Source organism: Pleurodeles waltl, chromosome 2_1 (assembly GCF_031143425.1).
Source record: "Pleurodeles waltl isolate 20211129_DDA chromosome 2_1, aPleWal1.hap1.20221129, whole genome shotgun sequence".
Classification (NCBI taxonomy): domain Eukaryota; kingdom Metazoa; phylum Chordata; class Amphibia; order Caudata; family Salamandridae; genus Pleurodeles; species Pleurodeles waltl.
In genome coordinates this window covers 893,631,592-893,919,949 of record NC_090438.1, presented here as the reverse complement: position 1 = coordinate 893,919,949, position 288,358 = coordinate 893,631,592, and positions in this window count along the sequence as shown.

The window sequence follows — 288,358 nt, the reverse complement described above, 5'->3', positions numbered from 1 at the left end:
TACAGTAGTGAAGGCTACTGATCAAGGTTGTAGGTTAAAATGGAAAATGGGGGTTCCAAAGACCTTCTTTCGTATTTCATTAAATACTTGTGGTCAGGATCTTGATATTTGCTTGGAAACAATGGTTGAAGTGCTCTGATTGAAATAAGCAGAAGACCTAAAGCACACGGTTTGATAGTAAATGCTTATGGCCACATTGGAGATTGATTAAGGCCCCAAAAAAATACCCAGGTCCAAACAGAGATAATGGCTTTCATAGGAGCCATAAATTGGTCATCAGAATGAACTTAAGAAAGAAGCCTGGGATCGACTTTCAAAGGTCAGTATATTATTAAACAATTCACTCTTTTGGGAAGAAGTGAATTGTCCCATCTTTGCTTCTAATGATAGAAGCTATGTTGAATCTCAAATATCCCCAGCTGGGTGAAAATCTCGAAGGGATCTATGGGTCTGCCATTAATGTTATGTTATGTTGAAAATATTTGTAGCGCGTGCAGTTGCCACAGGGTTTCATGGTGCTAATAGCCAGAGGATACATAGCAACAACAGTCTGCTGTAAAAAAGAGAAATACCATAATTGTGTGCTTGTTGGAAAAGACAGGTCTTAAGTTCCTTTCTGAACATTATATAGTTTAGACCCATCCATTTATTGGGAGGAAAGGGGCTACAGGTTTGGGGTCCAGAGAAGAGAAGCCGGAAATGCCCAGTGAGGATGATCATAGTGCCCTGCTTGGGGTGTATTTCGTAAGTCTAGAATTTATAAGGGCTGGGATGATCAAAGCAAGAGCTTAAAAAACAATACACTTCTGTTAATTTTTACACCCTATTTCAATAGCAATCCTTTGCTCCAGGGGGAGCCAATAAGGATCTCTCAGATGGGGGGACATGGCAATTTGTAGGCTGTTTATATATCAGGTGAGCTGTTGGTTCTGGACAACTTGGAGCCTAGAGAGGAGAATCTTGGGGAGACAGATAAACAGAGTTGGCATAGTCAAGACGTTATATGACCAAGGCTATGCCAACGTGGATCAAAGCTTGTAGAGTGAGGAATTGAGAGATATTTTTGATTCTGCAAAGTGATAACAAGCAGGATGAGATGACTGCACCAACCTCAGATTTCTAGGATAACTCATTAGCTATGGTGACTTTGAGGATTTTAACTCATTTCTGTTCTTTTGGGGTAGGGGATTGTTGGAAAGTGGATTATTGGTAAGTAATTACACTTAGCAATAGGCCACTAACCCCGACTAGGTTCAGTTAGGTCTCAATAAATTAACCCTAGCTCAACCCTTGGTAGCTTGGACCGCGAGCAACAAGGCTTAACTTAGGAGACAAAGCATGTAAAGCATTCAAGTATCACAAAATAATAATAAAATAAAACATAGAAAACAGTTAAAAATCCTAAAAATATTTATAAAAATAGGAGATCTTTTTATCTTTAATTTGACACCAAAAGGAATAAAATCAGATAAGGGTAATCAAGATACAAGTTTTTAAAGAATTCATGTTTGTTAGTGCAGAGAAACTAAAAGTGCCACTCAGGATATCTGGTGACACCTCAACCGGGGCAAAGTCAAAATTTAAGGGCAGCTGCGATGGAGCCCTGCTTTGCTGCAGCAAGTGGGAGGCCTGGGTCAAAAGTTTACCTTTGGACTTAGGGGGTCATTCCGACCCTGGCGGTCATGGACCGCCAGGGCCGGGGACGGAGGAAGCACCGCCAACAGGCTGGCGGTGCTTCAGGGGCAATTCTGACCGCGGCGGTAAAGCCGCAGTCAGAAAAGGGGAACCAGCGGTTTCCCGCCGGTTTTCCCCTGCCCCAGAGAATCCTCCACGGCGGCGCTGCAAGCAGCGCCGCCATGGGGATTCCGACCCCCTTCCCGCCATCCTGGTCCTGGCGGTAAAAACCGCCAGGAACAGGATGGCGGGAACGGGTGTCGTGGGGCCCCTGGGGGCCCCTGCACTGCCCATGCCACAGGCATGGGCAGTGCAGGGGCCACCTAACAGGGCCCCATTAAGATTTTCAGTGTCTGCAAAGCAGACACTGAAAATCGCGACGGGTGCCACTGCACCCGTCGCACACCAGCAACTCCGCCGGCTCCATTCGGAGCCGGCTTCATCGTTGCTGGGGCTTTCCCACTGGGCAGGCGGGCGGCCTTTTGGCGGTCGCCCGCCTGCCCAGCGGGAAAGTCAAAATGACCGCCGCGGTCATTTGACCGCGGTACGGTCTTTTGGTGGGCGGCGCACTAGTCTTTTTCTTCAAGATTTTCTTCAGCGGGACAAAGTCACCAATCCGATCACGACCTCCCTCGAGCCCTTTTCAGAAACCCATCACAGGAGACCTCAGTGTAGAATTCTACATCTGGACTTAGTTGATTTTTCATCTGGACCAAAGCTAAAGCTTGATCCAATGTCCCTGGAGCCTTCCTCGGATACGCTGTGCGGGAAGTCCCGGTCAACTTTTTACCTTCGGAGTTTGTCACATTTTTTTTTACTTTTCCTTCCGACTGGGGTCCTCACGATTTTGTCTGGGGGTCCGGAGCTTTTATACGGGATGAACCTGCAAGTCAGGCTGGGTCGTGGTTGAGGTAAGCCGGCTTGACTCACCAGGGCGGATCGGTCCCTTTATTGAACTTTTTTCTAAAAGTTTTCAAACTTCTGTATCTTCTTCCAGAAGGTCTTTCAAGGTCATTTAGGAGTCCACAGCTCACCCCAAGTTTCCAGAAGCTCTGAGTTGCTCCTTGAGGGCTAGGACTCCAACTCCCAGAATACACCTGGGTCAAATCCAAAAATGAACGGAAGCCACTGGTTAGTTGGTCAGTTCCTTCAGGTCTTGATGCAGGGGACTCTGGTTGGCTATTTTTGCAACTTCTTGATCCAGTTGAAGGGAGGCAAAGTCCTTTTAGTGGGGAATCCCAAGTGTGTACCTTGTGCAGTCCTTCAGAGTGCAGTGTCCAGGTGCAGGTCCGGGGTCCAGCAGAGCAGTCTTTCTTCTTCTGTCATTGTTCCTTGTAGGGATCTGAGTTGTGGGTGCATCTGCCATATTTACCCTTGTTCCTGGGGTAAAAAGCAGGGGAATGACTGTCCACTCACAAGTAGGCCACTACCCCTTTAGATGACCACTTCCTGGGAAGTGTGGCAAAAATCAATCCCGGGGAGCAACAGTCTTTAATAACCCAACCTGGCTAAAAGTGAATTTTGGAGGTTAGGTCTGACTAAGCCCACCCACTGCTGCAGCAAAAAATCCTTAACACATCCCTCTCCTCTCCTGTCCTCTCCTAATCTAATCAAGAGGGCACCTAATTGTCTGAGGTTGCAGGAAATGGAGGAGCTCCTGAGCTGCTACAAATGTTCCTTCCCTCCTTTGAAGACCAGTTAGGCTGCTGTCCCCTCATCCTGTGTTACCGTCTGATGAGGCAGATCTCCTCCCCCAGGCACCTCCTTTGTGTTCAGCCCAGGCCACTTCACGCATCATTAAGGCAGCCAGAGGCTGGCCAATCAGAGAAGGGCACTACAGAGCTGAAGATGGCAACTTTCAGGTAGAGTTTAAAACTCCTTCCCTGAACTAGTTATATTAAATCCAATAAAGGCAGCTGTAGGATGTATTATAACAATGTGATACCAAACTCAAAATATCTGGCTCCTATGGGGATTCTATTAATTTTAAATAAAGACTCCCATTTTAGCCTATGGAGCCCATTCACTAAAGTGAGGGAAAATCAAATTTGGCTATTTTACCTCAGCAGGGCTTCTAAAACAACTTTTATAAAGTCCCTGCTTATAAATTACATGGCAACCACCCCTAGGGGCACACCTTAGGGGTGACATATATGTAAAAATAAGGTAATTTAATACATTGGAATTACTTTTAATTCCAAAGTCGAATTTTCATACAACGTAGCCTAGAGTCAGTAACCACCAGTATCTGTCCAAAAAGGTTGGGGCGACCACAGCAAAAAGGAGTACTTTCCTACAGGGTTCCCCCATTCCAGAAGTCCATTATACTTTTAGTTATGACAATCTCAGTCTTATATGCATTAAACTTGAGATGATTGCTATTCATCCAATCGCAGATAAAATGCACAGTGTTTTGGAAGTATTCCTTAGAAGGTGGGGAGTTGTCTAACCTAAAAAGTAACTGAAGATCGATTGCATAATTGTAGATAATACAATGCATATTTTTGAGTGCATAGATGAAGAGCCGATGTATATATTGAAAAACTGAGGTCAAAGGGCAGAACCATGAGGTATTCCACAGTCTAAATGAGATTCTGTTGCATGGATTTGAATGGAAATGTTCCTTAGGGAACAATTGAATCCAGTCTAATGCCCGGGCACGAAGCCCCGCAGCCTCGACACGGTGTACCAATATATTATGGTGAACTGTGTTAAAGGCCCCTGATAGGTTCAATAGGACTAATGCCAATGTAGAGTCATTGTCGCACTCCTGATGCATATCATCAACCACTGAAACGATTACTGATTCGGAGGAATGTGCTGAGTGGCAACCGACTTGGCACTGCTCTAAGAATTTAGATTCTTCGAGAAAGGAGCAAAGACACTGTGCTTCATGAGCCTCCAGTTTTTGCCAGGAAAGGCAATAGAGATACTGGACGATAGCTTTTCAGTACAAAGGTATCCTTGCGGACTTTCTTCTGTAAGGGAATTGCCATGTCATATTTAAGGAGCTAGGTACCGAGACTTGAGAAAAAGAAAAGTTGAGGAGGGACAGAGAGGACCTAAGAAGGTTGAGAGTACAGTTTTGAGGACCTTAGGGGGGCAGGGATCTTCGGTGACCCGAAATTACCTTGCACAGGAGTTCCATGAAATGGTCATTGCTAATAGCCGGGAAGATGGCTAGTGTAGTAATGTTCTTATCTTCAGGTGTGACACAGTTTGTAACCATACAAGTAGGTGTACTGTTGTTTATGGTTTTGATCTTATCAATAAAGAAGGTGTTAAGTAAGTTGCAGAAGTTCTGGGGGGGAAGAGGGTAATGAACATCTAGATAATAATAAGGCAAGTAGCATGGGTAAATTAAACATTGTGTTTTTACTTGAGGAAGTCAGCAAGACAATTGCCCATCTAACCAAAAATAATGTCCCGGCCCTGATGGGGTGCCTGCTGACATATATAATAAGATACTTTGACATTGGCTAGAATACCAACCATACTTTAAATGCTGTAATTAAAGTAGGCATGTCCTCTTCTTGGACCATGTCTCCATTTTTCCAGTCTATTTAAGAAGCGTCAGAAGGACGATCTGGAATGTTATAGGTTCACATCTCTTATCGGCTCTGTGGTCAGTGTCATGGGTGGGGTTGTCCTTACCAGGCTCATCACTTGGGCAGAAGAAAGCAACACACACACTGATTTGCTGTAGTGCTTCAGATAAGGGTGGTGGATTCTTGATCAGCGCTTAAACTTATAAATGCTTATGAGAAAGTACACAGTGGACAACAGCTGCTCCCGCCATACGGCATTTATGGACCTAACATTCACCCTTGATAGGGTTAATAGGAGCAAGCAATGGAGCATCATGCTTGACTTGGTGGTTGATGAGGATGTTCTCATCTTTTTGCATGACCCACACAAAGATCTGATAGCAGCAGTTAGATACTGCCCTGATGGTAGCACCACCTCCTTCATAGTTAAGTAAGGAGTGAGGCAGTTGTACATTCTTGTCACCTACTATTATGTTGTATATTAACCGATTTGGTCCTACCCTATGTGCAGCAAGCAAAGATATACCACATGTTGGCCCACAACCTATTTCTGCCCTATAGTGTGCCAATGTCATAGTTGTCACTGCATCAACCACTCTCGGTCTTCAGGACCTCCTTAATTCCTTTGTGGTTTTTATGATCAACTTAGACTTGAGCACAAATTATAAAAAAAATCCACACTTTAATTTTAGGCCCAAGGGCCAAGAAATTAGCGAATATATTCTATAAGACTGTGAAATCATTCCACTCTTTGTTGCAAAAAGAAACCTAATGACTTGGATCATATCAGTCCATTTTGATTTCACTACAAAACTGGATGGTAAGTTCATTAAGTTCTTGGAAAAAATTATTAAGCAAAACTTACCTATCAACAATGGCAGTGACATTTGGGGTTCTGGAGATGAGCCAGTACTGCAAGATGTAAAGAACAAGTTTTTGAGGCGTTCATTATCTCTACCTCAATCTACCCCTTGTATATGTTACCCAAGGAGTTGGGAATAGGATCTATATCAGGTCTGTTAGCATTACGATCCATAGTAAGATGGATTTCAATTTGGTTAAACACAGAGACAGCACTTAATCGATTTGAGAGATTGTATGAATTTGAGAGATTGTATGAATTTGCAAGAGGAAGTTGAATCCCATAGCTAAAGTATACCAAATCCATATTTATGGAAATGGGCCATCTGGAATGGTATGGCTTTCTGAAACGTATTGTCAGATCCAATTTGACCTGGGCAAAAAGGCGATTGATGTTCCTTCTAGAGGAGAGAGACAATGGCGCTGAGTAAACCATTGGTACACAAAAAAAACACACTCAAAACTCTTCCATCCTCTGAGCCATACTTGATGTTAGTGGCTAATCTGAACCATAAATATTTGATAATAAGATTTAGCTTAACTCCAACACTGTCTCGTCAGCAGCCTGAAAGTTTATTATATGGTATCTTGTTGCTTGTTGCTGTATTTGATTTTGTATCTTTTAGGACTACTAGTAACCAAATTAGAAATATTTGACTTTGACTGAGCTACAGAATGAAACAGATGAGCGGAAAAACACAAAACATTCATTAAAGTAGAACTTTTTCAAGGATGTACCTTTGTTTAGTATTTTATGTAAATCTGTTCAGTAGTTTTAGAGAAATGAGCATTAGAAATACGGGGCTTGACAAAGGTGGGCGTAGCTTGGACAGAGAAGCACATGGGTGTCTGACTCTGTATCTCCCGGAGCAATTTTGAATGGTTCTGTGCTCTACGGTCTGCATGTGCTAAACACCGGTCTGCATGTATCAAACATGCTGAAACCAGAGAGCAGGTCAGATCTGCCTTAAACGCTATTAATTGTGTCTTTCCCTCTCATTAAGAGCAACCCACGCATTCCAAAATGGCAGCACCCCGCTTCTGAATCGAGCGCGGTGCTCGACTACAATTCTTGAAGGTTACTAAATGAACTTTGTTCACCTTGCACTTAATCTCTCCAGAAAGCAGATGCAATTATTTATTTAATCTCCAAGTTATAATGTCTGGAGTGAAGAATGCAAATTGATCATTTGAAACAAAACATGCCTGCCCTTAAAATGGCACCAATGCAGAAACCATGCCCAATTCCTTCTAAAATATGGCTAAATATCTGTGAAATAACTGTGAAAACAAGCACACTACTGCTCACAACATTTCAACTTAATGATACAAACATTTCAGTGAATTCAACATTTGGCAAATGAAAACTTGGATGCTCAACATGCTAAAAATTGTTTTCCTGTTATTAGATGAAAAAAACATAGCACAGTCGCGCAGACCTACAGTTTTGACGGTCTCTAGTCCCAGCCTTCAAATCATAAAATGCTCCTGTTGTTAAGGGGGTACAATGGTCAGACAATCCCAGTGATTGTGGCCCCTGTGCAAAATTTGTACTCAGTTCGGGTTAGCTACTTCTTTAAAAACAATATATATTCACTGTCATCTACAGCTGACCTGCCATCAATTTCAGCCATTAACCCATCACATTACTCAGGTTAACCAGAACTCAATATGCCTGAGAAGCAACCTAAGCCTCATGTTAAATGCTCTGAGCAGAGCCAACCTTTCCAGACTCACCAATCAAAAGTAAAGCTGACATAAACAGTAAGATGGATATGATCCTAAAACTATTATTGGAAGTGCACAAACTCGCTAAATCTACAAAAAAAAGACGTGGATTCCATGCAGCTTGAACTGACGGCTATCAGAGCGGATATCAACACCATCAACAACAAACTATTAGAAGCAGAACAAAGAATCAGCGACCTGGAAGACGTCAAGAACAAATCTACCAAGGACCTTCTCTCTTTACAAACAATAACAAAATCTCTGAAAAAATATATTGCTGATTTGGAAGACCGGAATCAGAGAGGTAACTTAAGAATTTTGGGGATTCCTGAAGGATCTGAAAACAATGAGGGCTCCCCCAACTTGTGCGTCTCCTTTCTTGAAACTTGGCTACCTCAAGTTACAGGCCTCCAATTTGACAAATAATTTGAGCTACAAAGAGCACATAGAGTTCCAACATTCAAACATTCTTATGGGGCCCTGACTAAATCCAGACCAAGAGTTTGCAAACCTCTGTGTTTCCAACATGCTGAAGCAGTCTTGCTCTAAATGTGTAGAAAATGACCATATTAATTGGAATGGATCAAAAATCTACATCTCACAGGACCACTCCAAAACAACAGTAGATACAAGGAAAGGTTTATTGGCTCTATGTGCAGGCTCAAATGCATGAAAATACAATTTTCTTTTGCAGGTCTGGCAAAGTTCAGAATCACAATGGATGGGAAGTACCAAATCTTCAATGACCATAATGCTCGAAAAACTTTCCTAGATGAACTGGTGGGACAAGAGATGGAACTATCTAAAATGATGTCAAACATAAGGAAAACCCGACATTTGTCCCCTAACATGCTTCAATTTCACTGAAACTGAGGGTTCCTGGGTGTTCCTTCCCACTCCGCTGGGTTCCTCTTTTTCTACAATGCTTCCTCCTAAAAAGGTTATATTATATACATTTTTCATGATCAAGTTTAAGGTTTACCTGTTGCATCGACTGACTCTCTCTTTCTACCCACCAAACGTAGATTGTTACAGTTATGAGGATACTTGGAGGACCACTAAGTGAGATTTAACTGCTTTTTAGACACCCTAAATATATAACTTACCAAGGATAGTTAATAATTACTGTCTGCTAAATGTATATTCTTGTTAACGAGCAAAATACAATTTTACATATCCCGTTTAGTTGCCTTAAGATTTGGAATGCGCTGCTTAATGAACTGGATATATGTGGTAAATACCACTTAGCCATTTCTCGCATGTTATACCAAACCATTTGTATCATATGTGTTACCCATCCTCCCAATTTTCAGTAGACTTCCACTGAACATTCACAGTCATATACATGTGATCTTCCCTCTGGATCAATTGGCACAGTAGTGGCATAAGATGGACACATCACAATGTAAACTCTGCATCGCCTCGAGGGATGTTTCGCTCTTCTTTGTTGCCTACTCCATGGCGATTTTGGGAAGTTGGGGGTTGGACAAAGGGGTGGGGATGGTGTTATTATTATTACGTCTTTTTTCGCTTCTTACTCTCTATCTTTTTCCTTCAGTTTCTTCCCCTTTTCCTATCTCCTGTACCTATTTGCTGAGATCTTGGGTTTGGTAGAAGTGTGACATTCATACTAAATTTAAACTACTCCACACAATATATCCTTTCTAAGACCTCACCATATAGGACAGTAGATGATACACGCTATGGTCCTCACACACAAAACACTTATTGGAATGCTTCACTTTATGGTGAAATAGGAAAATATAAACATACTCAGCTGGTGTATACAAACGATAGATCATGTGACCTAAAATATCCTTCTACCATAGGAGTAATTGTAAATCCTCTAACAATGTTACCTTAATTCTAGGTCTTCTATTAAACTTATTGTTAATGCACATCACTCTGCACCTCCATCATATACTACACAATTATGGCTAATTCTAATATCATAGAGAACATCAACATTGTGTCTTTGAATGTTAAAGGTATTAACCATCCTATAAAAAATTTAAAAAATGAATTATCTGTACAAAACCAAAGGGGATATTATGCTTCTCCAAAAGACAAGGATTCCAGAGACGGAAGCTTCCAACATCACAAACTATTGGAAAATTAGGCCATCTACCTACCAATTACCTTCTAATTGTAGCTGGAGACTTCAGTCTCCCACTAGATACCACACTAGACTGATAATCCACATGTAACTATTGCCGATATAAATCACACCCATTCCTGAAAGATATTTGCGCTAAATATGATCTTTAAGATACATGGAGGCTTCAACACCCTGACTCGCGAAATTATAACTTTTATTCTCCTCCTCATAATTCCTACAGGAGAATATATATCATCATCTCGGGTTACCATATTCACCTTATCGACCAAACAAATATTTCACCAATAGTAATTTCCAATCATGCATGAATTCAGACACTACTAACTGGGACCAATTCTAGAACGTGTACCAAAAGATGGCGTTTCAATAATGAGATCTTAAATGACCAAGAGAATATAAATAGAAGATTGAAAGTTCAATTTCCGACTTTCTCACAAATAACTCCGCCCCGAACGTGCATATACAAACTCTTTGGGACGCTCTTAAAGCAAATTTAAGAGGCTCACTATTAGAAACGAAAACAAGAATCAAGAAGACGAAAAACAAATCCCTCCTGGAACTGGAGAATGAGAATAGTCACTTAGAATCCTCCCACATTAAGACTCTGGACAAACAGATCCTCACGAAACTTAGCACAGAGAAATATGAATACAATAGAATACTTTGCGAAAGAGCAGGTGTATAGATCAATAAATTCAAAGATATTAAACTCTGTGAAGCAAACAAAGTAGGAAAGATGCTAGCATCATACATTACATTACATTACATTATTTAATCTTTATTTCGGCTGAAAGCCATAAAAACATCTGAATACGATAATATAATATATTCACACAATAATAATAAAACGGGTAGAAATAAAATGCTATACAATACAATAAATATCCCTACCGCACCCTAAAACGATAAAATTATATAAACATACTTTAGGTTAAAACCAATTAAAACGTTCAATGATATTACACAGATGAGACCTTTCTTCCTACGTCCGATTGATTAATCTGCTTTTGACAAGATATCTTTACACGTTAGCAAATCAGTCAAAGGGAAGTTCTCTAAGTCTTGCGGCCCATGCACTTTGGAGATACCTTGCAACTGCAAAGACTACCTTATCACTTGTATCACTTGTCAATATACGTAAAGATGCCTTGTAATTTCTTAACCCAAAAGATCTACATAGAGGGATAATCCACTTCTTCCTAGGGACCAATTATCTAGGACAGAAAAATACAAAATATGCAAGGGTCTCAGGTTGCTTTGGGCAAAAATTACAGAAGCTCGAATTACTGTCATACTTGCTCCAACTAGCGGTGAACGTCTTTAGCGGCAAGGTCCCTAATCTAAATTTGATAAAAAGGCTTTTAGTGTTGGGAGGATTTACGTAGTCCATATAGGCTTTGAACTTAGGGGCACATTTATGATCTAAAAACTGTGATGTCCTACTCCCTTGGCCCTGCTTGAACTAAATCTGCATCAAAATCGACTCCCAGTAGCATCACTTTATACGTAATTTGAGTTCCTTGGATAGATTACGAGGATCTCTCCACACCTCCTCCATTTTAATATGTTGGCACGTGTCTCCAACATGTTTAAACCAAGGAATAGACATTGCGCCATCATGCGCTAATAGCTCTGTTACGGCTATTTGAAAGGGAGCCAATTGTTCAGTTGACCAAAGGTACACCCAATACATAAGTGGTCTCAAAGGAATTTAATTGTGGATCTCGTTGAGCGCTAAATCAAATCTAAGGGGGACAAGAGGAGTGCTCATCGGCAACTGCAAAAAGTTGCATATAAATCGGTTTTCAACCATTGTCAAATTCCTAGTGTTACAGTGGCCCCACAGCTCGCCACCATAAATTGTGGCTGCCACTGCCGCAGCCTTGTATACAGTGATAGCCGGCGAGATTTCCCCCTATATGGAGTTTTTAATTTTCCTCCCTATCACTGCTGACCTCTGCCGAAGGACAGAGGAACTCTTTTCAAATTGTGCCAACCATTGTTGGTTGTCCGCTAGTCTAATCCCCAGGTAGTCAATTTGGCTAACTCGTTCTATCAATTGACCGCCTAGAGTCATCATCCCTCTAAATGACTTATGCGGGTTAAAAGCCACAAACTTTGTCTTGACTGGATTTATTTCAAGGCCCCTCTTATTTCAAAACATAGAAAAGGCATCCAATTCATTTTGCAGACCCATTGGGGTTCTTGAGATCAATAGAGTGTCATCCGCAAACATGAGGATAGGGACTGGTACTCCTGCTAACTTAGGGGCATTGTGATTACATCTCATCAACTGTTCTACTGCAGATTGAATGTAAATACCTGATCTATTGTACTAACTCCTTTCTTGAATCCTGCCTGAAAGTCAGAGAGGACCTGGGAATCCTCTATCGATGTATGCAATCTAGTCAAAACCTACTTGCAGAATACCTTTTGGCTCACATCTATTAAGCTTATAGGTCTATAGTTGGCCAGTGATTCTCTATCCCCTTTTTATAAACAGGGACTATTATTGCTCCTCGCCATGTAGGGGGGAACTCTCCGCCCTTCAGGACTGCATTGCTAAATGTGTTTAAATACAGAGACCAAATTCTAGGTCGGGATAAATACAGGTCATCTGGAACACTGTCTAGACCGGGGGCTTTTCCTTTACGTAATGTTTGGAGAGCCAGAGTCGTTTCTTTCAAAGAAAAAGAGCTCCAATCGAAGCTAGGCGGGCTAGCTTTCCCTGAAGATGGAATATAGGGAATACAAAGCCCTTCAGAACTAGGTAGGGGTACATTGGTGCAGCTGTTCAAATCTGCCTTATAAAGATTCCCAAAGTGTAACACCCAGGTTGCTGGCTTGATTGCTGGGTAAGTCTCCGTTTTTTTAGGATGATCCTTTACTCCCACCAGTTTCCAGAACAATCCTGTATCCCCCTCTTGGAGTGTGCCTACCAGGGCATTTCATTTTTTGGTTTCCCACTCCTTTTTAGCAATTTTCAGCGTAGTTTTATATGCAGCCCTAGCTGCTCTTATCTCACAGCATTTTCCTTCCTGCAATGCTCTCAGCAGTTGTAATTTAGCATGGTGGCAGGAACTAGAAAACCATCTCAACTATCTATCTGTGATTTTCCCCCATTTTCTCACTACCTAAAAAAGAGGTCTCAGTCGGTTGACCAAAGAGCAATGCAGTTTAATCAGGTCAACCATTGCAAAATCACTGTACTTCAGGGGGAGTAGAGTCATTTTGACTGCATCATAAATAGAAACCTGGAACTTCATATCATCTGCCACCGCTTCCCATCTTACGTTCTTATAATCATTAGTCACTATTAGGTTGTTACCCTTCACCCATTTAGTTAAATTGCTGCTGTTAAATATGGAAGATGAGAAAACTGTGCAGAGAGATTGATGGTCACTATCGTCCCTAGGGATGACAGCCATATCAATAATCGAATGCCAAAGGATATCATCAACCAAGATGTAATCTAGGTGACTCGTAAATAATCTTTTTTTGTGCGTGGGCATAGCCGGAGTATCTGACTTCGTATTCCCATTTACTACTCTTAATCTTGCAGTCTTTATTAAGTTCTCAAATGCGGCTACCACTCCCCCTGTTTTCTTTACTGTATTCCGCACCGGACCTGATTTATCCCAGAATTCTACAAACTGGGTTCCTTCTCATAAATAATCATCCTTGCAGCTTAGCTGCATACTACAGTCCCACGCAATGATTATACCCCATCCCCCTGGCAGATGATTCGAAAAGTCAGTGAAATAATTCAACACAGCAAACTGTGTATTTCGTGGACCAGGCCTAATATAGATATTTACGATCACAATACGAGTGGACCCCCTAGGATTTCTGAATTCCATCTCCACTGCTAGTATGTCTCTAGTGGGGCACATTAGTTTCTTCACCTTGGGGAAGAGATCTTGTTTCAACCAGATTATCAGTCCCCCTGAGGCCCTCCCAGATGGTGATGGGAGCGCAACCTTCTGGAAGGTCAAATATCCTAGTCTATAAGTCAATGAGGATGCCCACGTCTCCTGGAGGAGAATGATGTGCTGCTGGTCTATAAAGCTACACCACTCTGGGTTAGTTGTTTTAGCTAGCCTATCTGCCACATTCCAGGACAGAAATTTAATTAGGGAATCATTGCAACCTCCTGTATTCAGCCACCCCTCCTTTATCCTTGCTGGTAGTAAGGCTACATCGAAGTCCCACCCTTCTTCAAGGCCAATAGAGATCATACCTTAAACACAAACAAAATTAAAAGAACACAACTTCAATTACAGATAAGTTGAACATCACCCACACCAACCGTAAAAAAATTATAGACATTTTAAGACATTTTTATATGGAGCTATACTCTGAGGATAATCAAGTTAAAATTGAACAATGTAAGGAGTATTTTTATATAAATTACAGGTCCCCAAACTATCTGAAGAAGATAAAAAAGTCTTAGCCAAACCAATCTCCGTAAGTGAGATTACAGAGACTATCAGTGCATTAAAAGACAATAAAGCCCCTGGACCTGATGGTTTCAATGCCAAATTTTATAGAACATTCACTAACTCCTTTCAACCCACTCTGCTAAAATTATACAACACCTATGTCTCTTCTGGGAAAATTAATGGTACACCCGCTGAAGCAAAAATAGTTGTCATTCCCAAAGATGGGAAAGGTCTACTGTTACCAAAAAACTACAGATCAATCTCACTAATAAATCTGGACTGTAAGATCTACGCAAATATCCTAGCCTAACGACTCAACCTTTTCCTGCCAAAACTAATCAGTAACTCTCAGGTAGGGTTTCTAAAAAATAGAATGTCCAATAATAACACATGCCACGTCATAGAGAGAGCCAAGAAATCCTCTTCAGCGTCCATAGCAATAGACTTGGACGCCGAAGAGGCTTTGGACAAAGTATCTTCGACATTTCTAGAATAATCCCTCAGAATTTTTAATCTCAGAGATGATTTAATAAGAATGGCCATGGCCATGTATAGTAGTTCCAAAGCATGTATCTCTGTAAATGATCTTGTATCCCTACCATTTGACCTAAAAAAGGAGCAAGACAAGGTTGCTCACTTTCACCCTCACTTTCCTAATAGCCCTCAAAACTTTTCTTTTATATATTAATAGTAACCCTCAAATTTCAGGAATAGATTTTTATGGGAAACAATCAAACTAGCGGCTTACGCAGATGACATCTTAATCCTCACTGACAAGCCCCACTCATCCAAACAGGCCCTCATGGATAAATTGGAACAATACTTTTGAGTCTCAGGCTACAAACTAAATAGAGACAAATCGGGGGTGAAATCTTTGAATCCTTTAGGTTCTAAAACATTATTAGGGGACTCAGGACTAATCTGGCAGTCTAATTACATAACCTACTTAGGAATTGAGTTTGGGTCAGACTTAATCAACACTCTAACCCATAACGAGCAACTAACCCTTCAAAAGTCCTTACGTGGTGGGGTGGCAGTGAAGCGATAAAGATGATGATATCTCCAATGGTTAATTATCTAGTTAGTATGTCAACCCTGACACTCACTGATGACTTCCACCGTAAACTGGATAAAATGATCAATAATTTTACCTGGCAATGCAAAAGACCTAGATTAGCCTTACACAAATTAAGGCTACCTAAGAACATGGGAGGCTTCAACCTACCTCATTTTAGAAACTACCAAACATCCTTTCTTGCTAAACAAGGAACCTACTGGCTTTCACCTCGAGAAAACTATACTCCACTGTGGCTGGAAGTGGAAAAAGCAGTATTGGGAAACCTATGCCGGGCAACCCCTTATATCCACCAACAAGCACATACCATACTCTAAATATATATTTAAGAACACCAAAAATGCCTTACTCCTAATTGACAATAAACTGGAATCTAAATTGAAATCCTCCAATCTTGTTTCTCTGTGGTACAACCCAAACATTAAGTATAAAGGTCAGACTAATCACTGGCAATACTGGATAAATAAAGGTATATATTACCCAAAACAACTAGGCACATCCTCCAACCCCTTAACCTTCACAAATCTTCAAGAAATATATCATTTTGAGAACCAGGAATTCTATATTTGTAAAAAAAATCAAAGTAGCACTATCTAAGTCTCACTCTCACCATGAAGATCCCTCCACCCACCTCCTAAAATAAAAAATCTCCAAACTAGGACACCAGGTATCTAAAATCTACCATTTTCTCCAACCTCACGGAATTTAAAATATTAGGAAGTCTCATGAGCTCTAGAATGGCCATTCTCAATCAGAAATTACAGATCCTGAGTGGATAAAAAATTTGGAGATCAGTCACCATACATAAAGTTACTCCTATACTCTTACAAACCAAATTCTGGTTAATACACAATATCTATTGGACGCCATCGCGTCTACACAAGATGAACTTAGTAGATACACGTACATGCTGGAACTGTAGAGAAGAAAAAGGAGACTTACCTCACCTCATCTTTCACTGCAGACAGATCAAAAAATTTCTGGAATGCAGTTTTCTCATTTATATCCAGACTCCTCCACATCAAACCAGAAAATAATTTCTCCTACTTAATCACGGGCTTTCTAGACCCCCAACATCAAACATGAACCAGACCACCTATTTTGTTTACCTCTTTCTAACAGCAGCAATCAAATCAATTACCCTTAACTGGAAGTCCACACATAAAACTGCTTTTGCACCCTGGTTAAATTGGATAACTCAAATCCGTGGAGCGCATAACACTGCTCTCCAAAAATCCCCATGGAAAAAACATGCACACAACATATGGAGCTCCTTGGACAAATTCTTTGCTTCCAGTAAGCCACCATGAACAAACTGACTGCTCCCACCCCATGAGAGTCTTATTCTAAACCCTTATAATACATACAATAACCAGTAACTAACAGCAATACCATGCTGAATTTTATTCCACTTCTTCTCCGTTCTCTCTTTACTTTATAAGCTCTTTTATTCTATTTCCTTTCTGTATTACTCTACTTAAAACAATGTAGGCTTGAACAAGTATCCATATTGGAATTGAATTAATGGATATGCCTTGGATATACAATGTATGTGCTGTACACTGTTATCCTTTGTTTTGAAAATTATAAAAGAATAAAAACCCTTTTGAACAAAAAAGAAATATGGGGCTTATTTAAAAGCCCCTTGAGCTGCTTTATCATCACTTTTTTTTTAATGCTGCAGCAGCGCAAGCAGTCCCCTACAGTGCACCACATTTATGAACGAGCACAATGGGACCTTTGCGCCGGTTTGTAAAGCCTTGGGCCACATTATACCTGCACAAGATATAATGTATGCAAGGTAGACATTTCCGTGCTAAAACCCAGGCAGAACTTGTGCATTGAAATCTACAAGATTTCACTGCATAGTTCTGCACCTTCACTGCATCAGAAATTTAACACCTGCTCAGAGCATGTGTTGAACTGATTAAAGACTTTTTACAATGGGGTCCTTCCAAGCATTGCTGGAGTAGTGTCATTTTTGTTTATGCATCCGAATTTCTGACACTTCTGTGGGAAAAATAGTGCCATTGAGCTCGGTACCTTAAATACAGTGCTACCATGGTGTTGTTAGGGGGGCACATGGCTGCAAGAAATCTGACACATCAGAGCTGATGCGTCAGTTTCTTTTCAATGAGTCTGTGGATGGGCTGAAAACTATCTGAAGACCCAAATTAAAAAACAAATTAATGAAATTGGACAAGCAGGTTGTTCTCCCTGTTTTTGAGTCTAAAACCCGAAGCTAGGTTTGCTGATCTGAAGCTCTCTGATCTGCTGGTCGCAACTGGAACAAAAATATTGCAGCTGCCATAAGAGGACAAAGGGACCCAGTCCTAGCATCCTGAAAAGAAATGACAGAACAAAAGATGCAGAGGAGCATCACCTGACCCCAATGCTTAGGTGGAGGGACCCAAAGGGAATCCCCCATATCTGTGTGTGTGTATATATATTTGTTTCATCCAGTTGCAAAAAGTCTTGCACACCCCGAGTTACCTATTGTGCTACCAGAACACAGAAACAAGACAGAAGCCTTTCAGCACTTGGCCTTTGTCAATATCACAGATGCCAATAAATCACCACCACTTAAATATACAAATATATTATATGTGTAGCCCTCTTTAACACATTGGCATAAAGAACGGACCCAGCAGTGACATAGGAGATAGCGGAGAGAGCATGGCGGCCAGCTAACGTGGGTCTCGGAGGACCTCCTGAACTGGTCCCGTTAGGTCTGCTGTGCGACATGCACAGCGCTCCTTATCTATAGCCGATGTATAAATTATAATTAGGGGCAAAAATGACCTGCCCTTGAGGGGGTGATGCTGAATTTCGGGCACATGATTTGGACGTGGGCTGCATTTGAACTACAACGCAGTAGGTGTGTAGCTGCTAGGATTCCCCTCCTGGGGAGCAAGGGAAGAGTCAGCACAAGTTTCACTGCCGATGGCAGGATGCCAAAGCTACTTGAAGGCAGTAAACCTCAGGGGATTTTAGCTTCCCGTGCAAATTTCGTATCAGAGAGAGATAACCTGACCCTGAAGGGTAAGGTGACTACATTTTCTGATCTCCCCCACAGGGATAGAAATAAAAATAAAATTAGTATGCAGATAGCGAGGGGGCTAAATTTGGGCAAAAGGAGAGGAGGAGGTGGAGCTGGGGATAAGGGGGACCTGACCTACTCTTTAAGAAGTGGCAAGAGGAGTCCCAGTTTAAAGAGGAATTTGGTACCCAAGATAGGGCCCCCTTCTCCAAAAAATTGGAGACTTAGCAAATCTTCTGCGGTTATTCAGGAAACGCACGACAGTGACAGCAGCAGGCTCAGAGGGGATGTTTGGCTGAATTTATGACACAGTAAAACAGTTCCTAGGAAGCCAAGGATCACTCGGTCCTTAAGGACTTATTTTAAGGTCCTGCCTGGCACTCAGGAGAAGTAGATAGAGGAAGGCACATTAATTCTGAAATAAATTCAGAGAGGAGGGTAGAAGGCAGCCAAGTTCTCCAAATTGAGTGCTCTCCTAACAGATTTCAGTTGTTAGAGGAGGAGAACCGGGGACAGAATAATAATAGTGGGGCTTCCAACCAAGATGATGCGATGAACTCTTTAAAAAGGGTCTCCACCAGACAGTGGCAAGATTCAGAAAAGGTGGAGAGGCAGGGTGGAGGCGGTGACTCACAGCAGGAGGAGGATGTAACCCCCCCATTGCAGGCTGCACCAGAAGAACCTCTTACTCAGTCTGTAGCAGGAATGATATGTGATTTAGCAGTGGAGGTCGGGGTAGTTATGAGACATCAAATATTAATCAGAAAGAGATGAGAGGGTTATGTGAAGCTCTTGGGCAGAAATTTGGCCACGGAGGACAATAGGGAGGCAATCCAACAACTGAAAGTGGGGGAGAAAAGGTACAGTTAAAGCTTGAAATAATGGAAAATAATCTGAGGAGGAACAACTTGAGGTTCTTAAAAGTCCCTGAAGGATTGGAAGGCAGGGATCTGAAGCATTTGGTGGTCCGTCTGATCAAACAAGGAGTGCAGATCGAGGATGAAGAACAAGACTTGGTACAAGATATTCAAAGAGTGCACAGGGATCCTTTTAGAAAAAACCCCAATAGATATAAACCTAGAAAGATTCTGGTTTGCTTTCATACTTATGCTATCAAGGAGCGTATATTAGCGGCTGCATTAAAGAAAAAGACTCTAACAGCTGAGGGTATTAATTTTGAGATCAGATCTGACCTATCTAGTTTGACATTAAACAAACAATGGGAGCTAGGGAAAAGAATTGATGTTCTGAAGCGGTTAGGGGCCACGCCCCAATTGAAATTCCCTGCTTCCCTGAGAGTGATGGCAAATAATAGAATGTATACGTTTAGTGATGTCAGAGAGGTAGATGGTCTGATTAAGACAATGGATAAGGATTATCAGTCATCGGGTTAAGGAGTACGGTATCCTTATTGTTGATTCTTATGGAGCGGGAGGAGCCTCCTAAGGCGGTTTCGCCTAGTGAGGAGATAGGGTGGGTTCTCTCAGGGAATGGAGGTGGGGATGAGGGATTGTAGGGGGAATAGAGGGTTGGAAGGGTGGAAGGGTGCACAGGGTGGGGAGCATTGGGAAAAAAAGAAAAACAATTCTGTTCTCACTCATATGTACCTGATACAATTGGTGATTTTTCGCCAACCTCAAGGGATGGTGGGCAGACTGTGAGAGTAGCTAGAAATGAAGATGAAGGGTAATGAATAGAGGCTTTTATATTGGAATGTTAACGGCTTAAGGGTAAGGGGCAGGCAGAAGAGGTTAATACAGTATTGTAGGGATGTCTAAGCTATGGTGATCATTTAGCAAGAAACACACCTATCCAATGAGGAGTGTATTAAGTTGTTCAAGCCACATCGATGAATCCAGCATACACTAAACTTCACACAGGTCAGGGGTATTAAAGGGGTGGCTATAATACTCAAAATTCACCCTGAAATTTCTTTCCAGGGAGGACCAGTGGATAAAGCTGGTGGGTGGGCAATAGGGAACATGCAGGCTTTTAATCAGGTGTTTATTTTATTGGGTCACTAAGGTCCTAACAGGGATGACGTTCAGCCCTTGCAAGACTTGTATCAGCACCTGCTACAATATACAGACCCCATGATATGGGCAGGAGACTTTAATATAGTCCTAAACTACGATTTAGGTAGGTCAAAAGGGAGTAGGTAAAAAATGAACGAGAAGATGCAATCTCAGGTGATTAATATGATGTCCCATTTCGGGTTGCATGACATTTGGAGGGAGATGATGGGATTAAGGTGGGGGTACTCATATATAATAAGAAGTATAGACATCAATCTAGGATTGACTATGTGTAGTCGATGGGAGGTTGAGAGAGAGTGTTGAAAAGATTTCTCATGTTGGAGTGCACTTATCAGACCACTCAGCAGTGAGTGTGAGCTTTAAGCTCAGAGGGAATAAGGTGCAGAGCAGGTGGACGTCAGATAGAACTCTCCTTTTAGATGAAGGTATTGTGGTAGGTTTGAAAAAGGATACAGAAGAATTATTTAAGTTAAATGCCGGCTCGTCAACACCAGAGATGGTTTGGGATGCTTTTAAAGCCTTCTTGAGGGGTAGATTGATTAGAGCAGCTTCTTTTAAGAGAAAAACATATAAGAACAAGATTAGCATCCTGGAAGAACATATACAATCAGTGGAAAAGGAGCTGATAGGCAAAAAGGGTCAGGAGAAAGAAATGGAAAGATTAGCTAAGGTTCTCCAAGAACTTCGAAATGAGCTCGTAGCTGAATTAGATAATAGAGTCAAGGAAAGATGTGAAGCTAATAGGATGACTTTTTTTTAATATGGGGAGAACTTTAGGAAAATATTAGCTTGGCAAATAAAATCAAAGCAGGTGAGAAATAAGGTGGTGGAAATTCAGGGAAACAACTTAGGGGTAATCTGCAGAGGGGATGAGGAAATAGGAGAGTCTTTTCAAGATTACTTTCAAGATCTCTATACAGAGAGGGTAGGTATACCTCCTGGGATGGTTCGGAATTGGTTGCAGAGAGATTCTAAACAAAGGAATTAGTTCAGTGAAGTGGAAGGTGTGATCTGCTTTGGAAAATCTGGGAGGGCACCGGGTCCAGATGGGTTAACCCTTGAAGTCTATAAAATTTTAGGTGACAGCATAACTAATGTTTTCGCAGGGTTACGATTACCTTAATATTAAAGCCTGGAAAAGATCCCACAGGGTGTAACTCATATAGGCCAATCTCCTTATTGAATAGTGATTATAAAAATGTTTTGCAAAAATGTTGTCGAAAAGATTGGGTGTGGTGTTGGAGAAATTGACTTGTGCAGATCAAAAGGGGTTTAGAAAGGGTAGCTATCTACAAGTGTTAACTCAAGGTCTGATCGGTGCAATAGATCTGGAAAGCACATGTAAAGTACCTTCAGTTGTGGTGTTGATCGATGCTGCTAAGAAATTTGATATGATTGATTGGTCTTACTTGATCACTCTTTGTGAGTCTCTCAATTTGGGGAGAAGGTTTATAAGGATATTAAGGCTGATATATCATAACCCAGCGGCAAGAATATTGGTCTGTGGCTCCTTAACCCGTCCCTTTATCATTGGGAGGGGAACTAGACAGGGTTGCCCATTATCCCCCTTATTATTTAACCTATATGATGATACTCCCATTTCAATGTGGGAGTTGGTAAAGGAAAGTAGCCCTATACCCAGACTACTTGATGGTCTATACAAGTAATTTAAAGCAATCCTTGCCTGTTTTGGAAGACCTGATAACAGAATTTAGGGGAATTGCGGGGTATGTGGTGAATAAAGGTAAAACAGAAGTTATGTCTTGGAATATGCCTGAGGATATGCCTGAGGAGAGTGTTAAGATTAGCAGAGAGTTGAAATATTTGGGCTGTATGATAACACTTGATGTTGTGGAGCTCGCAGAAATAAATTTTGACAGAGCTATGACTGAGTCCTGTAAGCAGATGAAGAGTTGGGTCAATCTACCTCTGACTATTCTAGAATGGGCCAATTTGGTTAAAATAATGATCCTACCGAAAATGCACTTTTATTTTTAATGCACTTCCTTTGAAATTTAACAAAGAAAGGATGAATAAATTTCAAGGCAAGATTTGTAGTTTTATATGGGGCAAAAGGGGAGCACGTATAGCATGAAAGAAGTTGAGGTGGAGGAGAGAGAAAGGTGAATTAGCATTACCTAATTTACAACTTTATGCATAGGCAACCTTTATAAAAAATATGAGGAGGGCTTTTGGTTGGTCCACAACCTCGAAATTGGGGCTGATTCTAAAAGTAATGATGAAATTCGTGGAGGTGGATTTCTTGTGTAAATTTGGAGATCCAAACTTTTTTAAGAAAGTGAGGCTCAGAATATTTTTTGATGCAGCAAAAGTTTGGTATGAGGTGAGAAGGGTCTCAAATTTACCGTATTATAGTAAATACGCCCCTATATGGAACACACCGGGTTCACTAGAATGGACCAAAGATGTCCTAGCTGTATCTCTGAGGGAGGCCGGGTTTTTGCAATAGGGCCAATTGTGTACAGTAGAGGGTTTGGTTCCCTATGAAGATCTCTTTAGAGACACAGGAGGAAACATATTTATATTTAAATATGTCCAAATAAGGAGTTGGGTGAAAGAGAGCAAAGGGGGAGTGGGCGGTTCTAATGCGGTGGAAAGGCTACTTAAGAAGGGCGATATGAACAAAAAAGAACTATCAAGTTGGTATTGGACACTCGTAGATACGATAGACGGCAAATTTCTTATGCCGGAAGACATCTAGAAAGATCATCTCCCAGGAGTACAGATAAAAGAGTTATGGCAAGTATCTATAGCATTTTTGTATTCCACAGTCACACCAGCGTTGTTTAAGAAGGAATCATCTGTTTTCAATCCACAGTGTTTTGTGGACCCCTGAAAAGTTAACAAGAGTAAAGTCCGGCAATAAGGTTAGCTGTCGGAAATGTGGTGTGGAATCTGCAGGTGATTTGAATATATTCGTGGAATGTACTCCTCTTAGCCGGTTTTGGACAGAGGTTGGTGACCGTATTAATAAGATACTATCCATTAAATATAAGATAACTCCCTCTCTGATTATCTTTGGCTGTATACAGGGAGATAACAGGGTTAAAAAAGACAGCGCCAAGTTGCTGTTTTACATGATACTGCTGACTCAAAGCAGGAAATGGACCAGGCCGAGTCTCCCAACGTTTGTGGAATGGAAAGACTCCTTAATGTATAATTTAATATGTGACACTAAGGGGAAGGGGAGTAGCAAGAAGAGGTGTGAGTTCTGGGGCCCACTAATCAATTGGTTTGCAGGGAAATAATGACTGTCCTATGATTATACATTTATGAGTCGAAAGGAATGAGGTGTCACAGCGTTGCAGAGGGTATACCCATCCCTGAGACATGGACTGCCCCCGATCTGATAGTCTCATATGGCGAGAGAATCGGAAGGAATGTATTCCTGGTGGTTCATTCCATAGATGTTTCAGACTATGGGGTTAAGTTAATGAAGACAAAAAATAAATAAATAAATAAAGAACGGACACAGGAAAAAACACTGCCCCAAATATATCAGAAATGGAGTAGCCATTTTGAAATGTCATCAAGTATACCAATCAAGCCCCAAAACATCCTAGTTATTGTTCTTTATTTAGCACTCACTGCACGCTTCTCAGCTTTTTAATATACATATGCCCATATCATATTTCATTCTTCATTCAAATTCTACTGATTTTCGGCACAATTGATCAAATGCTCATACTATCAATCTCACCCGCATATGTTCCCATTTCAGCAAATCCTTGGGGTCGGTTACACTATTTCTATTAAGCCCTGTATGGGCAGCCCAAAATTGTAAGTATCAATCAGAAAACGATCATTGATCATCCTAATTGTGACCATGCCCTTATTCATGGTTACTGTCTTATATTTACAACAACATCACCACTTATTTCCCAATATGTGTCCATAATTCCTCATATCTTTTCAGACCTAGAGGTGTCTTGGTACTCAGTTGAATAATAAACCATGATTCCATTTGCCTCAATTTGGGAATTCTATCCCAGCATCTCTACTGACTTGATCAAGACAGAAGAATCAAAGGAGATTTCTATTACTATTGTGCTCTGTCTGGAAGTGCCTAGCAACTGGATAAGTCATATCCTGATTAGCTGTTGCACACACACACACACACACACACACATATATATATATAGAGAGAGAGAGCGAGAGAGAGGGGTAGATATATATATATGTAAATTTATTTAGTGACACTTTTGCTACCAGATTCTGAGAATTTCAGGAGCTACAGCTCCTGGACCCTTGTTGGGCTTGTCATGGGGCACCGAGTACACACACCCTTGAAGAATTGTAAGCCCAAGAAAAAAAAAGAAACAGGGTCTGACATTTGGTCAGGCCCTGCAGCCAGCTCTTGCTATGCATGGCCAAAGGAGGAGCTGTATGCAGCAGAGCTTGTCCGCTGGGAACTACTCCATGTGGAATGTGAGCAAAAACAAAAAATAGTTCACTGAAAAAACAGTTGTTAAAATGAAAGTAAAAAAACGTAGTAAAAGTGCAGTTATGGTTGGAAATTAAAACCAACAATCACTGGATTTCTCATATTATGATTAGAACTCCAATATACAGCTCACACTACAGACATGCAAACCATAGCCTGCACACCAAATAAAATGTTTATGATCTCATGATATGTAAACTATTAAGTAACCACACCTAAAAGTACAACATATTCAAGTAGCATATACTCAAAGCCTTAAAATTATTACATTCGCAGTTGTCTCTTTCATAGTGTTAAAGGTAATGTAATATGTAATCTCATTTGTTACATTTTTACATTTGCAATTATATCTTTCACAACAATAGTGAGGTCATGAGCACATATTTTTGTGTGCGTGTTCTGGTTTGTGTTTCTAAAAAAATGTGGTGACTCATTACAAGCAATGAGGTTACAGAAGGTATGCAAAGGGTAAACTAGGTTGGCTTGGTAATTTCAAAACCAGACTAATGTATAGTTAGCTATGTACCTTTCAGATATCATCATAATACAAGCACAGAGACAGATTTGAGACTACAGCCCTGATTCTAAGTTGTGCAGAATTTGGGTGATAAATACTGCACCCACTAACTACTGCTATCCTGGTGTGGAATATTTACTAGATGATGTAATTACCTTCTATTCTGAGTTCTCTACCTTAGACTGAGATCTAACAAATCAAATCAATATTTATCTTACCGAGCACTGCATGTTTTGCAATAAATTCGGAACATTTTCCACTGATAGCTATTTGCCAGGTTTTGTGTGGTGAAATGTGGCAATGGACAATTGTGGAGTATGGCAATAGACTAACAATAAATACTCAACTTAGGGTCAGGGCCTCAGTAAAGTCTCTAAGATTATAGAAGGCAGGGATAGGTTATGTTAACAGAAATGTATCTGCCTCTTTGTTGCAATTATTATGACTATGTAGTGCTGAATGTTGCCAGCAAATTGTACTATATTTTGCTTGTGTTTTTGTATGGCTTAAAATTCCTGACAAAGTCCTGAAGCAGTGCTATGGCTGGAGGGTGTTTTTCATGTGGCATATATAGGTTGGGTATATGTTGTGCATGATGATCAAAGTTGCGCTCTTATGATGTTTTGTTGCTGCTCTCTGGCATAAATTTGTATTGAAAGGAGTATGTGTGAGACTCTATTATGTTCTATGTTTGGAGTGTTTTGGTGAGGGATCAAGGGTACTATCCTTCAGACGTACACACCCAGGGACTCAGACTGTTAAAAGTCTAGGACATTCACTTGATTACCCTGAAAGCTCATGCCATGGAATGAAAATGCTACATGCACTTCATAGTACAACAAAGCCTTCAGCACCACAATATACTTAGCTTAAGGCAGCAATCACCTAGAATGAGAAGTGTGGTGGACCTGGAGGGGTGGGCTATTAATTAAAATCATTAGAATGTAATACACGTTTCATCCAAGATTCTGGTCAGGGTTCAATAGTTTTTATTAATATTTTATTGCAGAACTTAAGACAGGCATACCCGCCTGGAACGTGTTAGCAACCCCCACTCCTCTTCCAACTGCTCACCCATAATCCCATGCTCAAACCTCTGTGACTTCCACCACGTAAGAGCAATTTATTCAGGCCACACACCTCCTCCTAGCATCCCCTCTTTTATTGCTTATTGTTTAATAGACCACGGCTGTTCAGGCAACACAAGTCCCTGTTCTCATTGTTTTCAAGTCCCATGTTCTGCTGAATCCATGTGATTTACCTTTCAATTCATACACTATTATTTCTAGTGCCAGGAGGTGCCAGAGTCATTAAAGCCATAGATCACATTTCGCCATTGACACCTGCCCCCCCGGTTTGTTTGGCAGCAATTAGCAATTTGCAATTCTCTTAAACTGGGTGCAATAGATAGATGTTTGCTAAAGGTAACCCTTGGACAACCAATTTAGATCTCTGCCTCTATCCCTGTCATCAATTAAGGACATTGGGGGTCATTCTGACCCTGACGGTCATGGACCGCCAGGGCCAACGACTGCGGAAGCACCGCCAACAGGCTGGCGGTGCTTCTGGGGCCATTCTGACCGCGGCGGTACAGCCGCGGTCAGAAAAGGGAAACCGGCGGTTTCCCGCCGGTTTCCCGCGGCCCCAGGGAATCCTCCACGGCGGCGCTGCCATGGGGATTCCGACCCCCTTCCCGCCATCCTGTTTCTGGTGGTTTTCGCCGCCAGAAACAGGATGGCAGGAACGGGTGTTGTGGGGCATGGGCACTGCAGGGGCCCCCTAACAGGGCCCCATTGAGATTTTCAGTGTCTGCTTGGCACACCAGCAACTCCGCCGGCTCCATTCGGAGCCGGCATCCTCGTTGCTGGGGCTTTCCCGCTGGGCGGGCGGGCGGCCTTTTGGCGGTCGCCCACCAGCCCAGTGGAAAAGTCAGAATGATCGCCGCGGTCTTTTGACCGCGGTACGGTCTTCTGGCGGTTCCCGCCAGGCGGGCGGCTTCCGCCGCCCGCGGGGGTCAGAATGACCCCCATTATGCCTAATACACCCCTCTTCCACATAATTCCTTATTCTTTTCACCTGACCATAGTCAATGGAAGAATGTACGTTTCCATCCGAAGTGTCTCTACCAAATCACAGATTTTGGTCTATTTATAGTTTACAGATGTGATTGGATGTAGTGACAACTATATACAATTTTGTAGAGAACCTCTCTTCCTTGAGCATGGTGGCTGAAGTTATTTCTCATGTCAGATGTCATCACAAAAAAAACAAGGAGAAATAAAGGTGTTTCTCATTGTTATGCCTCCTCTGGAAAGACGTAGACTTTTTGACTTATTCCCAGATCTACCTCTCATGGTAAATCTGCGAATGGACCAAAATCAGGGGTGGATGTGTGGGAACAACCATGCTCCACCTATGGAATGACTCACTGGGGCAGAATAATGCAAGACAGCAACTTGCTCTGTCTTGCAATACTCCAGATTCACCAAGCACCAGAGGGCCGTGCAAGGTGGCCTTGGGTGGCTTGGTAAATCTGACTTTAGTGTTGTGCTGCCCTTGTGTTACCTTGTGTGATGCTAGGGCAATGCAACGCATTGATAAATTTGGTGCTTAGTAAATGTTAGCAACTGTAGGATTTTTTTCAAACACTTTGACCGGGCATGTAGCTCCCTCTCTTAGATGAGGTTGCATAACCCAGTATCTTTTCTGAAGGTAGCAGAATCTCTCTTCTTCCAGAATAGCAAATGTGTCTTAATGTTGTCATATTCGATTGGCTGTCTGCTATGGTAGAATCCCTGAGCATGAAACAACCCTGAGTTTTCTATGCCCCAAGGAAGACTCTTTCAAATCCCAGGTGAATTCTAATTCCCAATGTTGGGTGTCATGGGGGTTGGCAATGTGTTAATATTATTACATCTTACTAGGTTGTGCCAGAGCTCTAATGTTGCCCTTGCTTTAAGGGGATCATATCAATCCAGCATAGTTGTCTTTTCAAGACCCAATGTACTTCTCCGAACTAGTGAGCTGTCAGGTTCTGGTCTATAAAGTGCTACATCTAGCCATTCTATCACCTAGAGGACCTGAGAAGCCTTGTAATACGCACAAGTCTGTCACCCCAACCCTACCTGCTGGATGGTCCATGTCTCTTGTGTAGGTGTGACCTCCTTTCCCTAAGATGAGAGTGGCATGCAACTCTTGCAGCTGGGAGGTTTCTCCTTGGAAAGAGGCATAGGAAAGGCCTAGAAGAAGTACAAAATATTTGGTAGTATTGTTATTTTGAAGGACGCTATTCTCCCCAGCCACGACAGGGATTAATTAACACAGAAGGGCTTTGGTTCACGTCAATAGAGTTTTGACGTTGGTTTTAGGGGATTCATATAGGTTGGGAGTTAGATATATGCTGACATAGGATCGTCTGGTTGGCATCCCCCAGAAGGGAGTATCTTTCTGTAGCTTTGTGGCCAACGTTTGCCTTCTAGATCAGATAAACCCCCAGATTGGTGGAGGTTCATTGGAAGGCCTGCTAGTGTGAAATATTGGTTTAGTAGTGGGATCAGCTCTCATAGTGATCGCCTGGGTCAAATGAGTGACAACAGTATATAGTCTGGGAATGCTGATACATGAAATGTGTCTCAGTTAAAAACTATCTCTGAATTACTTTTTGTTCCCTTATTTTTTGCAGTAGTGGATCCAGATAGAGAGCCAAGAGCAGTGAGGAGAAAGGGCAACCTTGTTGTGTGCCCCTTTCCACCTCCACATGATTGTTGTTTTGCGATTCACCCTGATTTTGACCCACGGAGAGGAATATAATACACCTATCCAGCCCCTGAATCTGTTTCTGCTCCCTGCTCTGTCAGAATCATAGCCTCCATGCCACAATCAAACTTGTTGAACGTTTTCACTGCATCTAATGAAAATAACACTGCTTTTTGGGATGATGGAATGCAAGGTCTATTAAGCGGAGGACCCTTTTGGTGCTGTCCCTATTTGATCTCACCGGTATAAAGTGTGTCTGCTTGCATGTATCAAAAGCAGCAGCACCTTTTCCAAACAGTTCAGCAATAGCCTAGTAAATATTTTAGCGCCTAACTATGGGCAATATGTTGGACTTAGGATGGGATCTTTCCCAGGTTTAGCCAATTGGGAAATTGTTGTTTCAGCCATAGTTTACATGACACTGTGAGAGTTGCCTGTGCTGTTGAATACTCGTGTTTGTACCAGGGCTAAGAATAATGCAAATTGTTTATAAAATGCTGGTGTGTAGCCATCTGGGCCAGAAGATTTGCACACTTTTAAGGCTTTTTATTGCTTTATGAACTACAGCTGTTGATATAGATTTGTTCAGTGGCTTAACCTCAGTGGAGGCAAAGACGGGAAGGCAACTGAGCTGAGGTGTTAGACTTGACACCCCATGGGTGGTAGTTCCCCAAACATTAGCCTTCACCCCTCCTGTTTTGCTGAATACGTTCTTGTTGGCCTTAGGACTCTATGCACTTTACCACTGCTAACCAGTACTGAAGTACTTGTGCTCTCTACCAAAAGCATGGTATAATTGCCCCACACCTATCTGGCACATTTATTTTACTTATAAGCCCCTAGTATATGGTACTACATGTACCCAAGGCCTGTAAATTATATGCTACTGACGGGCTTGCAGCACTCATTGTGCCACCCCTAAAGTAACCCTTTACAACATGTCCCAGGCCTGCCACTGCACCCTGTAATGCAGTATTAAACTGCTATTTTGACATGGCAAAACAAACCTTTTGGCAGGACTGAACCTTCCTTTTTTATACTTGTAAGTCACCCTAAATGTAGGCCCTAAAAGCTCCCAGGGTAGGGTGCATGATATTTAAAAAGTAGGACATGTGGGTTTGAATTTTACATGTCCTGGTAGAGAAGAATTCCTAAAGTTGTTTTTCAATATTGCAGGGCCTATCTCTCCCTTAGACTTACATTGATTTGTCTTATTACATTTAATAGGTGCTAACTTTGGATTGGGAGCAGGTAGAAAATACTACTTGGTCCCTTTTGTAATTTAAAATCCTCATAATGGTAAAACTAGATTATAAGTTATAATTGTAAAAATGGCATTTTGTGCCCAAATCCACAATGTCTTTCTGCATGGAGCCTGGGTCTCATGACTGCTATTGTGGGTTGCATATTGCTACCAGACAGTGAGACAAAGATGACTAGGAAGGACAGGATAGACTATCCTGCCATGATGGCTTGGGGGAGCTGTACCGAGCACCACTTATACTTCAAAGGGATTTGCTTTCTACACACACAAAGGACCCTGACACCAGGCCTTCCCTTGCTTTTGTCACCCCAGACATCTTAGACCCAGGCTCAAGAAGAAGGAATGGGAGACAAAGGGAGGATCCCCTGTCCAGAGGCTGGCACTAGGGATAAAAGATGGGACTATCTGACCCCCATATCAGGTCAACACTACACCAGTGGAAGACTCAGAAGAAGAGCTGCACTGCTACCTTGCTGCTGGAAGGACTGCCCTACTGCCTGAGAAAGGAAGATTGGGCCTGTCCTTTGAACCGAGGACCACTAGAGAGACTCCGAGGCCTAGCTGGCTGGCTTCTTGTGTGAGCTACAGGGGTATAATACGCTCCTGGCACCCTGCAACATACCTACCTGTTGTTACTCGGCCATGCTGAATGAGTTTCAACCCCCAAATAGTGCCCCTCCAGGTCCTGGACCCCTAGTGTGGTGCTGAAGTAGCCTCCTCCTTCCATAACCTAAAACGTACGACTTAATTAATTTTCTTGCATCGCCGGAGAGAGTGACTTTGCTGTAGCTCCCACTGTGTTCTTCCCTGCAGCAGCAAATTCTCTTAAGCAGGACCTCTTAATGATGGTATCCGGTCTTGTGGAGCACCTGTGAAGCCACATCCCAGTGGTGGAATCTGAGCTCTAGAAAAATTTCTAAGTCCAAATGTAGAAATCTTCACCGGCCTCAACGACAAGCTCACTCCAACAATGATAACAATCTCTTTGACATGGATTCTGGGCTGCTTCCACTCAGAGCTTTTCCTGCACTCGTTAACTGCTTCACTGAGACCTGGGTCAGTGTCAGTCATCGAGGACTCTTCCTTGGATACAGTCTGTTTTTTTGCCCTTTTGAGACTCTACTTTCTCAAGAACTTTCACAAAACTTCTTTTAAATCGGAAGGTAAGCTGAGACCAGGCCCAATCCAGCCTTTGTATCTGACATGTGCTCCATCACAGTCAGCCTTAACTTTTGACTTTTATTCAGTCTCACACAACCTGATACACGCATTAGGCACTTTGCTCTTTATGGTGCTAGATTTCACAAAAACTTTAATAATTCATAACACTGGTTCTACTAATTGGATTTTGTTTGTTTTTGTGCCATTTGATTTATTAATCATCATTCTATTTTTTTATGTGTTTAGGATTTTTCTTGTGTTGTGGTTTTACTTTGTTACTGTTTGTGTGCTGCACAAATACTTTACACATTTCCTCTTAGTTAAGTCTGAATGCTTTTGTACCAAGTTACCAGATGGTTAAGCACATGTTAATTTAGTGAATTTTTTGTGGTTTACCATGACAAAGATTGGGTATATAATTTGAGTGGGGCTTTTACTCCTCTCAATTAATAATTCAATTTTTTACATTTGATATGTATTTATTGTCTCTGCATCTGTCAGTGTGGCAATGTAAAGTCCTTTATATTAGGTATGGAATGCTAGCAATTCGACCTCCTTTGTTATTTGTACGCCTTCTCTCTCGCTTCTAACCTAGCCTATATAGTTTTGCACCCATTTTGCTTAGAGTTTAGTGACATCTTATTTCCTCTTTCATGAAAGCATGCGTCCACTTTGACTAAGATATAGGGCCCGATTTAACAGTTTGGGGGAGAGGGTACTCATGGGAACTGCAACAGAGTACCCACTCCACCAAACCCTTGGTCCACCAGCCTGATTTACGGGAGAACAGACCTTAAGTATGTCAGTGACAGAGCCTACATTGGCTCCATCACTGACACACTTCGCTGACAGCCCAACAGAGTACCAGCTGTCTGAGGCTTGCATATAATATCATTCATCTGATTTAGAGTGGATAATGTGATTAGTTTTTATTTATGTCAACCCCAGGTAAAACTTGGCAGTGGGGGACAGTAAATAAAATAGTGACATCCAAATCATGGGAGACCACTCCCATGGTGTAGGGGCAATTAGTTTTACATTTTTAAAATACAAGCTCCTAGTTTTGGAATTTGTTTTTGAAAGACGTAAAACTTTGTAGAGCTTAATAAGTTCCCTCATGCTTGACGGAGCCATTTGTCAAACTTCTACAACATTGACATGAACCGTTGTTGCAATGGTTCCTGTTAATGTTGAGAATTGTCGGCCTATTAGCCAAACAATCCAAATTTGGCAGGCAGAGGACCCTCAATATGTGGGGGTAAGGTACTCTATCATACCAACGGATTAACATCCACCACCCAAAACCTAAAACAGGCCCATAATTAACGTTTTCGTATTCCATGGTGTGGCTTTGACTCCGTACAGAAGTTGGTGCCTTCCAATCTCTATGAAAGGGGTCCCTTTGTGCTTGCGTTCTAGAGTTTACTGGTCTCCCTGTGGAAGCTTGAGTTTAAGTTCCCTCATGTGGCATAGGTGACTCGCTTCTGGAGTAAATGCCCCACTTACTACTGCCTGAAGGGCACTCCACACCACCCTCGGACTGAATTCCATGATATTATTTAATGTGAGGTACTCTCAAATAGTTTTAGATATTTCATGCAGGACAACTATGTACTGGAGAAAGGAATGATTCGGATGCCAGGACCTCCTTTTTTTCCAATGCTCTTCTCAGGCCAGTCAAGTTCAAATTGTATTGGACTATGATCTGATATTGTTTTGGGCCCTTGATCTATGGCATGATTTGATGATGCCAGCCTTTAGTCGATGATGATATAGGCAATGTGTGTTTAGGTATGGTAAACCACCAAAAAGTGGGAGTAGTCTGTCAGGAGCCTGTGTCTGTGTCACCATGAATTCATCAAACCCAGTTCTCTGAGCATGGTTTTACTGGTTGAGAAAGGATTGACATTTGCCGCATATGCTGTTGTGGTTGTCTCACATAGGGTATATTATGCAGTTAAAAATCTCCACCTATCGTAACAGGGTAATCTGATAACTGCACTGTACACTGTATTGTAGGGTTTAGAAAGTTCTCTTGCCTTATGTTCATGGCGCAAGAAGTTAGTTTGGTGAGAGGGTAAACCTCCCATTCACCTGCCAGTACCAGCCACCTGCCAATATTTTCAATTGTGGTGTATTGTGGTGTTCTTTTCTATTTAACCGTCTCTGTCTCGAAGAAGTGTGGTGACCCCCTGTTTTCCTGGTGGGAGCATATGCACTGAGCTTCTACATAATTCTCCCTTACCTTATGGGGATGTGAATTCTTCCCCCACCAACTGTTGCAAAATAACCTTTCATTCAAGAAACAACTGTGGCTTATGTGAGAATAATTTAGGTTAAGGTTATTGGACGAAAGAAGGGTAGTTGAGCAGCCACATGTTTGACAGATCTTCCCAGATTTCTGCCATTACACTTTCTTCCAGGTCTGCAGCTCATCTTGACCACTGTGTTTCAACAGTGCCCGAGGGCCATCAGCCCCTCTCCTACTCTAGGGTTCTGCTCCTGTTAATCTTCCCTCGTTTTCCCTGCTGTTGTCATAAAACTCCCAAAGCATGTCTGCCTTTGGCACACCTCCATGGGACAGACGCAACAAGGAGAAATATCTTTATTTCTCCTTGTTGTTTCCTCTTTCCATTTGTGCTGTATTCTGCAGCTCACATAGAAAGTGGAAAATGCCTCTCTAGATTTGTTTTGTGCAGGAAGGTGCCTCATTCTGCACAAAAACAGTACTGCTGACAACAGAGACTCCCTTGCACCATGCTGCAAGTGGGCCTGCATTGGCACTAGGCAGCAATTTGTGGGCTAGTGCAGGGGGAAAGAAAAGAATGCACTGTATCTTGTAAATAGGGTGCATTTCTGCCCTTTCCCTGTGGTACAGGGAAGCAGAGCAAGGTCACTTTCTGCACTGCTCTGTGCACATCCCTGTAAATATGCCCCAAAGTGTCTGTCTGCCCGCGGAGTAACACAAATTGATAGAGTTCTCCCCTACAAAATGTGATGAGTCGCCCCCCCCTGCAAAATTTGATGAGGCTCCCCCCTCAGAACCTCCTCCCTGTATCTCACAGATCATCTTTGGTCTTAGGCTGAATGGGCCTGCTTCAATAGTTTGCCCCTCCCTCGTAGTGTTTGCCCATCCTCCGAGTGCCCAGGCTCTCTTTAGCCACCACATCTGCTTGTAACACATGATTTGTCCATGAGTTAAGTTGCATATCCAAAAAGATTTCAGAGGTCTGGAAAAGACATATATATATATATATATATATATATATATATATATATGTCTTACCTTTGTGCGGTCTCCAGTAGGTAGTTATAGTTAGGGGCATGTTTTCATAGCATTTTTCGACTTGCCCATATCTTTGGTGCCGATCTTCACAAAATTTCTTAAATAGTGTGCCCGTAATTCTTGTTGTACATGTAAAGTTTCAGGATGATCTGTCAAACGGGCAGAGAAAACGGGGGCATCAGAAAAAGTGTGTTTCCCATGTTAATTCTCATAGGAGTTTTGAAAATGACTACAGCCCAAACCACTGGATGGAATTACAGTAAATGTGGCAGAAGGGTAGATTTTATTCCACAGTTTGTGCTTTTTGTTATTTGGTGTAAAACTGTTCAGTAGTCGTTGAGAAGTTTCAGGAAATCCAAATTTGTATATCTAGGGACGAGGTTCCTCCATGATAACTTTGCAAAGAATAACAAGCACTTATAGGTAAATGCAGAGCTCTGACTGTCTGCCAACACTTCAGCCAGGAAGTGTTTGCAGCAATTTTGGGTCTCTGCTGAGTCCCAAACAAAATGTAGAAACAAAGAAAACGGGGCAGGGTATGAATACCCAGACCCTCTAGCCTTGGTCAAGGGGTCCCAGAGATTCCCCACTAAGACAAAAATAAATTTTTTAAACAACTGTTTGCAGCAAAATCATGAAATTCACGAATTTGTGGCAAAATTGTTTTTAAAAAAACAAGTGCAGTCTCCTGTGCTTGTTTTTAATTAAACCTCTGGGTGGTCCAGGTCCCAGAGGCATGCAGTGCTTTAAAATGAAATGGAGGTGGAGCAAGGGGTCCCCCACCAAGGGCTTATTTATGCCCCCGGGACTGTCACCTCTCTAGGGCTCAAAGTAAATAGTATGCAGGAAGCTGCATGGCCCCACTGCACTCCGGGGACCACCACCTCCCCATGGCAAAATATGTTCATTATAATAGGGGGGATCCTGTGGACCCCCCATATCCTGGGGACTGCCACCTCCACAGGGCTTAAAGATAATAGTATGCAGGAGCTGCAAGGCCCCCCTTGGCCTCAGGGACCACCACCTCCTTGGGGCAAATTGTAAACGCTAGGGGGGGGCACCCAGACACCTCCTTGAGCCAATAAAGGCCCTGGGGATGTCCATCCTGCAAGGCCAGCTCCTGCTATGTCCCGGGGGGTGCTCACCCCTGGGACATATCTATAGCTGTTTGCGTTTGCTTGGTGGGAGCTCTGACAGCTCCCACTAAGCAAAAGCAAACACTCTCGTTCCAGCCGGTAAGAGCTGTCAAAGTGCTCCCGCCCACTGGAAGCAGAGGTCTCATCGCTTTCCCTACCTGCAGAAATGCAGGTAGGCAAAGAGAAGAAAGAATTGCTCTTGCACACAGAGAGCTGCATGTTTAGCAGCTCCCTATGTACAATTGCAATGCTGGTTCTCTCAGGGACCTTGAGGCTCCCCCTGTGGTCCCATTGCACACTCGGTGCCCTGGGGCGGGGCACCCAGGAGACATGGCCAGGACCCCTCCTCCTTTTGTTTCTTGCTGGGCCCTGGATATGGAGTTCCTAGGGCCCAAATCGGCCCGGGGAGGGGGGCATGGGGCCCCTCACCCCTATTGAATGAAGGCTGGGTCCCGGGCATGGGGTACCTAGGAACAAGATCTGCTCAGGGATGGGGGTTGCACGGTCCCCCTCTTCTATTAAGTATGTTTACTCTGCTATTACATATTGAAAGATGATTTAAATTCCTTTCTGGAGGTGAATGTATCACTGATCTATTGGAGCGCAATCTCTATGTGATTGTGACGAGTGAGTTCTTTCTTGTCCATGGATCTCCCCTTAAATTGCTACAAATATGCAAATGTAGCTATAACTCATGCCCTTGCCATGCACTGCTAATTACCCTACAGAGTACAGAAATCATGAGATTTCTTATGACATCATTGATAATGTCATTGTAACATCTGCAGTAAAGGTATTGATCATATAACTGTGCATGGCGGGGCTGCAAGTTATAGTTACCTTAGGCCATGAGTTATAGGTGCTTGAAATAACTCTAACTATAATTGATGAATTTCTATGGTTTTGTGCAAGTAAATTCAGAGCAAGTATAACATCCTTCTAACCTTTGGGGGCATACTTAAGAGTCCCTAGCACCACTTTTGCTCTGCCATAAGTCTTTTTTTTATACTATAGCAGCACTAAAGTGGCTTTTTCCATGCGCCATATTTACAAAGTGGCGCAATGCATGCATTGTGCCACTTTGTAATCACATGTGCCACATTAAGACTGCGGCAGGCATAAAGCATGCAAGTGAGGTGTAACCACGTTAGGGGAGCTGAAAAATTGAGCAAAGAAATCTAAAATATTTCTTTGCACCATCTTTTTCAGCACTTTTAACACCTGCACAGAGCAGGCATTAAAATGAGGCTCTATTGTTTACAATGGGCCTCTAGGTGCTTTGTAGGATTAGTGTAAACATTTTTTTACACTAATCCTGGCAAAGTGTCAATCTAGTGTCAACAATTTTGACGCTAGTTCCCTAACTACCACCATGGTGCACCGTATGTTAAATATAGAGCACACATCGTAGCGTTAGGGGTGCACAAGTAAAGTGGCACTGCACTGGGTGCAGCGCCACTTTTCTTAAAAATGCCCCTTGGTTTTTTAAGTGAATTTCTAAGGTTTTAAAAAATATATATTTCCTAACTATAACATCACTGCAACCTTTGTTTTTTTCTGTAAATTTCTATTTTTGTTTTAATTTAAAGTCATTTTCATTACTATACATTAATCCAACCACTGCAGAGCGTGACCTTTGGCTGTGCATGGTGGGGGTTGGCACCGGGACTGCGGACAACCCCCTGTAACAACACAACCCCATGCAGCGCATGGTCAAAACTGTGCAGAAAGGGGTTGGCGGCAGGGCCTGACCTGTGGCCAGTTCCTGCAGCCAATCCCCCTAACCACCCAACCCTACGCTGTGCACTGCATTTAGCCATGTGCAGTGGGAGTTGGCCTCAGGGCCTATCTCTCTGTGTGTGATAATAGGTGTGAGAGGGTGTTTCTGTGTGTGAGAGTGTCTGTGAGATTGTCTGTCTGGGTGTGAGAGGATCTATGTGGGTGTGAGAGCGGGTGTGGGAGTGTCTGACGGCGCTCCAATGGATGAAAGATGCATTCTCCTCCAGGGAAGATTTCAAATCGTTTTTCAATACAGCATTGCAAATTAAACACACTTGCTTTTCCCTGCCAAGCCCCGGAGATATGATCGTTTGTCCTTTCCACAAGTGGAGCTTCAACTGGGGAACGTGCTATGTTTATATTTGTAAGTGCTTCCTGTTGAGGTTTAATTTCTGAGTAATTATCCTCATGGCCAAAACAGAAGCTCACCTTCTTATTTATCCAACAAGAGTCCACAGTTTGCACAAAATGTCTACCCAAATGGAGTAATTTCTACTGGTTAGTTATTAAGTGCTGCTTTATTGGGTAAATGAGCAGTGTGGCTGACTTTGGCCCGGGTTCCCCAGCCCCCAGGACCCACTACAATTCAATGTGGTGGGGCACGCGGCCACCCTTCTTGAGCAGGTCTCAGCCCAAGGAACCCCTTCTCATGGGGCCTGGCCAGCAATTAATGGAGGAGGAGGGCTGTGCATCCCCCCTTCCCTGGACGATTTTGGCCCCGTGGACCCGATTTCCCCAGGGCCCAGCCTTATACATTTTTGTTTGACAGCTCTTGCTTGCTGGAAGGGGAGTGTTTACTCTGACTTGGTGGGAGCTGTCAAAGCTCCTGCCAAGTCACAACAGACAGCTATGTCCGGGACTGGGCACCCCTCGACATAGCAGGAGCCGACCCTGGTGGGTGTCGGTCTCAGGACCATTTATGGCTCCACGAGGGTGGCTGCACAGCGCCCCTCCAACATTGTATTTGCCCCAGGGAAGTAGTGGTCCCAGGGGCCAGTGGTACTCAACTGACCCCCTTCTTTGTTTTATTTCAGCCCTGGGGGCTTGGCAGTCCCCATGGCTTGTGGCAGGCCACTTGGCCCCCATTCATTTAAATAAATAGCCCCGGGTACGCCCCTCCGCATTCATTCTTTTGCCCTAGGAAGCATACTATTGAAAGGAAGTCCCGGGGAGGTGGTGGTCCGCTGGGCATAAACAAGACCAGGAGGGGGGGCCCGTGCCCTGACAAAAATTTGTGGAAACATGTTTTAACAGTGCTTCTCTGCCCTGGTGGGTTCCCTCTGGGACCCCAGCACAGGAACTAAGGGGCTAAGGTATCCCTACCCTGACCCCTTTCCTTATTTTATATCTATTTTTTGGGACTCAACCAAGGCCAAGTCCCAAACTTTCTGCCAATACTTCCCTGTTGAAGTGTTGTCAGCCAATCAGATCTTAGAAGATCAGGAGGGTTTGCAGAACCTTCACAATGCTGTATGTATAAATGTAGCTTTTCTTTAATATTTCAAAAACTACTGAACAGATTTATGCCAAATACCAAAAAGGGTTCTTTCTGAACCAAGAGCTAGCTTTCAGCCAAATTTGGTGTAATTGCGCCCAGCGGTTCGGCCTCTATTTCTGTTCAAAATCCCTAAGGAAATTAACATGGATTTTTTTTTTTTTTATCACCTCACCTTTTTCTAGGCACCTTCTTGATGGATCACCCTGAAACTTTCCAGACAGCAGCTGATGTGAGCGTATTTTTTGGGAAAATTTTGAGAAGATTCCTCAAACAGTGCCAAAGATATAGGCAAGTAAAAAATTGCCTTTAGAGAAGGTCATAGGTTAGAAACCAGGTCCTAACTATAACTACCTAGTGACAACCGTCACTAGGATATATATATATATATATATATATATATATATATATATATATATATATATAAAAAGAACTGCATCCCTGTATCCTTCACCTGCAGCGTGGCAGACAGAAACAGGGTTGCGACCCCCACAATATCAATCATTAATCCGGCCGGGCGAAGCGTTGTAACACGCCACAGACATAAATAATGAGTATATATATATATATATATATATATATATATATATATATATATACATACACACACATATGTTACCTACTGGTGGTAGTTATAGTTAGGACCATAAAAGTGTTTTTTGACTTGCCTATTTCTTTTGCACCTTTTGACAAATCTTCACGAAATGTTCTACAAAAAAGTGCCCTCTCAGGTCTTGTTGTGCATGGAAAGTTTAGGGATGATCCATCAAGTGGGAGCCAAGAAAAAGAGGATGTTAAAAAAAGTTTATTTCCCATGTTAGTTCGTCTAGACTCTTTAGACACGCCTGCAGCATGAACTGCTGGATGGATTTACACCAGATTTGACAAAAATGTATCCTTTGGTCCGCAGATCACACTTTTTTTTGTGTGTAAATCCGTTTAGGTGTTTTGGAGATAATAAAGGGGAAAGACCTTTGTATATCTAGGTCCACGGATCCAGGGAGATCTGCTGAAATCTGATTGGCTGCCTACATTTCAAACAAAAAGTGTTGGCTTCAGCCAAGTCCCAATAAAACAAAAAAAAGAAAAGGGGGCCAGATATGTATACCCTAACCTCTTAGCCTTAGTCCAGGTCCCCCCTTAGACCCTGCCACGGCTTAAATGTATTTAAAAAAAAAAATCGAAGTGAAATTTGCAGCTGGATCTCAGTCATTTGCCCTCGGGTGGGTCAGGTCCCAGGGGCATTTTATGGCTAAAAATAGGAGAAGGGCATACGGGGCCCCCTGTCAGAGCTTTTAGAATCCCTGGGGACCACCACCTCTCCAGGGGTATGCTTAATAGGAATGCAGGGGATCGCACCCCCTCGTGCCCCAGGGACCAACACCTCCCCAGGACAACATATTAAAAAATTAATGGGGGCATCCGGGGACCGACCACCTCCCCCGGTCTACATGTTAAATAATGTAATGGGCGTCCTCCCATGGACCACAACCTCCTTGGGGCTACATGTAAAATAATGGAATGGGGGGTATGTGTACAATCCATGCAGGACAGGGCGCAGCTCCCCCTGCCCTGGGACCACCACCTCACCGGGGTGACATATTAAAAAACAATTGGGGGGTCTCGGGGACTGTCACTTCCCCAGGGCTAGGTGTAAACAGTATGCAGGGTGCCGCATGTCCACACCACAGCCCAGGGACCACCACATCCCCGGGACAACATATTAAGAAGTTATTCGGGGTGTCTGGCAGACCCCTAAACCTTGGAGACCACCCACTCCCCAGGGCTGCAAAATTATTTAGGAAGGGGTCTGCGCAGATCCCCAGCCCCAGGAACCACCACCTCCCAGGGACCATATGGAAAAGCAGCCCTGCTCCTTGAGCAATACATGGCCATGGGGACCCCAGAGCCGGCTCCTGCTACCTACTGAGGAGCCTGCCCTTTGGAGGTAGCTGTTTGCTTTTGCTTGGCAGGAGCTGACAGCACAGCACACACTCTGCCAAAATAATGCTCCTGCTTTCTGAAAGCAGAGTTTTCATTTCCTTCCCTGCCCGCTAGCATGCGGCAGCTGACTGGGGCTGTGAGGGACTTTAGCCTCCATCCACAGTCCCCACAACTTTATGTTGGGTGCCCTGGGCACCCAGGAACATGTGGCCAGGTCCCGGGAGATAGGGTCTGCAGGGCCACGATTGGCCTAGAGAGGGGGGCCACATGATCCCCCCTCTCAAAAATTATTTGGCCCCAGGGAGTTGGTGGTACGAGGGGGGTCTGTGTTTTTTTTTTCTTATGTAGCCCTGGGGAGGTGGAGCTCTGAGAAAAAGCGGGTGGGTCAAAAATAGTGTGTTTCCTCTGTTAATTCTCTCAGACTCTTTAGAGACACCTGCAGCCCAAACCACTAAATTTGGCAAAAGGTAGCCTTTGGTCAGCAGATTACCCTTATTTAATTTGATGTAAAACTGCTCAGTATTTTTGAAGTATTAAACGAAAAAGAAAGTTGTATATCTAGGGCCGCAGATCCAGGGAGATCTCCTGCTGAGATCTGATTGGCTGCCAACACTTCAAGCAAGAAGTGTTGGCAGCCATTTTGGGACTCTGCTTCAGCCAAGTCCTAAATAAACTAAAGGAAAAGGGGCAGGGTATGTATACCCTAATCCCCAAGCCTTGGTCCAGGGGGTCCCCCTAGTACCTCCACCAATGCTGAAAAGTATTTTTTTTAAATCACAGAGACATTTGCGTCTGGATCTGTGGATCTTGCTGTGATTTAAAACAAAAAAAGTCTTCTGCATTCATCACTAACTTTGTTCCCGGATGGCTGAGGTTCTGGGGGCATTTTGGGCAAAATTAGGAGAGGGACACATAGGACCCCCCCCCCCCAGGGCTTTCAGAAGCTCTGGGGACCACCACCTTCCTAAAGCTATGCTTATTAGGCATGAGGGGGGCCACGTGGCTCCCTGAACCCCAGGGCACTTAGGTAATCGATTAATTAAGTAAGGAGGGGCTGTCTGGCACCCCCTTGCCCCAAGGACTGCCACCTCCCTGGGGAAATAGATGAACTAACTATGCAGGGGTGTCCAGCACCTGGCGCGCACCATAGATCGTCACCTCCCTGGGCAAATAGATTTGAGTACGTTTGTGGGGGCTGCATGGGCCCTCGGGCCCTGTGGACCGCCACCTCCCTGGGGCAATAGTTTTCAGTAAGCATGTGGGGGCTGTGCTGCCTCCCCCCCCCTGGGCCCATGGGAACACCATATTCCCAGGGTAATATAAATAGAATATAAAGAGGGGGCATGCGCCCCCACTCCTGGAGCCATATATGCCCATGGAGGATTGCCACCCTTAAGGGCCAGCTCCTGTTACTTCCCCTGGTAGCTGTTTGCTCTTGCCTGGTGGGAGCTGTCACAGCTCCCACCAAGCAAAAGCAATAACTTCACTTTCAGCAAGCGGGAGCTTTCAAAATGCTCCAGCTTGCTGAAAGCAGAGTTCTTATCTCTTCTCCTGCAGTTTCCTGTGTGGAGGAGCAAAGTGTTCTCACAGGAAACAGGAGCTGGTGGGACTGCGGGGGCCTTGAGGCTCCCCCAAGGTCCCCATAGGTTGCAATGGGTACCCTAGGCACCACCGAAAATATGGCCATGCCCCAGGGAATGTGGTCCCTGGGGCCAAAATCGGGCTAGTGAAGCGTGTGGGAGGGGCGGTCCTTGGAGCTCTCGCTATAAATATTTTTTAAGTAGATCCAGGGGGGTGGTGGTCCCCGGGGCCCAGGAGGTCCACGTGCTCTCCCAGGACTGCACGCCTCCCCACATACTTTTAAAATGTAGCTCCAGGAGGTGGTGGTCCCTGGGGCCTGGGAGGGGTTTGTGCGGCCCCCCATGTCTTTTTTAAATGTTGTCCCAGGAAGGTGATGGTCCCCAGAACCCAGGAGAGCCTCCATGCCCCCCCTGAGTTTTTTTATTATGTAGCCCTGGGGAGGTGGTGGTCCCTGGGGCCTAGGGGGTCCATGCAGCCCACCATATATTTTTTTTTATATTGTCCTGGGGACGTGGTGGTCCTCAGGACTTGGAAGGTCTGGGTGGCCCCTCTAGGTTTTTTTATTATGTAGCCCCAGGGAGGTGGGGGCATGGTTTGGGGTCAATGAAGTAGCTAGGCGATTTTGGAGCGTCGCCAAACAGTGCCACTCCCAAGATATCCGAGCCCCCAGAGTAGTCCAGGGGGCACCATATTACAGATCTTGGCAGCATTTCACAGTGCCCCCGATAAGTCCATAGAGACCACAAATTATGAGAAGATTGAACATTTAGACAACAATGTCAGAGACGGGCCAGTGATGCTGTGTACTGAGCGGGCTGCACTTGGAGATGGCAGAGCCTGCCCGAGAGAAGCCTGAGATGGGGAGGGCTGTGCTGCCTCCATGAGCGGCAGTGTTGCTAGTGCAGCAGACTCCGCACAAAGAAGGGGGTTGGATCCGCCAGTTACACCTGTCTGCATCATTTTACAAATTATGCCCAGAGCTGCGGAGCCTGAGAGGTTCGAGTTTCAGGTCCAGCAGGTATGGGAAGGAGCGGTGGCATGCCTGTGGAGGGGGTCAGCTGGGAACAAGTAAGATCTGGGAAGACAGCGGAAGCCTCACAGACTCATGACGCTACAAGGAAGGAGGTAAGGTGCATAACTACAACATCTGGCATTAGAAGCGGCAAATAGGGGAGAGGACTGGACTCATTACGCGCCGCCGATCCTGCTGCAGCATAACACTGGAGTGGGTGCAGCAATATAGGAGGCTGGATCACCACAGAGGGCGAATCCATCTGAGTGCCAACAACAGCACCCTGAGACTAGAGGGCAGGGGCCTTGGAGCGCAAGAGAAATCCATAGGGTCCTGTTCCCTCCATGGGTAACACCAACTACCCCCAACCTGACACTGAGGACCCCACAGAGACATTGAATTGCCTACTGCTCCCCTGCATGCAGCCCACGCAGCAGTGAACCTTGCGCTGGGTAAGGCCAGGATGTGCCAGTGCAGTGCCTGCGAATACCAGTGGCACATTAGCCCTTACAAACGCAGTGTCACTTTGGAAGACTCTACATGGATTGTGGATACAGGGACCTACTAGTGGCCTGCTGGTGGCAGTGCATCAGCATCCCCTGGAAGAGAACCCTGGTGACAGTATGGTACTGGGGGCATGCAGTGATTAGCCAAGTGCGGAGGCAGCAGCCAAAGGCAGCATACACAGTGGCTTGCACCATTAAAGAGCATACCCAACAGGTGCCTGCATCGGTCTTTGAAAGGATCACTACCCACTACTGACCTATTCCCATTCCTTACCGCCACAAGGAGTGAAGGCTCTGACTAGGAGTTGCCCATAGTGACGAGGGACTGTGAGTGGATCTGCCGCATATCCTGGCATAAATGTTCATAATGGGGAAAACAGTTAAGAAATTAGACACCACACTACCAAGCAAGAGAGTCCTGAGCCCTGGGATGAGACCCCTGCAGGGTCCAATACTCCAAGACATTTTACCGGCAATAATGGCCTCTATGGAGGCTCTGTAAACAAAAAACAATACCCTGGAAACAGACTTGACCCTACTAAGAGATGACTACCGACGTCTCGTGGAGAGAGTCACCGTGACAGAAAGGGACCTTGTTTGGGTGCCTATTGCTGTCTCTGAGATGACTGGCCGCTTGATCATGATGGAGACAAAAATCTGTGCCTTAGAACTCAGGGCTGAAGATGCTGAAAACAGGTTGCACCGCAGCAACATCCAAGTGGTGGGGCTACCTGAATGAGTGAAAGGAGATAGTATGATAGATTACTTCCAGAACTTAATCTGAACAGAATTGCCTCAAGAGGGTCTCTCTCCTTTCTTCACCCTAGAAAGGGTCCATAGAGTGTAAGCGCAACCACTATCTATGGCAGAAACCCCACAGCTGGTTGTGGCGAAACTCCTATTCTACAGAGACCAGGATTATATTCTGGCCCAGACCCGCTGCAAAGGGGATCTAATGGTGGAACACCGCAGAGTGAAAGTTTTCCAGAGGTGTGGTACCACCTTCTTGGATGCCAAGTAAAGACTCCGCTAGGTGGTCATACAGTACGGAATGATGTTTCCAGCCTGACTCAGAGTGGTGGCACCTGAGGGAACCTGATTTTTTCCATTCCCCACCAGGGGTCCGGGGCTCGATTGAGCATCATCTACAGCCAGGCTCCGGTGGTGAACCTAAGGTCCAGTGTCCAATGGGCTTCAGAGGAGGAAAAGGAGTGGCCCAGTTGGAGCAGCAAACTCTAGAGGGGTCAACTCTAGGACGAGGTCAAACATGAAAGGAGACGGGCGATGGAGGCAGCAGCCTTGTTGAGTGGCTCGGGCCCTAGGTCCCCACTGCAAGTGTCTGGGGGAGCTGCTCAGGACTCTGACATCACCTCCAGCATATTGAGCAATTCCAGTGTTCTGATGTCACACGTCACATCAGGAACGGCAGGCAATATTATCTAACACTCCGATTTTATTCAGAAGCTTTTTGCGGAACTATCCTGACTGCCAGATACCTATGATTCAGCCCCAAAAGGGAGGAGCCTTGAAGTACACATCTGCCCCCTTGGGACACAATGTCCCGTAGCATAGGAGACACTGGATAGGGTTCCAAGGATGATAGCGCACAATCTAGTCCTACCCCTCCTCACTAATGCATGTCTTGTGGGCGAGCCCGCAAATTATGTTCTTAATGATACTTGTTGGGATGGGGGGGCTTTGCCGGACTTGTCCTGGGGTGGGAGTTGGTTGAGAGTTTATAATTTGATATGTTGGCGATATACCGACATTCTGTGTATAACATAGCTAGACCTTCTGGGACCTGCAGGGAGGTACTGGAGAGGGGACGGCTGCAAGAAACCATGCCCAAAGACTGCCTAAACCTAATGGCTACTCCAACAGTTTATAAGTTCCTCTCCTGGAATAGTCAGAGAATGCTACAATGTCCAAGAGATATAAGGTACAATCCTTTTTTGCACAGATGAGGCAGACACATAGCATTCCTACAAGAGACTCATCTCACAGCCAAAGAAGGGTTGGCATTCCAGTGAAGATGGAGGGGCCAAGCTTATTATACTGGCTATTCAGCCTTTGCAAGGGACGTCCTAATATTGATAAGAGCTGGAATCCCATTCCAGCATACTAGCCATCTGGTCGACCCTGAGGGCCTCTATGTTGTATTTTGGGGTATACTTGAGGGTAGGCACACAATATTGGTTACTGTATATGCATCCACCAAGGATCAGGGACCCTTCCTATCATACCTATTGAGCCCGGTGGTACAATACCTCACACACTTTGCACTGGTTGGGTCGTAGACTTTAATTTCGTAGCTGACCCGGCCGTTGATAGATCACACACCCCATTACAAGGATCTCAAATGTACATGGTAGCCCGGGCCTTTTCAGAGTGGCATCAAGGCTGGAAATTAGTGGAGACAAATACACCTGCACACCGGGGAGTCTTACTTCTTTTCTAGCCAACACAAAGCATGTACGCCTCTTCACATTCTTATGCTCTCCTGACATACACAGCTTGGTCCCCAACACAGAATGTCTGGCTTGTATGCTATCTGATCACAACCCTATCTTTCTCCAATTGGACTGGGCCTTAATACCCACATGGCAACTGAAGCCGGATGCGTTTGAGGACCAGGTATTTAGGGAGGAAATTAGAATCAAGATAGAGCAATATTTTGCAGAGAACAATGGGATGGCTACTTCCCCCCAATTGGAATGGGATGCCTTTAAAGTAGTGCTGAGAGGTCAGTGCCTGGCTGCATCAGTAGGTATAGGGGGAACCTTGTTGAGAGAGGTACTGGAGGCAGAAGACGAACTCTGCCAAATAGAATTGGTACGACCGTAAAACCAGAACTTCCAGCAAACCCTTCTTGATAAAAAAGAAGAGGTGGCAGTCAAAGTTGAGAGAGTCCATTGTTTCGACTATAAGGGATATATGGAGCACACATGTGGAATGTGATTGCACTGGTATACTAGTAGTCTTGTTGGCTAATCCCACAAAATGGGGGTCGCCTGTCCTGGAAATTGAATTGGGGTGAAGCTGGGAGTATAGCCAGAAAAGAGTTAATGACTGCTTTCTCCAGTACTACTCAAAGCTTTATGAGAGCACAGTTTGCCATATTGAGGAAGCAGTAAGAGCTTACCTTGATTCCCTGGCCCTTCCTCACCTTTCTGCAGAAAAGGTGAAACTCCTAGGCGGGGATGTCACCCAAAAGGAGATAAAAGTGGCCATCACGGCCATGGCTCAGGGTAGGACACTGTAAACTGATGGGTTCCCTGTAGAGTTGTATGTCACCTATTTAGAACTAGTGGCTCCCAAACCAGAAACTCTATACAACAAGGTCAGATCCTCAGGACACCTGCCTGCCTTCACTTGGGAGGTGGAGATTATCCCCTTACTGAAATGAGGGAAACCTCCCAGCGACTACAAATCATTCCGGCCGCTCTCAATGCTTAAGGTAGATTATAAGAGTTTTAGCCAAGATTTTGGTGACCCAGCTTCTGCCATCTATGACCAGTCTCATCCACCCTGACCAGGCTGCTTTTATTCCTGGCCAGATCATAGCTCTCAATATCAGACTCCTTATGATAAAACTGGAAAATAAGAATATCGACCAAGGGGATGCAACGATCTTTGCTGTTGATATTGAGAAGACCTTTGTCAGCCTGGAATGGGTATACCTATATAAGATGATGTCACAAAATGCAGCTGGGTGATGGGTTCATAGCTTGGACCAGACTGCTCTACAGGGACCCAACTGCTAGGGTTTGAATGAGCAGAGTAATATCACACAGCTATCAAGTGGGGCAAGGGACACAACAGAGGTGCCCCTTGTCGCTCTTGCTTTTTGCTCTGGCCATGGAGCAGCTAGCTGCCTGGGAATGATCAAGGATGAATTTTCATGGACTGAGTAGTGACGGGCACTGGCATGGGATATCTCTACAGGCAGATAATCTCCTGATTTGTCAAAGGAACACAGGTAACAACTTAGTCGATAATACTCTGCCAGTTAGCTCCCTTGCAGTGGGCTCCCAGAAGTTTGCCTTATTTGGGAGTTAAAATGTACCATAACCGGACCAACGTTCTAGAGGGGAACATGGGTGAGGCTTACATCAAGCATGAATTTTTTCAAAACACTACCACTTTCAGTGATGGGCAGAATAGCGTTACAGAAGATGTTTGCTCTACCTCACCTGCTATACTTCTTTGGGACTCTTCCCATATGGATACCTAGAGTGATGTTTAGAGAGTTAGACTCCTTTATTTTGCATTTATTTGGGGATCATCCTGCAAGTGGGTAGTAATATCTATGCTTCACTACCCTAGACAGAGAGTGGACTTGTGACGCAGGACTTTGAAGCATATTACTTAGCGGCCCAGCTTCAGTGGTTCGTACAATGGATAGTGGGCCAACAGAAGCCCAACAGAGCCCTAAGCCCATTTGTGCCTAAGTTGTCAGACCTTGTGAGTACACTGCTGGGGGTGAGGTGTGTTTCACCCTGGACATAGGGGAATACCGGGTGTTAATCAGGTTTTGGAACCGCTGCCTGTGGAAAAAACATACTAAGAGTCCATATATCCCGTATCTGCCTATTACCATGCTATGAGAACTCCTGCATGGGGTTTTGGGGGACTAGACGAATGGGTGACTGCAGTTGCCACTACACTGGACGATATTTACAGATGGAGGGAATTACTTCCTTTTGAGGACTTCCGTGCAGAATTCGATCTCCCACAGGGACACTTCCTCCTACATTGGGAGGCCACCACAGTGCTTGGCACTGGTGTTGGACCTGGCCCTTATTGCAGGATAATCACCAAACATTTTGCCTCCTTCCTCCTAGTTTTTCTGACCTGTTTTCTGTTGGCTTCAGCACTCTGGGCACTTTATACCTGCTAACCAGTGCTAAAGTGCAAGTGCTCTCTACCTAAATTGTGATTATGATTGGTTATCCCCAATTGGCATACTTAATTTACTAGTAAGTCCCTAGTAAGGTGCACGAGAGGTACCCAGGGACCTTAAATCAAATGCTACTAGTAGGCCTGCAGCACTGATTGTGCCACCCACATAAGTAGCCCTGTAAACATGTCTCAGACCTGCCACTGCAGTGTCTGTGTGGGCAGTGTGGAACTGCCAGTTAGACCTGGCAAGTGCACCTACTTCCCTTTTACAACATATAAGTCATCCCTAAGGTAGCCCCACGGTAGCCCCATGGGCAGGGTGAAGTGTATTTAAAAGGTAGGACATGCACTGGTGTATTTTACATGTTCTGGTAGTGTGAACTACTGCCAAATTCAGTTTTCACTATTGCAAGGCCTATCTCTCACATAGGTTAACTTGAGTTCTGCCATGAAATATCTTTTAAGTGTAGTTTCCCATTGGGAGCAGATAGAGATTTGGAGTTTGGGGTCTCTGAACTCACAATTTAAGAATATATCTTTTGGTTAAGTTTGTTATAGATTGTAAATTTGAAAATGCCACTTTTAGAAAGTGAGCATACTTAGGAGCAACCCAGTATTCCCCTAGGAACTGGATACCAACAATGTATTGTTGTATATTTTTTGAACTTCCTGAATCCTATTGATTAATATATTGGATTTGAACAGTACGGCATTGTCTTATTAATTAATTGAAGACTGGATTATATGTACATAAACTGTGGCCTATGTTTATACTTTTTTAGCGCTGCATTTGTGTCATATTTTTACGCAAAAGCGGCGCAAACTTACAAAATATAATTGTATTTTGTAAGTTTGCGCTGCTTTTTCACAAAAAAATGACACAAATGCAGCGCTAAAAAGGTATAAATATGGGCCTATATCTGAACAATTCCTCTAGGAGCATTTTTAAGTTAGACACTTTTAGAAAGTGGGCATTTTTTTGCCTAACCATTTGGTGCCTCTGCTTTTCTATTGTATCCATGCCTGGGTCAGACTGACAGTTGGGCTGTTTGTGAATTCACTGTAGATAGTAACAGAAAGGGAGTTGAGTTGTGTCCTGCATATCCGGATGGGTCTCCCAGGGCTAGAGTGGGTGGAAGGGAGGAGCTGACACCTGCACTTCAAAGGGATGTGCCTGACCTCACACAATACAGTCTCCAACCCCCTAGAGTGTGAACTACAAAGACATTCATTTGAAGGTTGCCTACTTCAAAGGCAGAAATGAGCATAAATGTTGGACTGCTGACCCCACAACTTTAGAACACTTCTGGATTAAGAGGAGACTGCCAGGGAGAAGAGCAGGATGTTTGAGGGGGATCTCCCACTCTGCCTGTTGATTTGCTGTGTAGGTCTCCAGCTGCTGCTTCTGCCCTGAGAGCGAAAGGACTCGACTTTGCTTTCTACATCCTGCTTGTGAAGTTTCTCCAAGGGCTTGGACTGAATTTGCCTCCTGTTGTGAAGTCTCAGGCACATCAAAGACTTCATCTGAAGGTGCCGGGCTCTTCTGCTGAGAGTCCTGACTTGCCATGTGGTGCCAAATCAAGTCCCTGGGTCCTTCGAAGCCTGCTGGTAACCTGTGGGAAAAAAATTGACACACAGCCAGTCCCACGTCTGAAAATTCGACGCAGTGCCTGTCTCCCAACTGGAGAATAGCTACAGTTCCTGTTCTCAACATGGACCCTTCACAAGGTGTGTCAGAATTTTCCACGCATTGTCCCCGGGCATCAAGTCTTCAGTACCACTGCATGGACCTGAGGCTGCGTGATGGAAAACAATGCATTTTCCTCCTGTGGGGAAAGAAATGATGCATCACCTGTCCAAGGGGAAAGAATCTATGCACAGCCCCACTAGTGAGTAAGAAATTGATGCATCGCTTGTGATTTCTGACACATCACCTTCCTTGCGGCTTTATTTTTGATGCAAACAGGTACTTTGTGCTAAAACAACCATCCATAGATTTCTATGGACTAAAACTCTTTTTACTTTAAAAATTGTTACCTCTTTTTGAGTATGTTGGATTTTTGTTGTTTTGCTCTTGTTTGATTTAGATAAATATTGGCAATTTTTTTAAACTGGTCTGGAGTCCTTTTGTGGTGTTTTCACTGTATTACTGTGTGTGTCTTTACAAATACTTTACACATTGCTCCTGAGATAAGCCTGACTGCTTGTGCCAAGCTACCAAGGGGGTGAGCAGGGATTATCTTATGTGTGTGACTCCTTTACCCTGACTAGAATGAGGTTCCCTACTTGGACAGGGTGTAAACTGACAGCCAACTAGAGATCCCATTTCTAACAACTGGCAAACTGGAACTGCTGAACCTCGGGCCCACAGCAGCTGTCACTACATATCTCTTTCCTCAAGCACAGTTACAGTTGTTACATACTTATACCGGGCCATTGGGGAGGACCTACGTTGCACTTTAGAGAAGCTGAAAAGTACTTAGGAGGGGGAACCTAACAACATAGATTTCGGAGGCTGTACATGACCCCTTGAGTAATTAGAAATACTTGTTTTAAATCGATCAATTTCTATGTCCTGCATAGAGCATATTTGACCCCGGAATGGTTTCAGTGTTACTTTCAGGTAGGGGATGTGGCATGCCTCAGAAGTTGGGAGGAGGGGGCAGGTTTGCTCCATATGCTGTAGTCCCGCCCCCAGCTGCACCCCTATTGGGAGGAGGTTACGGAGATGTTAGAGGATGATATATAAATGGTGTGGCAGCTTGTTAGAGGGTTCTTGGACAAGGACCCCATTGAAATGCATTGTAGTGAAGGGCAGGTTTTAAGGGTCAAAAAAAGGACAACGTATAAAGGGTGAAAACAGATTTTAGTTACAATGTAAATCATTTGTTGATGGTTATATACTCATTTTAGGAATTGTGGTGTGTTCTCTCGTGATTTTGCCCTGTGAGGAAGCCTTCTGTTGGGATTTCATGAATCATGTTTGAAACAAAACTATTTTCTCATGATTTTCCCAGGAGGTTATGGAAGGTGCTCCAGAAGTTAAAATGAGAGCATGTTATCTGTAAAATCACATTATCTTTCTCAGCCACATGAGAATGAAGTCTGACACTCTCAGTAAAACATGTTCTTCCAACAGTAGCAGTCTGTCAGTTGATTCCCTTGTGTTCGACTGCAGCCTCCCAGAGTGTTCTAAAGAACAACTAGAGTGCTAACAAGAATACATATAAAAAAAGTGTGGCACACCTGAAGCCGTCTTTATTTAATCAAACTGGTAAATCTTAAAACATGTATTTTAGAAACGAAAAAAAATGAGGGGGTTCATTTTGTTATAGAAATTATGGCTAGTGCTGTAGGAAGAAAAATTAGGACATGTTTTAAGTGAGATCTCAAATATCTTCCTCTTCTATTTAATTAAAACATTCTGACATGCAGACTGAAACATGCACTTTCAGCAGCAGACTGCCATTTAACTCTCTGGTGATCAGCAGCTTTACTAGTGTTATAATGAGCACCGAGGGTGCTAACATTCAGAAATTATGCCAAATGTTTGGCACATCTGAACGCCATCTTGAAGGAATCGAAGTGGAAAACAGAAAACGTTTTCTACTGAGGATACTGCCCTAAATGAGGAAATTAGGGAGCTTCATAACAAATAAGTCTCCCAAGATTGCCACCTAAAATAAAAGAGCCCAAATGTAGCACACGTATCACTTAAGTGTAGCCCACATACAGCCCAGTGACAGAAGTGTGTAAAATATTTACTTTGCTTTTTTGCAGTTTTGCATAGCGCAGACTTGACCTGAAGGTATGGGAGTGCTTTACATGAGTATCAGTTACATTACACAAGGTCATATTTATTTTGGTTTTAGGCATGGGGAGATTTTGTTATTTGCCCAGAATCACAGGACTTCAGGCTGACGCTGTTTGACCTGACATGTATAGGCAGTGGTCCCCCGGATTTTTTCAGTTCTTTCAAGTAGGTTTTGTTGGTTTTCGTCTTCAAGAGCCTAGGAGCTCAGAGCACTTTCCTTCTGCCAATGCAGGGTAAAAGTGCCCACGCCATCCATACGAGTTAGAAATTGGCACAGTCACCCATGTGGGGGTTTGGGTACCTAGACCGGGCCAGGGATGGGGCCAGGGATGGATGGGGGTTTCCCTCTCCATCCCGGCTGTGCATGTCTACGGCAGGTGGGGTCGCTTCTATGTGGATGTGCACATGGCCAAAGTGACAACAGCACACATATTTGCGCATGAGTATTCAAGAAGGGAATGAAGCCTTAGGGCTCAGGCTGACCGAGGCACACGAGCACCATAGTGGTGGCAGTAGCTGAAGTGTCACCTGCATTGGCAGGTTGGTGTGTGCACTAGGGCACAAGTGCCCAGGAAGTGCCAAACACCCACATGTGTTTGCACTGCCACTAAGAGTTGCTCTACCCATACAGTGATATGGGACACCGTGGATTATTAAGTCTGGTTGCAATAAGAGATTGCAGGGGAGCAGCCTTATACTGTTTGGTGTTGCTGGACTGAGATATTGCTGACAGTAGCTTTGTCACCACTGGCCAGAAAATGCCACTTCTGGGAAGTAGGCCTTTCTAGGCATTGTGACTTGTTCTGGTACAACCTGAGGATTACTTTATGTGTCCCAGTATTGCACGACGGAACTTGTGTCTTGTGTGTTCATCCAGAGATTCCAGAACTGCTTAGGTCTTAGCATACTGGACGAAGTACCTCAACCCAGAGGGCTACGGAAACCATGTGCCGAGTGGAACCTGAAGTTTGGTGCAGTGCATGTCATCACGCACCAGACTAGTGCCTCCTGTTGAGGGGGTATGGCCCTAGGAGTTGGCTGAAGAAACCTGGTGCCGTCCGGGAACCCCCAGTCATTGGGGGCACGTCTCTAAGCACTTTCTATGGGGGATCGAACCGCTCTGGGGCCATTGGAAGTTCGCGGGCACCAGACAGGGTGTCTCCAATCCGAAGACACGGCCCTGGTAACTTGTGTGTAATCTGAAGTGTTAAGGGCAGGTTGAGTCAACACACCCCAAATGTACCTCTCCATTTTGGAGGTGCTGAATTTAGTATCTATTTGGTAACACTGGATTGTCTGGCAGGGCTGGGCGCCTCTGAGTTTAACGGTTGGCCCAGGTGACCATCTCCCTGTGTTTTGCAGACCTCTGAGTGAACCTCCTATTGGGAGCCTGAATGTCTCCTCTTTAATTGTTTACTGGATGTTGTCTTTCCTGTCCTCCACCTTGACCCCGACACCTGGGGAGCTGTGACTTAGCCGTGAGTGTCTGTGTGCCCAAGGGAAAGTTACTATAATCTGTGGGGTTGCGGTGTTGCAAGGTTAACTGGAAGCTAGTTGGCAGGTGGCGAGTAGGTTGGGACCCAGAGGCGTGCAAGCGTATGGACATTCGCTTGCCAGTTATCAGGGCATCGCATTAGGGTGCTGGACGTGAGTGTGCACAAGAGTGTGTGCATGTGTACCAGCTACAACTGATATATGGGCCTGGTGCCTAAGCGTGGGGTGGATGTGAGGGAGTGAGTCTGAGCGACCACGAGTGAGTGCTGGGTCAGCACAGTGGTGTTGCTGGGTACTCAGACTCTGCCAGGGAGTTCATAAGGTTGACATCACAGTTTACTAGCGTGGTTGAAACCATGGGTCTAGGTGGGAGTGTGGCTTACTGTGATATACATTTTGCTGCTACTGTTAGCCCCAGGGTGCACTCTGGATTGCATGTGTACACTGATCATGGGTAGTGAGAGGGTGGGCCAAGTGCTGACAGTGGGTGGGAAACTTATGGGGGTGCAGGGAGGGAATGAGTTGTTACCTCACATGTATTTAAAATGATTAATGTTTAAAGAAGTGGGGCCTATTATCGTGTCTTGTGGGGGTCATTGAGATTCATGCCCAAGTTTACATTAAATATTATTCTGTGTTGTGTGTTCATTGACATTTCCACTAAGATCACATTGCAATCAAACTGTGTTAATCATGTGTGTGTGTTGAATACATATTTTCTATACATACAAGCCGTGTGAAGTCTCTTATTGGGGTCATTGAGCTGGGTTGTTGTGGAAACGTTCTGTGCTGTTGCTTTACAGATTGTCTCTGGGATAAGCCTGACTGCTCCATTCCCAGCTACCCAAGGGTGAACAGAGGTTATCTAGCAGGTGTACCTGACCACCCCCGACTGGAGTGGCACGTTTCGCCTGGCTGAGCTTATGCTTTAGCCAACTGGATCAAGCCTTCAACACGACCAAGCACTGCTGAACAGGGCACCGCCATCACAAGCACAGCTGCACAGGGCACCGCCAACTCAAGCACCGCTGAATAGTGCACCACCATCTCAAACACCGCTGAACAGGGCACCGCCATCTCAAGCACCGCTGGCCCATGAGCGGCAAGGGCACTGACGCAACTGAGTCCGTCACAGGGTGAATGAAGTACTCTGGGCACCAAGCCCCCTCCAGAACCAGTGGAGAAAAGCATCCACTACCCCAATCCTTTGCAGGATGAAGCACTCTGGGCACCATGCCCCTTCCAGAACCAGTGGAGAAAAGCATCCACTACCCCAATCCTTGGCAGGATGAAGCACTCTGGGCACCAAGCCCCCTCCAGAACCAGTGGAGAAAAGCATCCACTATCCCAATCCTTTGCAGGATGAAGCACTCTGGGCACCATGCCCCCTCCAGAACCAGTGGAGAAAAGAATCCACTACCCCAATCCTTGGCAGGATGAAGCACTCTGGGCACCATGCCCCCTCCAGAACCAGTGGAGAAAAGCATCCACTACCCCAATCCTTGGCAGGATGAAGCACTCTGGGCACCAAGCCCCCTCCAGAACCAGTGGAGAAAAGCATCCACTATCCCAATCCTTTGCAGGATGAAGCACTCTGGGCACCATGCCCCCTCCAGAACCAGTGGAGAAAAGCATCCACTACCCCAATCCTTGGCAGGATGAAGCACTCTGGGCACCATGCCCTCTCCAGACCTAGTGGAGACTTTCATCCACTTGTGAGACTGTGGCTTTGCACTCTCCAGGATATGGCACTGGGCAACCCACCCACTTGTGAGACTTGAGAGACTGTGGCTTTGCACTCCCCAGGATATGGCAGCGGGCAACCCACCCACTGTAGAGACCTGAGAAACTGTGACTTTGCACTCCCCAGGATATGGCAGTGGGCAACCCACCCACTGTAGAGACTTGAGAGACTGTGGCTTTGCACTCCCCAGGATATTGCAGTGGGCAACCCACCCACTGTAGAGACTTGAGAGACTGTGGCTTTGCACTCCCCAGGATATGGCAGTGGGCAACCCACCCACTGTAGAAACTTGAGAGACTGTAGCTGTGCACTCCCCAGGATTGAACAGTGGGCATGTGGCCCCCTCGTGGATTTGGCGTCGTGCACTCAAGCGGCTGAGGTGCCCCCCCTTTCCCTCCCCCTGAGGTGCCTGTTTAGTTGCTCTCTGATGCCCCTGCAGTGTTCTCTCCGTCATGGTCGGGGATCTTGTGTGGGCCTCGCCCATACCATGTGGTCCCAGTGTTCCACGGACTTTCTTAGTGCACTACCTGGACTACTATGCTTGGTATATATTATGTACATGGTGTATATATATATATTTCTGCCTACTTGCTTTTAATATATTACAATGGTTACACTCATTTTCTATTGTCTTTGCATTCTTCCAGGGGGTTTGGGGGGGTGTAACTGTGATATATTGATATGCGTTAGTGTGTGTGTTGTAGTGGGTGAGGGTGGGGGTGGGGGTGTTGCGTGTGTGTGTCCCTTTATCTGCGGTGAATCCGCCCTCGAAAAGGTGGCGGATTGGCTTGTCATAATAGTGTGGGCGGTACATTGTCTCCCGCCTGTCTGTTGGCGGTGACCGCCGCGCTGTTTGTTTGTACCGCTGTGGCGGTCGGAGTGTTAAAGTGGCTGTCTTTGTTGGTGGTTTCCGCCACGGTCGTAATTGCAAATTTTTTACCACCGGCCTGTTGGCGGTCTTACCGCCGCTTTAACACCGACCGCCAGGGTTGTAATGACCACCATAGACTCGGGTAACAGAGAGCAGGGGGAGATGGGCAACCAAACTGACCTTACCAGGCAAGTGTCAGGTGTTGCAGCAGCACAATACACCACACATGGCAAGAGGGGTGGCAGTGCAGTACATGGACCATGAAAAGCAATATGGTGGGGAGAAGGCCAATCACATGGACAACAGAGAGCAGAGGGGAAATAGGCTAGGGCATCAAGCTGATCATACTGGATACCCACTGCAATAAAAAACCTTAGAAATTCAATAAAAAAAACAAAGGTTAGAGGGACATTATAGTTAGAAAAAAGAATATATATATATCACTGTTTCCTTCTTTTTAAGAAAGATTAACCGCACTCCAAAGTTGTTGTATCCTTTTCAAGCTTTAATGCTGAACTGCCTGTGAACAAGGTCAGGATGACCGAAACACATTTGGCGGCCTTGTAATGTGTTGCTTTATGGATTAATGGAGTTCAGCATTAAAGCATGAAAAACATACAACAACTTTGGAGTGTGGTTAATCTTTCTTAAAAAGAAGGAAACAGTTAATGGCTTGCCCAGCCGTAAACCAGTACGGCACCAAAGTGCAACAACGATAATATATATATATATATATACATATATATATATATATATATATATATATATGTATGTATTAAGTACTGGTGGTCGCCAATAGGTAGTTATAGTTAGGACCTAGTTTCCAAAGGAAAAGCGTTTTTTTACTTGGCTATATCTTTCGCACTTCGTTTGATGAATTTTCATGAAATTTTCCAAAAAAGTGACCTCTGGGGTTTGGTTGTACATGTAAAGTTTCAAGGTGATCTGTCAAGTGGGGGCCAAGAAAAAGGGGGTTCAAAAAAGTGCTTTTCTCACGTTAATTCCTTTCGAGATTTTAGACACGACTAGAGTCTGAACCGCTGGACGGAATTACACCAAAATGGCCAGAAAGTTAGCTTTTTGTCCAGAAAACACCCTTTTTGTTATTTGGTGTAACTCTTTTCAGTAGTTTTCAATTAATTAAAGGAAATTCAAATTGGTATATCTAGGGACACAGAGCCTCCGCGGATTCCAGAGATCTCAAGCTGAGATCTGATTGACTTAAAACACTTGAACCAGGAAGTATTGGCAGACCTTTTGGGACTCAGCTGAAGCCAAATCCCAAAAGAAAAATGTAAAAAATAAAAAAAAAGAATAGGGGGCAGGGTAGGAATACCCTAACCCCCAAGCCTTGTTGCTGTGGACCCCTGGGACCCTGCCAGGGCAAAAAAGTGTTGTTTTATAAAAACATTTGGCAAACTCCACAGAGGCTCTGCATATCCCTCAAAACATTTTAAAAACAAAATAAGCATGCTCTCCAGCTCACGGACACCCTCCTGAGGCTTACAGAAGCCTTGGAAACCACCACCCCCACAATGCTAAGATGAATGTAAAGGAAGGGATTTGTGCGGATATGCAGGGAGGAAAAGAGATTAAAGTATTGCTCCCCCATGCAGGGAGCTGCATTTCCAGCAGCTCCATGTGTGTGGGAGCAATGCCAGCTTCTGCAGGATGCGGGGAGCCAGCAGGGACTGCAGGGGCCTTGAGGATCCCACCACAGTCCCCTACACTGGAAAAAAGATCCAAGTGTATTTTCTCTACAGTTCTACCTTGAAAAGTTATCTGATGAAGACGCTCAAGGAACAAAAAGATTGGCTAAGTTAGAGACACACCAGGTCACTTTAGACATTACCTCAGAGTCCTATATGCAGCTGTAGTATAGGAGATGGACTATACATGTACCCAACGAGGTAGAACTTACTAATTAGTCATTTGGTTAGAGACTCTGCACAAAATGGTGGCCTCTTCTTGGGTAAATACGTGGGGCAGTATTCACTCTGGCATGATGCTCATTTCACAAAACTCAAACTTAAACGGGAAACACTTACAGATATAAACAAAGCAGGTGCCCAAGTTCAAGCTCCACTTCTGTAAAGTACTAATCATCCTAATTCCTTGTGCATGGTCAAGGCAAACACATGTTTTTCTTTGAATCCCCAACTTGGAGAGTTATCTGTAATCCTCAATGGAAGTGTTTGCATCCTTACTTTTTTGGAGCACAATATCTCATGTAGGGACTGTGACAAGTGGGTTGTTATATGTAATATGCTGCTGAGACCAGAGTTTGTGTTCTCCTTTAACTACAAGTATGTAAAATGGCCTAGGAGCCCAAACCTTTTGGCCCCACCCAATATACATTAGTGGTGGGTAACGTCTTCCTGCCATTTTCCCAGGATGATAGACAGTTTACTAATAGGACCCCCGAGCGAGTTTCCCGATCATTGGAGACCTGTTCTTGATGCACAGGAATATGATCCCATCTCTACCTAACAAAGAAGTTCTTCATGACTGCTGTGGGGGTTGGGTGGTAATAGGGGGTAGGCCCTGTGGCAAACCCATACCATGCACAGCTGAACACTGTGCGGGGCACAGGGTTGGGTGGTTATAGGGGGCTGACTACAGGGTGCCCCGCGGCAAACACCCACCGTCCATGGCCAAAGGCTGTGCGCAGCAGTTGTTGGATTAATGTAAAGTAATTAAAATTACTTTACGTTAAAACAAACATATAATTTCACCGACTAAAAGCCAAGGTTACAGGGATGCTATAGTTAGGAAAAAGAATTTTTAAAATAATACAAATTCACTTAAAAAAAAGGTTTCAGGGACATTATAGTTAGGCACACATATCAAATGTACAAAACCATTAAAATTCACCAGTTAGAGTTAGAGCCATTTCAAGTAACTATAACTTGTTCCCTAAGGTAACTATAACTCACTCCTTTACCATGCACTGCTAATTAACCCACATATTACATCAGTCATGATATTGTCTGTGGCATCATTGAAATTATCATTGCAACATTTGCAATAAAATTATTGATGAGAAAACTGTGCAAAGCGGGGGTGCAAGTTATAGTTACCTCAGGGAATGCATTATCGTTATTTGAAATAGCTCTTTCTATAACTGATAAATTGCTATGGTTTTGTACATTTGAAATGTGAGTCTATCTATAATATCCCTGCAACCTTTGTTTTTTTATGTGAATATGGTTAACAAAATAGTAAACCAATTTGGGTAGCATTACCATTTTTGAGAAGGCAAGGCTACCCATCACCGAGAGGGGCAGGGTGATCCAGAACTTTACCTACATTTGGAGTGCACTGTCAGCTTCAAGAAGGTTCCTGTCTAGTAGGTCTGCTGAGGACTTGTAGACCTGGATGTCTAAATAACGAAATCTACTTTGGACAACCATCAAAGTCTGCTTCCCCCTGGTGATTGTATCACATAAAATGGTATCTTGAAAAGAAAAGGCATAAGACTTGGCATAATTGATTTGTAGGCCATATAAGGCTTTGAATGATTTCAGGAGGGTAATGACTGACTTAAGATCTGAATGGAGGTTTTCAGATGTAAACTAGCATGTCATCAGCATATAAGAAAGTTGCATGTGTCTGGCGACCAATCTGGATGCACCAATCCGATGCTTCTTCCTTAATTGTTTGCACTAAGGGCTTCATGGCCATCACAAATAACAGTGGTGACAATGGACACCCCTGTCTAGTCCCCCTACCCATTGTATATTCTATGGAAATATGTGCACCTGTTTTGACCCTTGCAGTCAGAACCGCAAACAGTAGTCTAACCCAATTTATAAATGCAGTGGGGTATATTGAAGGACTGCAGAACTGTAAACATATAATCCCAGTCTTAAGAATCAAAGGTCTGCTGGAGGTCTAGGGATAGACAGCCGGTATCCGGAAAATCATGTGCTGTTTCCATCACCTGATAGAGGCATCTAATATTAAGTGATGTACTGCGGCAAGGCACAAATCCGCGCGGCTCAAAACCACATTGATCTATATGTATTAGATTGGAAAGTAGCCGTTAGGAGAGAAAGTGGTCTGTACGCAGACAGATCTATGCACAATAAGAGCCTGTTTAGTGGTCAGTGGTAATGATCCCACCTCTACGGATGCATTGTATAACTTCTCAAGTTTCGGTATCAGCGGGGAGGCAAAAGTGGAGTAAAATTCAATGGGCAAGCTGTCTATGCCCGGCGTTTTATTAAGTGTCATCTCTTTTTTGTGGCGTTACATAATTCCCCGGGATTCAGTGGAGCCGCCAACAATTTCTGTGCATCTGGTGTGATTTGAGGGAGCACTAGGTTATTCAAAAAAGCATCTCTGTCTGAAACTAGTGGAGCAGGTTGGGCCCTATAGTGCTCAGTGTAATGAGAGCAGAAAGCCACATTAATACATACTTGGGTGGTACAGAGTATTCTGGAAAATTATGTGATGTTAAGGATCGGAGCAGGAGACACTGGGGGATGTATCATGTGAATCAGTAATGTTGCTGGTTTATAACCTTCTGAGTGTATTCTTTGTATATATGATGTATGGTCATTTTAATGTAACCGCTCTAGAAGCTCTGTGTGTGCTATGCAAGTGTCTTTGAGGTCCCCCAGTCATATTGGGTCATGTGCTGTCTCACTTTCTAAGTCTCCCAATTGTGTTTCCATGCATTTTGATTCTCAAAGCGCTTAGCGCCTGTGGTAGTAACTATAGGCACCCCCCCATTACCACCTTAAACGTCGCCCATTCAGTAAGTGCCATGGAGGCCTTTCCCTCATTATCTGCAAAGTAGGAGTCTATGGTCGCACCAAAGGTGTCACAAAAGACTGCATTCTCAAGGCTGTATGCGCAGTGTCAGAATAGGTGTTGGGACCTTATCCTAAGCCAGAATAGCTTCTAGTGGATTATGGTCCAATAAGGTATTTCTCAGATAGGTGGTCCCTGTAAAGTTCCCAACCATGTCTGATGTGCATAAGATATGATCTAAACATGTATGGAGGCTGTGTGTGGGGGAAAAAAAAGAGTATTCACACATGCTTCTATTATGCTCCCGCCAAACATCAAGCAGGGACCAATGAGATACCCAACTTCCCAAGGGCTTAGCTTGCTTGGTTGCTCCTGGTTGTGGCAGGGGTTGAGAGCAGGTAAGTACAACATCTAACACTGAATTAAAGTCTCCTCCTAATAGACAAGGAAGATGAGACCGCTCTGCTAAATCAGTGGACAGCTGCAGTAGAAAAGAATCTTGATCGGCGTTAGGTGCACATATACTACCCAGAACCAACATTTCCCCGTCTAATGATCTACGGACCAGGGTATAGCACCCATTTGCATCAGTTTCAACTTCCTGTACTTCAAAGGAGACTCCTGACCTCAGCCAGACTGCTGCCCCTGCCGGGCAAACCCAGAATAGGTGGTGATGAATAGCTGACCCCTGCATTTATTGCGCAATTTCATGGCCTCTAAAGCAGTGAGGTGAGTCTCCTGTAAATAAACAATGTTCGCCCTCCGGTGATGGAGTTGCGCCGTTTATAGACAAATCCCAACCCCTCATATTCCAGTTGGCTATCTTAGAGTTTAGTAGTATCAGTCAATATTATAGAAACCCTCAACCCAGATCAGTGTGCGCGGTAGGCAGTGAAAATAACACAATAACAGAAGTGACGTCATCAGTACTATGTCCAATGGTACTTCAAGTTCAACCAAATAACAAACAGGTAAATATACTTTACTATGCAAAAAAACACATTGGGCAATTGCTTACAGAGGTGAGGCCAATGCACCTGAGGAGGAGAAGGAGTTGTGACATAAGAAATGCCCTACACACAGTCACCCTGGGATTCACAATAGGAAATAAACAGCAAGACTCTTTTGGAGATATAGACTTAGATTGGGAGCCCTAATGCTCACTACGGGGATACAATAAGTGTAGGATATGCAGGAGGTAAAAACATAATCAAAGTACAATCCACAATGCAGCACTTTTAAAAGGACCTGGTCAGGAAATAAACGTCATCAGTATACCCAATCAGTATCAACACCCTGTGCCTCCCTCCTCAGTATGTCCCTGTGGAAAGATTGTAATAATAGCATCAAACTTAGTTGAGCCATCAGACATATGTGGCATTTGGGACAACAGGGTAGGACCAGAATTCAGCAGGATTCAGCTCAATAAATCAGCAGTTTGTTGTGTCACAGTTGGAAATAGCGCTATGCTTGCATTTGAGTCTTAATGAACGCTGTCTGAGGAAGATGGATGTTGATTCTGTGCCCCTAACAAGATATAATTTCAAGAACAGCCTTCCTGCCTTCTAGAGCTTGTTGCGGAGATGGTGCCTGCCAAAGCCGCCCTACGAATCAGGTTCCGTTGAGCACGCCATGAAGGCACACATTATTGCCTTGGAAGGAGCTCTATAGGAGGTGGCCATTTCATGTTGGGGTGGTTCTGTTCTAGCCAGTCCCATGCAACATTTTGGGTATCAGTATCAAAGAATATGGACTTTTGGTCGTGCAGCACCTTCAGACATGCAGGGTGTAGGTGAGGCCTTCAGTGCGTAACTGCCTCTTGACTGTTAGGAAGGAAGCCTGTCTCTGCTTCATTTCCAAGGTATAACCTTGGAATAATAACACTGTGGCAAAGTCCAATGTTATAGGGGCCCTCTCCCTAGCCTTTTGAAGGAGAGTGTTCCAGCCTCTAAAAATTGAGAATTCATGCAATCACAGGGTGTGGTGTGGTTCCCGGGGAGGGTGTTTAGTCGGTTTTCTAAAAGTACGTTGCACAGTAAACAGGGCCGTGAGCCTTTGGGGGACCACCTATGTCTGGATCCAGTGTTCAACAAATTGCGTCAGGTTAGAGCCTTCCACTGTTTCCGGCATTCCTTTAATGTGTATATTACTGCATTAAGCGCAGCCCTTCACATACTTGGCTCTATCGTGGAGGATGCAGATCTGATGCTTTATGTCAGAGAGTGCTGTGGAATGTGGTGCATGCACTGGGGCCAAAGTGGATAGAGTAGTCTTGGCAGTTGCTACCTTTTCAGAGAGTATACTGTGATCGTCTAAAAAGATCCCAAAATTGGTCCAAATCTAGTCTCTTATTTATTGGCGTATCACATCCAGTTTATCTGGTGAGGGCACAAAGTATGCATAGTACACAGTCTTCAAGGGTATGGGTAGAAGAGACAGCTGAGAGGACATGTTGGGATGGACCCCCACCCTGTTGTGGTACAAATTTTGTGCATTTAGTGTGCCCCATGGTAATGACAACAGGAGAATCGTAAGAAGGTTCAAGGAGCTGGTGGATCTAGATTCAATAAGCCAAGTTGGACAGCGATAAGTGCTGCTGATAACCTCCCCCAGTGGCAGGGGTTTTCCAGTAAGGTCTCCAGTCACTTGTCTGAACTACCGGGAAGCAACGTGTGGCGGCGCCCAGGTAGGACCAGGCAGTTCAACCTCAAAGCTAGTACTGAGTGGTTGAATGATTCCAGTTCCCAGAAGAAGGCTATGGTCTAGTCTAAGGGATAAATGTTACCTCCTCATCAGTATAGGAGTAGCCTCTGGTGGAGTCCCGGGGGGGACTCTACTTACCTGCTCGGTTTACTGCTGTGTATACTCCTAGGTAGAGCCTCTGGTCCACAGCACTCACATCGCAGTGCTTCCAATGGTGCCGGGCATCTTGGGCACCATTGGTATCACCGCTTCACTCCACCCTCGTCCAGCTGCACCGCCCTCGCCTCTCGAGTCTGTCCTCATTAGCGCTGCCTACTGGGCTCATCATTCTTGAGCAGGGGGGGCGGCAACTCTGCCTCCGTGGTCTGGAGGAGCATGCAACGGCAGTCGCCGAGCCCAGGGATGGTGCCCGGGGTTGCAGCATGGATTACCAGAGCTTTTCTCCGATAGCGAAGCTGCACCTCGGACGATCAGGCACTTCATATAGGGTCTGGCAGTGGCGATAATAATAATAGAGGGTGCGGCTTGTTCACTTCAGCTCACCCAGTTAGGCCATAAACCATTAGAGCACAGCAGCATGTCATTCTTGCAGGCAAAAAGGGTGACTTAGAGATCTCCAGTCACTCCAGAGGTTCCTCTTTATTGTAGGGTATTGGTCTGCGTTGTGTCTACATTTTCATCGGTGGATGAGTTGGGATTCCCGGGTGCTCAGCGGGAGCCTTAGAAAGACAGGTCTGCCATCTTTGGTGGTTGGCCAAAGTTTTACCTATTTTTTATTGAATTTAAAATGTTTTCAACTCATAGAGGTAAGTGTCATTGAGTGGAGTGTGGTGTAGTAGAGTGGCAGAAGGCCGCACAGTATTCTGTCCTAGAGTGTAGTGTTGTAAAGGGGGGTAGAGTGTAGTGTGGTACAGTGGAATAATGTAGAGTGGAGTGTGATAGAGTGAAGTTTTGTAGAGTGGAGTGAGGTATAGTGGATTGGGGTACAGTGGAGTGGTGTAGAGTGAGGCGGAGCAGAGTGGAATGGTGCAGTGTAGAGTAGACTAAAGTGATACAGATTACAGTGGTGTGTTGTATGGTACAGTGGCATGCAGCATAGAGTTGAGCAAACTGTCACACACATAAGTAGTGTCTTGTACAGTACAGTGGAATGGTGTGTCATTGAGTGCAGGAAACTGGAGCACAGTGTTCTACAGTAGAGTGTACAGGCATAGAATGGAGTAGAGGGTTGTACAGTGTAATGGAGGGGCATAGAGTGGAGTACAGTGTGGTATAGTGGCAGAGAGTGTAAAGGTGTGTCCTATACAGTGGAGTTCCATAGAGTGGAGTAAAGTCTTGTAAAATAGAGTGGTGTGGAGTGGAGTGTTCTATAGTGCAATTGAGTGGGGTAAAGTGTCGTGCAGTTAAGTAGAATGGAATGGTTTCCACTCGAGTGACGTAGTATGGAGTGGAGTATCATGTTGCATAGTAGATTGGTGTGAAGTGGAGTATAGTGGACTGCCATAGCATACAGTGGAGTAAAGTGTTGGTAGAGTGGAGTGGTGTGCCATTCAGTGGAGTGGACTGGTGTGTTGGAGAGTGTTATAACTTATTGTAGAGTGGAGTAGAGTGCCACAGAGTATATTAGAGTTTTCCACAGTGAAATAGTGTGGAGTAGTAGAGTGCAGTACAGTATGGTAGAGTGAAGTGGTATAGACTGTTGTACAGTTGAGAGGTGTAGAGTAGCATACAATGGAGTGGTATAGAGTGCAGTAGTGGAGAACAGTGGAGTAGATTGGAGTAGTGTCTCATAGAATACAGTATAGTAAAGTGGGGTGAAGCACCCTAGAGGGTATAGCACAGTATTTAAGAGTTGCATGTCATCCAGTGATATACAGTAAAGTAGAGTGCTACAGGCTGGCATTGAAGGGGGTACATTGTTGAAAGGGGGAGTGCAATAGAGTAGAGTTTAGTGTGTAGAATTGAAGGGCATAGACTGATGTTAGTGGGGCACAGTGTTCTTGAGCAGAGTTCAGTGGAGCAGAGTGGCGTGAAGTTGGGTAGAGCAGAGTAGCATACAGTGGAGTAGCATAGAGTGCAGTGTGTACCGTGGAATACCATAGAGTGTAGTGGTGTACAGTGGACTGACGTGGAGTAGAGAAGAATTACATACAGTAGAATAACATATAGTAGAACTGTGTAGAGTGGAGTGGCGTGCAGTGGAGTAACGTTGACTGGAGTGGTGTAGAGTGGAGTTGTGTACAGTGGAATAGTAGACAGTGGAGTGGCTTACAGTGGAGTGGGGAATAGTGGAGTGGCATTTAGTGTAACTGCGTACAGTGAAGTGGTTCTAAGGGAATAGCATTGTGTGGAGTGGCATCCAGCAAAAGATATACAGTACAATAGCATACACTAAAACAGCGTGTAGGGGGAGTAGTGTACAGTGTATTGGTGTACAGTGGAGGGTATTAGACTGTAGTACTGTAGAGTAGAGTGGCATAGACTGGAGTGGTGTAGAGCGGAGTGGCATACAGTGAAGTGGCTTAGAATGGAATGGTGTAAAGTGGGGTAGGGTACAGTGGAATAGCATACAGTAGAGTGGTGCACAGTGGAATGGAGTAGAGAGTAGTGGCATAGAGTAGAATAGTGTAGAGTTGAGTGGTACCGAGTGTACTCACAAACAGTGCATTAGCGTATAGTAGAGTGGTGTTGAGAAGAGCGGGGTTCAATGGAGTGGCATAGAGTGGAGTGATGTATAGAGGAGTGGTGTAGAGTGGAACAGCATACAGCTGAGTGTTATAGAGTTTAGTGGTGTAGTGTGGAGTGACATACAGCGGAATAGCTGAAGTTGAGAATTTACTCTCACAAAACAATAAAAATTCAGCACTTATAGGTATGGTTAGCTTAAGTAACTATAACTCAGTCCCTTGCCATGCACAGTTTTCTCATCAATAATTTGACTGCTAATGTTACATTGATATTTTTCATGGTTATAAAAGATGTAATGAGTGCTGTAATATCAGGGGTAATTAGCAGTGCATAGCGACGGTGCAAGTTATAGTTACCTTAGGGCGCAAGTTATAGTTACTTGAGATAACCATAACTATAACTGCTAAATTTCCATGGTTTTGTGCGAGTAAATGCAGAATCTCACTATTACGTCCCTGTAACCTTGTTTTTTTTTAGTGAATGTCTATGTTTTTTTAATTCTATTTCCTAACTATAATGTCCCTGTAACCTTTGATTTTTCAGTGAATTTCAAGAGTTTTTTATTGTAAAGTAATTTTAATTACTTTAAGTTAATTCAAATACTGCCGCGCACAGCCTTCGGCCTGCAGCCAGGCTCTGCTGCCAACCTCCTATATCCACCTAAACCTGCTCCACGCATGGCCTTTGATTCTGCACAGCAGGTATTGTCCCCAAGGTCAGGCCTGCAGGCAGGCACCGGGACCTACCCCCTAAAATCACCAAACTCTGCACCAGTGCACTGTGGGTGATGGCCTTTGGCCAGATCCTGCGGCCTACCCCCTATACCCACTCAACCCGATGCCACTCATGAAGTGTTTCTTTGATTGGTGGAGATGTGATCATGTTCCTGTGTATCAAGAACGAGTCTCTAAAATCGGCGGGACACACGCTCAGGGGTCTTTTTAGTATGCTTTCCATCATTCTGGGGAAATGGCTGGAAGATGTTGCACCACTAATGTGCATGGGGTGGGGCCAAAAGGGTGGGGCTTCTAGGCCATTTATCATAGTTGTAGTTTTTAGAAGGGAGAACAAGATCTCTGGTCTCGGCAGCATATGACAAGAAAGAACTCACTTGCCACAGTCACTACATGAGATATTGCACTCGAAAAAAGCAAGGATGCGAATACTTCCATCAAGGTTTACAGATAACTTTTCAAGATGGAGGCTCAGCTAGGACGGTCCGTTCCGTCTCCTTCTCTTTTGGATTATGATTTTGGCCCCAGGGGGCTTTCAGGGGCCTATAACTAATGAATGAGGCTCGCCCATCATTCAGCCCCATGGGGGTCCCTCTATGTCCCCCCATGTGGCCTAAGGGTCAGGGCATCCCTACCCAGCTCCCTTATATTACTTTTAATTGTTTTTACTTCAGGAGAGGAGACTAAGACCCTCATTATGAGTCTGGCGGTCAGACGGCCGCCAATGCGGCGGTCTGAGCCCCATATTTCAGCCCTGGTGGTTGGGCCGTGGTGGGACAGCCAGCTCTACCAGGATCAGGGATCCCGGCGGTCTGGCAGTAGGTGGTGGTCTTAACCTACCAGGGCAGCACTGCAAGCAGCGCTGCCCTGGGGATTACGACCTCCTTATCCACCAGCCATTTCATGCAGGTAGCACCAATATGAAAAGGCTGGCAGAGAAGGGGTGCAGGTACCCCCAGGACCCCCCATGGTCCACATCCTCACAATGTTCACTATCTGCTTTGCAGACAGTGAACATTGTGAGGGTGCTGGAGCACTCTGCATCCTACAGCTTTGCAGCCAGCTTGATTACAAGCCGGAGACAATGTTGTAGGCTGCTTCCCACTAGGACAGTGGGTGGAAACTCAGGTTTCCGCCCACTGACCCAGCAGGAAACTCCTAATGGGCCAGGCAGGGACGTATCCAGTATGGCGGCAACCTCTTGCCGAACTCATAGCCAGGCCCTAAGTACCAAAGTAATTTAATGGTTGCCAAAAACATATTTCTCATGGTGCAGTCTGGGTCTGACTCCCTATTTTTAAATTGGTGCACCCTCAAGAGTCTCTTGAGAGACTTGCGTACCCAACCGACCAGATACACAATTATTTTGTAACCTGATGATTTCAAAAACTACTGAACAGATTTACACCAAATCACAAAAAGAACAATGTGTGGACCAAAATCAAGCTCTCTGCCAAATTTGTGTAATTCATTCAGCAGTTTTTGCTATAGCCTGTTTTAAGGAAGTCTATGGAAAATGCATTGGGATTTTGTGTTCAAGGATCCCCTTTTTCCTCACTCCCCACTTGATGGATCACCTCAAATCTTTCCATGCACAAATGAGTCAAAAAGTAGCACCTTTTTGAACATTTTGTGGAGATTCGTCAAGCATTGCTAAAGTTAATAGCAACACAAATAACGCTTTTCATGTGGAACAGGTGACCAAACTATAACTATCTAGTAGCAACTGAGTGGAGCTTGATAATACAGTGACTGCCATAGGGGTGTAGGTTAAAGACATAGATGTTTTTTTTATGCCAGCATTGTGTAAGGACTGTCAAAAGGAAGTAGAACAAAGTGGATCTTCACTGATTACTTACTGGTAACACTTATTGCACAGCATCCAACTCTTCGTCATCAGAGTCTGGTCAAAATTTTGAACACATTGAAGGAAAAAATTCACAATGTGAAGGCAGAACATTTTGGATGACATTACCAAGAAATTACCAAGAAATTACACGGTTATGAGAAAGAAATTAAGGATGGAAAAATAAAAAAATTCAGACTAGATACCATAGATTATAAACTTGACAAGGTGTACACCTCAGAAGAGGTATATTCACAAAGAAGACGGCAAAGAAATCCCAATAATCTTTCCTCTGAGGAGAGTCTTGCAACTGACACGGGTATAGCTAGTTATGGACTGTCAATACATAGCCAAAGGACCACCACCGAATAACCATGTACAAGTGGATCAGATCAAAAATGTAATAACCCTACTTTTTTAGTGATAAGCCTGGCTGCCAACAACCAACCTCAAATAATATGGAAAACCAGGAGGAGTCAAAGAAATAGACCCAGAAAAGGACTGCAGGAATTTACGCAGAAAGACAAAGACCTAGTTATTAACATTTCTAAAATACAGTTATACCCATCATGCCACAGTAACATCATAGAGTCTGAAATATGTTTCTTCAAATTCATGAGGAACATATGTCTGAAACAAATTTAGTACTCTGGAACCTTAATTCTACAAGGAATTCAGAGCCAGAAGTAAATTCATGCCTCCTATAGCACACAAGTCTTTGGACTCGTTTGAAAGATTGGTTAAGAGTGATATAAAAACCATAAAATTTGATCCCCATCACACAAGGAATTGAATGTAGAATGAGTGGAGAGCCTTACGAACTCTGGCAGAGAAGAGAGATTTGACATTTCAACAGGCAGGTAAAGGAGGGGCTTTAGGATTTCTAAGTACAATCAGTTAATACTCATGTAAATGAAACAAATGCTTACATGCCCCTGGCGGCGGATCCAACTCAAAGTTTTCAGCAAATTCTTAAGGAAATTTTAATGAAGGCAGTGGTTATGGAATGGATGAATTCCTCTACTTACAACTATTTGTTTAACCAGCATCCACACAGACCTCAGTTCTATATGTTACCTAACATGCACAAACACCTCACAAATCCCTCATTTCGACCAATTGTACCAGCCTGTGGATCTGTTCATGAACCGATTGGTCATTATCTGGTGGTTGTGCACGATGGATGTGAACTCTTTATACACATCCATCACTCATTCTGAGGGTATTGAAGCAGTTGAAGGGTCTTACTAAAGCAAGGAGAACTAGGGATCAATAAAGAGTTCTTGTCAGAATTACTCCATTTTTCTTTATTCCACAGCTATTTTTAGTGGAATGAAAAGTTTTTCCCGAAGTCTACCCCCATTTCTGTGGCACCTGTCGCACCACCCTAGAGCTGGCCCTGAACTGATGTCCCCTTGGCATCAATTCACGCTCCACTAGGGTAATCCTGAACCCTAGATAAACCTCAGTAAAAAATTGTTGTCCAGAGATTTTCATTTTTGACTTGTGTTTTTTATCATTAGAGAAGCAATTTTGCTTCGGTAGACATTGTTAATCCGGGCCAATATTTTTGGGAAAACATTTTTTTTAAATGTGATGCTGTGATATAATATTTCAGGAACCATGAGACCTATATACTTCACTTTGGTGTCAAAACATAGGTTTTAGGGGTCAAGTAGACTTATAGAGACAGAAAATAACTCCTCAGAGCCTTCTGCCATTTTCCAAAATGGCAGCTCTATCGTGATGTGTTTTAGCCATCATATTGGTAATTTATTTTCATATTGTTTTTGTTTCAGGTTTTCTGTTGATTCGAATTCATAAGCATTAGCGAAGCAGGTAGTTGCAGAGGCTCTTTTCATCCTGACAGTGTTGCTAATTATAAAATATGAGAACTCCTTCAACAAAGGAAAATGTATCATATATCAGACTAATCCAAAAGAAAGCCTAACATCAACTGCGGCTAGATGGAAGAGAGTTCAAGATGATGCAGAAATACAGTAAGATAAAGTTCATAAAAGATTGAAACTGATGGGCGAAGAGGAACAAATATTTTATCATTGTAACAACAAGTGTTACAAATCATATACAGTGGAAAAACGTCTGCAAAATATTCATAAAAAAATAGCAGAAACCAGAGAATCCCAACAAGAATCCGAGTCTTCTGAGAAAGTGATGACAACCAAACCCAATGCTCATCCACTTAGAAGATTGATGGCTACCCCCTCATTCACCTCCAACAACTGATCAGAAAGCAGAGGATCTTCAATGTGTTATCACACAAATTTTCAAACATATGGCGGACACAGGACCAGAAGGTCAGTGAGTTAAGTGCAACTGGGTGGTGAAGTGGGGATCCACATCCGACATCAACGTCATATTTATATGTCATTTGGAGAAATTATACATCCCTAGTTAGAGCACGTATTAATCCAGGGTAAATAAGTATAGCAATTTGTTAAATAACAAACTACGGAGTGCGTTTGGCATGTAATTTGTTTTTCATATATTGGGGGTTATTACAACTTTGGAGGAGGTGTTAATCTGTCCCAAAAGTGAGGGTAAAGTGACAGATATACCACCAGCCGTATTACGAGTCCATTATATCCTATGGAACTCGTAAGTTTTCAGCTGAATAGTTGATAAAAACAGTGAGGTGACTATATTTGCAGCAGATTTGTATGCCTACCTGAATTGCATGCATGCAAACATTAAAAAATATGAATGTACAATGAGCTCCCATGAGCAAGGTAACTGCCAGCGTTTAGTTAAGTTGGCACTCTTTGAAAAAGCAAATTAAGTTTTAAAGCCACTCTTGAGTGCTGGTTTCGGGTTCACATTCAGTGAGATCAGAGAAATAATGGTCAACATTGATGAAACTGTATTGATCCATGAGAAAGAAATTAAGATTTTTCTGATGAGAATGTACAATGACAGAATTTTGTTTTGCCAGTCTAACAAAAAAGAATGAGCCACTTATGGTGTTCTCACCTAATTTGACTCCTGAAGTTCTTACTGCCAAAATAAGATCACAGGATGCAGTAAAATCAGCAGGAACCATTTTAGGAAACATCCTGAAAGATTTAGATTTTGGACTTATGACAGATTTTGTGATGCCCCCGGAGCTCCCCAAATCACAGGAGTCAACAAGAAATCCTGATTTCGTCTTACCATTTTTTACATCATTGTTTAATATCAGCAAAGCAAAGTACTTGAGTTCAAAACAGAAGACGACAACATTGATGATGGCTTGGAAGATATAAGTGAAGAAGTGGAAGACAATCCCATGAACCGACATGCTTATGCTGTGCAAACGTACTATCTTTTCCAAATCATGTTTTATGAATTACACCACAACAAAAAGAAAACTCGGCTACACATGATGACTGCCCAAGCAATCTATGACATGTACAACAGAAGAGAACTAATCCCTTCAGTGAACAGGATTGGTGTATCACCAAATTATAATGACATAGTACAGAGCAGGATCTTGTTAGCAGCTCATGCTGTAAATTCTTGTGAATCAGACTGCACACCACTCCCAAATCACTTTACCAGGAAATGATTTACAATGGCTGCTCTTGAAAATTTTGATTTTGAAGACAGCTCTTCTTTGTCTGGAACGTCCATCACATATGATACTGCCATAGTGCCTTTTCAAGACCGTACCAATGAAGTAGCTGTGTTATCTGTAGGCATAAACAAATGAAGCTGCAAACGTATAACCTAATTGCCTTGCCAATGTGTGCAAAACCACTGCAGGCCATCAACACGTCCAGTACACCAGAAAGTTTCAAAGTGGCTGAGGACATGGATCTTCTTCTACCCAATGCTTCGGTCCGCAAAACTGATTTAACAGAATTTATCACATTGAATACTGGGTGCTGACTGAAGGATGAAGGAAAGGCAGTTCCTCTGTGGGCTGGAATTCATGCTCTGATCTCCCAGAATACTGCCAGACTGAAGCAGGTTGTGTTCTTACCTGTAATACCATCTCCAGTCACAAACTACACAACAGTATACATAGCTCTAAGAAATTTCCAAAATATGCATGCTCAGCTTGAAGACCAGCCTATCCTGCCAATTTTCAGCAATTAAGGTGTTTTCTTTACTGTAGCTGACCTTTTTATGAGCAGTCCAGTAGAAGTTGATGATCTTTATCCAATGATGGCCATTTTCCAAATACCAAAAGTTGCATTGCAGTGTGCAGGATGTTATTTCAGTGGAGGCAGCATAGATGATGCACTTATTGAGGCTGAAAGTCAGCATTGAGTGGAACTCATTATGTTAGTTTGCCACAGGATATGCTCGTAATATCTGAAGCTATAGAAACGTTGCATTGGAATGCTTTCTGGAACAAGAATGACAAATTAGGTTTTGCATATCTTATCTCAGAAATGAGCAAGACACAGAGTGCACTTCATTCAAAAGACATAATGCAAAGCCAGGCAATGTTCAATACACTCAGTTCAAAATCAGAAAACCTGAAAACCAAGTTCGTAAAGTTTGTCAAAGAATGTGAAGAAAAATCAGAACTTTGCAAGTACTTTGGAAATGTTTTACACATGATAGCTCTAGTGAAACACTTGGTAGACCCTCCCCAGTGACGTCTGATGACATCAGCGCGCAATTGCACGCTGAGCACATCAGAGGCCGCTCCCACGGTGCTGAAAGATCAGAAGAGAAATGCTTTTGCATTTCTTTTCCGATAACGGGTTGGGGGCGGGAGAAGCATCAAGCGAAAGGAAAGGCCCTTCCTTTCCTTTGATGTCTCTCTGAGCATTTCTGCAGCCCCATAGTGAAGCGATCGGGCTGCAGAAATGGCCACTAGAGACCAGAGAGTTAAAAAAATATATATATTTATTCTTATAAGGGGAGTGACCCCTTGAGCAAAGGCCTCTCCATAGGGGGGCAATTTTTTTTAGGTCTTTTCTGTCCCTGTGGGTGCAGATCGGCCTACTGTAATTAGGCCGATCTGCCCCTGGGGGGGCAGAGATCTCTAGACACCAGGGATTGTTTACTTTCTTTTTTTATTTTTACAGGAGGTGGGCGACCCCTTAGGAAAGGGTCTCTTCCCTGGGGGGCAAATTATTTTTAGGCCATTTCTGTCCCCCTTTGAGTCAGATCAGCCTACTTTTATTAGGCCAATCTGCCCCCAAGGGGGACAGAAACCACTAAACATCAGGGATTTATTTTTGACAATTTCACTGAAGGGGAGCACCTCCTTAGGCAAGGGTCGCTCCCCTGGGGGGCAAATTTATTTTAGGCCATTTCTGTCCTACTTGGGGCAGATTGGCCTATTTCTGTGAGGCTGATCTGCCCCCAGGCGGAACAGAAACCAATTAGGCACCAGGGATTGGTGTGTGTGTGGGTGTGTGGGTATTTGAGGGGGCAGCCCCTTGGGCAAGGGTCACTCCCCATGGGGGCACATTACTATTGGCCATTTCTATCCCCCTTAGGGGCAGATCGCCCCATTTTTGGAAGCCCCAACTGCTCCCAAGGGGAGCAGAAAGCCCAGCAGAGACCAGGGAAGATTTTTTTTTTTTTTTTAAAGAAGGTGAGTGTATGGGCATAGCCTCACCCCAAATAAAGGGGGACAAAGTTGTTCAGCTCACTGGTGGGCAGATGGGGCAATTACTCTGAAATCGCTCCCGGGGGGGAGGGGGGGTGGAGGTGAGCATAAAAACTACAAGATGCCAGGGAAAAAAAATAAAAATAAAAGTGGGGTGGTGGCTGCGAACCAATATGGGCATGGTTATGCCCCCACCCCAACTAAAAGGAGTAACAGTCTTTCAGCTCTCCCCTGGACACTAAGAGATCTTATCCCAATGGCAAGCAAGAGGTCATTTGATTATTTTGGGTTTTGGTTTTACTTTTGGGCCATGAGAGCTTGTCTATCTCTCAAAATCGTCCCACTTGGAATGGAGAGGGATACACTTTTTGGATTTTGGGACGCTGCCATGTAGATACGTCTACGAGACCTAGACACATCTGAAAACTAAACATCTGGGTGAGTCCAGGGTGGTGTTCTTCACATGCACCTGCACCACTTTCTTACTCACAATGCCCTGCAAATCTCCAACTTTGCTTGAAATCACACATTTTTTCCACATTTTTGTGATGGAACCTCCCGGAATCTGCAGTAATCCACACAATTCCTACCATCCAGCATTGTTGCATCTATACCGATAAAGATTCTGCCCCACTAATAACGTTTTTTTTCCAAACTGCTCTTTTGGACCCGCTTTGGTTCCCTGTCACAGGCACTTGGCCCACCTACACAAGTGACGTATCATTTTTACTAGGAGCCTGAGGTTAAAGTTGGGTGGTAGGAAATTTGTGCCGGTGAGGTGATCCCACACAGAAATGTTGGAAAAAGTTGACTTTTTTAGCTAAATTCGAGCTTTGCTGAATATTCTGGGTAAGAAAACACTGGGGGAACCACACAAGTCACACCTCCCTGGACTCCCTCGGGTGTCTAGTTTTCAGAAATGTCTGGGTTTGGTAGGTTTCCTTAGATGGCTGCTGAGCCCAGGACCAAAAACCCTGGTGGCCCCCGCAAAAACAGGTAGTTTTGTATTTGATCATTTTGATGTGTCCACATAATGTTTTGGGGCATTTCCTAGTCACAGGCACTTTGCCTACCCACACAAGTGGGGTACCATTTTTATCAGGACACCTGGGGGAAGGCTAGGTCGAAGGACGTCTGTGGCTCCCCTCAGATTCCAGAACTTTGCAGCACCAAAATGTGAGGAAAAACATCAGATTTTGAGGTTTGCTAAGGATTCTGGGTAACATAACCTGGTGAGAACCCCACAAGTCAACCCATTCTGAATTCCCCAAGTGTCTAGTTTTCAGAAATATCCAGGTTGGCTAGGTTTTCTTAGGTGCCGGATGAGCTAGAGGCCAAAATACAGAGCTAGACAAACAGGTCAGTTTTCTTTGGGAAAATGTGATGTGTCCATGTTGTGTTTTGGGGCATTTCCTGTCGCGGTCACTAGGTCTACCTACACAAGTGAGGTACCATTTTTATCGGGAGACCTGGGGGAAGGCTGAGTAGAAGGACGTTTGTGCTCCCCTCAGATTCTAGAACTTTGCAGCACCAAAATGTGAGGGAAAAGTGTTTTTTTGGCCAAATTTTGAGGTTTGCAAAGGATTTTGGATAACAGAACCTGGTGAGAGTGCCACAAGTTACCCCATCCTGGGTTCCCCTAGGTGTCTAGTTATCAAAAATGCGCAGGTTTGCTAGGTTTTTCTAGGTGCTTAGTTAGAGGCCAATATCCACAGCTAGGCACTTTCCAAAAAACACGTCAGATTTCAATGTTAAAATGTGATGTACCCATGTTACGTTTCGTGTCGTGGGCATTAGGCCTACCCATGCAAGTGAGGTACCATTTTTATCGGGAGACTTGGGGGAACACAGAATAGAAGAACAAGTGTTAGTTCCCCTTGTCTTTCTCTACATTTTCCCTTCCAAATGTAAGACAGTGTGTAAAAAAGTTGTTTTTTGGGAGAAATGCCTGGTATTTCACATGCTGGTATGGGGACCCCGGAATTCAGAGATGTGCAAATAACCGCTGCTTCTGAACACCTTATCTTGTGTCTATTTTGGAAATACAAAGGTTTCCTTTATATTTCAACAAAAGAATTGCTGTATACCTGGTATACAATGAAAATCCATTACAAGGTGCAGGTATTTTATGGGCTCTGGATATCTAGTTGTCTTGATAAACCTACAAGCCCTATATAGCTCCGCAACCAGAATAGTCCAGCAGATGTAACGGTATATTGCTTTTGAAAATTTGACATCGCAGGAAAAAGTTACAGAGTAAAACATGGAGAAAAATAGCAGTTTTTTCACCTCAATTTCAATATTCTTTTTTATTTTAGCTTTTATACTCTGTAGGGAACCCCTGTTGGATTTCCACACATGACCTCTTGATGAATTTAGAATTTTTGCTACTTTTTAGAAACATTTAGCTGTCCGGGATCCACCATTGGTTTCACACCCATTTCTGTCACTAACTGGAAGGAGGCTGAAAGCACAGAAAATAGTAAAAATGGGGTAAGACCCAGTAAAATGCCAAAATTGTGTTGAAAAATGTGCTTTTCTGATTCAAGTCTGCCTGTTCCTGAAAGCTCGGAAGATGGTGATTTTAGCACCCCAAACCCTTTGCTGATGCCATTTTCAGGGGGAAAAAACACATGCCTTCTTCTGCAGCCCATTTTTCCCATTTTTTTTTTTTTTTATGAAATGTTCCTTGTATTTTGGCTCATTTCTTGGTCTCTTCCAGGGGAACCCACAAACTCTGGTTACATCTAGAATTCCTAGGATGTTGGAAAAAAAAGGAAGCAAATTGGCGTGGGTAGGTTAATGTAGAATAAAAGTTATGAGGGCCTAAGCGTGAACTGCCCCAAATAGCCAAAAAAAGACCTGCCACCTGAGGGGGAAAATGCCTGGCAACGAAGGGGTTAATCAACATTTTGACAGCCTTCTTTATTTCATGCAGCAGCAAGCAAACCCCTTTGAAATTACTGAGCCTGTGCGACTACACAACTTTGTGACCAAACAATATGTGGATAACAATATAAAGACATGTCTACTAGAAGTCCTGGAACATGGATCGAAACTATACACAGAACTGAAGAAGGAGGGATTTGTATTGAAAGAGAAAAAGCAGTTTGACATAATCACTAAAGCTAAACTTCCATGCTTTAATTGCAATAGCAAGAGTTTCGTCCAACCAACCACTACAAAACAGGTTACAGAAAGACAACTTTTGCAAGCACATAGAGAGATGTATGTAGCAAAAGAAAGGGGGGGATTTATCAAGGACATTCTGTTGCATGATCTTCTTCGAACAAACACAATATTTGATGGAGATGCTGCAACCAAACCAGTGAAGCAGAAAATCGTACAAGAGCTCGAAAATAAATAAACTTTCACCTGAAGAATTTCAATTCGAAAAGGTGTCCTCATTGAAAACTACTTTTGTTGTGGACTATATGTCACAATTGTGAAAGGTCAAGATTTCATCCAGGCAAAATTTCAGAGAGGTCGTTCAGACTGTTCGACAAATATCAGAGTCAGTGTGCACCTGCCAAGAACTGGCCATTGTCTTTGACAGTTATCTTGAACGATCTGTCAAAGAATGTGAGAGAATCAGACAAATGTCTACAGGTGGAACAATTGACCTTGCCTGTATCAAAAATTCGACTTCTATACCTGTGTATTGTAAAGTCCACTTTTTGGCTAGTCACCCCTTACTTTTTTTGCTTGATGCTGTTGCTTTTGACCTGTAAGTGTCCTGAGGCCTGCTAACCAGACCTCAGTATCAGTGCCCTTTCCTTTAAATTGTACTGAGATTATTACCAATTCAATGGGCAAGGGCGTTACTACCCCTGTTAAGGCCATAGTAAATGGTACCAGTGGTACTCAGGGGCAGGAATAGTAAAGGGGTCACCAGGGCTGCAGTACTGATTGCGCAAACCTGTCTGACCCAAGTAAAAGTAAACCTTAAGAGCTGCCATGTCAGCCGGCTCGAGTTTGACTCTGTCCACACCATGTGCAGGCAGAGTCCATTCATTGACACAGCACAGGTCAGTCACACGTAAGGCAGGCCTCCTAGAGCCCAGGAGACAGGGTGCACTGTGTTATGCGTATGGACATATACGCACAAGCATAAATGGCCCTGTGGCAGCATTTTAAATGTAATGCTACTGCAAGTGACTGGGAGTCCATAGGATAACATGGGCTGACACATGGACACTCCCCAGATACCGAGCTCCACGATGGCCTGAATGATTCCCCCCGTGTTTGGGGTGATTCTCGTGCCCAGGATTAACTAGCATGTACCCTGGTGGTGTCCAAAGAGGATGCCCACCAAGATACCAGCTTTCCCCTGCCTTGGCAGGCTCTCCTGAGCCATTTGCCACCAAGACAAAAGTCTCCTCTCTTGCTGGATGTGATAATACTCCCCCCCCCCCCCAGATGCAGACAAAGGACCTGAGCTGGAAGGAAGTCACACCCTCCTTCCTTCCCAGGAAGGCTAGTATTTACAGTAATCAAGGCGGTGAGCCTCAAAGGCTTCACTGCTCTTGATGTGTAATCTTTTGTCCTCCACTCGAGGACAAAGACCTTCCTGCCCTGACCACACTTCCGGACAGGAAAATTAGCCATTTAGAAGGCTTAAATTCCCCAAACTCTAGCCACACATTTTGGGTTTGCTATAGCGTCCGTACAGCCAAAGAAGGGTTCTGCCATGATCCCAAACCTTAGTAATAGTAGATTTTGGGTAAAAAAAAGGGACGTATTCCCATAGGAAGTTGTCACTTCAGGGGTGGGTTCGCCGTAGGGACCAGTAGCCCATTGGTCACTGTCCCCCACACCTTTAACACCTCCTAAACCAAGATTTAAGGGTCTCTCTGGCAGCAGAACCTCAGTTCTGACATGGAAATCAAGAAGAGGCACAAAGAAGATGTTGTCAACGACAACAGGTCTTCGAACTCCACTGTAGCACAAAGAGAGGACAATTAAATGCCCTGAGGAAACCATGTACTGTAATTGTGTGATCGACATATGCCCATGATGAAAACTTGTTGTTTCCAGCAAGAGGGACTACAGTGGACTCCAGAAGCCAAAGCAGACTCCCCTGACTGTTGGTATCAGTCCCCTGCAACCTGCAGAAGAAACGTTGGACTGCGTACCCAGAACTGCAACCTGTCTGGCCCCTCATGAGTAAGCCCACAAAAGACGTGACCTACACCCCGGGAATGGTAGTGAGGCTCTGACCAGGTTTCAAGCCACTTCCCCATTCAGGTGACCTCCAACCGACAAAGTAATAGTGGAATGCTTTTGCTGCTGCCAAAGCTTGTTTGTCACCAGTCTGGTAACCATCAGCTTCTCAGACATCACCCACACCAGAGCAGTCCCCTAGCATAGTGACTGATATCAGCAATGACTCAAATCCTGAAAATCTGCTTCTTGAAAAAGACAACTTTGAGAGAAGCAGGAAAGCATCTCTGGCATGACCAGTCCCAATGATTGACATCTGCAAGGCCACTGCTGCACCCAGAGCCGCCGAACACGGTGATGAATTTCCAGCTGGTTAATCTAAGTCCTGGGACCCCAAAGGCATTTACTTTTCAAGAGTAGACTGTGAGTCTATCCCAAAGTGTGCTTTTGTCAAGTGCTGCATTTTGACTGCACCTCTGGATCTCGTCAGCACCAAGGACGCCAGAGCACCATTTGACCCGGACTCCCTGGGCAAGGTAACTAAAAACTCAATCTTGAGGCTTGGTCTAGGATCCCGCAGACCTTAACTGCAAGTAGGTTCCCTAGAGCTTACCCTATAAGCAACCGATTACACACTTAGGGCCAGATTTACAAGGCCCTAGCGCCACTTTCTGCCACATTAGTGTCATTTTTTAACGCTAATGTGGCTCAGTGCAGCAATTTCCAATGTGCCATTTTCTACTGTGCAGGCATAATGTTGTCTCCACATGCAAGGGGGGGTGTTCTAGCGTTAGGAGGCATGCAAAAATGGCGCAGTGAAATCTGCAAGATTTCACTGCGCCATTTTTGGCATAATTTTTAGCGTCTGCTCAAAGCATGCATTAAATTAATGCATCCATTGAACTGAATAGGCCTCCTTGCACTTTGCTGCACTACCGTCAAAGTTGTTGATCCGAGTGCAGCGTAACGCCACAACAGCGTAAACATTTTTGACACTATTGTCCTAACGTGCGCCATGGTGCACGGTATTGCAAATACGGCTCACCCATAGTGTTGTTAGGTGCCGGTATGGGGGTGCAAGAAAAATGGTGCATCAATGCTGATGTGCCACTTTCTTGTAAATCTGGCCCTAAGATTTTCAATATTGACTTCAATAGGAGTCGTTTGATCATTAAAAGTACTCTATTTTTCAATTGTTTACAAATTTATAATTTTGGTTGTGTGTAAGATAAAAAGTTCATTTTGGTATCTAAATTAAGATAAAAGTCTGCTTTATGTTTCTAAATTGGTGTTGGATTTCTTTTGAGTTGTGTCATGTTCTTATCGCCCATGTAGTTGTTTTGAAATACTTTACACATGTTCCTTCAAGTAGCCTGACTGCTCTTTGCCACTCTACCAGGTCTGATCTAAGGTTTACTAGTATGAACTCAAGGTTCACTTCTGCGTAATGTGCTGGTATTACAGGTAAGACTCCCCAGTCATACCACATAATACTGCCACCTTGCTACACTGTGCAACTTTATAAATCCTGGTCATCAACATGGAACAAGATGAGCTCGCCAAAATTTTGCTGATGCTTCAGTGAACATTGAATTTTCAGTTATTGCAAGTGGAATGATTGTCAATGGCGGGTTGGTGCCTGCAGGGATATATTCAAAGGGTATGGACCATATTGTTCAAGGCCTTAACACCAAATTGGAGGAAACTGACCTTTGTGTTGTGCCGCATACTGAGTAGGCTGAGAAATGGTTCTAATCGAGTCACTGTAGTGTCAAATTACACAGATGTTATTAGTGTACTACTTAGATTTGATGCAATGTTCGTAGGCCAAGGATTGTCAGAGTTATGGATATGTAATGGAACAGGCACGAAAAGACACTTTGACCCATATTTATAATTTGAGATGCAAAACTGCGCAAATGCAGTTTTGCGTCAAAAAGTATAGCGCAGGCCAGCAGCATTCCAGAGCGCCAGCCAGGCACCAAATTTATGGAATCCTGCAAGCCGGCGCACAGGGTGGGCTAGAGTCTAGAAAAATGGTGTTAGCCAGGTGGGGATGCTGGTATGGGGGAAGGGGCTTTTGCACCAAAAAATGATGTTAGATGCAAGAGAAATGCCTTTAACCAGCCTAGCTTCATTTCCTGATGCAAAACCATCCATACCACATGACTCCTGTCTTATAAAAGATGGGAGTCATGCCCACCACCCCAATGGCCAGCACAGGGGACAAGGGTCCCTTGGGCATGGCCATTGCACCCAGTGCCATGTAGTGGGGCCCATTCAAGGGCCCCCAGTGGCACTTTAAAATAATTTGAAAAATACTTACCTCTACTTACCCTACTTACCAGGGATGGGGTCCCCCATCCAGTGTCATCCCTCTAGTGTTGGTGGGGGTGTTCCTGGGTTTTGGGCTCAGCACCTGTGGGCTCTTTCCATGGTGTTTGGCCTTGGAAATGGGTCCACAGGTCCCCTAATGCCTGCCCTAACCCAGACATTAACCCCTTCACTGCCAGGTCTTTTCCCCCTCAGGTGCCAGGCTTTTTTTTGGTTATTTGGAGCACTTTGTGCTTAGGCCCTCATAACTTTTTGTCCACATAAGCTACCCATGCCAAATTTGCGTCCTTTTTTTCCAACATCCTAGGGATTCTAGAGGTACCCAGAGTTCGTGGGTTCCCTTTAAGGAGACCAAGACATTAGCCAAAACACAGCAAAAATGTCATTTTTTTCACAATAAAAAGGGGAAAAGGGCTGCAGAAGAAGGCTTGTGGTTTTTCCCCTGAAAATGACATCAACAAAGGGTTTACAGTGCTAAAATCACCATCTTCCCAGCTTTCAGGAACAGGCAGACTTGAATCAGAAAACCCATTTTATCAGCACAAGCGTGGCATTTTACTGGGGCATTACCCCATTTTTACTATTTTTTGTGCTTTCAGCCTCCTTCCAGTTAGTGACAGAAATGGGTGTGAAACCAATGGTGTATCCCAGAAAGCTAAACATTTCTGTAAAGTAGACATAATTCTGAATTCAGCAAAGGGTCATCTGTGTAGATTCTACAAGGGTTTACTACAGAACATAACAGCTGAAATGAAAAAATATTGAAATTGAGATTAACAAAACAGTCATTTTTCTCCATGTTTTACTCTGTAACTTTCTCCTGCGATGTCCGATTTTTAAAAGCAATATACCGTTACGTCTGCTGGATTCTTCTGGTTGCGGGGATATATAGGGCTTGTAGGTTCATCAAGAACCCTATGTACCCAGAGCCAATAAATGAGCTGCACCTTGCAATGCGTTTTCAGTCTATACTGGGTATACAGCAATTCATTTGTTGAAATATAAAGAGTGAAAAATCAAGAAAACCTTTGTATTTACAAAATGGGCACAAGAGAAAGTGTTGAGAAGCAGTGGTTATTTGCACATCTCTGAATTCCGGGGTGCCCATACTATCATGTGAATTACAGGGCATTTCTCAAATACACTCATTTGTTACACACTGTCTTACATTTGGAAAAAATGTAGAGAAAGACAAGCGGCAATAACACTTGTTGTGCTATTCTGTGTCCCCCCAAGCCTCCCAATAAAATTGGTGCCTCACTTGCGTGGGTAGGCCTAGTGCTCCCGACAGGAAATGCAACATGGACATATCACATTTTTACATAGAAATCTGATGTGTTTTTGCAAAGTGCCTAGCTGTAGATTTTGGCCTCTTGCTAGTGCAAGGGTGCCCTCACACTTGGTAACTTTGCACCTAACCTTCAGCAAGTGAAGGTTAGACATATAGGTGACTAGCTACCATATACTAGGGACTTATAAGGGGGTCCAGTGTGCCAATTAAAATTGGCAAATAAAGTCACTAGCCTACAGTGACAAATTTAGAAGCAGAGAGAGCATAAGCACTGAGGTTCTGATTAGCAGAGCCTCAGTGACACAGTCAAGCAATATACAGACACACACATTAGGCCATAAACTATGAGCGCTGGGGTCCTGACCAGCAGGATCCCAGTGAGACAGGCAGAAACATACTGACATGCAGGTAAAAATGGGGGTAGCATGCAAAGGAAGATGATACTTTCCTACAGGGGAATCCAAGATGAGGTGACTTGTGGGGATCTCACCAGGTTCTGTTGCCCAGAATCCTTTGCAAACCTCAAAATTTGGCCAAAAAAACACCTTTTCCTCACATTTTGGTGACAGAAAGTTCTGGAATCTGAGAGGAGCCACAAATTTCCTTCCACCCAGCATTCCCTCAAGTCTCCAGATAAAAATGTTACCTCACTTGTGTGGGTGGGCCTAGCGCCTGCAACAGGAAATCCCACAAAACACAACGTGGACACTTCACATTTTCTCAAAGAAAACAGACCTGTTTTTTGTAAAGTGCGTAGCTGTGGATTTTGGCTGCTAGCTCAGTCGGAACCTAGGGAAACCTAGCAATCCTGTGCATTTCTGAAAACTAGACACATAGAGGAATCCATGATGGGGTGACTTGTGGGGCTATCGTCAGGTTCTGTTACCCAGAATCCTTTGCAAACCTCAAAAGTTGGCCAAAAAACACTTGTTCCTCACGTTTCAGTGACAGAAAGTTCTGGAATCTGAAAGAAGCCACAAATGTCCTTTCACCCAGTGTTACCCCAAGTCTCCCGATTAAAATGGTACCTCACTTGTGTGGGTAGGCCTAGTGCTCGCGACAGGAAATGCCCCAAAACACTATCTGGACACATCAAAATTATCAACTACAAAACTACCTGTTTTTGCAGGGGGCACCTGCGTTTTTGGTCCTGGGCTCAGCAGCTATCTAGGGAAACCTACCAAACCCAGACATTTCTGAAAACTATATACCCAAGGGAGTCCAGGGAGGTGTGACTTCCATGGATACCCCAATGTTTTCTTACCCATAATGCTCAGCAAACCTCACATTTAGCTAAAAAATCAAATTTTTCCAACATTTCTGTGTGGGATCACTGCACTGGGACAGATTTCCTGCCACCCAACATTCCCCTCAGTCTGCCAGTAAAAATGATACCTCACTTGTGTAGGTGGGCCAAGTGCCTGTGACAGGGAAGAGCCAAAAACATGTCGAAATTGAGGGGGAACCAAAGCGGGTAGAAAAGGACAGTTTGAAAAATAACATTTTTAGGCTGACAAGTGCAGCAGAATTTTTATCGGAATAGATGAGACAATGTAGGGTGGTAGGAATTTTTGTGGATTCCTGCAGATTCCGGAAGGTTCCATCACAAAAATGTGGCAAAAATGTGTGATTTCCAGCAAAGTTGGATGTTTGCAGGGCATTGTTCGTAAAAACATGGTGTGGAGTGCAGGTGAAGCACACCACCCTGAAATCAACCAGATGTTTAGTTTTCAGATGTGTCTAGGTCTTGTGGATTTTTCTACATGGCAGCGTCCCAAAGTAAAAAAAGTGCAGACCTCACCATTCCAAGTGGGACGGTTTTGAGAGTTACCAAGCTCTCATGGCCCAAACGTTAACCCAAAACTCTAAATAATCAAATGTCCCCTTGCTTGCCGAGGGATAAGATGTTTTAGAGTGAGGGGTGTAGGAGGCTGGCCTGGCTTGTAGTGGGTACCAAGGGGTACTTACACTCTGTACCAGGTCCAGTTATCCCTTATTAGTGTAGAAGAGGTGTTTCTAGCAGCTTAGGCTGATAGAAGGTAGCTATGGAGAGCAGCTTAGGCTGAACTAGGAGACATGCAAAGCTCCTACTATACCACTGGTGTCATATGCACAATATCATAAGAAAACACAATACACAGATATACTAAAAGTAAAGGTACTTTATTTTTATGACAATATGCCAAAAGTATCTCAGTGACTACCCTCAGTATGAGGATGCCAAATATACACAAGATATATGTACACAATACCAAAAATATGCAGTAATAGCAAAAGGAAGTAATGCAAGCAATGTAAAGTCACAGTAGATTGCAATAGGAGCACATAGGTACAGGGGCAACACAAACCATATACTCTAGAAGTGGAATGCGAACCACGAATGGACCCCAAACCTATGTGAGCTTGTACAGGGTCGCTGGGACTGTAAGAAGACAGTGAGGGTTAGAAAAATAGCCCACCCCAAGACCCTGAAAAGTAGGTGTAAAGTGCACCTATATTCCCCAGAGAGCAAAGAAGTCGTGATAGGGGAATTCTGCAAGGAAGACCAACACCAGCAATGTAACAAAGGTGGATTTCCAGACAAGAGTACCTGTGGAACAAGGGGACCGAGTCCAAGAGTTGCGACAAAGTCAAGATTGGGAAGATGTCCAGGAAATGCCAGCTGAGGGTGCAAAGAAGCTGCCACTGGATGGTAGAAGCTGTGGATTCTGCAAGAACGAAGAGGACTAGAAACTTCCCCTTTGGAGGATGTATGTCCCACGTCGTGAAGAAGCTTTCAGAGGTGTTCCCACGCAGAAAGACTACAAACAAGCCTTGCTAGCTGCAAGGGTTGTCAGTTAGGGTTTTTGGATGCTGCTGTGGCCCAGGAGGGACCAGGATATCGCCAATTGCGAGAAGAGACAGAAGGGGTGCCCAGCAAGACAGGGAGCCCTCACAGAAGCAGGCAGCACCCACAGAAGTGCTAGAACAGGCACTACAAAGAGGACTGAAGTGGAGCTCACCCAAAGTCACAAAAGGAGATCCCACGACGCCGGAGGACAACTCAGGAGGTTGTGCACTGCAGGTTAGAGTGTCGGGGACCCAGGCTTGGCTGTGCACAAAGGAAATCCTGGAAGAGTGCACAGGAGCCGGAGCAGCTGCAAATCACGCGGTACCCAGCAATGCAGACTAGCGTGGGGAGGCAAGGACTTACCTCCACCAAACTTGGACTGAAGAGTCACTGGACTGTGGGAGTCAATTGGACAGAGTTGCTGAGTTCCAGGGACCACGCTCGTCATGCTGAGAGGGGACCCAGAGGACCGGTGATGCAGTTCTTTTGGTGCCTGCGGTTGCAGGGGGAGGATTCCGTCGTCCCACTAGAGATTTCTTCGGAGCTTCTAGTGCAGAGAGGAGGCAGACTACCCCTACAGCATGCACCACCAGGAAAACAGTCGAGAAGGCGGCAGGATCAGCGATACAAGGTTGCAGTAGTCGTCTTTGCTACTTTGTTGTCGTTTTGCAGGCGTCCTGAGCAGTCAGCGGTCGATTCCTTGGCAGAAGGTGAAGAGAGAGATGCAGAGGAACTCTGATGAGCTCTTGCATTCGTTATCTAAAGAATTCCCCAAAGCAGAGACCCTAAATAGCCAGAAAAGGAGGTTTGGCTACCTAGGAAGGAGGATAGGCTAGCAACACAGGTAAGAGCCTATCAGGAGGAGTCTCTGACGTCACCTGCTGGCACTGGCCACTCAGAGCAGTCCAGTGTGCCAGCAGCACCTCTGTTTCCAAGATGGCAGAGGTCTGGAGCACACTGGAGGAGCTCTGGGCACCTCCCACGGGAGGTGCAGGTCAGGGGAGTGGTCACTCCCCTTTCCTTTGTCCAGTTTTGCGCCAGAGCAAGGCTGGGGGATCCCTGAACCGGTGTAGACTAGCTTATGCAGAGATGGGCACCATCTGTGCCCATCAAAGCATTTTGCAGAGGCTGGGGTAGGCTACTCCTCCCCAGCCCTGACACCTTTTTCCAAAGGGAGAGGGTGTAACACCCTCTCTCTGAGGAAGTCCTTTGTTTGCCTTCCTGGGCCAAGCATGGCTGGACCGTAGGAGGGCAGAAACCTGTCTGAGGGGTTGGCAGCAGCAGCAGCTGCATTGAAACCCCGGGAAAGGTAGTTTGGCAGTACCCGGGTCTGTGCTAGAGACTCGGGGGATCATGGAATTGTCTCCCCAATGCCAGAATGGCATTGGGGTGACAATTCCATGATCTTAAACATGTTACATGGCCATGTTCGGAGTTACCATTGTGACGCTGTACATAGGTAGTGACCTATGTACAGTGCACGCGTGGAATGGTGTCCCCGTACTCACAAAGTCTGGGGAATTTGCCCTGAACAATGTGGGGGCACCTTGGCTAGTGCCAGGGTGCCCACACACTAAGTAACTTAGCACCCAACCTTTACCAGGTAAAGGTTAGACATATAGGTGACTTATAAGTTACTTAAGTGCAGTGGTAAGTGGCTGTGAAATAACGTGGACGTTATTTCACTCAGGCTGCAGTGGCAGGCCTGTGTAAGAATTGTCAGAGCTCCCTATGGGTAGCAAAAGAAATGCTGCAGCCCATAGGGATCTCCTGGAACCCCAATACCCTGGGTACCTCAGTAACATATACTAGGGAATTATAAGGGTGTTCCAGTATGCCAATGTGAATTGGTGAAATTGGTCAGTAGCCTATTAGTTACAATTTGGAAAGTAAAAGAGAGAGCATAACCACTGAGGTTCTGGTTAGCAGAGCCTCAGTGAGACAGTTAGGCATCACACAGGGAACACATACATATAGGTCACAAACTTATGAGCACTAGGCCCTGGCTAGCAGGATCCCATTAAGACAGTGAAAACACCCTGACATATACTCACAAACAGGCCAAAAATGGGGTTAACAAGGCTAGAAAGAGGCTACTTTTTCACAAGGGGAGAGCTGAAAGACTGTTACCCCCTTCAGTCGGGGGGGGGGACCAGGACCATACAGGTTGGTAGCCACCACCCCACAGTTTTTTGTCTTTTTTTAATTCTCTTGCATCTAATGGACTTTCTGCCCCCCCCCATGGTGTGGATCGGGGGAGGGGGTAGTTGCCCAATCTGCCCACTGGTGGGCAGAACAACTTTGGCACCATTTATTTGGGGTGGGGGTATGAGCATACCCTCGCCCTCTTATTTTGAAAAAATAAATCTTCCCTGGTCTCTGGTGGGCTTTCTGCCCCACTTGGGGGCAGATGGGCCTTCCAAAAATAGGCCGATCTGCCCCCAAGGGCGGCAGATATGGCCAACAGTAATGTGCCCCCATGGGGAGCGACCCTTGCTCAGGGGGGTGTACCCTAAACAAAACACACACATACAGACACACCAATCCCTGGTGTCTAATAGTAATTAAAATAGGCCGATATGCTCCCAAGGGGGGCAGAAATGGCCTAAATATGATTTGCTCCCCCAGGGGAGCGACCCGTGCCTAAGGGGTCGCTCCCCATACATAAAAACATAAAGTAAATAAAAAATATATATATCCCTGGTGTCTAGAGGTTTCTGCCCCCTTGGGGGCTAATCGGCCTAATTATATTAGGCCGATCTGCCTCGGGGGGGGCAGACAAGGGTTTAGAATATTTTGCTCCCCCTGGGGAGCGGCCCTTGCCCGAGGAGCAGCTCCCCTTTTGCGTAAGCATAAAAAAAAAACACTGGTGTCTACTGGTTTTTGCCCCCACTGGGGACAGAGCAGCCTAATTGTATTAGGCCGATCTGCTCCCAGGGGGGCAGAAATGGCCTAAAATAATTTGGCCCCCCGGGAAGCGACCCTTGCCTAAGGGGTCGCTCCCCACATATAAAAATAAACAACAACAAAAATAATCCATGTTGAGGGCAGAAATGGCATAAAAATAATTTGGCCCCCTGATGAGCGGCCCTTGCCCAAGGGGCTGCTCACCTTATGCGTAAGTATGATTAAAAAAAAAGAAATTCCCTGGTGTCTAGTGGTTTCTGCCCCCAGGGGATCAGAAATGGCCTAAAAATAATTTGGCTCCCCAGGGAGCAACCCTTGCCTAAGGGGTCGCTCCCCACATATAAAAAAAAAAAAAAAAAAAATAATATTAATCCATCGTGTCTATGGGTTTTCTGCCTCCCCTTCCCCCCCAGGGGCAGAAATGGCATAAAAATACTTTGGCCCCCTGGGGAGTGTCTCTTGCCCAAGGGGCCGCTCCCCTTATGTTTAAGTATGATTAAAAAAAAGAAATTCCCTGGTGTCTAGTGGTTTCTGCCCCCTGGAGGCAGATCGGCCTCATTATATTAGGCATACCTGCCCCCAGGGGAGGCAGAAATGGCCTAAAAATGATCTGGCCCCCTGGGGAGCGGCCCTTGCTCAAGGGGCCGCTCCCCTTATTGAAATACGCAAAAAAAGAATCCCTGGTGTCTAGTGGGCATTTCTGCTGCCCGATCGCATTGCGATCAGGCAGCAGAAATGCTTTGAGAACCATGAAAGGAAAGGGAAGGAAAGGTCTTTCCTTTCATGTCTCTCCTGCCCCACCTCCTGGTCGGAAGAGAAATGCTTTTGCATTTCTCTTCCGGGATTGCACTGGAAGCATGCTTCCAGCGTTATCCGAGGTGATCTCTGATGAGGTCAGCGCGCGATTTGCACGCTGACATCATCAGGCGTCACTGGGGGGGTGGGAAGGAGTGTTGGGGGTTGAAGGTGAAGCAATTCCCCTTCCATCCCCGACTGGGGGTGAGGGAGGGAGGCCCATGGGGGGAGTGCTAGCGCTCCCCCCGTGGGCTGGGTGCAGGAAAAGCTGGCCTCTTCCCAGGCACACAGGAACCGTGTGCCAGGACGAGACCAGCTCGCCCCGGCACCGAGGGGGTTAAATAATGGCGCTAAGCAGGCTCAGTGCCATTATTTAGGCCCGCCTCCCCCCATGCACCTTTTTTGAATGGGATTATAAATGAGGTGCTAGGGGCTTTGAGTAATTTTTTGGATGGGAATGCCTACCTTGCATCTCATTAACACAAGGCTTATAACTCCAATATTTTGCCGCTTGATGGGTCTAGCGTCAAAATATAAATATGGAGTTAAGTTTGCTCTGAATTAGCATCAAAATAAATTACACTAATTCAGCGCAAAGAAAGTATAAATATGCCCCTAAATCCCGCTTCATCGTCTGTACAAAAAACTTGACCCAGACATGCCAAGTGTACTTATCAATGTACATACTCTTATGGGTAATGACACTATGAGCAAAATTGAGAAAAAATCTTGGAGCTTTAATTGCTCAACCTGTGAAGTTTCTAAAAGGAATCGCAGAGACAGAAGAAAAATGTGACTTTAAAGACGTAGAAAAATAACTTGTGCGTGTGTGGAAAACGAATTATAACTGTCACATATTTGGCGATCTTTGGTACAGTAAGTTCAAGAGATCAGTCCCGCTAATTTACCTTCTACCGATGTCATATTCTATGTGTGGACACATTAAAAGAGCGTTCTACTTGATCAGAAGATGTGTGAATGTTTTGGATCATGCATATTTTGAGAAAGATCCATGTGAATTTGGTTGGAAAGATATTGATGGGGAGCTAAAACCTATGAAATTTCTTAAGCCTCTACCCACAGAACTTAAACGGACATGTACTTGCAAAGCCTGTGCTACAAAAGGATGTTGCTGTCGTTATGCTCTTCTCAAATGTTCAACATTCTGCAAATGTACCACCAAATAAATAAAGTGAACTATGAAAATGTGTCTCAAAAAACAGGAGTGATAAACATTATTTTTCCACATTCAGATCATAAATATTGTTTGGTGTATACATGAAAGGATAAAAAACGTTATAATTTGTTTAATTTTTTATATATGTCTCTTCTTCCTCTATTATAGCTCCCATTTTGGGAAATGGCAGAAGGGTTGTTCTGAGGAGTCGTATACTGTCTCTATAAGAATACTTGACCCCACCAAAATCTATGTTTTGACACCAAAATTGAGTATATAGATTGCATGGTTCCTGAAATATTACACCAACGCTGCAACACATCCACCATTTTTAAAAATGTTGTCCAGAAAAATGATGCCTGGATCAGCAATGTCTACCCAAGCTAAATTACTTCTCTAATGATCTAAAAACACAAATCAAAAATGAAAATCTCTGGACAACATTTTTTTACTGAGGTATATCAGGGAGCCAGGATTAAGGCATCTACCCCAGAGTTACAGGGATGTAGCTTCCATTGGTGTAGCAGGTGCAGTGACACTAGGGCCCAGGGGCCTAATGTGCCTACTGAAAACTGATTATCGTTGTATTTTACAGCTCAAACAGCCACCATTAGCCCATTTCCTTCCTTGCACTGGGACCCATGACACAATGGCTACGCCACTGGGCCAGGAGCAGGGGCGTAGCTTCTGTTGAAACGGTAGGGGCAGTGTCACTGAGGCCCAGAACCCCAGGAGCCCATTGCCCCCTGATAATTTCTGTATTTAGTGCTCCAACAGCAGTAAAAGGTGCCATTGTTCTTGCTTGGACTTTTGCCTCTGGCATTCTTGCAATGCTATAGCACAATTTGAAGACCACTGCTATAAACTAAGCCAACTTCTATCGTATGACAGCTAACCAAGACTCGAAATAAATGTCAGCACCTCGAACTGCAGAGTGGCATAACAATAGCCCCCAGAGCCCCCACTTTGCAGAGAGCCCCTGAGCTCCAGTGGACCCCCCAGGCACTATGCACTGGCCCCTGGCCTAAGAGCGCCTGACTGGGTCGAGAGCGTGGGGCCAGGTCGGCTTTAGTGCTGTGCGACTGGTACTGTACTTTGGTGCTAGTTCTGCGTTTAAAATAACTTATGGGTTTAGAAGCACTAAACTTGCTTGTGCATCCAGCAGTTTTCATGCAACAATAAAAATGTCAAGTTAACTCTGGTAATTAATGTTACTGCTGATGAGAGATCTGAATTTTGTCTAGTGGCAGTTTTTAATTATCAAAGTATCCAGAGGAATGATGTGCCTGCTGCAAAGAACGTGTACCACGCATATTCCAAAACTGTGAGTGAACTGTGAGTAATGCTTCAAAAAAGAAAAAGAAATGTATGTCAGAGAGGGGCTATGGAGGGGCGAGGGGCTCTGTTGACAGTGGTAGCGAGGGAATTCGTGGAGATGGTCGTCATTGGGGTCGGAGAGGGGGTGAGGTAAAAAAAGACTGTCTCACCAGGCACCACCAGAGCTAAAGCGGACCCGGCGTGCCCCCACTTCATGTATTTTGCAGCCCCCAACCTTCGTAACGTAACTGAAAAAAGCTCAACTTGTGTGTTTTCATGAAGACAAATCTGGCCTGAAATAAGGATCCATCGTGAATGGACAGAAACTCCTATGATGTGAAGCTAAAAGAAAAAAAATTGGACCTTCCATTAACTATAAATCAAAAGAAAGAGACAATTAACTAAAGCAAGGCTCTGCCTGTTTCGATTGAGAGTACATGGTTGTTGGAGGTTAAATGTGTCACCTGCCCTGCCCTCTCTGTGTGCTGCAGGTACGAACTGGCATAACATTAGCCTCATCAGTGCGTCGGGGCAGCGCCGGGTGAGCCCTCAGCAAAGTACGCTGTGAAGGGGGACAGGCCCCTGTCCTGAGGGCCCTGTACAAGGTTCGGAGGGGGAGGGAGGGGGCTTCATGTACTCTCCATGGGGGAAAGGGAGGCTCACGTGTCGTTACGACACCTTGTACTGCACTCCAATGGCCTTGCTTTTTCATCCCGACGTGGCACGAAAACGTATTTTATGCGGTTACAAATCACCGCATCCAATTTTATGGCATGTATCATTATCTTATAACGCGGTATCTTTACGCGTTCTCTGCCGCTTAGGCACTTTTTATTATGCTAGCTGGACGAGGCTACGGAAACTTGGCAACAATAAAACTGAATTACTGCCCATCGCCTCATTCCGCTTAGCCACTCTGATCGTTTACAAAATCCGTACACAACATCTTGCCAGCGTGCAGCAGTTTTGATATCCGCGCAACCCTAATATTTTTTTTTAACAAAGAACAGATGTTTTCAATTAAAGGTGTCCAATACTGTTATCGATGTAGAGTGCCGTCTAATAGCACTTAGCATCATATTTTAAAGGACATTCGGTTAATTAGGATGTTGCCTTACAAGGGCAGGCATAATTTAATTCCCCTGGAAGTTATTTATCTGCGCAAGAACAGAAATAACGCCGTGCCGCTTGCCGGTCTCTTCAGGCTGCGCACAGCTCAATGGGAAAAGAAGGCAGGCATCAAGGTTACTTTGTCTATAACGTAATAAACGCAAACAGAATTTGATTACAAAAAAAAAACAGTGAAATAAGGAAAAAGGATCCGTGCGGGCTCGAGTAGATAATAAATATTATACACATATTATTGTGCAGTAACTGCCGCTACTTAAATGAGGCACATGTATCTTGTCTCACTGCGTGACATGAACAATAGGCCACATTGCTCCTGTAGAATTTATATTTGCCGATATACGAAAACAAACTTTAGGCAGAAGGCGGAAGTGCCGTATTAGGCATTAAACACTATAAAAGTCAACTATTAAAGTTGTTCGGTCTAAATTTCTGAACTGCGGCGATCTGGAAATTAGTTTATATTCCGAAGTGATAGCACTGTTTTTTCAATTATGTTCTCATGGTCTCTCCCCCGACCAAAACAGGTCATTAAGTACGGTTTCGTTAAATAGCTGCAGCTTTTTAAACAGCTATATATTATTTAGAAGTAATCTCCTCACTCGCCCAACATACAAATGGACTGGAATCTGGATCCTTCTGCTGCTGCGCGCGCATGCTAGGCGAGTATTTCTCACCCCCCAAGGCGCAGAGCATTTCCTTTTAGTCTAATTGTGACCGTACTAATGAATTCTAGTCTTCAAATTCCACTCCTAAACCATGTCCTTGGCTACCTTCCCTTGGCTTGAATGCCTCTTGCCCGTCCACAGTTGGACTTTTTTTGACGGCTGATGCGAAAATGATCTCATTTTATTCGTTAATCTTGAAATTATAGCCTCCCTATAAAAATTGTCCGTGACACTTTTGCTTGGGCGGATGCGAGCCAATGTAATTAATAACTCATAAGGGCCATAATGAGCAGTTATTATTCTGTGCTAGATGCTTGTGAGAATTAAAATGGGCCCAACAAATTGGCTGTCTCCATTGCTAGGCTCTAGAGGTGTGAGCTCCTACAGCTGAGCGCGAGGGTGTCGTTTAGTGAAGGCCAACAGGTGGGGGATATTAAAGTGCTACAACCCCTGGAGAGGAGCTTGCTTTCTGCAATATATCTGGTAAATGCGTATTATTGCCGACTCAGCAGTTCCATGACAAGACACTCGCTTATGACTGTGGTTTCAAGTCTGTTTAGCTGCAGTTTCACTTAGAATATATCGGTTTCTAATGATTCACTTGCCTCATACACCAGCCATTCGCCTTTTATTATTATTTTCAATAACCTGTTTTATTTCCAATTTCCAAAAAGTAGACAGGATATTAACATCCAAGAATACTGCATATTATTATAAACATGGATCTTAATCACATGGTCTTCCAATCAAGTTAAGAAAAACATGATCACATGCTACATGCTCCCAACACCTACAATATATCATAAAAGATTGACGTTTCCACCGAACTCAGGTCGAGTTTGCATGATGTTTCAATCTGGAGCAGATTCGCTGATATTTGGCAGGATAGCCTCTTGTTTTGTAAACCTCGTCTTCAGGCTGAACGCCCCACACCCTTTCCCCACATCATTCATTTCGGGAAGTTTGACACCTACAATTCTTTGCAATATCGTGTTTCGCAACCAGGGAACCCAAACCAATTAGAAGTCGGGTATTATGGCCACCGTCCCAGCCATCCATCCATCATTCCCAATCATGGGCTTCAGAGCAAAAGTATAGCCTACAAGAACCTCCAAGCATGCATGTACTCTTGACCACTATTTTGTGATGATCGAGCAACTAGAGACAGTGTGCATAAAGGAAATCTCAAAGCTGTTGCCCCCTCAGCATCAGCGGAGGGGGACCTACCCATCTTCCATAGGCTGGAGAGTTGAAGATACACTTGGGGTATCTTTCAAGAATGGGCTTGTGGCCTGGGGGCTGAATTCTCCAACAAGACCTGCCCTTTCACCTCTCATAGTCAGGATCAACAAAAAAACCTACATGGAGGTGGAAGGGAATTTTAAGTTTTCTATCAGCAGGGGAGTCATTTGATAACACATTTATTGGTCCTTTCCATAAAAAGACCTGTTTATCGGATAGCATTCAGGATTCCTCCTCCACAAGGTCACTTCTTGTACTCCTTTGCTAAGAGACATGGTATGAATGCTGTTGCTTCACCTAGGGGTCCAAGCCCTGCTCGAAAAGAAAGCAATTGTTCTTGTCCTGGAGAATCAAAAAGCCAGTGAGTTTTATTCCAAACTCTTCTTGTTTCAAAAGCAGACAGAAGAATCTGCCTACACTAAACTAAAAGGCAAGGAACAAGCTTGTTTTGACAGAATCTTTCAAGATGATTTCTCTGCAAGCCGTAGTTTCGTTAATCTCGAAAGGCAATTATAAAGTAAGTTTGGAGCTCCAGGATGCTTATTTGTACATACCTATCTAACCCAACAGTCAGTCTTTCCTCAGGGACATAGCTTGGTCAATCAGATTGGGGGGGAGCTTTACATTGTCAGAGAATCAGGCTGGCATTTAATGTTCAAATACTGTATACAACAAGAAGGAAGCATGAGAGAGGCCTATAGGGCAGTGGAAAGGGAGGGGATGCTGATTAGTAGGAGCATTAAGAGAGAAAATACAATATTTTGTGAAATAACTTACATTTGTCAAGACTTTCAAAACAGGTAGGGAGCGTGTGTCTGTCTGCATGTATGTCTGTGTGCATGTAAAGATTCCTGGAGAAACCTGGCAGACATCTCTCCATATCCTACTGAGAGCACCTGTACCTAACTATTTATCAGAAAATATATTTATTTGGGGGGGGTTGTAACACCCCTTAAGCCCCGCCCCCAAAGCTACTCCCTTGTTTTTCCTGTGGTTGCAGTAGGGGAGTATCACTTCTAATTCCCCTTTTGGGGTAGCATCTTCAGGTCATATATTCACAAATGTATTGGATTTTTTTCAGTTAGAAGCTATTACAATGTTTCCACACTTTGATGATTGGTTACTCTCTGCTCCTTCTTTTTCCAAAGCTCAAGAAGATGTGTCAAGAATAATCAGAATATTACAGGAAATGGGCTGGCTGTTGAATATTCAAAAGTCCCATTTGACACTTTGGTAGAACAAGATGTTCATTGGACATCGATTTGACACCCAGGAGGGTGTGGCCTTTCTTCTAGTCAACAGGATGAGGAATATTTCATCCAGTTTAGTGACCTTGTTGAAGCAATTTGAGACCACTATTTTAACATAGTAAACGGTCTTTTGTCAGTTTCAACAGCTGTTGTTCTTTCCCCCTCAAACCAATTGTCAATCCTATTCCCGGGCACTGCAACCCAAGCTCTGTGAATTACAACCAGATGATTCCAATTACTGGCCCGATAAAGCATGATCTCTTGTGGTTGGTGTAAAACAAATGATTGAAACAGGTTCCTTACCGGTATCCAGCTACTGTTTGTTAATGACAGACACCAGCATTTGGTATTGGGGAGTAGTTGTAGGGGATCACAAGATGAAGGGTTCTTGGTTGGCAGTAGAGAACTACCACTCACCGAATTGAATGGAGCTATCCACAGTCATAAGAGGCTTGCAAGCATTTCAACCTTTCTTAAAGTGGGAAAATGGGATTGTCGGGATGGACATTCAGGAGAGAACATGCTACCTGAACCAGCAGAGGGAGCAAGGAATGAATCCCTAAATTGGATAGCATCTCAGATCTTTTCTTGGGCAGAATTGCATCTGTTAGTGTTGAAAGCTGTGTGCATTTAGGGCAGTTTTGGTGGACATCCTCAGGTACAATTTACAATCTTCAGTGAAGTACCACCTACCACCCGTCAATTTAAGAAGATCTGTTCCAGGTTTGGGAAAATCTGGATAGTCCTTTTTGCCTTACCAACAGAATGTAATGCTCCTAATCTTGTGTACTGAAACTTAGTGCCCTCAGGGTTGGGCAGTGGATGCCATGTCAGTTCAATGGCCGCAGGGATTATTGTATCCTTTTCTGTCTATTCCCATCTTCCTGAAGGTGCTTCAGTAGATTTGTGGGGAAAGGGTGACAGCAGTTCTGCTGGCTTCTTACTGGCCCAAATGTCCCAGTTTTTTCCCTTCTTTTGAGGCTATCTGGGGGGGGGGCTTTAAGCTTCTATTCAGTCAGCATCCCTTGTAATACCTGAATCTACCTCCTGCCAACTACAAATGCATCAGTTTGATGGCTTAGCTGTTGAGAGGCTACATCTTTAAGGTCTCAGATGTTCAGATAAGGTTGCTCTTGATAACCAGCAATTGATCCTCAATTCCTATAAGAAACTCTGCAACTCTTTGAAAAAAATAGTGACTGGTAACATTGAATGATCCAAGATTGATTGACCGAATCCAAGTTTTGGAATTCATGAGAAATGGGGTTCTTAAGGGTCGTATCCCAGCCACTCTCGCTGCTCTCTGGGTGGGTATCAGGACATTTAGATAGGTGTCGGATGACCTCTCCAAGATTTCTCCCCTAATAGTAAGATTACTTAAAAGCTTTAGATTAAAGAGACTAACAGTACACAATCCTGTACCTAACCTGATGTATCTATCATAATCAAAAATCTTTAGAGAAAGCAAGACGCAAGACTCACATGGTTATTTACCAAAAGAGCCTTCTGTGTTGCCATAATATCTGCGAGAAGGCTGGGTAGAGTAGCCACTTTAGTAGTTACTTATCCATATCTAAGGTTTTTCCCAGATAGGATGGTTTTGTGGTTAGATCCAACATTTATAGAAAAAAACATCCTCGTTTCATTTCTGTCCAGAAAGTATTTTTACAGTTTTCCAAGAGTGTGCAGGTACACATGTTGCTTCATCTCTGGATGTCAAGAGAATCATGAATATCTAGTTAGAATACACAGGGAGGGTACATTTACTAACATTTCACTCAGTACTGCACAGCCAGTGAAACTTCTGTGCTCCATCATGTGAAAGAGAGTGAGAGCAAAACAGCACCATATGTTCAAAGATATGGCACAATTCAGCTTTCCTCTAGCGAATATAGTTATCCTCATTATGCTAGTCTCAGGTCGGCACACCATTAGGAACAAACAAATGTTTATAAGGCTTTGTAAATATAGGTTTGTGTCAAAAAGCATGTTTGGATCCACAAGAACATCCACGCAGCACCAATGTAATGATTACTTGATGCAAGTTAATTCAAACTATAGCTATACGCTGCTTTGCCTTTCCTACGCAAAGCCATGCACATTAGTATGTGCATGGCTTTATGAATCTACAAATGGATTTTGTGTCAAGGCAGCAGCAAATAAGTGATGTAACCACAACACAAAATCTTAGTAAATCTGGCCCTAAATCATTTAGGATCCTAAATACACTTTTTGTTGTAACCTGGATTGGTTGCTAAGGGTCAGAAAGTGTCTAAATCAACACAAAGCATGTGGATTTGTCAGGCAAATTCCCAGTCTTATAAATGTCTGGTGGGGGCGGCAGGAGGCGATTCTTGCCAACATCCACAGTCATTCCATCAAGGCAGTGTCAACATCTTGGTCAGAGACTGAAAGAGTTTCCTTGCCAGGGATTTGGAAAGCAGCAACCTGGTTCTCATGCCAGACTTTTGTTAATTACTTTAGACTCAATGGCCCAGATTTAAAGGGCCTAGCACCTCCTTGCACTACATTCAAATATTTTCTTTTTATGCTAATGTGGCCCAACAAGGCCAGAATCGGCACCCTAGATTTACATAGTTGTGCAATGCGCGTATTGCGCCACTTTCTAAGCCCTTGCGCCACATTATGTCTGCACCAAGCATAATGTATGCAAGGGGGGCATTCCCCTGTTAGACTTCTTTGCGCCATTTTTCGCAGCATTTTAACACCTGCACAGAGAAGGCATTAAAAGGAGGCACACCATTATTTATAATGGGCCTCAATGTGCTTTGCAGGATTAGCGTCAACATTTTTTTAGGGTAAACCTGCAAATCGCCAAACTAGCGTCAACATTTTTGATCCTAGTTCCCTAACTACCGCCATGGTGTGCCACACCTTAAATATGGCACACACTTGGTGGTATTAGGGGGCACTAAGAGGGTCAAGAAAAGTGGCGCTGCTTTTCTTAAATCTGCCCCAACGTCTTTTCTCCAACAATGAAGTATTTGTTAAGTGGAATAAAATATATGCAGCATCTGTAATTGTTGGTGCAGTTATTTATTAATTGGGGAAATCCTCATTTAGTCGGTACTGGGATGAGAAGGTCACTGTGATGGAGCAATGATCCAATTACTTACCATGATCTTCATTACTCCAACTAAGGGTCCTCTCTTTTTGCTGCTCTGTTCAGTGCTCTGTTTCCCATGAATTACCCTCTGGCAACCTTACATTCCCTCTCACTTGTGTGGGTACGACCTACCGTCTGGAACCTGGTGCCTATCCATGGGAGTCTGTCTCATAAGTGAGCTATTTATCAGAACATGTGGAGGCACCATAATGGCATGTCTGGTGTATATACTGCTGCAGTATTCACGTTTTACATGTACCTCTGCTGGCAGTGTCTGTAATGAGTATCTTTGGGTCAGCTCACCACCCTTATAGTGAGACTTTAGATAGTCTGACGTTTATAGTGTGTGTTTCTCGATCACCATTGCCCCTGACCCACTTCACCAGACAGTATAATTTAGAGGCTAAGTAGAAAACATAAAAATGACATCCTGCTCGTCTGTCCCTGACTAGAGATCTTCGTAGTTTCCGCATTTTAAAAAAAATATAGTTTTATTACTCAATGTAAGCAGGTACAATATTCAAGCTTCGAAATTTCGAATAGTGTTAACAAAACATGAGAAAAAAATCAGTACAATACAGTACATTACTTTGTACTGAGTTTTGTTGTGCTTCTTTTACATAATAATACTAATCTAATAAATCATAAATCATAAGGTGTGCTAAGTCAAAATCGATTCTTTGTGCATATAGAAATTCTTTGGTTTGGACTGCTCTCATTTACTTTTCCCAAAGGTTATATGTTGGTGCTAGGGGGGATCTTCCATTGTTGTAGGATCAGGGACTTGAAAATCAAAGTTGCAATCAAAAAGTATTGTTGTGCATATTTGGAGAGCGCAGGATGATTAGATATATACCGAAGAGTGCCCCCAATGGATCTGGCACTAATGCTACCTGTAATTTCGAACTAATCGATTGAAAAATTTTGGTCCAGAAATTAGTGACAACAGGGCAAAGATAGCAGATATGAAGCTAATCCTGACCTCACAGTGGCATCGGAAGCAAGTGCTTTGAATTGACAGATCTATCTTGTTAAGTTGTGCGGGAGAATAGTAAAGCATCCACCTTGTGAAAAATGACATTCTTTTAACCCCTTCGCTGCCAGGCCCTTTCCCCTCCTGTGCCGAGCCTTTTTTTTGGCTATTTGGGGCAGTTCGCGCTTAGACCCTCATAACTTTTTGTTCACATAAGCTAGCCACGCCAAATTTGCGTCCTTCTTTTTCCAACATCATAAGGATTCTAGAGGTACCCAGACTTTGTGTGTTCCCCTGAGGAGACCAAGAAATTAGCCAAAATACAGTGATAATTTTTTTTTTTTTAAATGGGAAAAATGGGCTGCAGAAGGCAGCTCATGGATTTTTCCCTGGAAATGGCATCAACAAAGGGTTTGCGGTGGCAAGATCACCATCTTCCCAGCTTTCAGGAACAGGCAGACTTGAATTGGAAAACCCAATTTTTCAATACAATTTTGACATTTTACTGGGACATACCCCATTTTTACTATTTTTTGTGCTTTCGGCTTCCAGTTAGTGACCAAAATGGTTGAGAAACCAATGCTGGATACCAGAAAGCAAAACATTTCTGAAAAGTAGACAAAATTCTGAATTCAGCAAGGTGTCACTTGTGTAGATCGTACAAGTGTTTCCTACAGAAAATAACAGCTGAAATGAACAAATATTGAAATTGAGGTAAAAAAAAAAGACATTGTTCTCCACGTTTTACTCTGTAACTTTTTCCTGCAATGTCAGATTATTGAAAGTAATACACCGTTACGTCAGCTTGACTCTTCTGGTTGCAGGGATATATAGGGCTTGTAGGTTCATCAGTAACCCTAGGTACCCAGAGCCTATAAATGAGCTGCACCTTGCAATGGGTTTTTATTCTATATCGGGTTTACAGCAATTCATTCGCTGAAATATAAAAAGTGAAAAATAGGTATCAAGAAAACCTTTGTATTTCCTTCCAAAATGGCCACAAGATAAGGTGTTGAGAAGCAGTGGTTATTTGCACATCTCTGAATTCCAGGGTGCCCATACTAGCATGTGAATTACAGGGCATTTCTCAAATAGGCGTCGTTTTTACACACTGCCTTACATTTGGAAGGAAAAAATGTAGAGAAAGACAAGGGGCAATAACACTTGTTTTGCTATTCTGTTTTCCCCCACGTCTCCCGATAAAAATGGTACCTCACTTGTGTGGGTAGGCCTAGCGCCCACGAAAGGAAAGTGCCCAAAACACAACGTGGACACATCAGATTTTTTCACAGAAAACAGAGGTGTTTTTTACAAAGTGCCTACCTGTGGGTTTTGGCCTCTAGCTCAGCCGGCACCTGGGGAAACCTAGCAAACCAGAGCATTTTTGAAAACTAGACACCTAGGGAAATCCAAGATGGGGTGACTTGTGGGGCTCTGCCCAGGTTCTGTTACCCAGAATCCTTTGCAAACCTCAAAATTTTGCCAAAAAAACACCCTTTCCTCTAATTTCAGTGACAAAAAGTTCTGGAATCTGAGAGGAGCCACACATTTCCTTCCACCCAGCGTTCCTCCAAGTCTGCCGATAAAAATGGTACCTCACTTGTGTGGGTAGGCCTAGCGCCCACAAAAGGAAATGGCCCAAAACACAACGTGGACACATCACATTTTTTCACAGAAAACAGAGGTGTTTTTTACAAAGTGCCTATCTGTGGATTTTGACCTCTAGCTCAGCCGGCACCTGGGAAACCCAGCAAACCAGCGCATTTTCGAAAACTAGATGCCTAGGGGAATCCAGGATGGGGTGACTTGTGGGGCACTGACCAGGTTCTGTTACCCAGAATCCTTTGCAAACCTCAAAATTTGGCCAAAAAACACCTTTTCCTCTCATTTCGGTGCCAGAAAGTTCTGGAATCTGAGAGGAGCCACACATTTCCTTCCACCCAGCGTTCCCCCAAGTCTGCTGATAAAAATGGTACTTCACTTGTGTGGGTAGGCCTAGCGCCCACGAAAGGAAATGGCCCAAAACACAGCGTGGACACATCACATTTTTTTCACAGAAAACAGAGGTGTATTTTACAAAGTGTCTACCTGTGGATTTTGGTCTCTAGATCAGCCGGCACCTGGGGAAACCTAGCAAACCAGCGCATTTTTTAAAACTAGACACCTAGGGGAATCCAAGATGGGGTGACTTGTGGGGCTCTGACCAGGTTCTGTTACCCAGAATCCTTTGCAAACCTCAAAATTTGGCCAAAAAAAAACACTTTTTCCCCTCATTTCGGTGACAGAAAGTTCTGGAATCAGAGAGGAGCCACAAATATCCTTCCACCCAGCGTTCCCCCAAGTCGCCCGATAAAAATGGAACCTCATTTGTGTAGGTGGGCCAAGTGCTTGTGAAAGGGAGAGCCAAAAACATGTCGATATTGAGGGGGAACCAAAGGGGGTTCAAAAGGGCAGTTAGCAAAAAAACATTTTTAGGCTGACAAGTGGAGCAGAATTTCCATCAGTGTACATGAGACAATGCTGGGTGGTAGGAATTTTGTGGATTCCTGCAGATTCTAGAAGGTTCCATCACAAAAACATGGGAAAAATGTGTGATTTCCAGCAAAGTTGGAGGTTTTCAGGGGATTGTGGGTACAAAAATGGTGCAGGTGCATGTGAAACACACCACCCTGGAATCACCCAGATGTTTAGTTTTCAGATGTGTCTAGGTCTTGTGGATTTTTCTACATGGCAGAGTCCCAAAGTCCATAAAGTGCAGCCCTCACCATTCCAATTGGGACGATTTTGAGAGTAAGCCAAGGTCTCATGGCCCAAATGTAAAACTAAAACCCAAAATAATCAAATGTCTTCTTGCTTGCTGTGGGATAAGATGTTTTAGAGTGCGCTGGGAGAGCTGAAAGACTGTTACCCCCTTCAGTTGAGGTGGGGGCGTAACCAGGCCAACACTGGTTGGTAGCCACCACCCCAATATGTTTTTTTTTTAATTTCCCTGGCATCTAGTAGACTTTCTGCCCCCTCCCAGGGTGTGGATCAGGGGTAATTGCCCCATCTGCCCACTGGTGGGCAGTACAACTGTGGGCCATTTATTTGGGGTGGGGGTATGGCCATACCCCCAACCTCTTATTTTTGAAAAAAAAACTTCCCTGGCCTCTGGTGGGCTTTCTGCCCCCCGCCCCTCCTTGGGGCAGATGGGCCTTCCAAAAATAGGCCCATCTGCCCCCAATGGGGGGCAGATATGGCCAACAGTAATTTGCCCCCATGGGGAGCGACCCTTACCCAAGGGGCTGCCCCCCTAAAGAAAACACACGCATACACACACACCAATACCTGGTGCCTAAGTGGTTTCAGCCCCGGTGGGAACAGATTGGCCTAATAAAAATCGGCCAATGGGGCAGAAATGATCTAAATACAATTTGCCTCCCAGGGGAGCGACCCTTGACTAAGGGGTCGCTCCCCACCTCTAAAAAACCAAAACAAAAAAAAATCATTTTTTTTTTATCCCTGGCGCCTAGAGGTTTCTGCCACACCTGGGGGCAGATTGGCCTAATAACAATAGGCTAATCTGCCCCCAGGGGGGGGCAGTAAAGGCCTAGAATAAATTTGCCCTACCCCGCCGGGTAGCGACCCTTGCCTAAGGGGTCGCTCCCCACCTCTAAAAAGCAAAACAAAAAATTCCATTTTTTTTTTATCCCTGGCGCCTAGAGGCTTCTGCCTCCCCTGGGGGCAGATCGGCCTAATAACAATAGGCCGATCTGCCCTCGGGGGGCAGAAATGGCCTAAAATATATTTGCCACCCTGCCCCCCGCTCCCCACCCCCGGGGAGCGACCCTTGCCTAAGGGGTCGCTCCCCTTGCGTGACATTGGCGCAAAAAAAAAGATGCCCGATGCCTAGTGGTTTCTGCCCCCCTTTGGGGCAGATTGACGTAAAATCAGCCGATCTGCCCCCAAGGGGGGCACAAATGGTCTAAATAAATTTTGCCCCCCAGGGGAGCGACCCTTGCCTAATGGCTCGCTCCCCATCTCTAAAAAAACAAACAAACAAAAAAAAACACAAAAGAAAATTTGCCCTGTGCCTAGAGGTTTCTGCCCCCCCTCGGGGGCAGATCGGCCTAATAACAATAGGCCGATTTGTGCCGGGGGGGGCAGAAATGGCCTAAAATAAATTTGCCACCACGGGGAGCGATCCTTGCCTACGGGGTCGCTCCCCTTGCGTGACATTGGCGCCAAAAAAAAAGATCCCCCGGTGCCTAGTGGTTTCTGCCCACCTTGGGGGCAGATTGACCTAAAATCGTCCGATCTGCCCCCAAGGGGGGCAGAAATGGTCTAAATACAATTTGCCCCCCAGGGGAGCAACCCTTGCCTAATGGGTCGCTCCCCATCTCTAAACAAACAAACACAAACAAAAAACACCCCAAAAAAATTAGTCCTGGAGCCTAGAGGTTTCTGCCCCCCCTGGGGGCAGATCGGCCTAATAACAATAGAAATGGCCTAAATACAATTTGCCCCTCCAGGGGAGCGACCCTTGCCTAAGGGGTCCATCCCCATCTGTAAAACAACAACAACTAAAAATCCCCGGTGCCTAGTGGTTTCTGCCCCCCTTGGGGGCAGATTAGCCTAATTAAAATAGGCTAATCTTCCCCCCAGGGGGGCAGAAATGGCCTAAAATAAATTTGACCCCCAGGGGAGCGACCTTTGCCTAAGGGGTCGCTCCCCTTGCATGAAATTCACACCAAAAAAAAAAACTCCCTGTTGTCTAGTGGTTTCTGTCCCTCTTGGAGGCAGAGTGGCCCCATAAAAATAGGCCAATCTGCCCCAAGGGGGGCAGAAATGGATTAAATATAATTTGCCCCCTAGGGGAGCGACCCTTGCCTAAGGGGTCACTCCCCACCTCTAAAAAAAAAAAAAAAAAAAAAAAAAAAAAAAGATCCCTGGTGCCTAGAGGTTTCTACCCCCCCCCCCCCCCCTAATAATAGGCCGATCTGCCCCCAGGGGGGGCAGAAAAGGCCTTAAAAAAAATGCCCCCCTGGGGAGCGACCCTTGTCCAAGGGGTCGCTCCCCTTATGCCAATTTCAACATAAAATAAATCCCTGGTTTCTAGTGGGCATTTTAGCAGCCAGATTGCTTTGCAATCTGGCTGCTAAAATGCTCAGAGAGACTTCAAAGGGAAGGAAATTCCTTTCCTTCCCTTTGAAGCTTCTCTGGCCTCCTCCACGTGATCGGAAGAGAAATGCTGAGCATTTCTCTTCCGATCGCGCTGGAAGCTGAGCTTTCAGCACGGTGGGAGGAGGCCTTTGTGATAGTCAGCGTGCGTTCGCGCGCTGACATCACAGGGGGAGGTGGGGGGGTCTGGGGCTGTCGGGAGTGGAAGGGCTTCCCCTTTCATCCCTGCCTTTGGGGGGTGGGAGGGAGCGCTAGCACGAGCACTGTGCCGTAGGACATAACCATTACGTCCGCGGCGCAGAAGGGGTTAAAATTTTCACCACAAAAGGCATTAGCCAAAAGGTTATTATAATGTTTCCACATCTGGGGATCAATTACGCAAGTTGTAGCTGCTGCTATTCTGCTTAGAGCAGGGAGGAGAACTTTAGCTGGCACTTCCTCTAGAAGAATACTATACAAGTTACTAACCCCTGTCTGTTTTTGCACCCATATAGCTTATGTAATTCTGAGAGATAGTGGCTCAGCTGGATATTGACGTATTAAACCCATTGATGGATAAAATGAAAAATCTGGAGGTACAAAAAGCTTAAACATGATGGAATAGCTGGGTTGCTACTTTGGAGTTGTGTCCATGATATGACACTATCCCTTATTAAAAAATCTTGTAGCCTTTCCAACCCCAGATTTTCCCAGTCGTTTAGGGCTTAAGTAGCAAGAGGAAGCCCCAAATCGACAGCTTCTCTTAGGGGAATGATTGGATGGATCTGAGTAAAATGATAGTGCATCTCTGGATCAAAGAAATTTTGGGATCTTGTATCTAGAACGTTTTGGAAGCCATGGCATTTTAAGAAATGAGACAAATAAATATTATTTACAAGAAGCATCTGTTTCAAATAGAAGTTTGAATCAACATGATACATGGAAGAAGCACTCACAATCCAGTCTAGATAAGTCACCTCATAATACTTTTTAAAGTGGGGCAAAGCTACACCACCATCCTCTATAGAAAGATGCACTGTCTCTAACCGAATGCAAGGTTTTTTGTTAGCCCAAATAAATTCAAGTAGTATTGCATTAAGATCCTTGAAAAACTTTAGAAGAGCCTTGATCATAACATTGGCAAATATAAATAATAATAGAGGTAGTATCATCATTTTGATCAAGGCAATACGACCGATTATTGTTAGTGGTGAATTCTGCCATTTAAGCATGAGAGCTTGGCAGTGTTTCAAGATAGTTCAATGAGTAAAGGTCGGACATGTTATGGGTGACATAAATGCCTAAGTATCTGATGGGATGATGAGTCCGATAGTCTGCATCTCTGCTGGCAACACTGAATCTTGAGCATTAAACAGCAAGGCCTCGGATTTAGATTTATTAATCCAATAGCTTCCCAAATTGGAAAATGTTTGGATTTTGCTAAAGGCCTTTTCTACATTCTGAGAATCTGCCACAAGGTATAGGATTGCATCATTCGCAAAGAGTTTTAACTTGGGAGCACCTGGCATCGGAGATTTTATAGAAATATCCTTCCTCAGGGAGTAAGCCAATGGCTCGATAAAAAGAGCGAAAAGGACCGGGGACAGAGGACATCTCTGCCGGGTCCCATGACGTATTGAAACCTTACAGATTACTTGTGAATTGATTAAGATGTTAGCCTCTGCCCAGAGGTAAAGGTTGGAAATAAAATTAACTATTTTGTTAGGAAACGTACATCTGCAGAGGATTGCAAAAAGGAGCTCCCATTCTACAAGATCAAAAGCTTTTTCTGCATCCAGCATTATTACAGCTGCTTTGATTTTATTCGTAGAGTAATAATCAATTGCCTGAAGCAGAAAGTTTGTATTGCTAGAGATAGATCTTCCCTGGAGAAAACCACTCTGATCGTGATGGATGAGTCCCTTAGCTAAAGGCATAATATGGGCTGTCCAGATTTTCATAAGGATCTTATAATCATTATTAAGAAGACTACTAGGGCAATAAGAATCAGGTTTTTCAGCTGGTTTGTCTTTTTTGAAAAAGATGACAATAACTGCCCGGGTAAATGAACTAGGTACTTTTTTGCCATCGAGTGTGGCTAAAGTCGCCACAATCTGATCAGACAAGATTTTATACAACTCCGCAGGTAGGCCATGCTCCCCTGGAGCTTTGCCATTTGGAGAATCCCTAATGGCTTCTGCCACCTCGGTTTTGGTGATCGGCTGCAGCAATGTAGATTGGAGCTCTTGGTTAAGGCTTGGTAAAGAGACTGATCCAAGATATTTATTAATGAGCTAATCTCTTGTAGTTGACTTGGGAGTGTAAATATTTGTATAATTTGTTAAAAACACCTTCCCTATCTCCTTCGCCTTGTCGACCAATTGCCCCTGGGATTTGTCAAAAATGGTTTTAATTAAGGAGGCATTCTAACATTTTTTTAATGTAATGGGCCAGGAACTTAACTATATGCTCGCTCACTTCATAATATTGCTAAAAGCATGTATTATGATTGACAATCTCTTGTACTAGAAAAATACTTTTTAATTGAGCTTTAGCCTCGTAGAGGCGAGACCATGACTTTTGATTGCCAAGTGTCTGATGCAGGTGCGTGGCGTAGTTGAGTTCCTGCTGAAGGCTGACCACTTTCTCCTTCTTGCCTTTCCTAAGAAAGGCATTCAAAGCTATGGCTTCCCCACTAATATGTGCCTTACATGACTCTCAAACGTCATTTCTACTTAGAAACTCAGAAACTGATAATCTGAGTACAGAACTCCAGCCTTCCTTAGTTAATAAAGATTTATCCAGAGACCATCTGGGTCTTTCTTGCGGCTGAGTAGAGAAAGATAGTTTTACCAATGGAACAAAGTGATCCGAGAAGGGGTTGGATATTTTATCAGAACCGGCTCTATCCCAAAAATGAGATACTAGGAGGAAATCGATCCTTGATGCTGAGTTAATCCTTTTTGAAAAACAAGTAAAACACTGCTCTTGCAGATGGTCTCACCACCAAGGATCCTGTAGAGCCAGATCTAGAACAAATTGTGTAACAAACCGATATGCTGGTGTTTGTTTTGTGACCGATTTTTGTGTGAAGCATCTACTTTCATATCTTGAATAATATTCAAGTCACCACTGACTACCAGAAGGCCAGGGAGCATGCTTTAAAGGTCATACAGACTTTCCAGAGTTGTAGTTTCATCTTCTATGGGACCATAGAAACTTAAAATGTGCATGAAATGCCTTCCTAATTTACCGCTGACAACTATCCATCTTGCTTGAGAATCCCGATAGACCTCAAGTACTTCTCCTTGGAAGTCCCGTGTGAGGAGAACTGCCACCCTATGAATGGCTGCACTAGCGGAAGCAAAAAAAGAATGAGAAATAAAGTTTGGGACACGAGGACAGTGAGACTGCTGTTTAAAATGAGTTTCTTGTAGTAAAGTCGCCTGAGAGGATCTTAACCAATGAAGTTTTGCTCTAAATTTATGTGAATTATTCAGCCCATTCACATTGTATGGCACAATTTTAATGGAGCCAGCGGAGAATGTGCTATTTTGCCTATCACTCATCTGGTAAAAGATAGATTTTTATCCTCAGCAAGCCTTTTTTTCTCAGCACAACCCTTCTAGATGATAAATTGCTAGCTTCTTTGCGTTTGCTACCTTCTCTTTTCATCCAGCCCAGTGGAAAAGCCCACCCAACAAGTGCTCCCACCTCTCCCACTCACAAATCCTAGGCCTGCCTGTCATGACCTCATCCTCCCAGTGAACCCTCTCCCTTGCAAAAGTGAACCCCCAACCTCAAAAGAAGAGTGCATTGCTGTGGCACCCCTTGAGTCTGTGTCAGGAAAGAGTGGCAGGTGTGGACCAGTGGGGGAAAGAAGGGAAAAGCCAAGGGCAAGGAATTTGGTTATAAAAAATAAAGTGATACGTATAACATCATAAATCTTCGTGTATCATCCTAGAGCGTCTGGTACTTATCCTCTCCCCTCCCTCCCCCATTTTTATAACCATGGCCTTCCTGGAGAGTATTAAACATGCATCTGACACATGCGTTATGCTTTGAGAGCGGCAAGAAAGTCATTTGCTTGTTGAACACTTTGAAAAATATGGGCCTGGCCTATATGAAAAACCTATAGCTTCACCAGTTGGACTGTACCAGTAGGTGCCCCCAGTTTTTTTAAGTCATCAATAAGGCTAATAAGTTCACGACGATGACATGCTGTAGCTATGGACATTTCGGAAAAGACCCTAAAAGAGATCACTTTCAACTTTGAACATTCTTGTTTTGATAGCTTGAGATAAGTTCTATTCCTTTATCCTGAAATCACCAAAATTGACCAAAATAGTATGTGGATATTTGGACCTCTGAGACCGTGTTGGCGGAACTCTATGGGCACGCATGATGGGTAAATCTGGATAAGCCGGAGTCTTGTCAAGAAGAATATAGTTATATATCAAGTCGGTTACGACTTTTGTAACTGAAGACGCAGTTTCGATCTCCTCTGGAATGCCAACAAATCTCAAATTGAACGACAAGACCTATTTTCAATATCATTCAATTTATTTTGCAGCACTTCTAATTCAGTCTGTGTCTGGCTCATTGCAGTTTTCATCCATGATGCGTATCTTCGAGATCTGAGAACCTCTGTTCGACATGGAAGATCCGAGATGTCAAATGTGATATGTTAGAACTGAGCTGGAGTAATTGGTCATTATTTTTTTTCATAGCCTATTCATGGGTTAGTTTAAGGTCATTTAGTTCCATTAAGATAAGGTTCAACATAGTTTCGAGTGTTGGGGTAGACTGTGGAACTAGAATTGGGTGATACAGGAGGGTGGGAAGTTGAGCAGGTTTGTCATCCCTAATAACTGATACACATGACACCAGAATAGGAGGATCAGTAATGCCTAAAATAGCTGAGGCTGTGGATCCCTCTTGATTGAGTGACTGATTGAGTGACTGATCATTGTATTTATCGTCTGGAGGGAGCTTTCCTATCTTTCGGCCCCTTTACTGTTAGGCCTAACAAATAAGGGGTAGGAAGGTTTTCCTGTGGCCTGGGTTTCCATGTGCAAGGGAGCAGGAGATGAAGCTGCATTGAGATCTGCTGAGATGAACCCCGCCCGTTGCTGAGCGAAGGGCAGGGATATCCCTCTCCCATTAGATCCGTAGTAGGTAGCGTCAACGGGGATAATGAGCCCGGGCTTGCTGATGTGCCATTTGTTCCTGCTTCTTGATGGTTAGTAGAATGATTGACTGAGGAGGCAGCTGGGATGGTAAGGATGTCGTGGCGGAGTGAGGTCCCTCCTGGGAGCTCTCATACCTTCTTTCTTAGATCCCATTTTTTGCCTACTACAAGTAACTGGGTCAAGCTTTTAGTTTTGCCCATTCTCGAGGACTTACCCGCTGCACGGGTCTTGGAAAAAGTGTCCCAGGAATTACGTTTCATACTCTCCAGAAAGGGAGCCAAGGAGAAACCAAGATGCAACAACCCACATCCGTGCTGTACAAGCCGCTTCCGCTGTCACCTGAGTTCAACCTCCACTGCCCCTATCTGACTTTAAATAAAATATTCCTCCCCCCTACCAGGAGCGAATAGTACAGTCCATTAAGAAACAGTTACAATTTTTCAATATCAGCACAATTATGGCTGGTGCCCCTTGCCTTGGAATGTTATCACTTGATGCATGCCTCGTTCGCTTGGCCCTTTCAAGATAGAAGCTGCTAAGATTGCTCTGTTCTCAATATTCAGTCACATTAACTTTCCTGGGAATTCCTGAGAATTTATCAACGCAGATAATAGGGCCCCTGGTATGAGAAGTAACACCAAGAAGTCATTAAATAAAAAAAATAAAAACTGTCTCACAACTGTCTTGCTGGAATATTTACAATATTTGTTATTGCCTTCAGTTTTTCTATTTATGTTTATGTGCTCTCCGTGCTTCAAGACCTCTTTTAATCCACATAAAATGCCAGCAGCAAGGTAGAGTAAGCATTCGTTCTTCGCCCGCCGGCCATTAAACACCAGGGCCTGTTACCTGCTCGTCATCACTGAGCTGCCTCCAAACTATTTTTAGGCTGGGGTGCTGCAGGGGAAGGTACTTAGGCAAGTAAATTAAGTCTGGTGCCTCCATTAGGAGAATGGATACCGGCAATCTCACTTGCTACTTGCCGCTACTTGCTGCACAGATCGGTTACAGCTTTCTCATTGCGCCATGCCGTCAAGCCATCAAGCCGCTCAGAGCCTCGTCCGACTCCCTATGTGCGCCGCTCTCAATCTTGCGAACTCAAGGATGCCAGGTGCTCGACTCGACTCATCTCCGATCATTCCTCCGCACTGCTCTTTCTGCCATGGCTTCAAGCTGCAAAGTCCCACTCGCCTCGCTTCGTGGACCAATCCATCAGCCTTCCCTCTGACCCGGACACAGGCTTAGTCACGGAGCATGACGGGAGCTCCACGTGACGCTTGAGTCCCCTATCATAGTTTCCCCATTAAAGTGATCTTTCGACCTGCACCCCACATTAGTTTGGCCAGCAAAGTGTGTATTTCTTTAAATAATTATTTTTGTAAGACCATCAGTAGCACGACAGCATGATACAGGTGTCTCAGCAGTACTATCGTTTTAGCAATCGTCACTCTAATAAGTGTTGAGAGGAGAGGGTGCACCAAAAGGAGGCAGATTGCAGAATCACAGTTGATGCTTTGCCCAGGTTCTTACCAAATAATTTGTCTTTGCTATGGGAAATTTGTTTCTGTGATATTTAAAAGTATCTTGTTCCCAGCTCAGTGGTACTGGGTAGCTGAGTACGTTTCCAGTCCTCTAGCGGTCTTAATGGAAACAGACATGATTGCGACCAGTTTACTTTCAGTCCTGATGGCCTCCCATATTCCTCTGGTTTTCTAATTACTTTAGCTATGCTAGTCTATTGGTCTCACAGATACAGTAGTGCATTGTCCACATATAGTAATATTATGCAGTGTCTGATTGCCAGATATACCCTATTCATGTCCCCTGTTTCAGAAGATGTATGCCAGTGGCTCACTGGCCAAGGCAAACATTACAGAGAAAAATTTGCATCACTATCATGTAGTCTGCCTCCAGGATACCCATCAGAGATTACATGTCCAGTGAATGCTTTGGTCATTGGTTCAGCATACAGGATGCCTATCCATTTCATAAATTCAATCAGGGTGTCGAACAACTTTACTCTGCCTTATGGCATGACTATTGAGACAGGTCTGTCCCTTGTAGTTGTGGCATTTATTTGAATCAGACAACTTAAATTGGAGAAAGTGATGTGGCCTATTATAAAAACATTTTTGACTAGTGCATAATTGTGAGAAATGTAGGTAACAATATGTTGGCTAGTGCCTTTTCTGGATTTTTGTAATCTACAATATGTTGAAACAGGGGCCAGTATGATCATACATCCAATGGCTTATGGCCTAATTTTGGTAGGCCCACTGTTAACAGCTCTTATACTGATTGCAGTAGGATGCCTTTCCTCCTTGCTGCTTTGTACATTATTAACCATCAGTAAGCAAAATGTGTATTAGTTGCTGTGTACAATTCCAGTGGAACTCCACGGGATCTAGGAGATTTACCTTTGACTAGCTAGGTTACAGCCATAATGATTTAAGTGTTAATAAGTGGTTCTTCCAGAGATCCTCTCTATAGTGACATTATGGGGGGCAGTGGGATGGTATGTAAATATGATTGTAGCTGGGCAGCATCTTGTGTCGGGTTGAGTACAACGGAGTATTGTATTTGTGAAATGTCGTAATGATGTCACCTTGCATGTTCCTCGTTTCTCCATTGCCTGTACTCATGGCCCTTATGAGCCGAACCAGGATTTTTGAATTTTAGTATCCAAGCCATCATCAGGCATGCCCTAACCTGCCTCCTTCAGCATGCAGTCAAGCTATGTATTTCTTCTAATCTAGGCATTAAACTTGTTTCACCAGTCTGGTGTGTGGGGCTCTTACCCCAGTCAGGCAGTGCTATTTTTTCCCAGTGTTGGATCCATTGTTCCCACTGGGTAATGTCACGAGTGGTTGCTTAAGGCACATATGTATTTTTAATGTATATTCTCTGCAACACCAGTCTGAAGGTTGTCCCATTGTATTGTTGTGTCTGTTGTGGAGCCCTAATTCTCTTTAAAATAGTGTTTTTCTACGATTGTGGCTCTGCAATGTTCATATTGTAATGTCTGTTCATAAGCATCATGTGGGCATGGTGGGGCTGTATCTTCCCAATTCCAAGAACTTCAATAGTGGATTCTGTTAAGGTGCAGTCTGTCTCAAGTGTTCTCCAGTGGGTACTTTGTTTTCTAGATCTGACCTGACCGGGAACATGTCTGGTTTAGTGTGCAGTTGGTGCACTGGGGAATAAAAATGAATTCCTGTGCATTTCTTTCAAGATAGCATTAAGGCAACTCTGCTGCAGTCATGTAATTGATTTATGTGAAATGGTACTTCTCTGACCACTCCCTATAGTAGAGGGATCAATCTATATAGCTCCACATTATGGATGAAGATGTAGGCACCCACCCTATATATCTGTTGCCTGTGGGATTTGTAATATATTGGGGTTAGTGTCTCCATGAATTGTGCCTAATTAACACTTGGGGAGTAAACACTCTCCAGGGTTGTTGACTCTCCCAAAAACATTTTATTATAACATACCTATCTTCAGTATCCACGTATTGTGTTTGTATCACTAGTGATAGTCCTGGTGTCGACCAAATCAGTACTCTGCTGATGTATCCCAAGAATGTAGTGCCAACTATCTGGCTCCTGCATTTCTTCTGATGTTTATTAATTTCTGCGTTAGTTAGGTTCTTCTCCTTTAGGCATACACCCTCTATATATCGAAGTTTAAAACATGCATGGGTCCTGTATCTCTCTGTGAAAATGTCTATTCCTCTTACATGTGATGTATTCCATTTATCGTTGGTGGGTGTTGTTTATTATGTTGTTGGTTATCAGAAGCTGGTAGGGTTTTTTCTCTTTTTCTTTTTATGTGGGTACTCTCTGGATGAAGATCAGGGGAATTATGGGGGTCATTCTGACCTTGGCGGTAAAAGGCCTATACCGCCGGTCAGAACTCCGCCATACTACCGCTGCGACCGCGGTAAACCGCCACGGTCATTCTGACCACCAACTGTGAATCCGCCAAAAACCCGACATCCAAGGAAGGCCGCCTCATCAGCGGGCCGCGGAAAACTGGAGATGACCAAACCTCTACCGCCACGCCAACACAAACACGCCCATGCCATTCTGACCCACCAATCCATGCGGCGGTCTTTCAACCGCGGTATTCGATTGGCGGTACACGCCGCCGCGGTCAAAATACACACACAGCTCCAAAACACTGCCACATTGGGCAATTTGAAATACACACACCTGACACACATACCAACAACACTCCCACACATCCATACAACTATAAAACACACACCCACATCACCCACAAACCCCTACGACCGAAGATCAGAGACGAAGGAGAGAGAGACACGTCACAGAATAGAGAGCTACATCACACAGAGGCACACTACACCATCACACACACCACATAGAAGCACAAAGCAACACACACCAACACACTCATCACCATATACACCACCCCACACCTCATCCACACCACCCCATGGCACCCCAAAGGCACCCACGCTTTTCGGACCAAGAACTCCGGGTCATGGTGGAGGAAATCATAAGAGTTGAACCCCAGCTCTTCGGCTCACAGGTGCAGCACATCACTATAGCCAGGAAGGCGGAGCTATGGCAGCGGATCGTGGACAGGGTCAACGCGGTGGGACAGCATCCCAGAAATCGAGACGACATCCGCAAACGCTGGAACGACTTAAGGGGAAAGGTGCGCTCGATGGTCTCGCGACACAACATCGCAGTGCAGAAGACTGGCGGGGGACCCTCACCCACTCCACCCAAATTCACAGCATGGGAGCAAGAGGTACTAAACATCCTGCATCCTGATGACCTCGCTGGAGTACACGGAGGAATGGACTCTGGTAAGTACAATCTCAACTACTTCACCCCCCCCCAGCATGCTAACCCCAACCACCACCCTCACCCCCAACCCCCCATCACACATCCTCCCTGAGAATGTCTCTCCAGCACAACCCACCCAACACCAACCCCTGCATGCCACCACAAACTATGGAGACCCATCACCCAAGCATGACCACTGCACATACCCCCCCCCCAAAACACCCCCACAACACCTCCCCTAAGGGAATGGCAGCACTGGGGGACAAGGGCACCAATCAATGGCACGCAATAGCACACACAGAAACAATAACCATACTCTCTTACCCCATGCAGGACCCGAACGCCAACACACCGGCCAGGAGGGTCCAGAAATGTCCATCCCCCCCCCGGAAGAGGCCCCCAGTGATGACAGCAGCTCTGTCGACCTGGAACCTGATGACCAGCCCGGACCATCGGGGACCTCTGGACAGTCGGTTCCCCACACACAGGCCACAGCAGACCCAACCCCCTCTGGGAACAACAGCACAGCTCCCACCCAGCGGGCCCATGCCTCTGTCTCTAGGACAGGTCAATCAGCGGTGTGTCTGCCACTACAGGGCACCCAGGCTAACCCACCACCCCAACAACAACAGGGACCTGGGGGCAGTGGTTGTGGGCACACCGTCCAGGGGACAGAGGCCAGGGGAAACAGGGCAACTCGGAGGGCTGCTGTGCGACAGGAGGGGGAGGAGAGGCCCAGGGAACCCACTCTCCAAGAGGCCCTCACCACCATCATGGCAGCCTACCACCACTCCCAAGAGACGATGGCGACGGTACTGGCCAGGTTCCAGGAGATCCAGGCACAGCAGGAGGAACGCTACATGGGGTTCACCAATCAACTCACCAACATCTCTACCGCTATGGGGAGCATAGTCCAGGCCCTCAACCGGATAGAAGACACGTTGCGGGACCATGTGGCACCACACACGGCCCCTGTCACTAGCCAGGAACAGCCTACCACCTCCGCCGGCGCTAGTGGACAGGAGGCCCCACCACAACGACAGGCCACCAGAACCCCACCTCCTGCTGAAGAACAACCACCCCGCAAGAGGAGCCTGAGATCAAAAAAATCGACAGAGTAGGATGTCAAGACCCCCGCCAGCATGAGACACCCCCTGAAGTCATCCCACTGTCCCACATTGCCACCCTGTCCAACCTTGAACTGCCCCTGCTCCATCCTTCCACAGGCATATGGACAATGCACCTGTGAGACTGAGAACTGGACTCTGCCATGGCCATTACTCCACCCCCACCCATCACCGTGTTTATATCATGTACCATTATCTAGCACAAAAAATAAATCACTCAATGCACTGAAATCGAACAGGAGTCAGGCTGTATTATTTACAAATGTATAACACATTACCGATCAATTATGTTCTGTTAACTTTGTGCTGAACACATACCGAGATCAATAAGCATTAGTCCATGGGCTAACCAAGCAGAAGTCACGCAGTGGGTCATACAGCACTGAAGAGGGAAGGGAAAATCAAACATCAGTTTAAAAGAACTGGGGGGTCATAGACAAAGTTGAGAAGCAGGAGGCTTTCAGGAAAAGTAAAATGGCGTGGGGGATTCTTACCTGTGTGCTACTGAAAATACTGTTGGATAACTCTGTCCCTGTTGTCTGTGTCGTCCTCTGAGTCTTCCTCCTCTTCACTCTCCGCAGGCTCCACAGCTGCTTCAACACCACCATCTGGACCATCCTCCTGCAGGAAAGGCACCTGACGTCGCAATGCCAGATTGTGAAGCATACAGCAGGCCACGATGGTCTGGCACACCTTCTTTGGTGAGTACATCAGGGATCCCCCTGTCATATGCAGGCAACTAAATCTGGCCTTCAGGAGGCCAAAGGTCCTTTCCATGATCCTCCTAGTTCGCCCATGGGCCTCATTGTACCGTTCCTCAGCCCTGGTCCGGGGATTCCTCACTGGGGTCAATAGCCAAGGCAGGTTGGGGTAACCAGAGTCACCTATTAGCCACACACGTTGTCTCTGTATCTGTTCCATCACATAAGGGATGCTGCTATTACGCATCACATACGCATCATGCACTGACCCAGGGAACATGGCATTCACATGGGAGATGTACTGGTCAGCCAAACAGACCACCTGGACGTTCATAGAATGGTAACTTTTCCTGTTTCTGTACACCTGCTCATCGTCTTTTGGGGGGACTAAGGCTACATGGGTCCCATCAATGGCACCAGTGATGTTGGGAATATGTCCAAGGGCATAAAAATCACCCTTCACAGTGGCCAAATCAACCTCCTCAGGGAATATAATGTAACTCCGCATGTGTTTCGTCAGGGCAGACAACACTCTAGACAAAACTTTGGAAAACATAGGCTGAGACATTCCAGATGACATGGCCACTGTTGTCTGGAATGAGCCACTTGCAAGAAAATGGAGGACTGACAGAACCTGCACCAGAGGGGGAATTCCTGTGGGTTGGCGGATTGGGGACATCAGGGCTGGCTCCAGCTGGGCACACAGTTCATGGATAGTGGCACGGTCAAGTCGGTATCGTAGTATGATGTGGCGTTCTTCCATTGTCGACAGGTCCACCAGCGGGCGGTACACGTGAGGATTCATCCTTCTCCTCGCAAGTCCCAGCGGACGGTGCCTAGGAATGACAACATGGAGCACAGAGTCAAGCCAATCACTGGTACGTTCACCACAGCTTGCATAGCACACGGTTATCTATGTTTTGAAAGGCGTGTATGTGTGGCAATGCAAGGCCTAGGCCTGTGTGTCGCAGTAGAAATTATGCCATGTGGGCCCTTGAAATGGCGGCTGCCTGACCTGTGAAGTGGGACAATGGGATGTGAGGTCAATGCGCTGGCGGAGCACACCGTGGCGGTAGGCGGTCGAAGACCGCTACACGGAGCCGCATTGGTTAACATTGAAGCCTATGGGTTTCAGGAGCCAATGACGAGGTGCGCCGGCGGTAGCGGAACGCACCACCGCGGTACGCACCGCCGCGGGCGTGACCGCCATTTTCTATCTGCCTAATCACTCGAGACCTGATCATCCACAGGAGAGGACCTATACTGCAAGTGCTGCTGTGACCTCGGTCTGGAAGTGACAATGGCTGCTGCGACTGGGGAAAGGGCCCCTGCCTTCACGTCTGAAGAGTTGGAGAAGCTCGTGGATGGGGTCCTCCCCCAGTATGCGTTACTCTAAGGTCCTCCAGACCAACAGGTAAGTACACCGGGTGCACATGGAATGGGCGATGCCTGTGTGCAGTGGGGTGGATGTAAGTTGGTGGGGTGGGGGGCGAATGAGGAGTGCAACGCACGACAGATGAGAGCATGTGCCATATGGCAAGGTTGGGGAGGGGGGCCAATCACATCTAACCTGCAGTAAGTTGATGAATGTTTCCTTCCCACCCTGTACATGTCACATAGGTCAGCGCCCATCAGAAAGTCGAGATTTGGCGTGCCATCGCCAAGGAAGTCCGGGCCCTGAGGGTCCACGTCAGACGGGGCACCCACTGCCGCAAGAGGTGGGAGGACATCCGCCGCGGAACCAGGAAGACCGCCGAGTCACTGCTGGGGATGGCCTCCCAACCTAGGAGGGGTGCCAGTCGTACCCTGACCCCCCTGATGTCCCGGATCCTGGCGGTGGCCTACCCTGATTTGGATGGGCGCTTGAGAGCATCACAGCAGACACAAGGGGGTGAGTATCAGCACATTCTGCTATCTTTCTGCGCAGTGGAGGCGTCTGGGTGGGGGAGGAGGGTTGTGGGTGACATTAGGCCAGGGCGCTTTCTGTAGTGTAGTCCTCTCCCTTAGGCATGGCCCTGTGCTCCCGGCCCCCACCTCTGTAGGGTGACAAGTACAGCTATTGATGTTCCAGCCTCACACATCTGCGCGTTTGTCGTCTCTTGACCTGTTGTCTTAGTCAGAAGTACTGAGTAGTGTACCCCGAATGCGCGGCTTAGTGCATGAGGCTCCTGTGTCTGTCCTCTCCGCCAACGGTGTTGACATTGCATGCACTCAACCTGGTCTTCTTTTTTCTCCCCCCACCCTTCTTCATCTTCTTGTGCATGTGTGCATTAGCATCATCAGGCGGAGGAGATTTGGCATCGGAGCACGAGGGAGCTGCAAGTCACAAGGCCCCGGTGGGCCCAGGAACAGACACCGAGGGCACCAGTGATCCGGAGGGCGAGGGGAGCACCACAACGGGGACCAGTGGTGAGAGCAGCGACACAGACACGTCCTCGGATGGGTGCTCCCTAGCGGTGGCGGAAACATCCGGGACCCCCGCCTCTACAGGTACAGCCAGCGCACCAGCCCTGCCCTCCCTGCAGCCCCTCAGCCTACGCTCCGTGCCCGCTCGCCCAGGAAGGCGGGCGTCTCCTTCGCCCCAGGCACCTCAGCCCCTGCCCCTGTCACCCCTGCTGCCCTCAGTGCGGAGCTCATTGACCTTGTGAGGACGCTCATTGTTGGGCAGACTACCCTTTTGAATGCCATCCAGGGGGTAGAAAGGGAGGTGCATCGGAGCAATGCCTACCTGGAGGGCATTCATTCGGGTCAGGCTGCCCATCAACGATCGTTCACTGCTCTGGCCTCAGCACTGACGGCAGCCATTGTCCCTGTTTCCAGCCTCCCTCTTCTGACTGCCTCCAGCCTGTCTCTGTCTCCTGTTCCCCAGCCTATCCCATCCACACCATCTGACCAGCCTGCACACACCTCAACACCCAAGGGCAGCTCATCCAGACACAAGCACCACAGATCCCACAAACACTCACCCAAGCAACACCCAGATGCAGACATTCCAACAGTCACGGCCACCCCTGTGTCCCCCTCCTCCTCGTCTCCCTCCTCCCTCCCTGTGACGTCTACGCTCACACCTGCATGCACACCAACATCAGCCAGTGCTTCCATCACCACCACACCCTCCTGCACAGTCCGCACGCGTGCAGTCACCACCCCCACTGCCATTTACACGTCCCCTGTGTCCTCTCCCACTGTGTCTGTCACCCCCTCTTCCAAGACACAGAAACGCAGGCAGCCACCCACCCAACAGACATCCACCTCACGACAGCACCAGCACCTTCACCCAATGACAGCACACCTGACTCTCCTACAACCACATCCTCTTCCTCCACTCCCATCACCACTTCTCCTACCCTTTACCTTGGCCCTAAAAAACTTTTCCTGGCTAATCTTGACCTCTTTCCCTCCGATGACCCACCCCCTCCATCTGCAAAGAGTCCCAAGAGCACCACAGCCACCACCAGCCCAGCTTCGGGTGTCACTGTTGTGCATGGGTTCTGGAGTCCACCCTTTGCCAGCAGTGACACCTCAATCAGCAGCAAGGACACATCCAGCCCCCCCCCCCCGGCAAGAGGACCAGGAAACACAAGGGCCGCCGTGCGAGGACTGACACGGCTGCCCCCAAGGAGCAAAGTTCGCCCACTTCACCAGCCACATCATCTAGGGGAGGCAAGGGCCCGAGAGCCCCATCTAAGGAGCGTAAGGGCAGCAGGGCGGAGAAGTCAGGCAGCAGGAGCGCGGAGCAGGTGGGCCCCACATGCCACATCCCAGCTGGAAAGGAGGACACCAAAGGGCCCAGGACTCCGTCCCCGAAGGGTCCAGAAGCATCACGGTCGGAGGGCGACTGAGCAGGGAGTCCAGGCCAGGTCTGGCTCCCTTGACCTACTGGATGTGCACCGCTGAACAGGGCCCGCCGTGAAGATAGGCACCGCTGAACAGGGCCCGCCGTGCAGAAGAGCACCGCTGAACAGGGCCCGCCGTGCAGAAGAGCACCGCTGAACAGGGCCCGCCATGGAGAAGAGCACCGCTGAAGAGGGCCCCGCCGTGAAGATAGGCACCGCTGAACAGGGCCTGCCGTGCAGAAGAGCACCGCTGAACAGGGCCCCGCCGTGAAGATAGGCACCGCTGAACAGGGCCCGCCGTGCAGAAGAGCACCGCTGAACAGGGCCCCGCCGTGAAGATAGGCACCGCTGAAGAGGGCCCGCCGTGCAGAAGAGCACCGCTGAACAGGGCCCCGCCGTGAAGATAGGCACCGCTGAAGAGGGCCCGCCGTGCAGAAGAGCACCGCTGAACAGGGCCCCGTCGTGAAGATAGGCACCGCTGAACAGGGCCCCGCCGTGAAGATAGGCACCGCTGAACAGGGCCCGCCGTGCAGAAGAGCACCGCTGAACAGGGCCCCGCCGTGAAGATAGGCACCGCTGAAGAGGGCCCGCCGTGCAGAAGAGCACCGCTGAACAGGGCCCCGCCGTGAAGATAGGCACCGCTGAACAGGGCCCGCCGTGGAGAAGAGCACCGCTGAACAGGGCCCCGCCGTGAAGATAGGCACCGCTGAAGAGGGCCCGCCGTGCAGAAGAGCACTGCTGAACAGGGCCCCGCCGTGAAGATAGGCACCGCTGAACAGGGCCCCGCCGTGAAGATAGGCACTGCTGAACAGGGCCCGCCGTGCAGAAGAGCACCGCTGAACAGGGCCCCGCCGTGAAGATAGGCACCGCTGAATAGGGCCCACCGTGGAGAAGAGCACCGCTGAACAGGGCCCCGCCGTGAAGATAGGCACCGCTGAACAGGGCCCGCCGTGGAGAAGAGCACCGCTGAACAGGGCCCCGCCGTGCAGAAGAGCACCGCTCCGCTGGGCCCCGCCGTCTCAAGCACCGGTCCGCTGGGCCCGCCGTCTCAAGCACCGCTCCGCTGGGCCCCGCCGTCTCAAGCACCGCTCCGCTGGGCCCTTCCTCTCAAGCACCGCTCCGCTGGGCCCTTCCTGTCAAGCACCGCTCCGCTGGGCCCACTGTCTCAAGCACCGCTCCGCTGGGCCCCGCCGTCTCAAGCACCGCTCCGCTGGGCCCCGCCGTCTCAAGCACCGCTCCGCTGGGCCCCGCCGTCTCATGCACCGCTCCGCTGGGCCCTTCCTCTCAAGCACCGCTCCGCTGGGCCCTTCCTCTCAAGCACCGCTCCGCTGGGCCCCGCCGTCTCAAGCACCGCTCCGCTGGGCCCTTCCTGTCAAGCACCGCTCCGCTGGGCCCTTCCTGTCAAGCACCGCTCCGCTGGGCCCCGCCGTCTCAAGCACCGCTCCGCTGGGCCCCGCCGTCTCAAGCACCGCTCCGCTGGGCCCCGCCGTCTCAAGCACCGCTCCGCTGGGCCCCGCCGTCTCATGCACCGCTCCGCTGGGCCCTTCCTGTCAAGCACTGTTTATGGTTCATTGTGCCCACCATGCCTCCTCCTTGAGCAGTGGACACTGTCATCCACCAGATGGACTGTGGCTTTGCACTCCCCAGGATGGTGAAGTGGCCAACCCACCCACTGTAGAGACTTGAGAGACTGTGGCTTTGCACTCCCCAGGATGGTGAAGTAGGTAACCCACCCACTGTAGAGACTTGAGAGACTGTGGCTTTGCACTCCCCAGGATGGTGAAGTGGGCAACCCACCCACTGTAGAGACTTGAGAGACTGTGGCTTTGCACTCCCCAGGATGGTGAAGTGGGCAACCCACCCACTGTAGAGACTTGAGAGACTGTGGCTTTGCACTCCCCAGGATGGTGAAGTGGGCAACCCACCCACTGTAGAGACTTGAGAGACTGTGGCTTTGCACTCCCCAGGATGGTGAAGTGGGCAACCCACCCACTGTAGAGACTTGAGAGACTGTGGCTTTGCACTCCCCAGGATACATCAATGGGCATGGTGGCCCCTTCGTGGATCTGGCGTCGTGAACTCATGTGGCTGTGGTGCCTCCCCCTCCCTTCCCCCTGAGGTGCCTGTAATTTTTTCATCAGATGCCGCTGCAGTGTTCTCTCCAAAGGACTCAGGTCTCCTGTGTGGGCTTTGCCCTTGTGTCGCTACACTGTAGCCCACGGACTGTTCCATTTAACTTTCATGTACAGGACTAATTGCCTCGGTTCTCCATGGCAGTGTATATAGTATCATTTTGTTATGGACCGCTCCATATCAGAGTCTATTTTTTATATAAATTTTTCGTCCCAATTCATTTCTGTCTTTGCATTCTTAAGGGGGGTTTGGGTGGTGCCACTGTGCATTGTTGCTCTGCATTAGTGTGTACATAGTTTGGGGGGTGGGGGTCGCATATGTGTGTGCCGTAAGCTTCCCTCCTCCCCCTCCCGTGTGTCGTAGGTGCAGTACTCACCGTTGTCGTCTGCGCCGGAGTTCGTACTCGTGGTAGATGAGAAGGTAGACGAGAGCAGGTAGGATGTTTAATTCGGGTTCCATGCTGTCCTCCTTCCTCGTGGAGTGTGTTTTGGTGCGCGATTTCCCGTTCGTAGTCTGTTTCCGACGTGTTTTTATCGGCGGGGCTCCCGCCCCGGAAAAGGTGGCGGTTTGGTGAGTTGTGATACTGTGGGCGGTACATTGTCTGCCGCCTGCCTGTTGGCGGTGACCGCCACTCTGTTTGTCTGCACCACCGCGGCGGTCGGAGTGTTAATGTGGCGGGCTGTGTTGGCGGTTCCCGCCAGGGTCAGAATTCCATTTTTTCGACCGCCGGCCTGTTGGCGGGTTGGCCGCCGCTTTATCACCGACCGCCAGGGTTAGAATCACCGCCTATATCTGTGTGTGTACCTTTTCCCTCCAGGATTTTGTACGCCTCTGTAATTTCTTTCCATAGTGATTTTGTTCAGTTCTCAGATATTTTCAAATATTTTCTTAACTTCCAATCCCAGGTTGGGAGCCTTATACTATTTCCACCAAAAAATTCTCAAAAAGAGATCCTTGGTTTGCAACATCTCCATTCTGGTCATAATGTGCTTTTTGTGCCAGCGTTGTGTGAAAGCCTAGTCCTGGATTGTTCCCCACCCTCATATATTCTGTTACAGCTTTACATAAATAGTAACAGTAAAAGTTAATGTTTTTGTTGGGAAAAATTCCCAACATGGATGAGTGATTCAGGTGAAATCATCTGCAGTCATCGGAGTGACCTCAGGGCCTTAGGTGAATGCTCTGTCACTCTTGTCTATGCTGGTTTCCAAGTCTTCACCTGAAGTTTCTGCTTTACTGTTTAATGCTATACAACACAAAAAGATGATGGACGGAATGCTGAACATTCTCAAACAATCACCTCCAGTCACATATCTAGGTTTTATCCATTGTTATTTTGCTTGCCATTCCATTCCAGTTTGGCCCCAGCCATATGCAAATCAGCCTAGATTCTGCCCCCCAGGGAGGACCTGGCCTGGCAGTTCGGGCTGGACTGTTCCCATGGGGTCAAGGCTGATTTGTATATGGTTGGGTCCAAACTGAGGTGGCATGGTGAGCAAAAGAACGATGGATCTAACCCAGATCTGTGACTGGGAGTGAGTGTTTGAAAAGTTTCAGAACTCAGTCCATCATTCTTTTGTGTTGATAAAGTCGCCCTAAGTGGCCAGAGTATTCCCAGACATGGGCCCCTTGCTCACTGTGCCACTGGATTCAAGCTAGCCTGTCCTATAAGGGGTCATAACTTGAAAATGGTCCAAGGATGCTTGTTTCTGGTCCAGCGAGGAACTGGCTTGGCAGTTCGGGCTAGATTGTTCCCATTGGGAGCAGAGTCAAGACTGATTTGCACATGGCTGGGTCCAACTGGAGTGGCATGGTGAGTAAAAGAACAATGGATTTAACCCAGATCTGTGACTGGGGATGAGTGTTTTATAAGTTTCAGCACTCCACCTATCATCCTTTTGTGTTTCTAAATCACCCTAAATTGCCAGGGTATGGCTAGATGTGGGTCCCTTGCTCACCGTGCGACCAGATTCAAGCTAGCTGGGCTGATGAGGGATGATGCCCCAAAACTGTCCCTAGGCTGTTGTGTTGCTCTGCTTTAAACTAAGAGAAAATAATGACAAAGACTGGAGCACACTTTGTCTGAGTAATGAATTTATTAAGGCACTTCCCAGATATCAAATAAAAGCACACGGAAATATGAACATAAGCATTTCGCTTGAATGTGGTGAAACAAGTGTATATGCCAAAATACTCACAGCAGTTAAACAATGACAGGCAAAACATTTGCAATACTTCAAAAGCGAATATATGCTTTGAGTATGTTTATATATATATATATATTGTATTGTAATAGTATTTATATAGCGCTTACTACTCCTGATGAGGCGTCGAAGTGCTTTTCGGCGAGTAGCATGCTACTCTGGAACCCAACAAGAATTAGTGGTGGATTAGTATCGGGAAATTGAGTATAGTTTTAGTATTATGAGTTAATTTAAACCGCGGACATGAAAGTTTGTTAGATTGACTGGAGTAATGGAGGAGTGGAGGAGTGGAGGAGGAAAGAACTCCAGAAGTGTTAATTGGGAGTATATCCCTCATTTACTCATCCCAAAGGCTTGGGATGAGTAAAGGGGGGATGGAGGAGGGAAGAGTCCGTGGAAGGGTTAGGGAGATCATAGTAGCAGGGTGAGATAAATGAGGGAGAATTTAGAAGGGTTGTTTGGGAGGTCATGGTAGAAGAGTAAGGTTTGGTGCGTTAGATGTGGAAGCGGAGGGAAGAGCTTAGGCAGAGTTATTTAGGAGATGAAAGTAGTAGAATGGATTTGGGATGAGTCAGAGTGGGAATGGAGGATAGATTGATAGAGACATGACACATGATGATGGGTAGATAAGTGTGATAAGATGAGAGCAGGGATTCATAGATATCTAGTATAACAACCCACACAGGAGCCATGCAATGACCCACAAACATGCCAAGCACCGAACAACATACACACATATATATATATATATATATATATATATATATATATATATATATATATATATATATATAAAACGTCAACACTCCCTTCAATACCAGGAGAACCAGGACACCTCCATTGTGAAAATTCAGTTTATTTCAGCACAAAAATCCAACGTGTTTCGGCAACAGCCTTACTCATGGATACAACATTACTAAAGTGCTCCACATAAATAACCCAAGTAAATCATAGACATAAACAGCAGACAAGGTCTAATTCATTCAACAAAGGCACATATTGTAGCGGCCATCTTTAAAGTGCACATTCAATTACAATACATAGGGGGTCATTCCGACCCTGGCGGTAAAAGGCAGTTACTGCAGGTCAGAAGATCGCCAGAACACCGCCGCGGTAACCCGCCAGGGTCATTCTGACCCACAACTGCCAAACCGCCAAAAACCCGACCTCCACTGAAGGCCGCCACATCAGCGGTCAGCGATAAACTGGAGATGACCAAACCTCCACCGTCACGCCAACAGAAATACGCCCATGCCATTACGATCCACGAATCCACGCGGCGGTCTTTCAACCGCGGTATCCCATTGGCGGTACACACCGCCGTGCTCAAAATACACACACCTTTTCAAAACACTGCCACATTGGACAATTACAAATACACACACCTGATACACATACAAACACCACTCCCACACACCCAATACAATATAAAACACACACCCACATCACCCACAAACCCCTACAAATCGAAATTCAGAGACAAGGCGCAATACACAGAGAGAGAGCACAGGGAACGCAAACCACAACACACACAGGAACCCAACATCATCCACCACACTACATCTACGCACAAAACACCACACACCACTACACTCATCACCACAAACACCACCCCACACCTCATCCACACCACCCCATGGCACCCCAAAGACACCCCAGGTTCTCGGACCAAGAACTCAGGGTCATGGTGGAGGAAATAATTAGGGTAGAGCCCCAGCTCTTCGCCACACAGGTGCAGCACACCACACTAGCCAGGAAGGCGGGGCTATGGCAAAGGATCGTCGACAGGGTCAACGCTGTGGGACAGCATCCCAGAAATCGGGAAGACATCCGAAAGCGCTGGAACGACCTACGGGGGAAGGTGCGGACGATGGTGTCAAGACACAACATCGCTGTGCAGAAGACTGGTGGCGGACCCCCACCCACTCCACCCGAATTCACAGCATGGGAGCAAGAGGTCTTGAACATCCTGCATCCTGAGGGCCTCGCTGGAGTAGGCGGAGGAATGGACTCTGGTAAGTCTAATCTCAACCACTTCACACCCCCCAACCACCAGCATGCCAACCCACACCCCCACCCTCACCCCCAACCCCCCAGCACATATCCTCCCTGCTAATGTCTCACCAGCACAACCCACCCAAACCAACACCAACCCCTGAATGCCAACACAAACCATGGACACCCATCACCTAAGCATGACCACTGCACATACCCATCCCCCCCCCAACCACCCTCACAACTCCTCCCTCAAGGGAATGCCAGCACTGGGGGACAAGGGCACCCACAAATCGCACGCCATGGCACACACAGAAGCAATAACCATACTCTTTTACCTCTGCGGGACCCGAACGCCAACACACCGGCCCGGAGGGTCCAGAAATGTCCATCCCACCCCCAGAACAGGCCCCCAGTGATGACAGCAGCTCTGTCGACCTAGAACCTGATGACCAGCCCGGACCGTCAGGGACCTCTAGACAGTCGGTTCCCCTCAGGCAGCCACAGGCCACAGCAGACCTACCCCCCTCTGGAAACCCCAGCACAGCTCCCACCCAGCGGGCCCATGCCTCTGTCTCCAGGACAGGTCAAGCAGCGGTGTGTCTACCACTACAGGGTGCCCAGGGCAACCCACCACCTCACCAACAACAGGGACCTGGGGGCAGTGGTAGTGGGCACACCGTCCAGGGGACAGAGGCCCAGGAACAAAGGGGAACTGGGAGGGCTGCTGTGCGACAGAGGGAGGACAGGCCTAGGGAACCCACTGTCCAAGAGGCCCTCACCACCATCATGGGAGCGTACCACCACTCCCAAGAGACGATGGCGACGGTCCTGGCCAGGTTCCAGGAGGTCCAGGCCATGCAGGAGGGCCAGTACATGGGGTTCCGGGAAGAACTGCGCAGCATCAGTTCCGCAATGGGTACAATCGTGGTGGCACTCAACCAGATTGTCACCACATTGCGGGACCATGTGGCCCCCCAAAGGGCCCCTGCCACTAGCATGGAGGAAGAACAGCCCACCACCTCCGCCGGCGCTAGTGGTCAGGAGGCCCCGACACAACAGCAACGGGCCACCCGGACCCCACCCCCTGCAGAACATGAACCACCCCGCAAGAAAGGCCTGAGACCTAGGAAGAAGACAGAGTAGCATGTCAAGACCCTCGCCATGCACGGATCCCCCGGGATGTCATCCCACTGTCCCACTTGTTCACCCTGTCCCCCTTGAACTGCCCCTGCTCCACCTTCCACAGGCATATGGACAATGCACCTGTGTGAACAAGAGTCTGGACTCTGCCATGGACATGCCTCCACCATCACCCATCACCCTTTTTGAACTATACACCAAGTTTTGCACTTCAATAAACACAATAATTGCACAAAAACCATCAGGAGTCTGCTATTTATTTTTTTAAACCAAATGTATTCGAGATAACCAACCAAAAATGTCAAATTACATTGTGATGACAACATACCAGTGTCACACAGCGGTAGTCCATGGGGAAATAAACCAGAGGACACTCCGTGGGGACCAGATCACTGAAATAGGAAGGCAAATTCACAACAGAGTTACCACACATTGGGGGGAAAGGTCAGACAGTAGAGAGCCAGTACTGTTACAGATAAAATTAAATGCAGGATTAGATTCTTACCTGTGTGTTACTGAGAATACTGATGTATCACTCTGTCCCTGTTGTCTGTGTTGTCCTCTTCGTCTTCCTCCTCTTCACTCTCCGCAGGCTCCACAGCGGCCACAACCCCACCATCTGGACCATCCTCCTGCAGGAAAGGCACCTGGCGTCGCAAAGCCAGGTTGTGAAGCATGCAGCAGGCCACGATGATATGACACACCTTCTTGGGTGAGTACATTAGGGATCCACCTGTCATATGCAGGCACCTAAACCTGGCCTTCAGGAGGCTGAAGGTCCTCTCAATCACCCTCCTAGTACGCCCATGGGCCTCATTGTACCGTTCCTCTGCCCTTGTCCTGGGATTCCTCACTGGGGTCAATAGCCAAGGCAGGTTGGGGTAACCAGAGTCACCAATTAGCCACACACACTGTCTCTGTAGCTGTTCCATCACATAAGGGATGCTGCTATTTCGCATGACGTACGCATCATGCACTGACCCTGGGAACTTGGCATTTAAATGGGAGATGTACTGGTCAGCCAAACAGACCACCTGGACATTCATCGAATGATAACTTTTTCGGTTCCTGTACACCTGTTCATTTTGGGGGGACCAAAGCCACATGGGTGCCATCAATGGCACCAATGACATTGGGAATGTGTCCAAGGGCATAGAAATCACCCTTCACTGTAGGCAAGTCACCCACCTCAGGGAAAATGATGTAGCTCCGCATGTATTTCATCAGGGCAGACAACACTCTGGACAATACCCTGGAAAACATAGGCTGAGACATCCCAGATGAAATGGCCACTGTAGTTTGAAAGGATCCACTAGAAAAAAAATGGAGCACTGACAGCACCTGCACTAGAGGCGGAATCCCCGTGGGTTGGCGGATGGGTGACATCAGGTCTGGCTCCAACTGGCCACACAGTTCATGTATAGTGGCACTGTTGAGTCTGTAGGTGAGTATGACATGTCGTTCTTCCATTGTCGACAGGTCCACCAGCGGTCTGTACACGGGAACATTCCTCCGTCTCCTCGCAAGTCCCAGCAGACGGTGCCTAGGAAGGACAACATGGAGCACAGAGTCAATCAACCCACAGGTAAGTTCCCACAGCCTGCACAGTACACGATTCTCTCTGGATTGAATGGCTTGTATGAGTGTCGAAGCAAGGCCTAGCCATGTGTGACGCAGTAGGAATTAAGCCATGTGGGCCCTGGAAATGGCGGCTGCCTGACCTGTGAAGTGTGACAATGTGAAGTGAGGTCATTGCGCTGGCGTGGCACGCCGTGGCGGTAGGCGGTCGAAGACCGCGGCGCAAAGCAGCATTGGTTAACATTGAACCCTATGGGTTTCAGGAGCCAATGACGATGTGCGCCGGCGGTCGCGGTACGCACCGCCGCGGTACGCACCGCCGCGGGCGTGACCGCCATTTTCTCTCTGCTTAATTACACGAGAGCTGAGCATCCACGGGAGAGGGCCTATACTGCAAGTGCTGCTGTGACCTCGGTCTGGAAGTGACAATGGCTGCTGCGACTGGGGAAAGGGCCCCCGCCTTCAGTTCCGAAGAGTTGGAGAAGCTCGTGGACGGAGTCCTCCCCCAGTATGCGCTACTGTATGGTCCTCCAGACCAACAGGTGAGTACACGGGGGCCAATGCATAGTGGGCAATGCCTGTGATGAGTGGGGGGGATGTACGATGGAGGGGAGGGGAGCGAATTGCGAATGCATGGCACGACAGATGAGAGCATGTGCCACATGGCAAGTTTGGGGAGGGGGGGCCACTCACATCGAGCATGCAGAAAAGTGATGATGTTTCTTTTCCCCCCCTGTACATGTCACATAGGTCAGCGCCCATCAGAAGATCGATATTTGGCGTGCCATCGCCAAGGACGTCCGGGCCCTGGGGGTCCACAACAGACGGGGCACCCACTGCCGCAAGAGGTGGGAGGACATCCGCCGCGGGAGCAGGAAGACCGCCGAGGCTCTGCTGGGGATGGCCTCCCAACCTAGGAGGGGTGCCAGTCGTACCTTGACCCCCCTGATGTCCCGGATCCTGGCGGTGGCCTACCCCGATTTAGATGGGCGCTTGAGGACATCACAGCAGACACAAGGGGGTGAGTACCAGCACATTCAGCTATATTTGCGCGCAGTGGAGGTGCCTGGGTGGGGGAGGAGGGCTGTGGGTATCTATAGGCCAGGGCGATTTCTGTAGGCTAGGCCCCTCCGTGAGGTATGGTCCTGTGCCCCCACCCCCCACCTCTGTAGGGTGCCTAGTAACGCTATTCATGGACCTGTGTATTCTGTGTGGGCAGTTGTCGCACATAGGCTTGTAGGGCATGTCCCAGTGAATGAGTAGTGTACCCCAAGTGCGCAGCGTAGTGCAGGGGGCTTCTGTGTCTGTCCTCTCCGCCATCGGTGTCCCCAATGCATGCACTCAACTTGTCTTTATTTCTCCACCCCCCCCCCATTTTCTTAGTTTTTCTGTGAATGTGTGCATTAGCATCATCAGGTGGAGGAGAAGTGGCATCGGCGCAAGAGGGAGCTGCATCTCACATGGCCCCGGAGGGCCATGCAACAGACTCCGACATGACCAGTGAGACGGAGGGTGAGGGGGGCTCCACCACGGGGACCCGTGCAGACGTCAGTGACACCGACACGTCCTCGGATGGGAGCTCCCTTGCGGTGGCGGCAACATCCGTGCCCACTGATACTACAGGTACAGCCGCCACCCAGCGCACCAGCTCCGCCCTCCCAGCAGCCCCTCAGCGTTTGCCCCATGCCCGCTCACCCAGGAAGGTGGGCATCTCCTTCGCCCCAGGCACCTCAGGCCCTGCCCCAGTCACCCCTGCTGCCCTCAGTGAGGAGGTCATTGACCTCCTGAGGACCATCATTGTTGGGCAGTCTACCCTTTTGAATGCCATCCAGGGTGTGGAGAGGGAGGTGCATCAAAGCAACGCATACCTGGAGGGCCTTCATTCGGGTCAGGCTGCCCATCAGCGATCGTTCAACGCTCTGGCCTCAGCACTGACGGCAGCGATTGTCCCTGTCTCCAGCCTCCCTCTTCTAACTACCTCCACCCAGTCCCACTCGCCTGTTCCTCTGCCTATCCCATCCACACCTACAGACCAGCCTGCACACACCTCAACACCCAAGGGAAGCTCATCCAGACATAAGCACCACAGAACACACAAGCATTCACACAAGCAACATACAGATGCAGACGTGCCAACAGCCACTACCTCCTCTGTGTCCCCCACCTCCTCGTCTCCCTCCTCCCTCCCTGTGACGTCTACACTCACACCTGCATGCACACCACCATCAGCCAGTACACCCATCACCAGCACACCCTCCATTACAGTCCGCACACGTGCAGTCACCACCCCCACTGCCATGTACACGTCCCCTGTATCCTCTCCCAGTGTGTCTGCCACCCCCGCTTCCAACCCACACAAACGCAGTCAGGCACCCAACCAACAACCATCCACCTCACGTCAGCCTCCAGCCCAAGCCTTGCACCCAAAGACACCAGACTTGACTCTCCTACAACCACATCCTCTTCCTCCACTCCCATACCCACTCCAGCTACCCTTCCCATTGCTCCTAAAAAACTATTCCTCTCTAAACTGGACCTCTTTTCCTCACCTGACCCACCCCCTCCATCTCGTAAGAGTTCCCAAAACACCTCAGCCACCACCAGCCCAGCAACTTCCAAGAACGTCGTGCCTGGTTTTTGGAGTCCGCCCTTTCCTTGGGCAGCAGCAAAGGCACAGCCAGCCCCCCCCCCCGGGAAGAGGAGCAAAAAACTTAAGGGCAGGTGCGACAGGCCTGGTACGCCTGCCCCCAAGGAGGGTAGCCTTGCACCGTCTCCTGCCACATCGGGTAAGGGAGCCAAGGGCCACAGAGAGTCTGCCAAGGAGGGCAAGGGCAGCAAAGCGCAAAAGGCAGGGAGCAGCCGACCTGGCCATGAGGGCCCCACCAGCCCCATTCCGGGGGTATCGAAGGAGACCCCGGGCCCCAGGACTCCATCACAGGAGGGCCCCGCAACGGAAAGGTCCGAGGCTGACTGAGCGGGAAGTATTGGCCAGGTGTGGTTCACTCGAAACACAAGACAACACCGCTGAACAGGGCCCCACCAAGACAGGCACCGCTGAACTGGGCCCGCCGTGAAGAGCACCGCCAAGACAGGCACCGCTGAACAGGGCCCCGCCAAGACAGGCACCGCTGAACTGGGCCCCGCCAAGACAGGCACTGCTGAACAGGCCCCGCCGTGAGAAGCACCGCTGAACTGGGCCCGCCGTGAAGAGCACCGCTGAACAGGGCCCCGCCAAGACAGGCACCGCTGAACAGGCCCCGCCGTGAAGAGCACCGCTGAACAGGGCCCTCCTGTCAAGCACCGCTCCGCTGGGCCCTCCTGTCAAGCACCGCTCTGCTGGGCCCTCCTGTCAAGCACCGCTCCGCTGGACCCTCCTGTCAAGCACCGCTCCGCTGGGCCCTCCTGTCAAGCACTGCTCCGCTGGGCCCTCATCTCAAGCACCGCTCCGCTGGGCCCTCCTGTCAAGCACCACTCCGCTGGGCCCTCCTGTCAAGCACCGCTGAACAGGGCCCTCCTGTCAAGCACCGCTCCGCTGGGCCCTCCTGTCAAGCACCGCTCCGCTGGGCCCTCCTGTCAAGCACCGCTCCGCTGGGCCCTCATCTCAAGCACCGCTCCGCTGGGCCCTCATCTCAAGCACCGCTGGCCCATTGGCAGGCCCGGTTCTGTGTCGGGCAGGGCTTCACGAGGCACTCTGCCCACCATGCCTCCTCCATGACCAGTGGACTCTGTGATCCACCTGATGGACTGTGGCTTTGCACCCCCCAGGATGGCACAGTGGGCAATCCACCCACTTGTGAGACTTGAGAGACTGTGGCTTTGCACTCCCCAGGATGGCACAGTGGCCATGGAGGCCCTTCGTGGATCTGGCGTCGTGGACTCTTGTGGCTGAGGTGCCCCCCCTTCCCTTCCCCCTGAGGTGCCAGTATTTTATTTTTGTGATGCCCCAGCAGTGTTCTCTCCAATGGACTCGATCTCGTGTGTGGGCTTTGCCCATGTGTTGCTGCACATTGGCCCATGGACATTTGAACTTTGCAAAACTGTGCCGGACTTTTGCTACTTGTATATATATTGTTCGAGATGTGTAAAAAATCTTTATATATTGCTAAGTTTGCTATACTTAATTATTGCTATAATATAGTTCTATTTTTACAATCATTGCCTTTTGTCTTTGCATTTTTGTTTTGGGGGTTTGGGGGTGTCACTCTGACTTTTTAATCTGCATTGGTGTGTAGGTATTTCGGTGGGGGTGAGGGTGGGGGTGGGTGTGTGGCGTATGTGTGTGCCCGTAACCTTTCCTCCTCCCCCCTCCCCTGTGTCGTAGGTGCAGTACTCACCGTTGTCGTCTGCGGCGACGTTCGTGATCCTGGAAGAAGAGCAGGAAGGCAATGGCTGGGAGGATGTGGAGTTCCGGTTCCATGCTGTCCCGATTCCGCGCGGAGTGTGTCGAGGTGAGCGTTTTCCATTGGAAATGTCTGTTTCCGCAGTGTTTTTATCGGCGGGGCTCCCGCCCCGGAAAAGGTGGCGGATTGGTGAGTCGTGATAGGGTGGGCGGTACATTGTCTGCCGCCTGGCTGTTGGCGTTGACCGCCGCGCTGTTTGTTTGTTCCGCCGTGGCAGTCGGAGTGTTAAAGCGGCGGCCTGTGTTGGCGGTTCCCGCCAGGGTCAGAATTCCATTTTTTGGACCGCCAGCCTGTTGGCGGGTTGGCCGCCGCTTTAACACTGACCGCCAGGGTCAGAATGACCCCCATAGTAATTAGCAACTTTTTGGTCCCAGAGTTCGTTAAAAATCTCACATAAAATTCTTTATATCAAAATTTAGTCAAAAGGATTAATCCTGATGTTACTGTCCACCAGATAAAAGCTTATTACAAAATTCTAAAGTTGTAAAATTATTAAATTATAAATTATTCATTGTGACATTGGGATAAAATATCTGTATATATTATCAAGTTAAAATCCAATATACTTAATATAAACATTAATAATTATACCCACGTCAAAATTACTACCAGTAGGTGTTATAACACCCGAAGGGCAAACATACTCGTAAATGGCTTCTCTGGAGGAAATCCTATCATGTTAATGGTATCATTTCAGAATTTATTGACAACTCACTATATCCTACTTGTTTACTGAGACTTCTTTACCCAAGTGGGTAGACGTACCAACTCCGTTGTTATAAACAAACTACTACTGAAAGCCCACCCCTAATACCTTCGCAAATGAATATCCCAGTAAATCCAATGCTAAACCATGTTTGTTGTACTAAACAATCGCCACATTCCAAAGTATTTTAAAATATGTCAGTTACCCTAGATGGATACTTAACTCTTCACTCGAGTTCAGCCCTAATGGTTCCAATGACTCAAACTCTATTATATATTTGGATTCCAAGATGCGCAGCAACCTCTCTCTGTTGCCACCCCTTTTGTTGATCCTAACCTGGTAAATCACTACAAACTTCAACAAATTTTCATTGCCAAAATGTTGAGTAAAGAAATGTCTAGCTACCGGGCAGTTTTTATCATAATTCTTAATAGCTCGTCTATGTTTCAGAACTCTTTTCTTCGCACTGTGTATCGTGCTCCCAACGTATAGTTTGTCACATGGGCAAATCAGACAGTAAACACAATAAGTTGTGTTACAATCGTAATTACCTCTAATTACAAAACTATCTATTCTTCCTGGAACATTCAATGTCTTACAATTATTGCTAGTTCTACAGGCTTTGCATTTCATGCAGCAGGCAAAACCCCCTACTCTGGTACTCGGGGATTGTCACCAATCCAATTATTCAGAATAGGGTCGGTCTGTAAAATATGCCAACTCTTGCTGAGAATGGAACGTATTTTGTAAGACTGATTGCTTAACGTTGTAATGAATCTGATCGAGTCATTGTCCTCCCTTTGACTCTTATTCGTCCCATATAGGACATCATCTTTTTTCAAAGTCTCAACTTTCTGTTTGGCTTGATCAATAACCTTAACCCCATACCCTCTACTCCTGAACCTATTGCACATTACTTCACACTCCTGTTGAAAGTCAGATGTTTCACTACAGTTTCTCCGGGCTCTTAACAGCTCACCAAACGGGATGCTTCGAATTAAAGCCCCCGGGTGTGCACTATGGGCGCAAAGCAGGCTGTTGCCGGCCGTCGCTTTCCTAAACAATTTGGACACCAATCTATTGCCCCTAACAGAAATTTCTACATCAAGGAACTCAATGCGACTTGAATCTAACTGTTCGGTAAATCTCAAATTGCATTCATTGTTGTTCAGATCCCGCACAAATTGCCTCGCTGCTTTTTCCTCACCCCTCCAGATTACAAAGATGTCGTCGATAAAACGACACCATAGGACCACATTGGTATCGAATTGAGTACATCCATCTGATATCTGTTCCTCCCACCAGCCCATAAACAAATTTGCATAGCTGGGGGCAAAACAAGTGCCCATAGCTGTCCCTTGCAACTGCTTGTACAAATGATTATCAAAGATGAACAGATTGTTCTTAAGACAGAATTCAATCATAGTGCAAAGCATTTCTGAGTGAAAGAAAAAAGACAGTGACCTTGCTCTAAGGAAGTGTCTAATGGCTTTTACCCCCAAGTCATGATCTATACTGGTGTAAAGGCTGGTCACATCTAAAGTTAATAATAGGAAATCATCCTCCCATTGGATGTCCTCAATGATTTTTAGGAAGTACGTGGTATCTTTCACATAGGAAGGTATTGATTCAATAAAGGGGCGTAGGAAATAGTCAATATATTTCGATGTGTTTTCCAAAAGAGACTCCATAGCCGAAACTATAGGTCTTCCTGGTGGGCTAACCATATCTTTATGGATCTTAGGGAGGAGATCCAATACTGGAATCTTCGGATGATCAAACTTGAGAAACAAAAATTCATCCCATGTTATCATGCCCTGATCTCTCCAAACCATAAACATGTCATAGTATTTCTCATTCATTAATCTCACATCTCCCCAACTCACTTCCTCATAGCAACGAATGTCGCTGAGCTGTCTCACTCCTTCTGCCACATAATTAATAGTGTCCTGTATAACTACATTGCCCCCCTTGTCAGATTGCCTAATGACAATAGTATGATCTTTCCTCAGTTCTTGGAGAGCTTGCCATTGCTCACCCGATAGATTATTGTTTTTTACATTCATCACACCATATCTCAGCTTCTTTACTTGCTTTGTCATTTCCCGTTCAAAAACATCAAGAGCGTCACAATGAATGGCAGGTAGAAAGGTAGATTTCGGTTTGAACTTGCTAGGACATGTGCCATCCAGGGCAATACTCGTTCCCATCAAGTTGAAAATAGGGTCATCATGAGCATCCACCCCCTCACAGAGGTCCATTGCTGTATGTAGCATATCAATATCAGAAATACACAAGTTACTCACATTTTTCATTGCCCCACTTCCTCATCATTTTTGACCTTAGTATGGTACCACTTTTTTAGTTTCAATTTTCTAATAAATTTGAAAGTGTCAATCCTAGTTTGGGTATAGCTAAAATAACTAGTTGGGCAAAAGGACAAGCCCAGAGATAGGAGGTCCTCTTCAACAGCAGACAACACCCTGCTGGAGAGATTCACAACATCCATAGTTTTTACTTGCGTGCACGAGTTACCACTCCCAAGGGCCTTGCGTCGTCTCCTACGCCCCCTCTCCTTGGCTTGTCTGTTCCTCTTCCTCTTCCTCTGACTCCTCATCCTCTGCCCCTCTGTGGGTGAGTTCATTTGTGCTGTTCCATCCTCCCCTGGTTCAACAGTCTGAATTGCTTTAAAAAATTCAATCTGTCCACTTCTCTATCTGATATCGGATCCCCCGACAAAACCGTATCAGGTACATCCGAGAGATTCCCATCTGAAATATCACTTTCCTCTTGTTCTTCAACCGGCTGACTTATTCGTTCAGTATCCCTCACGTTCATCTCAGTGATCTCCTCATTGTAAATATGGTCAAATTTCCATTGAAAGGTTAAGATACGACCAGCTTCATAGTCCTTGAAATCTCGTATGAATTTCCTTTGCTTTTTACCAGTGATTTCTTCCTCTAATTTGCAGAGTTTTTTCTCTAAGTTCTTCATGTGCTCATCGAATGTTTCTTGCGTAACTAATGACAGTAGCTCCAATCTCACTTTTTCCATCTCCTTCAAGATTTTGCTCCTATCCTTTATTGCATATTTGGTTAATATACGCATCATACTCAATGAGCTTTGTTTCGAATTTTCAGCCCACTCCTCAAGCATTTCTGGATCAGGGTCATCGTAAGTTGGTATAGTATAAATCCTCAATCCCCTAGGGACACGTTCAACATCAATGTATCTTTGTAGTGATTCCACCTCCCACCATTTAGACAATTCTTTTCTGTGCAATTTCTCCAACTTGTCATATAAAGTTTGTAGTTTCACTTTCACCTTCATATTACTACGACCGGGCTGAACACCAAGTCCCTCATCCATCTGGGTAAAAAATAATTTATCTGATTTCTCCTTTCGTCGTGCTTCCCATCCGGAAGCCATATTAGCTGAAATAAGTTGAATAATTACCTCAAAATAAACAAACACCAGTGTCTCTACTAATATTGTGGATGTGGGCAATACAGCGTCCAATCTGCTGTATTAACCACTCTGTTCCTGCACCCTACTATGATCAGGAAATGGATCTCGTCTAAGCAGTCTCAAAAACTCAATCACTTGTGGGTTGATTGAGAGTGGGCAATTCAAAACACAGAAATTCTCAAGAAGAAGCCACGTGAGTTGATCTGTTGGTGTATTCGCGGCCGGGATCCACTAATCGTTGTCTAATATAGACAATGTAACGCGCTTAAGTCCTACTCTCAAATTGCTTGTATGGGAGAGACGCCTTCACTTGTGCAGTTCCTCCCTTAGCACAGTAGGTCGCCAGCAAAACGCCGTTTCTACGCGACTGCTCACAAAGTCCAAGGAACAATTATCATCCCATTCCGAATTCACTGTACTCCACAAGTAATATGCGTACTTTTAAAATTACTCGGGGGTCGGACGCACTCGATTGTGCGCTACCACCCCGTGTTTCTATACTTCAAACGTAGCGCTCAACCACACCAAAGGCTCCCGGCTTCAGTAATAGAAGAAACCAAACCTCACTCGTGCGGCTTCTCCTGAGTTCAGCGTCCAAGCGGTACAGCTACCCAGTGTTTCCGCTTACCGCGTCGTCCTGTGAATCCTCTTGATTACGTCTCATTCAGAGCGTAAAAGTTTCAAATTCCCACATCGATCGTGTTACTTAGCATCGCGTATGCGTCCATTTCTCCGTTATAGATTCAGTGCAGGGGCTCCCGCATTTACAAATCAATACTTCGTACACAAGTCCCGGAATGCAGGTGCACAACACAGCGGTCCCGGGTGGGCTCCGAGAGGCCCTAATATAACGTTCAACACTCCCTTCAATACCAGGAGAACCAGGACACCTCCATTGTGAAAATTCAGTTTATTTCAGCACAAAAATCCAACGCGTTTCGGCAACAGCCTTACTCATGGATACAACATTACTAAAGTGCTCCACATAAATAACCCAAGTAAATCATAGACATAAACAGCAGACAAGGTCTAATTCATTCAACAAAGGCACATATTGTAGCGGCCATCTTTAAAGTGCACATTCAATTACAATACATATTAATTAGCAACTTGTTGGTCCCAAAGTTCGTTAAAAATCTCACATAAAATTCTTTATATGAAAATTTAGTCAAAAGGATTAATCTTGATGTTACTGTCCACCAGATAAAAGCTTATTACAAAATTCTAAAGTTGTAAAATTATTAAATTATAAATTATTCATTGGGATAAAATATCTGTATATATTATCAAGTTAAAATCCAATATACTTAATATAAACATTAATAATTATACCCACATCAAAATGACTACCATTAGGTGTTATAACAGTAAACAAGTAGGATATAGTGAGTTGTCAATAAATTCTGAAATGATACCATTAACATGATAGGATTTCCTCCAGAGAAGCCATTTACGAGTATGTTTGCCCTTCGGGTGTTATATATATATATATATATATATATATATATATATATATATATATATAACGTTCAACACTCCCTTCAATACCAGGAGAACCAGGACACCTCCATTGTGAAAATTCAGTTTATTTCAGCACAAAAATCCAACGCGTTTCGGCAACAGCCTTACTCATGGATTCAACAAAGGCACATATTGTAGCGGCCATCTTTAAAGTGCACATTCAAATACAATACATAGGGGGTCATTCTGACCCTGGCGGTAAAAGGCAGTTACCGCCGGTCAGAAGACCGCCAGAACACCGCCGCGGCTGCGGTAACCCGCCAGGGTCATTCTGACCCACAACTGCCAAACCGCCAAAAACCCGACCTCCACTGAAGGCCGCCACATCAGCGGTCAGCGATAAACTGGAGGCGACCAAACCTCCACCGTCACGCCAACAGAAATACGCCCATGCCATTACGACCCACGAATCCACGCAGCGGTCTTTCAACCGCGGTATCCCATTGGCGGTACACACCACCGCGCTCAAAATACACACACCTTTTCAAAACACTGCCACATTGGACAATTACAAATACACACACCTGATACACATACAAACACCACTCCCACACACCCAATACAATATAAAACACACACCCACATCACCCACAAACCCCTACAAATCGAAATTCAGAGACAAGGCGCAATACACAGAGAGAGAGCACAGGGAACGCAAACCACAACACACACAGGAACCCAACATCATCCCCCACACTACATCTACGCACAAAACACCACACACCACTACACTCATCACCACAAACACCACCCCACACCTCATCCACACCACCCCATGGCACCCCAAAGACACCCCAGGTTCTCGGACCAAGAACTCAGGGTCATGGTGGAGGAAATAATTAGGGTAGAGCCCCAGCTCTTCGGCACACAGGTGCAGCACACCACAATAGCCAGGAAGGCGGAGCTATGGCAAAGGATCGTCGACAGGGTCAACGCTGTGGGACAGCATCCCAGAAATCGGGAAGACATCCGAAAGCGCTGGAACGACCTACGGGGGAAGGTGCGGACGATGGTGTCAAGACACAACATCGCTGTGCAGAAGACTGGCGGCGGACCCCCACCCACTCCACCCGAATTCACAGCATGGGAGCAAGAGGTCTTGAACATCCTGCATCCTGAGGGCCTCGCTGGAGTAGGCGGAGGAATATACTCTGGTAAGTCTAATCTCAACCACTTCACACCCCCCAACCACCAGCATGCCAACCCACACCCCCACCCTCACCCCCAACCCCCATCACATATCCTCCCTGCTAATGTCTCACCAGCACAACCCACCCAAACCAACACCAACCCCTGAATGCCAACACAAACCATGGACACCCATCACCTAAGCATGACCACTGCACATACCCATCCCCCCCCCCAACCACCCTCACAACTCCTCCCACAAGGGAATGCCAGAACTGGGGGACAAGGGCACCCACAAATCGCACGCCATGGCACACACAGAAGCAATAACCATACTCTTTTACCTCTGCAGGACCCGAACGCCAACACACCGGCCCGGAGGGTCCAGAAATGTCCATCCCACCCCCAGAACAGGCCCCCAGTGATGACAGCAGCTCTGTCGACCTAGAACCTGATGACCAGCCCGGACCATCGGGGACCTCTAGACAGTTGGTTCCCCTCAGGCAGCCACAGGCCACAGCAGACCTACCCCCCTCTGGAAACCCCAGCACAGCTCCCACCCAGCGGGCCCATGCCTCTGTCTCCAGGACAGGTCAAGCAGCGGTGTGCCTACCACTACAGGGCGCCCAGGGCAACCCACCACCTCAACAACAACAGGGACCTGGGGGCAGTGGTAGTGGGCACACCGTCCAGGGGACAGAGGCCCAGGAACAAAGGGGAACTGGGAGAGCTGCTGTGCGACAGAGGGAGGACAGGCCTAGGAAACCCACTGTCCAAGAGGCCCTCACCACCATCATGGGAGCGTACCACCACTCCCAAGAGACGATGGCGACGGTCCTGGCCAGGTTCCAGGAGGTCCAGGCCATGCAGGAGGGCCAGTACATGGGGTTCCGGGAAGAACTGCGCAGCATCAGTTCCGCAATGGGTACAATCGTGGTGGCACTCAACCAGATTGTCACCACATTGCGGGACCATGTGGCCCCCCAAAGGGCCCCTGGCACTAGCATGGAGGAAGAACAGCCCACCACCTCCGCCGGAGCTAGTGGTCAGGAGGCCCCGACACAACAGCAACGGGCCACCCGGACCCCACCCCCTGCAGAACATGAACCACCCCGCAAGAAAGGCCTGAGACCTAGGAAGAAGATAGAGTAGCATGTCAAGACCCTCGCCATGCACGGATCCCCCCGGATGTCATCCCACTGTCCCACTTGTTCACCCTGTCCCCCTTGAACTGCCCCTGCTCCACCTTCCACAGGCATATGGACAATGCACCTGTGTGAACGAGAGTCTGGACTCTGCCATGGACATGCCTCCATCATCACCCATCACCCTTTTTGAACTATACACCAAGTTTTGCACTTCAATAAACACAATAATTGCACAAAAACCATCAGGAGTCTGCTATTTATTTTTTTAAACCAAATGTATTCGATATAACCAACCAAAAATGTCAAATTACATTGTGATGACAACATACCAGTGTCACACAGCGGTAGTCCATGGGGAAATAAACCAGAGGACACTCCGTGGGGACCAGATCACTGAAATAGGAAGGCAAATTCACAACAGAGTTACCATACTTTGGGGGGAAAGGTCAGACAGTAGAGAGCCAGTACTGTTACAGATAAAATTAAATGCAGGAGAAGATTCTTACCTGTGTGTTACTGAGAATACTGATGTATCACTCTGTCCCTGTTGTCTGTGTCGTCCTCTTCGTCTTCCTCCTCTTCACTCTCCGCAGGCTCCACAGCGGCCACAACCCCACCATCTGGACCATCCTCCTGCAGGAAAGGCACCTGGCGTCGCAAAGCCAGGTTGTGAAGCATGCAGCAGGCCACGATGATATGACACACCTTCTTGGGTGAGTACATTAGGGATCCACCTGTCATATGCAGGCACCTAAACCTGGCCTTCAGGAGGCTGAAGGTCCTCTCAATCACCCTCCTAGTACGCCCATGGGCCTCATTGTACCGTTCCTCTGCCCTTGTCCTGGGATTCCTCACTGGGGTCAATAGCCAAGGCAGGTTGGGGTAACCAGAGTCACCAATTAGCCACACACGCTGTCTCTGTAGCTGTTCCATCACATAAGGGATGCTGCTATTTCGCATGACGTACGCGTCATGCACTGACCCTGGGAACTTGGCATTTAAATGGGAGATGTACTGGTCAGCCAAACAGACCACCTGGACATTCATCGAATGATAACTTTTTCGGTTCCTGTACACCTGTTCATTGTCTTTTGGGGGGACCAAAGCCACATGGGTACCATCAATGGCACCAATGACATTGGGAATGTGTCCAAGGGCATAGAAATCACCCTTCACTGTAGGCAAGTCACCCACCTCAGGGAAAATGATGTAGCTCTGCATGTATTTCATCAGGGCAGACAACACTCTGGATAATACCCTGGAAAACATAGGCTGAGACATCCCAGATGAAATGGCCACTGTAGTTTGAAAGGATCCACTAGCCAAAAAATGGAGCACTGACAGCACCTGCACTAGAGGCGGAATCCCCGTGGGTTGGCGGATGGGTGACATCAGGTCTGGCTCCAGCTGGCCACACAGTTCCTGTATAGTGGCACTGTTGAGTCTGTAGGTGAGTATGACATGTCGTTCTTCCATTGTCGACAGGTCCACCAGCAGTCTGTACACGGGAACATTCCTCCGTCTCCTCGCAAGTCCCAGCGGACGGTGCCTAGGAAGGACAACATGGAGCACAGAGTCAATCAACCCACAGGTAAGTTCCCACAGCCTGCACAGTACACAATTCTCTCTGGATTGAATGGCTTGTATGAGTGTCGAAGCAAGGCCTAGCCATGTGTGACGCAGTAGGAATTAAGCCATGTGGGCCCTTGAAATGGCAGCTGCCTGACCTGTGAAGTGTGACAATGTGAAGTGAGGTCATTGCGCTGGCGTGGCACGCCGTGGCGGTAGGCGGTCGAAGACCGTGGCGCAAAGCAGCATTGGTTAACATTGAACCCTATGGGTTTCAGGAGCCAATGACGATGTGCGCCGGCGGTCGCGGTACGCACCGACACAGTACGCACCGCCGCGGGCGTGACCGCCATTTTCTCTCTGCTTAATCACACGAGACCTGAGCATCCACGGGAGAGGACCTATACTGCAAGTGCTGCTGTGACCTCGGTCTGGAAGTGACAATGGCTGCTGCGACTGGGGAAAGGGCCCCGCCTTCAGTTCCGAAGAGTTGGAGAAGCTCGTGGACGGAGTCCTCCCCCAGTATGCGCTACTCTACGGTCCTCCAGACCAACAGGTGAGTACACGGGGGCTAATGCATAGTGGGCAATGCCTGTGATGAGTGGGGGGGATGTACGATGGAGGGGAGGGGAGCGAATTGCGAATGCATGGCACGACAGATGAGAGCATGTGCCACATGGCAAGTTTGGGGAGGGGGGGCCACTCACATCGAGCATGCAGAAAAGTGATGATGTTTCTTTTCCCCCCCTGTACATGTCACATAGGTCAGCACCCATCAGAAGATCGATATTTGGCGTGCCATCGCCAAGGACGTCCAGGCCCTGGGGGTCCACAACAGACGGGGCACCCACTGCCGCAAGAGGTGGGAGGACATCCGCCGCGGGAGCAGGAAGACCGCTGAGGCTCTGCTGGGGATGGCCTCCCAACCTAGGAGGGGTGCCAGTCGTACCTTGACCCCCCTGATGTCCCGGATCCTGGTGGTGGCCTACCCCGATTTAGATGGGCGCTTGAGGACATCACAGCAGACACAAGGGGGTGAGTACCAGCACATTCAGCTATATTTGCGCGCAGTGGAGGTGCCTGGGTGGGGGAGGAGGGCTGTGGGTATCCATAGGCCAGGGCGATTTCTGTAGGCTAGGCCCCTCCGTGAGGTATGGTCCTGTGCCCCAGCCCCCCACCTCTGTAGGGTGCCTAGTAACGCTATTCATGGACCTGTGTATTCTGTGTGGGCAGTTGTCGCACATAGGCTTGTAGGGCATGTCCCAGTGAATGAGTAGTGTACCCCAAGTGCGCAGCGTAGTGCAGGGGGCTTCTGTGTCTGTCCTCTCCGCCAACGGTGTCCCCAATGCATGCACTCAACTTGTCTTTATTTCTCCACCCCCCCATTTTCTTTGTTTTTCTGTGAATGTGTGCATTAGCATCATCAGGCGGAGGAGAAGTGGCATCGGCGCAAGAGGGAGCTGCATCTCACATGGCCCCGGAGGGCCATGCAACAGACTCTGACATGACCAGTGAGACGGAGGGCGAGGGGGGCTCCACCACGGGGACCCGTGCAGACGTCAGTGACACCGACACGTCCTCGGATGGGAGCTCCCTTGCGGTGGCGGCAACATCCGTGCCCACCGATACTACAGGTACAGCCGCCACCCAGCGCACCAGCTCCGCCCTCCCAGCAGCCCCTCAGCGTTTGCCCCGTGCCCGCTCACCCAGGAAGGTGGGCATCTCCTTCGCCCCAGGCACCTCAGGCCCTGCCCCAGTCACCCCTGCTGCCCTCAGTGAGGAGGTCATTGACCTCCTGAGGACCATCATTGTTGGGCAGTCTACCCTTTTGAATGCCATCCAGGGTGTGGAGAGGGAGGTGCATCAAAGCAATGCATACCTGGAGGGCCTTCATTCGGGTCAGGCTGCCCATCAGCGATCGTTCAACGCTCTGGCCTCAGCACTGACGGCAGCGATTGTCCCTGTCTCCAGCCTCCCTCTTCTAACTCCATCCACCCAGTCCCACTCCCCTGTTCCTCTGCCTATCCCATCCACACCTACAGACCAGCCTGCACACACCTCAACACCCAAGGGAAGCTCATCCAGACATAAGCACCACAGAACACACAAGCATTCACACAAGCAACATACGGATGCAGACATGCCAACAGCCACTACCTCCTCTGTGTCCCCCACCTCCTCGTCTCCCTCCTCCCTCCCTGTGACGTCTACACTCACACTTGCATGCACACCACCATCAGCCAGTACACCCATCACCAGCACACCCTCCATTACAGTCCACACACGTGCAGTCACCACCCCCACTGCCATGTACACGTCCCCTGTGTCCTCTCCCAGTGTGTCTGCCATCCCCGCTTCTAACCCACACAAACGCAGGCAGGCACCCAACCAACAACCATCCACCTCACGTCAGCCTCCAGCCCAAGCATCTGAGACCAAAGACACCAGACTTGACTCTCCTACAACCACATCCTCTTCCTCCACTCCCATACCCACTCCAGCTACCCTTCCCATTGCTCCTAAAAAACTATTCCTCTCTAAACTGGACCTCTTTTCCTCACCTGACCCACCACCTCCATCTCGTAAGAGTTCCCAAAACACCTCAGCCACCACCAGCCCAGCAACTCCCTAGAACGTCGTGCCTGGTTTTTGGAGTCCGCCCTTTCCTTGGGCAGGGACATCGGCCAGCAGCAAAGGCACAGCCAGCCCCCCCCCTGGGAAGAGGAGCAAAAAACTTAAGGGCAGGCGCGACAGGCCTGATACTCCTGCCCCCAAGGAGGGTAGCCTTGCACCGTCACCTGCCACATCGGGTAAGGGAGCCAAGGGCCAAGGAGGGAGAGTCTGCCAAGGAGGGCAAGGGCAGCAAAGCGCAAAAGGCAGGGAGCAGCCGACCTGGCCATGAGGGCCCCACCAGCCCCATTCCGGTGGTATTGTGGTTCTAAAAATTCTGGACCCATGTAATTTACTTTGCCACAGCAGTACGATTTTAGTATCAAAAGACCGATAATGACTAGTACACTAAGCATGAGCATTTTCGCCCAATTCCAGCAGCGTTTTCACCTCGAAATCGCCATTTTCGTCCTGCACTCGTGGCTCCCATTTTATACACGGCAGCCATTTTTAAAAGTTGCCCTCACATAGGCTTATAATACAGTCAGATTTGATTCCAAGGACACGTACACCTTGATTGACTTTTCTCTGACCTGGGCAAGCTGGAACCATTGCCTCAGGCCAAACCTGTTTGGTCAGTCCCTCTCCCAGTGGCCGAATCAGATAGCATCAAGGCACACCATGCCATAAAACCCTTATTATCGCTCACACACCCTGCCTAATCTTGCTCACACCTGCACCTGCTCTTTTCTTCTTCTTACTTTACGAGGGGGAGGTGCCCGTTTTTATTGGGGGTCCACACTTATCTGATGTAAAATACTAGGCCTTGCCGGGTAATTTATTATGGGTTGGATGACATGAAATATGAGGTTTCATCATGACACTGTTTTTTCCTTTGTAGTGAAAACATGTGAATGACCAACCAAAATGACAAGAATGTTTGCCTGAAGCTTAAAAAACTGTATATAAGGAAACCTGACTTTGCATTGAAACACAGTCTCCTGAGAACATACAAACCGTGCTGTTGTACTTCTAGGACGCTTGTCACTTGGTTGCAGCCAATAAATTCGATCTTTGACTTCACCTAGAAGACTCTGAGTTTCTGTGGTCTGAATCAGGAAAGTACCCGAGGTCTTTGGGTGTACCCTGGCACCACTGGGTTACCGGATCAGTACTGGTTCTGAAAAACCCAGTACCTCAGTTGGCGCCCAACGTGGAGCGATACCAGCGGTACCGGTCCAAGCCTGAGGTCCGTGGGGAGCTTCGTGTGAAAATTCTGGAGGAAGGCTGCCACTTCATCGACCCGTGCATGTCGACGTGGTCTGAAAGTCTTTGCTGCGAGGTTCCCCGCTTCCCGATGGCTACGAAGGACTGCTGCCCTGGCTATCGCCCTGATTTGGACCCTTGATGTTTGGTAGAACGAAACGATAAGACGAGTCTTCTGGTGACGTCATCGATATTTTCAGTTAAGTATAAGTGGAGCGTCTCCCAGTCCTTAGTTGGACACTTGGTTTGGTCCTTAGTTGGACATTTGGTTTGGTATCCCTTCGGGATCACTTTGATTTGGAACTTGCAAGTACCAAAGCCGAAGGACTCGTGTATTCACGAGACTATCGTAAACGATAATCCTTTGAAGTTTGAAGCTAGACTAGTGAGCGAAGATGCCTGGTCTTAGCAGACTTGGAAATGTGTTTTGTCTTGGTTGTAAAAGGGACTCCCGGTTGGAGGACTCATGTCCGGTTCCTCCGATTGGAACTCCAACCTATGAACTATATGTGAAGCACGGAGTGAGCCCCATCACGTTTAATAAAGTATGGGTCCGCTATTCTTGGAAATAAATGTCTGTGAGGCTGTTTTTGCAGTTTTTTTGAACACTATTGAGAAAAGTTTTCTTTTCTCTTGTAAATATGACTTACAACTAGGATCTGCAAACGGTTCTGTAAGTAAATTGCGACGGCGCTATTTATGAAAAATGGCTAAAGCGCGCTGTATTGTGTGTCCTGAGTGTTTTCTGTTTATATCTGAAATGAGCTCAATGTGTGTTTGTGGGTCTTCTTGATGTTTTCAGTTTGTTAAGTAAAATGTTGGTTAATTAATATTAAGTAGAAACTTAGAAAAAATCCAGAAATGAACCATGTGATGTGCTAACATAGCTATATGTTGCTCTTTAATTTATAGAATAAGCAATTGTGCACATATACAAAACTGCAGTTAAATGCTTAATACATTAGAAAACATATTCAATAGATATAAATAGGGCCCCCAAAAAAAAACGAAATTATCTATTTTTGCAAATAAATAAATAAATTTACAGCATTTTTCTTAGATGCATTGTATTAGATGTTCACAGGCAAACTTTTCAGCTGCAGTATATTTGATAGGAATGTTCAATTCAGCCAGCACTTTCCCAGTTAAACACGGGTGGAATTTTGCATAACCTTCCTTTTAAATGAAAGTGGCGCAAAAATGTGACGCATTTCAAGTTAGGCTTGTGAGTTAATGTATCCCAAATAATAGGCAAGGGATGCAGCTTGCTTTTATATGTGGAATTATCACACAAAAAAAGAATAATTGGTTTAAAAAAAAAAAATTTTTTTTTAATTAATTATGGAAAAATTATTTAAAAAATAAGTGCCTTTCAAAATTGTTTTTTAATATTTATGAAGCTTAATACCTATACTATGACCTCCTAGCATTAACATTTAATTTAAGTTATGTTGCACCGCTAAAATGACATTTGTATGTGCAATTTTCCCTTGGCGCAGGAGCAAACAAGCTCATTTCTATAAAGTATAAGTTAATATTTTCAATGGCTGACTCATGGATTATGTAATAGACATTCTGGTAATGCATATTATGCAAGAAAATTGTAGGATATTGATTTTTAATGCCTAAAATATGAAAGTCGATTTTGGGCAAAAGCACTGTTTAAACTGCATTTTCTTTCATTCAGAGTACTTTTTAAAGTGTCTCAGGCTTCAGTAAATGCATACATTTAGGTTTGATATATATGTGCAGGTTGTGCCTTCTTATGATTCAATGAGTCAATGTGCCAGTACAAAGGCTTGTTTTAATATCGAGGTTGAAGGTTCTAACTTCAGCTGGGCCTACTGAGACGTTCATTCATTCGAGGTTGATGAAATATGTACCATTGCATGGGATTGCAACAAGCATTTATTCTAACAACTGGTATGTGTGTTATTAAGGTTTGTGAATTATTCACAGTAAATGTAGTTTAATAATCTGGAAATAGAGATAATTTTTTTTAGCGCCTAAAAAGGAAAATTGTTTTTTTTTTTAAATAGAGTGATGTATTGCAGGTTAGAAGGAAAACAGGAAGGCCTACTGTCTTTGACAGATTCAGAGTGGCAGAAGCTAGGAGAGCTACAGAGGCTGGCTCAAGTCACGCTTCTGAGATGCTATCTTTAGTTTTCCCATAAACAATGGAGGAGGCTGTCATGTTGACACTTGTGACCTTTTAAATTAGGGCCTTGTCTCTGTGAAATGCAGAATGACCCTACAAGCCTCTAAAAGTGGGATTTCTGGTTTCTCCAGAAGAACATCAATACAATTAAAGAACTTAATTCCAAAGGGAAAATATAAAAAAAAGGGGTTTCTTCGAAAGTCCCAACATCATGTTAAATGCTCTGCAGAACTGATACATTTGTGTCTCCGCTCTAAAAAAATAAAATGATGCCTGCTAGTTGCTTTTATTTGACAGAAAACGAAGTGTTGCATTAAGTCTTAGACAGAAAATAAGATGCAGCCCTTTTCTAAAATTTTGAAGGCTACATGCCTTAATGAGAACGATTTACCAATTAAGACTTATTTTTTCACAGTGGAAATTGTAGGTGCCGAATTAATATGGAGTGTCAGTGTAACAATTTTTACTTTTAGAAAGGTAAAACTAAGGTGGCTTGATGTTGCGAAGTAACTGACAAGAGGGTAACAGTTAAGTATTGGAAATTTATTTTCGTGTATTTGGTCCTATCATGAATTGTTCTTGCTGGTCCTGTATGTTAGAAGAGAAACAGTAAAGTTATATTTGACAGCAGATTTCCATTGCCTGGTCTACTGTCAAAAGGAGGGTAAGGATTTTAAACCTGACAAATTAAACAGGCCCAAATATTGGGTTTTGGGCTGCAGGTTTACAGTGCATAAAGTACATGACATGGTGTTGTGTGTCACCGCTTATTCACACATGCTATTGTTTTGTCTATGCTTTTTGTGTTTGATACACAGCAAGTATATCTGATAGCTTGACGTTTTGTGCGTTTTTATTATTTTTTATTTGCTTTTTTTTGCATGTTTGTTGCTGCTTTTGATACTATTACAAGCTCCCCTGTGTTGTGAGGGGATGGTCATGACGATGCCCATCGCTACGCAACAGTTGGTTGAACTTGTTCTGGTTACTAAATTCCACAGATAATGATATTTCATGCTGTGAACATAAGAGACAACACTTCACCAGTGCATGTCTATTTGGCTATAATGGTATTGAAGGAAAATAAAAAGAGATATACAGGATCAAAGTGTGTCACCTGCAGTTAGTCACGTTACTGCCCCTTCCTTTAAAGGAACAGGCAGCCCTACATTTATGTAGCCTTGATTGGACCTAAGGATGAAATTATAGATCTGTGACTCAAGGTGGCCTAATTTCTATATTACATTAGTTAATGATGTTCTGTTTCCTAAGTAGCATATGGCTTTTGTTCCTTAAAAGAAAACCAGGTTTTCATTTTTTCCTGAAGAAGGAACTGAAACATTAGCTAGGAGTACCGTATATGGTGTAGTCACCAACGGTAGAGTTAAAATTTGTGTAACTTTGGCCTTTGTGTATCACCCGTACTCTCGGTGTTGTGTCACATGCCTGACTATCACCCAAATAATTTTTTTGTTCTTCCTATAGATTTGTTTCTTTTGTTACTTCCCCTGACCAATGTCACATCATGCTTAGTTATTGAGATTTTAGCTATGTCCTAGTCCCATTTCTCTTTTTCAAATTCCTTTCACCAGTCAGACCTTTTATTATTATTGATGTATTGTTCAGGTTCACATTTCCAGACTGAAGTGATGTACCAGGGACCCCCATGTTATGTCTAATTCCCTTTGGTATGACCAGACTGGTTTTCAAGAATTTGCCTTAGGCCTGCTTCAATGTTTTCCACCCTGACTGTCAGAGTAGCGATAGACTGGTTAACTGACTCAATATTATAGTAAGACAAGTTTTCCATCTCAATAGGAGATATCTTATGTTTACCTTTTTGAACATGACAAATTTTCAATGTCTATTTTTATTTGGTTTTCGGTCCCTTCTGTTCCTGCTACTTTAATTTTTGGTGGGATCAGATGTGTCCTAATCATGCAAATATCAGGACCCTCTAGTTCTTGTCTTTTTGTTTGCACATTTGACTATTAGCCTGTGTATTGCATAGTGCACCTGATGCACAGTTTTTAAAGGAAGGTTTCTACATGTCCCTGATAATCGGTATCATGTGATTTCTCTATTGAGATGTTCTAAGATAAGGAGGAACACCTAGACTTAATCATTGAGGAAAATATGTGTTTACCCCATTAGACAATGCCACTGTGTGAGGAAATCCATTCAGATAGAATTCTCATGTAGCTATAGATGGCAGAGAATAATGGAGAGAACCCAATTAAAGATGCTAGAGACCCTGTTTTGCCCTTCTGCCTTTGTCTTTGTATTTTATGCCCATGGTGTATGGCTACTCCTGTGAAGATTGCAGACCACCTGCTTGCAGTCCCCTTGTTAAAAACCATGAACTGTTTGTGTACTAAATTGAAGGGAACTAACAACTGTGGCACATTTCCTACGTCACTAGATTCTGCGGGTATCAAGTCATAATAACCTGCAGGACATTGATTTAAGCCTAATTCCCATCAGTGACAGCTACAGATGAAAGACGGACGTTTTGGCCCTACAGTCTCAGCACCCAGAAAGTAGCAAAGCTGGACAGCGATCGCCAGCGCATGGTATCGTACTTGCTCCATCAGACGGCGTTGGACATCACAAAACCAAAGTTTCAGTGTAAAAGAGCTAAAGAGAAGGATTTCTGTTGTTGATGGCAGAGCTGTTTTGAGGTTTCATTTCTCTACCTGTCATGTGCTGGTAACATCTGACAGTGTGCAATCCCTTGAGCCCCTTGGCCTGAGTTTTGGCCACACACCCCCTTTTCTTTGCTCCAACGGAAGAAGGACAGTGCACCGGAGATTTCAAGTTTCGAAAAAGGCACTATATTGTGGTGCCCATGAAAGAGCAGCTTAAGCGTCCTCTGACACTAAATAATGAGTGTTGGAGTCTGAAAGTGCTGCTGAGCTTGAGCTATTTCCCAATTAATGGTGCTTGGGTCTGCACGAGATGATTTGTGGCCTTGATCAATGAAGAGCACATTGTTTGTAGTGTCTGCCACAGAGGAGAGACACTGGTGCATTGCTTTAAGACATTGAGACTTTCGAGTGAGCTGTGGGTGTTTGCCAGGAGGGCACTCCAACTAAGCAGTACTTTTCTCACGAAGAGGCCTGAATTGAGAGGCCCATGCGAAAGAAAACAACAAAAGAAAATTTGATGGACAATAGAAGCCTGCCAGAGAGGCTTTTTGAACGGACTCTGGGCATAGTTGGTTTCACAAGAGGTTTCCGTGTGATTGTATAGACTAGGTGTTAGGAGACTGATTATTTTGCTGGCATTGTTTTAAAGTACTATTCTGTTTAGTAAAAGCAGAATAAAGTCCATTTTCTGTGGAAAGAGTACCCCCTTTTCACCTTAGAGCATTGATGAGAGTCACCACTGTTCCACCTGAACATACCAAAATTACTGAAATGCAGAGGAGCCCTAAAATGTTACTAGATAATTTTGGGATTTGTTTTTTGGTTAGGGTTGTGAAAAATTATTATTTCATTTGTAATAGTGGTCACTACTTTCTCCCGTTGTCTATATGTTCTTAATAACGTGTTTTCTAGTGTCTTTTAAACATGACGTTGTCATTTATGGGTGGGATTGTTTTTCTCTACTCAATTGACTTCTGCACCCACTTCCCAACCTATGTCTTTTCCTACTATTGTTTCTTTGCACTCTTTTCACCCTTTTCCTGAACATGAGCAGGTTAGAAGATCAGAATTCGTAAGCAATTCTTTTGTACAGCTTCTGCATCAACACTAGTTAGTAGTGAACATCACTAATTGTTGGGTGTGTGATCTTATGCCACCTACTGCAGATAGAGGTATTCCTTAGTTTGTCCTGCCATATGTGGCCTCTGTGTTACATCATGCATAAGGAAACCTGCACCAAGAGACGAGCTAAATACTAGGATGATGTTACAGCAACATCTCAACGACTTTAGAAACATAGACCTGGACTCAGATTAGCATGAGAATAGGTTTATTGCCTATGTAAGGGCAAAAGGAGGGTTTGTGGTTCTAAAAATTCTGGACCCATGTAATTTACTTTGCCACAGCAGTACGATTTTAGTATCAAAAGACCGATAATGACTAGTACACTAAGCATGAGCATTTTTTATTTATAATTTATTATGGGTTGGATGACATGAAATATGAGGTTTCATCATGACACTGTTTTTTCCTTTGTAGTGAAAACATGTGAATGACCAACCAAAATGTCAAGAATGTTTGCCTGAAGCTTAAAAAACTGTATATAAGGAAACCTGACTTTGCATTGAAACATAGTCTCCTGAGAACATACAAACCGTGCTGTTGTACTTCTAGGACGCTTGTCACTTGGTTGCAGCCAATAAATTCGATCTTTGACTTCACCTAGAAGACTCTGAGTTTCTGTGGTCTGAATCAGGAAAGTACCCGAGGTCTTTGGGTGTACCCTGGCACCACTGGGTTACCCGATCAGTACCGGTTCTGAAAAACCCAGTACCTCAGTATCGAAGGAGACCCCGGGCCCCAGGACTCCATCACAGGAGGGCCCCGCAACGGAAAGGTCCGAGGCTGACTGAGCGGGAAGTATTGGCCAGATGTGGTTCACTCGAAACACAAGACAGGCACCGCTGAACAGGGCCCCGCCAAGACAGGCACCGCTGAACTGGGCCCGCCGTGAAGAGCACCGCCAAGACAGGCACCGCTGAACAGGGCCCGGCCAAGACAGGCACCGCTGAACTGGGCCCCGCCAAGACAGGCACCGCTGAACAGGCCCCGCCGTGAGAAGCACCGCTGAACTGGGCCCGCCGTGAAGAGCACCGCTGAACAGGGCCCCGCCAAGACAGGCACCGCTGAACAGGCCCCGCCGTGAAGAGCACCGCTGAACAGGGCCCTCCTGTCAAGCACCGCTCCGCTGGGCCCTCTTGTCAAGCACCGCTCCGCTGGGCTCTCCTGTCAAGCACCGCTCCGCTGGACCCTCCTGTCAAGCACCGCTCCGCTGGGCCCTCCTGTCAAGCACCGCTCCACTGGGCCCTCATCTCAAGCAGCGCTCCGCTGGGCCCTCCTGTCAAGCACCGCTCCGCTGGGCCCTCATCTCAAGCAGCGCTCCGCTGGGCCCTCCTGTCAAGCACCACTCCGCTGGGCCCTCCTGTCAAGTACCGCTGAACAGGGTCCTCCTGTCAAGCACCGCTCCGCTGGGCCCTCCTGTCAAGCACCGCTCCGCTGGGCCCTCCTGTCAAGCACCGCTCCGCTGGGCCCTCCTGTCAAGCACCGCTCCGCTGGGCCCTCATCTCAAGCACCGCTCCGCTGGGCCCTCATCTCAAGCACCGCTGGCCCATTGGCAGGCCCGGTTCTGTGTCAGGCAGGGCTTCACGAAGCACTCTGCCCACCATGCCTCCTCCATGACCAGTGGACTCTGTGATCCACCTGATGGACTGTGGCTTTGCACCCCCCAGGATGGCACAATGGGCAATCCACCCACTTCTGAGACTTGAGAGACTGTGGCTTTGCACTCCCCAGGATGGCACAGTGGCCATGGAGGCCCTTCGTGGATCTGGCGTCGTGGACTCTTGTGGCTGAGGTGCCCCCCCTTCCCTTCCCCCTGAGGTGCCAGTATTTTATTTTTGTGATGCCCCAGCAGTGTTCTCTCCAATGGACTCGATCTCGTGTGTGGGCTTTGCCCATGTGTTGCTGCACATTGGCCCAGGGACATTTGAACTTTGCAAAACTGTGCCGGACTTTTGCTACTTGTATATATATTGTTCGAGATGTGTAAAATATCTTTATATATTGCTAAGTTTGCTATACTTAATTATTGCTATAATATAGTTCTATTTTTACAATCATTGCCTTTTGTCTTTGCATTTTTTATTTGGGGGTTTAGGGGTGTCACTCTGACTTTTTAATCTGCATTGGTGTGTAGGTATTTCGGTGGGGGTGAGGGTGGGGGTGGGTGATGGCGTATGTGTGTGCCCGTAACCTTTCCTCCTCCCCCCTCCTCTGTGTCGTAGGTGCAGTACTCACCGTTGTCCTCTGCGGCGACGTTCGTGATCCTGGAAGAAGAGCAGGAAGGCAATGGCTGGGAGGATGTGGAGTTCCGGTTCCATGCTGTCCCGATTCCGCGCGGAGTGTGTCGAGGTGAGCGTTTTCCATTGGAAATGTCTGTTTCCGCCGTGTTTTTATCGGCGGGGCTCCCGCCCCGGAAAAGGTGGCGGATTGGTGAGTCGTGATAGGGTGGGCGGTACATTGTCTGCCGCCTGGCTGTTGGCGGTGACCGCCGCGCTGTTTGTTTGTTCGCACAATCGAGTGCGTCCGACCCCCGAGTAATTTTAAAAGTACGCATATTACTTGTGGAGTACAGTGAATTCGGAATGGGATGATAATTGTTCCTTGGACTTTGTGAGCAGTCGCGTAGAAAACGGCGTTTTGCTGGCGACCTACTGTGCTAAGGGAGGAACTGCACAAGTGAAGGCGTCTCTCCCATACAAGCAATTTGAGAGTAGGACTTAAGCGCATTACATTGTCTATATTAGACAACGATTAGTGGATCCCGGCCGCGAATACACCAACAGATTAACTCACGTGGCTTCTTCTTGGGAATTTCTGTGTTTTGAATTGCCCACGCTCAATCAACCCACAAGTGATTGAGTTTTTGAGACTGCTTAGACGAGATCCATTTCCTGATCATAGTAGGGTGCAGGAACAGAGTGGTTAATACAGCAGATTGGACGCTGTATTGCCCACATCCACAATATTAGTAGAGACACTGGTGTTTGTTTATTTTGAGGTAATTATTCAACTTATTTCAGCTAACATGGCTTCCGGATGGGAAGCACGACGAAAGGAGAAATCAGATAAATTATTTTTTACCCAGATGGATGAGGGACTTGGTGTTCAGCCCGGTCGTAGTAATATGAAGGTGGAAGTGAAACTACAAACTTTATATGACAAGTTGGAGAAATTGCACAGAAAAGAATTGTCTAAATGGTGGGAGGTGGAATCACTACAAAGATACATTGATGTTGAACGTGTCCCTAGGGGATTGAGGATTTATACTACACCAACTTACGATGACCCTGATCCAGAAATGCTGGAGGAGTGGGCTGAAAATTCGAAACAAAGCTCATTGAGTATGGTGCGTATATTAACCAAATATGCAATAAAGGATAGGAGCAAAATCTTGGAGGAGATGGAAAAAGTGAGATTGGAGCTACTGTCATTAGTTACGCAAGAAACATTCGATGAGCACATGAAGAACTTAGAGAAAAAACTCTGCAAATTAGAGGAAGAAATCACTGGTAAAAAGCAAGGGAAATTCATACGAGATTTCAAGGACTATCAAGCTGGTCGTATCTTAACCTTTCAACGGAAATTTGACCATATGTACAATGAGGAGATCACTGAGATGAACGTGAGGGATACTGACGAATAAGTCAGCCGGTTGAAGAACAAGAGGAAAGTGATGTTTCAGATGGGAATCTCTCGGATGTACCTGATACGGTTTTGTCAGGGGCTCCGATATCAGATAGAGAAGTGGACAGATTTAATTTTTTAAAGCAATTCAGACTGTTGAACCAGGGGAGGATGGAACAGCACAAAGGAACTCACCCACAGAGGGGCAGAGGACGAGGAGTCAGAGGAAGAGGAAGAGGAACAGACAAGCCAAGGAGAGGGGGCGTAGGAGACGACGCAAGGCCCTTGGGAGTGGTAACTCGTGCACGCAAGTAAAAACTATGGATGTTGTGAATCTCTCCAGCAGGGTGTTGTCTGCGGTTGAAGAGGACCTCCTATCTCTGGGCTTGTCCTTTTGCCCAACTAGTTGTTTTAGCTATACCCAAACTAGGATTGACACTTTCAAATTTATTAAAAAATTGAAACTAAAAAAGTGGTACCATACTAAGGTCAAAAATGATGAGGAAGTCGGGGAAATGAAAAATGTGAGTAACTTGTGTATTTCTGATATTGATATGCTACATACAGCAATGGACCTCTGTGAGGGGGTGGATGCTCATGATGACCCTATTTTGAACTTGATGGGAACGGGTATTGCCCTGGATGGCACATGTCCTAGCAAGTTCAAACCGAAATCTACCTTTCTACCTGCCATTCATTGTGACGCTCTTGATGTTTTTGAACGGGAAATGACAAAGCAAGTAAAGAAGCTGAGATATGGTGTGATGAATGTAAAAAACAATAATCTATCGGGTGAGCAATGGCAAGCTCTCCAAGAACTGAAGAAAGATCATACTATTGTCATTAGGCAATCTGACAAGGGGGGCAATGTAGTTATACAGTACACTATTAATTATGTGGCAGAAGGAGTGAGACAGCTCAGCGACATTCGTTGCTATGAGGAAGTGAGTTGGGGAGATGTGAGATTAATGAATGAGAAATACTGTGACATGCTTATGGATTGGAGAGATCGGGCATGATAACATGGGATGAATTTTTGTTTCTCAAGGTTGATCATCCAAAGATTCCAGTATTGTATCTCCTCCCTAAGATCCATAAAGATATGGTTAGCCCACCAGGAAGACCTATAGTTTCGGCTATGGAGTCTCTTTTGGAAAACACATCGAAATATATTGACTATTTCCTACGCCCCTTTGTTGAATCAATACCTTCCTATGTGAAAGATACCACGTACTTCCTAAAAATCATTGAGGACATCCAATGGGAGGATGATTTCCTATTATTAACTTTAGATGTGACCAGCCTTTATACCAGTATAGATCATGACTTGGGGGTAAAAGCCATTAGACACTTCCTTAGAGCAAGGTCACTGTCTTTTTTCTTTCACTCAGAAATGCTTTGCACTATGATTGAATTCTGTCTTAAGAACAATTTGTTCATCTTTGATAATCATTTGTACAAGCAGTTGCAAGGGACAGCTATGGGCACTTGTTTTGCCCCCAGCTATGCAAATTTGTTTATGGGCTGGTGGGAGGAACAGATATCAGATGGATGTACTCAATTCGATACAAATGTGGTCCTATGGTGTCGTTTTATCGACAACATCTTTGTAATCTGGAGGGGTGAGGAAAAAGCAGCGAGGCAATTTGTGCGGGATCTGAACAACAATGAATGCAATTTGAGATTTACCGAACAGTTAGATTCAAGTCGCATTGAGTTCCTTGATGTAGAAATTTCTGTTAGGGGCAATAGATTGGTGTCCAAATTGTTTAGGAAAGCGACGGCCGGCAACAGCCTGCTTTGCGCCCATAGTGCACACCCGGGGGCTTTAATTCGAAGCATCCTGTTTGGTGAGCTGTTAAGAGCCCGGAGAAACTGTAGTGAAACATCTGACTTTCAACAGGAGTGTGAAGTAATGTGCAATAGGTTCAAGAGTAGAGGGTATGGGGTTAAGGTTATTGATCAAGCCAAACGGAAAGTTGAGACTTTGAAAAGAGATGATGTCCTATATGGGACAATAAGAGTCAAAGGGAGGACAATGACTCGATCAGATTCATTACAACGTTCAGCAATCAGTCTTACAAAATACGTTCCATTCTCAGCAAGAGATGGCATATTTTACAGACCGACCCTATTCTGAATAATTGGATTGGTGACAATCCCCAAATAACTTTTAGGAGGAATAGATCTCTCAAGGATAATCTATGTCGCAATGATGTAACATTGAAGGGACAAGTCATGAGTACCAGTGTAGGGGGTTTTGCCTGCTGCATGAAATGCAAAGCCTGTAGAACTAGCAATAATTGTAAGACATTGAATGTTCCAGGAAGAATAGATAGTTTTGTAATTAGAGGTAATTACGATTGTAACACAACTTATTGTGTTTACTGTCTGATTTGCGCATGTGACAAACTATACGTTGGGAGCACGATACACAGTGCGAAGAAAAGAGTTCTGGAACATAGACGAGCTATTAAGAATTATGATAAAAACTACCCGGTAGCTAGACATTTTTTACTCAACATTTTGGCAATGAAAATTTGTTGAAATTTGTAGTGATTGACCAAGTTAGGCTCAACAAAAGGGGTGGCAACAGAGAGAGGTTGCTGCGCATCTTGGAATCCAAATATATAATAGAGTTTGAGTCATTGGAACCATTAGGGCTGAACTCGAGTGAAGAGTTAAGTATCCATCTAGGGTAACTGACATATTTTAAAATACTTTGGAATGTGGCGATTGTTTAGTACAACAAACATGGTTTAGCATTGGACTTACTGGGATATTCATTTACGAAGGTATTAGGGGTAGGCTTTTAGTAGTAGTTTGTTTATAACAACGGAGTTGGTACGTCTACCCACTTGGGTAAAGATGTCTCAGTAAACAAGTAGGATATAGTGAGTTGTCAATAAATTCTGAAATGATACCATTAACATGATAGGATTTCCTCCAGAGAAGCCATTTACGAGTATGTTTGCCCTTCGGGTGTTATAACACCTACTGGTAGTAATTTTGACGTGGGTATAATTATTAATGTTTATATTAAGTATATTGGATTTTAACTTGATAATATATACAGATATTTTATCCCAATGTCACAATGAATAATTTATAATTTAATAATTTTACAACTTTAGAATTTTGTAATAAGCTTTTATCTGGTGGACAGTAACATCAAGATTAATCCTTTTGACAAAATGTTGATATAAAGAATTTTACGGGAGATTTTTAACGAACTTTGGGACCAACAAGTTGCTAATTACTATGTATTGTAATTGAATGTGCACTTTAAAGATGGCCGCTACAATATGTGCCTTTGTTGAATGAATTAGGCCTTGTCTGTTGTTTATGTCTATGATTTACTTGGGTTATTTATGTGGAGCACTTTAGTAATGTTGTATCCATGAGTAAGGCTGTTGCCGAAACGTGTTGGATTTTTGTGCTGAAATAAACTGAATTTTCACAATGGAGGTGTCCTGGTTCTCCTGGTATTGAAGGGAGTGTTGAACGTTATATTAGGGCCTCTCGGAGCCCACCCGGGACCGCTGTGTTGTGCACCTGCATTCCGGGACTTGTGTACGAAATATATATATATATATATATATATATATATATATATATATATACATATATATATTTATATACATACACACATACACACACATACATACACACATGAATACACACACATATGCACACATATATGTACATACAATACATAATTGGAACCATGACTAAATATACTTAGTCAAATAGGTTTAAAGAGTGTGTGTGTATTTTATTGTTATGACATAGTAGCAATACATATTTTCTAAAGAACTATGCATAACTAGAAATAGACACATAATAAGAAAAAATATTTATCAACATAGGCATATGCAGTCCATAGTTGTTTGAATATGGTGGTTATGAAGTAAAAGGGCCAACTCTTGAGTAGTTTTCTGAAGACAAGAAAGTTACCTGTGGCTCTTATAGTTGGGGGTAATGAATTCCATAGTTTGGCTGCTTGAACGGAGAAGGATGTACCACCTATAGTCTTTTTCTTGTATGGTGGTGTTCTAAGGTGGGGTGCCAATCTTGAGCGGAGGTTTCTTTGTTGGAAGTATTTGGTTATTTTGTTTCTGATAAAAAGCGGTCCTGTTCCATGTATAGCTTTGTGGGTGATACAAAGCAGCTTGAAGGTGCAAACTTGAAATTGATAAATGCTTTACGTAAAAAACAGAAATCCTCAGCTGATACTACAATATTCGCTGCACTCTGGAAACTCGCCCCATTATGCTTTGCAAGAATTCTTTTACAAAACGTTTTTGCCCATAACTCAACCTGTGGTGGTCCAAGGACAATAGGACCACCACCAAAACGTTCTGCACCACACACTCTTTCTGTCTAGGTCATCTGTAGGTCCCCACACTAGGTTACTGGGGCCCCAAAATAATAACCCCTCCCACCAGTGTCTTTTTAAGCTGTTCCAAGGCTGGAACTTTTGTTTTACAGCTGAGAGTAATTAATGTTTTACGGGCCTTCTTTGTAATATTGTTGCAGTAAGCCTGCCGGCCCTGAAAACGTGTAATGCACTAGGCTCACTAGGAGCTTAATATATGCTTGAACTGCATAATTTTCTGCCATTTTGTTTTCATGTGGTTATGCCCTCTAGAGGCTAACTATATGGCTACATCAGTGGTTCCCAAACTTTTTTGATCCAAGGCTCCCTTGACCTATATTGGCCATTGCCTGCAGCTCCCCATTATGTCACTTTTTTTCAGGCAGGGTGATGCTAGCCCGGCCTCTGAAGTACTTCCAGTTTTCTCCCTGAAAAGTGTCTTGTTGCTCAAATGGGTGGAATTTCTGATATCTATATTTTTACAACGTCTTCACTGCTCGATGTTGTTCCCAAGAAAGTGTCACTCACAGCAGTTAAAATGTCACTCATGCATAACCTGAGATTATGAAAATGCCACACACAGCAATCTGAAACTTTGGCAGCTATGTAGCATGCACCATTCGGCAGAAGCCTGATACACGCACATTGTTGGTCACGTCACCTACCTTCTCAGTCTCTCAGCTGACTCCTCTCTCAAAAACAGTAAATAGGGGCCTTGCCGCCCATGTGATCATCAGGCAGAGCAGGCCATCGCCATCACAAGTAGATATGTATACTCCTGACAAGGTGCACGTACGAACCTGTAACTACAATGGCCCACCCTGCCCAACGACCACACTGGCAACAAGGCCCTCGCTTAATAGTAAATAAGGACCTTCCTGTCCGTGCGATCACCAAGCAGGGCAGGCCATCGTCATCACAAATATGCATGCCTTCACAAGGCGTACACCTAAACAAGAGCCTTGCTGTCGAGTGATCCCCAGGCAGAGCTGGCCATTGTCATCACAAGTACATATGTACTTGCAATGACAATGGCCCGCCCCGCCCAACAATCACATGGGCAGCAATAACATTCCAGCGTTGCTGTGTGCAGATTGCTGCGTGCCTGGCGCCAATTAAACGGAGGCTCACATTTCATGTAGGTAATTGCACTGGCCTTTCTTTACTGTTCGCCGCGCACCTGACTACTTCGAATGGCGAACCGGGGTGAACCGGTGCACAGTTTGGGAACCGCTGGGTTACATGATCTTGTTTTTGTATAAGTTCTGTTTTTATTGTTGTGTCCTCTAGGGGCTGTTTTGAGCATTACAGTCAACATACTACAATATTTGCACTACTCAAACTCACCCCAAAATGCTTTGCAGGGCATTCTGTTTGCAAAACATTTTTGCCCATTGCTCAGCCTGTGGTGGTCCAAGGACAATGGGACCACCACCAAAACATTCAGCAACACACACTCATTCTGTCTAGGTCATCTCTAGGTCCCCACACTAGATTCGTGGGCCCCCCAAATAATAACCCTTCCCACCAGTGTCTTTTTAAGCTCTTCCCTGGCTGGAACTTTTGTTTTCTATCTGAGAGTATACATAAGTATCCCGATAATAGCCTCTCTAATTATGCCAGGCTCATACTATAGTAGAGTTTGAATTCAATCAATCCCTGCATTTTCCACAGATCTACATTCTGGGGCTGGAGATAGCATTAAGGAAAGGTTTCAGGGTTGAAATGAGCTTTGTAGTGTCTTCAAACCTACCTACTGACATGTTTTAGGGTTTTTGTTTTTACCAGCTCTTCTCTAATTTGTTTTCCACACTGAGAAAGGTTGGACATTTACTCCCAACATGGGCAGAATTATAACTTCTTCCACAATTGAAGGAAAAATGTATTTATAAACAAAAACTCAGCAGATTGTTCGCATGAGCAAATTTACACTTACATATTTGCTCGTGCTAAAATGCAGTTCACAAATATCTTCTAGGAGTATGATTTCCTGACCTACTTCTGTAAATTAGTTTGAATTCATGAAAGCTGTACATTTGCACAAATGCAAAGGCATGTAAAATTGGTGCACTTTTGAGACATTAAGAATGTGGCCCCTAATTAGTTAACCAAGACCTATTGTTTTTATTAACATTCTGTTTCTCTAGTATGGCTTCATTGTGACAGCATTCTGTCCTTTTACAAGGAGCATATTAGCACATAAAGTAGTTTTGTCCAGTGGCAGAGACTACTGTGGCAACGTGTGCTTTTTGAGACCAAAAATATTGTTGCCCTTTGCCAATGTTTATTACAGCAATGAGGGCCTGGCAGCTCCCACAACAATAAAGTCTTACAAAAACCATGTTAAAACAAGAGAAACATTGACAAAACCACAAGGCTGACCACCAATGTCAGACCTATTGGCTTTGCCAATGATTGTTTATTTTCATGTTTCCCATAATCTTTTTGAAACTGGTTGCAATGATTTGCCATTATGCATATTTTTGGGAATACTAGCAAGCATTGCCACCTTTTAGTACCAGATGCTTCAAAGACATTGTACCTAAAATTTCTCAGTAGTTTAGCAAAAGGTTTTTTCCTAATTGTATTTTTGTGAATATTTAATTTGAGAGCAAAGACTTTTATATATATATATATATAGTGTCATGGTAAAATTTAGAATTAAACTGCATCACCATAGGGGTTGAATTTATCATCCTCGCCAACATCAACCTGAGGAACCCTGAACTTCTGAGGCAGGAGAACGTACCAACATGGGATCCTGAACAGTGCATCCACTTTCAGGCGAGCTCTTTCCTCAGTGCCTACTTTCTCTGTCTCATATACCTTAAACTAACTAAAGAGGAAGATTCTAGTAACCCCCCTCCTTTTGGTTTTGAAATTCAAGCACTGTCTGTGTCAAAAATACACAAAGGGATGGGCCCTGTCCCAGTGTTCATTCTAGAGACAGCCCTCTACTTTTCCCTGATGAAAACATTCCCAGCCTGAGACTCTCTGATCATCTCTACCTTTCACATTCCCCGTGTTTTGTTCCAGTACGGTGTAACCCTGTTCTGGTGAGAAAAGCACAAACACGTTCTGTGTGGAAAACAAGCAAACAAGCTTGGTGTGGAAAAACCCTGTACTACCGCTGTGACAGCACCTGATGCTAAGCATAAAATGGAGTCAGTGGTCAAGATGGAGTCGGTGGTCAAATACACATAGCAAAACACACTCCATCCTTTGACCACTGACTCTCATAGCATACTGGTCTACAAACAACACTTTCTGGTCCAAACATAGTAACTAGGTTAGGTATGCATGTATACAGCAACATAGCATTATTGTAATACAAATTACTACAAGTATTCCACATAAAATGGACCTAAGTTGACCTAAACCAGGAAGCCAGCTAAATAACCACTGCCACCACCCTTTGTCTACATCTTGCTTCACTCCCTACACAAGGCTTCAATGTGGAATTGGATAGATTTAGAATGATCTGACGGGTTAAAACAACACATTCCTCCGAATTCTGAGCAGCCATGATCATGCTTCAAAAGCAAGTCATCAATTGCTGCCCTGTTTTGCAATGCAGCTTTTCTAGGGCCTCGTATATCTAATAATAACTCTGCTAAAGTGATAGATGTATGGTTAATAATTTTGGTCATCAAACATGTTCATTTGTTAATAACTTGAGTATCATAAACAGCTAATCCTGGAACTCCTACTATAGAAGGACCTAAGCTTACATATTCTGACTTAGATAATATCTGAATTTCAAAATCACAGTCTTCACTTAATTGAACTGCTTCCTTTGTGCTTCAATTATGTAATACAGAGTGAAATGCAAACATCATATGTCCTAAGCGCATGAAAGCACTCGGTCCTCCAGTTTTATTAGCAGGAATGTACATATAGGTGATATTTCCACAAGAGAATAACCACCCCACCAGTAATTTGACATGCCTGTTGTGACTAGCAGCCATCAATATGTTTCTACAAGACAGGCTGTTATTTACATTGCCACACACTTTATTGTTTCTTTGTTGACATAGTACTCGTTGTTCCCAAGAGATCTCTTGAGGAGACTCCATTGTTGGTTCAAGGTGAATTTGAGCATATTTTTCAATTTTGTGTCACATTTTAAGGTGTAGCAGACGTCACTGACAATAATACTTTAAGTAATCACGTGTGTTGTATTATCCCATTTTTTGTCCATTGTCTCTTTGAAAAACTGGCGGTACTCATACAGAGACAAATAAATGTTTAACTCACTTTCTTCCATGGCTCCATCCTTGTTGGTGGCATTGAATATTTGCAGCAGAAAACTGGTGGAATTTTCACCAGGCAGGTGAAAATAACATCCTTGGTACTTTTCATATTTGTCATGCGGAAATCCGATCGGTTGAGCACAGTTTGTGCCAAATGGATCCAAAAGTTCTCAGGTTGGTGCAGAAGAGCTGTCGGTCAGTCATTTCAGAGCTTGGTGCTTTAGGTCCCTCACTACCCCACAAGGATGCTTCCAAAGGGAGAGCACTCAGAACAGCTAGCACAAAGACACCTCACAGACTGATCTGTAAAAGAGACAAGTAGGATCATTCTCGCAAATAACATTTATCAGCTGGTACATGCTCCCAATTCTCATGTCCAGGTTTCATGACTAACAAAATATTGTCTTTGCCTTTAGTTATGATTTCTGCTGGTTCAGGAGGATGATTTGGAGATTCTACCCACACATTTCACCAAGAGTTTTGTCACTTGAGCCAAAACCTTCCTCCTCACGTAGTGTAAGAAGGGCTGGGGTAGCCAACTTTTAAACTATTCCTCCATGCACTGGAATGATTATAATTTGAGCAAATCTGTCTCCAGGTTGTATTATCAAATCAGCGTCTCCACTATTCAGTAAAATTACTTTAATGTCTCTTTGGTAGTCCACACTGACCACTCCCCACAAGACCTGAATACCCTTGAGTGCCAACCCAGTTCGAGGAGCAATCAATCCAAAATGTTCCCGTGGGAATTTGTATTCCAACACCTGTTTCAATTAAAACAATGTCAATCTGTGCATGTTCAAAACATGCAAATCAAGACCTGCAGATGCTAGTGTTGCTCGGTATGGAACTAGGGCTCCTGTTTTTGTCTCCCAATACATGATAGTATTTGTTGCAACATGAGGTTGTATCTGTAACGCTGGGGTTAGCATTCACATTAATGGTGTTTCTGCATTTGTCAAGGGTCTATTATTAACTATCAACAAGGTCTCATTCAAATGATCTCTCCAATTTCTCAGGGTGCAGTCCGTTAGTTTTCGTAATTGGACTTTTAGTAAGCCGTTCATTCTCTCAATCAATCTTGTAGCTTGTAAGTATTATGGAATATGATAAATCCACTCAATATTGTGTTGTGAACAATAGTCTTGCACCAATTTACCTTTACAATGTGACCCGTTGACACTCTGGCCTGCAGTGGGACTCTGTCGTTCAACATTAACAAGTCCAGCATTTTTAGTGTTAAATTGAGTAGCACGTTTGCATAGGAATGCAATCAAATATCCAGAATAAGTATCCATCAGTGTGCAGACGTATTGACACCTGTGACTATTCGGTAGTGGCCCATTGTAATCAATTTGCCATTTCTGCACTGGCAACTTCCCTCTCCCCAACCGGCCTCTTACAGTTTGCGGAACAGATCTCTGCTGTGTGTGTTGTCAAACAGGGCATTGTATGATCACTGTTTTTTATCATATCTAGGGTAATGTGCATCCCTCTAATCTCTGCCCACCTGTTAGTGGCCTTCTTTTCCATGTGTCCACGTTTTTGGTGCACTCATTTAGCCATCCCCACCATTGCAGAATCCTGCGATATCAATTCTGCCTCTGAGATTTTGGGTTTGTTGCCTGCAAAGGAATTGAATCATCATTCTAGTGAACCGGTGAGACATGGGCATCTACATGATATACAGTAACTGTACTTTGCTCTAGCATTTCCCAAATTTTATGCTACAATTCTTTGCTCATACCTCCTTGGAAAATGCATTTGCAAAGTTATGTGCATGCCATGTGGGAAGCCAAGTAGCTAGCCCATTGGCAGTAACCAAGAATCAGTATAAATGTGGCATTTTCCAGGAAGTTCCTGTTTTAACTCTCGATATACAGCGTACAAATCTGCATATTGACTACTTTTCCCTTCTCCTGTAGTGGAAAGCAGCTTCTTGGTTACAGGATTACACAACACTGCCTTCCAATATCTCTTGGCCCCCCACATACTTGGCTGAACCATCAGTGAACCATACATGTGTTCTGTCCTCGGGGACAAGGATTCAAATGGCTTACCCCACCTCATGGGTGACTCCTTTACCTTTGGCACCTCCTGCACCACCTCATCATCCTCCACGGGGCTTGTGCCACCTATTCAAGCAGGGCCGCTGTTCCTGCTGGTCCCACTTGGGCCCTGTCCTGTAGGTACCATTTCCACTAAATGACACTTGCTTCCTGTGCGTGTCTTATCTGGTGAGTTTCTGGTGAACTCATTACCCACTGCATTATCGGGATCTCTAGTCTCAGAATCACATTATGCCCTATGGTCATTTGCTGTATCCACTAGAGCCCAGTAACACATTACTAACTGTTACTCAAAGGGAGTATATCGCCTCTGGTGTCTGGTAGCTTTTTGGTCCAAAAACCCAGGGTCACCCCCTTTCTTCACTGTTTTGCCACATACTTCAATTTGCATATTGCCCCTCAGCAGTAACATGTAATTCAATGTCTCATTCCTGTTCTGGCTAAGTCTAATGCCTGTTGAATCTCCCTTTGCCAGTTCAAACGTGCACTGCTGCTGCTCTCCCCATTTAAACTCATGTTTCTTTCGAGTCACTTTGTACAAAGGGGACAAAATCTGACTCAAGTGAGGGATGTGCTGTCTCCAAAAACCAAGCAATCCAATGAATCGGTGAGTCTCCTGCTTATTACGGGGTGTAGCAAATTCTAGTTGCTTTTGTCTGGCCTGAGGCAACACTTCCCTATGTCCCTGATTCCAGTGAATTCCTAGAAACTTCACACTTTGAGAGGGTCCTAGCAGCTTATCTGGATTGATCATTGACCCTTCTCTTTGCAAATGTTCCATAACCCTGTCCAACTGAGACTGCACCTGTTCTTGCATTTCTCCCTGAATCATCACATCATTGATATAATGAAACAACTGCACCTCTGAAATGGCAGGTACTTCATCCAGGTGTTCTGCCACCAGCCTGTGACAGATGGTGGGGCTATGTACATACCTCATAGGCAAACATAATGTTAAGCCATGAAAAACTGAATTGCTCCTGATTCTCAGGGTCAATGGTATGGAGAAGAAAGCATTAGCAATATCAATGGTTGCATACCAGGTCCCTTTATGTTTTTGTATCTTTTCAATCAGAGTGATGGTGTCGGGAACTGGGGGTGTATATTTGTTCAATTCTCGATAATCAATCACCGTTTCTATATCTCCCATCCGGTTTGCGTATGGGCCAAAGAGGATTGTTCCACTCAGTGGTGACTGGGACCACTACGCCTTCCTCTATCAAATTCTATATAGTCTTACTTATCTCCTCATGCCCTCCTGGGAGTCAGTAATGTTTCAAATTAACCACCTCAGTGGCTGGGGGCACCTTCATTAGGGGTATCTTCAGATGACCAACCCTCACTACTGCTGCTGAATAATTAACAACAACCATCATCTAAGTATAAAGTAATTCCCCTCAGAATGTGAATTCCAAGAATATACTTCAAGAGGGGCACAATCAAAACAGTGTATTCTCTTTTTGGTGTTCTCCCTATTTTTATTTGAACATTAGTCTGCACAGCTTGAGTTTGCTTTCCACTTAACCCTATGATGGTGTAGTGCTGACCTGTGAACTTTTTTGGATTCCCATATATTAAAGAAGCCTCCGCTCCATTGTCCACCAAGGCCCGAACCTTTTGAACATTTTTATGTTTCCAGTGAATTTCTAAATGAACATGGGGTCTATTATGTTTGCGAGCCAATCCTTGTGCCTGAGTTTGGCCTATTTCCTAATCTGATTTAAACCTGTCGACTTTTGCCCAAGTCAATTTAGGACATATGCTTTCATATCTGCAAGGAGTTTCCTCCCCTTGTCTGTTTTCCTCAGTCAACCAGTCAGTATTCGAATTGTCGTCCTTCTTCCCCCTTGGAGAAGCATTTATCTCCCTCTTTTTTCCTTTCTCCTGCATCTGTGACTTGCCCTGATTCACGCGTTTGTTATCCTGCTTATTCACCTTTTGTTTCTTCTCCTTTCTGTCCAGCCCTCGCTTGCGATACATCTCCCTCAGACTCTTGGTATCTATCTTATCTATCTGTTCTTTGTTGACAGCATCCTTCAGCAATCCCATAAACGTGTCTCTCCTAGATACTAACTCACTAACTGCCTCCAGCATATCCTTTAAGGGATTACCTGTCTGATTGATTAATAGGGTCATTATCACATATTTGTAGGCTGGAGAAGCAAAGTGAATTATTTTGCTTCACACTGATACAGAGAGAGGTCAGTCCAACAGACGGTGAGCATCACCCACAAAAATGCCACTTTTCAATCTCTCTTCCTTAATTCTCTGTGTAACATCTCATAATGTAAACCAGGGATTATCATTTTGTGGCCAGTATGATTCTGTAGGATACTTATTATTACATCTCAGAACTGCTAGCTGCAATAAGGTGATCTGTTGGTTACCCTGATAGCCCCTAAATTGCTCCTGCACAGTGGGATCAGTGCTAAGTATACTAAACTTTGGAGCATCTCCTACATCTAGCATGACTCCAGGTGCTCCTGTGTCAAATAATTGCACTGTGCATGTAAGCAATGTTCTCCCAGATCTCTGCCTAAACCTGTCTATGATATCATTAACTTCCTTTTGAGTATAATCCTCTAGAGAGTCCATATCTACTCCTCCAGGGTATTGCGCTCCATGTTGTAACTTTTGTCTGTGCATGGGCTGCGCATAAATCATTTTCTGTTCATCTGCCTCGCCCTGACCACAACTATTTTGAAAAGGCTCTTTCCTAGAATAAGAAATGTTAGCAAAATCCCAAATATTAACATCCCAAATGTCTGGATTCCAGTTAAGCCCTGCTTTAGCAATGGCTAAATGAACTTCCTTTTTATTAACTCTTCCCCTGCGCTTGCTGTATTTATACTGGGCAACGCACACAGCAGCCTTCTCTGCCACGGTCTGGTAAGTATCAACTTTATCTTGCAGTAAATTATTCTGACATGACAACATTGTCAAGTTATTCTTGGCTTCAACTAGCTGTCTCTCCAATTGCTGATTTTCTTGTTCTATCTGAACACATTTCTCATGCAGTTTTCTATAAGCAGATAAAAGGATCCAGCTCCGTCTGCCTAAAATAGATAATTGCCCCTTATCTATGGGCACTTTTTGCAAACAATTTAATACCTTTATTGGTTCAGCATCTATAAGAAATGTGTCCCAATTTTCACTCAACCCTGCACCACACGCCCATTCAGTTGCAAATGCATCATAAGGTGCTTTCTCTCACCCTGGTATTTCCTGGGAAACTACCTTGATTTTTTGACAAACATTTTCACTTTTTAATCTTTTACTTCGAAATCCTGCAGAGGTATGCTAATTTGTGTTGCTCTGCTTTAAACTAAGAGGAAACGAAGCTAAACAGTGCAGAACTCTTAGTCTGAGTATTTAATTTATTAAATCACTTCCCTGATATCATATAAAAGCACACAAACATATGAACATAAGCATTTCACTCAATTGTGGTGAAACACACCAAAATACTCACAACAAATGTGCAATAGATCAACAGCGAATATATGCAGTGAATATGTATATAGTCAAGCTAAATAATTAAGAATTAAAATGCATCACCATAGTGGTTGAATCCATCATCCTTGCCCGCATCAAGCCAAGGAAACCTGAACGGCTGAGGCAGGAGAACGTCCCGACATGGGATCCTGTACAGTGCGCCCATTATCAGAAGAGCTCCTTTCTCAGTGCCCAGTTTCTCTATCTTATATACCTTAAAGTAACTCAAGAGGAAGATTCTACTAAGTCCCCTCCCTTCGGTTATGAAATTCAAGCACTGGTTGTACTTGATCTCTGTCGAAAACACATAAAGGAATGGGCCCTGCCCAAATGCTCACTCCAGAGACCGAGCTCTACTTTTCCTCGATGAAGACATTCCCAACCTGATACATTTCATATCCGCCTGTTCTGGTGTGAAAGCACAAACACATTCTGTGTGGAAAACAAGCTTGGTGCGGAAAAAACCCTGCGCCGTCGCTGTGACAGAACCTGAAGCTAAGCATAAAATGGAGTCAGTGGTCAAGATGGATTCAGTGGACAAATACACTTAGCATTTGTCATCCCAATTGGGAAGGGTATGCCCAGATGGGGTTACCGTTCTTGCTATGGCACCAAATTCAAGATAGCCTGGCTGATGAAGGGTGATAACCTGAAACTGGTCCCAGGATGCTTGTTTCTAGTCCAGGGAGGACCTGGCCTGGCAGTTTGGGCTGAACTGTTTCCATGGGGGCAGGGTTAAGACTGATTTGCATATGGCTGGATCCCAACTGTAGTGGCATGGTGAGCAAAAAAACAATGGAACTAACCTAGACCTGTGACTGGAGGTGAGTGTTTGAAAAGTTTCAGCACTCCGTCTATCATCCTTTTGTGTTACTGTTTAATGCTGTCTTTTGAGGGCTGCAACAGAAGCAGAAAGCAATGACACACAAAAGAAAGAAGACACCAATTAATAAAAATGTATTATATTTTTATGAATTTTTAGAGTTCTTGATGAACAAAATCCACAATAGGGTTCCGGAGTTACAGATTTTTGAAGATATCACTTTTAAATGCAACTGCAATTAAGCATTGGTCAATGAAAGCTTTGGAAACTTTTGAAAAGTTTGAAACAGTTAGTTCAGCTACTCTGGCCCAAAGATTACAGTACAACCGCCACAGACATTAATGGAGTGGTCCTGATGCTGAGGGAAGCAGGCAAAAGATGCTCAAAAGATGGTCCAGTTGTGGTGTGGTCGATATGGGTATCTCTGTGAGAGCTCCTCATTCCATAGGTGGTTAAGGTCTCTCAAAGTCCTCTAGATTCCAGTAGCAGGCCCGCCGATGCTGGGCTATTCGTCAGTCTGCACAGTGGTTGGGGTAAAATACTTAGGTGGTGGAAAGTGGCCCTTGAGTGTGACGAATCCTGACTTCGATAGTACTCCCAGCTCAGGAAGACTCAAGTGCAACTTTTGGCTATCTCAGATTTGTCTTCTTGGGTACCTGGCAACTGATGACGGCAAAACGTATGCAATGGCTACCAACTTGTCAGTGTAGACTACTTCAGCTCTTGTGTCCCTGGAGCTCGTTTCAGAAGATCAGCCAACTGATCCTTGGAGTCACTGCTGTAGGTTGGGGGCTGGAAATTAATTTGACCTCAAACCAGAAGCTGCAAGCATGGTCCAAGATTTGCTAGCCCAAGGGGTAGCAGGCGCAGTCCTTCAGACAGTGCAGCCTCTGTGTGTGTCCAAGGGCAGCTGGACAGTCCTTGTCTGGTTCTCTCTCTGATTCCAGCGTGATCTAAGGGTCAGAGTACCAGTGGTGCTGAATTTATCCTAGGAAAGTGCCCTGAGTAGACCACGTGACCACCTGCCAAGGGGCTACTGGGTTCCCTCTGACCTAGTGACAAAGATCCTATGATGTTGGCAACTGGCTATCCCAGAGTGCCCCATTCTTGCCCCTTTCAAAATGGCAGGACCTTTCCTCGATCGTTAGAAGCTTGGTAGCCCACCCTAGCGGTGTGGCTACCAGAGTGCTACGTCTACAGGGTAGGATTGGTTTGGGGTTGAGTTTTCCCTCCTTGACCCTGTTTCCGTTTTGTCTGTAGGAGCAAAAAGCATCCTGCTCAGGTGGGTTGGTGCTATTTCCTTCACAATGGCGGCTTCACCTTTGAAACTCACCTTTTGGGTTAACACCCTGAGTGGCGATTCGGGGGAGGAGGTGACACCTAACTCTGGGGCAACTGCCTTTGTTCCTGTGCTGGGAACACGTCTCCCCAAGTGGTAAGTAAGCTGTCTGTGTGCCACGGTCTTTGGAGGGCCACTGGACTAGCTGGCTTATAGTGTGGCAACTTTCTTAAAGTGGCTTACCTTTAATAGTAGTATTAAATTTGACCTGGTTGTCAGGTCTGGTATAATGCCACTGTTAATGTGATACCTTACATGACCCAGTTAGGTAGTCCCATTCAAGAGTTAGCCCTGTTGAGGTGCCAACATTTAACTGTTTGTTAACCAATCAGGCTACTAACTTTATCCACAGCAAAACTACAACGTAAAAGCTTGCAGCTAATCCATATTAAAAATTTACTTTTGAACAAAATACAGCTCACAGGGCTCTACAGGCCGTTCTTACGGGACATTTACATATAGGCCCTCATTATGACATTGGCTGTAAGTCCTGCTTACCGCCATGCTGACTGCCCCCAACATTCCGCTGCTGTAGCGGTTTACCGCTACCCATATTATGACACATAGCAATCCGTCGCTATACAGACACAGACACACAAGTCCGCCAGCCCAAAGGTCAGTGATAAAATGGTGGTAGCAAAAACCCACACTGTTACGCCAACAGAACTACGCCCACAGCATTATGACCCACGAATCTATGTGGCGGACATTCAATGGCGCTAAACCATTGGCGATACATACCGCAGCGCTCAAAATACACACAACCTAACAAAACAACACCACATTGGACATTCTGAATAACACACACCTGACACCCATCCACACACCACATCCCCATACCCACCCCACTATAAAACACACACACACATTACCCACAATCCTTTACAACTCAAGAAAATTGATAACTGAGGGAGAGACACACCAAGAGCACCCACAGAACCAGAGCCACAGAACACCATCACCCATACACCATCCGCACACCTCACAGCACACACCCAAACACATCACCCCACATACCCTCACACACACCACTCACACTACATCCATGCCACCACAAAGACACCCCAGGTTCTCAGAGGAGGAGCTAAGGGTCATGGTGGAGGAAATTATACGGGTGGAAACACAGCTTTTTGGATCACAGGTGCAACAGACATCCATTGCCAGGAAGATGGAGCTATGGCGGATGATCGTGGACAGGGTCAACGCCGTGAGACAGCACCCAAGAACAAGGGATGACATCAGGAAGAGGTGGAATGACCTACGGGGGAAGGTATGTTCTGTGGTAGCAAGACACCAGATAGCAGTACAGAGGACTGACGGTGGATCCCTACCTCCTCCCACACAACTAACAACATGGGAGGAGCAAGTTTTGGCAATACTGCATCCTGAGGGCCTGCCAGGAGTAGCAGGAGGAGTGGACTCTGGTAAGTCAAATCTCTATTACTATCACCCCCTCCTGCATGCCATCATAAACCCCCACCCCTTCCATCACTCCTAGCACTCCATCACCTCACATACACCCCACCATCACAACCCACCCCTCCCACTACCAAACCCTGCATGCAACCCCAATGCCTGGACACCCATCACAGACCTGTATGGACACCCATCACCAAAGCATGCACACTTGACACAATCACCTATCCAACCAACTCATCACTCACACAAGCCTAAGCTGCCAGGCCAATCACAACCATACAGGGCAACACACCCATGCACGAGATGTCACAAGAATAAACAATAACACTGCATTTACATTCCCACAGGTCACCCACACAATGCCACTCGAGAGGAGGTGCCAGCAACATCCAGTCCCCCCCCAGAAGAGGCCCACAGTGATGAGAGCAGCTCTGTACGCCTGGACCAGGATGACCAACCTGGCCCATCAGGGACCTCCGGACAGTCGGTTACCCAGGCACAGTCCCATACCACCACAGAGCCTCTCCTCTCAGGAAACACCACCACAGCACCCACCCAGCAGCCCCATACCTCTGTGCTTAGGACACGTCAATCAGCAGTGTGTCCACCACTACAGGGACCCCAAGCAACCCCACAAACACTGGACAATCAGGGACCTGGGGTCAGTGTCCGTGGGCACACGGTTCAGGGGACAGAGGCACAGGCCAACAGGGATGCTGGCGGAACTGCTGTGTGACAGGGGAAGGACAGGCCCAGGGAACCCACTCTTCAGGAGGCACTCACCAACATCCTGGGAGCATACCACCATTCCCAGGGGACTATGGGCCAGATACTGGTCAAGTTGCAGGAGACCCAGCGGCTGCAGGTGGGACAGTACCTGGGGATCAGGGAGGACCTGAGGGACATACACACCACCCTGGTCACCATTGCAGGGGTGGTGGCAGACATGGCCAACACCATGAAGGAGGCAGTGGCAGACCACCGGGCCCCTGACACTAGCATCATTGCCACCAGCACCACCACCTGCACCACCACCTGCACCGCCACCAGCACCGCTGCCAGTAGCAGCAGCCCCAGTGGGCAGCCATCTGAGGCTGCAGGGTAGGGGCTGGAGTGTCCCCCCACCACTGCCAGCACCGCCACCAGTAGCACTGCCAGCAGTAGCAGCCCCAGTGGGCAGCCGTCCAAGGCTGCATGGGAAGGGCTTGAGCCTCTCCCCACCACTGGCATCACCGCCACCTGCACCGCCACCAGCACCACTGCCAGCAGCAGCAGCCCCAGTGGGCAGCCGTCCAAAGCTGCAGGGGAAGGGCTGGAGCTTCCCCCACCACTGCCAGCACCACCACCAGCACCACTGCCAGCGGCAGCAGCCCCAGTGGGCAGCTGTCCGAGGCTGCAGGGGTTGGGCTAGAGCCTCCCCCCAACACTGCCAGCCCTGACACCAGCACCACCACTGCCACCACTGAGCAGCTGTCACCACCGGTGGGTAGTGTGTAGTCCTGACTCCATGGACTGAAATGCATCCTGACCCCTGCAAATTTTGTGGTTGTGATACCCAGGTGAGAGACTGTGACCTTGCACTCCCCAAAATCTGCATCACAGGGCACAAAGCACCCTCCAGAACCTGTGGATGAAGGCATCCACTCACCCCCTCTTTGCCAGGATGAGGCACACTGGGCACAAAGCCCCCTCCAGAACCTGTGGAGAAGCCTTCCACTCACCCCCTCCTTGCCAGGATGAAGCACACTGGGCACAAAGCCCCCTCCAGAACCTGTGGAAGAAGACGTCCACTCACCCCCTCCTTGCAAGGATGAAGCACACTGGGCACAAAGCCCCCTCCAGAACCAGTGGAAGAAGGTGTCCACTCAACCCCTTCTTGCCAGGATGAAGCACACTGGGCACACTCACCCCCCCCCCCCTTGCCAGGATGAAGCACACTGGGCACAAAGCCCCCTCCAGAATCTGTGGAGAAGCCTTCCACTCACTCCCTCCTTGCCAGGATGAAGCACACTGGGCACAAAGCCCTCTTCAGAACCAGTGGAAGAAGGGATCCACTCACCCCCTCCTTGCCAGGATGAAGCACACTGACACAAAGACCCCTCCAGAACCAGTGGAAGAGGGCATCCACTCACTCCCTCCTTGCCAGGATGAAGCACACTGGACATAAAGCCCCCTCCAGAACCAGTGGAAGAAGGCATCCACTAATCCCGTCCTTGCCAGGACGAAGCACACTGGGCACAAAGCCCCCTCCAGAACCAGTGGAAGATGGCATCCACTCACCCCATCCTTGCCAGGATGAATCACACTGGACACAGTACCCCCTCCAGAACCTGTGGAGAAGCCTTCCACTTACCCGCTCCTTGCCAGGATGAAGCACACTGGGCACAAAGCCCTCTTCAGGACCAGTGGAAGAAGGCATCCACTCACCCCCTCCTTGACAGGATGAAGCACACTGGGCACAAAGCCCCCTCCAGAACCAGTGGAGAAGCCATCCACTTGAGGGACTGTGGCTTTGCACTCCCCAGGACCAAGCAGTGGACGCACCACCCACTTGAGAGACTGTGGCTTTGCACTCCCCAGGACCAAGCAGTGGGCAAACCACCCACTTGATAGACTGTGGCTTTGCAATCCCCAGGACCAAGCAGTGGGCAAACAACCCACTTGAGAGACTGTGGCTTTGCACTCCCCTGGACAAAGCAGTGGGCAAACCACCCACTTGAGAGACTGTGGCCTTGAATTTCCCAGGACCAAGCAGTAGGCAACCACCCACTTGAGAGACTGTGGCTTTGCACTCCCCAGGACCAAGCAGTGGGCAAACCACCCACTTGAGGGACTGTGGACTTGCACTCCCCAGGACCACGCAGTGGGTAAACCAGCCACTTGAGAGACTGTGGCTTTGCACTCCCCAGGACATCGCCCAGGGCATGTTGCCCCCTCCAGGACCAGTGTTGTTGTACCATCTTCCAGCTGTGGTGCCCCCTGTTCCCCATCCCCCTGAGGTGCCTGTGTATTTTCGAACTGATGCCCCTGCAGTGTTCTCTCCATGTTGATGCAGGAGTCAAGTGGGGCCTTCGCCTATGTGATGTGGCCCTGTGGCCCACGGACATTGTGGACTGGGCAGTGTCCCTTTATTTGTAGATATGTATATACTGTTTTGATTTTTGAGGATGTATTTCTAGTATTTTATCTTATTACACTCACTTTAATCACTTCCTTTTGTCCTTGCATTATTCCTGAGGGGTATGGGGTGAATATGTAATGCTACTGCATCTGGTTGTGTGTATGGTGTTGGAGGTGGGGGTGTTGCGTGTGTGTGTGTCACTCTCTTTTTCCTTCCCCCTCCCTTGTGTGCTAGGCGGCAGTACTCACTGTGGTCATCTTTGCCGGTGTTTGTATTCATGGTGTAGGAGGAGGTAGACCAGCATGGGAAATACCTGCAGTTTGGGCTCCATAACGGCGTGGTTCTTCCCTCAGTGTCCAGAAGTGAGTCATTTCCCTTCTGTGTTCTGGTTCCAATGTGCTTTTGATGTCGTTGGTACCGGCCCGGAAAAGTTGGCGGATAGGACTGTTGTAATACAGTGGGTGGGACATTGTCTTCCGCCTGGCTGTTGGCGGTTACCGCTGCGGTGCTTGTTGCTACCGCCGTGGTGGTCGGTGTGTTAAAGTGGCTGTCTGAGTGAGCGGTTTCAGCCGTGGTCATAATTCACCAGGGTTGTAATGAGGGCAATAGTGTTAAGGGATGGGGTGACTTTGCCATTGGTCTCAATGACAAAGTTGAACTGCAGTGAAAACACTGCCCATCCAGTCTGCAGTGGCACGCTGGGCCATTTTGTAACTTGTCATGCACAGGGTGACACAAACAGTGCTGCATCCCTGAGTGGACCCTCTGCCTTACAAGTCCTGGATACCCTGAGCACCATATAGTAGGGACATATAAGTAAGTCAGTCCTTGTCAATCGGGTGCATCCAGTTTGACATGTAATATGTATAGGGTAAGAACACTGACACTGACATCTGGTTAGCAGGCCTCAGTGCGCTCTCAAAGTCGAAAAAACAGCAGCATCAGTCCTAAAATGTGGGGGTTAACATGCAAAAAAGAAGCATTTCCTTACAGAGACTTACAATACACATATGTTTGCACTATGAGTGCCCCTCGACATCTTCAACTCTATTTTGTAATTGTATGATGTTATCTTTGAGTTCTGTCATTTGTTTATAAATGTCCATCATTGATGAGTCCATTATGGATAGGGTGGACTCTGTCTCCACCATGTGAGCTTCCAATTTTCTGTGATCAGCCCCGAACCCCCACTTCAAGGGCCACTAAAACTAGTTTTGTCACCAGTGCATTTCATGTGTCTTAGATAGCTTGAATATGTTTTTCAGTTTCGCAAATGTGTCAGTGTGCTCAATTAGTGTGGTTTTCATATGCTTCACGAGGAAACATGCACCTTCCCCCTTCATTTAGTTCAAATAGCTATTTATTGTTAACAACTTTTGGCTGTACCATTTTATCTGAAGGTTGCCCATCTTCCCATATGGAACTGTCCATGTGAGGATGGATTTTCCTGCTATTATTTTCTACCCTTGCAAACACTTGCTTCACTATATTTTTCTTGTCCCTGCAGACGGATATTAATTTTAGTGTTCAGGACAAAGCACTACTTTGGGTGTTTGTTGTTGAATTCACACATAATAGTTGCTATACTATTTTGGTTAAAGCATGTTACTGTGGTCCATTGAGTATGATGTCTTGTGATGGAAGATTGTTCGTTCACCACTTCTGCTGACCTCTTGTCATATCCAATCTCACCCAGCGGTGGGGAGGGGTGTGTGCGAATGAGAGGTATCTGCTCTTCCAGTTGCTGCTCAGTTCTGTGAAGGGATTCCATTATGTTTATGCATCCCACCCTTTATTTCTGAGCCAATCTGCTCTTTATGCTACCTAAGGTCTCTTGAGCCCACCTCCAGGGGTCTTGGCAGCTGACAGAAGGTGCCATCTGGTTGATTGTTGCCACCTCTGTGTCCCCAGCTGTCCCTGGCTGTATTCTAGGCTACACAGGCTGTACCCAGACAGAGGTCACCAGTCCCTGAGCTCCATGGCATTGTTGCCCCATCTGTGGGACTTGCTGTTTTTTTGTTGTACTCCATCATTCCATAGGTTTTGGCTAATTTCTACTCAGGGCCAGATTCAAGCCTAAGGGAAGTGCATCACTCATGGTGACACATTTTCATCTCTGTCAGTGTTGTAAACACTCTCAAGTGTGTTTGGTAAACAAGAAGGGACATGTGCCCTCGTTTAACAATGCTCTCAGAAATGTCATAGGTTCTGAGGCACACAGACTCTCATCCAGATTCTCAGTGACTCACAGAGGTGCTTGGGGTCACTGGAGAGCATGAAGGCACAACGGCCTTCGCATAAGGTATGGTAGTTTGCATAGGCTCGTAGGGGTAATGTTAATTGGGCTGTGTCGTGGTCTGGGCTGTCTCAAACTCTGGCTCATTGCTGGGCAATTGAACTTTTGATCTGGTCCAAGGAAAGGAAGATTCTCTCTATGCAAAGCAGGCTGTCTCCTTTTCTTCCTTGGTTTCAAGCATTACTATCTCTTTGTAAAAGCTTTGATATATCCATACATCTCCAAAAACACTGCTAAGATTTCTACTACTTCCTCCACAAAGGTGTATAGTGTTCTTTTGTGAAAAATAAAGATTTAGCCTAGTGGCTCAGTTTAGATTCACAACAGTGGCAGCTGGCTTTCAACTGAATGTCTACTAAACTGAAAGGGAGATAAACCATTTAGGTCCATATTTATACTTTTTAGCGCCACATTTGCGTAATTTTTTGATGCAAAAGCGGCACACACTTACAAAATACAATTGTATTTTGTAAGTTTGCGCCACTTTTGCGTCAAAAAGCAGCGCAAATGCGGCACTAAAAAGGTATAAATATGGGCCTTAGAATGTATTTCCATCAGGTGTGCTACAGATATCTGACAACCAGTATACTGGGAAACTCCCTTTGAGTTTGTTGATTGGTATACATTTAATCTGTTGCCCAATCTGATACCAAGTTGACTCTCGAAAACATCAGAACATGAGATGTGAGGATGAGTAGGCAGGTCATCTCTTGGTATCTTTGTATGTGTGTTGTGTGCAATTGCGGCCATGCCCTTGGCCACAGTCACTATTTAGGTGCCAATAGTCTCATCCACAAGGCTGTCCTACTGGAACAGGCCTAACTCAGAGAAGACTCCCACAAATGGTCTCCCTTGTTCCATTCAGCAGATGTGATTTCAAAACTCTACATGAATCCTTGGCTTTAAAATGGTTTCTGTCATGATGGACAGAAGGAGAAGAGTGAAGGGGTCAGTTTTGAAAGCCGTGAGACAGCAACACCGACTACTGCCTGCACTTTGGAACACTCTAGAAAATTAGGGCTCAATATCAATTGGGAGCACTACTGGGCACAAGATCGCTCATGCACCTGAGCACTGTCATGCATAACACTTACTAGAAGGAAGATTCAGGGGCCTCACCTCAATGCATTTCGCAAGGAGAGTGGGTTGATACTTTCTCTATGTGGGTGTAGCTACAGAGCCTCAAAGTCCTACGCTCAATAAGTATTAATCAACAGTCACCAATAGCTAGTTGTGTCATGTCCTGTTCATGGAGACGATAGTCACCTATATTTCAAAGAGTACTTATTATGGTGTACACCTATCACCTAAGAGAGAATGGCATTATGTCTTTGAACAACAGTCTAAAACATGTTGATCAAAATTAGGGGATTTTGTAGAATGGGTCTACTACACAGGAAAATATACTGGATCATTCAGAAGGAGGAGCAGGATGTAGCATGGACATGGTGACATAAGCCTTCAACCTAACAATGACCATATTGGAAATGCATACCTCACCTACAGAGCCATTATTTAGTAAGCAAGAAGTGCCTCTGAAATAAGACTAATTTTTATTATGTTATGTGATAGGAGTTTGTGACATATAAAATTCCTGAAAATGGGAATGTTGGGTTAATGTGACATGAACGAGTGACAGTAGACAAGCTAGGGTAGACTTCAGTGGTGAATAGTGAAAATCCACTCCTAAACAGTCTTTTAAAGGCCAGGTTAGGTGACCCAATGCAAAAGGTGAAATCGGCAGTGGCTGAAACATTTTTTTAGCTGCAGTCTGGATGATTAAAGTGTTTGTTATGTCAAGGGAAATTTGTTGCTCGACTATTATGCGGTAATGAATCATCCAGCTGCTCAAAAACATAGGGGCTTATTTACAATATTTTGGTGCAGGGCAGCACCTGCATCAAAAGAAAAGGCAGGAATGGGCTGTATCCATCAGATAGAGTGCATTTCTTTCCGCTTCCACTGCGCTGGGGCACAAATGGCTGCCATGTACCAATGCAGGCAACCTTGCACCATGGTGCAGGGGTGTCTGTGTTGTACAAAATGATTGTGTTTGTGCACAAATGGACACCTTCATGCACAAAAACAATCAATGGAGGTGTTTTCATCCTTCTGCGTATGCTACAGAATGCAGCACAGATAGAAAGAGATAAAAAACAAAGAGAAATGCAGTTCTTTCTCCTCGTTACACTTCTCCCAGGGAGGCGTAGGCTTTTCACGCATTCCCAGGTTTACAAATTCTTGTAAATCTGAGACTGCGTCAAAATCGACGGGTGCTGCGAGGGAAAACCCACTGCAATGCCCATGGATCGCCTCTTTGACGAAGATTAAGGCCTTACTCCATATCTATAAGGCCATGAAAAACCACACAAAGTGGCTTTGTGTGGCCTCGTAGATATGGGTCTGCAGCCTGTGCCACCAGTGTGTCGGAAAAAGTGACACACAAGCAGTGCAATCCACTTGCAAATATGCACCATAGTTTATTCAAGTAAAGCAAGGAGTGGTACAGCTACAGTGTTGGCATCACAAGAATAACTCCTAACCTTCGCTGTCAGAACACACTAAAAATGAGGATCACAGCACTTTCACCTATGAGGCGACAAAACGTACCTTATGAGGAAGGAAGCAGAAAAGAGGGAGTATTTGAGAAGTAGAGGAAAAAAACGAGGAAACCTAAAGTAAGGAAAAGGAGAGCAGGGTCAAAAAATGTCATGAGCAAGGATGGCACACACCTTTCAAAAGTAATGTGATCAAATGGGATGAGAGAGTCACAAACAAAGTAGGGATAACACTTAGCAAGTAAATAATTTAGAAATCCAACTCTAAAAAATCTAATATGTGAATATGGCTCTGATACATAGTGACAACACATTACACAATTTCTGTAGATACATTTTCAAGGTCACTCGTATGTTAAGATCCATGAAGGTTTATGAACCACCGCGGTGCTCTTTAATCTATCAAATACAGAACTGCCATGGTCATCAGGCAACAAATCTGCAGAATCATCCTGATTGCTCTCGCATTCCTCTTCAGTCTCAGGTTGAGCTTCATGTTGAACCCTCCTTCACCCTCTGAACAGGAAGCTTTGAGAGAAACCTCAAGGAAATCAGGATCTTCTATTTTTTAAATTGTTTTTTTTAAGTTGCTAGTCTCTTGACAGGCCAACACGTCATCATGCATCACACACAGTACTTCCTTCGTTCAACTTCACCACTTTAAAAAAGTTGCTATGTCAGGAGTCACATTCTCTAGAATGACCAAAAACATATGTTCACACACTCTCCTCCTCGGAATACCAGAACAAATACGCCGTCCCCTTTGTCACTCTGTTTGGAAGCAAGCTATTTAACGAGAACTTTACTGCCTATTTCTGTCCTACTTTCAAGGGGCATGCAAGCTTCAATGTATAGGTGCTTCCTTAACCACAGAGGGCTAATTTGCCACAAATCAAGAGTAAAGAGCTGACACCCATCACAGGATACATATTTAGGATGGATGTTGGACCTCTCCCTTGAAGTCAATGGAACAGCAAGTAATGTTCCGGTAAACCCTTCGTTATTGGATACTTCCAAAAGGTCTTCAATTACAGACCCTGTACAATTGGCTTTCTCAATAAATGTCACTTCAGTTCACTTGGAGTGGAGAAAGGACTAAACCAAATGTCTGTGTGGGGGACATTTTTGAATGGACCAGCAAAGAAGAACACATAATTCTGCCAAGTGTATTTCGATCAGTGATAACCCCCAAAACATTGCTGATTTTTCCCGTCTGTGTTCATCATAATGTGGTTCCTAAGCATGTCATCCATAGTAACCCCAAATATTCAAGTGGTAGGAAGCCCCATCAATCAGCCAAGACCTTATAAAGTCTCATTTTTTTTATATCTTCAGAAAAATATATATGTGCATTGAGTAACACTAGTGCATGGCTTAGTCTTTTTCTAACCTGGCTGGTGCTTCCTCAAAGACACTTCAGTCACTATTCCTGCAAGTGGAATTCCTCTTGATATGGTTTTGAAATGTTTCTGACCTTCAGATCCAATGATGTAAAGAAGTGTTACAAAAAGCACTTCCTGTGTCATACCTCATGCTAATTACATTAGAAATTTGCCCTTGCATATTTTCCATGGAATGTGGGGGTCACCCTTATACTGAAGGAATTTTTGTTGAACACCAAACTGAATTTTAGTATATTGTAATGAAGTTAAAGGGATTGGAAGGTAAGGGAATAGGATGTTTGTGTCAAAAGTAGCTTTAACCTGCTACGTACCACGTACTTACTAGTATGGGGAATGAGTATATCGTTAATAGCCAAAGGTCAGAAAGCTTTAGAGAAGAGTGTCTAGAGATGGTGATATTTACCAGAACTTGTTCACGCCCTGAGGAGGCGGTTGGCAGTTGAGGAATTAGTATACAAAATTCAGCTTGCCCAAGGGCAGAGAGATGCAAATCCGTTGTCTAGTTATTTAAAGATTGATTGGGAAGCATGACTTAGGGAGGTGCAGCAGTTATCTGCGTATTGAAGAATAGAAACACAATGGAAAAATACTAAAAATGGCTGACGTATAACATTGATTCTCGATGAAGGGGTAAAAAGTTCTCTGACTCTAGGATGAGGCTTAAAGCACTGGACGATTTGGCGATGTCTGACACCAGTAGGCTAAGCATATATCTACCAAAAAGACAGGAGTAGCAAAAATGCCATCACTCAACCTATAAAACCTAAGAACTTCATAAGGCTGAACCTTTGTCCACCAGTAGACCATCATCAACAGCATTCCTTTTGCTGCTGAGGGCCTCTCAGAAGAGTAGGGAATGGATACTGCAGAAAGTTAACAGGGTTTTAAGAGCTCTGTGTATTTTACCACTACCCCCTTGAAGCATTGTTATCAGAGGTAGCAAGGGAAGTGCAGGGATACCAAAGGGCAAGAAAGGTGTAGAATCTGCCTCCACTGCCTACTCCCAATTGACATCCACTGGTGTGAGAGGCCCAGTTAGACCTGTCAGCCTTAGGGTGGTCTTCCCCCCAAACTTTTTGCCTTTCTTCATCCATTTTGCTGGACCTATTTTTGTTTGCCTTAAGACTGTGCACTTTTCTACTGCTGACCAGAGCAAAAATGCTTGTTCTCATGTCCGTAAAACATGGCTAAATTGGCCTATACCTAGTTGGCATGCTTAATCTACGTATAGGTCCCTTTGAGATTGGTATTCTGCAAGACCTGGCAGCTCTTGGTGTGGGTTCCTTGTACTCTTTGCTTCTGATCTCCTGTTTTTTAACCCTGTTCTGCAATTTGTTTTGGCTGGTTTTGGTACTCTGGACACTTTACCACTGCTAACCAGTGCTAAAGTGCAAGTGCTCTCTGTCTAAATTGTATTGGTGATTGGTTATCCATGATTGGCAAGTTTGATCTACTAGTAACTCCCTACTAAAGTGCACTAGAGGTGCCAAGGGCCCATAAATCAAATGCTACTAGTGAGCCTGCAGCACTGATTGTGCCCCCCTCATAAGTAGCCCTGTAAACATGTCTGCAGGGTCTGTGTGTACAGTTTTAAATTACAAATTCGACCTGGCAAGTACACCCACCTGCCAGGCCCAAACCTTACATTTTACTACATGCAAGTCGCCCCTAAGGTAGGCCCTAAGTAGCCCCACTGGCAGGGTGCAGTGGGGCTACTTAGGCCCCACTGCAACCTGCCAGTGGGGCTACTTAGGTAGGACGTGTACTGATGTGTTTTACATGTTCTGATAGTGAAATACTGCCAAATATGTTTTTCACTATTGCAAGGCCTATCTCTCTCATATAGAGTCTGGGGTCTCTGAACTCACAATTTAAAAATACATCTTTTAGTAGAGTTAGTTGTTAGATTGTTTGGAAATGCCACTTTTAGAAAGTGGCCATTTTCTTGCTTAACCGTTCTGTGCCTCTGCCTGCTTGTGTATTCCACGCCTTGGTCAGACTGACAGTTGGGCTGTTGTGAATTCCCTCTAGACAGTGACACAAAGGGAGCTGAGGGGTGTCCTGCATATCCTGATGAGTTTCCCGGACTAGAGTGAGGAGAGAGGAGCTGACACTTACACCTGAAAGGTCTGTGCCTGTCCTCACACAATACAGTCTCCAACCCCATGGAGTGTCTGGGGACAGGCCTGGGTCAGGCAGGATCTTGTCAACAACACAGAATTTCCTTCGAAGTTTGCCTAATAGAACTGGGTATAAGTAGTGGACCCAAACCCAAGATTTTCAGATTACTTCTGGATCAAAGGGAACCTCGGCCAAGGAGATGAGCTTGATGCTTGAGGAGGACTCTACCTGTTGCTTTGCTGTGCTGACCTGCTGCTTCAGCCTTAAGAGATAAAGGACTGGACTTTGCTTTCTGAAATCCTGCTTGTGAAGTTTCTCCAAGGGCTTGGACTGAGCTTTCCCCCCTGTTCTGAAGTTTCTGGGACATCAAAGACTTCATATGCCAGTGACTGGGCTCTTATGCTGGAGGTCCTGACTTGCTAAGGGGTGCTAGGTCCAGTCCCTGGGCCCATAGAAGTGGAAGTTGGGAACCTGTGGGGGAAAAATCCATGCACGCCTGTGTGCATGTCCGAAAAATTGACGCACGTCCAGTCCCACAGCTGAACATTCGGTGCAGAGTATGCCTCACGGCTCGAGAAATAACACAGTGCTTATTCTCACTGTGGACTCTTCACACATCATGTCAGAAATAGACACGAGGCTGCACACCCGGATTTGATGCACAGCCTCCCTTGTGAGAAAAGAATCGTCACACGGCCTTCGGTGCGAGTAAAGAATAGACGCACAGCCTCACTTGCGAGTAAGGAATCTATGCATCACTTGCTTTTCTGATTCACTGTCGCCCTTGAGGCTTTATTTTTGATGCATACCAGGTACTTTGTTCTAAAATAAGGCATCCATTGATTTCTATAGATTAAGACTTTTTATTTTTTTTAAAACACATCATTGCTTGTGTATGTTGGATTTTTTGTCATTTTGGTCTTTGTTTAATTTAGATAAATATTGGCTATTTTTACTAAACTGGTGTGTGGTGTTTTCACTGTGTTAGTATATGTGTTTTGTACAAATACTTTACACATTGTCTCTGAGATAAGCCTGACTTCTTGTGTCAAGCAATAAAGGGGTGATAAGGGTTTATCTGAGCTGTGTATCTCCCTTACCCTGACTAGAGTGAGAGTCCCTGCTTGGACAGAGGGCAAACGGATTGCCAACCACAGACCCCATTTCTAACATGTACCATATACCCACGGCCTGTAAATGAAATGCTACCAGTGGGTCTGGAGCAGTTATTTTGCCATGCACTTAAGCAGCATCTGAAAACATGTCCCAGGCCTGCCACTGCAGCATGAATGCAGTTTTAAACTGCCACACAAACTTGTCAATTAAACCTCTTTGCCAAGGCCTAAACTCCCCTTTTATTAAATATGTCATCCCTAAGGTAGGCCCTAGGGAGATCATAGTGCAGGGTGCCTTGTATTTGAAAGTTTGGACAAGTACTTTTTTGTTTTACATGCCCTGGTATTGAAAACAAATCTAAATTTGTTTCTGAGTACTGTGCGATCTACCTCTCCCATAGGATGACAATGGGGATTCCTCATTACATTTAATAAGCTGTAATTTCCAATTAGGAGCAGGTAGCTATGTCATGTTTGGTGTCCTTGGAATTGTAATGAAAACCTCAAAACCCTATTTAATGGTAAAGTCGGGTTTTTCATTACAATTTTGAAAATACACCTTTTAAAAAGTTGCCATTTTCTTGCCCGTACTCCTATTGTGCCTGCAATCTGTTGGGTCACATGATTGGGTGTAACTGACAGCCTTTGTGAATTCCTCCCAGACAGTCACACGATAGAGGCATTAGGTGTGCCTGAATGGGCCATCTGCTGGCAGGATGGTGGGAGCAGAGCTGTGCACAGCCCCACTTGCAACTGAATAGTGTGTACTCTGCCTTTGCACAAAGGACCTATCACCTTCACATTGTCCCAGCAGCAAGCTTGGAGCCAGGGCAGGGGAGTCAGGAAATATCATGCACTTCAAAAACTGTCTAGAAACTTCTCCCACCTTCCAGAAGGAGGGCACCAGGGTATAAAAGTAAGACCTCAGACACCAACTCTCGAGTTCACTCCGGGAGATGCGGAAGGACCCTCAGGTGGCTGCTGGTTGCTGTGACCTACTGTGTTCTCTGCAAGACTCCTTTGCTGTACATGGAAGGCATGCTTTGCTTTCCGGAGCCTGCCTTGAACCCTCAGAGGCCAGCCCCGCTGCTGAGCCCCTCATCTTCATTAAAACCTAAGACTACTAGAGCGACTGCAAAGGCTAATATGCTGGCCTCCGATTCAGAGCCACAGGGACACAAAAGGCTCCCATCATCTTGAACATGCACCTGAACCCAGCCTCAGTGAGCCCTAAGCCCCTAAGTGGTATCCCACCAGTCCTGGTCCCTTGGTTGTGGTGCTAAAGGTGATCAGATGGCCAAATCCAAAAACTGAGGTATTAGAACATTTTTGGACTAAAACTGCTCCGAGAATGAGGAGGAGACCGGTACCAACCTGCTCCCCTAGCAGCCTGAGGTGTATCTGTGGTCAGATTGACTTTGCAGTTTCTCCGCAGCAGCAAATCCTGTTCAGTGGTCCTTCATCAGAGGGGTATCTAGCTTTGTGGAACTCTCTTTGGCTACAACCCTCTGCCTTGTCCCAGTGGATAGTTTTTGACTTCCAAAAATGAGACCAATTCTGAACCTAGAAATCTTCACTGCGGCTTTAAACCAGTCCCCGATGACAATGCTCCCTCCTCTGACACTTCCTGCAGCCTTGCCCTGCTAAACTTTACTCAAAATTTTTCTTAAGTCTATAGATAAGTGCTGACCATGCCAAATCAACTTCTTGTAACTGAACTGTGCTCCATTGTTGTCAGCCACATTTTTCAGCTTTGACCCGATCTTGCACGACTAAATGTCTGTGGTTGGCACGTTGATCGTTTAAGAGCTAGTTTTTACAGATTTCTTTTTTCGACCAGGGCTTACACCCCAGTCAACCAATAACCCAACTTCTCACAGGCCCACTGAACCTGCATTGATGCTTTTGCAAGAGATGCCATTTTCCTCTGCTTTCAGTAGGGAACCATTGCTTCCACAATGGGCATATATTTATCTAATTTAACCTTTCTAGTTTTTCTTGAAGAATATGGCCCTTATTACAACCCTGGCGGCCGGTGTTAAAGTGGCGGTAATACCGCCAACAGGCCGGGCAGTAACTAAAATGGAATCATGACCATGGTGGAAACCGCCAACACATACAGCCACTTTAATACTCCGACCGCCATGGCGGTAGCAACAAACACCGTGGCGGTAACCGCCAACAGCCAGACGGAAGACAGTGTACTGCCCACCTCATTACAACCCACCCATCCGTCAGCTTTTCCGGGGCGGTACCAATGCCATCAAAAGCACGGCAGAAACAGTACTTTGAAGGGAAACCACTCACCTCTCGACACTCAAGGAAGAACCAGGACGCCATGGAGCCCGAACTACAGGTGTTACCCATGCTGGTGTATCTTCTCATATACCAGGAGTACCAACGCCAGCGACGACGAACACGGTGAGTACTGCATCTAGTACACAGGGGAGGAGGGAGGAAAAAGAGAGTGACACGCATGCAACCCTCACCCTCACCCCAACACCATACACACAAACACATGCAACAACATTACATATACACCCTGTAACCCTCTGGAATGACTCAAGGACAAAAGGAATGGAGTCAAATGAGTGTAATATTAGAAATTTAGAGAAATACGTTCATAAATAAATAAACAGTATGTACAATGCATACACTATATACATAATGAGGGACAATGTCCACACAAAAATAGTCTGTGGCCCACTGGGCTATATATAACACATAGGCCAAGCCCACACTTGACTCCTGCCTCAAAACGGAGAGAACACTGCAGGGGCATGAGGTCGAAAACACACAGGAGTGCAAAGCCACAGTCTCTCAAGTCTCTCAAGTGGGTGGTTTGCCCACTGCTTGGTCTTGGGGAGTGCAAAGCCACACTCTCTCAAGTCTCTCAAGTGGGTGATTTGTCCACTGCTTGGTCCAAGGGAGTGCAAAGCCACAGTCTCCCAAGTCTCTCAAGAGGGTGGTTTGCCCACTGCTTGGTCCTGGGGAGTGCAAAGACACAGTCTCTCAAGTGGGTGACATGTTCCATTGGTTCTGGAGGGGGCTTTGTGCCCAGTGTTCTTCATCCTGCCAAGGATAGGGTGAGTGGATGCCTTTCTCCACTGGTTCTGGAGGAGCCTTTGTGCCCAGTGTGCTTCATCCTGCCAAGGATAGGGTGGTGGGATGCCTTTCTCCACTGGTTCTGGAGGGAGCTTGGTGCTCAGTGTGCTTCATCCTGCCAAGGATACGGTGAGTGGATGCCTTTCTCCACTGGTTCTGGAGGGGGCTTGGTGCCCAGTGTGCTTCATCCTGCCAAGGATAGGGTGAGTGGATGCCTTTCTCCACTGGTTCTGGAGGGACTTGGTGCCCAGTGTGCTTCATCCTGCCATGGAGAGGATGAGTGGATGCCTTTCTCCACTGGTTCTGGAGGGGACTTGGTGCCCAGTGTGCTTCATCCTGCCAAGGATAGGGTGAGTGGATGCCTTTCACCACTGGTTCTGGGGGGGCTTGGTACCCAGTGATGCAGCGCAGGTGCTTGCGGCTGTGCAGGTGGCAGTGCCGGCCGGTGTGCAGGTGCAGGTGCTGCCAGTGGTGGGGGAGGCTCCAGCCCTTCCCCTGCAGCTTCGGACGGCTGCCCACTGGGGCTGCTGCTGCTGGCAGTGGTGCTACTGTCAGCGGTGCAGGTGGTGGTGCTGGCCGGTATGCAGGTGCCAGTGCTGCCAGTGGTGGGGGGAGGCTCCAGCCCTTCCCATGCAGCCTCGGACGGCTGCCCACTGGGGCTGCTGCTGCTGGCAGTGGTGCTACTGTCAGCGGTGCAGGTGGCGATGCTGGCTGCGGTGCAGGTGCCAGTGCTGCCAGTGGTGGGGGGAGGCTCCAGCCCTTCTCCTGCATCCTCCGTCGGCTGCCCACTGGGGCTGCTGCTGCTGACAGTAGTGGTGCTTGCGGCGGTGCTAGTGGTGGTGCTGGTAGCCCCCAGGCCTTCACCTGCAGGCTCAGATGGCTGACATGCCTTGGCTGGTGTTTTGTGCACCTTCCTGCCGTTGGCAGATGGTGGTGTCACCTTGGTCTGGCAGCTGGAGTCTTTGACGTGGCCTTGCTGGGTGGTTGTGGCTTCTTCCCCTTGCTGGATACTGTCCCCTTCTTCACCTTGCCAGGAGGCGGATGTTCTTGCCCTTGGCAGGGGTTGGTGGCACACTGGCTGGGCTGACGGGTGCCCCCTTTGAGCCTCAGACAGCTGCAGACACCACAGTGGATGTGGATTTGGTGGCCCGATGTGAAGGACGGGAGGGGTTAGGGAAGAGGTCAATTTTTGCGAGGAAGAGCTTCTTAGGGACATTGGGGCAGGAAGAGGGTGAAGGTTTGGGAGTGAAGGAAGAGGGAGTGGTTGTAGGAGGTGTCAGTCTGCTGTGTTTGGGTGCGGGTACATGAGTTGGATGCTGTTGGGAAGTTAATGGCTGTTGGGTGGGTGTGTGCTTGCGTTTGTGTAATTTGGGAGGAGGGGTCACAGACACAGTGGGAGAGGACACAGGGGATGTGTGCATGGATGTGGGGGTGGTGACTGCCAGTGAGGGGTGTGTAGTGATGGGTGTGCTGGTGATGGAGGTATAGGATGAGGATGTAGTGCATGCAGGTGTGAGTGTAGACGCTACTGGGAGGGAGGTGGATGAAGAGGAGGAGGGGGACACAGTGGAGGCAGTGGATGTTGGTGTGTCTACATGGGGATGGTGCTTGTGTGAGTGCCTGTGAGATGAAGTGTGGTGCTTGTGTTTGCCTGAGCCACTTTTGTGTGTTGATTTGGTTGAATGCTGGTCTGAAGGTGTGCTTGGGATAGGCTGGGGTTGACGGGATTGGGACTGGGTAGAGGAAGTTGGAGGGGGGAGGCTAGAAACAGGGACAATGGCTGCCATCAGTGCGGAGGCCAGAGCCTGAAATGCTCTCTGTTAGGCCGCTACACCAGAGTGAATGCCCTACAGGTATTGGGGGTGGGCACAGAGGTGTCCGCCACCACCAGGGAGCTTCCATCGGAGGAGGAGTCGCTGTCTGTAGTGTCCCCTCCTGTCTCTGTCATGGTGCTCCCCTCGCCCTCCGTCCTACTGGTGCCCTCACCCTCGGTGGATTTGGCCTCCAGGCCCATGTGGGATGCAGCTCCCTCCGTCGCCGGTGCCGCTGCTCCTCCGCCAGATGATGCTAATGCACACAAGGACAGGGTGACAATACAAAAAGGGGGGGAGAGACAGAGGATACACTTGGTCAATGCCAGCAACAACACTACCGTTGGCGTACACAAAACACAGGGAGCAGCCCTATGCACTAGGCCATGCACTGCCAGTTACAAAGATAGTCACCAGCCCTTGGGGTACATACTATAACGCCATCAGCTGCACACCTGAAAAAAACAGGGCCCTGACGAGTAGGAGATGCCTACTAACACCATTGGGGTTGGAGTGCTTCAGAGCCTGCCAAAAAAGGGGCCTACCCTGCCATGTCCGCCCTGGCCTAGGGGCACCCACAGTCCACATCCCCACCCAAGTAAAACCTTAACGTGCGCAAAGTCATGATTCTGAATTTGTACTCACCCCCTTGTGGCTGCTGTGATGCCCTCAAGTGCACATCCAACTCCGGATAGGCCACAGCCAGGATGCGGAACATCAGAGGGGTCAGGGTACGACAGGCACCCCTTCCTCATTAGGAGGCCAGCCCCAGCTGGGGCTCCGCCGTCTTCCTTGCCCAGAGGCACAGGTGCTCCCACAGTTTGTGGCAGTGAGTGCTCCACCTGTCAAAGACCACCAGGGTCCGCACCTTCTTGGCGATGGCAAGCCAAATACCCTTTTTCTGATGGGTGCTGACCTGCAGGAAAAATACAGCAGAAAAGGGATTAGTCATACCGTCCGGACTGTTATACTCATGGCCCACCATATCCCTCCCATCCCCTTATGCACATACATTGACCACCATACATGTAGCACTCTGCCCAGGACACCTCAGCCCCCCTATGCATGTGGCTTACACACACAACACTCCATACATTCATGGCCCATTCATCATGCTCACAGTGTACTCACCTGTTTGTCTGGAGGATCATAAAGTGTACTGGGGTCGGACCCCATCCACCAATCTCTCCAACTCCTCTGAAGTGAAGGCAGGGGCCCTTTCCCCAGACACATGAGCCATTGTCACTTCCAGACACAGGTCACAGTGGCGCTTGCAGTGTAGGCCCTCTCCTGTTGAAGGTCAGGTAGCAAGTGAGTGAACAGATAGAAAATGGCGGTCACGTCCGCAGTGATGGCGTACATCGCCATTGGCTCCTTGAACCCATAAGGCCTAATGTTAACCAATGCAAAGTTGTGTGGCAGTCATCCACCTCTGGCCGACCGCAACGGCGCACAACACCAGCGGAATTACCTCATTTCCACTTGTCCATCCTCAGAGGTCAGGCAGCGCCATTTTAGGGGGGCACAGGTCATGGCACCTAACTGCGTCACAGCAGACTTTGGCACATCAACTGACACTGGGATTCACATACTCGTTCTGTAAATGAAGATATGCATCATTATTTCAATAAATGTGTGAATGTGACCCTCTGCTCGCCGTTTTCCTCCCTAGACTTCAACCGCTGAGGATGAATATGAGATGGAGACATCCTCCCGTGTACAGACCCATGGTGGATCTGGCAACAATGGAGGACAGACACATTATCCTAACCCACAGACTTGATTGGGCCACAATCCAAGAACTGTGTGCCCAATTGGAGCCAGACCTGATTTCAGCCATCCGCCACCCACAGGTATCCCCCCTCTAGTGCAGGTCCGGTCAGTGCTCCATTTCCTGGCAAAGTGGTTCCTTCCAAACAACAGCGGCCAGGACATCAGAGATCTCAGCCAATGTTCTCCAACGTGTTGACCAGAGTGTTGTCTGCCCTGCTGAAACACATGTGCAGCTACATCGTATTCCCCTGGGTGGAGGATTTGGCCACAATGAAGGCTGACTTTTATGCCCTGGGACATATCCCCAACATCATTGGTGCCATTGATGGTACCCATGTAACATTTGTCCCCCTCACCCCCGGAGAAATGAACAAGTGTTCAGGAATACAAAAAGCTATCACTCTCTGAATGTGCAGATGGTGTGTTTGGCGGACCAGTACATCTCCCATGTGAATGCCAAGTATCCTGGCCCTGTGCATTACGCCTTTATCTTGAGGAATAGCAGCATCCCATATGTGATGGCTCAACTCCAGAGGCACCGGGTGTGGCTAATAGGTGAGCCCAAGGTCCCCACGCAGTATATATTGGTGTATGGGTATGGGGTTGTCCCTAAGGATGAGTGTGTGGCTAACAGGTATCCCTCGATATTTGCAGGTGACTCTGGTTACCCCAACCTCTCATGGCTACTGACCCCAGTGAGGAATGCCAGGACAAGGGCAGAGGAACATTACAATGAGACCCATGGGCGAACAAGGCGGATTATTGAAAGAACCTTCCGCCTCCTGAAGGCCAGGTTCAGGTGCCCCCATCTGACTGGTGGATCCCTGTACTACTCATCCAAGAAGGTGTGCCAGATCATCGTTGCATGTTACACAACCTGGCCTTGAGACGCCAGGTGCCTTTTCTGCAGGAGGATGAGCCTGGAGATGGTCTTGTGGCAGCTTTGGAGCCTGTGGACAGTGAGGAAGAGGAGGCAGAGGATGAAGATGTAGACAATAGACGATCTCTCATACAGCAGTACTTTCAGTGACACACAGGTAAAACATTCTAACTTCACTTTATATTGCAGTTTTGTGATGGACATTGGACATGGCAGCATGATTTTCCTATTTCTATGGCCACTTACTGTACCCTTTGGCATTTCTATTTTCAGATCTCTGTGCCCCGCTCTGGCTCCTGGTGTGTTTACTGCTTCCTACTACAGGTCATACCAATGTATATATCACTGTACATATGAATTGCAATGTTTACAGATTGTTGAACTAATACATTTTTCAATCATTTGACAGACTCCAGACTTGCATTTGTTCAAAGGGTGTTTATTTAAGTGCTAAGAGGTTGAGGGGGATGTGCAATGGGCTTGGGTGATGGTGGAGGAATATCCAGTTAGAGTCCAGTCTCTTTGTATCACAGGTGCGTTGTCCAATGGGGCATAGGAAAGGGAGCAATGGCAGTTCAAGGGGGACAGGGTAACAGAGTGGGATACAAGAGTGACAATCAGGAGAGTCTTATTTCCTGGCGGGGGACTTGGCAATGTTCTCTGGCTTCTGCCTGGATCGCAGGGACCGTTTGTGAGGTGGTTCTCCTTCTGCCAGTGGTGGGGTGCTGGTGACCTGTTGTTCCAGTGGTGGGGCCTCCTGTTCAGTAGCGCCGGCAGAGGTGGAGGGCTGTTCTTCGGTGTGGCTAGTGTCAGGGGCCTGTTGGTGTGCCACTGCCTTCCTCATGGTGCTGGCCATGTCAGCCAGCACCTCTGCAATGGTGACCAGGATGGTGTGGATGTCCTTCAGGTCCTCCCTGATCCCCAGGTACGGTCCCTCCTGCAGCCGCTGGGTCTCCTGCAAATTGGTCAGTATCTGGCCCAAGGACTCCTGGGAATTGTGGTATGCTCCCAGGATCCCTGCAAGTGCCTCGTGGAGAGTGGATTCCCTGGGCCTGTCCTCCCCCTGTCGCACAGCAGTCCTCCCAGCTGTCCTCTGCCTCTGTCCCCTGAACCGTGTGCCAACTGCCACTGACCCCAGGTCCCTGATTGTCTTGGGTTTGTGGGGTTGCCTGGGGTCCCTGTAGTGGTGGACACACTGCTGATTGACGTGTCCTGGGGACAGTGGTATGGGCCCACTGGGTGGGTGCTGTGCTGGTATTTCCTGAGGGGGGAGGGTCTATGGCAGTATGGGACTGTGCCTGGGTACCCGACTGCCCAGAGGTCCCTGATGGGCCAGGTTGGTCATCGTGATCCAGGCGTGCAGAGCTGCTGTCATCACTGTGGGCCTCTTCTGTGGGGGGACTGGATGTTGGTGGCACCTACTCTCCAGTGATGTTGAGTGGGGATGTAAATGCAGTGTTATTGTATCTGCATGTTCCATCTTGTGCATGGGTGTGTTTCCCTGTATGGTCGTGATTGCCCTGTCAGCTTTGCCTTGTGTGCGTGGTGATTTTGTGGGCTAGGTGATTCTCTCTAATGGGCATGGTTTAGTGATGGGTGTCCATGCAGGTCTGTGATGGGTGTCCATGCATAGGTGTTGCATGCAGGGCTTGGTATTGGGATGGGTGTGTTGTGATAGTGGGGTATTTGTGAGGTGGTGGAGTGATGGGGGTGAGGGTAGGGATAGGAGTTTGTGATGGCATGCAGGTAGGGTGGGAGATATAGTAGTAAAGATTTGACTTACCAGAGTCCAGTCCTCCTGCTACTCCTGCGAGGCCCTCAGGATGCATTATTGCCAAGACTTGCTCCTCCCATGTTGTTAGTTGTGGGGGAGGTGGTGGAGGTCCACCGCCAGTCCTCTGTACGGCTACCTGGTGTCTTTCAACAACGAAATGCACCTTCCCCCATAGGTCATTCCACCTCTTCCTGATGTCATCCCTTGTTCTGGGGTGCTGTCCCACGGCGTTGACCCTGTCCACGACTCTCCGCCATAGCTCCATCATCCTTGCAATGGACATCTGCTGCACCTGTGATCCGAATAGCTGTGACTCTACCTGGGTGATTTCCTCCACCATGACCCTTAGCTCCTCCTCTGAAAACCTGGGGTGTCTTTGGGGTGCCATGGATGTGATGTGAGTGGTATGTGTGAGGATGTGTTGGGTGATGTGTTGTGTGTGCTGTGAGGTGGGTGAATTGTGTATGGGTGATGGTGTTCTGTGGCTCAGATTGAGTGGGTGCTCCTGGCTTGTCTCTCTCTCTGTTAGCTATCTTTTTTTTAGTTGAGATGTTGTGGGTAATGTGTGTGTGTGTTTTATAGTGGTGTGGGTGTGGTGGGTGTATGTAGGTCAGGTGTGTGTAGTTTGAATTGTCCAATGTGGTGGAGTTTTGTAAGTGTGTGTGTAGTATGAGCGCATCGATGTGTACCGCCAATGGTTTACTGCAGTTGAAAGACCGCAGCGGTGATTCGTGGGTCCTGATACTGTGGGCATGTTCTTGTTGGCGTAACGGTGTGGGTTTTGGTACCGCCAGCCTATCACTGACCTTTGGTCTGGTGGACTTGTGTGGGTGTCTGTATGGTGGCGGATTTCTCTGTGTGGGTCATAATACCCGTAGCGGTATACCGATACAGTCACTGTATGTTGGCGGCCGTCAGCACGGCGGTAGGCGGCATCTACCGCCAATGTTGTAATGAAGGCCTTTATCACGGAATTGCTTATTTCGTGTACTGTCTTCCTAAAAGCTAATTCTGACACTGTAAAGCAAGTCAGTCATCCTTCCCTTCTCAGATGACTCAAAATTGGATCACTACTTTATTTTCGCGCTGTCTTGTTTGAGTCTAACTGCAGGAGATTAGACCAGCCATTGATCATAAACAAACTACATCAGAGGGGCCTTCCCGCTGCTATATGGAAGAACTCAGTTTTCATAAAAATATATAACATGGAAATAAAGGTTATATATAGAATGAAAAAGTAACTCATGATCTAGCAACACGAAACTTTAGGAGGTTTGAAAAAATCAAAACATTTCAAAATGGAAGAGAGTCCTTTAGTATTTTCATATTGTAAAGGTTATTTAAGTTGGCCCTGTGCCCTGCGCTCCTCATATGAATGACAGATCCAATTGTTGTTGACATGACGGAAGATAAAAAGACTATAAAGTAATATTGGGCCAAACACAATAATCCTTCACCTACTAACATGGTTACCATTATATGTGCCATTACCAAACTCTCATACATTCCAGTTAAATGAAGTAGGTTTCTGATCTAGTGTGACAGTCGGCTATAAACAATACCCACTTTATTCGCTTAGGAGTCAAGTATCTTTATAAATTGATGTAGGTTTACTGTGAAACATAAACTCCTTTCAGCAAAAACAAAAACGATATGCACTTTTTCTGCTGGCCTTGAGCATGAAAATTTAATGGACAGGAAATGTGCAAATATTCTTCTTTGTAGCTCCTCTAATGTACAAGTGTCTGTTTCTCCACTGTGATTTCGCAGTTTTCAGATGCCTAGAGAGGAAGGGTCAATTCCCTCAACCTCTAACAAAATACATCATGCAGATGTGCGACCAATTTGAATGTTCTTAGCACCTAAGTACAACAAAGGTGTGCGGGAACTAACATTTATAAACTAGAATCACACCCCATATTATGTGTTTGCAAATGCGCCATTGGCACCAATTTGGGCCGAATTGCTGCATTCACGAGTTTATGGGTAGATTGTGGGGTTGCCTTGTGTAATGAAGGTAACACCAAGAAACTTCCAAATTTGTAGGCATCCACAACCATTACACATTTTTTTCTCAACCTGGATATGTAGACATCACTACTTCTATTAAAGGCAGAAGTAGATGCATTTCTAGGCTCATAATGGAGCCTAAAACGGAATTTAAGGAAATATTTATTTCACACTTTTACAGGCAGTAATATGTACCTGTTACATTGCTGTGTGTCGAAATGGGAAGCATGCGAGCTCCTGAGGCTAATTGTATCAGTTGCATATTTCCACGGTCACTTCAGAATTCAGGAATTCTTTATTAAAAAATCCATAAAATGCTGGAAATTCACTCCAAACAGTGTAACTCTAAAGAACTAAGGGCCACACGGGCAGTAGTAAACAACCCAATTTGCAAAATTAGGCCTTTTGAGGAAAAATGCTTTCTCCAATGTACAAAATGCAAAATGTGAGTCAGAAACTTGTAATTTCATTTTGCATTTGCAATTCGGTATTTGGAGGGGGTGTGTTTAGGACGTACGGTAGGTAGGTCTGTTTTGACTAAATTTTGGTCCAGTTTAAAACTGGTGGTAACCCATTTGCAAAGCAGAATGTTTAAAAAATATTTAAGAGTAGTACCTCTGCCTGCTCTTAAAACATGAAACTGCAATGTTTATTTTTTAATTAAAAAAACATTTTATTGAAAAGAAATCAGACATCGTGGTCTGCTGACCTTAGCAGGCCACCATTCCTGTGATGGCTGCGATTCCTAATGGGTACCAAATTGCAGTCTACCTCATTGATATGCATGAGGTAGGTCTATTTGCGACCCTCTAGGAATCGCTAATGAAACTCAAAAGAGTTTCATACATTAGGAATACCGATTTCCTAACTGCGATTCAGGGAGAATTGCAATTAGGAAATCGGTATTGCTAATGCTAGTACATGTGGCCCTCAGAGTCAACTTTCAACCAGTTTGTGAATAGGGTTTTTAACATGCACTGTGTGTTGTGCTGTATCGTTGCATTTTTATAATGCTTTCCACCCTCTTGACTTTCTCTAATTCGCTTTCTAGTTATTCAAGAAAGTAGCCACTCCATATGTAGTGCATGAATAGGACAAGAGTGTTGGTTAAAAAAAAAAAATTGTGTTGTATTTTGGTTTTGTGCAGAAGGCCCAGTAATGAGTTCCAGACTTGGCACAGCAACATATAGATGAATCTTACATATGGATTGATGAGCGAAGGGGATGTGGGGAATTGTTTTGCATGCTCTGAATACAAATCCACTAGGGATGTAGCCTGACTGTCAGCTGGGTTCCAATTTGAGCAAAAGCCAGGCCTTAATTTGTTTCTGAATTCTAGATTAATGTTGATGGCCCTTGTTCTCTTTATAGGAGTGTATTCCACAGCTTGCACATCTGAACTGAGAAGGAACGTCCACTTATATAGATTTTTTAAAAGTGGTTTTTATCAGAAGTGCAGACTTGCTTAATATGAGATTTTGCATTTGGCTGTGCAACCTATGCTTAGATGGTAGGAAGGTTGATCCCACCTCATGGAACATCCAGTGTTTGATTCAGAGGGCTTTGAATGAATTTCTTATTGTGACTGGTATCGAGTATAGAGTCTTGAGTGCGGGGTATTGTGGTCCTGTTTGCTCATGTTTAGCACTTGTCTGGCTGCAGAGTTCTGGATGTATTGTAGGTTGCTGTTTCTTTAGAGTTTAGGCCATCTAGGGGTGACATCCCTGAAGCTAGTGATGCCTGTATCCTTTCAGAAGAGCCTGAGTAAGAGAAGATATGGTAAAGTAATTTATTTGTGGAGAATGAGACCCATGCAACTTTCATGACTTAGGATTGAAATCAGGGGTTGGAATCCATGATTTTCCAAGGTTGTTTTACCTCAGTTCATATGCTGGGTGGCTAGCCCCTCTCCGGAAGCCAGGATGACGTAGGGTCATATTTTGCAACCAGAAAAGGTATTTTGATTTTCTAGAGTTTATGTTTAAACTGTTTCTTTAATAGGAGGAGTGGATTTGGACTAACATTGACGGTGGTCAGCATCTCTGCTTTTTGCGAGAGAGACGAGAGAGACGAGAGAGACGAGAGAGGAGCTCAGACGCACGGCGCTGGTGCCGGGTGGCTCGCGTCGCGGTTTGCTCACCGCGAGTGCAAGTGTGAGCGCGAGGTGCGCAGCGTCCGGCGTCCGGCGCACGGCACACGGTCTGGGGGCTGCCGCTGCCAGCCGCTCCCCGTGCTAGCAGGAGAAACAGCCGCTGGAAGCCGGGAAGCCGAGTGAGCACGGTCCGGGGGGGCAGAAGCTGCTGGCAGGGGGGGAGCAGCTTCTGCGAGCAGGCGGGTGCAACCAGGGCTGCTGCCTGTTTTCTCATCAGCGCCGTCACGCTGTCACGGTGCGGACTAAGGCGTGGTCTGGACACAAAGTAAGCCAGTAAGCCAGTAAGCCAGTAGGCCAGAAGCCAGAAGGAGCGCCAGAGGAGTACCGGAGACCCAGAGCGCGAGAGGAGCACTAGAGGGGTACCAGAGGAGCTTGGAGTTGCAGCCCTGCCCTGCCCTGCCATCACATGGACTAGGTGAAGCCAAGGAGGTGAGCCAAGGAGGGTATTCGCTGTTTTTCAGCCACCACAGCGGTACCTAGCCATATCTAGTTTTCTCTGATCTGACCCAACCTAAGGATATTACCCCGACCTAGGTGACTTAGGTGACTTGGGTGACTTAAGTGACCTAAGTGGTTCCTGTGGCTTGGCCGTGAGCGTGGGCCGTGAGCGTGGGCCATACAAAGTAGCGCATCAAGTAATGCATAGCAGTGCATAAACAACCCATAAGTAACGCAAGTAGGCGTAAGTAGCCTTCACAGACAGACAAACAGAGACAGAGACAGAGAGGATCTGAAGGGGCCAGATAGAGAGAACCTGAGAACCAGAGGGAGGCCATTAATCGACACAGTAAACTGCGCTAGAGGGACAGATATAATTCGAACATCGCGCTTTTGTACGGCGTATTGTGCATATTGTGCATACATTGCGCGTCACCACACAGCAAGGCAAGCAAAGCCAAGCTCTATATATTCTAGAGAAGCATCCTACAGATCCTACAGATCCCGGAAATTGTTGAAGTTGCTGATCCCGATCTTCTCAAACAATAAAAAAAAAATGGTTGGAACAAGAGGGAAAACAAAGAAAGCCAGACAGGCCAACGAGGCACTCGGTAATCCAGTGAAACCCCAAAGATCAGAGCAGGAACCTAACAGCTTACAAGATCTGGGGTCAGACCAAGACCAAGACCTGGACCTTAGAGCCACTAAGTCATCCCGAGGGGAATTTATAAACCAAGGAGTGGTCGCAGCAGCCGAGGAAGCCCATAATGGGATTCCCAACGATGAAAGCAAACCAGGAGAAGAACCGGGTGGGACACCCGAAGCGGCACCAGGGCCTATGCTGTCTATGCTGCTAGTCCATACTGACTCTGATGACATGGGGCATGTATCACTGAATGCAGGTGAAACGGCGGGGGGCCCTGCAAGTCCTCCACTTAGGAGACAACAGTATATACCAACGCACCTGGACCCAAGGAAAATTAAATCAAAGATAAATACTATTACCAACTATTACAATCATATAAATCTAAATACTGATTGGCTGCAGATGCAAAGCTCTAAAGCTAGCAACCTCCCATCACAGCCATCAGGGGAAAAAGGTGACAATAATGTGGAGGGTGAGCTGGAGCTCTTAGAGACCGGGCATCAGGATTCCTGTCCATCCCAGCAGCGACCTGCCCGACCATCACGACTACCCTGTGGAACAAACGACTCCTTTGTGGGTAGTGAAGTGGGGTTAATTAGTTCCCCAAAATGGGTCAGTTTCTCGGAAGAACAAAGACAAAGAAAAAGAAAAAGAAAAGGCAATGAATCACCTCATTCGGAAGCCCTAATGGGACCACTACATTCTGGGAGCTCTCCACTGACATTCCCTTTACCTCATCTAAAAGCAGAACCTACAATCCTCCAAAATGTAAAGGGGCCTGAAATAGAACAATCACCACAGAAATGCTCACACAAGCTCTCTACGCCACAGCTTCATCATGGAAGCCAAATTGTAAAAACGAACCTAACACTGAGTAGATTTGATCATAGTTCTTGTAGTCTGGAGCTCTCCTCGCCTGACATCTCCGTAATTGGTAGTATAGAGCCCCAATTAAACAGTATAACATCGGAAGACTTAAACCTCTTGGAAGGTAGTATAATGTTAGGTCATAGAGGAGAGGATGATAAGAATCTAGAAGGCCAGACAAATAATGAGCAAAGTGAGCAAACCTGGGGAAATAGAGACGATCCCCCATTAGATCAACCAATCTTAAGCATCATGAAAGTTATATGCACAACATTGGACTCAATTGCAACAACGATCATGGTCCAGTCTCAAAAATGTGATGATCAACTTGAGCTAACTAAACAATTTACTAACTCATTACAGACCATAGACCATAGGATGGCCTTAGTAGAGGGTGTAATAAGGGAAAATCTGTTACATCAGGCAGTGGCTGAAAAAATGGACAAGATGGACAGGCAAGCTTGTGGCCCACTGCTGGAAAAATTACTGGAAGTTCCGAAAGTAATTAAAGACATAATCGAAGATTGCAAATCTAGTCTCAAAAACACACAGGCATGCAATCACGAGTCAGCAAAAATAGAACCGAGATTAACCGAAAGACCAATAGATAGCGAAGAAAAAGAAGGACCCTCTGGCACGGGACGAGACGAGCACCCAGACGTAAAAACCCACATAGACAAGACGGAGAGAATCAACAAAAGTCCTGTATCAGCAATCGAAATCACAAATATAGTAAAAAAAAAGACTCTGAGTAAAGGGCATCAACAAACAGGTAGATGGAAATACACATGGAAAAAACCTAGAGGAAACAAGAAAGTACCAGCAAAAAAGGCTCAAAATATGCCGAAACAGGCAAGCCCAACAGGGCAGACCAGGAACACAGGCGATGAGTCTACTCAACAGCAGCCTAAAGATCAGTGCATCAAGCCCGAGAGTCTCGAGAAACCAACTGACAAAGATATTAGTTTTATAAATAAAAATCCTGGATTATTGTGCGACAAAAGCTGCACCCACCATTCTCATATAAACCGAATTCCCATTGGTCCTAGGGGCTACCAAGTATCTGGGCACGACTTAGACAAAGGAAAGAGGCCAGAAAAAGACCCCGGTACAAATCACGGGATCAATGAGGCAAACGATCCCCTAGCCAATGGACAATACAAATGGAGCCCAGAGACAACAAATTTAAGCACCGGCACTGATAAGCACCTCCCAGCCATAAAAATAGAACACTCAATTCAGGCGCATTATCCAAATACAGTAGGAATCCATAATGGAAAACGTCAGCAGCCTCTGAACTTTATTACCGAGGGGGTAGAACAAGAAAACAGCAAAAGTGAAAACGGAAGGGCAGAGAGCCCAGAATGCACAAGAAGCGAACAAAGCACAAGAAAAACCTTGTGCGTGGATAACACAATAGCCCCGGTTCCCGCACCTCGGTCAAAAGTAAAACACTGCTCCCAGGCAAGCCCGGGAAACCACAACTTTAGTAGCCAGCCAGGGTGGGTGACTGATCCACCTGCCCCACCGCGTCCGGTGCTTGACTTGGAAACTAAAGGAAAAAAGGATAATTGGCCTCCAAAAAGACAACCTCATGAGGAACATAGGAACAAGGAGTTGCAATTTGGGAGGGAAAAATGCCAGGTAGAACGAACATTGACTAGTCGGGCAGCTACTATTTACAATAAAGCAAAGGAAGATAATCAATCTCAAGGAAGATGGTCACAGGGAGGTAAAGGGCATACCGAGATTCGCACTGCAATAATTAAAGAGCCTGATGCCACAATCACGTTTATTCCCGAGTACTCCTCAAGAGGAAGTCATGACATTCTAAATAGGACTAACATCCTACATTTGGTCAATTCTCTGCCAGCTCTGCAGAATGTAACAACTAAAGACCTCCTCTCAGTAAGATTTATGCAAAGGAAAGAATTGGAGAACGGGGAATCAACAGAAACAGTCTGGGCCTCACCCTGGATAGTAGAACAGATTTTAAAATGTTCTAACATGATGAAGACATGGGGAATATCTACTGCTACTCCGCAAAAGGAACCGTATCCAATAATATTTCTTGAAAAAGCTCCAAAGCAAAATGTTTCGGGCAGGCAAGAGGTAGAAGGCAATTCTGGTTCGATACTACAGGGAGCAATTAGTTCCAAACAACAACTCCCTGAACGAATAAACCTGAGCAATATGAGGTTCTGCCTGCTTGTTAACTCCCCTAGAAACAGCAGGGGCCATCCCCCACAGTTGCAGAATGATGAAGACCAACCATCTAGAAATTTGTAGCAACAAATGGGCAGCTCAAACATAAAAAATAGTACTCGTCCTACATTAAAAATCTTAAGCTGGAATATTGCAGGCCTAAAAAGCAAAATGGAAGATAAGGATTGGGTTGAATTTATTAAACAGCAAGATATCAGCTGCTTCCAAGAAACTTGGTCTACCAACGCCATTGACCTAGACGGGTTTTCCACTTTTTACATACCCGCTATCAAACAAAAAAAAGGAAGACCATCGGGAGGTCTGATCATTTGGATCAGAACTTCGCTATTGGGAAATTCTGCTGTAACCCATGCCATACTAAGCAAGGAAATCCAGACGCTTGCAGTAAAACATGAGGAGTGGTCACTTGAAATAGTAAACGTGTACTTCCCTCCCATTAGCCGGGCCCAAGTCACGCCTGGTGTGCGGCTCCTCGAAGAACATATTTTAAATAAAAGATCTAAGGGTTGGAGGAACCCAATACTAGGTTACGCGAACAACCGTCCCCCACAGTTTTGTAAAACCCTTCTACTAATATGTGGTGATTTTAACACTAAACCCCATTCTATCCTTTGGGATGAACAAGTAGTAGAGGAAGATCACGCTTGGAATATACCAACGCCCCCCATCCAACGCTGTCAAGATTCTAAAAAAGGGGAACTAATCTTTGAAGTACTAATAGAAGGCGGAATTCGCACAGTAAACGGAAGAACCAACTCAGATAGAAGTTTTAAATCTACCTTTCGAACTGGAAAAAGACATAGTATAATTGACTATATGGCAATAAACATCGAAGCCTGGCATTATGTTATCGATATGGAAATAAGGGACAGGATTGAGAGTGACCACGACCCATTGCTAATGGAGATAATCCATCCGGACGCAAGTCTGGGGAAGGTTGAGTTTCCATTTAACGGAAATTGCTTAGCTATAACCATGAGACCAAATAGGAAAAACATACTAAGGTCAAACGTAGATGAACCCTATTTGAGCGTACCTAGTCAAACCTGGTTTCTATCACTTAGTACGTTTTTAAACCTACCAGTTAATGAAGCTTTACCCCTCCTGGATAATTTTAACAACTTGCTATTACAAACAACAAAGGAAAGAATTAAGCATCCCCAAACTAACCCTAATACGATGGAAGGCTGGTTCGATGAAGAGTGTTTGAAACTAAAAAATACCTTATCGCAAGCACTAAAGAAACGGCATTTGAATAACCATAATGAGCAATACTTTTATGAATGCAGGCAACAGTACAAAAAATTACTAAGATATAAAAGGAAGACATTTCCACATAAGCTCTGGAAATCCCTCCTGCAGGCAATATCGGCAGGAAACTGCAAAAAGTTTTGGGAGATAGTCAGATGGGGATGCGAAGGCCCCTCAAAAAACCTAGAACTGAATATCAACCCACAACTCTGGGTAGAGCATTTTACCGCCTTGTATCAGGATGAGGTCAAGACGGCATCCCGGAGTACAAATAACTCAACCAGCCTCATTCAAGGACTGGAAGGTAGTAATCAAAGATCAAACAAGGCAGTTCCACTTCAAACGACCTATGTAGCATTATCAAAAAGGTTTGTTAGATCGACAAATGGAACCCAGAATGAACTAGTCCCAAACGAACTCCCCGGCCCAAATGCCATGCAAGTAACCCATGCCATCCCTTGCGCAATGGAGCTGATACCGGAATTCAGCGAGAAAGAGATTAAACAAGTTATTCTCCTTCAAAAGCCGTACAAGGCTGCAGGCCCAGATGGTATCCCTTCAGACGTCTATCGTAATCAGTTAACGCTATGGCTGCCTGCTCTAACACGCATATTCAACAGCATTTGGCACCACGAGGTAATTCCTACCTCTTGGAAGAAATCAATAATTGTCCCAATTCACAAAAAAGGACCTCGGGACATGGTGTGCAATTATAGGCCTATCTCACTGCTTGACAGCGTTGGAAAAATCTTCGCCAAATTGATCCAGCTGCGTTTAGATCAATGGCTGGAGGATGGAGATTTAATATCGACACACCAAGCTGGTTTTAGGAGAGGCCAAAGTACAATAGACCAACTTTTTAAGCTAAATATGATCTGCGCGAAATACGCCACCCTAAAAGATTGTGCATTATATCTGGTCTTTGTGGATCTCCAAACAGCTTTTGATAGCGTCAACCGCCAAACATTATGGCAGTTATTGTCGGAAATGGGCATACAGGGAAAAATTCTAAGGCTGTTAATTCTACTGCATACAGGGAATACTGCTAGGGTTAGATATTCTATGAGAAATGATTATACAGCAGAAATTCCAATCCAGCGTGGTGTAAAACAAGGATGTGTCTTGGCCCCAACCTTGTTTAACTGTTATATAAATAAGGTAAGCCAAGATCTGAGGAAATTAAATCTGGATGTGCCAAAACTAGCCAACGAAAGTATACCTATCCTGCTTTTTGCTGACGACGCTGTACTACTGGCAAGAACAGAGATAGCAATGCATCGTCTACTTAGGGGTTTCGAATCATTTTGCACTTCAAGGAGCATGGTAATTAATGAGGGGAAAACAAAGTTTATGATTCTTAACCCAAAACAAGCGATGCATTCGACTTTTAGGGTAAACAACAAGCCCTTGGCCCGAGTGACTACCTATGACTACCTGGGTTGCAGACTGGATGAAAAACAGACATGGAAATCACAAATCTACAAAAGTAACATCTCCTTGGCCCAGCACGCTGGAGCGGTACTTAGATTTGCTAAAGCCACAGGCAATCATTCTGTGAGCTCTGCACTGCTTGCTTATAAAACCAAAGCAAGGACTGCAGCACTTTACAGCGCAGAGATCTGGGGATTTAGAAAGACCCCATTAATACAAGTAACCGAGAATAATTTTTTACGCCGATTACTTTGCTTAGGCACTGCCGTACCAATGATTGCGTTGAGAACTGATCTACAAATGAGAAAGGTCGAGGATTACATTGCATTGGCCCCAATAAGATATTGGATCCGTATCTGGGCAAAAGAGGAACTCAAACCATACAGAGATACACTCATGGACATCATGAAGCTACAAAATCATCGAAAATTGCCTTGGTTTAAACACATCTCAACTACCCTGGCTGCTATTGGCCAAGAAGACCTCTGGCTTCATCCAGGGAAAATCAGAAGGCCAAGTTTATCTGTCATTAAAAAGGCATACTGGGACCAAAAGACCCAGAGTATGTGTGAGATACTTAGCCCTCTACTCAAGCAGTACATTTTGTTCAATCAAGAGCTTAAACCAGCATTTTTCATTGACTGCATTTATCCGGAAGAAAAAAGGGCTCTCTATTTTAAATTTCGTATGGGTACATTACCAGTGACGGCGGTGACTAACAGATGGCAAGCCGTCTCACAGCGCGGTTCAGACTGCTGTCCTTGCCTTCATGGTGGTCAAGAAACATTATCCCACTTCCTTTTATTATGTAATTTTACGCTTAAACTCCGCAAATTGTACTTACGTCCACTTTTTAGATCATACGGAATCAGGAAATGTAATGAGGCGGAAGTGCTTTGTATTCGATCAGATGAGAAACATATTGTGGCGAAGGTTTCAACTTATATATTGGAAGCATGGAAGCTACGTTCATTAATGTACTCACAGTTGGTCTAAGTATAATTACTTGTGTTATTCTAGCTATCATTTATATGGGAAACCGTTGAAGGTTGCTGATCAAACCGGGCTAGGTCCTGGGTTATTATAATATTGCTGGCAGGTATCGCAAGAACCCAAATGATTAGTGCAAGAATAGGATATTTAAATTTTAGATCTATAATGCTTTTAGAATAATTAAAGAGTCTTATGCCAATCATGGCTAATTATCAAGTTTTATGATATTGCAGGGTATATTGGATTCACCTAGGGCCATGTAAAATCAAAAACTCAAGTATAGTCTTTCTTTTATTACAATGTTTTATTTAATGTAATTTTATTGCGTGTGATGAATTGATACTTATTGTGTACTATTGTTAAGGCTGGATAGGCTGACAACAATTAAATAAATGGTAAATGGTAAATGGTTTCTTTAATATTGATTGCTCCACTGCCATTAGTCAGTTGTCCAGTTCAAATGGCTGGACAGCCTATGATCGGCCAAGTTTTAAAACAATTTGGCCATGATAAGCAGATGAGGTCCAAGCAAATAAGGTTTAAAAAGTTTTTGAAATTGAGTAGAGGGGGTATTAACACATTGAAAAGGGGATAGCCATTGCTGAGTCTTTTGAACACTTACGCAGCTGGTGAAAGACAAAGAGCTTGATCGAGGTTGTGTGAAAATATAGATTTGATTATAAAGTAGGGTTTTATCCCTGTGGTCTTGATATCTGTGCCTTATAGTCTTTGGTATAGTAATTGGTAGCCTACATAGGAGATGCTAAAGACTGGTCGAGTAGGAGTGGTTGTAGCTGAACATGGTATATACAAAAAGCACCAAAACAAATATGGTGTCCTAAATATAATTTACAAAATTTGGGTATAGATTTTTGATTTTTAGGATACAATATATATTTTAGGTGATATTCGGACAAAATATTCTTGTGCGGCACTGTGCAAGAAGAGCAGAGACAACATTAGCATCAACAGATTTCTGAAGCTCATCCACATAGAGATTAGTGCTGAGTCATAGCTTCCTATTTTGAATCCTGTCCAAGTTTCAGGCAAAGTTTGTATTGTTTGATGAAGACTAAGAAAACGTTTTGATACCTAGGAATGGTCCTTTGGTTATAAATGTGTGGTTTTCTGGGTTAGTCTGGTCAAGTTCCTGCTTCTGTGGGATCGCTTTGATGTGTGTTATTTTCAGATCACTTGGGAGATCTCCAGTGTGGCAGCAGAAGATATTAGAAGTGGGTTTTTGAAAACGTTCTGGGGCAAAAGTCTGCTGAGGAGTCTGTCATGCCTAAACCTTTGCTCAGATCATTTATTTATTTTTCTCTGAGCAGTGTGACGTAGGAGAGTGTAGGTTTTGTATTGGAGGTAACCCACTTTGGCCAAGGAGGATGTTGTTGCTTATTTTTGAGAGTAAGTTAAATTTTTCACTTATTCAATGAAGTGTTTCACTCAATCTCAACACAGCACAGCTCATCCTCCTGCTTCCTCACCCTCCGCATGCTCCGAAAGATCTTCCGTTGGCTCCCCGCCGACACCAGAAAGACCGTGACCCACGCCCTCGTCACGAGCCGCCTGGACTACGGCAACACACTATATGCAGGAACCACCACTAAACTCCAGAAACGTCTGCAACGAATTCAAAACGCCTCCGCCTGCCTCATCCTCAACATACCCCGCAACAGCCACATCTCCGCCCACCTGAGACACCTTCACTGGCTTCCCGTCAACAAAAGGATCACCTTCCGACTCCTCACCCACGCACAAAAAGCCCTCCACAACAAGGTACCCAAACTCCTCAACCGCCGCCTCAGCTTCTACACTCCCACCCGTCCTCTTCGCTCCACCAACTTCGCTCTCGCCGCCGTCCCTCGCATCCGCCGCACCACAGCGGGTGGGAGGTCCTTCTCCTACCTGGCGGCCAGGACATGGAACTCCCTCCCCACCATCCTCAGGACCACCCAGGACCACTCCGCTTTCCGGAGACTACTCAAGACCTGGCTCTTCGAGCAGCAGTAACCCCTTCCCCCTAGCACCTTGAGACCCGCACGGGTGAGTAGCGCGCTTTATAAATATTTATGATTTGATTTGATTTGAGATTCTGAGAGCATTTCAAGCTTTTTGAAGTACAGGTTGGGTTACTGAATTCAAGAACTATTCAAGAACTATTTTAGAGAGCCTCTTGGACAGACTTATAGCATCAGTAACACATTGAGGGTAGTGAGATCTGTTGTTTTTGATTAACATTGAATAGATTCTGTACAGCCTATGAAGCTGTACCTAAATCATTACAACTGTAAACTTTCCTCCATTTTCTTTTGAGACATCTCATTTTAACTGTTTAATGGTTTATTTTTAAGTCCAAACAATATCCTAGCTGGGTGACTAAAACCATGTTGTTTTAAAGGTGACCATCATGGCAGTATCCCTGTTAACCCTTTATTGAACCACTTTACCAATTTCATCAGTTCAGAGTTGATGGGAATAGAGTTTATCTTGCTAGGTTTATTTTCAAAGTCCAGTAAGTATGGCTGTGTTAGTGTTTGTAAATGGTTAGTTTGCTATGGGAGGAGAGGGTTCAAATGAGTGATTTGGTGGGAGCTTCATGTGATGAGTTTGTTTCTTGTGACTGAGATTAGTCCTCTTGGAGGAGTATAGGTGTGACCTGCAGAGTGAGTGAGCCAGGTGACCAGTTGATGGACATTAATGCTTCAATGATAGTGAGTGGGCGTAGAGTCTGACATATATATGGTTAGTTCTGGTTTGTCGAAGCAGGTGTTGAGATCTCCCATGCTATAAATATTTGGATGCTCCACTGTAAAAACTGATATTTAGTTAAGGAAAGTGTTAGCGCGTCAGACCTTAATAAGTAAACTTACAAGGGGATGCGAAAAGGTCGATAAACCTTTTGACTCACAATTAAGATATTCTTACCATAGCTCCAGTACATAATCAATAACAAGTACACAATAGTCAATAATCATCAGCAATCAATAACTGTAATAATCAATGGAGTCAGTAATTGTCACGCACCTTGACCTTTCAGTCATGAATACCCACACCTTTTAGTAAAAATTAGAATATTTATTTCCCTATATTCACAATGCTAAGGTCATGTAGAGTAATCTCAAAATCAAATGAAAAAACATACAGAAACAAAACTGGCTGTCCAAAGCGGCGGAAGAAACGTAGTCCAATCAAAGCTTGCACTACAACACATTCTAAAGTTATGGTGCAAATCAATAGCACAGTCAATTGCATCAAAGTAATTACATACATCAAGTTTAGCAGAGAAATTCATCAAGCATTAATCCCTATTTCCATGATTTAGTTAGTGAGGATCCTTAACTAACGCCAGATTAGCATCAGCATGTTGGGCTCCATACAAAACAATTTAGTAACACAAATTTGGAAAAACATCTAACTATGGCTCTATCAAAACAGTGCAGTTAGTACATAGAAAGAAAAAGCAAATATGCATAATAATCAACAGTTTAGGTCATAATACCTATCCTCCGTGTGGATCAGCAAGCAGAGTCAGTCTTCATCTTCAGGACATCAGTCGATCAGCACGGCATCAGGATTTAGCATCAAAGTTCAGAAAACGCAAAGTCTCTAAGCATTAAAGTTAAGCATGTCTCTTGTCAAGACGCACAAGAAAAAATAATAACCTTTCGGTCAGGAAGAAAATGGGCCAGAGGCTGTCTTCTCTCTGTGTAGTCCTGTTAAGTCAAAGCTACTAAAACTAATTCCCAAATCCCTATTGGTCAGTTAATCGCATATTCAGACTTTTTCCAATAAAACTAAAACTCCAGATCTATGAATTCTACTGTTACTCCGTTCACATGTTCTTGATTGGTTTGTCTTGCAATGTCCTCATCACCCAGCTTGTCAGGTAACAATATTGTTGCAGCTTCCACTCCAGTCAGTATCTCCATTGTTCTTCTCCTGAGAAAGTCAGTCTCACACACATTACACACAAAATGTTACATTAGCGAGAACAGCATCTTCTAGCAGTCGGTTCTCATGAGAAGCAAGTCTCAGCTACGAGTACACTATGAAAAATGGAAATTCACAGTTTAACTCTCTAGGAAAGCCATTTTATTAAACATTAAGAAATACAGCTTTTAAATGAGGCCTGGCAAGTAGGCCATGACACTCGCAAAGTTAAGGCCTACAATTAATAAAGCTAAAGTATACTGCATAACCCTTAATATGACATATTATTACATTAGTCAAACATATATTCATCATTTCATATTATTAAATCATTGATTAGTACATTTCGTTAACATTGGTGGACATTCTTCGTAATCACATTTTCAAATGCGTTCATTATTTCTCTACGTTATTATATTTTCTACACAAACTTATTACTCAGAATACATGAACACTTATTAATAAATTTTATCATAACAACTGCGCTAGCAATCTCTCCTCTGATTACTAAATTTGTCATCACACCAACTACCACCAAGTTTTTACATTAGCTAAAATTCTGTAAATTGATTCCCTTTTGTACTTTTGTTTCCCTTTTGAATTTTCTCTGTACAGCGTTTCCCTTTTCTTTACTTTCCTCCTCTGATTATTCTTTGACCTTTTCAATTTAATTATTTTGCATAATTTGCAAAATTCCCATATTCCAATTAGACAAACCACAAAAATTAATTTCCCTTGCACGATTTTCAGTAGAATCCCATTCCAAATGTTGCTGAGCCAATTTCCCACTGAAGCAAAACCTTTGCCAAACTTTTCCCAAACACCTGGGGCCAGATGTAGCAACCCTTTTGCGAGTCGCAAACGGCGAAAATCGCCGTTTGCGACTCGCAAACGTGGGTTTGCAATTCACAAATGCATATTGCGAGTCGTTACCGACTCGCAATATGCATTTGCGACTCGCAAATAGGAAGGGGTGTTCCCTTCCTATTTGCGAGTCGGAGTGGTATGCAACTCCATTTGCGACCGCGTACGCGGTCGCAAATGGAGTCGCAGTTACCATCCACTTGAAGTGGATGGTAACCCACTCGCAAACGGGAAGGGGTCCCCATGGGACCCCTTCCCCTTTGTGACTGGACCCCATATTATTTTTTCAGGGCAGGGAGTGGTCCAAGGGACCACTCCCTGCCCTGAAAAATCCGAAACTAAAGGTTTCGTTTTTTTTTGTAGTGCAGCTCGTTTTCCCTTAGGGAAAACGGGCTACACTTAAAAAAAAAAAACCTGCTTTATTGAATAGCAGGTCGCTAACATGGAGGCCTGCTGACGTCAGCAGGCCTCCATGTTAGCGAGTGCCTATACTCGCAATGGGGCCGCAATTTGCGACCCACCTCATGAATATTCATGAGGTGGGTCATTGCGACCCCATTGCGAGTAGCAGTCGGTGTCTGAGACACCGTACTGCATAGCAATTTGCGACTTGCATTTTTGCTACATCTGGCCCCTGGTTCTTTCAAGTCAGCACATGCATTAGTCAGATTAGTAAGTAAGGGCTACATGTACGTAGCATTTTGCACGTCGCAAATGGTGAATCGGGCCGTTTGCAACATGCAAAATGCACTTTGGGATGTACAGACCCATTTTTGCGATTCGGTAAACTATTTATCGAATCACAAAAAGGGTTTGCGAGTCGCAATTAGGAAGAGGTGTTCCGTTCCTAATTGCGAGTCGCAGTCCCATGTAGGATTGTTTTGTGATCACTCTTTTTCTAAGCACGACTTTCAAAATTGGCTTTCAATTTAATCTTTTTCCCAGAACATACTCTGTTGTTCTTCACGTGCCAAAGTGAACATTTTTAATGTCTCTGTCAAAACAATAACTCAAAAATTCTTCTTGCCATTCATTTGTAGTTACATATACCCATTCTGGACCAGAACATCTCTTGCTTGCAACTCTCTTTCTCTTTGGTCTTTTACTACTCTCACCTTCTTCTCCACTACTATTTTCTCCTTCATTCAGCTTTTTCCTATTGAATTGGTGGAACCACCTTTATTTTTCCTCCTTTTGAACTTTTCTCTGGCCAATTATCTCCTTTTAATGTTTTCTTTGTCAGTAATTTCTCAAAATCGGATCCGAACTTGAGCTTGAACCTTTTTCTTCTGACGTTCCCGCAACTAGGTTCAGGAAGAGTCAAAACCACTTGGGTGGGATCTGTCTCAATTCCTTTTCTAATGGAGTCAGTCTTTTGTTCAGTTTGGTATGTCAAACCACCTGCTTCTGAGGACACCCTCCTCTGAGCAGATTTTCTCTTATCCGGTTGTCTCTGATCACTCTCTTCCTAGAACGCCCTCCTCTGATCAGAACTTCTCTCAACCAATGTTTCTCCTTCCTCTTGCATTAATTTTTCTTCTACTCCATTCGCAGACTGTTCACTCTCCTCTAGACTTTTCTCTTTTTTATCCGTCATAGGAGTAGGTACATCTCAGGCATTCTCAGTATCTAGCTCTTCTCTTTCTTGTTCTTTACTTGGAATGTTGTTAGCTTATGGTAGCTCCTCTTCTTGTTCTGTTGAGTTATTCACTTTCCTCGTGTGGCTGGCATGCACCCAATTTGGCAGACCTGCACACTTCACAGCTGTTGTTGTCATGAGGACTGTCTGATTAAAACCCTTCCACTGTGGCTCCAGGCACAACTTTCTTACATGCCTCTGAATGATGACCCAGTCACCAGCTCTCAAGTTGTGACCTTAACCTTTAGATTTTTGAACAGATGTGGCTTCTACCTGATGAGAAAAAGAGCGAACCACATCAGCCAGGCTTTTGCAATATTCTAGCACCATGTCATCTGTGAAATTTACAAGCGCATTTGCAGGTATTGCTGGCAGTCTCATTGCTCTCCCCATCAGAATTTTGTGGGGAGACAAACCAGTCTTCTTGTCAGGAGTACTTCTCATTGTCATTAGAACTAAAGGTAAAGCGTCTGGCCATTTCAAATTCTTTGACACACACACTTTTGCCAATCAGGACTTTAAAGTTTATCTGCTCTACAAGTCTTGAAGCTTTTGGGCCGTAACTACAATGCAGCTTCTGCTGAATGTTTGAAGCTGGAAATAGTCATTTTATCACCTCATTGTTGAAGTGACTGATTCCGAAGAGACCGTGAAGTCAAAACGTAGAATCAACACTCTCAAAAGTAATTTAGCAACTGTAAGGCTATCATTTCTCCTTGTCGGGTAAGCCTCAATCCAGTGGCTAAAAATACACACAATCACCAGCACATATTTTAAACCAGCACATGCAGGCATTTCAATAAAATCCATGTGCATTCTGCTGAATGGACCTCCCGCAATGCCAATGTGTCCCATGTTGACAACTGTTCCTTTACCAACATTCATTTGGTGGAAAATAATGCATCTATGGCAAACCAGTTCAGCAACTTGCCTAAATTTCGGATTAAAGCTAAACTGTTTGAAACTCCTGATCATTGCATCTCTCTCTAAGTGTGCTTGGCCATGGTAATATCTGGCCATCTGTGTCAGAAAACTGTTTAGTAAAACTACCTTTCCTTCCATTGTCATCCAAATGTCATCCTCTCTTTGTGTGCAATTGTGTTTCACCCAATCTCTCTGCTCTTCCTCTGGAAAATTATTTTGTATAGCTTTTAGCTCTTCTGAAGTCTCAACAATTTGCATTGTAAAATTAGTATAGACTTCATCATTTTCAGGCATCAGTTCCCATTTTCCGTTAAACGAAATACTGTTTAATGCACAGAAGTTTGCAACCTGATCTGCATAAGCATTTCCCAAAGTCACATAATCCTGTCCTCTTTGATGTGCACTGCATTTAACCACCACCATTTTCTCGTGGTTTCTGTACAGCTTGTAGCAATTCATGTATTCTTTCACTATTTCTTACAGGTGAACCTGATGAAGTTAAGAACTCTCTCTCTGACCAAATTTGTCCAAAATCATGCACAATGCTGAATTCATTTTGGCTGTAAATATACATTGTTACTTTCATCTCGTCAGAAATTTGGTATGCTATAGTAAGAGCCATCAATACTTCGATCTGAGCAGAAAACACTCCTTTAAGCCATGAGGCTTCTGACATGCCAGTAATTGTACATATTGCATATCCTGCTCTCAGTGTACCCCTGTTATCTCTCAGGCAAAAACCAACAACAAAGATAATTTGATTATTGTCCTCTAGGCAGGTGCCTCTAATAGCTGCCCTTGGTTTTGTGCACAATTCTGTAACTTCCAAACAATCATGTTCAGTATCATCTATTTTATCTGAATCATTTCTCGCATCTGGCAATAAAGTTGCTGGGTTGAGCACTCTGCATCTTTTGATAGTCACATTAGGTGCCCCAAGAATCTCAGTTTCATAATGTGTCAGTCTTGCATTTGTCATGTATTGTGTCTTTGATCGTGTCAACAAAATCTCTATTGAATGTGGTACCATTACTATCAGAGGATATCCCATTACAATATTCTCACTTTGGGTTATACTCTGCTCGACTGCTGCAACTGCTTGCAAGCATCTTGGTAAGGCTTCTGTAACTGGATCCAAATTAGCCGAAAAATATGCTACTGGTCCTTTGTCGCCACCATGCATCTGTGTCAAGACCGACAAAGAACATTTATCTTGTTCATGACAAAACAAAATAATTTTTTGTGTATAATCTGGCATTCCTAAGGGTGGAGCTTGACACAAACTCTATTTCAGTTCAGTAAATGCTCTCTTACATTACTCATCTATCATTATGGGGTCCGAAACATCCTTATGTGTTAGCTTTTGTAAAGGTTTGGAAATAGCTGAAAAATTTGGAATCCATTGTCGACAATATCCTACCATTCCAAGGAACATCATAATTTCTTTTTTCATAATTGGTATTTTCATTTTCACAATTGTTGCTACTCTTTTTTTCGAAATTGTCCTGGACCCTTTCTAAATCAAATGACCCAAGTATTTCACCTCTCGCTGACAATATTGTAATTTATCAGGTGACACCTTATGACCATTGTCCCCCCAAAAATTCAACAATGCAATTGTATCCTCCTTACAGCCTTCTTTTGTCTTTGATGCAATCAATAGATCATCTTTATATTGCACCAGTGTTGATTGGTAAGGCATTACCAATGATTCCAAGTTCTTTTTCAAAATCTTATTGAAAATCGATGGTGACTCTGAAAACCCTTGAGGAATTCTACACCAGCAATAGACTCTGGTCAGAAATTTAAAACAAAAAAGATATCCACCCTCCTTGTGAAGAGGCACTGAGAAAAATGCTTGACATAAATTAATCACTATGAACCACTCAGCATCACTCGGAATCTGAAACATGATCACAGCTGGATGTGGCACAACTGGACAACATTTGACTACAATATCATTTATTTTCCTCAAATCCTGGACAAGATGAATATTTCCACTTGGCTTTTTCAAACCCAATATTGGTGAGTTACGCAGACTACTCATCACTTCTTTCAAAACTCCCTGTTCCAAAAACTGTTTTTTCAAAGGTCTTATTCCTTGAATTGCCTCATTTGTCTGGATACTGTGCAGTTTGTGGCAATACCACATTTTCTTTCACTGCCACTCTCACTCCTTCAACTTCCTTGATCAAGCCAATATCCTTCCCTGAAAGATCCCAAACTTTGAATTTAACTTTTTCCTGCAAATCAACTGGAAGATCTTTCACTTCAAAGACTGGAAAGAAATCGATGAAATTGATCGAATTACTGTCTTCATTTGTTTGTTTCTCAAAATGAGTCAAAGGAAATTCCCTGGACACTCATTCTTTTTCAGCAGTAATCATTGAATCTTCCTCATCGCTGTTTGTCTTGATTTCAATTCCTCTAAGTGAACATGAAATCAAGCAATTTATTTTACACAGCAGATCTCTTCCTAGTAATGACATTGGACTGGAATCGCAAATAACAAAACTATGAACATCTTTAAAATTCCCACTTTAACAAAAACTGGTTCTGTAAGAGTGTTGGTCAAATGCTTGTTAGCAACACCAACGATCTGGACTGTTTTCTTCAATATTGGTATATCTGGAACTTCTATAGTTCTCACCGTTGAGCGTGTAGCTCCTGTGTCAACTAGAAAGTTAACTTCATGACCATGTACTTCACTCTTCACATAAGGACCTTTCTGATCCACCTCCAGTGATGCTGCCATCACATACTCCTCTTCATCTGAACTATCCAACGGCCATTCATCTTTTATTTTATCCTCACTGTGTAAAAAAAATGTATCAACTGTTTTTTCACTTTTATTTTTTTTCTGATTTGTGACAACCTGTTGTTGATCCTTAGGACCCTGTATCATTTGGATCTGTCTCAGTATGTGCATTTATTGTGCAGGCACCATCTGCACCTGTGGCTGCATTTGTTGCATCTGTGGCATTTGTACTTGTTGTACCTGTGATTGTACATTTTGTATCTACTGCATCGGCTGCAAAGGTTGAAAACCCTACATAACATTTGTATTATTCTGGAAATTCTGATTTTGACCTCCTATTCTAGGTTCTCTCATGCTCTGATAAGAATTGACACCATTTGTTTGTTGCTCATCACTTTGATTCAACATTGGGCACTGTCTCTTCCAATGTCCAATTACCCTGCAATTATGACAAGGTAACACTTTCCTTCTTTGCTGCTCATCTTGTATCACCACTGAATTAAAATCCACATTTTTATTGACTACCGGCAGCATCATTCCACCTCGACCTCTGCCTTTACCTTGACCCTGAAACATGCCATTTTCTTGAGGCTGTGGCTGAAAATGTCTCTGTGCAGCCTTAATCTGCATCACCATTGCTATCTCCTTCAACTTTTTCTGCTTCATCTCAGTCTCATCACTACAGTATTTCGCATACTGCAACACTTCATCAATTGGTTTGGCCTGCCAGCAAATTAAATGATTCTTAATCATCTGATTAATTTCTGGTCCCATCCTTCAACAAACCTAAACACAAAATGATTCATATTGCCTTTCTCGATTATCTCCACACCACTGAATTGTTTAAACACTTTCAACAACTTTTCATAGCATGCATGAACCGATTCCTTTGCTTCCTGTGTTGTTCTATTTATTGGTTTATTGCATGAGTATGTTGAGGTGATGGACACAAAAGATTGTTATGTTTGTACACAGATTCCGACTTCAGTGGAAGAAGGAACTACTTATCATAGTCTGCCTGTAACTTATGCTATAAGTTGCAGTATCTTACTAACGTGTTTCTATAATTAAGAGTATATCCAGTATTCCTATTCAAACTACGGTTTAGTGTTTTCATTTGTACCTGTCATTGGTTATTTGAATAAAATAGCCAAGGATAATAACATAGTTATTATGAGGGATTTCTTTGAGCCTACTTTAGCTTTTGGGACGGCTTTTGCTCATCGGAATAATTTAACCTGCTTACTAACACCTGTAGAGGAGAAATTTTTAGATAACAAAGAAGATAGAAGGAGAGAAATAAAGGCGAGGATAAATAAGGGAATTATTAGTCATAGATCTGGGATTGATTATGCTTATACTGACATTACTAAAGAAGGAAAACTAACACTGGATGCTGAACATGTGGAAAAGCTTTGTATATATAGGCCACAGAGTAGTAATGATAAAGTGTTTGTGGGTACAAGTGAATGTAGACATGTGTTTATATTTCGGAGTAAATGGTATTTTTTGATGAATGGACAGAAACGACCAGTACCTGGTGTTTACTATATTTGTGCACGAAATGCCTATTACCGTCTTCCTAGAGGATGGTATAGCACATGTTATTTGGGAATAGTCTTTCCAAAAATATACCAGTTGGAGGATTTGAGTACATTTCCTAAGATGACGAGAATTCAAATGAGACACAAGCGAGAATCAATTTCTAGCATTGTGGGAGACATTTGCGGAGCTATAATTCCTTCAGTGGAGTAGTTCTAAATTCTAATAAGATACAGAAGTTGCCCACAATAGTAGATAACATGTTGACAAGTTATTCTGGAGCTATCTGAGAGTATGGAGATACTGAGGGCCATATTTATACTTTTTGACGCACAACTGCGCCAATGCAGTTGTGTGTCAAAAATATCACCGCCGGCTAACGCCATTCCAACGTGCCATGCAGGCGCCTTATTTATGGAATGATGTAAGCCGGCGCTACGGACTGGTCTGAGTAAAAAAAAAATGACTCACACCAGGCAGCGCCGGCGTATGGGAAAATGGGGGTTGTGTGTCAAAAAATGGTGCAAACCAGGTCTGAGGCTAAAATCAGGCCTCAAACCGGACTTGCGCTATTTTTTTGACACACATTCCCCATTGACATGACTCCTGTCTTAGCAAAGACAGGAGTCATGCCCCTTTGCCCAATGGCCATGCCCAGGGGACTTATGTCCCCTGGGCATGGTCATTGGGCATAGTGGCATGTAGGGGGGCCCAAATTCGGCCCTCCTATGCCACCTTAAAAAGTTTAAAAAAATACTTACCTCAACTTACCTGGGATGGGTCCCCCCATCTATGGGTGTCCTCCAGGAGTAGGTGAGGGTGGCAGGGGGTGTCCCTGGGGGCAGGGGAGGGCACCTCTGGACTCCTTCGGAGCCCACAGATACCTTAACGCCTGCCCTGACCCAGGCATTAAAAAACAGCGCACATCAGGCTGTGTGCCATTTTTTAAGGCCCACTCCCTCCTGTGCATCAAAATGACGCAGGGGGATAAATAAGGCGCACAGGCCTTAAAGTCATTTTTTGGAAGGGAACGCTTACCTTGCAATTCATTAACGCAAGGCAGTTTCCCGCTTCCAAAAAATGACGCACATGATGGAATTTTGACATCTGCGGGGTCGGGCGCCAAAGCATAAATATAGGGCACGGTTTTGCGCCAAATTTTTGACGCACATTCGGTGCAAACAGAGTATAAATATGCCCATCAATTAGCTGCTACAAGAGCTGTGGCACTTCATAACCGCCTTGCGTTAGACATTCTTTTGGCAAAAGAGGGCGGAGTTTGTAAATTACTTGTAAAGTATGGTTGGCTTCACTCTTATCAAGAACAGACATACCCACAATCAACACCACAAACAATATCCCACACATAGGTGGTCATTCCGACCTCGGCGGTCTTTTCTTCAGACCGCCAAGGCCGGAGGATGCAGAATACCGCCATTGCCGGCGGAATTCATGCCTCCCTATTCCGACATTTCCGCTGGGCCAGCGGACGGTAACAGCATTACCGTCCACTGGCCCAGCTGAAATGGCACATCAACATTGCCACCGGCTCGTAATAGAGCCGGCGGCAATGTTGATGTGCAGCGGGTGCAGTAGCACCCGTCGCGCATTTCACTGCCAGAAATTTGGGCAGTGATATGCGCGATGGGGCTATGCCTGGGGGCCCCTGCACTGCCCATGCCAAGTGCATGGGCAGTGCAGGGGCCCCCAGGGGCACCCCAATTACCCTTACCGCCAGCCTTTCAATGGCGGTGTTTACCGCCACGGACAGGCTGGCGGTCGGGAACTCATAATCCCCAGGGCAGCGGTGCTTGCACCGCTGCCCTGGGGATTATGCCCGCCAGGCAGAAGCCTGGCGGGAAAGTGGAGGGGCCGGCGGTCTGACCGTGGCTTTTCCGCCACGGTCAGAATTGCTGGCGGAACACCACCAGCCTGTTGGCGGTGTTACTGATGAAGCAGAAAATGAAGGTTTTACATTTATTAACACGTAAACGAAGTGTGAAATAATCATGTGTGACTTTAACCGAACTAATAAAGATTGTACGGGGACAAAATGTGCCTCCGAGTAGTTTGCCAACATTTATACGCGTGCTTTATATAACGTGGTGTACTAGAATTGCACTAATCCAACATAATCACAAACGTGTGCTACGATTTGCTTGTTTGAAATGTTTTAGCTTAGCATAACTTTAGTGCAGGCTTCGGCCTAGTGGCCTGGTCTCACGGTTTAGATGCTCGTATTTTTCCACTGTGCTAATAAACGTGTATTTTTGCTTGAAGCTGTACTTTTCCACTGAGATCGTTCACATGCTTATCTTAAGGTTTCGTGCCAGCCTGGCATATTTTCTCTTTACCCCAAGGTCGATCTGCAGGTGCGGACAATGGAAGCTCTGAAAGTGAGTTAATTGGCATAAAATGTTGCAACTTGCGTACCCATCTCCAAGGATAATGTATGCTTAAGTAAAAGCTTGAGAACTGTCGTTTTTGATTGGACAATTTGAAGCTAACCTATGAACCCTCCAATGGAAGACCCTACTGGATTTGAACTGTTGTCTATAAAACCCAGGTGCACGACAAGAAAGTAGCTATTACCAGCTCGATACCCGCCATTTTGCAGACTTCGTAGCTATTATGGCCCACTTTGCTGCGACGCCATTTTGAGAGACTTTGATGCTTTCTCTAATCGAGAGAAAGAGACTTTAAATGATTCTTGCCCTAGAGACTTTAACTTTGATTTGTCCCTTTGCATGAAGTAGTAGTTCTACCTTGCCGCCGTGAGGCAATTGCCCCGTCCACCCCTGCCCCTTTGCCCCGTCCTATGCTGATCGAAACGGTACCCATGCTGATCGAGAAACGGTACATGTGAGACGAAGACTTCCTTGAATGCTGATCGTAATTGGTAAATATGAAAGGAAATTGTAAAATTGCATTGTGTTTCTTTCAGGTAACCAACTGCTGATTTTGATAAGAGCCCTAGTTAGGAGTTTTTTCTAAATTAATGTTGCTAAATTGTTTTTGCATGAAGTCCCACATGCCGATGCTAATTTGAGGTTAGACAAGGATTCCTTATGTCGCACGATGCAATTTGAGATCTTGTTATGCTGACTAAATGTATGCAATTAGTTCGTTACAGATTATAGTATTAGTGATTTGCATTGCCATTATCGAATGCCTTGTGATTCAAATGCTGCATAGATTGCACTTGTTTCGACGCTATGGACAGCTATTAATGTTCATTTATGTTTATCATTTGGTGTTGAGACACATCTATATTGTGCTAGCTTTGTTAATATAGGGAAATAAATTCACTAACTTTGAATAAACTGGTGTGGTTATTCCTGACTGAAAGGTCAGGGTTCGCCGAAAATGTATTCTGGATTAATTGTTAAGTGTTATGTTGATCAAGGTATTGCTTATGTTCGTTATTGATTATTGATTTGATGCAATTGATCGATATAGGGTACAGAGAGTCCCACTTAGTCAAAAGATTCATCGGCCTAAAGAGCGTCCAAAGTACCGGTAAAAATACTAGTACGGACCGCTCTATCAGTAGATGGTAGCAGAGGACGGTTACGTCTTTTGGGACCTTGTACTCTTAAAGTACATGGTGTTGAATTAACGTTTACGCCTTTTGAGACCCCTCTCGAGAAGTTGAATTAGATTTTTCTTGGGTAAAACAGATTGACAGAATGATGATGGGCTAGGTCCACTGCGACTTTCCCGGGATCTCGGAGCTTGCGAATGGAAAGAATGGAGGTGTGGAATCAGCGTTGGCGGTACTAGTGATGGTATGAGTGAAGTTAGGGTTTTGCGCTTGCACAGCCTATTGCCGCAGGGTGTGTGAAAAGGGTGCGAGGAATTTTTTTCTTTTTAGAGGATAGCGGAGGTGCGACTCCGAGTGTAGAAGTAGTGAAGTCGTCGAACTTCATAGAGATAGCGGAGGTGCGGCTCCGAGTGTGGGAGTAGGGAAGTCGTCGAACTTCATGTGCGTGTGGCGCTTTGTGCATAAAAAGGTCCACGTGGTTGTTGTTGATGAGACGGGCCCTGCGAGGTCAAGAGACTCCGGAGTATGTTGATCCATGTTGTGGTCTGGGCGGTTTAGTAGGTTGATCGGGCGTGGTCAACAAGTCGGTACGTGTGTTAGGGAGTGAAAGAAACTTCGACTTCGGGCTTTGACAAGATTCTAAGTGCACTAGAATAGATCATTGACAAGTTGAGAGTAGGTCTGCAGGTCAGATTTGCTCGCGAACGTGGGGACCGAGAAAGACGGAATAGCGGCCGAGGCTAGTGAAAGGTCCCTAAGGTCCTGAAGCGACTGTGTTACCCTTCCTGTAGTAAACCGACAGATCTGTTTTAGTTTTTGGTAGCTCGCGATACATGCAAGAAGTTGTTACGGGAGGAGGTGAATGAAGGAGGACTAGCCGCGAGGCTTTGTCAGCCGCAGTGTGTGTGAGTGACGTCACTAGGAGCCGCGCTGGGATAGGTTGGTTGCAGAGAAGGGTCACGCACGGATTGGACGCAGTCCGTGGTGCTCGATTGGAAGGGGAAAGGCAAGCGAAGAGTATTCCGGGAATTAAAGTCACCTATTGATTACAAATTTTGTGAAATAAAAAGACGAGAAAATGAAATTCTTTAAAGCATTTAGGAGTGCGATGAAGGGGGAGTCTTATATTAAAGCGAGCATAGGAGAGGAGACGCCACCCGAAGGTACACCAGCTTACATTGTAATGGAAGAGAAAGGGGTAGCTCCGTGCCTTTGGCTAAAGCAATGGCACAAGTTGACAGAGAAACATGGGAGCGTAGCGTTCCCGATACATGGGACATTCAATATAAGGATCCTAGAGAATTTGAGATTCACGATGTACGACATGAAGGTGCCTCCAAGGCCAGCCCAGTTTGAGGCTCTAGCGATTTGGGAACTAATGGCCAGACAGCAACAGCAGAAGAAGTTTGAGACCAGGATGAGAAAGGTAGAAAAGACACTAGCGGATGCTAGGTGGGATAATGCACAAAAGGTGTGGAGGTCAGATGTATTGCAGGGGATAAAATTGTTTCCCGCAATTACTAAGGAAGAAGAGGAGACAGGTAAGAAAGCTACCTGTAAGACGGACAGGAAGTGTTCAAAGGATAGAGAGGACGAGGAAAAGTTGAGAAGAGAAGAGGAGTTAGAGGATGAGGAGTTAATAATGCAATTGCTGAACGACCGTCCACCACCTTATGCGGAGAATGGACAAGGTCCAAGTACCAGTTCTGCCCCTCCGGCACCGGTACAGAACAGTGAAACCCAGAGTTCAGGAGCGTCATCGGGATCTAAGGACCCGAGTTTACTGTTCACCCCGCAGATACCGCAGGTTAGGAGAATATATCCAGATGTGCCCATGTTGAAACCAGCAGAAAATTATCAGCCGCAGATGCCAGGGTACTACAGCAGTGACAACAGTGCAGGAATGATTCTAGATCCAACCGTAAGGGGAGTACAGAGTGGTCACCATCCGACATTGGCACAAGCTGAATCAACTCAGTTTTTGATGCCTCAAAAGCAGATGCAGGGGGGAAATGCACATGCTCAGATGACGGGGAGTCAGATGGGCATGCCGGCAATGATGACCCATGGTGTGGGAATGAACATGCCTCAGAACATGGGAAATGGACAAAACCCAGATGCGATATCACTACCCATTACTGTAGGTCCACCGGTACCTCTGTATAGTCAGCCTAACCTAGGTATGAGCGGTCAAGGATCAATACTGCAGAATGGGACAGAAAGGAGGTGCATAGAGAACACTCCAGGGATAACTCCGATAGCGGTTCAGCCAACTGGATCTGGGTCCTTGATGGAGTTTAGTCCCATATGTGCTCAGTCAACACTGGTGAGGTCGAGCCCCCCACTGATAATACCTCTAACATCGAACACTGAAAAGTTGCCGCAACCATCAATGGCAGTCGATGTGAACGCTACGCTGATGGGGGTGAATGCGCAACAGCTGACACAGTGGTTCAACAGTTTAAATTCCACACAAAGTTCAGCCAGTGGGAAAGGAGAAGACTATATGAATAGGGTCAGGTTGAACATGGAAGCACAAGAATTGGTGGAAGGGACTATGGATGTGAATAGGTTAGAGTCCTACACGGAAGAAGAGCTGAGGTATCTATGTCCCAGGATTACGAAGGAAGTGAACAAGGTACATAAGAGCTTGCAGGAAGCAGCTGACAGAAACGGGGTTGACATAGACAAGATGAAACACTTGAGCAGAAGCTACAGGTTGGATTTTGGGACCACAGATTTTGAACACATGAGGTCAGCAGGCATGAAGGCACACCTTAGAGAATTGCTGCAGAGTGCCCAAGTGTGGAGGTGTCTAGACAAGTGGGAAAGCAGGTGGGTAAAGAGAAAGGAAAAGAGGAGGGACAGCGCTACAGAGCACAATGAGAAAAGACCACAGAGCAGTGATACAGTAACTATGTTACCAATGAGGGAGACAGCCGGGGGGAAGTTAATACATGTACCATGGCACAGAAGCGACATTCAGTCATTTACGGATGATTTTCCCAAACTGAGAGAGAAGCCGATTGAATGGTATCAACAGACTGATAGGTTTGTGAAGCTTGCAAAATGTCTCTGGGAAGACCTGAATACTCTCTTTGAGATTGTGGTTCCAGCAGATTTGTGGGAGGATTGCAAAAGAGCGGTAGGTTGGCCGACAAGTGAACCAGAGAGAGACAGGGAGACGAGTGCACCATCACCTATGGTGATGAGCTTGTACTATAAGGTGATTGAGCATTTAAAGACGAAGGTAGCCGCGAAAAATGTGGATTGGCAGAAGATCGATCGAACTGCCCAAGAGGCTAAAGAATCGATTCATAGTTACTATGAGAGGTTGTTAAAGGCGTTTAAGAATTACAGTGGCACGGAAACAATCGAGGCGAAGGACATGCTTCATTTTGTGTTCAGATTTGTGGAAGGGCTGAGACCAGAGATAAGTCAGATGATAAAGTCGCATTTGATTTGTTGGCAATCGAAACCAATTGATGAGGTGTTGAATTATGCGAAATACTGTAGTGACGAAATTGAAGTGAAACAGAAAAAGCTGAAAGAGAAGGTGATGATGATGCAGCTTAAAGCAGCTCAGACAGGTTTGCAAGGCTTGCAAGGGATGCAAGGGTTCCAACAGCAGGTACCGCAACAGCAGCCGCAGTTACAGGGAAACATGGCGTTTCAGCCACAGGCCAGAGGCAGAGGCAGAGGAGGTTTTGTGAATAATGGTCCGGATTTGAACACTGTTGTGACGGGTGTGCAGGCAATGAAGAAGGTGATGCCGTGTCACGTGTGCGGAATTGTCGGTCATTGGAAACGCGAGTGCCCGATGGTGGTGCAGGAAGGTGCAGGTGCAGGTGTAGGTGTTGGTCAGCAAAACAATGATGTCAATGCATTTCAGACAATGAGGGGACCGAAAATGAGAGGTCCAAACCCAAATTTTCAGACCGTAAATCAGTTGCAGGGATTGCAACCTATGCAGCCGCAGCAGATGCAGATGCCTCGTATGCAGATGACGCAAATGCAGCCAATGCAACAGCAGTTACCTATGGTACCTAATCAGCAAATGCAAATACCCTTGGCACCAATGAGTCAGCAGCAAGTGATGGTTCCTCCACAGGTCTCGGGTCAGGTAATGAGTACAAATGGCACCGTACAACAGTTCCCATTACACAGTGAGTGTGGAATAAACAATGTATGGGAGAGTGAAAGTTCAGAAGAAGAAGGAGATTGTGTGCTTGCAGCATCTTTGGAAGTTGATCAAAGGGGTCCGTACGTAGAGGGAAGAGTAATGGGTCATCGTGTCTCATTCTTGGTTGACACGGGAGCCACACGTTCAACTGTTAAGAGTAGTGAAGTACCAAATTTGCCACTCTCAGGGAGGACAGTTCAAGTGGTGGGAGTAGCAAACAGACATCTGACGAACCCAATTACAGATCCGGTACCAGTCAGCATCGGTAACTATCAAGGGGTACATCAGTTTGTGGTATGTGACTCAAGCCCGATAGCACTGTTAGGGAGAGACCTATTGTGCAAATTGGGTTGTTCGATCATGTGTTCGAACTAAGGAATAACAATACAGACGAGCAGTGATGGGGAAGAAGAGGACAGTGTAGAGGGGGATGAGATGGAAACTGTGGATGAAGAGTATCCTCTGATTTGTCTCTTCCCGATGATAACTGAAGAAGATATTCCAGCTGAATTACGGGAGACAGTCGGAAAGGAAGTGTGGGACATGACAGGGAAAGAGGTGGGATTGATGAAAGGAGTGGAACCAGTGAAAGTGACTGTAAAGCCCAATGCAATCTTTCCCCAGACCCCACAATACCACATGCCACAAGACACCCTCATGAAAGTTGCTCAACTTATTGACGAATTTGTAAAACAGGGGGTACTGAAAGAAGTGTTAAGCAGTCCATGTAATTCACCAACAATGGGACTAATAAAGCCGAGTGGAAAGGTCCGACTCGTGCAGGACTTGAGGAAAATAAATGACATCATAGTCAAATGCTGCCCAGTAGTACCGAATCCAGCTGTGATAATGTTCCAGGTCCCTTGCGATGCTGAATGGTTCTCAGTCATCGATTTGTCACAAGCGTTCTTCTCGGTGCCTCTTCATGAGGACAGCCAATTCCTCTTTTGTTTCAAATTCTTAGTCAGAGTGTACAGTTGGTGTTGAATTCCTCAAGGGTTTTCTGAGTCACCGTCAATATTCAATCAGATCCTAAAGAAAGACCTGGAAGCATTAGAATTGCCATTCGAGTCAACCCTAGTACAGTACATTGATGACTTACTGGTTGCATCAAAGACAGAAAGTGGCTGCACAGCCGATACCATTGCTCTGTTGAACCATTTAGGGAGGAATGGACATAAGGTATCTCCTTCCAAATTACAGTTCTGTCAGAAGAAAGTGAAATACTTGGGTCACCAAATAGAGAAAGGGTCACGGAGAATAATGAAGGAAAGAATTACAAGCGTACTTCAAATGAGTCCACCAAAGACAAGGAGGGAGGTGAGGAAGTTTTTGGGAATGGTGGGCTACTGTCGCCAGTGGATTCCCAACTTCTCGACTCTAGCAAAGCCTTTACTGAAACTGACCCAGAAGGATGCCTTGGATCAAATTGAACTGAAAGGAGATGAGATGGATGCTTTTGTCGAATTGAAAGAATGCATGTGTAGGGCTCCAGCTTTAGGTATGCCTGACTACACAAAGCCTTTCACATTGTTTTGTCATGAACGTGATGCACGTTCTTTGTCTGTCTTGACTCAAGCCCATGGTGGCGTAAACAGACCAGTAGCGTATTTTTCAGCTACTTTGGATCCGGTGGCAGCAGCACTCCCAGGGTGTTTGCGCGCCGTAGCAGCAGTTGGTATCAGCCTCACTCAGAGCGAAGGAATAGTGATGGGACACCCAGTAACAGTCATGGTCCCTCACTCAGTCGAGATACTTTTGACCCGCTCCCGAACGCAGCACATGACTGGAGCAAGACTCGCAAGGTATGAAACGATAATTCTGGGCTCACCGAATGTGCAGCTGAAAAGGTGCACTACGTTGAATCCAGCAACGTTGCTCCCTGGAGAAAATGCCGAAATTGAGAACGCTGAAGACGTCGAGCATGACTGCCTTCAGGTGACTGAATTTTGCACAAAACCTCGACCGGACATTAAAGATACTAAGCTTGATGAAAATGACCAAATTCTTTTTGTTGATGGGTCATGTCTAAGAGACGGGATGGGGATTTTGAAAGCAGGATATGCTGTATGTACTGTAACAGGTGTCTTGGAAGCGGGATGGCTTCAAGGAGTCTATTCTGCACAAGTAGCAGAACTTGTAGCCCTTACCAGAGCATGTCAACTGTCTGCATTGATGAAAGTCACCATTTACACTGATAGTCAATACGGGTTTGGGATTGTGCATGACTTTGGACAACTATGGTCACAGAGAGGTTTCCTGACTTCTTCAGGATCCCCAGTGAAGAACGGGGAGAGGATAAGGGAATTGTTACACGCCATTCAAGCGCCAGCCGAAGTTGCAGTGGTAAAGTGTAGTGCTCACACGAAAGGACAGGACTATGTTTCTCTGGGAAATGCATATGCAGATCAAGTCGCAAGATTTTGTGCCTTGAACTGTATATTACTCAGAGATGAATGGAATTCGATAAGTGAACCAGAACTCGAACCAGCTAAAGCATTTGCCTTGAAGGTCGTAGATACAATAGATGAATTAAAAGCATTACAAAATAATGTCAGAGAGGATGAAAGAGATTCCTGGATTAAATCACAATGTATAAAGAGACAAGACGAGTTATGGGTTTCACATGAGGGAAAATTTGTTTTGCCAAATAGTCTCTTATCACAGCTTGCGCGGTTCTATCATGGGCAGGCTCACCTAGGGAGAGATGCCATGATAAGATTGTTCAAAACTGATTGGTTTAACCCCAGATTTCGTCAAGCTGCAGAAGCAGTTTGCCATCGATGTGTCACTTGCCAGCAGATGAACCCAGGAAAGGGAACAGTTGTGAACGCGAGCCACATTGGTAGGGCAAGCGGGCCTTTTAGTCGAATGCAGATGGACTTCATTGAGATGCCCATGCATGGAGGTCTAAAGTATGTGTTGGTAATGGTGTGCATTTTTAGTCACTGGATTGAGGCATACCCCACACGTAGAAATGACAGCCTTACAGTTGCAAAGCTATTGTTGAGAGAGCTGATACCACGTTTCGGATTCCCGATCTCTTTAGAATCAGGTAGGGGAAGTCACTTCAATAACGAGGTGATAAAGTTACTTTGCGAAGCGCTGAACATTGAGCAAAAGCTGCATTGTAGCTATCGCCCTGAAGCATCAGGATTGGTGGAGCAGATGAATGGTACACTGAAATCAAGAATGGCGAAAATATGTGCATCGACAAATTTGAAATGGCCTGACGCATTGCCCTTAGTGCTAATGTCAATGAGAAACACTCCTGATAGAAAGACTGGATTGTCTCCGCACAAAATTCTCATGGGCAGGGCTATGAGACTTCCTGCAGTTCCCGCAAACGCGCTTTTGAATATTACAGATGATATGGTGTTAGACTACTGCAAGGGTCTGGCTGACGTGGTTCGCTCTTTCTCTCACCAGGTGGAAGCGACCACCTTGCCACCGATCCAAGGTCCAGGACACGCACTGAAAGCAGGTGACTGGGTCGTGGTAAAGAAGCATGTGAGAAAGTCGTGTCTGGAACCCCGTTGGAAAGGCCCTTTCCAAGTGATCCTGACGACAACTACCGCTGTGAAGTGTGCGGGGGTTCCCAACTGGATCCACGCCAGTCACACAAAGAAAGTGTTGTGTCCAACAGAGGAGGAAGTTGAAGCGCTGAAACTGCCAGTGTCTGACAAAACAGTGCTGAGTGCTGAGACAGAGCAAAACCGAACTGAATGCGAACAGGTAGAAACGGGAGAGAAAGAGATATTCTCTGAGGACGAAGAGACCAACTTGCTTGGGGGAGACCAAGGAGAAAGTTCAGACAGCGACGAAGCAGCTGAAGGTGACAGAGAACCTGAAGCAGCTGAGGGTATCAAAGAGCCTGAAGCAGCTGAAGGTGACAAAGAACCTGAAGCAGCTGAAAGTGATAAAGAGCCTGACGAAAGTAACGGTGACGAAGGGCTCGAAAAAGGTGAAAAAGCAGGAGAGCCCGATCAGAGGAGGGCTTTCCCAGAAGCAGATGATACAGAAAAAGAAAAAGAGAACGTGACTGATTCCCCAGAAGGAGGGGACAAGTCAGAACTGAACGAAAAGGTTCAAGATTCCTCAGGAAAGATCACAGGTCCATCAAATGGACATGGTGCAAAGAGAAGACTAAGCATATCACCAATAAAACAAAGGACTGAAGAAAGTTTGAACGAGGGAGGAAGGCCAAAAGTGAAAGAGAAAAGAAAAGAAGTAATTGTCGGGGCGTCATCCCCGAGTGAAGAAAAAGACTCGACAAAAGAGGAAAGTACCAGCGAGGCAGAATCGAAAAGGGAAGCAAAATTGAAAAGGAAAAGGATACCAAACAGAAGATATTCCGGTCCTGAATGGGCATATGCAGTCAATGACGATTGGACTGACGAGTTTGTATCTCTAAGCATCGAGAACGAAGAAGAAGAAGAGATACCAATAGAAAAGAAAAGTTTTATAGACTCTGTCGATTGAAAGAGTAATAAATGATATTGCTTGCGACAATCTAACGTGAAACAAACAACCAGCTGAGACATTGCTAAACCGGATGAGACTTGCTGAACTGATAAAGACTGAGTTATTGCCGAATTGAGACAAATGCTGCTAACCGATAAGTGTCTGGCCTTTTGAAGAAGACGGTGTGAACATTGCGCTCGTTCAGCTTTGTAACTGAATTGCTAAATAGTTTTATTTTATAGGTGCTTCCAGCTCTCTGATTCTATATAGATCATGACGCAAAACAATAGAAAGAAATATTGTAAATATGTGTGTATAGGCTTGGTAATTACATGTGTACTAATAATAATGGCAATTGTGCTTGAAATGCATGGAAAGGGTGAGAATGAGAATATTGAGGCTTCTACTTTTGCTCCTGTTACTGTCACTGAACTAACCGCATTGAAAAGATTGGAAATAGATGAGAGGCTCTTGCATGATAGGAAGGAGCTTTCGTATAACGTTTTCTATCGCTTGCTAGCAGAATATGTTGAGACTATGGATGCGAAGGATTGTTATGTGTGTACACAAATACCGACATCAGTAAAGAAAGGGGTGACTTATCACCACATGCCACTTACATACGGGATTACGTGTAGTATAGTAATGTCTAGGTTTTATGGTCAAACTAACATACAGTTTTTTTACTCAAATTATGATGTTACCTTTGCATATGTTCCTATAATAGCGCAGCTAAGCCAGATTGCTAAGGATTGGGATGCTAAAATAATGAGGGAATTTTTCGAGCCAATGCAACCTTTTGAAACGGCTCACGCTCATAGGGAAAATCTTACCTGCTCACTCTCTGCAGTAGAAATAAGCTTTTTGGATCGCACAGATGATAGAAGGGCACAAATGAAGGCGAAATTAGAAAAAGAGCTACATAAGAGGACTTCAGTAGATAATTATGATTTTGCTGCAATAAAGACACAAGGGAAAATAGCTTTAGATGCTTGGCATGTAGGGAAATTTTGTATATATCGAGGTGAATCTTATTATGACAACATTTTTGTAGGAGCAAGTGAGTGTAAACATACGTTTATCTTTAAGGCCAAATGGACATTCATGATGGACGGACTTGACCCTGTCATTCCAGGTGTATATTACATTTGTGGGTATCATGCCTATTATCGTCTTCCAAAGGGATGGTGGGGGAGATGTTATTTGGGTATAGTGTTCCCAAAGGTTTATCAACTGGATGACCTATCGATGATTCAAAAGACATCTGGATCCCATCGTATCCAGAAAAGAGAGACCGCAGCTGCTGTGGTAGGAGATATATTTGGAGCCATGATTCCTTCGTTGGGAGTTGTGCTGAATTCCATCAAAATAAGAAAGTTGTCTACTATAGTGGATAACATGTTGACAAAGTTTTCAGGTGCTATAATCCTGATAGATGCTGAACTTGCAGCGGAAAGAGCTATGACTCTTCAAAATAGGCTTGCTTTAGACATTCTTTTAGCAAAGGATGGTGGCGTTTGCAAAATGCTTGGTGCACGACACTGTTGTACATATATTCCTGACAATAGTGTGAAAATTAAAACTATGCTTGCTAATCTAACAAAAGAGAGTGCAGATTTGAAGGAACTGAAAGAACCAGGAGTGTGGGAGAAGGTTGGAAAAGGACTTGCTTCAGTGGGACATTGGATTGGGGGAATTTGGAATGGAATATTGCTAAAAATAATAGAGGGAATATTAATAGTTATAATTTGCATATTTGGAATTTGGGGAATAAAAAGGGGAATAATAATGATTATGGAAAGAATTAAAAGAAGAAAAGAAGAGAAAATTATGAAAAGAATGGCAGAAGAATACAAAGCGCAAACTAGGGGAATTAAAAGGAAAAGAGAACTGACAGAATTTTAATGGAATAAAATTTGTGGGCATGATTTGGTGTGATGACAAGTAGTCATCAGAGGAGGGATTGATGAAGCAGAAAATGAAGGTTTTACATTTATTAACACGTAAACGTAGTGTGAAATAATCATGTGTGACTTTAACCGAACTAATAAAGATTGTACGGGGACAAAATGTGCCCTCAGAGTAGTTTGCCAACATTTATATGCGTGCTTTATATAACGTGGTGTACTAGAATTGCACTAATCCAACATAATCACAAACGTGTGCTACGATTTGCTTGTTTGAAATGTTTTAGCTTAGCATAACTTTAGTGCAGGCTTCGGCCTAGTGGCCTGGTCTCACGGTTTAGATGCTCGTATTTTTCCACTGTGCTAATAAACGTGTATTTTTGCTTGAAGCTGTACTTTTCCACTGAGATCGTTCACATGCTTATCTTAAGGTTTCGTGCCAGCCTGGCATATTTTCTCTTTACCCCAAGGTCGATCTGCAGGTGCGGACAATGGAAGCTCTGAAAGTGAGTTAATTGGCATAAAATGTTGCAACTTGCGTACCCATCTCCAAGGATAATGTATGCTTAAGTAAAAGCTTGAGAACTGTCGTTTTTGATTGGACAATTTGAAGCTAACCTATGAACCCTCCAATGGAAGACCCTACTGGATTTGAACTGTTGTCTATAAAAACCAGGTGCACGACAAGAAAGTAGCTATTACCAGCTCGATACCCGCCATTTTGCAGACTTCGTAGCTATTATGGCCCACTTTGCTGCGACGCCATTTTGAGAGACTTTGATGCTTTCTCTAATCGAGAGAAAGAGACTTTAAATGATTCTTGCCCTAGAGACTTTAACTTTGATTTGTCCCTTTGCATGAAGTAGTAGTTCTACCTTGCCGCCGTGAGGCAATTGCCCCATCCACCCCTGCCCCTTTGCCCCGTCCTATGCTGATCGAAACGGTACCCATGCTGATCGAGAAACGGTACCTGTGAGACGAAGACTTCCTTGAATGCTGATCGTAATTGGTAAATATGAAAGGAAATTGTAAAATTGCATTGTGTTTCTTTTAGGTAACCAACTGCTGATTTTGATAAGAGCCCTAGTTAGGAGTTTTTTCTAAATTAATGTTGCTAAATTGTTTTTGCATGAAGTCCCACATGCCGATGCTAATTTGAGGTTAGACAAGGATTCCTTATGTCGCACGATGCAATTTGAGATCTTGTTATGCTGACTAAATGTATGCAATTAGTTCGTTACAGATTATAGTATTAGTGATTTGCATTGCCATTATCGAATGCCTTGTGATTCAAATGCTGCATAGATTGCACTTGTTTCGACGCTATGGACAGCTATTAATGTTCATTTATGTTTATCATTTGGTGTTGAGACACATCTATATTGTGCTAGCTTTGTTAATATAGGGAAATAAATTCACTAACTTTGAAAAAACTGGTGTGGTTATTCCTGACTGAAAGGTCAGGGTTCGCCGAAAATGTATTCTGGATTAATTGTTAAGTGTTATGTTGATCAAGGTATTGCTTATGTTCGTTATTGATTATTGATTTGATGCAATTGATCGATATAGGGTACAGAGAGTCCCACTTAGTCAAAAGATTCATCGGCCTAAAGAGCGTCCAAAGTACCGGTAAAAATACTAGTACGGACCGCTCTATCATTACCGCCAACATACCGCCGGCCGCCAGGGTGGGAATGAACCCCTTAATCACCAAACCAATACTCATATATCTACAGCACCTAGTGTTCCTACCCTGTTGACTAATGTTACTCATGATCTGGAAAGAATCGGAAAGCAGAAGAAATTTAGAAAACTTGCAGCAAAAATCAAAAATAGACAACTCTTCTTTCAGCTGTTATTTATAGCTCTTAGTCTCACTTCCAGGATCCCTTGTCAAAATAGGTTAGCAGCTTTTTTCAAAATCAGATTTCCAAAAGTCAATTCAAGTTATCAATGTCTCCTCCGGTTACTTTCAACAATGTCTTTCTCAAAAATGTCTCTCAGATTGTTTCAACGGTCCAGTTCATCAGCTTCCTTCAAGTGCCAAAATACTGATCCGGAATGTCTCTATCAAAACAAAAAGACAAAGGGGGTTATTACAACTTTGGAGGTGGTGTTAATCCGTCCCAAAAGTGATGGTAAAGTGACGGATATACCACCAACCGTATTACGAGTCCATTATATCCTATGGAACTCGTAATACGGCTGGTGGTATATCCGTCACTTTACTGTTACTTTTGGGATGGATTAACACCTCCTCCAAAGTTGTAATAACCCCCAAAAACTCTTGCTGCCATTTCTTCGTAGTTGCATACGCCCATTCAGGACCTGCATATATTCGACTTGCTATTCTCTTTCTTTTCAATTTTCGAACACCATTCAGTTCTCCTTCATTTAGATCTTCGTTCAGTGTTGTATCTACCTCTTCCTCTATTGTCGCCTCAGCGACCACTTCTTTTCCTTTTTCTACTTGTAACTTCGGCCACTTATCTTCTTTCAGTGGACCCATTGTCAGCGTTCTCTTCAGAGTTGAATTAGAAGGTTCTCCTTGTTCGGCGGTGTTTTCTCTTGACAGACCTGCAGTCGGTTGAGGTGGAGTCAGATCACAATGACTTTGATCCACCTCAACACCTTTCCCTTCTAAGTCCGGCAATTGCCCTATTTGTGCTTCTGGGAAAGCCCTCCTCTGACTAGGCTCTCCTGTTGCCTCAATTGAGATAGGCTCTCCGTCACACTCATGGAGGTCTTCTCCTTCGTCTCTCACAGGAGTGACTGAACTGTCCTCAAAGGGCTCAGGTCCGGTCTCAGTTCCCCTTTGTTCACTTTCCAGCCCTGAGACTTTTCTCACTGTTGTTGGTACTCTCAATAACTCTTCTTCTTCATGATCCAGTGGACATGCCACTTTCTTCCTGTGACTTGCATGAAGCCAGTTTGGAATTCCAGCACACTTCACAGCTGCGGTAGTTGTCAAAGCTACCTGATAAAGTCCCTTCCAACGAGGCTCCAAACACGTTTTCCCCATGTGTTTCCGGACCACAACCTAGTCAAGCTTTCAGATTGTGCCCTGGGTCATGGATCGGTGGCAGTGTGGTGGCTTCCGTGGCTGAAAGAAAGAGCGAACCACATCAGCCAGACCTTTGCAGTAATCCAACACCATATCATCTGTAATGTTGACAAGTGCATTTGCAGGCACCACTGGCAACCTCATTCCTCTGCCCAGGAGGATCTCATGCAGCAACAATCTGGTTTTCCTGTCAGGTGTGTTCCTCATAGACATCAACATTAAAGGCAGTGCGTCAGGCCATTTCAAATTTGTGGACGCACACATCTTTGCAACTCTTACCAGTCATCTGTCCAGTAGTCCTGATGCTTCAGGGCGGTAACTGTAATGCAACTTCTACTCAATGTTCAATGCTGCACACAGTAATTTAATTACTTAATTGTTGAAGTGACTTCCCCTATCTGATTCTAAAGAGATCGGAAATCCGAAATGCTGTATCAGTTCCCTAGGCAGTAGTTTCGGTACTGTGAGACTATTGTTTCTTTGTGTAGGATAAGCTTCAATCCAGTGACTAAAGATGCAAATAATCACCAACACATATCTCAAACAGGCATCTCAATAAAATCCATCTGCATTCTGCTGAATGGACCTCCCGCTCTTCCAGTGTGGCTCAAACTAACCACTTTTCCTTTTCCTGTGTTCAGTTGTTGGCAAATGACACAATGATGGCAAACTGCTTCAGTAACTTGTCTAAACTTTGGGTGGAACCAATCACGTTTGAACAATTGAATCATTGCATCCCTCCCAAAAAGTGCTTGACCATGATAGTACCTCGCCATCTGAGACAACAAGCAATTTAGGAAAACCAAATGACCATATTCTGAAATCCACAATTCATCTTGTCATTGCACACATTTCATTTTGCTGAATGAACGTTTTTCTTCTCTGTCAACATTATTCTGCAACCTTTTCAATTCTTACAGAGTGTCAATTATTTTCAATGCATAGCTTGTACAAGTTTCATCTTCTTTAGGTAACAATTCCCACTTCTCTTTGAACGATATGCAGTTCAATTCGCAAAACCTTGCGACTTGATCCGCATATCCATTTCCCAATGACACAAAGTCCTGCAACTTCAGATGTGCACTGCATTTCACCATGGCAATCTTTTCAGGCATTTGAATAGCATGTAACAATTCTTTAATTCTCTCACCATTTCTCACTGGTGAACCAGAGGAGGTCATGAAACCTCTCTGAAACCACAACTGGCCAAAATCATGGACTATTCCAAATCCATACTGGCTATCCATATATATGGTAACTTTCAACTGAGCAGAAACATGGCACGCTCTAATAAGGGCTACCAGTTCCGCTACTTGGGCAGAATACCCTCCTCGAGCCCCAGAAGCTTTCAAGGTGCCAGTAATTGTGCACACAGCATATCCTACTCTCAGTGTCCCTGCACTGTCTCTCAGACAAGAGCCATCCTCAAAGACAATTTGGTCATTTTCTTCCAATCGGGTATCTCTAATGTCAGGTCTCAGTTTTGTGCACAAGTCAGTAACTTCTAGACAATCATCTTCGACATCTTCCACTTGCTCAATTTCGACATTCTCACTTGGAAGTAAGGTTGCCGGGTCAGCATTGTACATCTTTTCAATGACATATTTGGTGACCCTAGAATACCCATTTCATATCTGGTCAACCTCGCACCAGTCAAATATTGTGTTTTCGTCCTTGTAAGTAGAATCTCAATAGAGTGAGGGACCATTACAGTCAGGGGATGTCCCATCACAATGCTTTCACACTGTGTAAGGCTCTGACCAACTGCAGCAACTGCACGCAAACAACCCGGTAAGGCTGCTGCAACTGGGTTCAAGGTAGCTGAAAAGTATGCTATTGGGCGGTTTACGCCCCCATGGACCTGTGCTAGGACAGACAAAGTACATGCATCACGCTCATGACAAAACAATGTGAAAGGTTTCGTGTAATCAGGCATACCCAACACTGGAGCCTTGCACAGACTCTCTCTCAATTCAGTGAACGCTTTCATTTCAGCCTGGTCTAACACTATGGGATCAGTAACTTCCTTATGAGTTAGCTTCTGCAATGGTCTCGAAATGACTGAAAAATTTGGAACCATTGTCGACAATAGCCTACCATCCCTAAAAACATCTTGACATCTCTCTGTGTGGTTGGGGGATTTATCTGCAATGTGGTTGTAATCCTTTCTCTGGATATCCCTCTTGATCCCTTCTCAATCTGGTGACCCAAATATTTCACTACTTTCTTATAGTACTGTAATTTAAGCGAAGACTCTTTGTGATCATTCTTTCCCAAATGGTTCAACAGGGCAATTGTATCATACTTGCACTCGTCCCTCAGTTTGCATGCGATCAGCAAGTCATCAATGTTCTGCACCAAGGTCGATTGGAAAGGCAATTCCAGTGACTCTAAATTATGTTTCAAGATCTAATTAAATATGGAAGGTGACTCTGAAAACCAGTGAGGAATTCTGCACCAGCAATAAACTCGGTCCAGGAATTTGAAACAAAAGAGAAATTGACTATCCTCACGAAGAGGCACAGAAAAGAAGGCTTGCGACAAATCAATGATGGTGAACCACTCAGCATCACATGGAATCTGAAATATTATCACAGCTGGATTTGGCACCATGGGACACATTTGACCACAATCTCATTTATTTTTCTCAAATCCTGAACAATTCGAACTTTCCCACAGGGCTTTTTCAAACCAATTATCAGTGAATTACATGGACTGCTCAATACTTCCTTCAGAACCCCTTGCTTTACAAAGTCTGCAATTATCTTCACACTTTCATAAGGACATCCTGTGGCATGTGATACTGTGGAAGTTGTGGAAAAACTGCATTCGGCTTCACAGTAACTTTAACTGGCTCAACTCCCTTTATCAAACCTACTTCCTTTCCTGTCAAATCCCACACTTTTTCTTTAACTGTTCCCTGCAAATCAGGATGAAGCTCTTTCACTGTGAACATCGGGAAAAATACAATCATTTGTAGTTGCACACTCTATCTCTGGGGCTTGGTCATCTTCATCATCACTATTCGTCACTATTGCCAATCTCAACTTTAACTGGATCTGTAATCGGGCTTGTCAAATACTGGTTTGCTACTCCCACAACCTGAACTGTTCTACCTGAAAGGGGCAAATTTAGAACTTCTCACTATAGAGCGTGTAGCTCCTGTGTCAACCAAGAATGAAACTCTGTGTCCCATGACCTTGCCCTTCCCAGAGGGTCCTTTTTGATCTACTTATAAGGAAGTTGCAATCACACACGGCTCCTCATCTGAACTGTCACTCATCCATTCATCATTTATTCCATTCTCACTTTACTGTGTAACGGGGATTGGTGCACTGTATTATTACTTTGGTTAAGCCTCTGATCTGTGACCTGTTGAGAAAGCATCATCTGTTGCTGTTCCATCGGGGCTTAAGGTATTTGAATTTTCTGTCTAAGTACCATGGAAACCTGCTGTTGCATTGGCTGCAGCTTTAAGACTTGTGCACGTGGCATTTGCATCGGCTGCATGGACTGAAAATTCTGTACTTGATTCACATTATTCTGAAAATTTGGATTAGAACCTCTCACTCTCGGTCCTCTCACATACTGGAATGAGTTGATGTCATTACTCTGCTGAACGACACCTTTCTGCACCATCATTGGACACTCCTGTTTCCAATGTCCAAAGGCTCTGCAAATGTGACACGGCAAAAACGTCTTCATTCCCTGCACACCATTTTGAACCACTAGAGCATTTAAGTCTGGACCATGATTCATATTTCCTCCACGACCTCTACCTCTTATCTGTGGCTGAAACATCATGTTTCCCTGGTGCTGCTGTGGTGACTGCTGTGAAAAATTCCATTGCACTCCTGTTGAAGCTGCTTTAATCTGCATCACCATCGCCTTCTCTTTCAACTTTTTCTGCTTCAACTTAATCTCATCAATACAGAATTTTGCATACTGCAACACCTCATCAATCAGCTTTGCTTACCAACAAATCAAATGACTCTTAATCATCTGACTAATATCAGGTCTCAACCCTTCCTCATATCTTAACACAAAATGAAGCATGCCTTTCACCTCAATTGTCTCTGTACCACTGTAATGCTTGAACGCCTGCAACAATCTTTCATAATACGCATGTATCGACTCCTTTGCTTCCTGAGCTGTCCTGTCAATCCTCTGCCAATCAATATTCTTTGGTGAAATTCTCGTTTTCAAGAATTCAATCACCTTATAGTATATTTCATTGCCTCAGGAGATGGTGCACCTGTATTCTTGTCTCTCTCTGGTTCACTTGTTGTCCAATCTACACTCCTTTTACACTCGATCCACGGATCAGCTGGAACTACTATCTCTAGTAAGGTGTTCAATTCTTCCCATAGGCACTTTGCAAGATTAACAAACCTGTCTGTCTGCTGATCCCACTCTACTGGCTTCTCTCTCAATTTTGGATAATCATTTGTAAATGACAAAATGTCACTTCTGCTCCACAGGACATGAACAAAATTCCCCCCCTGGAATCTCTCTCATTGGTAAAATCTTTACTGGATCTTTATCCTGCTGCACATTTGCAGTCAGTTCCAAAGAATCTCTTTTTCTCTTGTCTCTGTTCTTTACCCATCTGCCTTCCCATTTGTCTAATGCTCCCCAGGTCTGAGCACTCTGATGCAATTCCTTAAGGTGTGCCTTTATTCCGGCAGATCTCATGTGTTCAAAATCTTTGGCCTCAAAATCTAATCTGTAACTCCTTTTCAAATGCTTTGTTTACTCTATTTCTATGCCGTACTTCTCTGCCAAGTCTGCCATTTTCTGATGCACATTCCTCACTTCTCTCATAATCTTCGGGCACAAATATCTCAACTCTACCTCTGTGTAGGATTCTAACCTATACACCCCCACGGTTCCCACAATGAGTTCACCTGCTTCCATGCTTAGCCTAGCATAATTCAAATACTCCTCTCCCTTAGGAGCACTCTGTGGGGTATTCAGCTTGTTTAACCATTCAGTCAACTGCTGAGCTGTCAAACCATGCAACAAATTGTTACTTGGTTGGACAGGTGGCACCTGCTGTGCAGCTACATTCCGGGTCTTCAATGTCAACAATTTCAAACTCTGGCTAACGCTTGGCCCTGCCACAGTATCCGGAAGTGCTACAAATGGACTAAGGTCTAGCAATGATCGCGATTCATCAAAAGTCTTTCCCACAGGAGAGACTACCTGAACATTTTCATTATGTCCTCCCCTCATTGTATTCTGGGACATTGCTCCCTGTTCACCTACAGTAGTTTTTTTCTGTGCAAATAATGGTACAGCTGGACCAACATTAATGGGTAGCAATATAGCACCTGGGGGTGTTCTGACACTTACGCTCTGTGGGAGAGTAACATTATCGGAGTCATATCTGAGTGTGTCCCTGTCACTGGAGTGAATCTTCGGGCAGTAAAATTGGAGTGGGTTCAGTCTGAACTAATATCGGTCTCAGATAAACCTTTTCCATTGGCACCATTAAGTTCAAAGTAATTTCCATAATGGGCACATCAGGATAAATTCTCTGAACCTGTGGTGGTTGCATCTGATTCTGCACTACAGGAGTGGTAGGCACATTAAGACCACTCTGCATTGCATTCTGTGTCAGGCTAGCATTAACCTGCATCAGGATCACTGTCCCATTAACCTGTGTCGGAGCTGTCGGATCAGCAGTGGTACTCGGACCACCCTCATGTACTGTATATGGTGGTGGGCTATCCCTCAATAACTGTGTTATAAACTTGTCATTGTCTGATTCCTTCTCCACTGTGGAAGACTTTCTAGCCTCCCTACTCTTGGAAGAATTTTTGTCAGTCTTCCTAGTTGCTTTCCTTCCTTCCTTCTCATTCTCCTGCGTAATTGCCGGAAACAGCTTAGTTCCGTGCAAAGTCTGCATCCTCCAGGCTCTCTGAACACTGTCCCATCTAGCCTCTGCTAGAGTCTTTTCTGCCTTTCTCATCCTCCTCTCGAATTTCTGTTGCTGTTGCTGTCTGGCTACTAACTCCCAAATCGCTAAGGCCTTAAACTGTGCTGGTCTCGGAAGGGGCTTCAATTCATATAGCACCATCCTTAAATGCTCCAAAACCCTCAAATTGAATGTTCCATTTGTAGGAAATGCTTAGTTACCATTTCTTTTGCAAAATTGTTTTAGCCAAAGACATGGTGGGACATCCTTCTCTTCCATTACAATGTAAGCCGGTGTACCTTCTGACGGTGTAGTCTCACGTACACTCATTCTAATATATGTATCTCCCATAAGGGCACTTTTTAAAGCTTTGAAAAATGTCACCTTTTCTACTTTTTTGTTATTCAAAATCAATTCAGGAAGTGACTTATCATCCCAAGATTCCTTTCACCTACGTTCTCAACCAATTTCCTCTCACGGACGGCTGCCAATCCATGCACAACCCTTCTCACTAACCGACCTATCCCAGCATGGCTCCAATGACATCCTACTCACACGTACTGCAGCTGACAAAGTCTTGCGGCTTGTCCTCCCAAACTCTGATTCACACAATCTAATGCAAAAATTGTGAGCACTAATAAAAAATGAAAAAAATCTGATGGTTTACTACAGGAAAGGTAACACAATCGCTTCAGAAACCTTACTGATTTTTCACTGACGGCTCTTCCCGTACTTACAGCTACTCCTTCTTCTCCCAGATTCCCAAGCAAAATTTGACCCGCAAATTTTACTCTCAACTGATCAATGGGTCTGTCCCAGTGCACATAGGACTCGCCAAATTTCAGTCAAAATTTTCTTTCACTCACTTTACTCACACTGACTTGTTGACCACGCCCGATCAACCTACTAAACCAGACCGATTACAACATAAACCAAGTGTCTCATACACTTTTCAATATATTCCGTAGTCTTAAACCACACATCAACAACCGCTTGGACAATTTTTGAGCACAAAGCGCCACACACACACATGAAGTTCGACGTCTTCCCTACTCTCACACTGCAGAGTATGCACACTCCTACAACTTCTTTTGTAGTACGCAAACTCCCTAAAACTCTCACAGACCTCACAATTCACCTGCAATTTGCATAAGCTGTGCAAGCACAAACTACTTCATTCACTTTGTCACTAGAATCCCTAGAACACCCTCAAGCAACCATTAACAGGATCCAGGATTCTGGGAAAGTCATATCTGGACTTAAGGGAACATCATTTTCTCTCCAATGAGCATAATTGAAAAATAAAATCAAAATCTCAATAATAATGAATTCTCAGAGAACCAATTCATCAAACTACTACAATCTCAGGGGACACCTGTTACTGTGTACTGCACATCTATGATTAGCTCTTAAGGAGAGTAACCATCGGCCTCTCTTACCGTCTCTATGCGTCTTTTATTCTATACCGGATGTCTATGATAAGCCCTTAAGGAGACGAACCATCAGTCTGCTACCATCTCTGTTAGCGTGTCAGACCTTAATAAGTAAACTTACAAGAGGACGCAAATGTTCTTACCACAGCTCCAGTACATAATCAATAGCCAATGCACAATAGTCAATAATCATCAGCAATCAATTACCGTAATAATCAAAGGAGTCAGTAATTGTCATGCACCATGACCTTTCAGTCATTAATAACCACACCTTTTAGTAAAAAATAAAATATTTATTTCCCTATATTAACAATGCTAAGGTCATGTAGAGTAATCTCAAAATCAAATGAAAACACATTCAGAAACAAAACTGGCTGTCCAAAGCAGCGTAAGAAACGTAGTCTGATCAAAGCTTTTACTACACCACATTTTAAAGTTATGGTGCAAATCAATAGCACAGTCAATTGCGTCAAAGTAATTACATACATCAAGTTTGCAGAGAAATTCATCAAGCATTAATCCCTATTTGCATGATTTTGTTAGTGAGGATTCTTAACTAACACCAGCTTAGCATGAGCATTTTTGGCTTTATACAAAATAATTTAGTAACACAAATTTGGAAAAACATCTAACTATGGCTCTATCAAAAAATGCAGTTGGTACCTAGAAATAAAAAGCAAATATGCATAATAATCAACAGTTTAGGTCATAATACCTATCCTCGAGTGAGTCAGTCTTCATCTTCAGGACATCAATCGATCAACAAGGCATCTGGATTTACCATCAAAGTTCAGAAAACGCAAAGTCTCTAAAAATAAAAGTTAAGCACGTCTCTTGTCTAGACGCACAAGAAAAAATAATGACCCTTCAGTCAGGAAGAAAATGGGCAATGGGCTGTCTTCTCTCCGTGTAGTCCCGTTAAGTCAAAACTACTAAAACAAATTCCCATATCCCTATTGGTCAGTTAATCGCATGTTCAGACTTTGTCCAATAAAACTAATACTCCAGATCTATGAATTCTACTATTACTACGTTCACATGTCTTTGATTGGTTTGTCTTGCAATGTTCTCATCACCCGGCTTGTCAGGTAACAATATTGCAGCTTTCACTCCAATCAGTATCTCCATTGTTCTTCTCCTGAGAAAGTCAGTCTCACACACATTACACACAAAATGTTACATTAGCGAGAACAGGATCTTCTAGCAGTCGGTTCTCATGAGAATCAAGTCTCAGCTACGAGCACACAATGAAAAATGGAAAATCACAGTTTAACTATCTAGGAAAGCCATTTTATTAAACGTTAAGAAATGCAGCTTTTTACATGAGGCCTGGCCACAAGGCCATGACACTCGCTAAGTTAAGGCCTACAATTAATAAAGCTAAAGCATACTGCATAACCCTTAATATGACATATTATTACATTAGTCAAATATATATTCATCATTTCATATTATAAAATCATTGATTAGTACATTTCGTTAACATTGGTGGCCATTCTTCGTAATCACATTCAAATGCGTGCATTATTTCTCTACGTTATTATATTTTCTACCTAAACTTATTATTCAGAATACATGAACACTCATTAATAATTTTTATTAAAACATCTGCACTAGCAAAAGTATCTGCAAAAGCAAGGTTTTGTGGTGGGTAAGGTAAATATATGAGAACATAGGAAGAATATGAGGTCAAGGATAGTGATCAAATACCAAGAAGTGATTTGCATTTTGCGAGTCACTGCTAGCGATTTATATATATTTTTTTTATATTACACTGTGGCAGTTGCTACTGCATAGTTTGTTAGGACCTAGGTAACATAGGAGAGATGTTTTTTGGTTTGCTAATAACTTTGTTACTGTTTGATGAATCGTCATAAAACTTTCTAAAAATATTTCAGTCACTTCAGCTCAATCCTTCAAGGTTTCGGAGTGATCTATCCAGTGGGGGCAGAGAAAAAAGGGAGTACCAAATCGCAATTTCCCCATGCAATTTCCAGAGGGATTTTTGAAAATATCAGCAGCCCAAATGGTTTAACAGAATTACACCAAATTTGGAAGAAAGCTAGACTTAGTGTAAGTACGCTCAGTGGTTTTGAGAAATTTAGGTTCAAATTTTATGTATATTTGCGTGCAACCATAAATAATAGAGCATATGATTGACAGGGAGGGCCTATTTTCCTGTTGGCTGGCTTCCGCCCTCGCCATGCACTGCTTATGTACTCACATATTACATCACTCATGACATCCTATGACATCATTGATAATATCAGTGATGACATCTGAAGAAACATCAGTGAAAACACTGCATAGCAGGACGCAAGTTATAGTTACTTGACATAACTATAACTGATAAATATGAGTTTTTTAGTTTAAAATGTTACGTTTAAAGTGACATATTTACCTAGTTATAATGTCACTCTAACCTTTGTTTTTTTCAGTGAATTTCTGAGGTTTTTGTTAATGCACTCAGGTATATATATATATATATATATTTTTATAAATATATATATATATATATATTTTTTCCTACTGCTGACAGCTGCTCATCATTGAATCCAGCCTCACCGTAGCTCACAATCTCACCACTTCACAACACTAAAGATAGGACTCCCCAGGGTAGCTTCATGCATTTATTTTCAAACAGTGCACCATAGCACACTTAAAGGCCAACATGTTTTGGCTTACGCCTTCAAATGGACAACCAAGATTCAAACACCCCCATGTTTATATGGTCCTTCGCCTATTACACCACCCCATATCCTGGTAATCTAGATTGTAGCATTTTGTTAATGTCTCCTTATAGTGGGTGCCATCTTGAAGTTGTAACGTATTCTTATTTTGCCACAATATCTCGTTACCATAGATTGGATCATCAACAATGGAGTACATTTTCAAACAATTGGCACATGCAATGTATTAGCAGATCCAACTTAAAACATGAGCTAAAGGCAATTCATCCATCCACTTGATAACATTCATATTGATCAAAGTATCATTGAATCGTAGAATGCTATATGCTGTGTAAGCCCCAACCATTTAGGAATCCCTACATCGGGAACATGCTTATCCAATTACACCAGGTATGGTATGTGTGTAAACATTCTTACAGATTATATTTATGGGCTTGGGGTAATCGTCAATACCATATTCAAAACCTCCCCCATGTCTATCAATGTTACTGATCCATAAATTAAGCAAAAAAATTAGAATGCCAGGTAATGTACAAATCGCATATCCTGTAATATGCAAATGAATAGCAAAATGAAAACAACATACTCCCCCAAACGAATGTTGGCAATAAACTCAATTCCACATATAGGTTCATTTCTGAATATGTTTTTCGACATTAGAATTCAGTATTCAAAATGGCAAAGCTGGCCAATTCATAACTGGATATGTTTTCCAACATATAATTTGGAGCTCCATTGTTAAGTTGACAAACACTGTTCAAATCAAATAATGACCTAGGCTGGTAATGTAAAGTGCCAAATGCTATCCAGATCTCTAATTCCATATTACAAATAAAAACCACCATATGAAAGAGCATTCTCCATCAAATGATTGTTGGTAACAAAGTAAATGCGAGATATATATGAATTAATAAATGTATCTTATGACATATACATTAAAAATAAATATTTAAAGTGGCAAGTGCTGTGCAAATAGTATTTCAGCTTGTCATCTGACAAATCAATAGAAGCTCAATAGTTAAATTGGCAAGTGCTGTGCCAGTTAATCAAGTGCCTGTACAATATATTATATGGGTATTAAGTGTGAGCCACTTCACAAATAATCTAGTACACACAGTCTGTTAGAGTAAAGGCAGATCAAAATCTCAAACGTTGATACAAGGAAAATCATAAGGTGCATAATCCATGATATTAGTCATAGCATAATATATATCATTTTAAGCGTCCTGCATTTCTCAAGAAACTGGCTACTTTGCATAAGACAGGGAAGTAAAGTGTTTCAGTGCTCTAAGATTTACAAAGGGAGAGATCCCGGCCTCAGTCGTCGTATAGATGTCTCATTATTCTTACAGGAGTAGCCAGGAATTTTGTAGCCCTTTCTTGCATCAAGACCATCATAAGGTGGGCCCTATAATTGTACATGCAATTCTCAATCAAGATTGTGACCCCATGGCCTCTCTGTTCCCAGCAAAATAATAATTTTAGACTTAGCTTTCCGTAGCTCGAGTTTACGGTCCCCTCAGTGGGGATCTTTTTTTACATGTTCAATTCCATGTAATGTCGGATCACTGAGTCTGCCATCATGATCTTCCCTAAAGTGCTTGGCCATAGGATAAGTTCTGTCTTCATTCTTGATGGCTGTAAGGTGCTGCAGAACACAGACCTTCAACCTGTGAATTGTGCTGCCAACATGTTCCTTCAAGCATGGATACTGGAGCACATAGACCACAAATTCTGTTTCACACGTTATTCTCTCATCGATGGTGCAAGGCCTGCCTTCAAAGGTGTCATTGGTTTGTCTGTTAATGCCATATCGGCACGCCTTACAGTGCCCACAGCACCAAAACCCCAAGCTTTTTTTCAACATCCACATAGATTTGTTTCTCTCCATGAACATATTACTGGTGAGGATATCCCCAAATATTTTAGCTCTGCAAAATGTTATCTGAGAGTGAGGGCCATGATGTAAGTATTTTGGCATGGAACATTATTGGTCTTTTTCAGGAAATCAATGGTGACACGCAAGTGTGAAGGAAGTTCAGTGACAGAGGGGCATACAAACAGATCAAGGAATCTCAAACTATTTTTCAATAGTGAGTTGATCATGCTGACTATCGGCCACCCAGGAGGATACAGTTGGTCCTTGTGTATCTTTGGGAGAAAATAGATAACTGGAGTTCTCGGATGTTCCAACTTTAGATACACATATTCCTCAAATTCAAGGACCCCCATGTATAGCCATACTTTAAGCATGTCATGGCACTACTTTTGGTATGACTCAAATGGATTCACTCCTAATCTCTCATAATGGTCTCTGTTATGAATCTGCTTATGGGCTTCCCTAACATATTGCTGTGTATCCATAATGACAATATTGCCACCCTTATCTGAGGGTTTGACGACAATGGCCTTATTGTCTTTCAACGTATATCGCCTGCCAGTCCTTAAATGTGAAGTTGCTCTTTCTTTTAGATTTCAATGTGGTACGTGATTTACTAAGATCTCCCACCACTAACTCATGAAAAAACTCACTGAAAAAACAATGGTTACAGGGACGTTATAGTTAGGTTCTGAGTTTATACACACAAAACCATGGAAATTCAGGTGTTATAGTTAAAGTTATTTCAGGTATTTGTAACTTGTTCCATAAGGTGACTAAAACTCGCACCCCCATCATGCGGTCGCCAGTAGGTAGTTATAGTTAGGACTATGTTTCCATAGAAAAAGCATTTTTTGACTTGCCTATATCTTTGGGGTCGTCTGAAGAATCTTTACAAAATTTTCCAAGAAAAGTGTGCCGGTGATTCTTGCTGCACATGGAAAGTTTCAGGATGCTCTGTCAAGCAGGGGCAGAGAAAAAGGAGGAAGGGGGGGTAAAAAAGTGCGTTTCCCATGGTAATTCCCATAGGCATTTTGAACACGAGTACAGCCCGAACTGCTGGGTGAAGTGCAAAAATTTGGAAGAGAGCTAGATTTTGTTTAGTAGATTGTGCTTTTTGTTATCTGGTGTAAATTCATTTAGTGGTTTTCGAGATATTAAAGGGAAAAGAAATGTGTATATTTGGGTGGAGCCGATGCACAGATCTCATTGTAAGATCTGATTGGCTTGCAGCACTTCAATCAGAAAGTGATGGCAGCCATCTTTGGACCAATAAACATGATAGCACTCCATTGAAAAGCTTTGTAGAGAATGGCAAGTTTTGAGGGTCACAAAAATGAGAACGTATAAAGGGTGATAAATTTTTGGTACAATATTTATCATTTGTTGATGATACAATAATAATTTTAGGAATTGTGGTGTGTTATAAGGTGATTTTACTCTCCTGGGATTTCATGAATCATGTAAGGTGCTCCAGACGCTAACATGAGAGCATATTTTCTGTAAATTCACGCTATATTTGTCTGCCATATGAGAATGAAGTCTGGAGTGTCTGAAGTGTGGCACACCTGAAGCCATCTTGATTGAATCACATTGGTCAAACGTAAAACATGTAACTGAGAAAGGAAGAAAACAGAGGAGTTAATTTTGTCATAGAAATTATGGTTAGTGCTGTAGAAAGAAAAATTAGGACACATTTTAAGAGAGTTCTATAATATCTCCCTATTGTACCTTCGACAGGAGCAACCTGTCAGATGATTAACTTGAGTTCGAATGCAGCCTCCCAGTGTGTTCCAAAGAACAACTAGAGGGCTAACAGCCTTATAAATGACAAATGTATGGCACACCTAAAGCCACCTTGATTGACTTAAACTGGTAAAATGTTTAAAACCCAAAACATTTAATTTAGAAAGGAACAAAATGAGGGGGTTCATTTCGGCATGGAAATTAGGGTCAGTGCTGTAGAAAGAAAAATTAGCACGTTTTAAGGTGCTCTCAAATATCTTTCTATTCTAATTTATTAAAGCATCCTGATATGCAGACTGAAACATGCATTTTCAACACCACCAGCAGACTGTCCATTTACTACCTGGTGATCTGTTGATATAGTATTCTACTGGCCAACCAGAGCGCTAACATCCCAAATGTATGCCAAAAGTGTGGCACATCTGAATGCCATCTTGATGGAATCGAAGTAGAAAACTGAAAGCATTTTCTACTGTGGATACTGCAGTTAATGAGAAAATTAGGGAGCCAGGCCCTGCGTCCAAACCCCCACCGTGCATTGCAAAGGGCATCTTACTTAACATTAAAAAAACACTAGAAATTACTGAAAAAATAAAGGCTTACAGGGATGCTACATTTAGGAAACAGAATTTAGAAACAAAATTTAGAAAATCACAAAAAAACAAAGGTTACAGGAACGTTATAGTTAAGTTTGGATTTTACATGCACAAAACCGTAGAAATTCAACTGTTAGAGTTATTTCAAGTTACTATAACTCGTGCCCTAACGTAACTATAACCTGTGCCCTCACCATGCATTGCTAATTGTCTGAGTTATTACATCACTTATGACATCCTCTTGACATCATTAATATTATCGTTGTAATATTTGTAGTAAACTTATTGGTAAGAAAACTGTGCATGGCGTGGGTGAGAGTTATAGTTAACTTAGGACACAAGTTATAGTTACTTGAAATACCTCTAACTATAACAGCTGAATTTCTATGATTTTGTGCCTGTAAAATTTGAACCTAACTAAAATGTTGTTGCAACCCTTGGTTTTTCAGTGAATTTAGATATATATATCTGTATATATATAGCGCACAAATACGGTGGAGCCTGCCTGCACTTGACCGCTGGTTGCGCCTGCCATCGCTGCATCTGGAGCAATTAAATCCAACAAAGCCTCCCCACATAAAGAAAGGGCTGGGCACTCAAAGATGCAAGAAAATATCTGTTTAATGTGTCAATAAATACCAGACACAGTTACATAGACGGGTTTCGGCTGCAAGCAGCCTTTGTCAAACTGAAAAAAGCAGTTTTACAAGTAATTAAAGTAATTAAATACACCTGGTGATAAAAAAAACCAAAGATAAACAAAATATTAATAACTTTCTGCAAAATAAATACACTTCACAGGGTACTCAATGATAATAAATGCTTTCGCAGACTAAAAAGAATCAGTATTTTACAAATATGACATTTGCTTTTCTTCACATCACAGTTCCGTTGACTGCGTGTTGCACACCAATGTTGCTTCAAGACTTTGACTTATTTCTCTCTCCAAGCAGCATGCACTGTATCATAGGATATTAATCATGGATCTCAATGATTTTTGCCCCCACAATCAGATTAAATACACAACCCCTGTGAGCTAATAAAGAAAATCAGGACCAATTATACTTGAATGTTTAAAATACTCCTACACCCATGAAAACCAAACGGCAGGATTCAGCAGCCTAAGCGTCCCTCATAATATTTTAATCTCTACAATGGTCCATACGGCTCCTATTGAGCACATTCCATAGTCTCTATTTTAATGGCAAATTTGTCAAACTGCGTCATAATTATTGGCAAAACATAAAGCGCTTTATAATATATGTGTGTGTGTGTTTCCACTGCTCCTTTCCCCCATACAGAAGAGCTGGCACTCATGGACAAGGTTTCTAAATAAGAGTGCTTTCATTGGAAAGTCAATCGATCATTGCGGAGGCCAAACATCAAAGCATTTTGGCCTTACATCTGTCTTGTTTGTGATGTTGGATGCCATGTTGCATAAATTGTATAACGTCATGAATAAGGCTGATGTGAGGCAGAAACATGTTGATGTTTAGCCTCGACATGATTGGCATCATGGCCCTCATTACAACATTGGCGGTAAAAGCCGCTTACTGCCATGCAGATGACCGCCAATACACCGCCACGGAATTCCGCCACAGCTATTATGACCCACATTTCGGAATGTGCCAAAATTCAGACACCCACACAAGTCTGCCACACCAAAGGTCAGTGATAAACTGGCAAAAACAAAACCTCCACCGTCACGCCAACAGAAAAACGCCCACACTATCACGACACACGAATCCACGTGGCGGTCTTTCAACCGCGGTATTCCATTGGCAGTACACACCGCCGCGCTCAAAATACACACACTCTTACAAAACACAGCCACATTGGACAATTCGAAATACACACACCTGATACACTTACACACACCACTCACACACAACCATTACAATATAAAACACACACCCTCATCACCCACAAACCCTTACGACCAAAACTTCCAAAAGAAGGCCAGAGAGAGACAGCACCAGCAAGAACAACAGCATCCACAGGCACACAACACCATCACCCACAGAACTTCCACGCACCTCACCCAACACACCACTACATATCAGCACACTTATCACCACACACTCCACCCCACACATCACCTACACCACCCCATGGCACGGCAAAGACACCCCAGGTTCTCGGAGGAGGAGCTCAGGGTCATGGTGGAGGAAATTGTCGGGGTAGAGCCACAGCTATTCGGATCACAGGTGCAGCACACCTCAATAGCAAGGAAGATGGAGCTATGGTGAAGAATAGTGGAAAGGGTCAATGCAGTGGGACAGCACTCAAGAAATTGGGAGAACATCAGGAAGAGGTGGAATGACCTACGCGGGAAGGTGCGTTCCGTGGTCTCAAGACACCACCAGCTGGTTTAGCGGACTGGCGGCGGACCCCCACCACCTCCCCCACAACTAACAACATGGGAGGAGCAGGTCTTGGCGATTCTGCATCCTGAGGGCCTCGCAGGAGTAGGTGGAGGAAAGGACTCTGGTAAGACAAATCTGAATTATTACATCCCCCACCCTACCTGCAAGCCAGCACATACCCCCACCCTCACCCCCAGCACTCCAACTCCTCACATATGTCCCAACATCACAAACCACCCATCCCAACACCAAGCCCTGCATGCAACAACAAAGCATGGACACTCATCACTAAAGCATGCCCACTGCACATACCCATACAACCCCCTAAACCATCATCACACAAGGTCCCACACAGGAATGCAAGCACTGGGGTACACAGTCACCCACCCATTGCACACCATGACACACACAGATGTAATAAGCATCCTTTTATACCCCTGCAGGACCCCTACCCAATGTCACCGGACAGGAGGGTCCACACATGTCCACACCACCAACAGAAGAGGCCCACAGTGATGACAGCAGCTCTGTCCAACTGGATCTAGATGACCAGCCCAGCCCATCAGGGACCTCTGGACAGTCGGTTCCCCACACCCAGTCACAGGCCACCACATACCTTCCCCCCTCTGGAAACACCAGCACAGCACCCACCCAGCGGGCCCATACCTCTGTCCCCAGGATACATCAATCAACTGTGTGTCCACCACTACAGGGAACCCAGGCTAACCCACCACCCCAACAACAACAGGGACCTGGGGGCAGTGGCAGTGGGCACACAGTCCAGGGGACGGAGGCCCAGGAACACAGGGGACCTGGGAGTGCTGCTGTGCGACAGGGGGCAGACAGGCCAAGGGAACCCACTCTCCACGAGGCCCTCTCCTCCATCATGGGAGCCTACCACCACTCCCAGGAGATGATGTCAACGGTACTGGCCAAGTTTCAGGAGACCCAGCGCCTGCAGGAGGAACAGTATATGGGCTTCAGGGAGGAACTCAGAACCATCAGCTCCATCCTGGGCACCATCGTAGGGTCTGCTGAAGGAAGTACTCAACACCAGGAGGGACACTGTGGCACAACAAGGGGCCCCTGACACTAGCATGGACGATGAACTGCCCACCACCTCCTCCGGCGCCAGTGGACAGGATGCCCCGCCACAGGACCAGCACCCCACCCCCTGCAGAGGGAGAACCACTCCTCAAACGGTCCCTGAGATCCAGGAACAAGACAGAGAACGATGCCAAGACCCCCACCAAGAAATGAGAACACCTTGATTGTCATCCTACTGTCCCACTTTGTCACCTTGTCCATACTTAAACTGCCCCAGCTCCACTTCCTATGCCCATATGGGCAATGCACCTGTGAGACTAATAGAATGGACTCTGCCATGGACATTCCTCCGCCATCACCCCTCACCATTTCACTACCCCCTCCAATATTGAGCAGTTAAATAAACACACTTTAAGCACAAAACAATCTGGAGTCTGACTGTGATTTGGAAATAGTGTATTAGCAACTACAGTGACAAAATGCTCTTTCAATTGTAATGTCAACATACCTATGTCACACAGCTCTAATCCATGAGGAATCTAAGCAGATGTCACACAGTGGGACCCACATCTGTGAAATCGTAAGGGAAAGTGACAACTCAGTGACCAGACAGTAGAGAGGTAGTAGTGTTAAAGTACATGTAGTAGGCAGGTCTGTACTCTTACCTGTGTCTCACTGGAAATATTACTGGATCACTGAGTCCCTGTTGTTCATGTCTTCTTCCTCTGCTTTCTCGTCTTCACTGTCCACAGGCTCCACAGCTGCCACAACACTGCCATCTGGACCATCCTCCTGCAGAAAAGGCACCTGTTGTCGCAAAGCCAAGTTGTGAAGCATACAGCAGGCCACGATGATTGGCCCACCTTCTTTGGTGAGTAGAATAGGGATCCACCTGTCATATGGAGGCACCTGAACCTGGCCTTCAGGAGGCCGAAGGTCTGTTCGATCACCCTCCAAGTTCGCCCATGGGCCTCATTGTAGCGTTCCTCTGCCCTTGTCCTGGGATTCCTCACTGGGGTCAGTAGCCATGACAGGTTGGGGTAACCAGAGTCACCTGCAAATGGCGAAGGACAACTGTTAGACACGCACTAACCTGGAGGGATTACCCCAGACCGAGACAACCATTCCCACTGTCTTGCTCCCAGGTGCTCACCCAATAGCCACACACGGGGCCTCTGGAGTTGACCTATCACATAAGGGATGCTTCTATTCCGCAGGATGTAGGCGTCATGCACTGAGCCAAGGAACATGGCATTCACATGGGAGATGTACTGGTCTGCCAAACATACCATCTGTACATTCATGGAATGATAACTCTTCCGGTTTCTGTACACCTGTTCACTCCTGTGAAGGGGGACCAAAGCCACATGGGTCCCATCAATGGCACCTATGATGTTGGGGATGTGTCCCAGGGCATAGAAATCACCTTTCACTGTAGGCAAATCCTCCACCAGAGGAAAAACGATGTAGCTCCGCATGTGTTTCAGAAGAGCAGACAACACTCTGGACAATATGTTGGAAAACATAGACTGGGACACCCTGATGCTATGGCCACTGTTGTTTGAAAAGACCCACTTGCAAGGAAATGGAGCACTGACAGCACCTGCACTTGAGGGGGGATTCCTGTGGGATGGCGGATTGCTGACATCAGGTCTGGCTCCAACTGGGTACACAGTTCCTGGATTGTGGCACGGTCAAGCATGTATGTGATAATCACATGTCTTTCCTCCATTGTCGACAGGTCCACCAACGGTCGGTACACCGGAGGATGCCGCCATCTCCTCACATGTCCCAGCGGACGGTGCCATGAAGGAAAACAGCGAGCACAGAGTCAAACAACTCAGAGGTACGTACCCACAGTTTACACAGAACACCATTCATACACAAAAGATGGCCTGTATGTGTGTGGAGTCTAGGCCTAGGAATGTGTGACGCAGTTGAAAATGAAGCCATGTGGGCCCCTGAAATGGTGGCTGCCTGACCTGTAAAGTGAGACAATGGGATGTGAGGTAACTGCGCTGGCGTTGTACACCGTCGCGGTAGGCGGTCGAAGACCGCGGCGCAATGCTGCATTGGTTAACATTGGACCCTATGGGTCCCAGGAGCCAATGACGATGTACGCCGGTGGTGATGGTACACACCGCCGCGGACGTGACTGCCATTTTCTATATGTTCAATCACTCGATACCTGATCTTTGACAAGAGAGGACCTACACTGCAAGTGCTGCTGTGACCTCGGTCTGGAAGAGACAATGGCTCGAGTGTCTGGGGAAAGGGCCCCTGCCTTCACATCGGAGGAGTTGGAGAAGCTCGTGGATGGGGTCCTCCCCAAGTACACGCTACTCTATGGTCCTCCAGACAAACAGGTAAGTACACAGGGAGCATGTTGTATGGGCTATGCCAGTGTGGAGAGGGCTGGATGTAAGAATGTAAGAAGGAAGGGGGAGAGTGCTGCGTGCATGAAAGATGGGGAATGCATATGCCACATAGCAAGGGTGGGGATGGGGCCAATCACTTTGTGCAGTTGGTAATAACTTCTCTTTTTCCCCTGTACATTTCATGTAGGTCAGCACCCACCAGAAAAAATATATTTGGCGTGCCATCGCCAAGGACGTCCGGACCCTGGGGGTCTACCACAGACAGAGCACCCACTGCTGGAAAAGATGGGAGGACATTCGCCGCTGGAGCAAGAAGACGGCGGAGGCTTCGCTGGGGATGGCCTCCCAATGTGGGAGGGGTGCCCGTTGCACCATGAACCCCCTGATGTTCAGGATCCTGGCGGTGGCCTACCCGGAGTTGGATGGGAGCTTGAGGGCATCACAGCAGTCACTAGGGGGTGAGTACACTCTCATTCTGCTGACTTTGCGCACAGTGGAGGTGTCTGGGTGGGGGAGGTGGGCTGTGGGTTTCCCTAGGCCAGGGCGAGTTCTGTAGGCAAGGTCCCTCCGTAAGGCAGGCCATGTGGCACCCCACAACACCTCTGTAGAGTGGCAAGTACACCTAGTCATGCCCCTGTGTCATCTATGTGTGCAGATGTTGTCCATAGCCTTGTAGGCCATTTCCCAGGAATTGAACAGTGGAGCCCAAGAGCACGGCGTAGTGCAGGGGGCTTCTGTGTCTGTCGTGTCCGCCAAATGTAGTGGTAATGCATGCACTCAACATGTCTTTCTTCTGTCGTCCCCCCCCTTTTTGTGGTCTCCCTGTTCTTGTGTGCATTAGCATCATCAGGCGGAGGAGCTGTGGCACCGGAGCACCAGGGGGCTGCATCCCACATGGCCACAGAGGGCGAGGGGAGCTCCACGGCTGGGACAGGAGCTGACACCAGTGACACGGACTCGTCCTCTGATGGGAGCTCCCTTGTGGTGGCGGCAACATCTGTGCCTCCTCATCTACAGGTACAGCCGCCATCCCCCCTTCCAGCACCGCCCTCCCAGTAGCCCCTCAGCCTTTGCCCCGTGCCCGCTCACCCAGAGGCACCTCAGGCCCTGCACCAGTCACCCCTGCTGCCCTCAGTGAGGAGGCCATTGACCTCCTCAGGTCCCCCACTGTTGGGCAGTCTACCATTTTGAATGCCATCCAGGGTGTAGAAAGGCAGTTGCAACAAACAAATGCATTCCTGGAGGGCATTCATTCTGGTCAGGCGGCCCTTCAGCGAGCTTTTCAGACTCTGGCCTGAGCACTGATGGCAGCCATTGTCCCTGTCTCTAGCCTCCCCCATCCAACTTCCTCCACCCAGACCCAAACCCCTCAACCTCAGCCTATCCCAATCACACCTACAGACCAGCATGCACACACGTCAACACACAAGGGAAGCTCAGGCAAACATAAGCACCACACACCCCACAGGCACTCACGCAAGCATCACACACATGCAGACACACCAACACCAACATCCACTGCCTCCACTGTCTCCCCCTCCTCCTCGTCTCCCTCCTCCCTCCCAGTCTCGTCTACACTCACACCTGCATGCACTACCTCTACAGCCACTACGACCCTCTCCAGCACACCCACCACCACACCCCGCTCACGTGCAGTCACCACCCCCACTACCATTCACATGTCCCCTGTGTTCTCTCCCAGTGTGTCTGTGATGCCCCCTCCCAAGATACACAAACGCAGGCACACACCCACCCAACAGCCATCCACCTTCACCCAAAGTCACCAAACGTACACCTCCTACAACCACCACCTCTTCCTCCACTCCCAAACCCCCTCCAGCAACCCATCCCAGTGTGTCCAAAAAACTTTTCCTGTCCACCCATGACCTCTTTCCCATACCTACCCCACCCCATCCGTCTCCTAGGTCCCGAACTAGCACCTCAGCCACAACATCTACGGGACCAGTGGTGCCTGTAGTCACCGGAATCTGGAGTGCACTGGCCACCAGGGCAGCCAGAGTGGCACGGACCCACAGCACAGACAGTCCCCCACCTGTGAAGCATCAGAAGTTGGCCAGTGCCCGGCAGGAGAGTGGGAAGACTCCAGCCACCAAAGCCGCTCCCAGGGGTCCCGGTGGGAGTGTGGAGTCATCTGTGACACCTTCCAAGGTGGGTAAGGGCCACAAGAAACCTGGCAAGTCTGGAAAGAGCAGCACGGCGGAGAAGACCGCCATCAACCCCGCTGCCCAGGAGGCCACCTCCAGCACAAGCCCAGCTGCCCAGGAGGGGCCCAGCAGCACTAGCCCACCTACCCAGGAAGGGCCCGCCAGCACCAGCCCAGTTGCCCAGGAGGCCACCACCAGCACAAGCCTAGCTGCCCAGGAGGGGCCCGCCAGCACTAGCCCACCTGCCCCAGAGGGGCCTGCCAGCACCAGCCCACCTGCCCAGGAGGCCACCGCCAACACCAGCCCACCTGCCCAGGAGGCCACCGCCAGTACAAGCCCACCTGCCCATGAGGGGCCCGCCAGCACCAGCCCACCTGCCCAGGAGGCCACCACCAGCACTAGCCCACCTGCCCAGGAGGGGCCCGCCAGCACCAGCCCACCTGCCCAGGAGGCCACCGCCAGCACAAACCCCGCTGGGCCATGAAGGACCGCCAGCACAAGCCCCGCTGGGCCATGAAGGACCGCCAGCAAAAGCCCCACTGGGCCATGAAGGACTGCCAGCAGCTGAGACCCTGCAATGGAGACTGCCATCTCAAGCACCGCTGAACAGGGCACCACCATCTCAAGCACCACTGAACAGGGAACTGCCATCTCAAGCACCGCTGAAGAGGGCACCGCCATCTCAAGCACCGCTGAACAGGGCACCGCCGTCTCAAGCACCGCTGGCCCATGAGCGGCAAGGGCACTGACGCAACTGAGTCCGTCAAGGGGTGAATGATGCACTCTGGGCACCATGCCCCCTCCAGAACCAGTGGAGATAAGCATCCACTACCCCAATCTTTGGCAGGATGAAGCACTCTGGGCACCATGCCCCCTCCAGAACCAGTGGCGAAAGGCATCCACTACCTCTGTCCTTAGCAGGATGAAGCACTCTGGGCACCATGCCCCTTCCGGAACCAGTGGAGACTGTCATCCACTACCTCTGTCCTTAGCAGGATGAAGCACTCTGGGCACCGTGCCCCCTCCAGAACCAGTGGAGACTGTCATCCACTACCTCTGTCCTTAGCAGGATGAAGCACTCTGGGCACCACGCCCCCTCCAGAACCAGTGGAGAAAGGCATCCACTACCTCTGTCCTTAGCAGGTTGAAGCACTCTGGGCACCATGCCCCCTCCAGAACCAGTGGAGACTGTTATCCACTTGTGAGACTGTGGCTTTGCACTCCCCAGGTCTGAACAGTGGGCAAACCACCCACTGTAGAGACTTGAGAGACTGTGGCTTTGCACTCCCCAGGATTGAACAGTGGGAAAACCACCCTCTGTAGAGACTTGTGAGACTGTGGCTTTGCAATCCCCAGGATTGAACAGTGGGCAAACCACCCACTGGAGAGGCTTGTGAGAGTGTGGCTTTGCACTCCCCAGGATTGAACAGTGGGCAAACCACCCACTGTAGAGGCTTGTGAGAGTGTGGCTTTGCACTCTCCAGGATTGAACAGTGGGCAAACCACCCAGTGTAGAGACTTGTGAGACTGTGGCTTTGCACTCCCCAGGATTGAACAGTGGGCAACCCACCCACTGTAGAGACTTGAGAGACTGTGGCTTTGCACTCCCCAGGATGGAACAGTGGGCATGTGGCCCCCTCGTGGATGTGGCGTCGTGCACTCAAGCGGCTGAGGTGCCCCCCCTTCGCTCCCCCTGAGGTGCCTGTTTAGTTGCTCTCTGATGCCCCTGCAGTGTTCTCTCCGTCATGGTCGGGGATCTTGTGTGGGCCTCGCCCATACCGTGTGGTCCCTGTGTTCCACGGACTTTCTTAGAGCACTACCTGGACTACTATGCTTGGTATATATTATGTACATGGTGTATATATATATTTCTGCATACTTGCTTTTAATATATTTAAATGGTTACGCTCATTTCCCATTGTCTTTGCATTCTTCCGGGGGGTTTGGGGAGTGTAACTGTGATGTATTGATATGCATTAGTGTGTGTGTTGTAGTGGGTGAGGGTGGGGGTGTTGCGTGTGTATGTCCCTGTTTTTTGCCTTCCCCCTCCCCTGTGTCGTAGGTGCAGTACTCACCGTGGTCTTCGCCGCCGGCGTTCGTGCTCCTGGTAGAGGAGCAGGAAGACTATTGCAGGTAGAATTTGGAGTTCCGGGTCCATGGCGTCCTCGTTCCTCGTGGGGTGTGTAGAGATGAGCGTTTTCCCTTCGGGATTCCTGTTTCCACCGCGTTTTCATCCGCGGTGAATCCACCCCGGAAAATGTGGCGGATTGGCCTGTCATAATAGTGTGGGCGGTACATTGTCTCTAGCCTGTCTGTTGGTGGTGACCGCCGCGCTGTTTGTTTGTACCGCCGTGGCGGTCTGAGTGTTAAAGTGGCTGTCTTTGTTAGCGGTTTCCATCACGGTCGTAATTGCAAATCTTTTACCACCAGCCTGTTGGCGGTCTTACCGCCGCTTTAACACCGACCGCCATGGTTGTAATGACCACCCATGTGTTTTTAACTGAATGAGAAAGCAAGAGAGAGGGGTTGCTTGTGGTAGGATCCATTGCCTCGCTACATCGATTACTTTCCTCCCTCCTGTCCATCCATGGTACTTGGATATGCCACAGGATGTGCTCAGATGGATCCTCTCTCATTACAGGCCCTTCAAAAAGGGGGGGGACATGGGAGAGGGAATCCAGGCAGGCAAGAAAAAATTGGGGGAACAGAAGCCAGTGGGCTCACAAGGTTTTTTTGAGACAAAGGCCCTCAGTACGACCCTGGCGGTCAGTGATAAAGTGGCGGTAATATCACCAACAGGCCGGTGGTAACTACCACCAAATTATGACCATGGCGTAAGGATCTCTGAAAGACAGTCAATGTACCACCACCAGGGTGGAAACAACAGGTGCCACTGTGGTACCTGCCTAAAGCCAGGTGGAAGTCAAAGTTCCGCCCACCATATTATGATCAGACAATCCGCCACCTTTTCCGGGGTGGTACCAATGGCATCAAAAGCCTGGCACAGAAGTGAAAGGACTCACCATTGGAGATGCAGGGAAGAACACGCCGCCATGGAACCAGAACTGCAAGTATTTCTGATGATATTCTACATTATGCTCCACCACGAACACCATGCCGGCGAAGACGACGAAGGTGAGTACAGCTGCCGAGCACACAAGGGGGGGGAGGAAACCGACAGTGACACACACACACGAACAACACACACCCCAAACACACACACCATACACACAACCAGCTGCACAAGAAAACTAGTTAATCACCCTAAATCGGCTGAATAATGCAAGGACATCAGGAATGTACTAAAGTGATTCTAATAAGATCAACACAGTATAAATAATAATTTAGCCAATGCTACAGATATGTACAAATGATCAGAAAAAGGGACACTGCCCAGTCCTCTGATTGCGTAGGCCACATGGCAAAGTCCAAGTCCCCACTTGTTACCTGCATCAATACAGAGAGAACACTGCAGAGGCATCAGTTGGCAAATAGGCTGGCACCTCAGTGGGAGAGGGGGGCACCACAGCCGGAAGTAGAAACAAGACCACTGGTTCTGGAGGGGGCAACATGCCCTGTGCTTGGTCCTGGGGAGTGATAGGCCACAGTCTTTCAAGTGGGTGTCTTTCCCACAGGTCCTAGAGTGTCCACTGGCGGTAATGACTGCATTGTGATGGTGCTGGTGGTGGGAGGCTCCTGCACAGCCCCTGCACCCTCGGATGGATGCACTGTGGTGGTGGTGGGAGGCTCCTGCACAGCCCCTGCACCATCAGATGGTTGCACTGTGGTGGTGCTGGTAGTGGGAAGCTCTGCACAGTCCCTGCACCCTTGGATGGCTGCACAGCCACGGTTGGTGGTGGGGGCTTCATGACAGCTGCTGGTGCAGGCTCCTTCCCCTTCTTGCCTGCTTGTGCATGCTCCTTCTCCTTCTTGCCTGCTGGTGCAGGCTTTCCCCTTTTGGGTGGCAGGTGCAGGCTCCTTGCCCTTCTTGCCTGCCGGTGCAGGCTCCTTCCCCTTTCAGATGGCAGGGGTAGGTTCCTTCTCCTTTCAGCTGGCTGGTGCAGGCTCCTTTCCCTTCAGTAGATGTGGCCTGGAATCGTTTCCACCACGAGTAGGTGCAGATGCAACTGAGTCCGTGGACTGTGTGACTCAGGTGCTTGGCTGGGTTCTTGATACACTGGCCATACATGCAGGACAGGGGGAGGGGTAGGGAAGAGGTCAATGGTGGAAAGGAAAAGCTTTTTTACGGACATTGGGGCAGGAAGAAGGAGAAGTAATGGGAGTGGAGGATTTGGGAGTGGTTGTTGGAGGTGTCTGTCTGCTGGATTTGGGTGCAGGTGCATGGGTTGTATGCTGTTGTGAGGTGGACGACTGTTGGGTGTCTGAGTGCTTGCGTTTGTGTACTTTCGCGGGGGACAGACAATGGGAGAGGACACAGGGGACGTGTGCATGGCTGTTGTGGAGCTGTCTGCCAGTGAGGTGTGTGTTCTGCTTGTGGTGATGATGCAGGTACTGGATGATGATGTAGTGTATGCAGGTGTGAGTGTGGACGTAACTGGGTGGGAGGTGGAGAAGGAGGAAGGGGGATACAGTGGAAATAGTGGATGTTGGTGTGTCTGCAACAGGATGGTGTTTGTGTGAGTGCCTGTGGGATGAAGTGGTGTGCTTGTGTTTGCCTGTGACACTCTTGGGTGTTGTCCTGTGTGCATGCTCGTCTGGCTGTGTGCTCGGGATGGATTGGAGTTGAGGGGAATGGGACTGGGAAGTGGTAGATGGAGGGGGGGCGGTAGAAACAGGGACAATGGCTGCCATCAGAGAGGAGGCCAGAGCCTGGATCGATCTCTGTTGGGCCACCCATCCAGTGTGAATGCCCTCCAGGAATGCACTAGATTGTTGCATCTGGACTGCCAGCCCCGGATGGCATTCACAATGGTTGACTGCATTACAGAGATGGATCTCAGGAGGTCAATAGCCTCCTCACTCAGGGCAGCAGGGCTCACTGGGGCAGGGCCTGAGGTGCCTGGGGTGAAGGAGATGCCCACCCTCCTGGGTGAGCAGGCACGGGCAACTCGCTGAGGGGCTGCTGGGAGTGCATTGCTGGTATGGGGTGGCCGCTGTACCTGTACCTGGGGTGGTCACAGAAGTGTCCGCCACCACCAGTGAGCTTCCATCGGAGGAGGTATCTGAGTCTAAATTTTCCCCTGCAGTCTCCGCCGTGGTGCTCCTCTTGCCCTCCGTCCCACTGGTGCCCTCAGCGTTGGTCGACTCTGCCTCCTGGGTCCTGTGGGACACAGCTCCCTCTGTTGCTGGCACCTCTGCTCCTCCGACAGATGATGCTAAGGCACAGGATGACAAAACAAGAAAGGGGGGTAGAGAAAAGGACACACTGGATCAATGGCTGCAGCAAGACCACAGTTGGCATACACAGCACCCTCACACACAGGGAACAGGCCTACGCACTATGCATTGCACCACCACTGATATTGCTAGTCACCAAGGCATGAGCAGGGACACACACCACCAACTGCAGCATAACTGGGACCCATGCAGACCTGGGCAGTTATGGATGCTAACAAGCTAGGTAGGCAGGATTATCCCTCTGGACCCGTAGCCACCAGAGGACCTATGTTGCTATGTCAGGCCTGGCCTAGGGGCACCCACTAACACACAACCACCACCCAGATACCACCCCACCAGCCATAAGTTGTAATGACAGCTACTGTACTCCCTCCATGGTGGCTGCTGTGATGCCCTCAAGCACCCATCCAGCTCTGGATAGGCCACTGCCAGTATGCGGGCCATCAGGAGGGTCAGGGCCTGACATGCACCTCTTCCGTCTTCCGTGCCCAGCATCTCAAGTCCTCCCACCGTTTGCGACAGTGGGTGCTACGCCTGCCATAGACCCCTAGGGTCCACACCTGCTTGGCGATGGCACGCCATATACCCTTCTTTTGATGGGCGCTGACCTGCAGAGGCAATACAGACAGGAGAACACCATTAGACAAACAGTCCAGCCAGTTACACATATGGCCCACCATACCTGTTTATAGCACTGTTGGAACACACATAGCCCAGAACCCAATGTGTACCCAGCCAAGAGGACATGCTTCCCCCCTTACACGGAGCCATCACACACCTCCATAGATGCATGCCACAAGCATTGTGCCCACAATGTACTCACCTGTTGGTCTGGAGGCCCATACAGCAGTCCGTACTGGGGTAGGACCCCATTAACCAGTGTCTCCAACTTCTCTGAAGTGAAGGCTGGGGTCTTTCCACAGTCACACGGGTTCCAGACACAGGTCACAGCAGCACATGCAGTTTAGGTCCTCTCCTATGGAATGTCAGGTAGTAAGTGAGGAATCAGATAGAAAATGTCGGTCACGTCCACGGCGGTGCATACTGTCACTGCCGGCGTGGATCACCATTGGCCACTGTGCCCCATAGGGCCCAATTTTAAACAATGAGGAATAGGACAGTGGTTCCCGACCGCCTCCCGCCACGGCACACAACATCAGCACAATTACCTCACTTCCACCTGTCCCTCCACACAGAACAGTAGGACACCATTTCGGGGGGAGGGCGGGTAGCCTATGGAATCATTCTGCATCACAGGAGAAATAGGCACATATCGAATAAATCACACTGACCCATTACATGTTTACAGAATGCAAACTACTGTTGTGGCTCCATTGTTCAGTATGTGACAGCCTCCTCACTATTCTGTCCCTTAGATACCTACCGTTACGGATGAATAGGAGATGGAGACATACCCCCGTGTACAGACCCCTGGTGGACTTGGCTACACTGGAGGACAGGCACATTATCCTCACCTATAGACTTGAAAGGGGCACAATCACAGAGATGTGTGTACAATTGGAGCCTGATCTAATATACGTCACCCCACTGGGATCCCCCCTCTTTTGTAAGTGATATCTGTACTCTATTTCCTGGCAACTGGATCTTTCCAAGTGACAGTGGGCTTGGCAGCAGGGAAGTCACAGCCAATTTTCTCAATAATGCTGACAAGAGTGTTGTCTGCCCTGATAAAACACATGTGCAGCAACATTGCTTTCCCCCGGGTTGAGGATTTGGCCACAGTGAAGGCTGAGTTTTATGCAATGGGACATATCCCCAACCTAATTGGGGTGATTGACGGTACAGATATTGCATTTGTTCCCCCCCCCCGCCAGAATGAACAGGTGTTCAGAAATCGTAAGAGTTCCCACTCCATGAATGTTCAGATGGTGTGCTTGGCGGACCAGTACATCTCCCATGTCAATGCTAAGTATCCTGGGTCTGTGCATGATGCCTTTTTTCTAAGGAATAGCAGCATCCCAAATGTGATGGCCCAACTACAGAGGCACAGGGTGTGGCTAATAGGTGAGCCCTGGTTCCCACCCAGTATATGTTAGTGTATGCCTGTGGTGTTGGCCATATAGGATAATGTGTGGCTAAATGTTGTCCCTCAATATTTGCAGGTGACTCTTGTTACCCAAACCTATCATGGCTGCTGACCCCTGTGAGGAATGTCAGGACAAGCGCAGAAGAAAGTTATAATGAGGCACATGGGTGAACCAGAAGGATAATTGAGAGAACCTTTGGCCTCCTAAAGGCCAGTTTCCAGAGCCTCCATCTAACAGGTGGATCCCTGAGCTACTCACCCAAGAAGGTCTGCCAGATAGTAGTGGCATGCTGCATGTTGCACAACCTGGCCCTCAGACGTCATGTACCTTTTCTGCAGGAGGAGGAGCCTGGAGTTGCCCCTGTGGCAGCAGTAGACCCTGTGGATAGTGAGGATGAGGAGGCAGAGGATGCGGAAGAGGACAACAGAACATCTGTGATCCGACAAAACTTCCATTGACACACAAGTGATACAGTGTAATTTTGCATTTCTATGACTTTGGTTATAATCTGTGTGGTAATTGCATGCTGATATTTCCCACTTCTATACCCACTAACTGTTCCCTCTGCAATGGATTTTGCAGATGTTGGTGATTTGACAAATGCTCCTGGCGTGATCACCACAGCCAGCTACAGGTCATTAATCTATGCTCATTCTATATACAGTTCATTTGCAATGTTTGTACCTGTTTCAAAAAATACATATTAGATCTACATGACATACTCCAAATCGATTTCTTTCAAAGGGTGTTTATTGAAGTGCTAACATATAGGGGGAAAGTGCAATAGGATGGGGAGATGATGGAGGAAAGTCCATGGAATTGTTCCAGTCTGTTTGTAGCACAGGTGCTTTGTCCAAGGGTACATAGGAAGGGGAGCAATGGCAGTTCAAGGTGGACAGGGTGATTGAGTGGGACACAAGGGGGGCAATCAGAAGAGTCTCATTTCCTGGTGGGGGTCTTGGCATGTGTCGCTGGCTTCTGTCTGGATCGCAGGGAACATTTGCCGGGTGGTTCACCTTCTGCAGGGGGAGGCGTGCTGGTGGCCTGTGAGTCCTGTGGCAGGGCCTCCTGGCCACTAGCGACAGCGGAAGTGGAGGGCTGTTCAGATGTCTGGCTAGTAGCAGAGGCCCGCTGGTGTGAGACTGCCTCCCTCATAATGTTGACCATGTCTGCCAGCACCCCTGTTATGGCGATCAGGGTGTTGTTGATGGCCTGCAAGTCCTCACTGATCCCCTGGTACAGTCCCTCCTGCAGCCGCCTGTTCTCCTGCACCTTGTCCCAGATCTGGCCCATCGTGTCCTGGGAATGTTGGTAAGCTCCCAGGATCTCTGCAAGTGCCTCCTGGAGAGTCGGCTCCCTGGGCCTGTCCTCCCCCTGGCGCACAGCAATCCTCCTAGTTTCCCTGTTGGCCTGTGCCTCTGTCCCCTGAAGCATGTGCCCACTGCCACTGAGCCCAGGTCCCTGATTGTCTTGTGTGCAAGGCGTGGCCTAGGGTCCCTGTAGAGGTGGACACACTCCTGATTGACGTGTCCTGGAGACAGAGGTTTGGGTACGCTGGGTGGGTGCTGTGGTGTTGCTTCCTGATGGGGGAGGCTGTGTGGTGGTCTATGACTGGGCTTGGGTAACCTGACGTCCAGTTGTCCTTGATGGGCCAGGTAGATCATCCAGATCTTGAAGACCAGAGTTACTGTCATCACTGTGGGCCTCTTCTGTTGGGGGACTGGATAGTGCTGGCGCCTCCTCTCTGGTGACATTGGCTGGGGTACCTGTGGGAATGTAAATGATGTGTTATGGTTGATGTGTATGACATATTGTACATACCTGACTTCCCCTATGGTTTAATTTGCCCTGACAGCTTTCACTTTTGTATGTTAGTGTATGGTGGGATTGTAAGTTCTCTATGGTGTGCATGCTTTAGTGATGAGTGTCCATGCAGGGCTGTGAGTGGTGTCCATGCATTGGTGCAGGGCTTGGCATTGGGATAAGTAAGATTTGTGATGGTGGAGTGTGTGGGATGGATTGGAGTGGAGTGATGGGAGTGAGGATTAGGGTGAGGGTGAGGGTATGTGATGGCATGCAGGTAGGGGGTGATAATAGTAGAGAGTTCACTTACCAGAGTCCAGCTCTCCTCTGTCTCTGGCCAGGCCCTCAGGATGAAGTATTGCCAAGACTTGCTGCTCCCATGCTGTAAGTTGTGGGGGAGCAGGTGGGGGTCCACCGCCAGTCCTCTGTATAGCGAGCTGGTGTCTTGCTGCTATAGAACGTACCATACCCCGTAGGTCATTCCACCTCTTCCTGATGTCATACCTAGTTCTGGGATGCTCTCCCACAGCGTTGACCCTGTTCACAATTCTCCACCATAGCTTCATCTTCCTGGCTATTGGTATCTGCTGCACCTGTGCTCCAAATAGCTGTGGCTCTACCCTGACAATTTCCTCCACCATGACCCTTAGCTCCTCCTCTGTGAAACAGGGGTGTCTTTGTGGTGCCATGGGTGTTATGTGAGGTGTGTTGGTAAGGGTGTGTTGGGTAATGTGTTGAGGTGTGTGATGTGGAGTGCGGTTTTTAGGTGTGAGTAGTGTGTGGCTCTAGTTGTCTCAGTAGTCTTGGTATCTCTCTGGTGGCAATGATTTGTAATCCTAAAGGGTTGTGGGTAATGTGGGTGTGTGTTTTATAGTGGTGTGGGTGTGTGGGTGTGGTGTGTGTATGGGTGTCAGGTGTGTGTTGTTTGAATTGGCCAATGTGGAGTTGTTTTGTCTGTGGGTGTCCATTGTGAGAGTGTTGGTATGTACCACCAATGGTTTACCGCCATTGAATGTCCGCCGTGGTGATTCGTGGGTCATAATGTGATGGGTGTTGTTCTGTTGGCATAATGGCGTGGGTTTTGATACCACCAGTTTATCACTGACCTTTGGTCTGGCGGATTTGCGTATGTGGCTGGATTCTGTCGGATTGGTGTATGTGTGTCATAATATAGTGAACGGATATCCGCCGCCACAGCGGTAAGTTGGCAGCCGTCAGCGTGGCGGTAAGTGGGATTTACCGCCAATGTCATAGTGAGGGCCAAAATGCCTCTTTTGTTATCAACTGGAATGATGAAGATAAGACAGCGTCTACTGAAGATTGACACGCGGGGCATGGCCATGCAACATGGCTGGTGGGACGTGCTCCTAGTGAGCTCCTGCTACCGGTGAAATCCTCAAGGGATCCTGGGGTACCCTCCTCCTGCAGTGGGACACCGTGAGGAGAGTCCGGGCACAGCGGGGTCCCTCCTTTGGCACCCGTGGAGCCGGCACCTCTCTTGGGCCACGGGGGAGACGACGGCTGGGCCCATGGAGCTCACGTCGGAGCAGCGGGTGGCCGCATCAGTGGCACAGCTAGTTCAGGGGGCTTGTGGTGTCAGCGGCCCCCGTCCTGTGTGGAGGGTCTTCTGGGCCGCGAGGTGGGCAACTGCATTATTGAGGGCTCTGAAGAGCATGGAGGTGGTGACTGTGCGGGGACCGGCTGCTGGGGCCATTGCTGGGTGCGGTCCTGGAGGGCGGACGGCTCCTCCCGCACTGCTGACCCGGGTGGGCCTGCTGGATATGCAGCCTCTGGCCCCTAGTGAATGTCGCCCGTGTTTGGACATGAGCGACGGTGTCCTGTGGGGGGACCAGGGGGGCCGGCTGGAACCCGGGGGATTGCTCTAGGGCCTGCAGGACTGCGGTCGCTGGTTGGTGCGCACCAGAGCGGGTGTGTGCGGTGGTGGCCCCTGGACCTACATTTTTTTTTCCTCTTTTATTTTTTTTACATTTTTCAATCTTTTGGCTCCTATCTGTGACTGCCTTGAGAGAGACCCTCTACTAATGAGGATATGTGCGGCCTCTGCACTGGCCACCTGGTGAAATAATGGTGGATAGTGGGGCCTGACGGTGTGAAGAGCCGCGGACACTGTTTCTGTGGCGCTCTGTGTTCAAGACCTTATTTGCGTCTCCCTCCTACAATTGGGACTGGGTCATAGCCCTGGTCCGGCTGTGGGATAGGATGGGGCAGCATAAGCGGACAGATACATCACAGGGTAACACCATGGAGCAGTATACTACCCCGGTGCCCCTACCGCAGCGCCTCGCCAAATCAGAGGTGAGTGGAGACGATATTAGGGTGCCAATGAATCCTGAGGAACTTTCACGAGCTGAGCTGCTTGCGGCCATTCAGGGCTCTAGGGTGGCACTGGGGGGTAAGATAGAGACTGTGGCTGTGGACGTCATTCTGCTTCTGGCAGACCTCCGGAAGGTGTCCAAGGTGGTGGAGGGATCTGTTGTGGAGCTACAAACAGAGGTGAGGGCCTTGCATGAACAAATAGTGCAGGCCAACTCCACGGTTGGACAGCTGGAGGCGAAGTTGGAGGACGCAGAGGGGAGATCCCAGCAGAACAATGTCAGGCTCCTGGGCTTTCCGGAGCATGCAGAAGGGTCTGCTGTGGAATCTTTTGTTGAGAGCTGGATCAGAGATGTGCTGCAGCCAACTGGGCTATCTAAGGTTTTTGTAGTGGAGTGCGCGCACAGGGCCCTTGTTGCGCCCCCTGGCTTGGTGCACCGCCCAGGGCTATTATGAGGTACTGGGTTTTTCAGAACCGGTACTGATCCGGTAACCCAGCGGTGCCAGGGTACACCCAAAGACCTCGGGTACTTTCCTGATTCAGACCACAGAAACTCAGAGTCTTCTAGGTGAAGTCAAAGATCGAATTTATTGGCTGCAGCCAAGTAACAAGCGTCCTAGAAGTACAACAGCACGGTTTGTATGTTCTCAGGAGACTGTGTTTCAATGCAAAGTCACGTTTCCTTATATACAGTTTTTTAAGCTTCAGGCAAACATTCTTGACATTTTGGTTGGTCATTCACATGTTTTCACTACAAAGGAAAAAAACAGTGTCATGATGAAACCTCATATTTCATGTCATCCAACCCATAATAAATTACCCGGCAAGGCCTAGTATTTTACATCAGATAAGTGTGGACCCCTAATAAAAACGGGCACCTCCCCCTCGTAAAGTGAGAAGAAGAAAAGAGCAGGTGCAGGTGTGAGCAAGTTAGGCAGGGTGTGTGAGCGATAATAAGGGTTTTATGGCCTGGTGTGCCTTGATGCTATCTGATTCGGCCACTGGGAGAGGGACTGACCAAACAGGTTTGGCCTGAGGCAATGGTTCCAGCTTGCCCAGGTCAGAGAAAAGTCAATCAAGGTGTACGTGTCCTTGGAATCAAATCTGACTGTATTATAAGCCTATGTGAGGGCAACTTTTAAAAATGGCTGCCGTGTATAAAATGGGAGCCACGAGTGCAGGACGAAAATGGCGATTTCGAGGTGAAAACGCTGCTGGAATTGAGCGAAAATGCTCATGCTTAGTGTACTAGTCATTATCGGTCTTTTGATACTAAAATCGTACTGCTGTGGCAAAGTAAATTACATGGGTCCAGAATTTTTAGAACCACAAACCCTCCTTTTGCCCTTACATAGGCAATAAACCTATTCTCATGCTAATCTGAGTCCAGGTCTATGTTTATAAGGCCATGGAGATGTTGCTGGAGCAAAATTCTAGTACTTGGTAACTCTCTCTGGACAGGTCTCCTCGAACATGAAGTAGCACAAAAGGCCACATATGGCAGGACAAAATAAGGAATACCTCTATCTGCAGTAGGTGGCATAAGATCACACACCCAACAATTAGTGATGTTCACTACTAACTAGTGTTGATGCAGAAGCTGTACAAAAGAATTGCTTACGAATTCTGATCTTCTAACCTGCTCATGTTCAGGAAAAGGGTGAAAAGAGTGCAAAGAAACAATAGTAGGAAAAGACATAGGTTGGGAAGTGGGTGCAGAAGTCAATTGAGTAGAGAAAAACAATCCCACCCATAAATGACAACGTCATGTTTAAAAGACACTAGAAAACACGTTATTAAGAACATATAGACAACGGGAGAAAGTAGTGACCACTATTACAAATGAAATAATAATTTTTCACAACCCTAACCAAAAAGCAAATCCTGAAATTATCTAGTAACATTTTTAGGGCTCCTCTGCATTTCAGTAATTTTTGTATGTTCAGGTGGAACAGTGGTGACTCTCATCAATGCTCTAAGGTGAAAAGGGGGTACTCTTTCCACAGAAAATGGACTTTATTCTGCTTTTACTAAACAGAATAGTACTTTAAAACAATGCCAGCAAAACAATCAGTCTCCTAACACCTAGTCTATACAATCACACGGAAACCTCTTGTGAAACCAACTATGCCCAGAGTCCGTTCAAAAAGCCTCTCTGGCAGGCTTCTATTGTCCATCAAATTTTCTTTTGTTGTTTTGTTTCACATGGGCCTCTCAATTCAGGCCTCTTCGTGAGAAAAGTACTGCTTAGTTGGAGTGCCCTCCTGGCAAACACCCACAGCTCACTCGAAAGTCTCAATGTCTTAAAGCAATGCACCAGTGTCTCTCCTCTGTGGCAGACACTACAAACAATGTGCTCTTCATTGATCAAGGGCACAAATCATCTCGTGCAGACCCAAGCACCATTAATTGGGAAATATCTCAAGCTCAGCAGCACTTTCAGACTCCAACACTCATTATTTAGTGTCAGAGGACGCTCAAGCTGCTCTTTCATGGGCACCACAATATAGTGCCTTTTTCCAAACTTGAAATCTCCGGTGCACTGCCCTTCTTCCGTTGGAGCAAAGAAAAAGGGGGTGTGTGGCCAAAACTCAGGCCAAGGGGCTCAAGGGATTGCACACTGTCAGAGGTTACCAGCACATGACAGGTAGAGAAATGAAACCTCAAAACAGCTCTGCCATCAACAACAGGAATCCTCTTTAGCTCTTTTACACTGAAACTTTGGTTTTGTGATGTCCAACGCCGTCTGATGGAGCAAGTACGATACCATGCGCTGGCGATCGCTGTCCAGCTTTGCTACTTTCTGGGTGCTGAGACTGTAGGGCCAAGACGTCCGTCTTTCATCTGTAGCTGTCACTGATGGGAATTAGGCTTAAATCAATGTCCTGCAGGTTATTATGACTTGATACCCGCAGAATCTAGTGACGTAGGAAATGTGCCACAGTTGTTAGTTTCCTTCAATTTAGTAAAAAAAAACAGTTCATGGTTTTTAACAAGGGGACTGCAAGCAGGTGGTCTGCAATCTTCAAAGGAGTAGCCATACAACATGGGCATAAAATACAAAGACAAAGGCAGAAGGGCAAAACAGGGTCTCTAGCATCTTTAATTGGGTTCTCTCCATTATTCTCTGCCATCTATAGCTACATGAGAATTCTATCTGAATGGATTTCCTCACACAGTGGCATTGTCTAATGGGGTAAACACATATTTTCCTCAATGATTAAGTCTAGGTGTTCCTCCTTACCTTAGAACATCTCAATAGAGAAATCACATGATACCGATTATCAGGGACATGTAGAAACCTTCCTTTAAAAACTGTGCATCAGGTGCACTATGCAATACACAGGCAAATAGTCAAATGTGCAAACAAAAAGACAAGAACTAGAGGGTCCTGATATTTGCATGATTAGGACACATCTGATCCCACCAAAAATTAAAGTAGCAGGAACAGAAGGGAACCGAAAACCAAATTAAAATAGACATTGAAAATTCGTCATGTTCAAAAAGGTAAACATAAGATATCTCCTGTTGAGATGGAAAACTTGTCTTACTATAATATTGAGTCAGTTAACCAGTCAATCGCTACCCTGACAGTCGGGCTGGAAAACATTGAAGCAGGCCTAAGGCAAATTCTTGAAAACCAGTCTGGTCATACCAAAGGGAATTATACATAACATGGGGGTCCCTGGTACATCACTGCAGTCTGGAAATGTGAACCTGAACAATACATCAATAATAATAAAAGGGCTGACTGGTGAAAGGAATTCGAAAAAGAGAAATGGGACTAGGACATAGCTAAAATCTCAATAACTAAGCATGATGCGACATTGGTCAGGGGAAGTAACAAAAGAAAAAAATCTATAGGAAGAACAAAAAAATTATTTGGGTGATAGTCAGGCATGTGACACAACACCGAGAGTACGGGTGATACACAAAGGCCAAAGTTACACAAATTTTAACTCTACCGTTGGCGACTACACCATATACGGTACTCCTAGCTAATGTTTCAGTTCCTTCTTCAGGAAAAAATGAAAACCTGGTTTTCTTTTAAGGAACAAAAGCCATATGCTACTTAGGAAACAGAACATCATTAACTAATGTAATATAGAAATTAGGCCACCTTGAGTCACAGATCTATAATTTCATCCTTAGGTCCAATCAAGGCTACATAAATGTAGGGCTGCCTGTTCCTTTAAGGGAAGGGGCAGTAACGTGACTAACTGCAGGTAAAAACACTTTGATCCTGTATATCTCTTTTTATTTTCCTTCAATACCATTATAGCCAAATAGACATGCACTGGTGAAGTGTTGTCTTTTATGTTCACAGCATGAAATATCATTATCTGTGGAATTTAGTAACCAGAACAAGTTCAACCAACTGTTGCGTAGCGATGGGCATCGTCATGACCATCCCCTCACAACACAGGGGAGCTTGTAATAGTATCAAAAGCAGCAACAAACATGCAAAAAAAAAATATATATATATATATAATAATAAAAACGCACAAAACGTCAAGCCATCAGATATACTTGCTGTGTATCAAGCACAAAAAGCATAGACAAAACAATAGCATGTGTGAATAAGCGGTGACACACAACACCATGTCATGTACTTTATGCACTGTAAACCTGCAGCCCAAAACCCAATATTTGGGCCTGTTTAATTTGTCAGGTTTAAAATCCTTGCCCTCCTTTTGACAGTAGATCGCCAGGCAATGGAAATCTGCTGTCAAATATAACTTTACTGTTTCTCTTCTAACATACAGGACCAGCAAGAACAATTCATGATAGGACCAAATACACGAAAATAAATTTCCATTACTTAACTGTTACCCTCTTGTCAGTTACTTCGCAACATCAAGCCACCTTAGTTTTACCTTTCTAAAAGTAAAAATTGTTACACTGACACTCCATATTAATTTGGCACCTACAATTTCCACTGTGAAAAATAAGTCTTAATTGGTAAATCGTTCTCATTAAGGCATGTAGCCTTCAAAATTTTAGAAAAGGGCTGCATCTTATTTTCTGTCTAAGACTTAATGCAACACTTCGTTTTCTGTCAAATAAAAGCAACTAGCAGGCATCATTTTATTTTTTTAGAGCGGAGACACAAATGTATCAGTTCTGCAGAGCATTTAACATGATGTTGGGACTTTCGAAGAAACCCCTTTTTTTTATATTTTCCCTTTGGAATTAAGTTCTTTAATTGTATTGATGTTCTTCTGGAGAAACCAGAAATCCCACTTTTAGAGGCCCATCGGGTCATTCTGCATTTCACAGAGACAAGGCCCTAATTTAAAAGGTCACAAGTGTCAACATGACAGCCTCCTCCATTGTTTATGGGAAAACTAAAGATAGCATCTCAGCAGCATGACTTGAGCCAGCCTCTGTAGCTCTCCTAGCTTCTGCCACTCTGAATCTGTCAAAGACAGTAGGCCTTCCTATTTTCCTTCTAACTTGCAATAATTCACTCTATTTTAAAAAAAATAATATTTCCTTTTTAGGCGCTAAAAAAATTATCTCTATTTCCAGATTATTAAACTACATTTACTGTGAATAATTCACAAACCTTAATAACACACATACCAGTTGTTAGAATAAATGCTTGTTGCAATCCCATGCAATGATACATATTTCATCAACCTCGAATGAATGAACGTCTCAGTAGGCCCAGCTGAAGTTAGAACCTTCAACCTTGATATTAAAACAAGCCTTTGTACTGGCACATTGACTCATTGAATCATAAGAAGGCACAACCTGCAAATATATATTAAACCTAAATGTATGCATTTACTGAAGCCTGAGACACTTTAAAAAGTACTCTGAATGAAAGAAAATGCAGTTTAAACAGTGCTTTTGCCCAAAATCGATATTTTAGGCATTAAAAAATCAATATCCTACAATTTTCTTGCATAATATGCATTACCAGAATGTCTATTACACAATCCATGAGTCAGCCATTGAAAATATTAACTTATACTTTATAGAAATGAGCTTGTTTGCTCCTGCGCCAAGGGAAAATTGCACATACAAATGTCATTTTAGCGGTGCAACTTAACTTAAATTAAATTTTAATGTTAGGAGGTCATAGTATAGGTATTAAGCTTTATAAATATTAAAAAACGATTTTGAAAGGCACTTATTTTTTAAATAATTTTCCCATAATTAATAATTTTCTTTTTAAAAAAAAATAAAAACCCAATTATTCTTTTTTTTGTGATAATTCCACATATAAAAGCAAGCTGCATCCCTTGCCTATTATTTGGGATACATTAACTCACAAGCCTAAGCGCATAAGCCTAACTTGAAATGCGTCACATTTTTGCACCACTTTCATTTAAAAGGAAGGTTATGCAAAATTCCACCCATGTTTAACTGGGAAAGTGCTGGCTGAATTGAACATTCCTATCAAATATACTGCAGCTGAAAAGTTTGCCTGTGAACATCTAATACAATGCATCTAAGAAAAATGCTGTAAATGTATTTTTTTTTTTTTGCAAAAATAGATAATTTCGTTTTTTTTTGGGGCCCTATTTATATCTATTGAATGTGTTTTCTAATTTATTAAGCATTTAACGGCAGTTTTGTATATGTGCACAATTGCTCATTCTATAAATTAAAGAGCAACATATAGCTATGTTAGCACATCACATGGTTCATTTCTGGATTTTTTTAAAGTTTCTACTTAATATTAATTAACCAACATTTTACTTAACAAACTGTAAACATCAAGAAGACCCACAAACACACATTGAGCTCATTTCAGATATAAACAGAAAACACTCAGGACACACAATACAGCGCGCTTTAGCCATTTTTCATAAATAGCGCCGTCGCAATTTACTTACAGAACCGTTTGCAGATCCTAGTTGTAAGTCATTTTTACAAGAAAAAAAGAAAACTTTTCTCAATTATTTCCAAGAATAGCGGACCCATACTTTATTAAACGTGCTGGGGCCTACTCCGTGCTTCACATATAGTTCATAGGTTTGAGTTCCAATCGGAGGAACCGGACATGAGTCCTCCAACCGGGAGTCCCTTTTACAACCAAGACAAAACAAATTTCCAAGTCTGCTAAGACCAGGCATCTTCGCTCACTAGTCTAGCTTCAAACTTCAAAGGATTATCGTTTACGATAGTCTCGTGAATACACGAGTCCTTCGGCTTTGGTACTTGCAAGTTCCAAATCAAAGTGATCCCGAAGAGATACCAAACCAAATGTCCAACTAAGGACCAAACCAAGTGTCCAACTAAGGACTGGGAGACGCTCCACTTATACTTAACTGAAAATATCGATGACGTCACCAGAAGACTCGTCTTATCGTTTCGCTCTACCAAACATCAAGGGTCCAAATCAGTGCGATAGCCAGGGCAGCAGTCCTTCGTAGCCGTCGGGAAGCGGGGAACCTCGCAGCAAAGACTTTCGGACCACGTCGACATGCAGGGGTCGATGAAGTGGCGGCCTTCCTCCAGAATTTTCACACGAAGCTCCCCACGGACCTCAGGCTTGGACTGGTACCGCTGGTATCGCCCCACGTTGGGCGCCAACTGAGGTACTGGGTTTTTCAGAACCGGTACTGATCCGGTAACCCAGCGGTGCCAGGGTACACCCAAAGACCTCGGGTACTTTCCTGATTCAGACCACAGAAACTCAGAGTCTTCTAGGTGAAGTCAAAGATCGAATTTATTGGCTGCAGCCAAGTAACAAGCGTCCTAGAAGTACAACAGCACGGTTTGTATGTTCTCAGGAGACTGTGTTTCAATGCAAAGTCAGGTTTCCTTATATACAGTTTTTTAAGCTTCAGGCAAACATTCTTGACATTTTGGTTGGTCATTCACATGTTTTCACTACAAAGGAAAAAACAGTGTCATGATGAAACCTCATATTTCATGTCATCCAACCCATAATAAATTACCCGGCAAGGCCTAGTATTTTACATCAGAGAAGTTTGGACCCCTAATAAAAACGGGCACCTCCCCCTCGTAAAGTAAGAAGAAGAAAAGAGCAGGTGCAGGTGTGAGCAAGTTAGGCAGGGTGTGTGAGCGGTAATAAGGGTTTTATGGCCTGGTGTGCCTTGATGCTATCTGATTCGGCCACTGGGAGAGGGACTGACCAAACAGGTTTGGCCTGAGGCAATGGTTCCAGCTTGCCCAGGTCAGAGAAAAGTCAATCAAGGTGTACGTGTCCTTGGAATCAAATCTGACTGTATTATAAGCTTATGTGAGGGCAACTTTTAAAAATGGCTGCCGTGTATAAAATGGGAGCCACGAGTGTAGGACGAAAATGGCGATTTCGAGGTGAAAACGCTGCTGGAATTGAGCGAAAATGCTCATGCTTAGTGTACTAGTCATTATCGGTCTTTTGATACTAAAATCGTACTGCTGTGGCAAAGTAAATTACATGGGTCCAGAATTTTTAGAACCACAATTATTGCCCGCCTTCTTAACTGTAAGGATCGCAACTGTGTGTTGCGGGCCGCACGTGAGTCCGATAAGGCAATATACAAGAACTGTAAGATATCTATTTATCCTGATTACACAAACATGGTGAAGAGTTCTCATAAGGGATTCATGGAGGTCAAAGCAAAACTTTGTGCCACGAACATTAGATATTTGCTTCTGTATCCGGCATGCTTAAAGGTTCTCTCAGGCAGAAGTTCACACTTCGTTGATCGTCCAGAGGAGGTGTAGCAATGGCTTGGGATGTGGGACAAGTTGGCTCCACGGAGGAAGGAGGGAACTGGAGGCATCGCTCTTTGGGCCTCTGGAGCGGAGAGTCCGGATTGGAGGCCACGTAGAGCTGGTTGGCTGGTGGATGCTGGGACTGGCAGATCAGCTGTGGACTCTAATCACAGAGTTGAGATAGAACAGGACGGAACAATGGCGGTAGTGTCTACTGGTCTGGCTGGGGGTATGGTTATGGAGCGGGACTAGGAGCTGGGGGGATCCTGTGCAAGTCTGACTATGATCTTCATGATTCAGGGTGCCAGTGCGCCTCTTTTTTGCAGGGTTGGTGACAACGAAGAAAGTATTTCTCTTGTGGAGAGCTGCGGCGCTAATTTGGTTCAGGTCCTGACAGGGTCTCACTTAAGGACTGGACTGGATTGGCCCTCGGGGTGCCACTGACACTCAGTGAATTAAGACTGGGGTGGTACTCGGTTAATCTATGGATTGATGCAGGGGGGGTGGTCACTCCACATCTGTGGTAGGACTTTCAACATGGTAAGTTGGGGTTTAGGCTGTTGTCCTGGCAGCATTTATAGAATGGACTTACAGTATGGTCTGTTATGGTTGTTTCACTGTATATCTGGGGTGGGGGTGAGACGTTTGGGGGTGGGTTTGATAGGCCAAGTTTGTCAATGTTTGATGTTTATGTTTATTCAACAGTGCAGGTATCAGGGCAAGATGTGCATTATGGGGGTCATTCCGACCCCGGCGGGCACCGCCCGCCGGGCGGAGGCCGCCAAAAGACCGCACCGCGGTCAAATGACCGCAGCGGTCATTTTGACTTTCCCGCTGGGCGGGCAGGCTACCGCCAAAAGGCCACCCGCCTGCCCAGCGGGAAAGCCCCAGCAACGATGAAGCCGGCTCCGAATGGAGCCGGCGGAGTTGATGGTGTGCGACGGGTGCAGTGGCACCCGTCGCGATTTTCAGTGTCTGCTTTGCAGACACTGAAAATCTTAATGGGGCCCTGTTAGGGGGCCCCACGACACCCGTTCCCGCCAGCCTCTTCCTGGCGGTGTAAACCGCCAGGAACAGGCTGGCGGGAAGGGGGTCGGTATCCCCATGGCGGCGCTACTTGCAGCGCCGCCGTGCAGGATTCCCTGGGGCAGGGGAAAACCGGCGGGAAACCGCCGGTTTCCCTTTTCTGACCACGGCTTTACCGCTGCGGTCAGAATTGCCCCTGAAGCACCGCCAGCCTGTTGGCGGTGCTTCCTCCGTCCCCGGCCCTCGGAATGACCCCCTATGTCTTTTTCTTGTTTTACCACAGGGGTGGAACACAAGGGGAGGTGTTCAGTTGGGAGGGAGGATAATACTGTATCACTATGGGTCGTCAAATAAACATGTTGACATGTAATGTCAGGGGGTTGAAGAGCTGCACCAAATGTTATAGGGTACACTCATTCCTCAGGAGGCATAAGGTTCATATTGCCTGAATCAGGAAACACATATTACTGATGAGGAAGCACACAAACTGTCTAAGAAGTGGTGGGGATAAATGTTTTTATCCTCCTTCTCTTCCTATGCACGAGGTGTGTCTGTGTGGGTGGCTCCGGGAGTTTCATTCACCTATGTATACAGTGAAGTAGATGTCGAGGGCTGATATGTGCTGGTAGAGGGCATGTTGGATGGCCCACCCATTGTTATCCTTTATACATATGCTCCTAACACAGATGATCACTCCTTCTGCACCAGAATACCTGAGATTTTGGGGGACAGTGTGGATGGGCCTTTGGTCTGGGCGGGGGATTAAATTGTGTGTTGCATGGGGATCTGGACCACCTTTGTGCTGAAGCTGGGAACTAAGCCCCTGATGGTGAAATCTCCTACTGAAGTGATGACAAATTTAGGGCTATGGGATAGTGAGAGGGAGCTGTACCCTGAGGGCAGGGAATACACTTGCCTCCCCAGAACATATAATACTCATACCTGACTAGACAGGGATCTGCTTGTGGGTGTCAGTGGCTCGCAAGTGCTGGATGCTACGTATATGGGTAGGTTCTTGTCCGATCATGCACCAGTGCGGTTACAGTAACAATGGGGTGCAACAGCCACCAGTTCAACGCGTAGGTGGTGTATGTCTGCTGACTTACTTACTGATGCGGGGTGTCAGGAAAGGGTGGGTGAGCCCATAAAACAGTATATGAAATTGAATTGGGACACAACACTGTCTGGGGGCCTGGAGTGGGAGGCTATGAAGGCAGTTATAAGGAGAGAGTGTATATGCATGGTGTGTGGGGTACACAGAAAATTGGAGAGGGATCTTACAGAACTGGAGGTGAAATTAGGGGATATGCAGCAGCAGTTACTGGATGCGAGGATGGCTGAACGAGAGGAGCTCAGATTATACAAGGAGGCTAATAGTTGTTGGGATACGCTAAGCTGGATAACACTAAGAGGGTATTGTCAGCGACTGCATCAAGAGGAAGATAAATCTGGCAAGCTTCTGGCATGGATTCTGAAACCGGAGGTGGAGGCCCCTCCTATTTTGCATATTAAGAATGCTGATGGGAAAACGCTCACGAGGCCCACGGATGTTCTACGGGAATTGGCTGTGCACCTCCAAAGAGTGTTGAGGGTTGGCACTGTACTACCTGAGGAAGGTGTGGGGGGGGTTCTGCAGCAGATGCGGCTTCCGCTCTTGGATCCAGAGAGTAGGGATGGTCTTGAGACTGCGATTACTGTAGAGGAGGTGAGTGAGGCAGTGGCTTCAATGACAAAGTCCATTCCCCCTGGTAGTGATGGTTTTCCTGTTGAGTTTTATCAAACGTTTTCCTTGTCGTAATGGGAGAAGCTCCTGGAGGTCTTTGAGGAAGGTCAATTGCGTGGTATGTTTCCAAACACCATGCGTCAGGGTATTGTATGTTTGATGCTTAAGCCGGGGGGGACTCAGAGGATCCCTCCACGTATCGCCCGCTTACCATGTTAAACAGCGATGTCAAGATACTCTGTAAGATTTTAGCCACCCAGCTCCGTGGGGTCATCCAGGGTCTAGAGCACAAGGACCAATGTGGGATTATCCCTGGTCATAGTATGTCCTATAATTTGAGTCGATTGGCAAATATTTTTCATGAGACCAAAGATGTGGAGAAAGTATTGGCGCTAGTGTCACTCGACTTGGAAAAAGCCTTTGACACAGTTGAGTGGGGATACCTTTTAGAGGTCTTGCAGGGCATGGGGTTTGTCCCCGGTTTCTGTGTTTGGATGGGGTTGCTGTATACTGCTCCTACTGCACAATTATGGGTGGGGAGAGAGCTCTCGAGCATCTGGGAGAGAGGCAGGGTCACTCGGCAGGGATGCCCCTTTTTGGATCTTTAGTTTGTTCTGAAGGTGGAGCCTCCATCGATTTGGCTTCGAGAGGAGGTGGCACAGTGGGGGATTCGGGTGGGAAGGTCCACACATGTAATTTCCCTGTATGCTGATGATGCACTGGTTTTTGTATGGGATGCCCGCGTTTCGGTGCCAATGCTACTGCAGAGGTTGGATGTTTTTGGGGCAGTCTCTGGTCTCAAGAGCAACAGGAAGAAGTCGCTCATGTTCCCCTTGGGGTCCCTCAGTTGGGTTGCACAGGCTGAGCTACCTAAAGCGGGACTTCGGTGGGAGGTTGAGTGTTTCCTGTACTTGGGTACTTGGGTACATGGGTCACTAACTCTATGGCTGTGCATGATAAACATAATGTTGAGCGAGTAGTTGCGGGTCTGGAATGCTCAGTCTCCTTTTGGAACAGGTTGCTTCTCTCTGTGATGGGTAGGGCTGCAGTGGAAAAGATGGTGTTCTTGACACGGTGTTTATACTTGGTACAGAACTCCTTGTATTTGTTGGCTGCCCGGCTCTTTTGCCGTTTGGACAGTCTTCTGATTTCTCTGGTGTGGGCTGGTCGACGAAGCAGGGTAGCACTGTTGGTGTTGCAGAGGGATTTTGAGGGGGGTGGGTTGGCGATTTCATAACATCAGATACTACTATTACGAAGCACACTTGCAATATGCTGCCAACTGGATGATGGATACTGATAATTGGGAGAAGAGGTTGTATGCTTGTATGTGCGATGGACGGTCATTGGTGCATATATTGATGTCGGGGGTAAATCTGAACCTGCTGCGCCCTACCTGATTAAGGTCACTTCTGGGATTTGGGAGCAGGTATTTAAACATGTACTCAGATGAGCCCCTTTTGATACGGAGCTGAATATATAGGACTTGGCCTCATTTCGTGATATGGAGAGGTTAATGTCGGTAGAGGCCTGGAGGCTGGGAGGATGTGAGGTGGCTGGGGACCTTTATCCCAATGGAGAGTTTCTATCCTTTCCTGACGCTCAGGATTTGTTTGATCTCGGCCCTGGTCACTTCTTTCAATATGCAAAGATTGAGAGTGTGGCATGTAAGACCTAGAGTGGTTTTCTGGTCGACTTTGGGGCATCCTCAGTGCTGAACGGTCTGTTTAACTGTGATGAGGCGATGCACTTTATTACTTAGTTTTATAGAGCCCTGAGGGAGGATCAACCAGGTGTGATAAGTGTGAGATGCAGTGCATGGGAGTCTGACCTGGGGGAACCCATAGCAGATGCTGACTGGGATTTGGCTTTGTCTTTAGTGCGTACAGTGTTGTGTAATCACAGGTTTAACTTGTTACATTTTAACTTTGTACACAGAATGTATCTCACACCCCGTCAACGGTTCGGGTCCAGGATCGACCCGAACCATGGAGCGTGCTTCTCAAGGTGTGGTGCATTTGGTGCTTCCTCCCCCCCCCTGGCCTGGACTTGCAGGGCAGTATATGACTTTTGGCAGGAAGTGGTAGCAGCAATTGAGGAGGTCACGGGATTGCGGTTAGAGGCAACGTCGATGACTTGTATCTTGGGAGTGGTGCGGAAGCCGCGTGGTCGGGACATTCCATATAAACTGGCACAGCTAGCATTGGTACTGGCCCAGCGTAGAGTAGCAATCCGTTGGATGAGCACCCGAACCAGATGATCTCCAGTTGGCTACGGGATTTACTGGAGTGGGGGGGCGGCCGAGGAGCAGCATGTGCACTTGACACGAAGAGATGAGAGGGCACTCACTGATATAGCGGCTTGGGGAACATTGTTGGAACACTTTACTGGTGGGGAGGACGTAAGCTCCATAAGCAGCGAGGAGGATGAGGGGGGTGAGGACACACACCTCGCCCTCTGAATAGGTGGTGACCAACTGTGGTTTCGATACGCTCCTATATGCATAAGTTGTTTAAAGCATGGTCTAACAATGCTCTGGGTTCGGAAGGTGGGATAGAGGATAAGCTCTGTACAGTGGTTATGGCTCTCTCTTGGCTTGAACTCTGGTGTACATGGCCCTCTGGTACTCTTATGTAACGATGATGTCTTGTCTTGCTGTAACTTGCACTGTACTGTATGTTTCTGTTGGTTTCAACTTTATAAAACTTAATAAAAACAGTTTAAAGAACATGAAGATTGGCACAGGTAATTTAGCCATTAAATTCACATGATCTAGGTGCATATATTGCATGCACTCATGTTTACATTAAATACATGTAGTTTTGTTCCTAGGTCACACGAGTTGGCTTTCACAGAACCGGTCAGAAGCATAGTCAGGGAATCCAAACCTAATGAAATTGACATCCACAAAACATCCACTGTCTGAATATTCACAGACATATTATAATTTCGTATTTCACATGTATCTTTATAGGTAACTTGCACGTGAAAGATTCAGGTGTAAGTGCTGCAGTAAGTTTTTTAAAGTTCACAAATTGTGTACACATCAGAGGGTTTGTCTAGGAACACAACAATAAAATGTCATTCAAAAGTAAAAGGATATTTTCCTCATATGCTAGGGTAAGGACATCACACATTAGTTTGGCTTCTTTGGGAAGTCCATGCATTTACCTGTTTAAGCCACAACATGCACGTGTGAGTCATGTATAGCGGTAAATTAGCAATTCATATGTTTTGTGAATCAAGGTTGGAAATCCCCAAAAAGAATAAAGCCTAGGATGTAACATTTTATTTTGTGAGCTTGATCACATTATTTACGTAATTGCTAACATATTTGCACAATCTGTGGTGTGTTTGAGTACACTAAGGCCCATATTTATACTTTTTTTGCATTGTAATTTTTTTTACGCAAAAGCGGTGCAAACTTACAAAATATAGGGGGTCATTACGACACTGGCGGTCGGAGACCGCCAGGGGTAATGTAGAGTCCGTACCGCCAACAGGCTGGTGGTACGGAGGCCCTCATTACGACCGCGGCGGTAGCGCTGCGGTCGCACCGCCGGGGCCGGCGGATTCCTGCCGTTTTAGCATAGCAGACATTGAAA